The sequence below is a fragment of the Rhinoderma darwinii genome, chromosome 4, assembly GCF_050947455.1.
Source record: "Rhinoderma darwinii isolate aRhiDar2 chromosome 4, aRhiDar2.hap1, whole genome shotgun sequence".
Lineage (NCBI taxonomy): Eukaryota > Metazoa > Chordata > Amphibia > Anura > Rhinodermatidae > Rhinoderma > Rhinoderma darwinii.
The window spans coordinates 163,691,389-163,979,746 of record NC_134690.1 but is presented as its reverse complement, the minus strand read 5'-3'; the positions used below and the strand labels follow the sequence as shown (position 1 = coordinate 163,979,746).

Here is a 288,358-nt window from a genome sequence, read left to right as displayed (position 1 = left end):
CCAAATGGAGCCATTTATCGTGGAGGTTGACGCGTCCGAGGTGGGAGTGGGGGCTGTCTTGTCCCAGGGTACCAGGTCCCTCACCCATCTCCGTCCCTGTGCCTACTTCTCCAGGAAGTTTTCACCCACTGAGAGTAACTATGATATTGGCAACTGCGAACTCTTAGCCATTAAATGGGCATTTGAAGAATGGCGCCACTTCCTGGAGGGGGCTAGGCACCAGGTAACGGTCCTTACCGACCACAAGAATCTGGTTTTCCTAGAATCTGCCCGGAGGCTAAACCCGAGACAAGCTCGTTGGGCGTTATTTTTTTACCATATTCAACTTTGTGGTTACCTATAGGGCTGGGTCTAAAAATGTTAAGGCTGATGCACTGTCACGTAGCTTCATGGCCAGCCCTCTTTCGGAGGAAGATCCTGCTTGTATTTTGCCTCCAGGTATAATCATTTCCGCTATTGATTCTGATTTAGTCTCTGAAATTGCGGCTGATCAAGGTTCAGCTCCCGGGAGCCTTCCTGAGAACAAGCTGTTTGTTCCCCTGCAAGGGGTACTTAGGGAAAATCATGACTCTGCACTATCTGGCCATCCAGGCATCCTGGGTACCAAGCACCTCATTGCCATAAACTATTGGTGGCCTGGGTTGCCTAAAGACGTTAAGGCCTACGTCGCCGCTTGTGAAGTTTGTGCTAGGTCCAAGACTCCCAGGTCCCGACCAGCGGGCTTACTATGTTCTTTGCCCATTCCCCAGAGACCTTGGACCCATATCTCCATGGATTTTATCACCGATTTGCCTCCATCTCAAGGCAAGTCGTGGTGTGGGTTGTAGTAGACCGCTTATGTAAGATGTGCCACTTTGTGCCCCTCAAAAAACTACCCAATGCTAAGACGTTAGCTACCTTGTTTGTCAAACACATCCTGCGTCTCCATGGGGTCCCTGTCAATATTGTTTCTGATAGAGGGGTACAATTTGTTTCATTGTTTTGGAGAGCCTTCTGTAAAAAGTTGGAGATTGATCTGTCCTTGTCCTCTGCCTTCCATCCTGAAACTAATGGCCAAACTTAGAGGACTAATCAGTCTCTAGAACAATATTTAAGGTGTTTTATCTCTGACTGTCAATATGATTGGGTCTCATTCATTCCCCTCGCCGAATTTTCCATTAATAACCGGGTCAGTAACTCGTCAGGGGTCTCCCCCTTTTTCTGTAATTTTGGGTTTAATCCACGGTTCTCTTCCGTTTCACCTGGTAGTTCCAACAATCCCGAGGTAGAGGTCGTTCATCGAGAACTGTGCACTGTCTGGGCTTAGGTTCAGAAGAATCTAGAGGCGTCCCAGAGCATACAAAAAACTCAGGCAGATAGAAAACGTTCTGCTAACCCCTTGTTTATGGTCGGGGATCTGGTGTGGCTATCGTCAAAAAATTTGCGCCTTAAGGTCCAAGAAGTTTGCTCCCCGGTTTATAGGGCCGTACAAGGTCATTGAAGTCCTCAATCCTGTCTCCTTCCGACTGGAGTTGCCCCCATCTTTTCGAGTACACGACGTGTTCCATGCCTCCCTCCTTAAACGCTGCTCCCCGTCCTTGGCTCCCTCGAGGAAACCTCCGGTCCCTGTTCTCACCCCTGAGGGGGCAGAATTCGAGGTGGCCAAGATTGTGGACAGCAGGATGGTCCAAGGCTCCCTCCAGTACCTGGTCCATTGGAGAGGATACGGGCCTGAGGAGAGGACTTGGGTACCTCGTACACTCCTGCTTTGACTCGGCTTGTTTACTACTCTTCTGCTCTGCGTTTGACACCTCGTACTCTCCTGGTTTGACTCGGCTTGTTCACTTCTCTTGTTGCTCACGGTGTTGCCGTGGGCAAGTGCCCTTTTCTGCCCCTAGCTCTGTGTACCCTTGTCTGTTTGTCTGTCGTGCACTTATTGAGCGTAGGGACCGTCGCCAAGTTGTACCCCGTCGCCTAGGGCGGGTCGTTGCAAGTAGGCAAGGACTGAGTGGTGGGTAGATTAGGGCTCACTTGTCTGTCTCCCCACCCCGTCATTACACAGTAGCTCCCGATCTCCAATGGAGTAATTGCGCTCAGCAGAAGAAAACAGTCTTGAGTAATAGCCACATACTACTGCCTTTTCTTTGGAGCGCCTCTGGAACAGAAGTGCACCGGCACCAACAGAGGAGGCGTCCACTTCTAGAGAGAACTGCCGAGATACGTCAGGATGATGGAGGATCGAGGCTGAAGTGAAGGCTTTCTTGAGGCTAATAAATGCAGACTCTGCCTCTGGAGGTCACACCTTGGCGTTCACACCCTTCTTGGTAAGGGTCGAGATGGGAGCTGTCAGAGAAGAAAAGTTAGGAATAAACCGCCGGTAGAAATTGGCGAATCCCAGGAACCGCTGTATGGCCCTTAAGCCTTGAAGACATGGCCACTCCAGGACAGCTTTCACTTTCTCAGGATCCATTTTGAGGCCTTGATCCGAGATGATGTAGCCCAGGAAGGGCAGAGAATTCTTCTCAAAGACGCACTTCTCCAGCTTGGCGTATAAATGATTCTCCCTCAATCGTAGTAGAACCTGACGGACATGCCTCCGATGAGTTGTCGGATCAGGGAAGAAAATCAAAATATCATCGAGATAAACAACAACACAGACATAGAGTAGATCTCGGAAGATATCGTTAACGAACTCCTGAAACACTGCGGGAGCGTTACACAGTCCGAAGGGCATCACTAGGTATTCGTAGTGCCCGTCCCGGGTGTTAAATGCCGTCTTCCATTCATCACCCCGGCTAATCCGGACTAGATTGTAAGCCCCCCACAGGTCTAGCTTAGAAAAAATGTTGGCTCCTCGTATGCGATCAAACAGCTCAGAAATGAGTGGCAACGGGTATTTATTCTTGACTGTGATCAGATTGAGGCCCCGGTAGTCAATGCAGGGACGAAGGGATCCGTCCTTCTTTTTAACGAAGAAGAATCCAGCCCCGGCCGGGGAGGATGACTTTCATATGAAACCCCTCTCCAGATTGTCCTTGATATAGGCCGACATGGATAGAGACAGGCAAGGAGAGAGGATATACCCGTCCACGGGGAAGAGAGGGATTAGGAACCAGTCCAATGGGGCAGTCATAGGTCCGATGTGGAGGCAGCGTCTCAGCCTCCCTTTTGCTGAAAACATCTGCATACTGAGCAAACTGGGGAGGCAGTCCCGCCAATGACTGAGGCAGAGGAGGCTTGACAGGATGGATCTGCAACAGACAACGACCATGGCACTTGGAGCCCCATTGGAGAACCTCTCCAGAATTCCAGTCCAGGACTGGGGCATGTAGTCAAAGCCAAGGCAGACCCAGCAGTACAGGATTGATGGCCTTGGGCAAAACAAGGAAAGAAATTAATTCAAAATGCAGGACTCCAACTTGGAGCTTCAACGGTTTGGTTTTTGAAACGATGGGATCAGGCAGAGGCAGTCCATTAACTGAGGCAACAGCCAAAGACGTCTCTAGGGGAACTGTGGGCAACTGAAGATGATCCACTAGCTCTTTCTGGATGAAGTTAGCAGGAGAGCCAGAGTCAAGATAGGCCGAAACTTGATGCGACCTGTCGCCGGATACTAGGGTCATAGGAATAGTCAACTTGGAACAGAATGCTCTGTTAGGTTTCGTTCCACCTAGGGTAGTCTCTCCAACCAATCCTAGGGGTCTCTCTGGCCTCTGGGGACACAGACGCACAATATGGCCTCTGAGGCCGCAATACAGACAAAGTCCAGAAGTTCGACTGCGTTGTCGCTCCTGTGTAGACAATTTGTCATAATTACTCTGCATAGGATCCTCTGGTGGGATAACTGAGGAGGATTGCTGGAAAGTAGAATCCAGCCTAGGAAGTACTCTCTCCCGGAGAACCTCTTTGGAATGCTCCCGGATCCTCATGTCAACCCGGGAGGCGAGTAGGATAAGATCGTCCAGGGTAGTGTGCAGATCGCGAGCAGCCAGCTCGTCCTTGATCCCTGAAGACAGTCCCTGCCAGAATGTAGCCACCAAAGCCTCGTTGTTCCAGGTCAATTCAGCAGCCAGGATACGGAACTGAATGGCATACTCGCCCACGGAGAGGTCTCCCTGGTGTAGGGTCATCAAGGATGCAGCAGCCGAAGAAACTCTCCCAGGTACCTCAAAGTTCGAGCGGAAGGTCCGCAAGAAGCACTGCAAGTGCCGGGTCTCTGGTCCCTGATGTTCCCACAGAGGATTAGCCCATGCCAGGGCTTTGCCAGTAAGGAGAGAGATGATGAAGGCGATCCTGACGTCATCCGAACAGAAGGACCCGGCATGTAGTCTGAAATGGATCAGCCACTGATTCAAAAAAACCCTGCAGGACCTCGGATCTCCGTCATAACGTGGAGGTAGCGGCAAGAAACACAGGGGGTTGGCACCAGTACAGACAGGAAGTGTAGCAGGAGGAACCGCAGGAACGGGTGCGGTGATGACTGTGGTTGGAGCAAGCATCCGATGGGCTATGGCGTTCACTGACAGGAGGAGCTGGTCTTGTCGTGACTGGAGATCCTCCATCTTGGCCAGCATGGCTTGTGTTGTCAAAGTCTCAGGTTGACCAGCGGGGTCCATGGCCTGAGCGTACTGTCACGGAGCAGGTAGTGGACCCACTAGGCCGTACCGCCGTAGCGGGGAGGCAGCTGGCCAAACAACAGGAAACCCCAGAATTACAATGTCCCGCACAAGGGTACCTGGATAGTCCAGACGGTGGCCGAAGCTCTGGCACAGATGGAGATGGATGCAGCAGACAGCGCCAAACGTGGCGGATGACACAGGAGCCGCAAGTTGCACCAGACGTGGCGGATTCCTCCGGACGTGGCAGATGACACAGAACGTGGCAGGTTCCTCCGGACGTGGCAGATGACACAGGACGTGGCACGACTTGATACTAAGGAACAGCACGGGAAACAGGAACGGGGAACAAGGCACGGGTCACAGCAGGAACGGGAAACACTAAGGGACCATTTGCAAGACAGACTGGGAAAACTAACAACGCTCAGGCAAGGATTAGAAGGCCAGGGACCTTCTTATAGACTAGGAAATCGTGGCAGTAGATGATGATGACTTCCTCCTATTTGCGCGCGCTGGCCCTTTAAGGCCGGGCACGAGCGTGCGCGCACACCTCACGGGACACAGCCGAACGGAGCGGAAGTGAGCACTGGCGTCTCCTAGGAAGGAGATGGGGACCAGCGCTCACAGATCCATGTCGGGAGGTGAGTAAACCCGACGGCCCGCGGCCATGGACGCTACATTTGCCATCTCATATCTTATATTTGATGATTCATTTCACACAAATGCCTAGCCACTGTTGTCTCATGGAACTTACGTCCTATTTCTTTCTTCTCCATATCTTTTTTTTTCATTTTTTTATCTTCGTTCCCATATTGTGTTCCTGTGAGCATTCTGCATTTAACTGATTTTCCTCACAACACCTGTAGCATCAAAATGCACTAACACCCCCACATGAATTTCTTGGGAGGTGTAGTTTCAAAAATGGGGCTACTTCTGGGGGGTGGTTTCATATTGAGCTTCTGGGGATTTCCACTGTTTTGGTCCCTCAGGGCCTCTGAAAATTCGACATGGCATCCACAAGTCATTCCAGCATAATTTGAGCTCCAAAAGCCATACGGTGCTCCTTGCTTTCTGAGCTCTGCCGTGTGCCTAAACAGCATTTTAGGACCACATATTTTGGGGTGCCTTTTCTACTTTATTTGTGTGAAAATGAAAAATATTGAGCTTAACTTTATTTTATTGAATTTTTTTTAAATTTTCACTGCCCAATTCAAATAAAATCTGTGAAACACCTGTTGGGTCAAAATGCTCACTGCACCCCAGATTAATTTCTTGGGGGTGTAGTTTCCAAAATGTTTTTTTTTGTGGGTATTTTTTTTATGTTTTTTATGTTTTCGCACCTTAAAGAGGAACCTGTCACCAGCATTTCACCTATTAAACCAGCAATGCCTGGTGGTAGTGGGTGAAAAATCTTTTTTATGTAACCTATAATTATCTTCTAAGTAGGTTCTCTACCTTTAGTATTTGTTTTTCTTTAGTGTTCCTGCGCCAAATGTTAATGAGCATGAGTCATATCTATGTTTGAAAAGAGTCATATCTTCATTCCTCAAGCCTTTCCGAATTAACCACACCTCCTTACTTTTGACTGACAGCTCCTCGTCTCCGCCAGCACATACGAAATCCCGCGTTTGCTCATCGATGTCCTGTTCCGATGTGTGCGCCCAACATCGCGGCGCATGTGCAGTAACTAAATTTGAGGCCCGGACGAAGCAGGGAAGGGTGTCGGACCATATATGACAGGCACATGTGCGCAGCTCAGATGAGATTTCGACATTCAGGGCGGGTCAGTTTTCAGCGGTAGGCAGGCATAAGAAGAGGAACGAACTAAACTGCAGGATTATTACCATAAAAGGTGCAAAATGTTGGCAGACCATTAATTACGGTGGAAGGAGGAGTTTAGGAGAGGGGATAACGGCAATAAAATTTTGACAGCAGCAGCCAGCGTGGGGTGAGTAGAGTTCAATAGGTGAAATGCTGGTGACAGGTTCCCTTTAACAAATCTATAGTGGAGACTGGAAAACATCCTAATAAAACGGAGGCTCTAAAATTGACAAGGTGCTCCTTAATTTCTGAGGCCTATGTTTGAGGCAAGTAGCACACTAGGACCACATATTGCATATTTTTAAAAACTGCAGAATCAGCGTTATTATTATTGAGCAGCATTTACACTTGCTGTGTTACAGAAATAAATAGTTATTTTAAATTGTATATATTAAAAAAATAAAAGAATTGTCAAATTTCTCTTTGCTTTTATTCCTGTGAAATGCCTAAAAGGTTAGTGTTAACGGGCGCGTAGTAATGACTAGGTTCAATGGCTAGTTTCACCCACTCTTACTGCCTCCTTTATATCAGGGTCACTAGGGTTATGCTTAGTTTCCCATACCTTTCTCTTGTATTAACATAAGTCTAATTGCTTTGCTACGAAGTAAGTGTATATGACTGCAGAGCAAATAAATGTATGTTTATTAATACAAACAGTAATCACACTTAGATATAAAATACACCAAACAAAGTAAATAATCACAGTATAGTATCAGTGTATCCCAATACACATAACAACTTCATATGTATTAAATACACTGACACTACACGTGGCACAGTATAAACATGGTATTACAAACACTAATCTATACCACAATCCACTTACCTAACATAATTCACTATATGAAATGTTTTCCATTCACTTTAATGAGGCCATTACCTCTTTTGCAATGGGCATCAGCAGTTGCTGTTTTCTTACGCCCAAAAACCGCAATACATATAATAACTACACGTGCCACAGTACCTGTACAATATATTACAATACTATACTAAAACCCACCCACTTAACTAACATACATACAAGTTACAGTGCACGCACTCATGCTTGCTTCTGTGACCCACCCCCAACTTTCCCTATACACTCAAGGGGTTAAATACTAGGGGAAATCTGTAGACCAGGGAAGGAAAAGTGTTACCAGGGAAAGTAGGGTTATGGGGAGAAGGGTAGGAGAGGGGAGAGAGAGAGAGAAGATACTTAGCGGTGCATGGGGTAAAGAGGTCTGTTGATGTCTGGTGAACAGGAGGTGAGAGCCGTAGGTGTCTGGCGAGCAGGAGGCAGGAGCAAGGGAGAGATCAGCATGCCTGTTGACCCACTTATACCTTGTCCGTGCACATCTGTATGACATCACATCCTCATGCACGTGCAAGTGGGGGGGCATGGGAATGTTTATGACTCCTCCATGGAGTCTCATTACCTGGAGAGGGGGGGGGGAGGCAGTGGGAATGCATTGGATATGTCCACTGTCTTCTCCCCCCTACACACCTATCTCTGGGGGAATATCTGCACTCACATGTACTGTACATAGAAAACACTTCCCTTTACAATCCCCCTGTTGTCAGGAACACGACAATGAAATTTGTGGAAGCGTTTGTCAGTTTGTATTTACCCCCACAACATTAACTTGTTACTGGTAATGGTCGTAGATGGAATGAAGTGTAGTTTTGGATTTAGGTACACCGGACATTACTTATCCCCTCAAGGACAACTTACTGCCAGTTCTCAAACTCAAAAGTTCATATAATGAAACTCACAGTCCATAGAAACGCAAAGCCCATCGAACAAACCTCAAAGTCCATAGACCGAACCTCAAAGTCCATAAAACGAAGCTGAAAGTCCATAGAAACTCAAAGTCTATAACAAAACTTAAAGTCCTGGATCTTCTTCTTTCTTGGATCTTGATCTTTCCTTATGAATCCTTTCCTCTTTAGCGGCGTCAGCAGGTCTTTTCAGCGGCCGATCCCATTTTAGCGTGCCGACCTGTGTAAGGCTACTTATTCCCTCACACTGTCAGCCTTGGAATGGCTTAGTCCTGCCTTTCGACAACCTTCGTTCAACACAGTTCGATAGTCGACTTTTGCGGCACCACCTTCAACTGGGTATGTGGTCAACTTGACTTTTTCCAAATTTCTCCAGCACCTCGATTTAAGACAAAACACAATCTTGTGGGTTGATACCCAGGTCTTTACCTTGGCAGGTTAGCCACCCTGAGTAGGAGGCAATGTCTCGGTACCTGAAATCTATTTGTTGGGTGGAACATCCTTCCATTTCCCCTCTACCTAACATTCAATCCATCATCTTATGAACCATACCAGTTCTAAGGTTGAGGTGGCAATTACCTACAAGGGAGTGTGTGTACCTTACCTGTCCCTAAGGGTTCCTACACACTACCCAATCATTCACATAGAATTTAAAATAATCAAAAATATTCCCCAAAACCATAGGTATATGTACATATAGAGATTCATGCTTAAACAGCATCTCTCACTACTCCTCCATATACACTTAAAAGGTACACATGTAAATGGGGTAACAACAGGCTGTAAATATATGCCCGCCTACATATACATACTCACTCACTGTGGGACGGGCATGTCCTCACTGAGAATGCCTATGGTGCAGACACATACTGTATCTACACCTGGAATGTCTACATGTACACCTTGAAAGTTTTGTTTACGACACATTGATTCATATTACACTACACAAATATATATATATATATCTATATGTATATATATATATATATATATATATATATATTTATATATATATATACATAAACTCGACGATTACTGGTCGCAGGTACTGTGTCCTTAATCCAAGTTCATGCTTTTACGCCTGACCTAGTTTACTTGGTCGGCAAGTCCTTTCACCCATCAGTACTATGACAGGGTGAATGAGCAGTTTGAAGAACAAAATTGCTTTAGGGCTGTACCCAAACAGGCTCTCCCAACAAGACACCTCTAAGTCTCTTTTCAGTGCATGCACAATGAGATGGAGGTTCGATTCTCAGACTCTTTAATCTTCTCCACGATATCCTCTTCCTAACTGAACTCAAGCGGTATTATCAGGAGTCTTACAGGAGCTTCTGGGCTGATATCGCACCTCTAAGAACTCATGGGTGACTGGAGTTCTTCCGTTCTGCTACATCGATACCTGTGACAATACAAAACGGTACAATGTTCCATGGAGGAGTATTCCTCTTCCAGTGCAATTAGTCACACAGATGGTGTAGTAAACATATTGCACTCGGTACCAACACCAATACCCTTGACTCATGTATCTTAAGCTTGAAGAGGATATTGGGTTGAGCTTCATGTCACAGGTCCCCTTGGTATCTTAACACTGGTGGATAAGCACCGGGTCCTAACTACCTTAGCAGAGGATCGCATGCTCCTCCTTTCAACATCCATCTGTGCAGACAGATATGGATGGCTGCCCTTATAGATATCCAAGGGGGGCTGTGGATGAAGCACTGTTTTGTGCTTCTTTACAATTCTCAGGTTTGTGAAACTATAACCCGTCTTACCAAACCCATTCTCTTAAAATCAAGATATGGGTGTAATGCCAGGGTTACCTCCCACTGTCAACCTTTCCTAAAGGAACACTCCAGTTAAGAACAAAAGAATCAGCCATACTTTTATTCGCTGTATTTAATTGCACTCACATTAAGATTCAGATGAAATTGTGCTACCTGTCTGAACCTCCCAGGTCTAGGTGCACAGTATAACATAAAACACTACACCATGAACTTATATTACCTGTCCGCACCTCGCTACCTGAGTTCACAGTATAATAACAATTCCAATGTTATATCCCAAATAGGGAGCAGTTAAAACATTTTGCGACTATAGATGTAAATGCATTACCATCCTGAACTTCAAGGTCTAGGTGGGCAGTATAACATAATACTAAACTTATGTTACCTGTCCGCACCTCTCTATCTGATCTTAGTTCACAGAACAAGCAAATACACCACTATTCAATGGCTGATTCTCCAGTTATTCTCCTGGAGTGGCTTTCTTATTATGTATTATAAATACAGGCAACACCATTATAGTATAACTACATCTTACTGATAACCAGGGATATACCACAATAGAATCTGTGAAGGAACCACAAAATGAAAACACAATTGAAAACAAAAGGACAACTGGGGACAAACACAAGACCATAAAAACACAGTACAGACATCAATGGCCTACTTAACATTTAGACCTAAACTCCTCCCCAGTTGTGGTTGGTCATTTAGATACTTGAGCACATTATAGAACATAGGGAGAGAACCTCCAGCTCACCTGACACACTCCAGTGTGTCACAGATGGCGCCCGGATCCTCGTGTCGGCACACGGATAACAACAAGAAGAAAGACGGGAGGTAGGATCCAGCGCTGAGTAACGTTAAAATGGAAATTTTCCAAGTTTAATTGATTGGATTAAAAGGAAAGTCCAGTGTAAAGGATCTGCCAGGCACAGCGGGGTTAACTCCCAGAACTAATCAGTCAGCACCTGAGAATACATCCCTGAGACTGACTCCTGCTTCCACCATTCAGGCTGGCAGGCTTAGGAGTGGGAGAGCCTATCGTAACCTGGCCAGACTCAGCTAGCTCCCGCCCTCGGTCTATTTAAGCCTGCACTTCCTGTCCCTCGGTGCTTGTTATTGCTTTTGTTTCTTTCCTTGTGGTTCCTGGCCCAGCTACAGCTCCTGCTATTTTTGATCCTGCTCCATACCGACCCTGGCTTACCGACTACTCTTCTGCTTTTCGTTTTGTACCTCGCACACTCCTGGCTTGACTCGGCTCGTTCACCACTCTGGTTGCTCACGGTGTTGCCGTGGACAACGGCCCCTTTTCCTTGCTTGTGTTCCTTGTATGTTTGTCGTGTTTGTCGTGCACTTACTGAGCGCAGGGACCGCCGCCCAGTTGTACCCCGTCGCCTAGGGCGGGTCGTTGCAAGTAGGCAGGGACAGAGTGGCGGGTAGATTAGGGCTCACTTGTCCGTCTCCCTACCCCCTGCCATTACATAATAACAAGCCCATACCTAGTCTACCCCTGGTCCCTGACACCACTATGGATCCCCGTGAGACCCTGGCTCAGCAAATGCAGGGTCTCTCCCTACAGGTCCAGGCCCTGGCTCAGAGGCTCAACCAGCCTGATGCTACCCTGGTAGTCCCCCACACCGAACCTCTTGAACCCCACCTCAAGCTGCCCGACCGGTTCTCAGGGGACCGGAGGACTTTTCTCTCCTTTCGGGAGAGTTGTAGGCTTTACTTTCGTTTAAAGCCTCATTCCTCAGGTTCTGAGAGCCAGCGGGTGGGTATAATTATGTCCCGGCTCCAGGAAGGGCCCCAAGAGTGGGCCTTCTCCTTGGCTCCTGACACCCCTGAACTTTCCTCCGTTGATTGTTTCTTTTCTGCTCTCTGACTTATTTATGACGAGACTGACAGGACAGCCTCCCGCTGGCTCTCATCCTCACCCCGGAGGGGGTGGAATTCGAGGTGGCCAGGATTGTGGACAGCAAGATGGTCCAAGGCTCCCTCCAGTACCTGGTCCATTGGAGAGGATACGGGCCCGAGGAGAGGACTTGGGTACCTGCCCGGGATGTTCACGCTGGGGTATTGGTCAGGAGGTTCCACCTGCGTTTCCCCAGTAAGCCAGGTCCACTTAGAAAGGGTCCGGTGGCCCCTCATAAAAGGGGGGGGGGGTACTGTATAGGATCTGCCAGGCACAGCGGGGTTAACTCCCAGAACTAATCAGTCAGCACCTGAGAATACATCCCTGAGACTGACTCCTGCTTCCACCATTCAGGCTGGCAGGCTTAGGAGTGGGAGAGCCTATCGTAACCTGGCCAGACTCAGCTAGCTCCCGCCCTCGGTCTATTTAAGCCTGCACTTCCTGTCCCTCGGTGCTTGTTATTGCTTTTGTTTCTTTCCTTGTGGTTCCTGGCCCAGCTACAGCTCCTGCTATTTTTGATCCTGCTCCATACCGACCCTGGCTTACCGACTACTCTTCTGCTTTTCGTTTTGTACCTCGCACACTCCTGGCTTGACTCGGCTCGTTCACCACTCTGGTTGCTCACGGTGTTGCCGTGGGCAACGGCCCCTTTTCCTTGCTTGTGTTCCTTGTATGTTTGTCTTGTTTGTCGTGCACTTACTGAGCGCAGGGACCGCCGCCCAGTTGTACCCCGTCGCCTAGGGCGGGTCATTGCAAGTAGGCAGGGACAGAGTGGCGGGTAGATTAGGGCTCACTTGTCCGTCTCCCTACCCCCTGCCATTACATCCAGTAGTATTGGTCCTAGGTGTGTATGAAGTGGAGGGGTAGTATCCTCTGGGCCTACGCGTTTCGGACGACTGCCGCGTGCTTAAACTTAGCTGTGGTACTTGAGCACATTGTTGAGCACATGGCTGGAAGGACACTCTGATGCAGCCATTTTGTCCTTGTCTAAGTCCAACATTTGTTGTAATGTGGCCATTTTCTATTGCTTCTTTACTAGGATTTCACGGTTGCTTATGCCGTGGCAGTTCCTAGCAATATGTCCCATCTGACCACATTTAAAACATTTAACAGGACCACATTGCTTAGTACCCAAAGACTTGCATTACTTCGCAATATGGCCTGAGCTGGCACATGCAAACCTTTTAACAGTACATGCTCTGCTGGACTTAGGGCAGTCAACAGTGCATGATCTATTAAAGTGCTGCATGGCTAGGGACGCACTTCTGATTATCGTACGCTTACATTTGCGTCACACTTTCGTAACAGTGTTACCTTCAGATTTCTGCATGGGATCACGGTTTGGGACATCTGATCCATCACTCTATCTACTCCCCCCTTTTTGCCCTGTAGAGGGCGAACTTACAGCGGAAACAGGCCTTGACTTTTGTGAAAAAGTGAAGGCCGGTAACATTTTTGAAAAATCCTTTATGACATTTTGCATAATGGTTACCAATTGTGACCTAGCAGCAAGCTCATCATTTAACTTGGCAATGATCTGTAGATGCCGCTTTATCCTTAAATGCATTGATCACAGCATAAGACTCAGTCAGCTGTCAATCAATATCATCACCATGATTTTTCAAAACATTACCTGCGATTCCAGCATGGAAATTTGCTTACCCCTCACAATTTTACATTGGGCATTCTCTGCAAGACTTGAAGGTCTAGGCGCACAGTATAACACAACACTTCACTGTGTGCGTATGTTATCTGTCCACGCCTCTCCAACTATCAGTTCACATTTGAACGCAATTTTATTGCACAAAACACAGGAATAAATTGAGAACAGTTTGGGCCTTGGCTCGCCATTATGTTAAAGGACGCGTAATAATAACAGGGTTCACTGGCTAGTGTCGCCCACTCTTAGTACCTCCTTTATATCAGAGTCACTAGGCTTATGCCTAGTTTCCCCTACCTTTCTCTTGTATTAACTTTAGTCTAATTGCAATGCTACTAAGTAAATGTATACAACTGCATAGTAAATAAAGGTATATTTATTAATACAAACATTAATCACACTTAGATAGAAAATACACCAAACACAGTAAAAAAAATCACAGTATAGTATCAGTGTATCTCAATACACATAACAACTTTATATGTATTGAATACACTGACACTGTAAAGGATCTGCCAGACACAGCTTCTGTGTCACGCCCATAGGTAATCAGTCTGCACCTGCTTCTATGTCTGTGAGACTGACTCCATCTTCCACCACTCAGGATGGCAGGCTTAGGAGTGGGAGAGCCTATCACAGCCTAGCCAGACGGAGCTAGCTTCCGCCCTCTGTCTATTTATACCTGCCTTTCCTGTTCCTCCTTTGCTTGTGATTCTTCTCTGCTGGTTTCCTGGCCCTGCTGCAGCTTCTTGAACTACTGACCCTCTGCTTGTTATTGACCTTGGCTTTACTGACCACTCTTCTGCTCTGCGTTTTGTACCTCGCTCATCTCCTGGTTTGACTCGGCTCGTTCACCTCGCTTGTTGCTCACGGTGTTCCCATGGGCAACTTTCCCATTTCCCCGGCTTCTTTGTACCCTTGTCTGTTTGTCTGTCGTGCACTTATTGAGTGTAGGGACCGTCGCCCAGTTGTACCCCGTTGCCTAGGGCGGGTCGTTGCAAGTTGGCAGGGACCGAGTGACGGGTAGATTAGGGCTCACCTGTCTGTCTCTCCACCCCATCATTACATAATCACAAGCCATATACCTAGTCTACCCTGGTCCCTGACACTCTATGGACCCCCTTGAGACCCTGGCTCAGCAAATGCAGGGCCTCTCCCTACAGGTCCAGGCCCTGGCTCAGAGGGACAACCAGCCTGATGCTACCCTGATAGTGCCCCTCACCTCACCTCTTGAACCCCACCTCAAGTTGCCTGACCGGTTCTCAGGGGACCGGAATACTTTTTTCTCCTTTCGGGAGAGTTGTAGGCTCTATTTTCGCTTAAAGCCCCACTCCTCTGGTTCTGAGAGCCAGCAGGTGGGTATAATTATGTCCCGGCTCCAGTACAGGCCCCAAGAATGGGCCTTCTCCTTGGCTCCTGACGCCCCTGAACTTTCCTCCGTTGATCTTTTCTTTTCTGCTCTCGGGCTCATTTATGACGAGACTGACAAGACTGCCTTTGCCGAGAGTCAGCTGGTGACCTTACGTCAGGGTGAGAGACCTGTTGAGGAGTATTGTTCTGACTTTAGGAAGTGGTGTGTAGCTTCTCGGTGGAATGACCCTGCCTTAAGGTGCCAGTTTAGATTGGGTCTGTCGAACGCCCTGAAAGACCTGCTAGTTAGCTATCCCTCTTTATGGCTTTAGCAGTACGACTTGACCGACGTCTCAGGGAACGACGACTTGAACGTTTTTGTATTTTCTCCTCTGACTCCCCCATGATGCCTCCCGAGGTTCCGTTGCTTCGTTCTTCCACGGAAGACTCGGATGTACCTATGCAACTCAGGGCCTCCGTGTCCCCCCAACAACGTAGAGAGTTTCGCAGGAAGAATAGTCTCTGCTTCTACTGTGGGGATGACAAGCATCAAGCGAACAAATGTCCTAGGCGTAATAATAACCAGTCGGAGGAACTTCCGCGCCTAAGTGACCATCGGGGAGTAATAAAATCTTGCTTCCCTTTCAGGTCTCTTTTGGTGGTAGGTCTGCTACCGGCAGTGCCTTCGTGGATTCAGGGTCTACTGCTAATATTATGTCTGTGGAATTTGCTATGTCTCTAGCTATGCCATTGATTGATTTGCCTAAACCTGTCCCGGTAGTGGGTATCGACTCCACTCCTCTTGCTAATGGTTATTTTACACAGCATACCCCTGTTTTTGAACTCCTTGTTGGCTCCATGCATTTGGAGCAGTGCTCTGTACTGGTGAGGCAGGGATTATCATCCGATTTGGTTTTAGGCCTTCCCTGGTTGCAGTTGCATAATCCCACGTTTGACTGGAATACTGGGGATCTTACCAAATGGAGTAATGAATGCATGACGTCATGTTTTTCTGTTAATTCTATTTCTCCCCCTGAGGAGGTGAACACTCTACCTGAGTTTGTTCAGGACTTCGCTGATGTTTTCTCTAAAGAGGCCTCCAAAGTGTTACCTCCTCATAGAGAATACGATTGCGCAATTGATTTGGTACCAGGAGCTAAGCTCCCTAAGGGTAGGGCTGGGTCTAAAAATATTAAGGCTGATGCACTGTCGCGTAGCTTCGTGGCCAGCCCTCCTTTGGAGGAAAATCCTGCTTGTGTTTTGCCTCCAGGTATAATAATTTCCTCTATTGATTCTGATTTAGTCTCTGAAATTGCGGCTGATCAAGGTTCAGCTCCCGGGAACCTTCCTGAGAACAAGTTGTTTGTTCCCCTGCAATTCTGGCTAAGGGTACTTAGGGAAAATCATGACTCCGCACTATCTGGTCATCCAGGCATCCTTGGTACCAAGCACCTCATTGCCAGAAACTATTGGTGGCCTGGGTTGCCTAAAGACGTTAAGGCCTACGTCGCCGCTTGTGAAGTTTGTGCTAGGTCCAAGACTCCCAGGTCCCGACCAGCGGGCTTACTATGTTCTTTGCCCATTCCCCAGAGACCTTGGACCCGTATCTCCATGGATTTTATCACCTCTTTGCCTCCATCTCAAGGCAAGTCGGTGGTGTGGGTTGTAGCAGACCGCTTCAGTAAGATGTGCCACTTTGTGCCCCTCAAGGAACTACCCAATGCTAAAACGTTAGCTACCTTGTTTGTCAAACACATCCTGCGTCTCCATGGAGTCCCTGTCAATATTGTTTCTGACAGAGGGGTACAATTTGTTTCATTGTTTTGGAGAGCTTTCTGTAAAAAGTTGGATATTGATCTGTCCTTCTCCTCTGCCTTCCATCCTGAAACTAATGGCCAAACTGAGAGGACTAATCAGTCTCTAGAACAATATTTAAGGTGTTTTATCTCTGACTGTCAATATGATTGGGTCTCATTCATTCCCCTCGCTGAATTTTCCCTTAATAACCGGGTCAGTAACTCGTCAGGGGTCTCCCCCTTTTTCTGTAATTTTGGGTTTAATCCACGGTTCTCCTCCATTTCACCTGGTAGTTCCAACAATCCTGAGGTAGAGGTCGTTCATCGGGAACTGTGCACAGTCTGGGCCCAGGTTCAGAAGAACCTAGAGGCGTCCCAGAGCATACAAAAGACTCAGGCAGATAGAAGACGTTCTGTTAACCCCTTGTTTGTGGTCGGGGATCTGGTGTGGCAATCGTCAAAAAATTTGCGCCTTAAAGTCCCGTCCAAGAAGTTTGCTCCCCGGTTTATAGGGCCGTACAAGGTCATTGAAGTCCTCAACCCTGTCTCCTTCCAACTGGAGTTGCCCCCGTCTTTTCGAGTACACGACATGTTTCATGCCTCCCTCCTTAAACGCTGCTCCCCGTCCTTGGCTCCCTCGAGGAAACCTCGGTCCCTGTTCTCACCCCTGAGGGGGTAGAATTCGAGGTGGCCAAGATTGTGGACAGCAGGATGGTCCAAGGCTCCCTCCAGTACCTGGTCCATTGGAGAGGATGCGGGCCTGAGGAGAGGACTTGGGTACCCGCCTGGGATGTTCACGCTGGGGTATTGGTCAGGAGATTCCACCTTCGTTTCCCCAATAAACCAGGTCCACCTAGAAAGGGTCCGGTGGCCCCTCATAAAAGGGGGGGGGGTACTGTAAAGTATCTGCCAGACACAGCTTCTGTGTCACGCCCATAGGTAATCAGTCTGCACCTGCTTTTATGTCTGTGAGACTGACTCCATCTTCCACCACTCAGGATGGCAGGCTTAGGAGTGGGAGAGCCTATCACAGCCTGGCCAGATGGAGCTAGCTTCCGCCCTCTGTCTATTTATACCTGCCTTTCCTGTTCCTCCTTTGCTTGTGATTCTTCTGTGCTGGTTTCCTGGCCCTGCTGCAGCTTCTTGAACTACTGACCCTCTTCTTGTTATTGACCTTGGCTTTACTGACCACTCTTCTGCTCTGCATTTTGTACCTCACTCATCTGGTTTGACTCGGCTCGTTCACCTCGCTTGTTGCTCACGGTGTTCCCGTGGGCAACTTTCCCATTTCCCCGGCTTCTTTGTACCCTTGTCTGTTTGTCTGTCGTGCACCTATTGAGTGTAGGGACCGTCGCCCAGTTGTACCCTGTCGCCTAGGACGGGTCGTTACAAGTAGGCAGGGACTGAGTGGCGGGTAGATTAGGGCTAACCTGTCTGTCTCCCCACCCCATCATTACAGACACTACACGTGGCACAGTATAAACTAGGTATTACAAACACAAATCTATACCACCAACCACTTACCTAACATAATTCACAATATAGCATCAGCATACCTAAATACATATAACTACACGTGCACAGTACCAATACAAAATATCACAATACTATACTAAAACCCACCCACTTAAGTAACATACATACAAGTTACAGTGCACTCACTCATGCTTGCTTCTGTGACTCACCCCCAACTTTCTCTACACTCAAGGGGTTAAATATCAGGGGGCATCTGTAGACCAGGGAAGGAAAAGTGTTACCAGGGAAAGTAGGATTATGGGAGGAAGGGTAGAAGAGGGGAGAGAGAGAGGGAAGATACTTAGCAGTGCATGGGGTAAAGAGGTCTGTTGGTGCCCGGTGAGCAGGGAGTGAGAGAGGGATCAGTAAGCCTGTTGACCCTCTTATACCTTGTCCGTGCACATCTGTATGACATCACATGTTCATGCATATGCAAGTGGGGGGCATGGGTCTGTTTATGGCTCCCCCCATGGAATCTCATTACCTGGCGACGGGGCGCAGGCAGTGGATGCATGCATTGGATGTGTCCACTGTCTTCTACCCCCTCTGCTGGAGGGCAGAGATACACACCTATCTCTGGGGGAATATCTGCCCTCACGTGTACATAGAAAACACTTCCCTTTACAGTTAGGAACTTCAAAAATGCTGTTTTTAATTACTTTGAGGGAGGGCAGTTTTTAAAATCAGGTGAATTGTAGGGGGTTTGTAACATAAAAACCCCTAAAGCTCATTCAGATCTGAATTAGACCCAGAAAAAACAGGGTTATGAACATTTTCTTTGAAATGTGAAAAATTACTTCTAAATTTATAAGCCTCCTAAAGTGCTAAAAAAGTAAAAGGATATTCAAAAAATTTCACCATAAAGTAGACTTATGGCAAAAGTTATTCAGTAACTATTTTATGTGGTATTACTCTCTGTCTTACAAACAGAGAAAATAAAATTTTGAAAAACGTTTCTATACATTTTTATGTTTTTCATAAATAACAAAATTTTATCTCTAACATAAATTACAATATATCACAAACAGTGTCAGAATCACTTGGACAAGTAAATGCATTCCAAAGTTATAACCACACAAAGTGACACGTCAGATTTAGAACTGGCTGCAGTGCTAGAGGGTTAATATAATTAGCATCCTGACAAAGCTACTGACGCAGTGGAACACGCGTAAAGGTTATTCTTTTGGAATACGCCCTGATGAAAAATTTCCAAGAGTTTGTTTATTTTCTAAAGTACAGTTAAGTTTACCGCTCAGGCGGCACTGGTAACAGTCCAATATAATTCAGTATGGACACTCTCTCCCAGAAAAATGCAGTGGACAATCCGCAATCCAAAGAGGGTGTGGATGGTAATTCTTATCCTTGTACTGTAGTTCCACCGAGCTCCTTATCGTCTCTCTCCACCAGGGGCGTAATTAGGAAATACTGGGCCCCATAGCAAACTTTTGACTGGGGGCCCCCCTCCTATGGGTGTCACACAACCCCCCCTTGTAGATAACGCCATACAGCCCCCCTGTAGATAACGCCATACAGCCCCCTGTAGATAACGCCATACAGCCCCCCCTGTAGATAATGCCATACAGCCCCCTCTGTAGATAACGCCATACAGCCCCCCTGTAGATAACGCCATACAGCCCCCTCTGTAGAGAACGCCATACACCCCCCTGTAGATAACGCCATACATCCCCCCTGTAGATAGAGCCATACAGCCCCCCTGAAGATAACGCCATACAGCCCCCTGTAGATAACGCCATACAGCCCCCCTGTAGATAACGCCATACAGCCCCCCTGTAGATAATGCCATACAGCCCCCCTGTAGATAACGCCATACAGCCCCCACTGTAGATAACGCCATACAGCCCCCTCTGTAGATAATGCCATACAGCCCCCTGTAGATAACGCCATACAGCACCCCCTGTAGAGAACGCCATACAGAGTCCCCCCTGTAGATAACGCCATACAGCCCCCTCTGTAGATAACGCCATACAGCCCCCTCTGTAGATAACGCCATACAGTCCCCCCTGTAGATAACGCCATACAGCCCCCACTGTAGATAACGCCATACAGCCACCACTGTAGATAACGCCATACAGCCCCCACTGTAGATAACGCCATACAGCCCCCACTGTAGAGAACGGCATACAGAGTCCCCCCTGTAGATAACGCCATACAGAGTCCCCCCTGTAGATAATGCCATACAGCCCCCTTTGTAGATATCTACGGCTGCTACGTCGGTAGTTACGCCACTGCTCTCCACATTCAAAGAACTCAAGGTAGGAAAAGGATCTTATGTCTCTAATAGATGGAAAAAGGAAGACACATAGTGCAACAGCCTCTGAAAAAAGATTGCTCCAGGCCAAGTTTAATCCATACTCACAGAAGTAGCAAGAAATAAAAGCATCAAGGTAAGTAAAAATCGTTAAAATCTCTAGGCGGCACGCCAAACACTGTCGCCCGACCCTGGGTTTCGCCCTTCCGGCTTCCTCTGGGGCATGTGTGACGTGTCTAATTGACAAGTTTATATAGCCGCAAAACATTTAAATTCATATAAATTTACATACATATCAAAAATGATTAAAAATACATATACAACCAATGATCTCTGCAATATATAGAGATAATCTGATCTTATCATCATAATCGTATACATATATAAACTTCTAAATATTATACTTTTTATTTACATACATATTCTCTTTAAAAAGTAAAAGAACACTATATTATGCTAAACAAGCCTATTCAACACCTTTAGGCCTTATTCACACCGACACTACAGCACAGCAAGCGTAATCTCGTTTTAAATGACAGTTTACAGCGTAATCTCGCGAGATTACGCTTGCTGAGCTGTAGTGTCGGGATTGTGTTAGCGAAGTATCAGGATTCTGAATAGACATCACGCCCTGGCTGGAGGTAATGTATATTCATTGTCAGAACACTGCAGTAATGTTATAGTGTGTTTATGTGGCTGCACATAGCGATATAGCTATATCGCTATGTGCTGTGTAAATGAATGGAGAGAAGTGTATGACGCTGATTGGTCACTGATTGGCCAGCGTCATACACTTCTCTCCACAACGCACACTTGGCCAAAATGTAAAACACGCCCAGTTGTCCATTAAGAAACTCATTAGCATAAAGCTAATATAGGTCATAACTCAAAAATGATAGTTTTTCTAAATATAAAACACTGCTGTAATCTACATTACAGCGCCGATCACATCATGTACAATATAGCCCACTTATAATGTGGTGACAGCCTCTTTAAAAGGATCACATCTACTTATGTCTCTGTGGCATAAGGTATATGCTGCAGCAAAGTTAATAGCTAGATTGGTGACACCCTGAGAGGGTAAACAGGCACAGATTACTTATTAACTCTGTTGCTATCAGTGCAGCTTGTAATTGAATGATGTATTATGTTTTAAGTTTCATTTCCTGAGAATTAATGACATGTCACTAATACAAGGGATGAAGTTCACATTACAGCTATTCAGTCCATGAAAGGTAGAAGAGATGGATGAAGACACTTGGATTGTAGATTTTCAGAATGAGATTATGAACAGAGGAATTCTACATTTTTGGAGCTTGGAAATAGAAGAAAGATTCCTAAAGCATCAGCACTGGTTGCAGTATGTCCTGTGCTCATTTGCCAGGTAGGATAACATAGTATACAAAATGTTCCTCTCTGCACCACACTGGATAATCGTACTTTAGGTACATTTTATGTATTCTATTTTCTATCTGCAAACTTGTTGTGAAGAACAGTAACAACATTTTTTCCTACGTTCTCTGCTGTTCTCTGCTGTAAATTGGCATCATTTTCTGCCCCCTTCACACGAACCTGAGAAACGAAGGTTGTCAGGTTCAGTTGGGGGCCTAGAGGTCGGACCGCCATTGATCAGGAAGTGGTGGCATATCCTAGAAATATGCCATCACTTTATTAAAGGTGGATAACCCTTTAAGTGCACCAATGCAAATAGAATTTGAGGCAGACAGAGTGCATTTACAATAGAAAAAGTATTTACTACATTAAAAATGGTTACCCGTTTAACCCCTTAATGACCAGCCTATTTTAAAGAGGCTCAGCAACGGATACGAAATCTCGCGAGATCACGGAGCTAAACGAGATTTGGTTTCACTTGCCGGAATCTCACAAAAAAAAGAGTCAGAAGTGTCAGGATTCTGAGTACACATGACGTCCAGGCTGGATGGTCATGTGCATTCATTATCAGGACACTGTAGTAATGTTAGGGCTTGTGTATGAGGCTGCACATAGTGATATATCTAGATCGCTAGTGCAGTGTAAATGAATGGAGAGGAGTGCATGATGCCGATTGGTCAGCGTCATGCACTTCTCTGTACAACGCCCACTTGGTCGAAAGTAAAAGTACGCCCACTTGGGCATTAAGAAAGCTCATTAGCATAAACCAAAATCGCTCCTAACGTTGTGAAAAAAGATCGTTTTTTTTAATAAAAAGCATTACTGTCACCTACATTACAGCGCCCATCTCCTTATATAGGAGATAGGGCACTTATAATGTGGTGACAGAGTCTCTTTAAACCTTAATGACCAAGCCATTTTTTAAGTTTTTCCATCGTCGCATTCCAAGAGCTATAACTTTTTTATTTTTGTGTCGACATAGCTGTATAATGTCTTGTTTTTTGCGGGACAAGTTGTATTTTTTAATAGCACCATTTTGGGGGACATATTATTTATTGATTAACTTTTATTAACTTTTATTTGGGGGGAAATAGAAAAAAACCTGAAATTTTGCCACTCTTTTTCGCGTCTTAAATCTACGCCATTTACCGTGTGGTTATAAATAACACAATAACTTTATTCAGCGGGTTGTTACGATTGCAACGGTACCAAATTTGTATCGTTTTTGTATGTTTTACTACTTTTACACAGTAAAAACGCTTTTTTTTCAAAATTATTTGTTTTTGTGTCTCCATATTTGAAGAGCCGTAACGTTTGTATTTTTTCGCCGATGCGGTTGTGTGAGGGGTTTTTTTTGCGGGAAGACTTGTAGTTTTTATTGGTACCATTTTGGAGTAGATGCGACCTTTTGATCACTTTTTATCACATTTTTTAAAGTCAGTATTCACAGAAAACAGCAATTTTTCCATAGTTTTTTATTACATTTTTTACGGCGTTCACCGTGCGGGTTAAATAATGTAATAGATTTATAGTCGGGTCGTTACGGACGCGGCGATACCAAATATGTGTAACTTTTTAACTTTATTTTGTTTTTTTAATAGTAAAGCATTTTGTAAGGGGAAAAGCTGGGTTTTTTTTTCACATTTTTTTTAAAATTAACGTTATTAAACTTTTTTTTCACTATTTTACTAGTCCCACTAGGGGACTATAATATGTGATTCTGCGATCGCATTTATAATACACTGCAATACTTTTGTATTGCAGTGTATTACTGCCTGTCCGTTTAACACGGACAGGCATCTGCTAGGTCATGCATCCGGCATGATCTAGCAGGCATTCGCTCCAGGCAGACCTGGGGGCCTTTATTAGGCCCCCGGCTGCCATTGGAGACACAGACACTCGGCGATCGTATCGCCGGGTGTCGGTGGGAGAGAGAGGGAGCTCCCTCCCTCTCTCTAAAACCACTCAGATGCAGTGCACGCTATTGTGCACCGCATCTGAGGGGTTAAACGGGTGAGATCGATACTAATATCGATCTCACCCGGCAGAGCAGGGACGCTCCCAGCCCTCAGCTGCAGGGAGATTTGACAGCTCCCTGCTCTGTTTACTTATTACGATGCCGCGACGTAAAAAGTCTATGGCATCGGAATAAGGCCCGTTAGTGACCGACGTAAAAACACGATGGGCCGGTCACTAACGGGTTAAATTCTCACAGGAAACTGGTCTTCCATGGTAAGGTCTCATGCACACGACTGTAGCCATGTGCACAGCCGTGATTTTTGGGTCAGCCGGCCACGGAGTGTCAGCCGCGAGCCGCCCGCAAATCGCGCGCCGTGCACATGGCCACGGCAATTATTTTCAATGAGCCCGGACCCACGGTCGTGTGCATGGCCCCATAGGAATGAATGGGGGCGCAATTCTCCTGTGGATTTTCGGGGGAATTGCGCGTTCGTGTGCATGGGGCCTAAATTTGGCATTTTCTTCATCCAATAAAAGTAGTATATGTTCTTGCACTTCATGTTTTGACAACCCGTGTTTATCTAATGGTCTGACTTAATTATTTAACCCCTTAAGTAGATAGCTTATTTTGGGAAGTTGGGTCAAGGCCAGGACTATGGGTTTGGTTGATAGTCATACTTTTTTTTTTTAACATTTAGGGTATGTTCACATGCAAACTCAAAAACTTCTGAAAATACAGAGCTGTTTTCAAGGGAAAACAGCTCCTGATTTTCATACGTTTTTTATGCCACTTGCGATTTTCGAGGCGTTTTTGGAGCTGTTTTCAATAGAGTATATGAAAAACGGCTCCAAAAAAGTCCCAAGAAGTGACCTGCACTTGTTTTTCGCAGCCGTTTTTTTATGTGGCCATTTTTCATAATGGCCACGTAAAAAAACAGCCCATCGGAACCGAACACCGTTTTTCCCGTTGAAATGAATGGGCAGATGTTTGGAGGTATTCTGCTTCCGATTTTTCAGCCGTTTTTCGGGTGTTTACGGCCTGAAAAATGGCTGAAAATAGGGCGTGTGAACATACCCCTATTAGCAACTTTTTCCTTTACTTCTGACAAAGAAAAAAACAGGCCAGTATAAACCCCAGGAACATGCACCGTACATTTGCAGAGTTAGGCTCCATGCATACAACCGTGCCAGTAATTAAGACCCATAATTACAGGCACGGCTGGCCACGGGCGACCTCGGACAGCTGGACGTTTTTATGGACCATGCTCCCATTGTAAAGTACGGGAGCACAGTCCATAAAATAAAAAAATAGGACATTAATTGGCCCGTAAATACAGACCATAATTATGGTCCCTACTAATGGGCGATTGTACGGTCGTGTCCATGGAGCCTTAGGGTATGAGCACACGAGACAAAATAGATTTCATCGCAGAAAATCTGCAGTATACTTCAGTAGCAGCAAAGTAGATGAGGTAGATAGGCTGCGGAAAAAAAAAGCAGAAAAGAAGTGCAGAAATTTACTTGCGGTGTAGATTCCCAATCTGCAGCATGTCAATTACACTTGTGAAAATGTTGCGGAATTTCCACACCGAAGATCCGGTCGGAATTTCCCCAATGTTTACACTGTGTGTGTGGACGTACCCTTAAAAGAACACAAAAATAGAGAGTATATGCGTTGCAGCTTCACACAGTGACTGGAGAGATATACAGTTTCAGCAAATGGGAATTTAAAAAACTTCTATTAATAAATTTTTGTTTTTTTTTGTCGTTTTGCAGGAATTTTAGTCCCATAGACCACAACAAAAAAGCAACAAATTGTAAATAAGAATTTTGAAAATGTTGCATATTACAAAGTCTCTTGTCTAACACTTTTTAGTTACACTCTATCTGAGGCAGATTTTTCTCGTCATGTTTCCAGTGGACAAGCATCTGCCTGGCCAAGAGAGAATAGTGTGTCCTAGGTATATACTTCTCTTCGAGAAGAAGGGATATATATAGAAACCACCAGGGGCGTAACTAGGAAAGACTGGGCCCCATAGCAAACTTTTGACTGGGGCCCCCCCTCTGCTGGGTATCACACAACCCCCCCCCCTTGTAGATAGTGCCTGCCTATAGATTCCACCACACAGCGCCCCCCTATAGATAGCACCATACACATCCCCCTGTAGATAACGCCATACAGCCCCCCTGTAGATAACGCCATACAGTCCCCCCTGTAGATAACGCCATACAGACCCCCTCTGTAGATAACGCCATACAGACCCCCTCTGTAGATAACGCCATACAGCCCCCTCTGTAGATAACGCCATACAGCCCTCTCTGTAGATAACGCCATACAGCCATCTCTATAGATAACGCCATACAGACCCCCTCTGTAGATAACACCATACAGACCCCCTCTGTAGATAACGCCATATAGCCCCCCCAAAAAAAAAACGGCCTATAGTGTGTCCTACAAAAGACATGTATCCCCTCTCCACAGGATATCCACAGGATAGGGGATACATGTGTGATCGCTGGCAGCGATAAGGAGAACGGGGGACCGAAAGTCCCACGAAGTTCTCCATGACGAACCTCGGACTTCCGGCGTCTGCGCAGTTCAATAAAAATGAAAGGAGCGCTGGTCACGCATGCGCACAAGTGCGACCGGTGCGCAAGTCATTTCCATGGAGCTGCCGACACCGACCCCGGAAGTCCGAGGTTTGTCATGGAGAACTTAGGGGGGACTTTCGGTCCCCCGTTCTCCTCATTGCTGGGCGTCCCAGCGATCCCACATGTATCCCCTATCCTGTGGATAGGGGATGCATGTCTTTTGTAGGAACAACCCCTTCAGTGGCGTCGCGCTGTAGCAGCCATAGCGGCTGCTAGCGGAGCCTGTGGCCATGGGATGGGGCCGTGCCGGCGGGTGGCACAGGCCCCCTCATGCTGCAGGCCCCGTAGAAGTCGCTACGGCTGCTATAGCGGTAGTTACGCCACTGCGTATATGTTTGTACGGCGTAAAACTACAGCTCCCAGCATGGCTGGAGCAATGGTAAGGATATGCTGGGAGATGCGGTTTCACAAAAAAAATCATACCACCATCATCTCGCTGCAGATCATACAGTGACTACAATACTGATTAGAGGCAGAATAAACATTTACATTAAGTGACTCACCGGTGACGTCTCAGATTCTAGTTCTTTTCTTCTCCCTCCGGTTCAGACGTCTATGATGGATTTCTCCCGGCCATGACCCAGTAGATATACCCCCCCCCCCCACTATAGATAATGCCATTCACATTCTTATGAGGAAAAAAATATATAAACTTTACATACTCACATGATCCCGTTCCCACGCTGTTCACTGGCGATGCAGACATGCTCTCTTCTGAGCATGTCTGCAGGAGCTGAATGAGCGTCCTCCAATGACGCTGATTGGCGGGGCAGAATGACTTGCCCCGCCAATCAGCACCTTCCAGGCATGGAAGCGGCGCGATGATGTCATCGCGCCGCTAGCCAATCAGCAATCAGTGTCATTGTAAGGCACTAGATGGTCAGGCACGGAACATGCCCGGCCATTCAGTGCTAATACATGTATTTGGCTGCCGCTAACACTGGGGCCCCCTCCGGTGCTAGCGACACCTACAGGCACGAGAGGGCCTGTGTAAGGCTCGGCGGCGCGGGCCCCACAGTAGCGGCGCTACCGCTGTAGCAGCCATAACGGCTGCTAGCGGCGCCACCGGGCATTTGGGTGGGCGTGTCGGCTGGCGGCACGGGCCCCCTCAAGCCCCGTAGCAGCCGCTACGGCTGCTACCGCGGTAGTTACGCCACTGGAAACCACATTTATTTTTTGCCTTTTACACTGAGCATAATAAACTTTTCCTAAACTAAATTTAATATTAAGGGGGACCGGCCAACAGATCTTCTTCAATGACTGGAACAAAATTTAGCAATTTTATTGTATTGACCAGCATCATAAAAACTGTTATAACCAGAACTAATCTGATATGATAAAAACATCTATGGGGAAATTAATATAGCCCCATAAAGGTTAGTGTCTCTATAGATAATATGGCCATTTTAACTTCTACATTATACTCAATGGAACCTCAAAAATAGAGGCTACATTTTTTCAGGTTTCTTGACATAACAATTCTGACATAAATACTGAGCTAAATGTAGACAAAACTATCCATATTTTGTGTCAGCATTTAGTTACATATTTCAATATAACAGTGAATGAGGCCTAAACCTGACAACAGCCAGGAGCATAGCCATAGGGGTGCAAAGGTAGCAGTCACACCTGGGACATGGTGCCAGAGGATGTCAAAAAGTCCCCTATTCAACTCAAGAGTAGTATAAATGGCACATGGTAGGTGGAAGGGGGGGGGGGGGCGCTGTTACAGATTTTGCATTAGGCCCCAGAAACTTCAAGTTACACCTCTAACTACAGTCAAATGTGGAAGCTTGCAGTAATATTCTACCACACACCACAGTCTGTAGTAAATATGCACCAAGCAAGCCTACACATATTCACCTGTACCAGTAGAGCACTGTTTATTACATGGGTTCCTTTCGTTGTCTGTAAACTAACAGGATTAGCTGGATAGATTTTACTGGTGACAGAGATTATATATTTATACAAATCCATTACAATTTTTTGTTTTAACCCTTGTTTTAGGTTCTGTTGCCAACTATGTGGTCGACGCTGGGCCTCTTCAAAAGTGCACATATTATTCCAGATAAAGTATAAGAGTAAAACAGGGAAGGTCATGATGCACATCTTCAAGCAAAAGTGTAAAATATGTAATGCTGGATTATATGAGCACCCTATGTTTACACCTGAGAATATAGAAATTACTATAAGCATGCTGGTTAATAGGATATGTGAAAAAATCTACAATACCCCTAAAGAAGATATGCCATCAAGAAGCTTTATCACAAATGGAAGACAAGATGGTCCGCATGATTCCAGCAATTGTGAAGGTTGTGCAAGCGGGATATGCACGAGAAACAATAACCGGAATGAAGGCCTCAATCAGAACAATGTGGAAGTCCAAGCTCCTTCTTATGGAAATTATTTGGGGAGAACAGAATCACATTTGTTTCATAATAATAGACATACTCGGCAATCTGACCAAGATAGTGTAGATTTAAATTCATTATGCAATTGCTGTGTTATACTGTAAGAACCGAATTAATGGGGTTGTACAAGATTAGAAACAAGAATCCGTTTTTTTATTCAAGAAACAGCACCACTCTTGTCTATGGATTTTTGTTTGCTTTGGCAGGTCAGCCTTCAATTGAGATGGGTTGCAATACCAGACACAGCCAATAGCTGTTTCGGGGGGGGGGGGGGGGGGGTAGAAGCTTTTTTTCTAATCCTAGTCAACCTCCTTATGTAATATAGTGGATTAACACATGGAAAAAGGGATTTAAATGTAAAAACATTTTGTTGACTTTTAAATATGATAATCTTTCTGGCCTAGACCTGATGACAAGTATATTGGTTTATCCTAGCATGTGGAATTCATTGATCATGTGGCAGTTTGACACAGCAGAACATACGTTTGTTTTCATAAGATACAGATGGGTTAAGGGAGATATGTCACTAGTTTATTAATGCCCTAACTAATCTAATAGGCACTATGATGCTAATAACTAGTGTCTTTTTTTTTTCAAAAACGTTTATTATTTGCAAAGTTGTGTGCATTTTTCTAAATATGCTAATTAGGCTATACTTGCCAAATGGGAGGTAACTTTTTCTTTTTACTGTGGGCGGTGTAATGTTTTCTGTGTGATGCTGTCCAATCAGCGTCATACAGTTCTCCTCTTCCCAGCCCAGAAATACAGCATAATCATATAGTATACAGTTCCATTCCCGACTGTGTTTTCAACTGGTGATATTTCTGGTAGTTTCATAGCTAGAACTGTGATCCTGGTGTCATATGAACGATTAGAATCTAATTTTTCATATGCTACCAGAACCACAGCCGGAGATATGGCTATTTGATGTGATTCCCCCTTCCTTACAGCCGCAGTCTCTCACACTGTGTGAAGCAGCTTCATGCTGATAGGACAGCGTCAGAGGCTGTGACGTAGCTCCACCTCAGGAGAATCGCTGCTGTTGACACCCACTTGTCTAGTATAGACTAATTTGCATATTTAGAAAAAGCTCATAACGTTTAAAATAATAAAGGTTTCAGGACACAATTTTCACCAGTATTATCAGTGTGACAGCGCCTATTAGATTAGCTAGGAGACTGGGCGTTACTCTACTAGTAACAGATCCTCTTTAATTGACCCTCATGTGTTTAAGAAAGGGAATTTAGATCATGAATCCCACGGGGCACAGAAACTAATGTGAGTGATGACAATTTCTGTACAACATTGCGGAATATGTTGGCACTATATAAACAACAGAAATTAATAATTATTGGTTATTTGATGTAACAAGAGGTAATTTAAGAACTATAATATTTTTTTACTAAATCATTTCTGGTGTATAAAAATTACCTTTCTTTTATTCTGTGTTTGCTTACTCTTGTTGTATTTTTATCTATACATTAAAAGGGATACAAAAAATGACGCAACTATTGTATGTATTTATTATGCATTACACAGATTATAGATAACATACACTATATAGACAAAAGTATTGGGACCCCCTCACATTTCCCCTACAGGAGAATTTTATGATACCCCATTCTAAATCCATAGGCATTAATATAGAGTCGTCCCCCCTTGCAGTTATAGCAGTCTAAACTCTTCTGGGAAGGCTATCTACAAGATTTTGGAGCTTGTCTGTGGGAATTTTGCCCATTCCACCAGAAGAGCATTTGTGAGGTTAGTCACTGATGTTGGACAAGGGGTCCTGGCTCACAATCTCCATTCTAGTTCATCCCAAAGGTGATTGATGGGGTAGAAGTCAGGGCTCTGTGCGGGCCAGTCAAGTTTTTCTGCACCAAACTCGCCCAACCGTGCCTTTATGGACCTTGCTTTGTGAAATGGGACACAGTCATGCTGGAATAGGAAAGGATCTTCCCCAAACTGTTCCCACAAAGTTTATGGCATACAATTGTCCAAAATGTCTTTGGTATACTGAAGCATTAAGATTTCCTTCACTGTAACTTAGGGGCCTAGGCCAACCACTGCAAAACAAACCCATAGCATTATCCCTCCTCCACCAAACTTTACAGTTGCAACAATGCAGTCAGTCAGGTAACGTTGTACTGGCATTCGCCAAACCCAGACTTATCCATCTGATGGCACACAGCAGTATCTCTGTGTGTTTCTCCCTGTTTGCTCCTGCTCTCCTCCTTTCCCTCCCCTATCCATAGAATTCTGTGTGCAGCATGTAACCTGATCCCTCAGTGAGCTGAGTCCGTCAGGGATGGTGGCTGGTATATACAGGAATGATGGGGGTTATGTACAGGGATGATGGGGGTTATATAAGGGGATGATGGCTGGTATACACTGGGATGATGAGGGTTAATGCAGGGATGATGGCTAGACTTACCCATCAACCCTGTACAGTATATAACAACCATCAAGACAGATTTGGAAGTAAATTCAGAGTGACTAAACATTTAGGAGAGAAGGAGAGGAGCCAGATAAGTGGCAAAAGAGGAATTTTCCTGTAATAAAATATACTTTTTATATTGGCTTATACTCTTGATTTATGCAAAGTTTGTTTAAATGACAGTGCCTATTTAAATAAAACAATAAATACTAAGTGGGCATGTGCAGTGATTATATCTGCTGTCAGTAAACAGATCACTATGCAGAGACCTGGCTGTGGAGAGCGTGACCGAGCATGCATGTTTACCAGTACTCAACTCATTAGGTGGTTGTGCACAATTCTATACACTTTGAGCACTAGTTAGCGCCAGACTATGTAAGTTAATGTTGTAACTCTTCACTGGATCATTTTTTAACAGCATGTAAATGGCATTTGTAATATGTTATGATCAACACAATGAATACAGAGGTGTAGCTAGGGGTTTAGCACAGGGGGGGGGGGATGGACGGACATATCTGAGTGGGCCCCAGCCCAGCGGGCCCCCCGCTAACGCATGTTTACAACTGAAGAGGCACATTCTAATTATATACCAGCTGTAATGACGGGGTAGGGAGACAGACAGGTGAGCCCTAATCTACCCGCCACTCAGTCCCTGTCTACTTGCACGGCCCGACCTAGGCGACGGCGTACAACTGGGCGACGGTCCCTACGCTCAATATGTGCACGACAGACAAACAGACAAGGGTACACAGAAGCTAAGGGAAATGGGGCAGTTGCCCACGGCAACATCGTGAGCAACAAGAGTAGTGAACGAGCCGAGTCAAACCAGGAGTGAACGAGGTACCAAACGCAGAGCAGGAGAGTAGTCAGTAAAGCCAGGGTCAATTAGAAGCAGAGGTAAATAGTACTAGCAGGAGCAGCAGAGCCAGGAACCCAGACAGAATCACAGGCAAAGGAGGAGCAGGAAATGAAGGTATAAATAGACAAAGGGCGGGAGCTAGCTCCATCTGGCCAGGCTGTGTGGTAGCAAATCGAGTCACTCTATCAGACTTAGGAGCAGGTGCAGACTGATTAACCACCGGCGTCGACACAGAAGCTGTGTCTGGCAGATCCTTTACAGTACCCCCCCTTTTATGAGGGGCCACTGGACCCTTTCAAGGTGGACCTGGCTTATTGGGGAACCGAAGATGGAACCTCCTGAGCAATATCCCAGCGTGAACATCCCGGGTGGGTACCCAAGTCCTCTCCTCAGGCCCATATCCTCTCCAATGGACCAGGTACTGGAGGGAGCCTTGGACCATCCTGCTGTCCACAATCTTGGCCACCTCGAATTCTACCCCTTCAAGGGTGAGAACAGGGACCGGAGGTTTCCTCGAGGGAGCCAAGGATGGGGTGCAGCATTTCAGGAGGGAGGCATGAAACACGTTGTGTATTCGAAAAGATGGGGGTAACTCCAGTCGGAGGGAGACAGGGTTAAGGACTTCTATGACCTTGTACGGCCCTACACACCGGAGAGCGCATTTTTTGGATGGGATTTTAAGGCGCAAATTTTTTGAAGACAGCCACACCAGATCCCCGACCACAAACAAGGGGTTAACAGAACATCTTCTATCTGCCTGAGTCTTTTGTATGCTCTGGGACGCCTCTAGGTTCTTCTGAACCTCTGCCCAGACTGTGCACAGTTCCCAATGGACGACATCTACCTCGGGATTGTTGGAACCACCAGGTGAAATGGAGGAGAACCGTGGATTAAATTCAAAATTACAGAAAAAGGGGGAGACCCCTGATGAGTTACTGGCCCGGTTATTAAGGGAAAATTCGGCGAGGGAAATGAAGGAGACCCAATCATATTGACAGTCAGAGATAAAACACCTTAAATATTGTTCTAGAGTCTGATTAGTCCTCTCAGTTTGGCCATTAGTTTCAGGATGGAAGGCCGAGGAGAAGGACAGATCAATCTCCAACTTTTTACAGAAAGCTCTCCAAAACAATGAAACAAATTGTACCCCTCTGTCAGAAACAATATTGAATGGAACCCCATGGAGGCGCAGGATGTGTTTGACAAACAAGGTAGCTAACGTCTTAGCATTGGGTAGTTTCTTGAGGGGCACAAAGTGGCACATCTTACTGAAGCAGTCTACTACAACCCACACCACCGACTTGCCTTGAGATGGAGGCAGATCGGTGATAAAATCCATAAAGATATGGGTCCAAGGTCTCTGGGGAATGGGCAAAGAACATAACAAGCCCGCTGGTCGGGACCTGGGAGACTTGGACCTAGCACAAATTTCACAAGCGGCGACGTAGGCCTTAACGTCTTTAGGCAACCCAGGCCACCAATAGTTTCTGGCAATGAGGTGCTTGGTACCCAGTATGCCTGGATGGCCAGATAGTGCAGAGTCATGATTTTCCCTGAGTACCCTTAGCCGTTTTTGCAGGGGAATAAACAGCTTGTTTTCAGGAAGGTTCCCGGGAGCTGAACCTTGATCAGCGGCAATTTTGGAGACTAAATCAGAATCAACAGAGGAAATGATTATACCTGGGGGCAAAACACAAGCAGGATCTTCCTCCAAAGGAGGGCTGGCCATGAAGCTACACGACAGTGCATCAGCTTTAATATTTTTAGACCCAGCCCTATAGGTGACCAAAAAGTTGAATCTAGTAAAAAACAACGCCCATCGAGCTTGTCTCGGGTTTAGCCTCCGGGCGATTCTAGGAAAACCAGATTCTTGTGGTGGGTATGGACCATTACCTGGTGTCTAGCCCCCTCCAGGAAGTGGCGCCACTCTTCAAATGCCCATTTAATGGCTAAGAGTTTGCGGTTGCCAATGTCATAGTTACTCTCAGTGGGCGAGAACTTCCTGGAGAAGTAGGCACAGGGACGGAGATGGATGAGGGACCTGGTACACTAGGACAAGACAGCACCCACTCCCACCTCGGAGACGTCAACCTCCACTATGAATGGCTCCATTTGGTTAGGCTGAATCAGCACTGGGGCCGAGATAAAGCACTTCTTAATGACTTCAAAAGCCTGGACCGCCTCTGGAGGCCAGTGGAGATCAGCACCTTTGCGAGTAAGATCCGTAAGAGGCTTAGCGATGACCGAGAAGTTAGCAATAAATCTCCTGTAATAATTAGCAAACCCCAGGAAGCACTGTAATGCCTTCAGGGAGGCAAGTTGGACCCATTCAGCCACAGCCTGAACCTTGGCAGGGTACATGCGGAATTCATGAGGAGTGAGGATTTGAACCAAAAATGTTATCTCCTGCACCTCAAACACACATTTTTAGGTTTTAGCAAAGAGTTTGTTTTCCCAAAGGGCCTGGAGCACCTTCCTGACATGCTCAATGTGGGAGGACCAGTCCTTGGAAAACACATGTATGTCATCAAGGTATACTACAAGAAATACCCCCAGGTAGTCTCTTAAAATCTCATTTATGAAATTCTGGAAGACCGCGGGAGCATTACAAAACCCAAAGGGCATGACGAGGTATTCAAAATGACCTTCGGGCGTGTTAAACGCAGTCTTCCACTCATCCCCCTCTCTGATGCGGATAAGGTTATAAGCCCCCTGTAGATCAAACTTAGAGAACCATTGGGCCCCCTGAACCTGATTGAAGAGATCAGGAATCAAAGGAAGGGGATACTGGTTCCTTACAGTGACCTTATTCAAGTTTCGGTAATCGATGCACGGCCTAAGACCACCATCCTTCTTCCCTACGAAGAAGAAGCCAGCACCTACCGGAGAAGTAGAGGGGCGAATGTAACACTTGGCCAGATATTCCTGGATATACTCTCTCATGGCTTCACATTCGGGACAAGAGAGATTAAATATCCTACCCTTAGGGAGCTTAGCTCCTGGTACCAAATTGATTGCGCAACCGTATTCTCTATGAGGAAGTAACACTTCGGAGGCCTTTTTGAAAAAAACATCAGCGAAGTCCTGAATAAACTCAGGTAGAGTGTTCACCTCCTCAGGGAGAGAAATAAAATTAACAGAAAAACATGACGTCATGCATTCATTACCCCATTTGGTAAGATCCCCAGTATTCCAGTTAAACGTGGGATTATGCATCTGCAACCAGGGAAGGCCTAAAACCAAATCGGACGATAATCCTTGCATCACCAGTACAGAATACTGCTCCAAATGCATGGAGCCAACAAGGAGTTCAAAAACAGGGGTATGCTGCGTAAAATAACCATTAGCAAGTGGAGTGGAGTCGATACCCACTACCGGGATAGGTTTAGGCAAATCAATCAATGGCATAGCAAATTCCACAGACATAATATTAGCAGAAGACCCTGAATCCACGAAGGCACTGCCGGTAGCAGACCTACCCTCAAAAGAGACCTGAAAGGGAAGCAAGATCTTATTAGGTTTCATATTTACGGGAGATACCTGTGCGCCCAAGTGACCCCCCGATGGTCACTTAGGCGCGGAAGTTCTTCCGGCTGCTTATTCTTACGCCTAGGACAGTTGTTCACTTGATGCTTGTCATCCCCACAATAGAAGCAGAGACCATTCTTCCTACAGAGCTCTCTACGTTGTTGGGGAGACACGGAGGCCCCGAGTTGCATTGGTTCATCCGAGTTTTCCGTGGAAGAACGAAGCAACGGAACCTCGGGAGCCATCATGGGGGAGCCAGAGGAGAAAGCACAAAAACGTTCAAGTCGTCGTTCCCTGATACTAAAGCTATAACCTGATCTAGAGAGTCTGAAGAGGGATAGCTAACTAACAGGTCTTTCAGGGCGTTCGACAGACCCAATCTAAACTGGCACCTCAAGGCAGGGTCATTCAACCGAGAAGCTACACACCACTTCCTAAAGTCAGAACAGTACTCCTCAATGGGTCTCTTACCCTGACGTAAGGTCACCAGCTGACTCTCGGCAAAGGCAGTCTTGTCAGTCTCGTCAAAGTTGAGCCCGAGAGCAGAAAAAAAAAGATCAACAGAGGAAAGTTCAGGGGCGTCAGGAGCTAAGGAGAAGGCCCATTCTTGGGGCCCGTCCTGGTGCCGGGACATAATTATACCCACTCGCTGGCTCTCAGAACCTGAGGAGTGGGGCCTTAGACGGAAATAGAGCCTACAACTCTCCCAAAAGGAGAAAAAAGTATTCCGGTCCCCTGAGAACCGGTCAGGCAACTTGAGGTGGGGTTCAAGAGGTGAGGTGGGGGGCACTACCAGGGTAGCATCACGCTGGTTGCCCCTCTGAGCCAGGGCTTGGACCTGTAGGGAGAGGCCCGGCATTTGCTGAGCCAGGGTCTCAAGGAGGTCCATAGTTGTGTCAGGGACCAGGGTAGAAAAGGTATATGGGCCTGCGATTATTTAATGACGGGGTAGGGAGACAGACAGGTGAGCCCTAATCTACCCGCCACTCAGTCCCTGCCTACTTGCACGGCCCGTCCTAGGTGACGGCGTACAACTGGGCACGGTCCCTATGCTCAATATGTGCACGACAGATAAACAGACAAGGGTACACAGAAGCTAAGGGAAATGGGGCAGTTGCCCACGGCAACACCGTGAGCAACAAGAGTAGTGAACGAGCCGAGTCAAACCAGGAGTGTACGAGGTACCAAACACAGAGCAGGAGAGTAGTCAGAGCCTGAGTGCCTGAGTGGTAGCAGATCGAGTCACTCTATCAGACTTAGGAGCAGGTGCAGACTGATTAACCACGGGCGTCGACACAGAAGCTGTGTCTGGCAGATCCTTTACACCAGCCATCATCCCTGTATATAACCCCAATCATCACTGTATATAACCCCATCATCCCTAAATATACCAGCCATTATCCCTGTATATACCAGCCATCATCCCTGTATATAACCCCCATCATCTCTGTATATAACCCCCATCATCCCTAAATATACCAGCCATCATCCCTGTATATACCATCCATCATCCCTGTGTATACCCATATCATCTCTGTATATACCAGCCAGGCTAGTATATACAGGTAAGATGGGGGTTATAAACAGGGATGGTGGCTGGTATAAACAGGGATGATGGGGGTTATATACAGGGATGATGGGGGTTATATAAAGGGATGATGGGGGTTAATGCAGGACTACCCATCATCCCTGTACAGTATATAATGACCATCATCACAGTATATATAACAAACATAATCCCTGTATATAACAACCATCATTCCTGTTTATAAACCCCATCATACCTGTATATACCAGCCAGGCTACCCCTGCTGTATAGGTTGGTATGGCGTAAAACTACTGCTCCCAGCATGACCCAAACAACGGTAAGGATATGCTGGGAGTTGCTGTTTTAAAAATAAAAAAAACATATCACCCATCATCTGATTAGAGGCAGAATACACATTTACATTAAGTGACTCAGCGTTGACTATCTCAGATTCTAGTTGTTCCTTTTCTCTTTTCTTCTTCATCCGTTCCAGACCTCTATGATGACTTCTTCCGGCCACAGCTCATTTCTGCAGTTTGCCGCTTAGATGTCTTCAGCTTCTTACATTTCAAACATTTCTGCACCTATAAACGAAGATAAAATTCTTACGATGCCACTCACTAGGCGCCTAAATATAATAGCACAATACACTGTGTCCCTGATTATAATAGCACCATACACTGTGTCCCTGATTATAATAGCACCATACTGTGTCCCACACACACACACACACACACACACAGAGTGCTCCCTGTAGATAGTGCCCCCATAGATCCCCCTGTAGATAGTACCCACATACAGCCCCCTGTAGATAGTGCCCCACATATATCCCCCTGTAGATACTGCCCCATATATAGCCCCCTGTAGATCGTGCCCTATATTTAACCACCCTGTAGATAGTGTCCCACATATAGCACCCCCTGTATATAGTTCCCCACATATAGCCCCCGTGTAAATCATGCCCTACATATAGCCCCCCCTGTAGATAGTGTCCCACATATAGCCTCCCCTGTAGATTGTGCCCCACATATAGCTCCCCCGTAGATAATGCCACTCACACTTTTAAGTGAAAAAAAACAAAAACTTTACATACTCACCTTGATCCTGTCCCCACACCATCCTGTGTCTTCTGAGCAGGTCTGCTGGAGCTGAATGACGCTTACGTCATTGAAGGGTGCTGATTGGCAGGACAAAATGATAAGGTCAATCAGCGCCTTTAAAAAATGGAAGCAGCGCGATGACGTCATCACGTCGCTAGCGTCGTTGAAAGGCACTGATTTGCAGATCAGAATGACTTGCCCCGCCAATCAGCGCCTTTCAACAACGGAAGCGCTAGCGTCGTTGAAAGGCGCTGATTGGCTGGGCAAGTCATTGTTAGGTGCCCGGCCATTTGGCGCTTTTGCATGTAATTGTATCTGTGTCAGGAGGGGGTGGCGGGGGCTGGTTTCAGTTGAGCCGCTGCCCCCTCAGGCAAGCAGCATCCTCCTTTGTGGAGCGGTGCTCATGGCGCGGACGATCGCAGTGGGCCAGCATAGGCTCTCGTAAATGTCAGAGTTGGGGGCCATTGTTAGGCCCAGCGTTGCCATGGCAATATTTGGCACCCCAAAATTGCATTGCGGTGTTGCCGATGGGCTTACAGAGGGCACCCTCTCAGTATAGCCTGCCACAAAAAATTATCCCTACTTCTAAATCCAAATAAAATAATAGCAATATTCCAAACACACTGTATATGAATATAGAATCTAATTAAATATTATTGCACGTAATAGCAATTTATCCTACAAATTATCCAACTTTGTGTGCACCTCTCCTCCCCCTCCCAATGTAGAATTTTAAACTGGTTTGCCACACTAGAATATATACCTTCCCATACTCACTACATTACACTTATCCCTTACTTATGGACATACAGTATTTGTTCACATTAAGTATCAGAGACGTGTTCTGCTTATTTAGTTCTATAAAGACAGAAGAGTTGCAGATTTTCTTCCCACCTTTGAAATTGTAAGTTTTACAAATACACTAAGCTCATACATAAATAAAGTAGCAGTACTAAACTCAGTACAGAGATCAACTGCAAAGTAGTAATTGTCATATAAGTTTGTACTGTGTGAAACTACAGCTTCCAGCATGGCCTGAACAATGGCAGTGTTGGATTAAGTAGACCATAGGCCATAGGCCGTTCCCCAAACTTGGGCCCCTCTTTCCCACCGCCGCTCTGCCATGCCTATAGTGAACATTACCATGTGTGTTACGATTCCCCATGTCAAAGTGCTGTGTCCCTACATCGCTAACAGTATCACGCTGTGTAGGGACACATTCTATTGACAATGGAAATGGTAACACGCATTTGTCTATTAGTCCTGGGCTACTCAAAGACTTTATGTGGAATTCAAGGGTTTCCTATAACAGACATTTCAGGAGAGGGGACAGATCCTCTATAGATCCAGTGACTCACAAGAGATGTCTTCTCTAATGGGAGTCGTTATATTTTCTTTTCTTCTCCATCTGACAACAAAACGTTATGGTGACTTCTCCTTATGACTGCCGAGTTTTCTGATGAGAAATCTTTGCCCCACACTTCCGCAGCCATTTCCAGCCTCCATTTCCATACCAAGGCCCAGGCCCATACATTAAAGGTGTCGTCCTGGCACGGACCAGTTTTTTTTACTGATAACCTATCCACAAGATAGTTTATCAGTATATGATCGGTGCGGGTCCGAAACCCAGACGCTGCACTAATCAGTTGTTGTGGCTGTCTCCGGGCAACGGATGTTGTACTGTGTTCAGTGCCCGTTGTGCTGGAAGCAGATGGCTCCATATACTGCATAGCGGTCGTACTGCAGAGCTTTAACTCTGCTTCTATTCACTTGAATAGGAGCAGACCTGCAGTATTGCAGCACACCCGGAGCCATGTGCTTCCGGCACAGTCATCCAGTGCGCAGAGGCAGCTGAGCGGTGTGGGGTATTTGTGTCAGACCCCCATGATCATATACTGGTGACCTATCTTTTGGATAGGTCATCAGTATGAAAAAACTATACGTGCCTGAACAACCCCTTTACTCAGACTAATAAATTCGGACCCCAGACCAGACTCTAGAATTCATACAGATCCCAGAACTTCTAAACTATTGCAGTCCCCAGACCAGACCCCCCTAAACAAATACAAACCCCAGAACTGACCCCCTAAACTAATACATACCCCAGACCTGACTCCCTAAACTAATACGGACCCCAGACCCCCAAATGCAGACCCCAGACTATCTAAAGTAATACAGACCACAGATTCCTTAAATTTAGACAAATAAATAAAGACCCCCTAAATACAGACACCAGACCCCTAAATACCGACCCAAGACCTGACCCCCTAAACTAATAATGGCCCCAGACTTGACTCCCTAAACTAATACAGACCCCAGACCAGATGCCCCTAAATAAATACAGACCCCAGAACAGACCTCCTTCATACAGACCCCAGACCCCTTAACCCCTTAGTGACCACTAATACGCCTTTTCACGTGATTCACTAATGGGCTTTAGGCTAGGCTGACGCCTTTTCACGTCATCCTAGTCTAAGTCCTGCACGGGTCTCCCGTGCAGGCTGGAGCCGGGGCTCTGCTGTCTGATGACAGCTGAGCTCCTGCTCCAACGCCCGCGATTGAAGTTTACTTCGATCGCGGCCGTTTAACCCGTTAAATGCCGCCGTCAATAGCGACCGCGGCATTTAACTTTGTTTACAGAGGGAGTGCGCTGCCTCTGTCACCCATCGGCGGCCCGCGAATGAAATCGCGGGTCTCCGATGGGGTGTCATGGCAGCCGGGGGCTTGATAAAAGCCCCCAGGTCTGCCCTGGACATATTCCTGTTAGGACGCGCCGGAGGCACGTCCTAACAGATTGCCTGTCAGATTTACACTGACAGGCAATAATGCTCTGGTATACGAAGTATACCAGAGCATTATAGCAGCGATCGCAATATCGCACAGTAAAGTCCCCTAGTGGGACTAATAAAATCAGTCATCAAAGTGAAATAAAGATTATTAATAAAAAGTACAGTAAAAAAATAAATAAAACCATTTTTTTCCATAAAAAGTGGTTTTATTTAGTAAAAGTGTAAAAAAAAAAAAAAAAGTACACATATGTGGTATCGCCGCGACCGTAATGACTCCATTAATAAAGTTAATATGTAATTTAAACCGCAAAGTGAACACCGTAAAAAAAAACGCAAAAAACAATGGCGAAATTGCAATTTTTTTCCATTGCCCCCCAAAAAAGTCATAATAAAAATCAATCAATAAGTCCCATGCACCCCAAAACAGTACCATTCAAAACTACGTCTTGTCCCGCAGAAAACAAGCCCAAAAAATCACTACATTGATGGAAAAATAAAAAAATTACGGCTCTTGGAAAGCGACGATGCAAAAGCAAATAATTTTAGTTCAAAAATGTTTTTATTGTGCAAAAGCCGTAAAACATAAAAAAACCTCTACATATGTGGTATCGCCGTAATCGTACCGACCCATAGAATAAAGGTAACATGTTATTTACGTCGCATAGTGAACGGCATCAATTTAAAAATGCATAGAACAATGGCGGAATTTCAGGTTTTTTTTATAATCCCCCCCAAAAAGGTTAATAAAAGTTAATATAAAAATTATATGTACCCAAAAATGGTGCCATTAAAAAGCACAACTAATCCCGCAAAAAACAAGTCCTCATACAGCTATGTAGACGAAAAAATAAAAACTTTATAGCTCTTTGAATGCGACTATAGAAAAGCGAATAAAATAGCTTGGTCATTAGGGCCTAAAATGGGCTGGTCACTAAGGGGTTAATCTATTACAGACCCAGACAGACCCCATAAATACAGACACCAGACCCCTTAAAATAATCTATCCCCTTAAACTTACATAGTAGCTCATTCTTCTCTCTTGATGCTGTTCAGGGACCTTTGGTCATGTGACCTGAAGGTCTCCAAACAGTAACAAGAACTGCAGACGTAAGGCCATGTGACCTCATGTCTGCAGGTCCTTTTGCAGAATATAGACAATGCAGTCTGTCGCGGCAAAACTGCAATGTACTGTACTTTGGGCGACCATGGGTCCTCGGGAGCCTTGGGCCCCGGACGGCCGCACAAAACACCCCTATTACGATACGCCATTGAACAATGGTATGGGTATGCTGTAAGTTGTTGTTTCACAAGGAAGAATGCTACCACTGATCATCATGCTGTAGGCAATGCAAGTGAATACAGTACTAATGAGACGCAGTCAGTTGCAGAATTATCATTCCAACTTGTTAGTGAGGCTTCTGTCATAAGTATACATGCACTTTGCGTTTACCCATTAGATTTCCTTTTATTCCTATTAACTGTCCTACCCCTTCCCTCTATTCCACCCCCAGTTGTATTACTTGGCCCAGTAGCTCAGTAGCTATGCTGTCTTCCCCTCCTATGCTGTAATTTCGCTCCGCCATCTCTATTTTAACCGGTTAAGCAGAGGCATAGCTAGGTTCTCCAGCACCTGGGGAAAAGATTCAGTTTGGCACCCACCCCCAACCTCTTCCCCGACATCTCCTTCCCCCTCGCCGTGTTTGGGCGTAAAAAACATTTGTACATTTTACAAGCAATATAGTTCTATACACAACACCAGAACCAAGCTCTGTACATATATACAGCACCAGAACAAAGCTCAGTACATAAATACAACACCAGCACAAATACAGCTCAATTTAGTGCAACCCCTGCCGTATAGGTATGTACGGCGTAAAACTACAGCTCCCAGAATGGCCCGAACAATGGTAAGGATATGCTGGGAGATGCTGTTTCACAAAAAATTAATCATATCATAATCATACCACCCATCATCTCACTGCAGATCATACAGTGACTACAGTGCTGATTAGAGGCAGAATAAACATTTACATTAAGTGACTCACCGGTGACGTCTCAGATTCTAGTTCTTTTTCTCCATCCGGTCCAGACCTCTATGATGACTTCTCCCGGTCACAGACCATTTCTGCAGTTTGCCGCTCAGATGTCTTCAGCTTCTCACTTTTCCAACATTTCTACACCTATAAATAAAGATAAAGTTGTCATTATACCACACGCTACGCCCTAAATATAATAGCGCCATACAATGCACCTCTAATTATAATAGCACCATACACTGTGTCTCACACACACACACACACACACACAGACACACACACACACACACACACACACACACACACACCGTGCCCCCTATAGATAGTGTCTGCCATAGAGCCCCCTGTAGATAGTTCCCCCATATAGCCCACCCCTGTATATAGTGTCCCACAAATAGCCCCCCCTATAGTGCTCCACAGATAGCCCACCCCTGTATATAGCCCCCCTGTAGATATAGTCCACCCCTGTATATAGTGCTCCACATATAGTCTATCCCTGTATATAGTGCTCCATATATACACCGCGTTCCAAATTATTATGCAAATGTTATTTTTCGCTGATTTTCCTAAATAGTCGATGCAAATGACAGTCAGTATAAACTTCAAGCCATCAACCGTTGGAGTATAATGCTAATTTTATTGAATAAATCTCCTAATGATGACAGTTTTTTTTTTTTAGAAGTAAAAAACTCAAAATACACTGTTTCAAATTATTATGCACAACAGAGTTCAAAATTTTTTAAAGGTTGTAAAGAGAACTAAAATGGTAATTTGTTGAATTTGCAGCATCAGGAGGTCATATTTACAGAAATCAAAAGCTCTTTCAATCAAAAAAAACTTAACAGGCCAAGTTACATGTTAACATAGGACCCCTTCTTTGATATCACCTTCACAATTCTTGCATCCATTAAATTTGTGAGTATTTGGACAGTTTCTGCTTGAATATCTTTGCAGAATGTCAGAATAGCCTCCCAGAGCTTCTGTTTTGATGTGTACTGCCTCCGACCCTCATAGATATTTTGCTTGAGGATGCTCCAAAGGTTCTCAATAGGGTTAAGGTCAGGGGAACATGGGGGCCACACCATGAGTTTCTCTCCTTTTATGCCCATAGCAGCCAATGACACAGAGGTATTCTTTGCAGCATGAGATGGTGCTTTGTCATGCATGAAGATAATTTTGCTACGGAAGGCACGGTTCTTCTTATTGTACCACGGAAGAAAGTGGTCAGTCATAAACTCTACATACTTTGCAGAGGTCATTTTCACACCGTCAGGGACCCTAAAGGGGCCTACCAGCTCTCTCCCCATGATTCCAGCCCAAAACATGACTCCGCCACCTCCTTGCTGACGTCGCAGCCTTGTTGGGAGATGGTGGCCATTCACCAACCATCCACTACTCCATCCATCTGGACCATCCAGGATTGCACGGCACTCATCAGTAAACAACACGGTTTGAAAATTAGTCTTACTGTATTTCTGAGCCCACTGCAACCGTTTCTGCTAGTGAGCATTGTTTAGGGGTGCCCGAATTATAGCTTTATGCACACTTGCAAACCTCTGGAGGATCCTACACCTTGAGGTTCGCGGGACTCCAGAGGCACCAGCGGCTTCAAATACCTGTTTGCTGCTTTGCAATGGCATTTTAGCAGCTGCTCTCCTAATCCTATTAATTTGTCTGGCACAAACCTTCCTCATTATGTCTTTATCTCAATGAACCCGTCTGTGCTCTGAATCAGCCACAAATCTTTTTACAGTACAATGATCACGCCTATGTTTTCTTGAAATATCCAATGTTTTCATACCTTGTCCAAGGTATTGCACTATTTCACGCTTTTTGGCAGCAAAGAGATCCTTTTTATTTCCCATATTGCTTGAAACCTGTGGCCTGCTTAATAACGTGGAACGTCCCTCTTAAGTAGTTTTCCTTTGATTGGGCACACCTGGCAAATGAATTATCACAGGTGTCTGAGATTGATTACAATGATCCAAAGAGCCCTAAGACACAATACCATCCATGAGTTTAATTGAAAAACTAATAATTTAATGTTTATGACACTTAAATCCAATGTGCATAATAATTTGGAACACGGTGTATTTCACAAATCACATTTTTTCAAAGCTGGTTTTACAAAACTCAACAGAGTTTCTATAACACTTCCAAAATATCTGCTCTTGAAGCAGAGATCCAAAAATATACATCTAGGGGTATAATGGGAATTTATTTTTTGGGGTTTCCTAAAATAAGAAATTGCAGGTTTATGCAAATGGGGCTTTCCAGCAGTTGAACTTTAGAAAATATGCAAAAATTACATCCACCCCCAACCCATTCCCTTCCTCACGCTTGGAGTAAAATCATTGGAAAAATAAAAATGTAATGTAGGGCAAATATATTTTCAACTAATTAACTAAAATCTAATAATCTCAGAACAGTATAGCATTTTTAAAAACATAGGTGAATGCATAGGCCTGGTTGCGAGGGACATGAGGGACAGAAATATCGGAATCTTTGCGGCGCCCATCTTTTCTGCAGACGCGGCACTTTTTCTGGGGGTTGCTTCTAGTTGGTGTTGGGGGAATGCGAGTGATAAAATGTCTTTCAGTCATTAGTAGTTTGACATCCTCAGACTAGGGGCATTCTCTGGTGTCCTGAACGTCAAATATGAGGCCTTCGATAACTTTCTCCTGGAAATCCAGGTATGTGTCTCTGCCTCTTTTTATTTATATAGCACAAATGAGTTGTGGATTGCCACCTTTAAAAGATAAATGGCCACTTTTTTCTACCAGGCTTTTGTTTTGCGTTTCACTAAATAGGGCTGTAAAACCTGGTCGCTTAAATCCACCCCCCCCCCATGTACTTGTTATATTCGGACACGCTTACTGGTTTGTGCTTGTCCGATGTTGTCCTCCTTTCCCTCACTGCCACTGTTCCTGTGGTATGTATCGTTCTTAGTACATACACATCTTTGCGATCACTGTACTTGACCGCCAGCAATTCCTCAGATGCATAAGCACAGGAGTCCCCATTTACCATGCACTTCCCGACTAATTGCTGCAGAAAACCAATTCGGTTTTTGCGCATGGTACCACATGCCCCGGTCCATGCAGCATGCAAATGGCTAAACAGGGGCACTCTAGATTAAAAATTATCGCAGTACAGGTGCTACCCCTGGTGAAGCAGAGGCTGCATTATCTCCCACACGATCTTACTGCTGGTGGAAAGATCAGGGGGGCATCCAGGAACATTTATTGAGCGGTCCCGTCCTTCATAAATTCTGAAGTCAGTAGTATATCCTGACACGCTTTCACCCAATTTATAAAGCTTAACGCCATATCTTGCCCTTTTGGAAGGTAGATATTGGCGAAAGCTAAGTCTTCCATGGAAGTTGAGGAGGAATTCGTCCACGCTTATATTGTGCTCAGTGGTGTAGAGTTGCAGAAATAAACATTTGAGAGAATTTATTTGCGGTCTTATCTTGATCCCGCTTTGCATTGGTACTTGGGGGGGGGGGGGGGGGTCTGTGCGTTGTCATTGAAGTGGAGGAACCTCATTATTGTTTCATAACGAGACCTTAGCATTACTGCAGAATACACTGGGGTATTGTTGACCAGTAAGACCTAACGGAGGGCTTTTCTACAATACCCATATTTAGGATGAGCCCCAAATTTTTTTTTTAGTTCCTGCTAATTGGTGGGCATCCAATCTCTGGCATGAGTGGATGAAGGTTTCTGCCTTATATACTGAGCGGCATATAAATTTGTTTCGTGGACAGTGATATTTAGGAGGTCGTCTATAATAAATAAATGGAAGTAATGCATTTAGACAAAATTTGCATTGTCCACAGTTATGCCAGGAGTGGCAGTAAATCCGTGGATTTTAGGCCAAAAAGATGGAGCAGGTGCCCATACAAGAGCCTTAACTGGAGGGACCAGGCTGTCCCGTGCTACAGCGCTACTAGGCCCTGCACTTTCATGTTCCGCTGTTTCTACTGCGTCACGGATAACGTCCCCTGAAGTTGAACCTGAAGTGACGCTATCATCGTCACTGCCTAGAACAGGTTCCATCTCTGATGCGGTCTCAGACTCTGACCACAGCATGGCATATGCCTCCTCAGCGCTAAATAACTTCCTCTATACACACACAAACTAACTGGTATTTATACACTAACGTTCAAAAGTTTGGGGTCACCCAGACAATTTTGTGTTTTCCATGAAAACTCACACTTATATTTATCAAATGAGTTGCAAAATGACTAGAAAATATAGTCACGGAATTGACAAGGTTAGAAATAATGATTTTTATTTGAAATAATAATTTTCTCCTTTAAACTTTGCTTTCGTCAAAGAATGCTCCATTTGCAGCAATTACAGCATTGGAGACCTTTGGCATTCTAGCTGTTAATTTGCTGAGGTAATCGGGAGAAATTTCACCCCATGCTTCCAGAAGCCCCTCCCACAAGTTGGATTGGCTTGATGGGCACTTCTTGCGTATCATACGGTCAAGCTGCTCCCACAACAGCTCTATGGGGTTGAGGTCTGGTGACTGCGCTGGCCACTCCATTACAGATAGAATACCAGCTGCCTGCTTCTTCCCTAAATAGTTCTTGCATAGTTTGGAGGTGTGCTTTGGGTCATTGTCCTGTTGTAGGATGAAATTGGCTCCAATCAAGCGCTGTCCACAGGGTATGGCATGGCGTTGCAAAATGGAGTGATAGCCTTCCTTATTCAAAATCCCTTTTACCTTGTACAAATCTCCCACTTTACCAGCACCAAAGCAACCCCAGACCATCACATTACCTCCACCATGCTTGACAGATGGCGTCAGGCACTCTTCCAGCATCTTTTCAGTTGTTCTGCGTCTCACAAATGTTCTTCTGTGTGATCCAAACACCTCAAACTTCGATTCGTCGGTCCATAACACTTTTTTCCAATCTTCCTCTGTCCAATGTCTGTGTGCTTTTGCCCATATTAATCTTTTCCTTTTATTAGCCAGTCTCAGATATGGCTTTTTCTTTGCCACTCTGCCCTGAAGGCCAGCATCCCGAAGTCGCCTCTTCACTGTAGACGTTGACACTGGCGTTTTGCGGGTACTATTTAATGAAGCTGCCAGTTGAGGACCTGTGAGGCGTCTATTTCTCAAACTAGAGACTCTAATGTACTTGTCTTGTTGCTCAGTTGTGCAGCGGGGCCTCCCACTTCTCTTTCTACTCGGGTTAGAGCCTGTTTGTGCTGTCCTCTGAAGGGAGTAGTACACACCGTTGTAGGAAATCTCCAGTTTCTTGGCAATTTCTCGCATGGAATAGCCTTAATTTCTAAGAACAAGAATAGACTGTCGAGTTTCACATGAAAGCTCTCTTTTTCTAGCCATTTGGAGAGTTTAATCGAACCCACAAATGTAATGCTCCAGATTCTCAACTAGCTCAAAGGAAGGTCAGTTTTATAGCTCCTCTAAACAGCAAAACTGTTTACAGCGGTGCTAACATAATTGCACAAGGGTTTTCAAGTGTTTTCTAATCATCCATTAGCCTTCTAACACAGTTAGCAAACACAATGTACCATTAGAACACTGGAGTGATGGTTGCTGGAAATGGGCCTCTATACACCTATGTAGATATTGAATTAAAAACCAGACGTTTGCAGCTAGAATAGTCATTTAGCACATTAACAATGTATAGAGTGTATTTCTGATTAATGTTATCTTCATTGAAAAAAACTGTGCTTTTCTTTCAAAAATAAGGAAATTTCTAAGTGACCCTAAACTTTTGAACGGTAGTGTATGTATATCGTTTTTTTATGTTTTGCAGAGTTTGCACAATAAAATCACATATTTATAAAAATAATTTATTTTTTGTGTCACCATATTCTGAGAGCCATAACTTTTTTTTTTTTAGTCAAAAAAGCTGTGCAAGGACTTGTTTTTTGCTGGACAGGTTGTAGTTTTTATTGGTACTCTGTTGGGGTAAATGCGACTTTTTGATCATTTTTTATTCTATATCTTGGGAATAACATTATAGTTTTATAGTTTGGGTCGTTACGAACGTGGTGATACCAAATATGTGTACTTTTTTTAACATTTACATTTTTTTTCCTATAATGAAAGAGTTATTATAGGAAAAAAAAATCTGTGTTTGTTTTTTTAACGTACAACTTTTATTCTTGCACTTTTATAAAACGTTTTTATTAACTTTTTTTACGTGCAGGACTGATCGCTGCTAAAATACATTACACTACCTAGTAGTGTAATGTATTTCAACTGTCAGTGTGTCGTCACAGTCACTCTGACAGTAAGCCTATAAGGACCAGCCAGAGGCCGGTCTTTATAGGCTTCCATACGTGGCAGACCCGGAGGCCATTGTCTCGCGTCTCCTGTTGCCATGACAACCGTCGGCAACCCCCACAATTGCATAGGGGCTACCGATGTGCTACAAACCCCGTTAATGTGGAGATCACAATCGATCGCACATTTAATGGGTTAATTGCCTAAATCAGCATCGATGAGCCACTGATCGGCAACAGTGGAGTGCCAGCTGTCGGGGGCAGTGTGCATTGGGAACGACAGAATGACTTCCTGTCACTCTTAGGCTGGTCCTGATAGACTTCTGTCCATGGCAGACACAGAGGCCATTATTTGGCCTCTGGTTGCTATGCCAACCATCGTCAAATCTCACGATTTCTTCGTGGGGTCTGCCGATGTGCTAGAATCATCTAAAATGAGGCGATCGCAACCGATCGCCGCATTTAAGGGGTTAATTGCCGAAATCGAGTGGCAAAGGACCGCTGTCCGGCAAGAGTGAAGTGTTAGCTGTCGAAGACAGCTGACCTCCCTGTTCCCGATGCACCCTGTCGCCGACAGCGTGCACTGGGAACGACTCAGTAACTATACGTCCTCGTGCGGGAAGTAACCTCCCACAATGACGTATAGTTACTGAGTTGTGCGGGTAGGGGTTAACTGTAGCTTCTGTACATGGCCTAGTGTGGCCTTCAGGATGCAGTGATTTATTTTATTTTTTTCATCTTTAAAAGCAATAACATTGTTTTATTTTTATGTCAACGTAACTGTATAAGAGATTGCTTATTGCGGGATGAGTCGCATTTTTCAATGGCACTATTTTGATGCACATATAATTTTAGCACATATAATTGTATTCGTTTTTTTAGGGGCATAATGAAAAAAAAACAGCAACTGTCCATTGTTTTTTGTGTTTACAGCGTTCACCATGCGCTATGAATTACATGTTATCTTTATGCTGCATGTAGTTATGGTAATACCAAATTTATATAGTTTTTTATGTTTTACTACTTTTGCACAACAAATACACTTCATTGTACTTCATTTTGAGAGCCATAACATTTTATTTTCCCCTTGAAGTAGCTTAACAAGGGCTTATTTTTTGCAGGATGAGTTCTAGTTTTAATCATTACCAGTTTGGGGTACATATGATTTTTAAAAAACTTTCTATTGCTTTTTTTGGGAGGCAAGATAACCTGGTTGCCATGGCTACCTATCGCGGCGCAAAGGTACCCATGGGCATAAAGAGTTAGCCCCTATCCTTTTACTTCTCTATTTTATACATATATTGTATTAGCATACTTCTGTACAGGCCTAGAGTGCCCTAACCTTTCTAGGTCCCCAGGGCTAACTATATGGGTGGTTCCCCCTGACAGTAACCCATTCATCAGGAATGCTGGTGACCCAATCAAAGGGAGAGACCCACATAGGGTAACAGGGACGGGATCAGATAATGCTCTGATCCTGGCCTTGACTTAAGGATAGTAGATTCCTGCCGTGAACCTCCAACCATATTCCTACATATCAATAAAACACAGACTTTGATGGAAAGGCCACAGCAGCCATTTTAATTAAACACATTTTTATTTACAACAATTCACAAATATCAAAATACCATAAATATTATTATAAATAACACTAGAAATAATATTCTAATAATATTATAATTAACATTATAACCTCTTTGCTTAAATTATGAGTCCTTGAAGGCATTCACACTTCCTGAAATCCATTAACAGGCCTATGGTCTCTGCCCTCAGCCGTGCCCTACGCTTTCAGCTCCATTCCGGTGTCTTGCTTTACAGCAGGAGCTAAGCTGTCATACAACCATGCATCCACTCCAGGGGACACGTCATTAAGAGTTTGAAGGCTAGATTTGATCATAATTGAGCTTTGAAGATCATTTAGGAGCACACGGGAACAGCTGGAAAATTAGCGGACAGACCAGGTCTCTGTAGGATTTGTCTGTGTACGGGATTCTGCAACCCGCTATTTACAAAAATACATGCAGACTGTAGAATCTAAATGGAACAAAAAATGTTATCAGAACCATTTGCGAAAGTGGTTTTTTTTAATCACATGCTATAGCAAATGCAAAAAAAAAAAAAAAGACCCCAAAGGTGTCCCTAGCTTTTAATTAGCCTATTAGTTATATTGAAGATATTAGAAAATAATAAAATGGTGTGCTTCTGGTGCTGGTTAACAGAAGGACTTGATCCTTGTTTGCCCCCATTTCCTTACCAGGATCCTTGGGTTAATTCCCCACAAACCCTGCTATTATTGTAGGGCCTTGAATATGGGATATATTTGCAGATTCTTACAACCCATTGAAATGAGTGATGCATCTATACTGTGCTCATCTACCTCTCTACAGGGGCCCTATAGCAGTCGCATGGGCTCCCTTTGTGTTACGTATGCCCTTGAATGCACTTATTAGCCACCAAACTTAGTTGCATACTGCATTTCAACAAACTACGTTGTCACTAAATAATGATAATAATGATTAAAGTATTTTGGATATGCATAAATATATATATATATATAATAAATGTACATAAATATATATATATATATATTTTTTTTTTTAATTTTTGTCTTTCTCGTAGTTTTGACTGCTTGAATTGTAAGCGCAGATGGAGCTCATCAAAGGTAGTCATATTGTTCCGTATGAATCTTGACAAACACCAGAAATGTGGGAACGTGACAATGAGGATCTTCAAACAGGAATGCAGAAAATGCAGCATTCCCACAATGTCAGAGCCTACAATATCAGATGATAACATAACAACATTGATCAGCAACTTAGTCCATCGTATCCAGAGAGTATTTTATGGGAGAATAAATTTGAATGAAGACCGTCCACCAGAAATTCCTGTCATGCTGGATGGTCCACATGATGAAAAACATGGTGAGGCTTGCAAATACAATCTGTGTGATAGGCAGACTTTGTCCTCGGAAGAACCATCATCATTACCGAGTTTGTTATCTGATCTTGCTATTTGAATTGGTGAATTGGCATAAATGTACTTCTAAAACAAAAAAGAATAATAATTTAAAAGGGAAAAGATGATTGTTAATAATTTGAATAATAATTTAACATTTGCATTTTTATCCATTTAAATGTATCTGCTTATAAGACAAATAATGTTATACCACACAAAATAGTTGATAATTAACATTCCATATGTCTACTTTAGATTGGCATCGTTTTTTGAACATCCTTTTAATTTTTCTAGGACGTTACAAGGCTTAGAGCTTTAGCAGAAATTTCTCACATTTTCAAGAAAATTTCAAAAGTCTATTTTATCAGGATCAGGAACCAGTTCAGTTCTGAAGTTGCTTTGAGAGGTCCATACAATATAAACCCCCGTAAATGATCCCATTTTAGAAACGGCACCCAAAGTATTCGAAACAGAACTTAGAAAGTTTCTTAACCCAAGTAGAGGTTGAAATTTACAAATTTCATTTTTTTTGCAGAAATTCATATTTAACTCATATTTTTCTGTAACTCAGAAAGTTTTACGAGAGAAATGCAACTCAATATGTATTGCGCAGATTTTGCCGCTTTTAGAAATATCCCACATGTTGCCCTAGTCTGCTATTGGACTGAAGCACAGGCCTCAGAAGCAAAGAAGCACCTAGAGGATTTTGGGGCCTTCTTTTTATTAGATTATATTTTAGGCACCATGTCAGGTTTGAAGAGGTCTTGTAATGCCAAAACAAAGGAAACACCTTAAAAAAATTATTTGGAAACTACACCCCACAAATAAATCATCTAGAGGTGTGGTGAGCATTTTGACTCCACAGGTGTTTCATCGATTTTATTAGAATTTGGACACGAAGATAAAAAATGTTACATTTATCCAATAAGATGTTGTTTTAGCTAAAAAAAAAAAAAGTCTATTTCCACAAGGAATTAAGAAGAAAAAGCCCCCCAACATTTGTAAAGCAGCTTCTCCAGTGTATGTAAATACTCCATATTTGGTCATAAACTGCTGTTTGAGTACATGGCAGGGCTGAGAAGGGAAGGAGAGCCATTTGGCTTTTGGATCACAGATTTTGCTGAAATGGTTTCTCCCATGTCGCATTTGCAAAGCCCCTGAGGGATCAGTACAGTGGAAACTCCCCAAAAGTGACTCCATTTAGGAAACGACACCCCTTGAGGAATTAATCTAGGAATGTAGTGAGCATTTTGACTCCACATGTGTAAAGAAATTTCTCCCGAGTATGGCAATACCCAATTTGTGGTCATAAACGGCTGTTTGGGCACACAGTAGGGCTCAGTAGGCAAGGAGCGCCATTTGGCTTTTGAAGTACAGATTTTGCTGGATTGGTTTCTGGGAGCTATGTCACATTTGCAAAGCCCCTGTGGGAACAAAACAGTGGAAACCCCTCAGAAGTGGAAACTACACCCATCATGGTATTCACCTAGGGTTGTAGTGAGATTGTTAACCTCGCATGTGTTTTACAGAAATTAGTGTACACTCGATGTTGCAGAATGAAAATGGCAATTTTTCCATATAAATGTCAATATGTGATGTCCAGCTTGTGCCACCATGAAAAGACAGCTCTCTAATTATTATGCGGTGTTTCCCTGTTTTAGAAACACCCTACATGTGGCCCTAATCTTTTGCCTGGACGATCGACAGGGCTTAGGAGTGAAAGAGTACCATGTGAAATTGAGGCCTAATTTGGCAACTTGCAAAGTATTGGTTCACAATTGCAGAGGCTCTGATATGAAATAACAAATGAAACCCCTGAGAAGTGACCCCTCAAGGCATTTATTAAGGGGTGTAGTGAACATTTTCACGCAACAGGTCTTTTTCATAAATGATTGCGCTGTAGTAGACGAGCTGTAGTTTTTATTGGTACCATTTTGAGGTACATGCGACTTTTTGATCACTTTTTATCCTTTTTATTGGGAGGCAAGGTGACGAAAAAAAGCAATTCTGACATCGTTTTTTTTTTAAGTAGCATTAACTATGTGTTATAAATTACATGTTAACTTTATTCTGCGGGTCAGTACGATTGCGGCGATACCAAATTTATAGTTTTTTATGTTTTACAACTTTTTGCACAATAAAATGACTTGTAAAAAGAATGTATTTTTTCTGTCTCCTAGTTGTAAGAGCCATAACTTTTACATTTTTTAGTTGACGGAGCTTGTTTTTTGCGAGACGAGCTATAGTTTTTATAGGTATCATTTTTGGATACATGCGACTTTTTGATCACTTTTATGTAAAATTTTGTAAGACAAAGTGACCAAAAACCAGCAATTCTGGCAAGGTTTATTAGTTTATTTTTACGCCGTTCACTGCGCGGGATAAAAAATATTTTTATATAGTTTAGGCCATTACGGATGAGGCGATACCAAATATGTATGGTTTATATTTTCTTTCAATAATAAATGACTTGATAAGAGAAAAAGTGCAATTGTGTTTTATATTATTACTTGAAACTTTTATTTTATTTTTTACAACTTTTATTTAAAAAATTTTTTACACTTTTTTTTTGTCCCACTAGGAGGCTTGATGGTCTAACTGTTTGATTGCTGTTCTAATACATTACACTATGTAGTGCAATGTATTAGAATTGTCAGTCGTTCACTGACAGCGAGCCGAATATTCTCCACCTCTGTACCAGTCCTAATCGGCTTCCGTAATGGCAGACCAGGAGGTCATTGTCAGGCCTCTTGTTGCCTTAGTAGCAGGGCTGCCGATTTGCTACAAACCACTAAGATGCAGCGATCGCTTTTGATCTTGCCGTTGGTACCGGAAGCCTTTTAGGCCTCGCCTCCAAAAGGGGCATAGGACGCTTCCGTAATTGGCATATCGGGAGGCCAGTATTAGGCCTCCGTTTGCCATTACAGCCATCTGCAACCCAGCGATCACGTTGCTGGGGTGCAGGTGGCTAAAAAACCCTTAGATGCTGCAATCTCTATTGAGTGCAGCATCTGAGGGGCTAATCGGCCAGACCGGAGGCTAGCTCTGGTCCTAGCCATTACAGCAGGGTGTTAGTTGTAACATACAGCTGCCACCCGCCCGTGATGGTGTGGGCTCAGCTCTTAAGCCCGCACTATGCCCGCAACGTAACTGTACTGCGGTTTGCGAGAATCCCTACCCGACAGTGCCGTATATATACACGGCAAATTTCGAGAAGGGGTTAATATAACAAAAAAGCTTGTTATTGATAAACGTAAAGGCATCGCAATGTCTGCACTATATATTTATTTTTAATCAGTTCTTTGAAAAAGTTTAAAAGTCAACAAAATTCTTGATGATATAAGCAACTGTGCAATCATAGCTGAGTGTTTTATCACCCGGGACAATTATTCAGTTCGGCGAAAGCAAAATGAATCTTATACCCACACCTTCCTCGCTCCAGCATAGCTTTGGAAAGTGACAGTTAGCAGTCAATAAGTGACGATATGTGGGAATCATTGAGTGTTTCTGCAGGGCAGTCTGTTTCCAGGCTTTGCCGTCTTGCCTCTACACCATTATCTTGCTCAGCATCCACTAGCACATACAATATCCAAGATATGCCAGGCCTTCTCGAGATGTGCCAGAGTGTGGATGCTGACACGTCTGCCATACTTCAGTATCGCCAGCCTGAAAGGAAAAACCCAGGTGTATTGCAAATTGTGGGACCTAAGTAGATACAGTAGGGGTTTCAAGATACATCTCTTGGCAAGGGTGGAGGGGGCTATATACTGAAAAAAAGGCAAGGTCTGCATCATTATATATCACCCCTCTTTTTTCTCTGACGACTTGTAGAATCTCTGCAGCGTCCACATACGATAATGGACCGCATATAACATCTCGAGGCCGTTCGTTGGGTCTGTGCTTGGGGCGTGGGGTGGATCCGTTCAATCACAATACCAGACGCTCTGTCTGAACCCAGTAGGTTTGAGAAGATCTTACCCGCCACTTTCTGTAGGGCTTCATTTGCCCATGACTCCGGTAGGCCTTTAATGTGTATATTACGCCTACGGTTCCTGTTCTCTTGATCCTCTATAAGGACCAGGGCTTTATTCATGTCCTTGTGTGTTGGTCGACCTGGGCTGCTAGAGCGCCTGCAAAGTAAATCCCTTCTGAACACGAGGATTCCAAGGCCTCAACTCTGTGTCCAATCTGCTTTACCTCAGTTTTAATGTCCACCAAATCCAACAGCACTGGGCGCATCACCTGTAACAAGGTCTTTGAAGGAAAGGTTTAGTGATAGGTGCTGAAGAGGTTTTATTGTGGTCAGCTAAGCTGTCCGCATCTAATTAATCTGCTGCGTCTGCAGCTGTCATGGCTTCCGCCGCCATCTTAAGTTCTCTGGCGGGAGTGAGCATTCCGATTGTTCCAATAGTTAGTCAAATCTGCCTGCTTTTTCCCTGGTTTGGGTGTCCCAGGCTGTTCACTACCTCTGTCCTTGTCAGTTTTAACAATTTTCCTGGCTAAATATAGGCTGTAAGGGCCACTAAGAACACAGCATAGTAGTCTCAAGCGTCCATCTCTTGTAGCGGTCAGGCTCCACCACCCCAAAGGTGCTTTTAAATAAGTAAATGTTTATTTCTTGGCTACACGTTTTGTCATCAGAATGATGTCTTCATCAGGATGTACCAAAGATGCGTAGCCAAGAAATAAACATTTTCTTCTGCAGAAATACTCCTCATGTCTAGTTTGGTTCCTGTCTGAAAGTCCTTGTTTTTTTGTTTTTATCTCTATTGTTCCAAAATTTGTCCCAAGTTGTGCTATAAGATCATGCAGCTGCTTCATTCTAGCCTACTTAGAAGTGATTAGTAGTATACCTACATGAAGAACACCACGAAAAATATTCCCCGGATACATTTATTGTAGTCACAAATCTGACTTATAACGTAATAGCTTATGGGGAATGAAGCATGGTAATAACGGTGAACCCGCTGTTTAATAGCAAAAACCTAAAGTTCGGAGTCTGACACACCAAAATGGTTTTAAAACAAAAATTTCTTTATTAGATACATCTAAAAATGCAACAAAAGTTAAAACAGAGATGATTTCCACAGTGCAGAAAGACAACCAGATTAATTGTATATGATATTTCCAAATATATGGGTAATGGGCAACACTGTTGAAATACAAGAATACATCCACAGTATGTTACAATTATATGATGTGATGTACATATTCTGATACAATAAACAGAAAGAAAAGCTGTTCAGCAATAAGACAAATTTTCTATATATATATCTCTCACAATTAAAGTATGATTTAAGTAAACATAAATTAATGAGTGTACAACATTATAAATACCCCTGAATAGAGCCAGATGCAAAAATCAGTAATAGTACTATGCACGAGTAAAATACATGGCTCAATTTAAACAGGTGAACAAAGACACATGAAGCAAGAGCAGGGCAATAGCTGTGTTGTCTCTGGGGTTGACACCAGAGACGGAGACTTGTCACAATGGGTATGAGCTCCGCTTTCAGCATATGTATTTTTTCCAGCAAAAGATTCTTCACATTATATTAAACCTATTGGGCTTTGAGTGTCTGCAACTGTGGCTGACAACACTATTACTGATTTTTGCATCTGGCTCTATTCAGGGGTATTTATAATGTTGTACACTCATTAATTTATGTTTACTTAAATCATACTTTAATTGTGAGAGAGATATATATATATAGAAAATTTGTCTTATTGCTGAACAGCTTTTCTTTCTGTTTATTGTATCAGAATATGTACATCACATCATATAATTGTAACATACTGTGGATGTATTCTTGTATTTCAACAGTGTTGCCCATTACCCATATATTTGGAAATATCATATACAATTAATCTGGTTGTTTTTCTGCACTGTGGAAATCATCTCTGTTTTAACTTTTGTTGCATTTTTAGATGTATCTAATAAAGAAATTTTTGCCTACTTAGAAGTGAGCCTGATAGATTGTAATGATTGCTGAATAGTCCTATGGAGGTGCTGATGGGAGGACCTACCGGTATCACAGTGTGATTCATTAACCTAGACATCACTGAGTTGGGGGACTGCAGGCTGAAGTGACTTCTTAAAGTTTTACTCATTTATTGGATTATTCACTACAATATACACCTTGTTGGTGAAGAATTCAATGATTATGTAAACCATTTTATTGATGTGAAAAAAACTTTTTTGTTTAACAAATAAATGTAATAAAAAAAAAAGTGTTCTGTAGCAGTTGGTTATTCTGCTCCAACAGGGTTTTGAATCCATGACCTGTGTGACCAATACATATTTTCCTCCTATAGGCCACTTCATTTAGAGTTTCTCTGCTATGTGTGAACATTGTCTCAGTTCTAACTCAGGCTTTGGCTAAAAAAAAAAAAGTGATCAAAAATGACACTAATTTGCCCTGTGTAAACCTGGCCTCAAATATAATAAATAGGAAATAACAGTGGAGGTGTCTGGCCCAAAAATGTAGTAACCCCCTTCCCAGCAACAGTGTTATATGATGCATGGATAAATGATGCTAGTCCGAAACATAAATTACAGGAGATCTCACTGATGACAACTGGATCTGGTAGAAATCTAATTTGACTTTTTCTCTTCTCTTGGCGGAAACAATATCTGATTCTATGTACAACCAAGAGATTAGCACTCCCAGAGTTATCGGACAGCTGCTTACTGTATCTCCCTCTCCCTATGGTAATAAACATGCACGTTAGCAGTACAAGGGGAATGGAACTCTGACCTCTAGCAATAGATATTAGTAAATCCTGCTAATCCCCTTTTTTACCATACATTAAAACTTTTATATTATTGAAGATAAACTTCTAGAAATCAGCTGAAGGGAACAGGGTGGTAAAGGCCTTCAGGTGGTGGAGGCCCATGGGTAACTGCTCCTTTTTCCCCACTTATAACCGAGCTCTGGGATACAATTTAGGGCCAGTTTCACACACAATGTTTTGCTGCGTTTTCTCTTTTTTGGGAGGGCTAAAACGCTGTGACCAGATGTTAGTTTAAAGTTTATAGTGAAATATGAAAAGCTTTATACATAGCGATTTTGTTTGTCGTGTTTTTGTAGCATTTTTTGGTGTCTTTCGTGTTTATCAACATTCACCATGCTCTAGGTGCCTGTACAAAATGACAAAATAAAAAAGTAAATAAAAACACATGGTAAAAAATGTTATAAGTCTAGAATCACACATGCAGTTTTTGTGGCAGTTTTTTGAGCCAAAGCCAAGAGTGTATCAAGCAGGATGCAGAAGTTCTTCATTTATATGTCCCACTCCTTTTGAATACTCCTGGCTTTGGCTAAAAACATCACCAAAAACTGCCACAAAAACAGCAGTCGTGACAGCAGTCACAAAAACAAAAAGAGCAGTCGTGATTGCAGCCGTGGTTTTCCCATCTTGGACGTTTATGGCTTTTATGGCATATCAAGAGGATATGCCATAAATGTCTGATAGATTCGTGTCTCACCTCTGGGACACACACCTATATCTAGAATGGGGTCCCCTGGCCACTGTTCTACCTTGTGTAGCTCCTGCTGCTTTCCAGCCACTACCTGATGAGGTCATCGGACGGATGGAAATAGTCGAGCTCGCCGAGCTACGCTACTTCCGTAACGCCCATTCACTTCTTTTGAAGTTACGTAAAAAACATAGCTAAGAGAGCTCGGCTGTTTCTATACTCACAAACACCTCATTAGACAGTGGCCAGAGAGAAGCGGGAGCGGGACAAGGTAGGACAGCGGTCATAGGTCTCAGTTTTAGAGATAGGTGCGGGTCCTAGAGGTGGGCACCACATCTATCGGTCATTTATGTATCCTGTGAATATGCAATTAATGGGAAACAGCTTTTAAGTAGCTTCAAGGCATAGCTTGATGAAATCATGATAATGCTTTTGTTTAAATAAACAAAGAGTAAATGTAAATAAAAAAAATACATTTATATAAAACAAAATGCGAGAAACACTCTGCATAGTCAGAACTCTCAACATTTAATCTATAATTATGGTATGTTCACACAGAGTTTTTTGCATGCCGTTTGCCGCGTTTTTCGCTGCGTTTTTCGCCCAAGGCAATTGAACGCAGTTGGGCAAAAACGCAGCGAAATACGCTTTCTCTGCCTCCCATTGATGTCAATGGGAGGTCAGAGACGTAAACCCCCAAAGAAAAGGCATGTCGCTTCTTTTTCCCGCGAGACGGTTTTTACGCTCGCGGGAAAAAAAACGCCTACGCCTCCCATTGAAATCAATGGGAGGCATTTTCGCCAGTTTTTCGGCGCGTTTTCCGACGCAGTTTCCGCATAAAAAAACTCAGTGTGAACTGGGCCTTACTGACATTATAATTTCCTGATTTTGTCTTTGAAAATACCTGTATTTTGTACTCACTGACAACTGCTAGAAGGTGCCAAGAATATCTTCACCAGATATCCTCATAAGTGCCATGCATTACATGGAGAAGGACTACATCTCTACCAGCCTGCTGATGAGCAGGGGAAGTGACAAGTAAAGGGGCTTTGGGATCTTTCTCCTAACAATTTTTTATGCCCCTTTAACATCAGAGAACGTCTTAGAGAGCATCTCTCCTGTATTTCTTTTTGTTTATCAAAAGGAAGATTGGATCTCGGCACAAGGGTGAGAAACATAAAGAAATGTTAGTGAATATTTCCCCTCCCTCTTGTGCCGAGCACTGATCCTCCCTTTATTCCAAAAAGACTTAGGCCTTATTCACACGAACGTGTATTACATCCGTGATACGCACGTGAAAATCACGCGCGTCGCACGGACCTATGTTAGTGAATGGGGCCGTTCAGACAGTCCGTGATTTTCACGCAGCGTATGTCCACTGCGTAAAACTCACGACATGTCCTATTCTTGGCCGTTTTCCGTGCATCACGCACCCATTGACTTCACGGCACACGGAAGCACTTCCGTGTGACACACGTGATTCACGCAACAGTAAATAAAGAAATGAAGGAAAAAATAAAAGCACTTCCTTCATTTCTTTTTCTAAACTTTAAAACCGCATGTCATAAGCATGGCATATGCGTGAAAATCACGCAGCCACGCAGCCAACACTGATGACACACGGAAGTGCAACGCGCGCAAACGCTGAATTTGTTGCGCGCGCAAAACGCACACGCTCGTGTGAATAAGGCCTTACAGGAGAGGTGATCTCTAAAACTTTCTCTAATATTAAAGGGGCATAAAAAACTTGACTTGCCTAAGTAGAGTCGTGTGCTGTTGAACCTTTTATTCTCCTTTTTTCTCACCCCCCCACCAAAGAAGACACGTGACAACCGAGGTTGGATGTGAAATGGCCACAGCAGCCGTTTATTAATTTACATTGGTTAGAAAATGCAATTTAATCCGAAACATTCGGATAAGTACTTAGGAATTCAACCAGAGAATTCCTCCTATAATTCACATGACCCAACATGGGTCAGTATCAGTAATAACAACAACAACATTAAAACTAATTAGAGCAGGGGAAGTCCTTGAAGCCATTTTTCCGGCTTTTTACCTTGAGTTAGCCATCTGCAAACCACCACCAACTATTTACCTCCAGCCATAAGCCAGCTCGTAGGCACCGCTCACCTCTGCAGATGGCTCCAACCACCAGAAGACCACTTCAAAGGGATAACACCCTATGAAGTTTTCCAAATAATATACCTTTCTGGGGGACGCATACCCCCGATGCGACCCCCCCACCAGTTCGTACTGACCAACCTCAATGACTCCCCCCGCCACAGCGAAACAGGCCTTGACCACCTTAAGCCTGTAAGTCCCTCCAAACCACCACCGCCCTTTCAATTCCTTCTACTAGGGCCAGGCTCCACAAATCAATCCCAACCTCGGTCAGATGCACTCTATCACTCCTCCAGTAATTACCTTCCCCTGACTCCAAATCCCTGTGCCGCACACAAATACCCCCGTTCTTGGCCACGAAACGTGACACCGCCCGGTTCACTTTAATGCAGGCTTTGTTAACCCTCTCCACCGACCTTGCCAACCGCCAATGCCTCCTCGGGACTATGTCAGACCAAACTATGACTAGGCACGGATAACATGCCCATAAACACAACATATCGTGTTTGATATCCCGCACCAACTCCGAAAAGGGAGCACCCCCAGATCATTCCCGCCCACGTGTAACACCAAGACATCCGGAACCCTATCTAACTGAGAGTATGTCTGAAACTCGGTCAATACCTGGCTCCATAACATACCTCTGAATCCCAGCCAATGTAAGACCGCGTCATGCCGCGGAATGCGTAGCTGACGGCCATCGGGGCGGACATCAGAGCCCCCCAATGCACATACGAAGTAAGGGCGCTGATCTGAAATGAAAGAAGGACAAGCACGCACACACGTAAGCCGATCCACCACGACCACAACAGCACAACCCACCTCCAAACAAAAAAATTAACAGTACAATCTTATAACAAATGAGGGCGAACATAAGTGCGAAACCTGTTGGACTCCCAACGCGCAATGCGACACACACCCTCATCATCAAGCCTCCAATGCCCAGCCTCAGTCGCCGCGCCGATCTGAAACGAGTGAGAAGAGTAAGAGCCAGAACCGACTCCGACCTCAGCTAAGCATTTTTTAAATACCGCACAAGATTGATATCTAGACAAAAACGATCCATTTTCATGACGGAGCAATGGCAACTCAGGCCCCCTTACCCATGGCTTAAAAGCAAACATGCAATCAACCGGACACATCGCCGACCCCGGGAGGGAAAACAAAACTATGCGCTTCCCCCGTCCCAATTGATCCGTTTTGGACCGCCGCAGAAACAATTCGAGTGTGTCCCCGTACAGACCCACATCTTCCTGTCCCAATTTCCCTGCCCGCGCCGTACTAGGCGAAACCAACTCACCAATTCGAAGTGCTCCAAAAAACGCTAAAGAAAAAGCTAAACGAAACAACTTAACTTCAAAAGGCGAATTACAAACCGACACCACAGATGTGCCCAATGAAGAGAGGAGAGTAAAAGACACGGGTCGCGTCTGATCTGTTTCAGCCCTGCCCCGACGCAAACCTTTCAAAGCTTGCCCTACCAAAAAATCCTTGGACACATCCCATAAACCCCGCTATTTAAAACCAAAAGCCAAGACAGAGACGAAACGATTAACCTTAGCCAAGGAAAACCCCGCCTACCAAGCTTCCCCCAACCAATACAATAATGGCACCAACCTGTCCTGATCCGTGCTGACGTTACTCAAACCTGTTACCCACTCCTCCCACGGCCTCAAACAAGCAGAATAAGCACTCCACGTCGCGCTCGCCAACGACCTTTGAATCGTTCAGCGGAACCAAAAACAGATCCCAGAGATGTTCCGGACAAGCCAAACCGACCAGATCCGCTCCCGGCACCAATTGACGGAAACGATCCCACTGCGAGCCAGAAAGAGCATCAGCGATACAATTGTGAACACCCGGCACATGCACTGCAACCACCCACATATTTAAGGACAAGCAAACCAAATGTCGCAACAACTGAACCACAGGTGGAGAAGATGCCGATATGTTATTAATCGCTAACACCACCCCCATGTTATCATAGTGCAAACAAACCTTTTTATCCCTGAGCCTGTCCCCCCAAATGGTTACCGCAACCACGATAGGGAACAGCTCGAGCAGGGCCAGATTGCGCGTAAGACCACTGACCACCCAGCTAGACGGCCAACTCCCCGCACACCATTGACCTCCCCCATACGCGCCAAAACTGCCTGACCCTGCCGCGTCAGTAAAAAGGTCCAGCTCACTCGTATTCTGCACCGGAGACATCCATAGAGATCTACCATTATATTGACCGAGGAAATGGTCCCATACCTGAAAATCGTCCCGATGTTCCACCCCTATCCTCACAAAATCATGTGGTGCACCTACACCCGCTGTCGCTGCTGCAAAATGCCTACTAAAAACTCTACCCATTGGCATAATCCGACATGCAAAGTTCAGCTTACCCAGCAGCGACTGCAGATCGCGCAACGTGATCTTCTTTAAAAGACAAGCCCGCCGCTCCTCCTGACGTAACGACGTTAACTTATCCTCGGGCAGTCTGCACTCCATATCAACAGAATCAATTTCAATCCCTAAAAAATAGATATTAGTGACAGGGCCCTCAGTTTCTTCTGGCGCTAGTGGAATCCCAAATTCCCTCACAACTTTTCGCAATGAATACAATAAATTACCACAAATAGGCGGGGCCGACACACAAAAAATTGTAGAGGTAATGTATCAAAGAATCAACCGCGGCTACGCCCTTCGTTACCCATTCCACAAAACTACTAAACACCTCGAAATATGCGCAAGAAAGAGAGCACCCCATGGGCAGGCACCAATCTACGCAAAACTCCCCATTCCAGAAACATCCCAACAATCTTTGACTCTCGGGATGAACTGGCAGCAATGGAAAAGCCGCCTCGATATCAGTTTTTGCTAACAACGCGCCAGGCCCTGCCTTCCGAACGAACACCACTGCTTTGTCAAAGGACGTGTAGACTACCGAGCATAAATCATGATCAATCCCGTCATTCACCGACGACCTCCTGGGAAAAGACAAATGCTGAATCAAACGAAATTTTAGGGACTCGCGCTTTGGCACTATTCCCAAGCGAGATACAATTAAATCCTCTATCGGCGGATTAACGAAAGGGCCCGCCATGCGACCTAACGAAACTTCTTTAAAAAGTTTTGCTGAAACAACCTCTGAGTGCAGATAAGCCGACTTAAGATTGCGCCGTGTAACCGGAACCTCATGAGGAGGAGGGGGAATAACAAAACCAAAACAAAACCCTCATAAATTAACTTGGCCGCAATCCTATCTGGGTATTCATTTAGATACGGGGCCATCTTTTCCACCCTCACCGGCGACACCCCCTTGACTAGTCGAGAAGTACTGATTACACGACCGCTTCCCTTTCCGCATACATTTTGAAGCCCCGTGCGAGGATCCGTTGCATTCCGAACACACGTGCTTAAATTTACAGGTAACCCCGAACTTACACTGGCCATCATTGAATTGCCAGCAAAAAGTTTTGACCCAGAGCCCTGCCCGACCTGGCTAGACTGACCTCGGTGCCCGACGCTCCCGGGAAAGGACTGTTTAACTGGAGCTGTCACCCTTAACCACAACGCAATATACTTTTGATCCCACCGAATCGCCGGCCGAACCGCCTTACGCTGACGAAACTGCTCGTCGTAACGCAACCACGCCAGACCACCATACGCCCTATGAGCTTCACCGATGGCATCTAAATAGCAGAATAACGCTGAGCAATTTTCAGGCGCCTTTTCCCCGATCACACTGACCAAGATTGCAAAAGCTTGCAACCAATTGACGAACGCAGGATAAGCCTATACCGGCGACATTCCTCCTCCTCCTTCTTACTCTCGTCCCGCTTTTCCTTATCCAAATTGAACCTTGTAAGCGGCAGAAGAGAAGAAATGTCAACATACTCATCTTTCCAAATCCGCTCGCGTACCTCCTGTTTAAGGTGAGCCCCTAACGGGCCCTCAAATCAAACGGAAACTTCACCACGAGCACGATCATCAAGACGAATTCTATCCCCGTCTTTTGGCGCCTTGGTTTGTACACACACAGCAACCACCTCCCTGGACGCCGCCAAAACTTCCCCGACAATAGGACGCCCCCCCAACTTCATGAGAACCTTCCCAGACTACAACCGGGGACCCCGCCGGGATTACTGGCGCCGTTGCCCTAAGCGCCCGACTAACTCCTGCAAACAACCCACTAAATCCGTTAAACCATCACGCCCGGCAGCGCCACTAACGACGGCCGATGCATCCGCGCTCGCTGACCCGCCACCCCTGACACCCAACATAAAAATTGCTGGATACGGCAAAGAAGGAGTTACATACTCACCAGGCTGCCCAGGCGCTGTGTTCCCGCCAGACGGAAAATCCTGCCCACGCTGAGACACGTCCAACTCGCCATCTTCCAAGTCCTCTCTCGCTGACGACTGGCAATCCCACCGACATCTACGACACGGGGACCTCAACGTGCTGACAGATGGGCCGGCGACCTGCCGCTCGACAGAAGGGACCCAGACTTCCGACCGGACCTGTTGCCTCACCGCTGCTGATGATGTTGTCGTCCTCCCTGAAGACCTTGAGAAAGCCAGCCCCCTAGCCGGAGCATCACCATGTGGGGCGGCCGTAGACATCCCCCTGGAAATGGCATCTGAAGGAGGTGGCGTGACTGGGAGCCCGACCTGCGACTCCCTATGGACCGCCGAGCCCCGTTGCGGCTGAGGATTCCTGCCAAGCCGCAGGACCTGAGAGGAGACAGCCATCCGTAGGTGCCTGGCCTGCAGCGTCCTTAGAAGGGCTCCTCCTGCGACGCCGGACCAGCGGGACCACCTCCGGGCTAAGCCACTCTGGTGCCTGAGCAACCGCCGCTCCCGACGGTGCATGCTCCTGCATTGTAATCAGAGAATCAATCACTAATTCCCCTCCCGCCGCCATGCCACCAGGGGAGCATGTCTGGCCCAGCAGTGGACACAGAGCGCCGGGCTCGGCGTGAAGAGGGGCCAGCCTGCAGTATCCTGGCCAGCGCCGCAACAGTCTCCTTCAGCCACCTTGGACCGTAAAACACAGCTGCAGCACACAGCTGCTCCAGCATCCTGTCGGCGGTCGCCATGTGGCAGGTAAGAGCAGGGGCAGTAGGAGCTTACTATTTTACTTGTTGTTCTTCCCGCTGCTTCCGGCTCAATGCCGAAAACAGCGGGAAGAACCGTTATCCAACCCCCAACTCCTCTCTTCCCAAACTCCTCCTTACCCTCCGCTGCACTAACCCCTTCCTGACAAAATTAATTAACCCCCTTCCCTCCTATAGCAGTCATGGAGGCTTCCTCTTAAGCCCTCCGTGCTGCAGTCCAGCCTCTCCTACATGTGTTGGAATAAGAGAATGAGAACTATCGTGGCCTCTCTGCAGTTGTTAGACAGGCAACTGACTATATGTGTCTAAGAGACTTAAAGGGACACTAAACCTCCAAAACATTTAAAAAAAAATACATACAGTACATACAAATAGGGAAAGGGGAGGTGGGGGAGAAAACATGGCTACCACCTAAGAGAACTTTACACTGCATTTCTATTGCATCTGTTAAGTAAAAAAATTGTGTTATAGGGCAAAAGAGGAGAAAAATAAGGACATTTGGTGAAGTCGTGCTTGTTGCTTTTTTTTTTTTTTTATCTGGATTCCAGATTTAGCAGTCCACCACCACCATGATCACAATCTCCTCCCATATAGAATTTAAGGTATTGTTTACACACTGTGGCCACAGTGAAAAATCTATTTAAAAACCACACTGTCTTGCCAGTTCAGGCGCAACGTGTGATCACAGCCTTAATGAATTGGACTGGGTATAATAACAGAGGGCCCATGTACAAGAACAGTGTATGTGCCCCTTACTCTCCAATAGCTCATCTTATTATAGCATCCCTTTATATTTCTCCAACAATAAACCAGTAATTGTGAGCTATAGACAGTAGGAAGCGGCTAGCTGCTTATAAGGTCACAGTGTGCCCACTAACCTATAGGGCCCTTCAGGGGTGTAGCTGGGGAGTGGCAGGCAGGGCATGTGTCCCTGGCGCAACTGGGAGAGAACGTAGGGGGGCCGGGCGCAGATACCATTAAGTACTCGGGGAGCAGAATCCCCCCTGATGCATTATCCATATATGCAGAGTGACATCAGGGGCTCCTCCTCCAGGAGAGGAACCGTCCCGGATGAATGGAGTATGTCCCGCAGTCAACTGTATCTGCGTCCTCAGGAAGCAGACACAGTTGAATCTAATGCTGAAGCAAGGAACAGTCAGCTCCCTGCTTCAGCATTAGTTCAGAGCGGAGGAGCAGATGGAGCTCCCGCGCTTGCCGAGGACTCCCCCCCAGGCACAGTGCTACTTTAAGCTCTGTGCCCGGGAAAGCCCTTGACCTCACTGTCCATATATGGACAGTGATGTCAGTGGCTCCTCTGAAACTGAATCCCCGTTGCCGACGCTCTGGCAGGGGATTCCGCTCCAGGAGTAGCCCCTGACGTCACTGTCCATAGAAAGCACACAAGAAAATGGCGACAGCACTCTGCGAACACTAATGCCACCTAAGCCACTAAATATAAATAAATATGCATTACCGCTAAATCTACTAACAATAGGGAAGTTCTTAGCGCACATTTTGATCAATACGTGTGAACCCAGCTACCACGACAAGGCAACCTCTATGAGGTGGAAACCTACGTTGCACATACACCCAGAACTGGGACTAAGCCTACATATACATGGGGATGGTAAGAACCAGCATTAAACTAATTCAAATCACCGAGGGCAGAATGGGAAGAGTGTAAGATCAAAAAATGGAGGCAGTCACTACCCCACATATATGAATCACATAAACAACACAATAGTTTGAACAGGGACATCGCTGTCCATATATGAACAATAGCATTTGGAGCAGATTCCCTGGCCTATGCTCCGGCTGGGGATTCCGCTCCTAGAGGGAGTCCCAATGGTGCTATCTAGAGGGGGAGAAGGTAGTGCTATCTACAGGGACGGTGACACTATTTTTAAGGGGTTTGTGGCACTATCTACATAGGCACTGTGGCACTTTATGGGGGCGCTATCTACAGGGGACACTGGCACTATGTACATGGGTACTGTGGGCACTATCTACAAGGGCACTGTGGCACTATCTTCACAGGCACTGGCACTAGGGGCATTTTGGGGGCATTATACTGTATGGGGGCATCTAAGGCGGCATTATACTGTATGGGGCAGTTATGGGGGCATTATACTGTATGGGAGAAGCTATAGGTGCATTGTACTATATGGGGCAGCTAAGGGGGCATTATACTGTATGGGGCAGCTATAAGGCATTACACTGTATGGGGAAGCTATGGAGGGCATTATGCTGTATGGGGCAGCTTTGGGGGCATTAAGCTCTATGGGGGCAGCTATGAAGCATTATACTGTATGGGGGCAGCTATGGGGGCATTATACTGTATGGGGCAGCTATGGGGCATTACACTGTATGTGGCAGCTATAGGGGCATTATGATGTATGGAGCAGCTATAGGGGCATTATGCTGTATGGGGCAACTATTGGGGCATTATGCTGTATGGGGGAAGCTATAGGGGCATTATTCTGTATGGGGCAGGGGCATTATGATGTATGGGAGCAGCTATAAGGGCATTATTCTATATGGGGGAATTTGATTGGGCATTATACTGTATGGGGGCATCTGCGTGGGCATTATACTGTATGGGGGCATCTGTATGGGCTTTATAATGTATGGCTGCATCTATTGGGGCATTATGCTGTATGGTGGCAGCTATGGGGCATTATACTGTATGGTGGCAGCTAGGGGGCATTGTACTGCTGGTGGCAGCTAGATGGCATTATACTGTGTGGGGGCAGCTAGAGGGCATTATACTGTGTTGCTATGCACGCCCCATCGGGTGTTCCTCTTTGTGATACTTAAAAGTTGGGAGGTATGGAGGAATCCCTGGCCAAAGCATTGCCGATGCTCTTCCTGGGGATTCCGCTCCTGGAAAAGCCCCTGACGTCACTATCCATATATGGACAGTGACGTCAGGGGCTCCTCTGTGGAACTCCAATGGCGCTATGTACAGGGAGGGGGTGTAGTGCTATTTACAGGATGGTGTATGTGGCACTATCTACAAGGAGGCGTGGGTGGCCATATCTACAAGGGGGGGCTGTGTGGCACTATCTACAGGGGGCTGGCAGTAACTACAAGGGGACGTGTGCGGCATTATCTACAAGATGGCGTGTGTGGCACTATCTCCTGGGGGAGAAAGTGTAGCAGTATCTACAAGGTGGGGTGTTTGGTATTACTTACAGGGGGCTGTGTGTGGCAGTATCTACAAGGGGAGGTGTGTGGCACTATCTACAGGGGGGTTGTATGGCACTATCTACAAGGTGAGTTGTGTGGCAGTAGCACTATCTACAAGTGGCTGTGTGGCACTATCTACAAGAGGAGGCTGTTCATTATGTCACCATATATTCTCATTAGCCTCAGTTATACAATATGTTGCAATTCAGAGGGGGGGAGAGGCACCAAACTGAATCTTTGCCCCGGGTGCTGGGGAACCTAGCTACGCCTCTGCTGCCCTTATGCAGCTGCACAGGTTGTACCAATGGTATGTCCGCTCCTGACACACCTGTATATAAATTCCTTATTGGTTTATATATTATTATATATTTTTTTAGGGGGAGCAATGGGAAAAAATAAAAAACACTAAAATGCACAGTACGTATGGAACATAACAAAGCGATAGTCCTTTCTGTACCACACATTGATCGCCCCCAGAGCAGAAGTCCCTGTACCATGCATGAGTTAACCCTTCGTATACACCCCTACACCAGTACATTATACTCTCCTGCACCAGACATCCCCTGTACAGCGAGTTAACCCCTCCAGCACCAGACCTCATCCATACAGAACATTAACATTAAACTACTCATAGAACATTAACCCCTCCAGTACCAGATCTTCCATGCACAGAGAATTAAACCCCTTCCCTTCTTTATTCCACATTGAGCAAATGACAGTACAGAACATTAGGCCCCAGCAGCATGATATGATACCTACAGAACCAGTCCTCCCCTACACTAGGGTGTTCAAGTTGAGACACAGTCTGCACTGAATAGTAAGGAAACAGCAGAGAAGTGTCATATGACAGTTTTTTTCCATGTGATTCCTATGTCATGAAACCTAGCAGATAGTCAGAGACGCCCTAAGAGGGGAGGGAAGGGGCAGTAGTGAAATGTCATTGGCTATCTGGCCTTAAGTTTCGTTTCTTAGAAAATGTCATAGACACTTGATGCAAGCAGCCAGGCTGCTATTTACACAGATGGAAAATGGATGCAGAGACCTGGGAAGATGAATTTAGCCGTGAGATAAAGGAAAGAAGAGTGCCTGGTGTGTGGGTACTCCATGAGGATGAAGGCCTTCAGATGAAAGAGAAAGGAGCGCAGTTCAGACAGCGCACATTTGGAAGGTAAATCAAATGAAATATAAGTAAATCTGTTACTGCCAAACAACTTACTTTCCCCGGGTGTCACCTGATGAAATGGCATACTTACCAAATCTCCAATCTTCTGTGCGAAATACAGTAGCAGCGCAAATCTCTCTAGTTTGCTGCATTGTACAGTATCGTTCTGGTGTCCAGGCGGTTTAGCACACAGAGCTTGGACTTGGTCTGTATGGTTTTTCAGCCTCTGGTCGTAAACAAGAATGGTTTTCATCCACTAACAGGAAACATAAATATTGAAAATCGTAAAGAACTCAAACACAAAGTATATTAGAAAGTTGCAGAACTTTATCATACAGAGATTAAAGGAACAATCTGGTTTTTATATGTTCTTTTCTTTTACATTGTAAAGTCTTTGTGCTCCCTTAAATTAGTCATTTCTTTTTCGGGTCAGTCACAGACAACAGTGGGCAGATAAACACAACTGAGCTCCACCCAGGCTGGAGAAAATGTAAAGCCCCATCATCACTGGTGTCTCATTCCTATCCAGCAGGAGGCTAGTCGTCATTGTATCATTATGTGATGCTATTTGGGTATAATTACTGACTTCCAAGTAACCCATGCATGGACGATGGCATTCCTGGAAAACTTGATTCTTTATTAGGTCATGTGTCACACCCAGTGACGTTTTGGCCTAATAAAGAATCAAGTTTTGTAGAAATGCTGTTGTCAATGCGTGGGTTATTTGGAATTTCACTTGATGAGTGAGAGTTAACCCATTGGGACTGATTATCGCATTTGACCATATAAAGCGTCTTTTTACGTCTCCCATTGATTTCAATGGGGTTTTTGACCCAGAAAATGCCTCAAGATAAGGCATGTCGCTTCTTTTTACCGCGAGCGTTTTTTTTCCGCTCGCGGGGAAAAAACGCCTCCACCTCCCATTGCAATTTCTATAGATTTTTTAAGCGGTTTCTGTATGAACAGGGCCAAACTCTGGACAGCATTGCTCTATTGTTATGGCTAGCACAGGCTTCAGCTGCGGCCTAGTAGGTTACAGCAGATGATCCTTGTTATTGCACTATTCAAGTAAATGAAACTTTGGGGGCTTGTAGAACTCCACGACTGTAGCGAAAAGCTGATTTTTTTGTTTTTCCCTGAAGTTTCACTTTAATATTGATTTGCATAAATGTGGAAAATCCTTTTAAATGGAGAAAATGTAATCACAACACTAGAAATAGGACATACAATTAGGGCTTATTCAGACGAACGGGATATACGTCCCTGCAACACGCGTGATTTCCACGCGCGTCGCACGGACCTATATTAGTCTATGGGGCCGTGCAGACAGTCGTGTGATTTTTACGCCGCGTGAGTCCGCTGCGAAATAGTCACGACATGTCCGTTCTTTGAGCGTATTTCGTGCATCACACACCCATTGAAGTCAATGGGTGCGTGAAAATCACGCATGCCACATGGAAGAACTTCCGTGGGACGCGCGTGATTCGCGCAACAGCTGTAAAACTATGAATGAAAACAGAAAAGTACCACGTGCTTTTCTGTTTACAAACATCCAAACGGAGTGTCATAATGATGGCGGCTGCGCAAAAATCACCCAGCCGCGCATCATTTGGGGCTGACACACGGAGCTGTTAAGTGCCTTTTGCGTGCGCAAAACGCCTTGTTTTTTTGCGCGCGCAAAATGCACACGCTCGTGTGAATCCGGCCCTAGAGTTAGCAGTTAGAAAAAAAACAACAGTCAGTCCGAAAACCCATGCGATCCTGATTTGGTGTGAAGCATTGATTATAGAAAACTTTATGTGTACCTGCGGATTTCTGCGGGTGTTACTGTGATTACACTTTGCTGTACAAACAGCAACTCAACTTGTGGTTTTTAGTGCAGAATTTATACTCCACATTGAAGTCTATGGGCCAAACACGCAGCAGCTCCGCACAGAATACGCAGCATAAATTGACAAGCCACAAATTTGAAAGTCACACCGCAATCTCATCCACTTTGTTACTAAAAATGCTTCGGAATTTCCGCACAGAATTCTGTTACGGAAATTCCACAGTGTTTACGCTGTGTGAGAGAAGGTATCTGTAATACGGCTGTATTTATGGTTCATATAAATCAGTATGACATCAGTATTGCATGTGTATTATGGATTCATGAGGCTGAATTTGCATGTGCCATTACTGCAGCAGTTTAGCCACACCTTTTTTTTTTTTATATTTTTTTATTACAATACTGTAGTTTAAAAAAAGAAAAAATTAATTCTAAATTTGCAACAAAAACTGCATGTGTGAATCCAGCACTAGGCAAATCTGTAATGGATCTTGAAGTTAATCTGCAGCAGAAATTCACAGCTGAAATTTGGATTGCTGCCGCTATTTGGTATGTGGATCCATATGCAGATGAGTCAGGGGTGGGATTAAAATTTTTAACAACTGGTACCCTGCTTGGCGGGCAAAGATATGTGGGGATGGCATCGTAGCACACCATGGAAAATTATTCCTTCCCTAATAATCAAATAAAACAATTACAATATTCCAAATACACTGTATATTAATATAAAATCTCCCAGCTTTTTTGCCTCAAATACATATGTTGCCAAAACCAAGTTCATAACATAAATACTGTGCCTGAACCAAAATCTGTACATTTATACAGTACCAGAAACAAGCTCACTACATATATACAGCACCAGAACCATGCTCAGTACATAAATACAGTACCACAACCAAGCTTATTTCATAAATACAGTACCAGAATCAAGCTCAGTACATAAATACAGTACCACAACCAAGCTTATTACATAAATACAGTACCACAATCAAGCTCAGTACATAAATACAGCACCAGAACCAAGCTCAGTACATATATACAACACCAGAACGAAGCTCAGTACATATCCTATATAAAAATGTTGTCTGTCCTTGATTTTTGGATAATTTTCCAGAAATAAAAATGAAAAATCAGGTTGGCACCCCTGCAACTGATACTTTAACAATAATGTCAATAATCCAATTGAGTATTTTTTTGGTTTGGGACGAATAATTTAGTATTTAATATATTGTATGTTTTGTTTAGGTTCCGATGTTCTTGCTGTAAACGTTGGTGGAACTCCGCAGAAGTCCATGTGTTATTTTTCCTAAATCTCAATAGAACCCAAAAACATGGCACGGTAAAGATGAGGATCTTCAGGCAGGAATGTAAAAAATGCAACATTCCTAAATTGGAAAAGCCAAAGATTAGTCCTGAGAATATCCTGAGAATCACCAAAAATATTGTGAATCGCATAATGCAGGTATTCTATGGAGAAAAGAAGGCCAAACAGGATCTGAAACCGGAGGTCTACAGTAAGGATATGGAAGGTCCTCATGACAAGGAGCACTGTGAGGCTTGCAAATTGAGGATCTGTAATTGGCAGATAGAGGCATACAAAAAACAATCAGATATAAAAACAGCCGTTAAAGATTACTCTGCCCTAAAGAAACCAGCGATTAAGTCAAAGACAAAAGGTGGACAATGGCAGTCAGATAAGATAACATCATCATATGTTTTTCCAACTTCAGAAACCTACCCAGAATATGAAACCGCTTTTCGATCTACCTCAAATTATAAAACAGAAAGACATGCAGCTTACTCATCACCACGTGAACAAGAAGCATCTAACTTTCCTGTTTTAGCCTCACTTGTTGCAGGAATTGGTGCTTTGGCTCTATGGTATCTTAGAAGATAAAACAAATTCATTATACTATATGGACCACACTCCTAAAAATGTAGGTTACAGTTGTCTATAAAAGTCCCTGTAAATGGAATAGAAAAACAAAACAAAATTCGCAAAATTGGTCATATAATAAAGTCGCAAATCTTCATGGTCTCGCCTTTTTCAGGTTCACTTGCCTCAGTATACAGTAGTGGTGTAGCCATTACAAAATAACCCTTTTCTTCTCATTGATGGGAATCAGCTCTGTATGAACTGATGGTCGATTTGTACTAATATCCAGTAGCTGTCTGAACAGGCAGAGGTACAGTATTAAGGCTGGATTAACACACAGCGTTAAAAATGCTTCGAACGAAGACCTTTTTTACATGCGTTTTAAAACGCAGAAAAAAAAGCGTGTGTCAAGGAGGCCTATAGCATGAGGGAGTCACAGAGCAGCATGAGTTTCTTCTTAGGAAGGTAGTAGTAGATTCTGACTGCTCAGACGCCCATTAGACCAGGGGTTCTCAAACTTTTCCTACTGGGGCCTCCCCAGTCAGTACATGGTGATACCTGGGACTCACCACCTGTGATTGAAGTCCATGCTAAAATATCAAATATTGCTCAATCTACCTTTTATTTATCTCCTAAACTCAGTAGAACATTAAAATAAGCACAAAAGGAGTCTGTTATGCTGCTAAACCAGATTCCTGCAGCCAGATAAAGAACTGAAAATTCCTCCTGCAAAAACTGCTCCAGACGGTTTTTGCACAGTGGTTTGACAAAAACTCGTCAAAACACTCGTCGAGGCGTTTTTTTCCTCTTTCTGACTGATTGAAATGGGGTTTTGGAGGCGGAAACTGCCTCAAGATGGGTCATGACGCTTCTTTTTACCGCAACACGTTTTTTTTACTCGCGGTAAAAAAAAACTCGTCCAACTCCCATTGAAATCAATGGGAGGCATTTTCGGGCGGTTTTTGACGAGTTTTGCAGCGCGGTTTCCGCGTCAAAAAACTTTCAAAAAACTCTGTGTGAACAGGCCCTAATAAAGTTTATGATCACTCCTATCAAAACTGCCACCCTCGCTGCGCTTCACCAACAACTAGAGTGCGCCTAACAGTTTGAGAAACACTGCATGAATCAATGCAGCCAAGCTGCAGTCACTGATCATGGCATCTATAAAAAAATCACTTACACATTAGGTTTTACATGCTCCCAAGAGAATGCACCATTGTATGTACTGAGAACTTGTCTACTTGCTATCATTTACTATTATTCTAATATACATTGGGGGAGAATATAAAATTTGCTCATTAGGGTATGTTCACATGGCTTATTTTCAGGCGGATTTCAGGGTGTAAAACACTCGTATTATGCTCAAAAATATGCTTGAAATATGCCTGCTACAGAGTTCTTTTCGGACTTGAGCCACCCCTGGAAAGAAAAAATTCCTCAGGGCCCCCCTACCAAAAATTGCTTAGAGAAAGACAGAAAATAACTAAAAATAAGCACTACATTCTTAGGGTATGTTCACACAGCGTTTTTTGTAAGGCAGAAAAAAATCTCCTTTTGAATTGACAGCGTTATTTGACAGGTTTTTTTTTTGCATTTTTTTTAAGCCGTTGAAGCGAATGCAAAAGACGCAGCAAAAAAAGCTCCAAACGAGCGCCACAGCTATTTTCTTCCTACTATTAATTTCAATTGGAGGTCAGAGGTGGAAACCACTTGAAGACCATCAGCCCCTCTACTCACAGTAAAATTACCATCAGCCCCTCCACTCACAGTAAAATGACCATCAGCCCTCCACCCACACTAAGGCTGGGTTCACACACACTATTTATGGACGTAATTCGGGGCGTTTTAGCCCCGAATTACGTCCGAAAATGCGGCTCAAAATCGTTGGTAAACATCTGCCCACTCATTTGAATGGGTCTTACGATGTTCTGTGCCGACGTTCATTTTTTTTTACGCGCTGCTGTCAAAAGACGGCGCGTAAAAAAGACGCCCACGTCAAAGAAGTGCCTGTCACTTCTTGAGACGTAATTGGAGCCGTTTTCCCTTGACTCCATGGAAAAACAGCTCCAATTACGTCCGTAATGGACGCAGCGAAAGACGCCTGCACATGCCATTACGGCTGAAATTACGGTGCTGTTTTCTCCTGAAAACAGCTCCGTAATTTCATCCGTAACGGAGGCTGCCGTGTGAACATACCCTAAAATGACCATCAGCCCGTCCACTCACAGTAAAACGACCATTAGCCCCCCACTCACAGTAAAACAACCATCAGCCCCCCACTCACAGTAAAACAACCATCAGCCCCCCACTCACAGATGCCCCCTGTAGATAGTACCACACAGCCCCCTGTAGATAGTGTCACACAGCCGCCTTGTAGGTCGTGCCACACAGCCCCCTTGTAGGTCGTGCCACACAGCCCCCTTGTAGGTCATGCCACACAGCCCCCTTGTAGGTCATGCCACACAGCCCCCTTGTAGGTCGTGCCACACAGCCCCCTTGTAGATCGTGCTACACAGCCCCCTTGTAGGTCGTGCCACACAGCCCCCTTGTAGGTCGTGCCACAAATGCCCCCTTGTAGGTAGTGCCACAAATGCCCCCTTGCTGCACAGCCCCCTTGTAGGTAGTGCCACACAGCCCCCTTGTGGGTAGTGCCACAAATGCCCCCTTGCTGCACAGCCCCCTTGCAAGTAGTGCCACACAGCCCCCTTGCAAGTAGTGCCACACAGCCCCCTTGTAGGTAGTGCCACAAATGCCCCCTTGCTGCACAGCCCCCTTGTAGGTAGTGCCACACAGCCCCCTGTAGGTAGTGCCACACAGCCCTCTTGTAGGTAGTGCCACACAGCCCCCTGTAGGTGGTGCCACAAAGCCCTCTTGTAGGTCGTGCAACACAGCCCCTTTGTAGGTAGTAGGGATGTCACGATACCTGAATTTGGACTTCGATACCGATACTTTGTTTAGTATTGCGATTTCGATACCAAAACGATACTTTGCCAACAGTAATAAAAAAAAGTTCTTCCATTTTCTGATGTGAGGCGCGTGGTGTGATGCTGAATTTAACCTCCATGTGCCTTACATTAATAGTAATCAACCCCATCATGTTTCTCAGTCATAATGGGTTAATGTGTGAGGTACATGATGGGGTTAATTACTATTAATGTGAGGCACATGGAGGTTAAAGAGGCTCTGTCACCAGATTTTGCAGCCCCTATCTGCTATTGCAGCAGATAGGCGCTGCAATGTAGATTACAGTAACGTTTTTATTTTTAAAAAACGAGCATTTTTGGCCAAGTTATGACCATTTTTGTAGTTATGCAAATGAGGCTTGCAAAAGTCCAAGTGGGTGTGTTTAAAAGTAAAAGTCCAAGTGGGCGTGTATTATGTGCGTACATCGGGGCGTTTTTAATACTTTTACTAGCTGGGCGCTCTGATGAGAAGTATCATCCACTTCTCTTCAGAACGCCCAGCTTCTGGCAGTGCAGACACAGCCGTGTTCTCGAGAGATCACGCTGTGTCGTCACTCACAGGTCCTGCATCGTGTCAGACAAGCGAGGACACCGGCACCAGAGGCTACAGTTGATTCTGCAGCAGCATCAGCGTTTGCAGGTAAGTAGCTACATCGACTTACCTGCAAACGCCGATGCTGCTGCAGAATCAACTGAAGCCTCTGGTGCCGGTGTCCTCGCTTGTCTGACACGATGCAGGACCTGTGAGTGACGACACAGCGTGATCTCTCGAGAACACGCTCTGTGTCTGCACTGCCAGAAGCTGGGCGTTCTGAAGAGAAGTGGATGATACTTCTCATCAGAACACCCAGCTAGTAAAAGTATTAAAACAGCCCCGATGTACGCACATAATACACGCCCACTTGGACTTTTACTTTTAAACACACCCACTTGGACTTTTGCAAGCCTCATTTGCATAACTACAAAAATGGTCATAACTTGGCCAAAAATGCTCGTTTTTTAAAAATAAAAACGTTACTGTAATCTACATTGCAGCGTCTATCTGCTGCAATAGGAGATAGGGGTTGCAAAATCTGGTGACAGAGCCTCTTTAAATTCATCACACCTCGTGCCTCACAATAATAAGTGAAAGAAGTTTTTTTTTCGTTTTTTTTTACAGCGTACACATCATAAATGACGCAAAAAAATTGTTGTGCAGGTTATTACAGCCGCACCAATACTGAATGTGTATATTTTATATATTGAGACTTATTTTAATGTTTATTGTAAAAAAAAGGCGTATGTGTATTTTTTAAAATGTAACATTACTTTATGTTTTTACTTTATTTTTAAACTTTAATATACTGGCATATATCAGATATATGCCAGTACATTAGCCGGTGTATGTATAGTACACAGGCAGTTGTTAGAACATACCTAAGTATGCCCTTACAGGAAATATGGTAAGACAGCCATGGGGTCCTTCAATAGACCCTGGACAGTCTGCCCATATATGGTATGGCCCTCGATCGCGTCACAGGAATTCCCTGTGACGCTATCCAGGGGCATCCCCCCTCCTCACTTTCCCCTGAATTCTGCAGTCAGCTGTGATCGCAGCATTCAGGAGAATAGCGGCGGAGATGAGCGGTTTCTCTGATCTCCGCCGTTATAGAGCGGGGCTGCGGCTGTGTAATATAGTCATTGCCCCGCTCCTGACATTAAGTGCACGCGCGGTCAGCATGAGGTGAGCAGTGCGGCCGCCATGTTCTGTTTTCAGTGCTGCCGCTCATTAGTGCAGCGCTGGCCGCATCGCATCATCCTCGCGGCGCGCACTTGTCAGGACTCAGGAGCGGGGCAATGGCTGTATTACACAGCCACAACCCCACTCTCATTCATCATGTATTACTATACTTAGCTGTGTGGCTCGAACCATTTGGGGATGCACAGTATCAAAACAGTATCGAAGTTTCGATTCATTGTGCATCCCTAGTAAGTAGTGCCATAAATCCCCCCCTTGCTGCACAGCCCCCTTGTAGGTAGTGCCACACAGATCCCTTGTAGTGCCACACACACACTTGTAGGTAGTGCCACACAGCCCCCGTGTAGGTAGCACTCCCTTCCTGTAGATAGCGCCACTGTAGCTCTCTGTGGCTGGGGATTCCACTCCTTGACGGAGCGCTTGATGCGTCCATAAAGGGTGTATTAATTCATGGCCGCACGATTTTTCAGATAAAGGGACGGTTTACCGCGTTAACGTGCGGCCATGAATTAATACACCCTTTATGGACGCACGATTTTGCAAATTACAACAGCTTACCTCCTATTCATTCTCTATGGGAGCGCCGGAAAAAGCCGAACACTGCACTCGGCTATCTCCGGCGCTCCCATAGAGAATGAATGGAGCGGCAGTGCGCATGCGAATGTAACCGGAATACCCCTTAACAAGGTATTTGACAGCCGCTCCTACATAGTGCCAGCGCGGTTGTTGGCCGCGTTGTGACAGTGTGAGGGCCGCTCCGTGTGGCCTTACCCTAAAGAATCCTTTCTCCCCATACATAACGCCAAGTTCCCCTCCCGCATGATTCATAATAAGCTCCTACACCACTAAATAAACTATACAGAAGTCCCCCTCCCCACAAAATACATTTATAAAGAATCCCCCACACTCCTATAGCATTTAGGGCAATGTCCCCTCACCTTCAAAATCGATCTGTAAAAAATACACACAGAGAACCTATAACCTAGTCTCCCCTCCCCCACAAAATCGATCTTTGCAAAAGAAAAACAAAAAACATCCTGTTACACATCAAATAAAGCTCCCTCTTTCCACCTCCCTCACACAGCACATAAATAAACATAGATTAACCTAAAGCTGCTGCTCTTACATGACACTGGAGCTCCGTGGAGGAGTCTTCACTGTGGCAGCAGCAGAGGAGGAAGGAGCTGCGTGAGGCTCTGAGTCTGTGTGACACTGCAGTACAGGCTGTGCTGATTGGTGGAGCAGACGGAAGCACCTGCTGCTCCTCCAATCAGCGCTCACTTCACACAGCCGTGGAGAGGAAGGAACATTTCTCCTCTCTTCGGCTCGTAACCACTGGCGCCCCCCTTACAGCATGGCGGCCGGCGCCCTGTGCGACCGCACGTGTCGCACATAGCTAAGGCCGGCCATGCTTGCTGTTTATCTGAGGGCTCCTGAGCCTAGGAGGAGTTGCGCCCACCACTGAGCTGTGATTCTTTCTTCTTTTTATATATATATATATTAGGCCTTTGCGATTCTGCCCAAAAATAAAATCTAGTTTTTTTTCAACCCTATGGCCGATTTTCGATTTGAATCTCGATTTTCTTATTACTGTAAAAAAAAAACTGAAAAAAATACCAAGTGTTTATTTAATAATGTATTTATTTTTTAATAGAAATAACTTTTTAACATATATTGCTATAATAATTCTACATAACTTCACAACTTTTAACCTCTGCAAATACTTTATCAGAAATACTATTGGAAAAATTTATATATAATTGTTTACAATTTCTGTGTTCACCGGCAGGGAACAGGTTAACAGAATCTATAATCAATGATGCGCTGCGTGCACTAACATCTCTCTCTGTCCGTCACCACCTCAGCCGGTCTCTGACATTGCAGGCGGGAGCAGTGTAAACTGCAGCAGGGCCAGGCAGATAGCGCTGAGCGGGCGAGATTACATTATAGTGTTTGAAGTGTGAGCAGGACCCTGTGCAGTACCGGCCCCACGATGGAGGGTTAAATAAGTGACATTAGGGCGGATTTCTCGGCCCAAACACGGTACATGTGAACTGGACTCCTAGCATCAGTCATTTAGGCTACAGTCACATGACAGTGGAAAAAAATTGGCCATTGAAAATTTATCAATTATCAATTTTTCATGTCCATTTTGCATCAGTGTCTCCAAATGGATTTCCTTTGTCGGGGTTTTTTTTTGTCCCAATCTCCTGAAAACACCACTGTGCCCATGTAGATAGTGCCGCAATGTCCTTGTTGATAGTGTACACAAAAAAAAAGTGGTGACAGCACACTACGAACATTAATGTCCTCCATAGGTGGGGACCTACTCTGCACATACACCCATACTGGGACTAAGCCTACATATATATCTGGGGATGGTAGGAACTAATTAAACTAATTAAATCACAAATTAATAATTTAATTTGGCATTAAACAAATTAAAATCACCCAGGGCAGAATGGGAGGAGTGCAAATACAAAAAATGGAGGCAGTCACTAACCCCACATATATGGATCACTCAAGCAACAGAAACGTTTGAACAGCACATTCCAACAAAATGAAACAAAACGTGTTTGCAGGTGCAAGAACACCGGTGCCTGTTTTGTTTCATTTTTTTGGACTATGCTGTTCAAACTTTTGTGTTGTTTGTGTGATCCCAGTAGATAGTGACACCGGGCCCCCATATAGTGACACCGGGCACCCATATAGTGACACACACCCTTGCAGATAGTACCCCACCTTGCAGATAGCAACCCACTCCTTGTAGATTGCAGCACCACCCCCATCCCCCCATGTAGATTGCACCCCACATGTACATTACACCCCCCTTGTAGATCACACCCCCACATTTAGATCACACTCATACCCCCCCTTGTAGATCGCAGCACCCCACCCCATCCTTCTTGTAGATAGCGGCCACTATAGCTGCCACTAGGGGCTGAATCCACGGCCAGAGGTTGCCGACACTTTGACCAGGAATACAGCTCCTAGCGGGAGCTACAGCGGCGCTATCTACAAGAAGGGAGGTGATGGGGCTATGTGAAAGGGGGGGGGGCGATCTATAAGGGGGGATGGTGGCGTGATACGCAAAGGGGGTGCTATCTGCAAGGAGGGATAGTATCTATGGGGCGGTATGGCTTTATATACTAGCAGTCTGTGCTTCCCCACGGAACTGCTGTTCCACACTGTATCATTTTGTTCACTACAGAACAGCAGTTCCATAGGGAAGCACAAACAGAACGGGGAGCAGCTTGTCAGACGGGGAAGATCAGGCAGTGTCCTGCAGCATGGCGCCACAAAAAAAAAAAAATAGATTTAACGATTCTGTTAAAAAACAGAATTGTCAGAGGCCTTGAGGGTGAATTAATCAAATTAATTCCATTAATTGCCCAGCCCTAATATATATAGGGCTGGTCATGGGAAATTGCTTCAGGCAAAACCGGACGGGACAATTAGAAATTGTCCTTTCCGGAATGCCCAGGAAGACAGGAGATTCTGCTTTGACTCTCCCGCCTCCCTACTCAGCGGGGGTTGGAGACACGCTGTATCCCCCCCACACGCTCATGTTTCGGTCACGTCATATCATCGCATCGACCCACGTGAGCCGGGCGCGAGTGGCACTATTATACCTGCGCCTAGCTCAGGAGTGAGTGCACTAGGAGGGTTTAAATAGCCCTGCGCTGGTGCATTCGCTCTCTCTATTCCTGCTCACCCACACCAACGGACCTCTTCTCCTGCTCCCTCCGGATCCTTCCCCACTCCACCAATGCCTAAGTATCACCCCCATCTCCACGCGTAGCAACAGCTACACTTAAACTTTCCAACTATACAATGAACATTTCCCCTGGTTTAACCATATCTCTCTCTCTCTCTCTCTCTCTCTTTCTCTCTCTTTCTCTCTCTTTCTCTCTCTTTCTCTCTCTTCTCTCTCCTCTCTCTCACAGATTTTTTTATAGAAGTAAAAAACTCAAATTATTATGCACAACAGAGATCAAAACATTTTAAAGGTTGTAAAGAGAACTAAAATGGTAATTTGTTGAATTTGCAGCATCAGGAGGTCATATTTACAGAAATCAAAAGCTCTTTCAATCAAAAAAAACTTAGCAGGTCAAGTTACATGTTAACATAGGACTCCTTCTTTGATATCACCTTCACAATTCTTGCATACATTGAATTTGTGAGTATTTGGACAGTTTCTGCTTGAATATCTTTGCAGGATGTCAGAATAGCCTCCCAGAGTTTCTGTTTTGATGTGAACGGCCTCCCACCCTCATAGATATTTTGCTTGAGGATGCTCCAAAGGTTCTCAATAGGGTTGAGGTCAGGGGAACATGGGGGCCACACCATGAGTTTCTCTCCTTTTATGCCCATATCAGCCAATGACACAGAGGTATTCTTTGCAGCATGAGATGGTGCATTGTCATGCATGAAGATAATTTTGCTACGGAAGGCACGGTTCTTCTTTTTGTACCACGGAACAAAGTGGTCAGTCTTAAACTCTACGTACATTTCAGAGGTCATTTTCACATCGTCAGGGACCCTAAAGAAACCTACCAGCTCTACATGACTCCGCCGCCTTCTTGCTGACGTCGCAGCCTTGTTGGGACATGGTGGCCATTCACCAACCATCCACTACTCCATCTATCTGGACCATCCAGGGTTGCATGGCGCTCATCAGTAAACAACACGGTTTGAAAATTTGTCTTCATGTATTTCTGAGCCCACTGTAACCGTTTCTGCTTATGAGCATTGTTTAGGGGTGGCCGAATAATAGCTTTATGCACACTTGCAAACCTCTGGAGGATCCTACACCTTGAGGTTCGCGGGACTCCAGAGGCACCAGCAGCTTCAAATACCTGTTTGCTGCTTTGCTTGACATTTTAGCAGCTGCTCTCCTAATCCTATTAATTTGTCTGGCAGAAACCTTCCTCATTAGGCCTTTATCTGAACGAACCCGTCTGTGCTCTGAATCAGCCACAAATAAAATCTCGTTTAGCTCCGTAATCTCGCGAGATTTCATTTCACTTGCCGGAATCTCACAAAAAAGATTCAGAAGTGTCAGGATTCTGAGTACACATGACATCCAGGCTGGATGGTCATGTGTATTCATTATCAGGACACTGTAGTAATGTTAGGGTTTGTGTATGAGGCTGCACATAGTGATATAACTATATCGCTAGTGCAGTGTAAATGAATGGAGAGGAGTGCATGATGCCGATTGGTCAGCGTCATGCACTCCTCTGTACAACGCCCACTTGGTCGAAAGTAAAAATGCGCCCACTTGGGCATTAAGAAAGCTCATTAGCATAAACCAAAATCGCTCCTAACGTTGTGAAACTAGATCGTTTTTTTAAATAAAAAGCATTACTGTCTCCTACATTACAGCGCCGATCTCCTTATGTAGGAGATAGGGCACTTATAATGTGGTGACAGAGCCTCTTTAAAGGGCCAGCTGGCGTCTCATAGGAAGGAGATGGGGACCAGCGCTCATGGATCCATGGCTGCGGGCGTCGGGAGGTGAGTAAACCTGACGACCCGTGGCCATTGACGCTACACACCACAGATAACACAGTGATAACTCTCTGTGTACAGATAATGTAGTAGATGTTACCTGCAGTCCTATGTAACACCACAGATAACACAGTGATAACTCTCTGTGTACAGATAATGTAGTAGATGTTACCTGCAGTCATATGTAACACCACAGATAACAGTGATAACTCTGAGTACAGATAATGCAGTAGATGTTACCTGCAGTCCTATGTAACACCACAGATAACTCAGAGTGATAACTCTCTGTGTACATATAATGTAGTAGATGTTACCTGCAGTCCTCTGTAACACCACAGATAACACACAGTGATAACTCTTTGATTACAGATAATGTATTAGTGTTACCTGCAGTCCTATGTAAAACCACAGATAACACACATAGTGATAACTCTCTGATTACAGATAATGTATTAGTGTTACCTGCAGTCCTATGTAACACCACAGATAACACAGTGATAACTCTCTGATTACAGATAATGTATTAATGTTACCTGCAGTCCTACGTAATACCACAGATAACACAGTGAACACGGATAGTGTTAAGAAGTTAAAGGGGTTGTCCGGGTTTAAATTTGGCATCTGGAGAGGAGGGCTTCAAATAAAAACGCAACCCATACTTACCAGGGCCAGCGTCAGCACCCGGCGAACCCAGGCGAGTGCCAGGGCCCACTACCCTTGGGGGGGCCCACTTGGCCGCCGGGTGCTGACGCTGCCGTCTTCACGACATCACTGTCCATATATGGACAGTGATGTCAGGATCAGAGGAGGAGTCCCAGGCAGAGCGCTAGTAGTGCTCTGCCCTGGACTATGGCTCTGGGGCTGCCTCGGAAAACACTGTCCATATATGGACATGAGGGGCTGCTCCTGAAGCGGAATCCCCACCCAGAGTGTCGGCAATTCTTCGGCTAGGGATTCCACTCCTAGAGGGAACCCCAAAGGCGCAACCTACAGGGAGGGTGGCTGTGTGGCACTACCAGGGAGGGCGGCTGTGTGGAACTACCAGGGAGGTGGGCTGTGTGACACTACCATGGAGGGGGGATGTGTGGCACTACCTGGGAGGAGGGGGCTGTGTGGCACTACCTGGGAGGAGGGGGCTGTGTGGCACTACTTGGGAGGGGGGCGCTGTGTGGAACTACCAGGGAGGGGGGCTGTGTGACACTACCAGGGTGGGGGGCTGTGTGCCACTACCTGGGATGGGGGGGCTGTGTGGCACTACCTGGGAGGAGGGGGCTGTGTGGCACTACTTGGGAGGGGGGCGCTGTGTGGAACTACCAGGGAGGGGGGCTGTGTGACACTACCAGGGTGGGGGGCTGTGTGCCACTACCTGGGATGAGGGGGCTGTGTGGCACTACCTGGGAGGAGGTGGCTGTGTGGTACTACCTGGGAGGGGGCACTGTCTGGCTCTACCAGGAAGGGGGGGATGTGTGGCACTACCTGGGGGACTGTGTAGCACGACCTGGGAGGGGGGCTGTGTTGCACTACCTGGTAAGGGGGGGCTGTGTGGTACTATCTACAGAGGGCGCTAAACTTATGGGGGTGCAAACTGGGGGCTTGACTTCTATATGGGCACAAAGTGACGTTTTCTGCCATTTTACTGCCGCCGTGAGTTCCCCCACAAAGGGGCCTACTAAGTCTTGTGTCGGCCCACATAAACCTGGAGCCGGCCCTGATACTTACCTCTGTCCTACCAGACGTTGCTGCGCTGGGGGCTTCTGTCATCTCTGTTCTGTGTGTACACAGAGTGACTGCAGCGGTAAAATCACGATGACAGTACATCACCGCCGCAGCTAATTACTGGTGAACACCGCTGAGGCTATTAATAGGCTGCAGGGGTGGTGTACGGTCAACATGATGTCACCGCTATATACAAACAGAGAACAGCTCTGATGGGAGCCCCCAGCGCAGGAACGTCTGGGAGGAGAGCGGTAAGTATAAGTTCTTTTTTTTAATTTTAATTCCTCCTGCTGTTTCAACAAAATGTTTAATTTGTATTCCGGACAACCGCTTTAAAGCTATGCACACCTTTGAAATCTTTTTTTTTTTTTTTTATTTTTTAACCCCTACCCGCACCAGGACGTAACTGTCCGTCGTTGCGGGAGGTTACTTCCTGCACGAGGATGTATAGTTACTGAGTTTTTCCCGGTGCACACTCTCGACGACAGTGTGCACCGGGAACCAGGAGGTCAGCTGTCACCGACAGCTGACACTCCCCTCTTGCCGGCCAGCGGTCCTTTGCCGCTGATTTCGGCGAATTAACCCCTTAAATTCGGCGATCGGGTGCAATCGCCGAATTTTGGGGGTTTCTAACATATCGGCAGACCCCGGTCCGAAATCGCGGGGTTTGCCGATAGTTACTATGGCAAACGGAAGCCAAACAATGGCTTCCGGGTCTGCCATGGACGGTAGCCCATCAGGACCAACCTTCGGCTGGTCCTGATAGGCTTGCTGTCAGAGTGACAGGAAGTCACTGTGTCATTCCGGATGGCACACTGTCGGCGACAGTGTGCATCGGGAACTTGGAGATCAGCTGTCCCCGACAGCTGACACTCCAGTGTTACCGATCAGTGGCTCATCGCCGCTGATTTCGGCAATTAACCCGTTACATGCGGGGCTCGATTGTGATCTCCGCATGTAGCGGGTTTGTAGCGCATCAGCAGCCCCCATGCAATCGTGGGGGCTTCTGATGCTTGTGATGGCACCCGGGGGCCAGACAACGGCCCCCAAGTCTGCCATGTATGTCAGCCTATGAGGATCAGCCTCTGCTGATCCTCGTAGACCAACTGTCAGAGTGACTGTGACGTCACACTGACAGTTGGAATACGTTACACTACCTAGGTAGTGTAATGTATTCTAGCAGCGATCAGAGCTGCAGGTCAAAAAAATAAAGTGTAAAAAGTAAAAGAAAAGTTAATAAACAAAAATATAAAGTGTAAAAAGTAAAAAAAAAGTTAATAAAAATGTTTTATAAAAGTGTAAAAATAAAAGGTTTTGTTTTCCTATAATAAGTCATTTATTATAGGGAAAAAATTAAAACGTTTAAAAAAAAGTACACATATTTGGTAGCACCGTGTTCGTAACAACCCAAACTATGAAACTATAATGTTCATTTTTCCACACGGTGAACGCCGCAAACAAAATAAACGGAAAACTGTCAGCATCGCTATTTTTTGGTCACCACCCCTCCCAAGATATAGAATAAAAAGTGATCAAAAAGTCGCATTTACCCCAAAATGGTACCAATAAAAACTACAACCCGTCCCGCAAAAAACAAGACCTCCCACAGCTTTTTTGACGGAAAAATAAAAAGTTACGGCTCAGAATAGCGTGTCTCAGAAAATAAATAATTTTATAGAAACTTAATTTTATTGTGCAAACGCTGCAAAACTTAAAAAAAACTATACACATATGGTATCGGCGTAATCGTACCGACCGGCAGAATAAATTAAAACTTAATTTATTGCGCACGGTGAACGCTGTAATAAATAAAGAATTTAAAGTGCCAAAATCGCTGTTTTTTGGTCACCTTAGCTCTAAAAAAGATCCTGAGGGGCCAAAATGCTCACTATACCCCTAGAAAAATTCCTTGAGTGGTGTAGATTCCAAAATAGGGTCACTTTTGGGGGGTTTCCACTGTTTTGGTCCCTCCGGGGCGTTGCAAACCCGACATGGCACTGAAAACCAATCCAGCAAAATCTGCGCTCCAAAATCCAAAAGGCCCTCGTTCCCTCCTGAGCCCTGCTGTGGGTCCAAACATCAGTTTACGACCACATATGGGGTATTGCCGTAATCGGGAGAAATTGCTTTACAAATGTTGGGCTACTTTTTCTCCTTTATTCCTTGTAAAAATGAAAAAATTCTATGTTTCCACAGAAAAATAGGTGATTTTCATCTTCACAGACTAATTCCACTAAATTCTGCAAAAAAACTGTGGGGTCAAAATGCTAAGTATACCCCTAGAAAAATGCCTTGAGGGGTGTAGATTTAAAAATGGGGCCACTTTTTGGGGGTTTCGACTGTTTAGGTACCACAAGACCTCCTCAAACCTGACATGGTGCCAAAAATATATTCCTAAAAAAGGAGGCCCCAAAATCCTCTAGGTGCTCCTTTGCTTATGCGGTCTGTGTTTCAGTCCATTAGGACACTAGGGCCACATGTTGGATATTTCCAAAATCTGCAGAATCTGGGCAATAAATATTGAGTTGCGTTTCCCTGGTAAAACCTTCTGTGTTACAGATTTTTTTTATTACAAATGAATTTTGGCAAAAAAAAATGAAATTTGTAAATTTCACCTCTACATTGCCTTAATTCCTGTGAAATGCCTAAAGGGTTAAAATACTTTCTGAATGTGGTTTTGAATACCTTGAGGGGTGCAGTTTTCAAAATGAGGTGATTTATGGGGACTTTCTAATATATAAGGCCCTCAAAGCCACTTCAGAACTGAACTGGTCCGTGAAAAAATGGCCTGTTGAAATTTTATTGAAAATATGAGAAATTGCTGCTAAAGTTCTAAGCCTCGTAACGTCCTGGAAAAATAAAAGTACGTGAAAAAAAATTATGCAAACATAAGGTAGACATATGGGGGATGTTAACTAGTAACTATTTTGTGTGGTATTACTATCTGTTTTACAAGCAAATACATTTAAATTTAGAAAAAATGCTAATTTTTGCAAATTTTTGCTAAAATTTGAAGTTTTTCACAAATAAACACATTTTTTCACTAACTTAAAGTACAATATGTCATGAGAAAACAATCTCAGAATCGCTTGGATAGGTAAAAGCGTTCCGGAGTTATTACCACATAAAGTGACACATGTCAGATTTGAAAAAATCATCTGTGTCCACAAGGCCAAAACAGGCTGTGTCCTAAAGGGGTTAAACAATCAGTCAGTGTTTTGTGCAACTTTCTAAATAAATACTTTTTATTGAAAACTATTTTTACTTTTTGAGATACAGCTGCTTTGTATTCTGTATACAGAACATCCATATCTAGCGCTGATACCTGAATCTGTCAGGTCAGTGGGACTGACGGGTTCAGTGTCAGTAGGTCCTATGTCTCTGACACGCAGGATCCACCTGTTATCGATCACATCTAAGTTATGAACTGTCAGAGACACGCAGGACCCGCTGACACTGAAGCCGTCAGTCCACTGACCTGACAGACTCAGGTCTCAGCGCTAGTTACGGCTGCTCTGTATACAGAATACAAAGCAGCTGTATCTCAAAAAGTAAAAATAAGGCTCCGTTCACATGTGTGTCAGGGCTCCGTTCAGGCGTTCCATCTGAGCTTTCCGTCAGTACGGAACCCTGGCTGAATCAATACTGTAGTCGACTGCGCTTTTCATTCCGTCAAAACTACGGAACCCTTGCACAACTGAGACAAACGGAAACCATTTGCACCTGATTCGTCACCATTGAAATCAATGATGATTTATACGGAACTCTTTGGTTTCCGTTTGTTTCAGTCAGGGTTCCGTTCAGACGGAAAGCTCAGATGGAACACCTGAACGGAGCCCTGACGCAGATGTGAACGAAGCCTTAAATGTAATTACAAAGTTGCACCAAACACACAGATTTTTATAAAAAATAAAAAAAAAGATTTCAAATGTGTACGTAGCTTTTCACGTAATCTTAACAGGGTTTAAAAGAGCAACAAAGAGTAAATGTGCACTATGAAGGCACTGAATTCTGTGCCCATTTGACATTTATTAACACTTTAGTGTCTTTCAGTGCCACCATGCACCATGCGTCCTTCTGTTTGGTGGCCCCTTGATGCCCATTTGCCATTTACTGCCCCTGTAGCATTTAGCATCCTCTGTCACAGAAGAAAAAATAAAGGGGCAACAAAATGGAAAATGGGAATCAAGGGGGCACTGAATAGAAGGACACTAAAGGGGCAATAAGTGGCAAATTGGCACCAAGATGGCACTGAATCCTCTGTCCATTTGCCGTTATTGCCCTTTTTAGAAGCCCATCAGTTCCCCCATTCAAACAAAATCCACTCAGTGACTGACCTGCTTGGCTTCTGGCAAACACTGCCTGCTGGAGCTGCGGCCGACCTGGAGAAAACGTTTCCTCGGTGTCCCCACCAGCCCTGGAAATGCACAGGAAGCGCGGTGTCTCCTCCCTGTCTTGCGTCCTGATTGATGTCATCACGCCTGTCTCGTCATTCAGGACGGTTAACAGTTTTTTCTGCCATAAATGCGGGAGATTGCTCGTCTGATAAGCTGTCACTGGAGGCCTGGCGGTATTGCATCAGTGAATATTGAAAACCTGCCGGTACGTAAGAAGCTTATTCTTACAAACCTTGTTCACTCATTCATTGCCGAGGCCGGAATTAGCTGTGATGACGTCCCATCTCCTGAAACACAGTGTTTATCCAGCAGGCATGTTGAAAGCTTTCAGTGTGATGAATCATATAGATAAGAAAAATGAAAAAGTGGCACTCACCCGTTTGCATTTCTTCTAGACTTTATTATAACATCTTGGCAAGGGTCAGAAGAAGCGCTGCCTCTAGCGCGAAACAGGCTGTAACCTACAATTCGGAAGGAAGACGCTATAACAACTAAAAAGGGTTGTGTAATAATCAGGTTCTTTGTCAGGATTGTAGTAATCAAATGAATATATATGAAAGTGCATGTGAGATGTGCGATAAGGGTATATGTACCATTACTCAGTGCAATAGGAAAAACTTTGACTGTTGTTTTGAATAATCATTGATACACTTTTAGCACACACTGCCAGCTTTTAATACTGTGTGTAAGGGTCCTTAACAACAACAAGTTGTATTCATTGTCAGACTGGCATAAGGTCGGGATCAGTACAGACTGATTTCTAGCACACATTTGATAATTCGGCATGGACTTTTGATGTAGTATAACATCCAAGTCAGTCAGTCTGTATTAATATAACATCAGACCGCTGGAAATGAATACCATTGTAACATAACAATCTGTGTTCAAAGCAAAGAATGACCCACATGTGTCGTAGTAGTATAACTACCTACACAAATTACAGTGAAGGACATTTGTATTGGCACACACCCAAGGCCCTCAAAGAAATATTCACCACCATATGTAGCAAATCCCCAGACTACAGCCCACAGAGTGAATGGCTGAGTGGGGAGGATGAGAGATGTGATCAAATGAGTTGATTGTTCAAAAATTTAGGTTGTGTGGATGTTAGTAAATGGCTGTTTGTGAATAGGCAGAGACAGAAAATGAATCCGGAGTGCTGCATGTAAGGAATTGATGATGATGACTAATATAGATTGTGACGGGAAGGGGGGCTGTGTGATGTAACATGTGTGTGATATAAGCTTATATATTGAGCATGGACTGATGAGACAAGTGATTACAATATTGCACTGATTTTAGATCTACAGTATATTGTATGTTCTAATTTTTAATAGCAGTATTGTGTACAATATGTGTACAATATGTGTTATGTGTGTTAGACAGGAGAAGGCTGTTCGCTGGTTGAAGTGGTTAGGAATGTTTCTTATCTCTGCGCATGCGCTGTTGTCCGTAAGTACCAAGTGTGTCAAATATTATGTCAGAATTTGTCTGCATAAAAGATAAAAGTTACTCTGCATATTTCTGTGTTATGATGTGATAAGATTTAATGTTGTAATGTTTTGAACTTAATTCAAATGAATTAAAAAACAGATATTGTGACACACGGGGTCTTGAAGATGTATGTACCCCTACTCCCACATTTAGTTTATTGGTTTGTAGTAATTAATATTAGCAGATATATTATTTTCTGTTTTATTGGATAAAGAATTATAGTTGTTATTTTTGTTTTTACATGCATAGGAAGTGCTATAGTACTGTCTAAATGTTATTTTTGAAAATGTATGAGGTTTTAAAAGTAAATGGTTGCAAGGTATGGTATCTAAAAGATAACATGCTGTTTTGTCAGGAGAAAGTCATTTTTGTTTCAGGCTATTGTGTATTATAGGGGGCCAAGCTAGTGCCCTCAGATAGGGTGCCCAACCTTATTATGTTGAGATATGCAGTTTTGAACACTGCTACATTACTTTCGCAGAGTCCAAAAAGGAGGGAGTAGTGATGAGACTGATCAGGTAAAATTTTATTTTGTTTTGAAATAATGAATTTGGTTATAGGGGGTCTACAAAATGTCTATGAGACCCCAATGAGTAATCCAGATTAAATGTGTATGACAGTAACCTAAATTTTGAGGCTTTTTCTGTGTAGATGGTTCCAGATTCTTCCAGAATGGTATTTACAGGACCTCATGGGGGTGGGATTTACAAGTGTTCTGGATTATCAGATGATGTGGAAAAATAATTTTGGTGTCCCCGAAAACTCCACCCTTTTGAAATGGTCTATCTATATGTGACATGGGTTTTTGATGTCAATTTGTAAGGTAGAAATACTTTATCATATACAGTATGTACAAGACAGGGGGGCGGAGCTTGACCGCGAGCGAGAACGGAGGCATAGTTCGGAGCTCCTCGCATGACCTGATCAAGCCTGCCTGAATCAGCAGGATAAATCGGCTTCAAAATGGGGAAAACTGCCAAGGAGAATAGCAGGGAGCCCCCTGCCACGCCAAAAGTGGGGAAAACTCAGGCGGATTTGGATAAATTGCTCTGCAAACGGCTGGACAAGGTACCGTCGGGTGCTTCCAAGATGGCGCCGGACCATGTGGCTGAGGTGGATTCGGATGAGGAGAGCATGGGAGAACGCTCGGATGCAGGCGGTGAGTCAGACATTGCCCGTTTCTAGGGATTTCATAAGGAGCATTTTGTATAAAGCCCTGAGCCCCATTGCTAAAGACCTTGCAGACATAAAGGCTGATTTACGTCATATGGGTGAAAGAGTGGAAACTCTGGAAACTGCACACAATGCTGTGCTTACATTTGGATCTGCAGTGCATGAATCTCTCCAGGTACAACAAGACCACATTAATATGGCACTATTGCAAACTGAACATCAAGAGAATAGGAGTCGCCGCAAAAATGTTAGAATACGGGGATTACCTGAAAATATTGCATATGATGCTTTACCTAAAGTGGCCCTTGAGATCTTTGGTTCCCTTTTGGGGATGGAGGCTGCAGCACTTATCAAGATTGAACGGATTCATAGGGAGCTGCGTGCGAAACCGCGCTCCAATGATCCCCCTAGAGACGTTATTTGTGGCCTGTTATGCTTACTGATGCTGCGGCAATTTTGATGGCGGCTAGAGCATCTACTGAATTTAAATATGAAGGTTCTACCATTATTTTCTTCCAAGATCTGGCGGCCTCCACTTTAGCTAAACGACGCACCCTAAAACCTTTGCTGGAGGTACTGAGAGTTAACAACATCCCGTTCCGGTGGTTATTTCCATTTGGCTTGTCTATAGTGAAGAATGAGAAGCACATTGTCCTAAAGAAGACCGGAGGACTTGGACTCTGCCTGGGATCTGCTGGGTATAAGCCCAATTGCCATTCCATCATGGCTTCCTTTATCTCAGCTATCTGGCTTTCCTGCTCTGCCTGCACCTGAAACGTTGTCTGAGGTTTCCCGCTATCGTTCACCAGGCGGTAAAAGATCTTCTTACAAGAATCGGGACGCGTATGCCATGCGTTGAGGTGCCGTTGCATCTTTACGTATAACTGTCTGCCACATATTGCACTTATGGTTGTTATGTTTTTGACACTCTTCTCTCTTCTCTTTGGATTGTATGGCACTCCTGCTGCCTATTTTCAGAATGTATTAGTTAATTTTTTAGGGCTTGATCTAGGTTGTCACGCTGTGGGTCAACCTCATTTTCTACTACAGATCTCCCCACTTCTTCATATTTTGAAGGAGTTACGTTTCTATATTATTGGCTTGTTTATGTTATTTTGTGTTGTACCCGTGGTCTCCATGTTTGGGGGACAACGGATAGTAACACGAATTTTGATTGGTTCCTTTTTATATCCCTCTGTCTCACTGTCCTACAAGATACCTCTGCTAGTACTACTGATGGCTGTATTTCTATATATGGAGCCTTGTGACAATTTTATACCATGGCTACACTTAAGATAGTTTTGCATAAAGTGCAGGGTTTGAATGTGTAGTCAAGTGCTTCGTTTGTTAAAGAAGAACGCAGCGAGTATTGCCCTTTTTCAGGAGAAACATTTTAAGCATGATAAAATTCCCTCACTCCCTATAGGTGAATATGCCTTATGGTTCCACAGTACTTACCATGCAGCAGCTAGAGGGATGAGCATTGCCTTTAATAAGCGAGTACCTTTTACATTTATGACAGAAATGAAGGATGATGACGGCAGGTACTTATTTGTGAAGGGGAGAATAGGGGGAACCGTTTACACTGTAGCCAATTTGTATGCACCTAATGTAAATCAAACTTCCTGGATAGTCCAGACTTTGATATTGCTAAAGGATTTTGCTGAAGGGGTTTAAGTGGTTGGTGGAGATTTTAATCTTCCTCTGAACCCTATGCTAGATACAACTGGTTCTCAGCATGTGTCTTTTCGTAAATTATCTAAACTAAATAAGATCTTGCACTCTCTACATTTGATGGATATGTGGAGACTATTCCACCCCACGGATAAAGATTATACATATTTTTCTCCCACACATGAAACGTACCATAGATTGGATTATATTTTCCTTTCAAAGAGATGTACTCCCTGGGTGCAAGTTGTGGATATTGGAAATATTGTGCTCTCAGACCATGCTCCTGTATCTTTAATTATACGATTGGTAGATATTCCAAAGGGAGAGTGGAGCTGGTGGCTTAACAATACCCTTATTGCTGAGGCTTCTAACGTGCATATTGTTGAGAATCATTTGTCTCAGTATTTTCTTCACAACGCTTCTGACTCTATATCAGCGCCTATTCTGTGGGAGGCACACAAGTCTGTTATTAGGGGAGAACTCATTTCTTTAGGTTCCTATGTGAAAAAACAGAGGACCAAAACTTTAGATTCTTTGTTTGCTCAGATTTCTCGCCTAGAGGGGACACATAAGAAGACTAAGGCTGCTTCTTCTTTGAAGGAACTGTCTGATCTCCAGGATAGTGTTAAAGATGTTCTAAATGTTCAGTCGGCTAAAATGCTTCAAATTTTGAAGTTTAAACAATATGCACATGGTGATAGAGGTAATAAGATGATGTCAGCCCTGATACGTAAACACCAAGGACATACCTTTATCTCGGAGATAAAGACTTCCGGAGGGAGCTTGGTTACAGATACTAACCTCATAGCAGATGCCTTCCAGGCATTTTATCAGGATCTTTATAACATTAAAGACCAAGCCACCAATGGTTGAGTGATACTCCAGACACAGAGCTTATGACCTCATTTCTAAACTCTATCGACCTACCAACATTAGATGGCGAGGCCATAGAGATGCTGATGCGCCCCTTCTCGGAGGCTGAAATGGAGAAAGTGCTCTCTACTATCCCTTCGGGGAAAAGCCCTGGTCCTGATGTTTTCCCGATTGGATATTATAAATCTTTTAGGCCTCATTCACACGGCAGGGTTTCCCGGCCGGGTGCCGGCCGTTCATAAATCGGCCGGCACCCGGCTGCATTAGGAATAATAGACCCCTAATGGGGCTATTCACACGACCGATTTTTTGACGGCCGGGAAAACCGCCCGTCAAAAAATAGGACATGCTCTATTTTCGCCCGGGTACCCGGCCGCCCGGCTCCCATAGAAGTCTATGGGGCCAGGTAATACCCGGCCATCACCGGGATGTGTCCCGAGTGACGGCCGGGTTTTCCGACTCTTGCCCTCTATCTCCTCCTCCTCACAGCACAGAGTGCATGTGAGGAGGAGGAGTTGATGCCATTCTGACGAATGGCATCGCTGTACACGGTGTGGCAGGGCCGGGGTGTACAGCAGGTGGAAGGGAGCGCTGCGCTGGCTCCCTTCTCCTGCTTGTTTTAAAAGTGCCCTGGCCCGGCGACACCTTTGATGGCACCGTTAGCAGCTGCAGCAGCTGCTGCTGCTACTACTGTAGCGACGCCACTATAGCAGAGCGGGGAGGTATCTCCCCGCTCTGCTATGTGCTAGCCGCACTTTAGCTCCTTGAAGGAGCGGAATTCCCGTGTGTTCGGGGATTCCGCTCCTGGACAGAGCGCTTGATGTCTCTGTCCATATCTGGGCAGTGACATCAGGGGAAACTCCTGAAGCGGAATCCCCGAACACATGGGGATTCCCCTTCAGGAGTTGCCGCAGATGTCACTGTCCGGATCTGCCCGGCCCGGCACGGATGCATAACTTTATGCAAACCGGCCGGGCAGAATGGCCGATTTTACCGGCCGGCACTCGGGCTCGGACGCGACCCGGTCGTGTGAATCCCGCCTTAAATCTATACTACTCCCCCACTTCACTGCCATGTGTAACACCTTAATTACTAACTGCTCACTTCCTAAACAGTTCCTTGAAGCCATATAACTATATTACCCAAAGAAGGGAAAGATCCCACTCTATGTGGTAGTTATAGGCCGATATCCCTGCTTAACACTGACATTAAATGGTGGGGCAAGGCACTTGCGTCTAGACTTAGTCATATCCTGCCTGGGTTGATTGGGGGTGACCAAACAGGCTTTGTTAAGAACAGACAGGGTAAAGATAACACATGCAGGGTCATTAGACTAATTGAATTCGCCAAATCTAAGGGTATACCGCTGGTTCTTCTCGGTACAGATGCCGAGAAGGCCTTTGACTGGGTCAGTTGGCCATTTCTTGAAGCCACATTATGGAAGTTTGGGTTTCCTCAAATGTTTATTGGGGCCATCTTTTCTCTCTACAAGTCTCCCAGTGCTAAGATTAAGGTGAATGGAACTCTCTCAAATTCCTTTAATATATGTAACGGTACAAGGCAGGGCTGTCCCCTCTCCCCTTCTTTATTTGTACTTGTTATGGAGGCTCTTTTACAAAAGATTCGGCAGGATCCCATGATAGAAGGATTGACGGTGAGTTCATATACCATTAAAATAGCTGCATTTGCGGATGATCTTCTGGTCTTAACCACCAATCCAGCTGTTTCAATACCTTATCTAATACGTTTATTTGAACTGTTTTGCACGGTATCCAATTTTAAGGTTAACTTTGGGAAATCGGAAGCTCTAAATGTGTCTGCACCTGCTGCACTTATAGAACTTATTAAGGTCCGCTCTCCCTTTCAATGGCCATCTACTTCCATAAAATATTTAGGCATTCACCTTACCAAAGATCCCTCTAAACTTTATCAATGCAACTATCTTCCTTTATTAACCACAGTACAAACACTTCTCCAGAGTTTTAAAGTCCCATTTCTTTCCTGGATGGGTCGTAAAAACCTGCTTAAGACTTTTATAGTTCCTAAATTTCTGTATCTACTGCAAACATTACCCATTTGGTTACCAAGATCCTTCTTTGATAAAACTAGAAAACTATTCTCCAAGTTCCTGTGGAATAACAGTAGACCCAGACTCCGATATAAATATCTTATTCAGAAACCTAAATTGGGGGGTATGGGGGTTCCGGATGTTCTTACATATTATAAAGCTAACCAATTAAATAGAGGGATGGATCTTATTAATAGCTCTACCCATACTTTATATACTGAACTAGAGAAAGAACTTATTCCATTGCCAGATAAATTATTTTTATGGAATTTAAGACATTTTTCACCATTGACGTCTTGTTCCAGTGTATTGTTGAAAGGTATCTTTAGAGTTGGACAGGAGATTCATCATACTCTTCCCCTTCTGTCTAAGAATTATCCGTTAATGCCCTTGAGTCTTCTGCCTTATCTGGTTCATCCTAAGCGCCCTCCACAATCCAGTTTTTGGGATAGAGTAGGGGAGGTCACTCTCTCTTCCTTTTTTGATGCAGAAGATCAGGTATCCACGAACCTATTACTTAGAAAGACGGGTCTTATGCTGAGGGGTTTTCTACACATAAATGACTTTCAGAATGTTTGTACTAAATATGTTGATACTTATACATCTTTGTATTCTTTCACTCAATTTGAAACTCGCCTGCAGAGCTCGGCCCCTCAAAAGAAGGCACTGGCCACTTCATATGAGTTTCTGTTGCAATTAGAAACCGAAAGGCATGTTATAAATTTGAAGGAATGGGAAAAGAGTCTGCAGGTTTCCTTTAGTGAAAATTATTTAAAGATCGTGTTGAAGCATTCACATGGGTTCTCCCAATGTATTAAAATGAGAGAGAACTCATATAAACTTTTTTCCCGCTGGTATAGAACCCTTGAATGGTTGCATATGGTCAATCCTGATATCCCTGCAACCTGCTAGAGATGTCAATCGGACACGGGATCTTTACTACATATTTGGTGGGAATGTCCCTTGATCCGCTCATTCTGGGTGGCAGTGATTGACAAGATTAACGCAATTTGTTCTACTTCTGTTCCAGTTTCGCCAGCTGTGATTCTCTTATGGTTGCCTGCAGACTCTTATGTACCTAAACGTAAAATGAAATGTATTCTGCACACCTTAATTGTATTCAAAGATTTTTATTTCTTAAGGTAAATGCTAGCGGCTATGCGTGCTACGTAACATTTCGGTCGTGAGACCTTCGTCGGGCACTGAGGAAACATATACATGTAATTTATAGCATATAGCATCAAGTATGGGTTCGAAAAATACTATATAACATATAACAGGACATGTCATCAGTAGATTGAATATAACACAATATATACAAGATAGGTCATATTTGCATAGTTGCAAAAATAGAGATAACCATAAGATAAAAATAAGAGTACAGGAAGGTACAGTTACAGACATCTTGGAACAGTCGTCACATCAAAAGGGAATGGTAGTAGTAATATATGTATATATCTGTTAGGGCTAGTATCGGTACACATGTCAAGAGTGCAGTATTCCATACTATTTACGAATGCGTGGAGGTGCCCCTGCTCCACGGAGATCTATGCAGAGGTTAAGGAGTCAATGTAAAGTATAAAGTTGATTGTAAAGTTTTAACTGTGCTTTAGTTGGCAAGAGTGGAGGTGCATAGTAGAGAGCGAGACTGCAGGGTAGTTAAAGGTAAGTTATAAAAGACATCAAAGATATAAAAGATACAGGGGTAATCACAGCGCACATACCACATAAGCACTACATGTAATACAAGGAGAGGGGAGCCATGAGTAGAAATTGCATCAGATAATGTGGACAACCTTGCAAGTACTCACAGCTTCTGTGTCGACGCCCGTGGTTAATCATTCTGCATCTGCTCCTAGGTCTGATAGAGTGACTCGATCTGCCACCACTCAGGCTGGGAGACTGAGGAGTGGGAGAGCCTATCACAGCCTGGCCAGATGGTTCTAGCTCCCGCCCTCGGTCTATTTATACCTTCAGTTGCTGCTTGTCCTTTGCCTGTGATTCTCTCCTGTTTCCTGGCTCTGCTGTTCCTGCTATTACTATTGACCTTGCTTCATTTTTTACCCTGGCTTTACTGACTACGCTCCTGCTCTGCGTTTGGTACCTCGTACACTCCTGGTTTGACTCGGCAAGTTCAACTTGCGTCTATTCTGGCGCTCCTCAGGCATGAGTCTTGTTCTCTCCACCTGCATAGGTTCATCCGACCGAGAGGAAGATGAGGCAAGAAGAAGAGTCCGTTGGAAGGTTGGTGCCAACCGTGATGTCCGATTGCCCCAAGCAGATTCTTGTTGTCTCTTACGGAAACGAATGTCTACCCGATTGGCAAGAGTGATCAAGTCACCCATGGATGGTGGAAGTTCTCGGCCAGCAAGTTCATCCTTGATTCGGCCCGCTAGACCCTCCCTGAAGGTAGATACTAGAGCCTCGTTATTCCACATGAGTTCTGTAGCCAGGGTGCGGAATTGAATGGCGTATTGACCTACAGTGGAGGTTCCTTGCTGGAGCTTGAGAAGAGAGGAAGCTGCTGACGATGTCCGACCTGGCTCTTCAAACACCCTTTTAAAAGTGGAGAGAAAGTTCTGAATATTATACATTATGGGGTAGTTTCTCTCCCACAAGGGCGATGCCCATGCGAGCGCTTCGCCAGAAAGCAGGTACAGGATGTAGGCCACTTTAGCCAGGTCTGAGGAAAAATGATGCGCCATGACCTCAAAATGGATGGTGCGTTGATTAACTAATCCCCTGCAGGTCTTGGGGTTACCCTCATAGCGGGCAGCATAGGTAAATGTAGTCCAGGACTATGGACAGGAGCTTGCGGTGGTGGTGTCGGAGGCGCAAGTTCGTTCAAGCGAGTGGACACATTTTGCAAAAGCTGAAAAAGCTGATCGTGGCGGAGCCATATCAGCCGCGTCAGGCAGGGCTGTGTCAAGGGGATCCATGGCTTGTTCAAACTATCACGGTTCCCACCGGCTTCGTTTGTGGATCCTCTGTGTCGTCCGGGAGATGGTGCTAGTAACCCAGGGCAACGCTTGGCACAGCAGGTTTAGAGGCAGTCGGATGTATAGGCCAGAAGTCAGGACAGGCAGCAGACGTCGTTACAGGTATCTAAAGATCAATGCAGGCGGCACGCAAGAATAGTCAAGTTCAGGCAGAGTTCAAAAATGGGAAATCCAGACAAAGGCAAGGAAACAAGGAACCAGGGTACAGGGAAAGTCACGGGGAACTTGGTTGAACAAGCAAGGATTGAGAGGAAGGAGGATCCTTAAGTAGGAAGTCTAGGAATTTTGGCACGCGCTGGCCCTTTAAGAAGGAAAGAGTCAGCGCGCGCCCCCTAGTGACTGCAGCCGCACATCGTGGTTGACGGCCATGGAGAGAGGTGAGAGATGCAGTTACCTGACGCCCAGAGCCTGCAGAGAGTCCGGATCGGGTAAGTGGAGCTCGGGACAAGCAAGAGGAAATGGAGGGTGCAGAAACCAGAGCAGAGACCGTGGAAGAGGCGGGGAACGGCGCGGCAGCCATTACACCCCATTTGATCTTTAAAGAGACTCTGAGCCTCCAGAATGATGGAAACCCCCAGAAATTACCCCATATTGAAAACTGCACCCCCAAAAATAATGTATCTATGGGGTGTGAGCACTTTTTTGACCGCAGTTTTTTTTGCAGAATCTTGTGAAAATCTTTCGTGAAAAAGAACATTTTAAATTTTCTCACAAATACTTCATTTATAGGACAGATTTTTCAGACACAGAGCATGCAAGTGAAGAAAAGCACCTCAACATTTATCAGGCTATTTCGAGTTTAGAAATACCCCAAAATTGGCCCTAATTCTCCGTTTCTGGACATATGGCAGGGCCAGAAAGTATTGGAACATCACAAGGATTTTGAGGCCTTATTTTACTTGGATGATTTTTGGGCACATCATGTTTGCATAGGCCTAAAAAATTGTGCAGATGCTACACCATATTACAAATCCTAAATATTCATCTAGGGGTATAATGAGAATTTTTAGTTTTGTTATGGGGATGTTCAAATTTTAAATGGTAAAATAGTTATGGTAAATGAAAGGGACGGTAATTGTAAATGAAAGGGCCGATAATTATAAATGAAAGGGACGGATGAAAATAAAATTTAGAAATCCAGAGAGGTGTGGTATATCTGGAAGCACTTCTTCATACGCACTAGCTTCATGGCCGGCCCCCCTTCGGAGGAAGATCCTGCTTGTATTCTGCCTCCTGGTATAATAATTTCTTCTATTGATTCTGATTTAGTCTCAGAAATCGCGGCTGATCAAGGTTCAGCTCCTGGGAACCTCCCTGAGGACAAGCTGTTTGTTCCCCTGCAATTCCGGCTAAGGGTACTTAGGGAAAACCATGACTCCGCACTATCTGGTCATCCAGGCATCCTGGGTACCAAACACCTCATTGCCAGAAACTATTGGTGGCCTGGGTTGCCTAAAGACGTTAAGGCCTACGTCGCCGCTTGTGAGGTTTGTGCTAGGTCCAAGACTCCCAGGTCCCGACCAGCAGGCTTACTACGTTCTTTGCCCATTCCCCAGAGACCTTGGACCCATATCTCCATGGATTTTATCACCGATTTGCCTCCATCTCAAGGCAAGTCGGTGGTGTGGGTTGTAGTAGACCGCTTCAGTAAGATGTGCCACTTTGTGCCCCTCAAGAAATTACCCAATGCCAAGACGTTAGCTACCTTGTTTGTCAAACACATCCTGCGTCTCCATGGGGTCCCTGTCAATATTGTTTCTGACAGAGGGGTACAATTTGTTTCATTGTTTTGCAGGGCCTTCTGTAAAAAGTTGGAGATTGATCTGTCCTTCTCCTCTGCCTTCCATCCTGAAACTAATGGGCAAACTGAGAGGACTAATCAATCTCTAGAACAATATTTAAGGTGTTTTATCTCTGACTGTCAATATGATTGGGTCTCATTCATTCCCCTCGCCGAATTTTCACTCAATAACCGGGTCAGTAACTCATCAGGGGTCTCCCCCTTTTTCTGTAATTTTGGGTTTAATCCACGTTTCTCCTCCGTTTCACCTGGTAGTTCCAACAATCCTGAGGTAGAGGTCGTTCATCGAGAACTGTGCACAGTCTGGGCCCAGGTTCAGAAGAACCTAGAGGCGTCCCAGAGCGTACAAAAAACTCAGGCTGATAGAAGACGTTCTGCTAACCCCTTGTTTATGGTCGGGGATCTGGTGTGGTTATCGTCTAGGAACTTGCGCCTTAAGGTCCCGTCCAAGAAATTTGCTCCCCGGTTTATTGGGCCGTATAAGGTCATTGAAGTCCTCAATCCTGTCTCCTTCCGACTGGAGTTGCCCCCATCTTTTCGAATACACGACGTGTTTCATGCCTCCCTCCTTAAACGCTGGTCACCGTCCTTGGCTCCCTCGAGGAGACCTCCTGTTCCCGTTCTCACCCCTGAGGGGGTGGAATTCGAGGTGGCCAAGATTGTGGACAGTAAGATGGTCCAAGGCTCCCTCCAGTACCTGGTCCATTGGAGAGGATACGGGCCTGAGGAGAGGACTTGGGTACCCGCCCGGGATGTTCACGCTGGGGTATTGGTCAGGAAGTTCCACTTCGTTTCCCCAATAAACCAGGTCCACTTAGAAAGGTTCCGGTGGCCCCTCATAAAAGGGGGGGTACTGTAAAGGATCTGCCAGGCACAGCGGGGTTAACGCCCATAGGTAATCAGTCGGCACCTGAGTCTATGTCTCTGAGACTGACTCCAGCTTCAACCACTCAGGCTGGCAGGCTTAGGAGTGGGAGAGCCTATCGCAGCCTGGCCAGACTCAGCTAGCTCCCGCCCTCTGTCTATTTATACCTGCCTTTCCTGTTCCTCCAGTGCTTGTGATTCTTCTCGTGTGGTTTCCTGGCCCAGCTACAGCTCCTGACTATTTGATCCTGCTCCATACTGACCCTGGCTTACTGACTACTCTTCTGCTCTGCGTTTGGTACCTCGTACACTCCTGGTTTGACTCGGCTCGTTCACCTCTCTTGTTGCTCACGGTGTTGCCGTAGGCAACTGACCCATTTCCCTTAGCTTTGTGTACCCTTCTCTGTTTGTCTCGTGCACTTACTGAGCGTAGGGACCGCCGCCCAGTTGTACCCCGTCGCCTAGGGCGGGTCGTTGCAAGTAGGCAGGGACAGAGTGGCGGGTAGATTAGGGCTCACTTGTCCGTTTCCCTACCATTATCATTACAGAAGAATTTAAAACTCATGTAAAACACTCCATATAAACACTTTTCCATCTACAGGCATTTTTTCACATGTATATTAAAACGCAGAAAAAAAGCACGTGTGAAGAAGGCCTAAATGATAACAAGTCCCGCCAGAAGAAATTTCCACATTTCAAATGCCTACTTGATGGTGAGTAATTTCTGGTCATCATAGAATCATTTTTCTGTGCAAGTCTAAGGCTGAGCTCATATGTCGCGTATTTCTTGTGGATCTCTGGAACAGTGGGAACCAAGTAAGTGTAAATTTGGGGTTTGGTGCCCTCCAGGCAATAGCGCCATATTCAGCTTTGGGGGAGGGTCATTTTAAGACTCCACTAGTAAAAGAAGACGGAGCGGCACTGCGCTTTTTTATTCCTTTATTGCTCAACAGTAAAATCAAGTGGGTATACACAGTGAATGAACAACCTAAACAAAACCTCACACCAAAGAAATGGCGTATACAGGGGTCCCTCAATATAGCAAACAACCTAAAAGCGAACCAGAAGGGGCATGACCCTCAAAAAATAGTATATCAATAATATACAAGAGTACAAAAAATCTTTATTGAATATAGTACATAATCACATAATACAGGATAAAAAAGGAACCATACACGGAAGAGTTAAACAGCAGGGTCAGATGGAACAGACCATGAGCACACAGAGTCAACCATCCAAAAATGGCCAAAGCACACGCTAAAATAAATCCACAGGGGAAAAGATAAACGTGGGCAAAGGCTAGACTAGAAAAGCCCTAGTAATGGATGAAGGCAAAAATAGCCTAGGGACTGAACCTAACTCTAGCTAATGTACAAATATAAATATAAGAAAAAGAGGCCAGCACATACCCTGGGACATTGTGGAAAGCGGTGCAGAAGTACCAAAGTGAACGGATGAGTGAACGCCTCGACGCGCGTTTCGCCCTGTAGACCGGCTTCGTCAGGAGGCTACATGCATTAAAATTCCAGAGGTTTATATGGTAGTGGGACAAGGTTTAAGCTCACCTGGGACGGATGCAAATCGGCGCTTGACCCGCCCGCCGGGTGACGCACACAGTACGCGACGCGCCACATGTCAGATGACTGGGCACCGCCTGATGACAAAATCACCATGACAGAGCCAGACGCTAAGTGGCACTCGCGGCTGTGGGTCCCAGGGCGCATGCGCGTGCAAGCGTCTGTGCATGCATCGCAGGAAAGGCAACCAAAATTACTTGAACAAGAAGAGAGATATGAAATCACAGAAGCGGGGACTACTAATTTATGCAAAAGTACTAAGGATGACCGGACAGATACTCTAAAGATAAAATTATATGCATATGTACACAGCAGCTCATATATTACATATATCAATATACCAAAATAACAAATAAATATAAACTGAAAAAATGACCAAGAAATAAATATAAAAAATATATATATATATATATATATATATATAAATAAAGAAAGAAAAAATAATAAAATTATAAAATATAAATATACACAGTGAGACTGTTCATGAATTGTAAATGTTGCTCAGTCCTAAGGTATGTTGTAGATGTCCTGCAGACAGCATAGTTAACATAGCTATGTTATTTATATTCTAGTTCTGATTATTGGCTTTGAAATAGGTGCAGGAATTCCACTCTGCAGTAACATAGTTTCAGTTTCTATTCTCTTCTAGAGCTACAAGATATAAAAGCCAGGCAACATAGCCCAGAACTAGGAGTATTTCTGAGTCAGCTTCACTTACTCGGGTATGTATAACATAACTTTATACTGTTTTTCTTTTATTTCTGTTTCTTTCAGTACTGTATACTAAATGTTTAATTCTTTTTGTAGTCTAATAAATACTATTGTAACCATTTAAGTACTGTTTATTAAAGCCCATGTATAATATGTGGACATTGTTTACTAACTGAAAGATGCACTGTGCATATGTACATAAAAATGCATTCAACTAATTTCAGTGTTTTTCTACTGCTGCTAATAAGAACTATGACAAAATATTATTTTTCATAAAAGTGTAAATTATTTCATTATTCCTAATTAGAGACAATATTCTAGAAGGGGAAAGAGGTCAGGGGTGGTTTTCATGTACTGTTTGCATTTTTGCACTTGTAATATGAGTATTATTATTATAATTCATTTATATAGCTCCATCATGTTCTGTAGCGCTTTACATTGAGAACAATATTGAGGTAACATATTGTAACAAATACAAAAGAGTATGTAGTACAGAAAATTTACAGTATTCACAAGATAAATAACTAGGAGTCATATCCATAAAAGCTTACTCTATAGGGAATAAAATCAAGAATTGAGGGAAAGGGAGTGGGGTGGGTAATAATGAATTGTGATTTTGTTTAGTATTTTGTATTATGTATGTGATATTTTTCAAGTAAAAAGAATTGAGGGAAAGCTGTAAGCAGCTCTAGACATGTTAGGCTTCCTTCACATCTGTGTCAGGGCTGCGTTCCGACGTTCCGTCTGAGCTTTCCGTCGGAACGGAGCACTGACTGACACAAACTGAAACCGTAGGTTTCCGCTTCCATCACCATTAATTTCAATGGTGACGGATTCGGTGCCTATGGTTTCAGTTTGTCTCCGTTGTGCAAGGGTTGACAAACTGAAACCATTGGCACCAGATCCGTCACCATTGAAGATAATGGTGATGGAAACGGAAATCTACGGTTTCAGTTTGTGTCAGTCAAAGCTCAGATGGAACGTCGGAACGGAGTCCTGACGCTGATGTGAACATAGCCTTAGGTGGAGATGTTGGAATACCAGTGGGGGACTTTTATAGCCAAATGAGGCTATGTTCACATCTGCATTGGAGGCTCTGCAACACTATTTTTCCTGTCCAAACAAAGGGTGAAATCCGACAAACTCCATTGTAAGCAAATGGAGTCCATCTGTAACCTGTAACCGTCATGCGAAGTATCTATATACACAAACAGAAAAAATGGGACATAGATATCATCAAAACCACAAAAAAGGCCATACTTACTAGGTAGGTGGGTGGGTGAAAACCCGTTCCCATCAGGACGCAGACGGGTCAAAGAATGCTGCAAAAGGAGTGTGCATTAAATAGTGATAGCCCCTCCCACTAGTCTTGAGGGGAGTGGCGAACTAAGTGCTCAAAGGTGTGCGATAAATGAGTGTCAGTGTAGTGCTAGGGTGTGAATGGATGGTAAAAAATAAATATGTATGTATGAAAGTGTCAGAACTGTGTAATAATGTAATAAAAATAAATAAATAAATGTGATGAATAGGGTTCAGTGCTGTGAATAGTACATGGGGTGTCAGTACTATGTGTAATACGTGGAGGGATAATGTGCTGGTCGTAAGGCATGGCGTATCTTGCCGAATAACAGCCTATTTGTAACGCCGCTAGTGTTAGCTAAAGCGGGCTGCTCTGCATTCCAAACCAAACGCCAGTACATCATACCCTCCCAGCATATAAGACCCGGCTGCGTCCTGAAAAAAAGTGTAGTATACGTAGTAAGAAATATCCATGAAACATGGGGTATTAGTTGTTATTTTGGCCAAAATACGCAAAGCTCGCAACCCAACGTCAAGGGTCCCCAGTGCCTTGCGAGTCCCTAACCAGAACTTTTCGTTCCTAATTTAAAAACACAAACAGAAAAAATGGGACATAGATATCATCAAAACCACAAAAAAGGCCATACTTACTAGGTAAGTGGGTGGGTGAAAACCCGTTCCCATCAGGACGCAGACGGGTCAAAGAATGCTGCAAAAGGAGTGTGCATTAAATAGTGATAGCCCCTCCCACTAGTCTTGAGGGGAGTGGCGAACTAAGTGCTCAAAGGTGTGCGATAAATGAGTGTCAGTGTAGTGCTAGGGTGTGAATGGATGGTAAAAAATAAATATGTATGTATGAAAGTGTCAGAACTGTGTAATAATGTAATAAAAATAAATAAATAAATAAATAAATGTGATGAATAGGGGTCAGTGCTGTGAATAGTACATGGGGTGTCAGTACTATGTGTAATACGTGGAGGGATAATGTGCTGGTCGTAAGGCATGGCGTATCTTGCCGAATAACAGCCTATTTGTAACGCCGCTAGTGTTAGCTAAAGCGGGCTGCTCTGCATTCCAAACCAAACGCCAGCACATCATACCCTCCCAGCATATAAGACCCGGCTGCGTCCTGAAAAAAAGTGTAGTATACGTAGTAAGAAATATCCATGAAACATGGGGTATTAGTTGTTATTTTGGCCAAAATACGCAAAGCTCGCAACTATAAATAACAACTAATACCCCATGTTTCATGGATATTTCTTACTACGTATACTACACTTTTTTTCAGGACGCAGCCGGGTCTTATATGCTGGGAGGGTATGATGTGCTGGCGTTTGGTTTGGAATGCAGAGCAGCCCGCTTTAGCTAACACTAGCGGCGTTACAAATAGGCTGTTATTCGGCAAGATACGCCATGCCTTACGACCAGCACATTATCCCTCCACGTATTACACATAGTACTGACACCCCATGTACTATTCACAGCACTGACCCCTATTCATCACATTTATTTATTTATTTATTTATTTTTATTACATTATTACACAGTTCTGACACTTTCATACATACATATTTATTTTTTACCATCCATTCACACCCTAGCACTACACTGACACTCATTTATCGCACACCTTTGAGCACTTAGTTCGCCACTCCCCTCAAGACTAGTGGGAGGGGCTATCACTATTTAATGCACACTCCTTTTGCAGCATTCTTTGACCCGTCTGCGTCCTGATGGGAACGGGTTTTCACCCACCCACCCACCTACCTAGTAAGTATGGCCTTTTTTGTGGTTTTGATGATATCTATGTCCCATTTTTTCTGTTTGTGTTTTTAAATTAGGAACAAAAAGTTCTGGTTAGGGACTCGCAAGGCACTGGGGACCCTTGACGTTGGGTTGCGAGCTTTGCGTATTTTGGCCAAAATAACAACTAATACCCCATGTTTCATGGATATTTCTTACTACGTATACTACACTTTTTTTCAGGACGCAGCCGGGTCTTATATGCTGGGAGGGTATGATGTGCTGGCGTTTGGTTTGGAATGCAGAGCAGCCCGCTTTAGCTAACACTAGCGGCGTTACAAATAGGCTGTTATTCGGCAAGATACGCCATGCCTTACGACCAGCACATTATCCCTCCACGTATTACACATAGTACTGACACCCCATGTACTATTCACAGCACTGACCCCTATTCATCACATTTATTTATTTATTTATTTATTTTTATTACATTATTACACAGTTCTGACACTTTCATACATACATATTTATTTTTTACCATCCATTCACACCCTAGCACTACACTGACACTCATTTATCGCACACCTTTGAGCACTTAGTTCGCGTCTCCCCTCAAGACTAGTGGGAGGGGCTATCACTATTTAATGCACACTCCTTTTGCAGCATTCTTTGACCCGTCTGCGTCCTGATGGGAACGGGTTTTCACCCACCCACCTACCTAGTAAGTATGGCCTTTTTTGTGGTTTTGAAGTATCTATATGTAGCTATATGTTATAAAAGAAAACAACCACACAAGTGAGAACAGAGTTTAATATTCTTGTCAGAGAGGTTAGGAATGAGATTAGAGCGAATTAGGGTCAAGAGGGAAAATTATGAGATAAGAGTTATAAACAAGCAAAGGAACCTGTATTTGAACCTCTGTATGAGAAGGGGAGTGACATTTGTTATCGGAGATCAGAGGAGGGGTTAGAGAGGTCAGAGCAAACTGCAATGATTGTGGTTTGATCAGTTCATTTTTTGTTTTTAAGGACAGGTCTTCAGAGAAGATCCTGGGGCAGAAGGTGGAGGCTGCAGTAGGGATTTAAATGTATTGAATAGTTGTTTGAGATAACAGGATTGAGAGAATATAAGAGAGGAGGGGTAGGACTGCTTGGCTGAAGACAAGGCATTTCTGAGATCAAGTAGGGACTTCTTGTACAGTATATGAGAATGTCACATCTCGTCTTGGTATTATTCCCCTGCAGTTTAGCAATTCTGCAAACACGCTTCAGCAGTTATGTCTCAAGAGTTGGGCCAGATTTGTCTGAGAGCACCACGAGTGGAGATATTTTTGAGGGGAGGCTACATAAACCAGCACTTATCCAGTACTTTTACAGTTTGGAAAAAAAACTTTATGTACCCTAAAAAGTTAAGAAAAGTACAGTGAAATCTCTTAGAGATGACCACCCAAAATCGCACAGAAATTGTCTTTTATGGGTGTGGTCCTCTCAAGTAAAAATTATACAGATTCTTGGTTAAACTGTTCAACCTCTTAGGGCACGGCCAGACGTGGCGGAATTGCTGTGGAATTCCGCTGCGGACAGTCCGCAGTGGAATTCTCCAGCGGCTGTTTTTTACAGTTGTTTTAATAAATTTTTAGGCAAGTTAGTTCAGCCGTTGCGGAAAACTCCGCTGCGGACCATAGACTGCAGTGCAAAGTTTTCCCTCCGCAGCATGTACTGACTGTTGCGGAGAAGAAGCGGAATTTCACTGCGGATTTGAGCCTTTGCAATGCAAAAACTGAAATCTGTGGCTAGTCCGCTGTCTTTTCTGCAGCGTCTGAATTACCTGTCAAATATGCAAATGTTGGTGCAGATTCGTTGCGTAATTGCCCAAAATCTGCACCAACATTTGCAGCGGAAAAACCCCGACACGTCTGGCTGTGCCCTTAAAGAGGCTCTGTCACCACATTATAAGTGCTCTATCTCCTACATAATGTGATCAGCACTGTAATGTAGATAACAACAGTGTTTTTTATTTTGAAAAACTATCATTTTTGAGCAAGTTATGACCAATTTTAGATTTATGCTAATTAGTTTAATAATGCCCAACTGAGCGTTTTTTAACTTTTGACCAATTGGGCATTGTACGGAGGTGTTTATGACACTGATCAATCAACGTCATACGCTTCTCTCCATTTATGTCCATTTGTACTCAGCACAGCGTGATCTTGCTGTGCTGTCACATACACCCATATTAACTTTACTGAAGTGTCTCGAGAGTGAATAGACATTGCTTCCAGCCAGGATGCGATGTCTATTCACAATCCCGACACTTAGGTAACGTTTTTGTGGGACTTAATCACACAGCACAGCTGTGTTGTCATTCACAGCGTGATCTCGTGAGATCACGCAGTGCTGTGAGTACGTCCCACACAAACTTTACCAAAGTGTCGGGAGTGTGAATAGACATTGCGTCCTGGCTGGAGGTGATGTCTATTCACTCTCATGACACTTCAGTAAAGTTAATTATGTGACAGCACAGCGAGGTCACGCTGTGCTGAGTACAAATGGACATGAATGGAGAGAAGTGTATGATGCTAATTGGTCAGCGTCATACACACCTCTGTACAATGCCCACTTGGTCAAAAGTTAAAAAACGCCCAGTTGGGCATTAATAAACTAATTGGCATAAATCTAAAATTTCTCATAACGTGCTAAAAAGTGATCGTTTATCAAAATATAAAACACTGGTGTTATCTACATTACAGCGCCTATCAGATTATGTAGGAGATAGGGCACTTATAAAGATAGGGCACCTCTTTAAAGATGCAGCCAGTTGTGGCCTTAAATGAGTTGTCTGAGAGTATAAGATAAGAAACTAGCTGCAGAAAATGTAATAAAGAAACAAAGCAAACATTACTAACATTACTAACCAAATATTACTAACCTAATAAATCCCCTGCCGCTCCAGTGTTGATGCTAATATTACTGAATAATACAGCCACACCATAACCACATAGTGGCTGAATAATACCACCATATTGTTACTAAATAATACCGCCACATCATAACCACATAGTGACGGAAAAATACCCCCATACTGTTACTAAATAAAACCGCCACACCATAACCACATAGTGACTGAATAATAGCCCCATACTATTACTGAATAATACAGCCACACCATGACCACATAGTGACTGAATAATATCCCCACACTGTTACTGAATAATACTGCCACACCACAACCACATAGTGACTGAATAATACCACCATACTTTTACTGAACAATACCGCCATACTGTTACTGAATAATACCCCCATACAGTTACTGAATAATACCACCACACCATAACCACAATAGTGACTGAATAATACCCCCATAATATTACTGAATAATCCAGCCACACCATAACCACATAGTGACTGAATAATACCCCCGTACTGTTACTGAATAATACCGCCACACCGTAACCACATAGTGACTGAATAATACCCCCATAATATTACTGAATAATGCAGCCACACCATGACCACATAGTGACTGAATAATACCCTTATATTCTTACTGAATAACACTGCCACATCATAACCACATAGTGACGGAATAATACTTCCGTACTGTTACTGAGCAAAAATCACCATACAAAGACCAATATTACCACTATATAGTGACTATTTAGTGGTAGATGCCAGTTATACACAGTTCTGCTGATGATATAAGTGATTACAGCACATTTATATCCAATGACTCACAGGTGATGTCTTCTCTGATTAGAGTCAGTCACTTTCCTTTTTTTTTTCCATCCGGCCCAGACCACTGTGACGACTTATTCCAGCCACGACTCGTCTCTGCAGAATTTGACACACAGACATGTTGGTTTCTCACTTTTCCAGCACCTTCCACACCTATACCCCATCCTCTAAACAAACTCGTAATCCACAGTGACCCAGATGGTAATAATGATCCCTCAGTGCTCAACACAATAAAAGTGCTTCATCAGTAACCGTGCCCCTTTGTGTCCCCACATTAATAATGCCCCCTTTGTGCCCCTGTATATAACGCCACAGCATCCCCTGTAGATAGCGCCACACACAGCCCCCTATAGATAGCAACACACAGCCCTCTGTAGATAGCGCTACACACAGCCCCGCTTGTATATAGTTCCACACAACCCCTTGTATATAGTGCCACACAGCCCCACTTATATATAGTGCCACACAGCCCTCCTCTCCCTTGTATATAGTGCCACACAGTCCCCTCTTGTATATAGTGTGACAAAGCCCCTCTCTCTCTTGTATATAATGGCACCCAGCCCCCCTGTCTATAGTGCCACCCAGCACCCTCTCTCTTGCATATAGTGCCACACAGCCCCCCTTGTATATAGTGCCAAACGCCCCCTGGTATATAGTGCTACACAGCCCTCCCTTGTATATATACACAGCACCTCTTGTATATAGTGCCACACAGCCCTCCCCTTGTATATAGTGCCACACAGCCCCCCTTTTATGTATTGCCACACAGCCCCCTTGTATATAGTGGCACAAAGCCCCCCTTTGTATAAAGTGTCACACAGCCGCCTTCCCTTATATATAGTGCCACACAGCCCCCCTCTTCCTTGTATATAGTGCCACACAACCCACCTCCCTTGCATATAGTGCCACACAGCCCCCTCTCCCTTGTATATAGTGCCACACAGCCCCCTCTCCCTTGTATATAGTGCCACACAGCCCCCCTTGTATATAATGCCACACAGTCCCCCCTTGTATATAGTGCCAAACAGCCCCACTCCCTTTTATATAGTGCCACACAGCCTCCCTTGTATATAGTGCCATACAGCCCCTCTTGTATATAGTGCCACACAGCCCCTTGTATATAGTGCCACACAGCCCCTCCCTTGTATATAGTGCCACACAGCCCCCTCCCTCTTGTATATAGTGCCACACAGCCCCCTCCCTTGTATATAGTGCCACGCAGCCCCCTCTCCCTTGTATATAGTGCCACACAACCCCCATTGTATATAGTGCCACGCAGCCCCCCTGGTATATAGTACCACACATCCCCGCTTGTATATAGTGCCACACAAGACCCCCTTGTACATAGTGCCACACAGCCCCCCTCCTTTGTATATAGTGCCACACAACCCCCTCCTTTGCATATAGTGCAGCACAGCCCTCTCCCTTGTATATAGTGCCACACAGCCCCCTCTCCCTTGTAGATAGTGCCACACAGCCCCCCTTGTATATAGTGCCACACAGTCTCCCCTTGTATATAGTGGCAAACAGCCCCCCTCCCTTTTATATAGTGCCACACAGCCTCGCTTGTATATAGTGCCACACAGCCCCTCTTGTATATAGTGCCACACAGCCCCCCTTGTATATAGTGCCACACAGCCCCTCCCTTGTATATAGTGCCACACAGCCCCCTCTCTCTTGTATATAGTGCCACACAGCCCCATCCATTGTATATAGTGCCACGCAGCCCCCTCTCCCTTGTATATAGTGTCACACAACCCCCATTGTATATAGTGCCACGCAGCCCCCCTGGTATATAGTACCACACAATCCCCCCCTTGTATATAGTGCCACACAGCCCCGCTTGTATATAGTGCCACACAACCCCCCCTTGTACATAGTGCAACACAGCCCCCCTTGTATATAGTGCTACACAGCTCCCCCATATCCTTGTATATAGTGTAACACAATCCAAGAAAAACAAAAAAACATTGTACTTACCTAGCCCCATTCCCCCCGACGGATGTAGCGCTTCACAACCTCCAGGCGCGACCCTTGCGCAGACCAGCATAATGCAGTGTCGTTATCACACTGGCCTGCGCAGGAATTCTTCCCAGCTCCTTATAGGCTGCAGGCCTAACATGGCCTGCAGCCTATAATATTCAATTGTATTTGTGTCTGGAGGATGCAGATACAAGTGAATGTGGCTGCCGCTAGCACCAGGGCCCGCTCCGGTGCTAGCGATGCCACCGGGCATGAGGGGGCCCGTTTCACCCGGTCCATAAATGTTACGTGCTGGGCTGTGCAGGCTCCTTCATGCTGTAGGCCCCACAACAGCTACTATGGCTACTATAGTGGACAGAGGGCCCTAAGAGGATGGGGCCCCTGGGCAATGGCCCAGCTTGCCCCCCTAACGCAGAACCTGACAGGGTGTTAGCTCAATGTTACAGCTGACACCTGTTGCTGATGGCGTGGGCTTAGCTCCTGAGCTCGTGCCATCACTGCGCCATACATGTACAAAAGGGGTTAATTCAGTCAGCAAACATGTACAGTACACAAATAAACACACAAAATGATGACACAACCCAAAATCGTGACATTAATAAAACAGATTACAAATAGCATACAGTACTGTATTCTATGAATCTGTGAAGCATTGTCCTGCCGTGTACCTAGTTATGTAACTTATGTGTAACATGCAAACTCAATAACCATACAGTAAACTTCCTTAACAGGTAGTGGCAAGGGGTGCTGCAGCTTATCGCATGGGCTCAGCTCTGTTCACATGCAGCATGAAATCAGCTGCTCACAAAGCTTGACAACTCCACTTCCAACCTCGAGTAAGTGGTGACTTGCTCCCCTGTTATGCATTCAATCAGGGAAAGCTTCAGCGTTGAAAAGAATGAAGCACGAGAAGAGATTCAAAGCTAGGTAGCTCCCTTCCCTCACTAGCTTCCTCTTGTCGTCTGCTAGGACTTGCTGCCCCACTTTGCATTTTATTTCATAGGGCACAGCAGTGCGGAGAAGGGTCAATTAAGGAATGAATGCAGTCATAGCAAAGGGTGTCCCAGTAAAAAACATGTATAAAAAGGGTCTTCTTTGGTCAGAAGTGAGCTGGTCTTTCTAAAGGGGGCCACTGTTCATAGACTATAATATTCTTGCAAATCTGTCACAGAGAAATCTGGTCTTTTTTGGGGGGAATTCTTGTTAATAGGTGGATATTCTGGTGAGGTTTTACTGTATAAGTGAATACTAAACCAATAGTTGAAAGTGGAAATTTACTTTAGAGCAGTTGTTTAGGATTGAGACTTTACCCCTTCCCCACACTAAATAACCCTGGAACCTACAGAAAAATAAAGTGTTGTAATATACTCACTGTTGGTATTTTGTATCCCTTGTTGTCAGTCTTTCTCCAACCATTGTGATCATTAGTCCTCAGTAATGTTGCGTCCTTAGTGATGTATATTTGCGTGACTGTATGATTTCCGGATGTAGTTATGAACACAATGTCACTGAGACTTAAACATCACAGGGTACAGAGGAAGACTGGCACAAAGACAAAGCGATTTGGTTACTTTTATTTTTTTTTAAAACAAAAAACACACAGCTTTCCACAGCGGACATTTATTTCTTTTTTTAATTCTGATAGTAGTTTTTGGAAAATATATCTGAAACCCATAAAACACCTTTAACCCCTTGAGTACCCAGCTCATTTTGGCCTTGAGGACCAGACCCATTTTTTCAAATCTGACATGTGTCACTTTATGTGGTAATAACTCCGGAATGCTTTTACCTATCCAATTGATTCTGAGATTGTTTTCTCGTGACATATTGTACTTTAGGTTAGTGAAAAAAATTTGTCGATAAATTTATTGCTTATTTGTGAAAAACACCAAAATTTAGAGAAAATATGAAGAAATTATGATTTTTCACATTTTAAATCTATCTGCTTGTAAAACAGATAGTAATACCACACAAAATAGTTACTATTTCACATTTCCCATATGTCTACTTTATGTTTGCATCGTTTTTTTAACATCCTTTTATTTTTCTACGACGTTACAAGGCTTAGAACTTTAGCAGCAATTTCTCAAATTTTCAATAAAATTTCAAAAGGCTATTTTTACAGGGGCCAGTTCAGTTCTGAAGTGGTTTTGAGTGCCCTATATATTAGAAACCCCCATAAAACACCCCATTTTGAAAACTGCACCCCTCAAAGTATTCAAAACAGCATTCAGAAAGTGTTTCAACCCTTTAGGCGTCTTACAGGAATTGAAGTAAAGTAGAGCTGAAATTTGAAAATTTCATTTTTTTTTACAAAATTCATTTGTAATACATTTTTTTCTGTACCACAGAAGGTTTTACCTGAGAAACGCAACTCAATATTTATTGCCCAGATTCTGCAGTTTTTAGAAATATCCCACATGTGGCCCTAGTGTGATAATGGACTGAAACACAGGCCTCAGAAGCAAAGGAGCACCTAGTGGATTTTGGGGCCTGCTTTTTTTAGAATATATTTTAGGCACTATGTCAGGTTTGAAAAGGTCTTGTGGTGTCAAAACAGTGGAAACACCCAAAAGTGACCCTATTTTTTAAACTACACCCCTCAGGGAATTTATCTAGGGGTATAGTTAGCATTTTGACCCCACAGGTATTTTGCTATGTTTATTGGAGTTAGTCTGTGAAAATGAAAATCTACTTTTTTTCTGGAAAAACGTAGAAATTTCGAATTTTTGCAAGGAATAAAGGACAAAAAGCACCCTAACATTTGTAAAGCAATGTCTCCCGATTACGGCAATACCCAATATGTGGTAATAAACTGTTGTTTGGACCCACAGCAGGGCTCAGAAGGGAAGGAACGCCATTTGGATTTTGGAGTGCTGATTTTACTGGAATGGTTTTCGGTGCCGTGTTATGTTTGCAATGCCCTGGAGGGACCTAAACAGTGGAAACCCCCCAAAAATGACCCCATTTTGGAAACTATACCCCTCAAGGAATTTTTCTAGTGGTATAGTTAGCATTTTGACCCCACAGGTTTTTCGCTGCATTTATTGCAATTAGTCTGTGAAGATGAAAATATACTTTTTTTTCTGAAAAACGTAGAAATTTCGAATTTTTGCAAGGAATAAAGGACAAAAAGCACCCCAACATTTGTAAAGCAATTTCTCCCGATTACGGCAATACCCCATATGTGGTCATAAACTGTTGTTTGGACCCACAGCAGGGCTCAGAAGGGAAGGAACGCCATTTGGATTTTGGAGTGCTGATTTTACTGGAATGGTTTTCGGTGCCGTGTTATGTTTGCAATGCCCTGGAGGGACCTAAACAGTGGAAACCCCCCAAAAGTGACCCCATTTTGGAAACTATACTCCTCAAGGAATTTTTCTAGCGGTATAGTTAGCATTTTGACCCCACAGGTTTTTCGCTGCATTTATTGGAATTAGTCTGTGAAGATGAAAATATACTTTTTTTTCTGAAAAACGTAGAAATTTCGAATTTTTGCAAGGAATAAAGGACAAAAAGCACCCCAACATTTGTAAAGCAATTTCTCCCGATTACGGCAATACCCCATATGTGGTAATAAACTGTTGTTTGGACCCACAGCAGGGCTCAGAAGGGAAGGAACGCCATTTGGATTTTGGAGTGCTGATTTTACTGGAATGGTTTTCGGTGCCGTGTTATGTTTGCAATGCCCTGGAGGGACCTAAACAGTGGAAACCCCCCAAAAGTGACCCCATTTTGGAAACTATACCCCTCAAGGAATTTTTCTAGCGGTATAGTTAGCATTTTGACCCCACAGGTTTTTCGCTGCATTTATTGAAATTAGTCTGTGAAGATGAAAATATACTTTTTTTCTGAAAAAACATAGAATTTTCACATTTTTACAAGGAAAAAGGGAGAAAAAGCACCCCAACATTTGTAAAGCAATTTCTCCTGATTACGGAAATACCCCATATGTGGTCATAAACTTCTGCTCAGAAGGGAAGGAGCACCATTTGGATTTTGGAGCGCAGATTTGGTTGAAATGGTTTTCAGGCGCCATGTTGCATTTGAAGAGCCCCTGAGGTATTAGTACAGTGGAAACCCCCAAGAAGTGACCCCATTTTGGAAACTACACCCATTGAGGATTTTGTTTTAGGGGTGTAGTGAGCATTTGGACTCCACAGATGTTTCATAGAAGTCATAAACATTGGGCAGTGAAAGTGAAAATTTGCATTTTTTCCAATAAAAAGTTGATTAAGCCCCAAACTTTTCATTTATACAAGGGGCAATAGGAGAAAGAGCACTGCTCAATTTGTTACCCATTTTCTCTTGATTACAGCAATACCCCATATGTGGCTGTAAACTGCTATATGTGCACATGGCAAGGGTCAGAAAGGAGGGAGCACCATTTGGTTTTTGATCACAGATTCTGCTGGAATATTTTTCAGGCATCATATTGTGTTTTCAGAGCCCATGAGGTACCAATATAGAGGAAACTCACAAGATGTGACCCAATTAAGAAAACGACACCGCTCAAGGTATTCATCTAGTGGTATAGTGAGAAATTTTACTTTTCAGATTAGGAATTAAAACAAAATTGGTAGAATTTTAATTTTTATTTATTTTACAAACGCGTGGGTTTGATGAAACATTTTGGGGATGTATCAAGCACCAATGAGAAAAAAAAGAACTCACAATTCATTCATTTTTTTTTCCTGTGTTCATTGATACCCTATATAGGACCTTTTTGTATTGAGGCACACGGTGAGGCCCGGAAGTGAAGGTGTACCATGAGCCTCTTCAAGGCCTAGTTTTTGCTTGGGTGATTTTGGGCCACCATGGTGGTATTCATCTAGGGGTATAATGATTTTTTGTTTTGTTTTATATATCCAATTGGTGCACAAGTGGACAATTTTTAAATGAAGGTGACATAAAATTTAAGATGAAGTTTATATGGACATCCTGAAAATGGCATGAAAAAAATTAGTAGTCCACTGAAGAATGGTAAATTCTGAAACATTCTTTCATGCAAAGCCCTGGTTTGGAGGGGCAAGTGCTGCATTGATATATTGTATCCTTTCGGATACCCCTCTTCGCGCACACGCGACATCGTTTTTGTGGATGGCTCTTTTTTTCGGTTGGGGGGACTTCACTGGGGAAGTGCTGGCCAGGGACAATTCTATTTGCCTCACTTCCTGAAGCCCTGCTACTCGCTCCTTCCTCTTGGTCTTTAAAAATTAATTTTTTAATTACTTTTTCAAGGTACTCGAGGTACCTAGAACGATTGCCAGCACTTCGGTACAAAATAAAAGAATTGAGGAGGGCCATTTCAATTAAATATACGGACAGTTTTTTGTACCATACTTTCGTCTTTCGCATGGCACAGTATGGCTTCATTAGTTGATCTCCCAAATCCACCCCTCCCATATGCTTGTTGTAGGCCTGTATGCATACAGGCTTTGAAACAGTGGTGCTTGTTCCACGCACTGAAACTGGGCTTGTGGTGTTGCCATGCATGGTGGAGAGCATGAGGACCTCTTTTTTGTCCCTGAATTTTACCAGGAGCACATTTTCATCATATCGTGCCCTGGTTTCGCCAACTGACAGTTTCTCAGCAAGAAAAGGCTTTGGGAGGTATTTTAGATTCCTGCAAGCAGTGCCACAGGCCATTGTTTTCCTTTCAACAAGGCACTTAAAAAGCGGAACGCTGGTATAAAAGTTGTCGAGGTATAGGTGGTACCCCTTATCCATCAGAGGATGCAGCAGGTCCCACACTATTTTACCGTTTGTGCCAAGAACTGGGGGGCACTCTGGGGGACTAATCTGTTTGTCTTTCCCCTCGTACACACGAAAGGAGTGTGTGTATCCAGACTGGCTCTCGGACAGTTTATATATTTTTATGCCATATCTGGCTCTTTTGTCTGGCAAGTATTGTCAGAAATGAAGCCGTCCTTTGAAATGGACTAACGATTCATCAATGGCTATGTTTTTTTCAGGAACATAAACTTCTGCAAAAACCAAATTAAAATATGTGATGATGGGCCTAATTTTGAACAGCCTATCAAAATTTGGATGATCCGGGGGGGGGGGGGGGCACTGCTCATTGTCAGCAAAGTGCAAAAACTTTAAAAGGGCCTCAAAACGTTTTCGCGGCATCACAGCACGGAATACAGGTGTATCGTACAAAATATCTGTGGACCAATACGATTTGATGGTGGGCTTTTTTACAAGGCCCATGTGGAGCAAGAGCCCCCAGAAGGTTGCAATTTCATTTGCATTGGTTGGGTGCCAAGCTTGGGTTCTGGCATAATGGGATGTCGGATTTTTGCCTAAGAATTGTTGTGCATATAAATTTGTTTGCACAACCATTAGGTCAACTAAAGTATCCGAAAAAAAACATTTAAAAAAATCTATTTCCTGAAAGTCAGTTGGATTTATTTTTATGCCAGGGGCAGAGGTAAACGCAGGAATTTCAGGTGTGTAAGAGGTAGGCGGTAGCCATATGGGGCCACTGGTGCTGGGGTCACTGGTGCTGGGGTCACTTGTGCTGGGCTCATTCGGATCACTAGCCCTGCTTCGTTTCTGAGGGGGTTCCTCATCACTGGAGGAGGATAACACAAACTCAGATCCACCCTCACTGGCGCTATCTGTATCTGAACATAAAATGGCATATGCCTCCTCCACGCTAAATAGACGAGACATTACGGGTGTGTAATAACACTGCACTAACCCTGACGTGCAAAACTAAATTCCTGAACAGTATTGGCAAGGAAACTGTGACGTGCAAAAGTAGCACACAAAATTACTACTAAATTACTAAAACTTTTTTTGTATTTTTTTTTTTGTTTTTTTTTTGTTTTTTTATATTTTTTTTATGAAGAACTAAAGGATAGGGCAGTAAAGAGGGCTGATGGGCACTAAAGGGGGCTAATATACTGATGGGCACTAAAGAAAAGTATTATATAGGTTTGATTGTTACTAGGGAGGACTGATGGGCACTATAATGAGCAGCAAAGGGGGCTGGTGGGCACTAAAGATTGCTGGTGGGCACTAAAATGGCTGATGGGTACTAAAGATGGCTGGTGGGCACTGGAGAGGGCTGCTGGGCACTAAAGGGGGCTAATATACTGATGGGCACTAAAGAAGAGTATTATATAGGTTTGATTGTTACTAGGGAGGACTGATGGGCACTATAATGAGCAGCAAAAGGGGCTGGTGGGCACTAAAGATTGGTGGGCACTAAAATGGCTGGTGGGTACTAAAGATGGCTGGTGGGCACTGGAGAGGGCTGCTGGGCCCTAATGGGCACTAAAGAATATTATTAGTTATATTCTGAGGGATGATGGGCACTATAAAGGGCAGATGGGAACTATAAAGGGCAGATGGGCACTATAAAGGGCAGATGGGCACTAAAAACGCTGTTTTTCCACTGTTTTCAACTGTAGTTCTGTCACTCTCCGATCTCCTCACAGTTCTCACAGAAATGAGATCAGAGACGCTGACAGGAGCTTTCTCCGGTTTCCTACGTCATAGATAGCTGTCATTGGTCAGTCTCTAAAGACTGACCAATCACAGCAATCGCCGACATCGGGGCATGCAGATCTGTCCCCAGCACGGCAACAGAGGCGGTCAGCTATCACTGACAGCTGCCGCCATGTCGCTATCACTTTGTGATTTCACAGAGTGACAGTTTGATCCTTCGACGTAATAGTACGGCGAAGGTACGCTGGCATATGCGGCCAGCGACGTACTATTACGGCGAAGGTACGCAAGGGGTTAACTAATGTGAGTTCATAGCAATTTTTGTTGACCTTTTCATTTTCCTTTCATTTGTTTTGTTAAATGTACGCACGTTAATATATGTCAGTCAGGTTTACGAATTTCTGTAATAAAGTTTGGCTTGCATGTTCATTTTCATATAAATGTTTTTTTTTTTCAAGCCATGAGCAAATAACTATAATTAAAATACTCCGTGAAAATGATTTATTTATGTTTATAATTCAAATGTGTCTGAATGACAAAGCTATTTATTAAGTGCTGGAGCTAGTATGAGTACAGCATGGAAGAAAAAAGACGGACACACCTGTTGGGACTTCATTTTATTCAGTTGTTTTGTTATTATCATTTTTTTTTTTCTATAGAGCAATGGCTAGAATATCCTCTAGAAATATCTGGATTGATACATTTTATAGCCTGCAAAAAGAACACTTAGAAGAAAGACATAGAAAAAGGTGGGTTCTGCAGTTCAATTACAGACTGGTGGATAAATTAACTGATGATCAGAAAATGAAAGGGTGGAAGATCTCTCAAACCGCAAGGCACGCCAGGTAAAAATGCTGTTACCTAAACCTCTCAGAAATGTAATAGCACTCACACCCTCTAGTGGAATTGACATTGCACATCAATTTTGCTTCCAGTATAGAAAACACAAAAAAAATATACACTTTTTGTCATCTATAGGCTATAATAAATCTAGAAACAGATACGTCATTAAGATACATGAAGGTTTTAATCTGGTATTTGTTAAACGGTTACCATTATAGCCTATGGGCGACGGATGCCACTGTTAGGCATGCGTCACCCATAGACTATAATGACATCCGTTTAACGGATATGCCATGGAAAACTGATTAAAAGCTCATACAGTGGCATCTTTCACCCATAGACTACCATGTTAGAAAAAGACTCTGGACTCTGTGGAATGGAGTAGCGTAGTCCACTACGCTATTCTAAACCTTTTCTTTTTGCAGTATACTGATGTATACTGGTCAGACGGAGGCCAAAAGAACACTCTTTTGGTCTCTGTTTGACAATGGAGCCCTATGGACAAATTTAGGGCATACCATAGGTCGGTAGCATTCCTGACCCACACGCTACACGTAAAAAAATTTGATGTGAACAGGGCCTAACTGATGTCAGTTACCATGTCTGATGTGTGCATGTGATTGTTGCATTTTAGCCAGAGAAAAGACCAGCTCAACATAAATGCTAAGCACAGGCTGAATCTTTATTCAGTTTTGTTTATTTTAAAAACACACTGAAAATCGCCATACTCCCCTGATACCCCGCTTCCGATTCCCATCTCTCCACTAGTGGATCCTTTAATTTTCTGTTCAGAGCGATAAGTTGTCCTGTCAACAGTAACCCCTTATAAGGGTTTCCCAATTTTACCTATGTATTTATTAGCTGCAGATGTAGGGACTGGGGCGACAATGTATGTTCATGGGTTAAGCATTGGTTAACAGACAATAAAAAAGGATAATTGTAAATGGTACACACACAAAATGGGCTAAAGTCAGCAGTGGTGTACCTCAAGGATCTGTGTTAGGCCAAAATATTTTTATTAATTACCTTTAGATGATGATAGAAAGTAAAGTGTCAGTTTCCGATGACACAAAACAGCAGGAGACTCAAAACTGAACTTGATGGTAACATATGTCAGCATAGGCAAAAAGGTGGCAGATGAATTGTAGCAGAGAAGTGGTGAGATCCAGCGCAAAAAATGGAAGGTTATTCAAAGATGTGTTAAAATGGAATCTGGTTCCAATTTTATTTGATAAATATACATAAAACAGGGAGTCTTAATCAGCCATGACTAAGGACGAGGCTATCGTCTGAAACGCGTAGGCTACGCATTCATTTTTCTTCCATCTACATCCACCTTACCCACTTCTCTGCTACAATTTTACCAACGTGTGCCGACACGAGGATCCGTGCGCAACAGGCATTTGAAATTCTTCTGCCCTAAGGTGAGCTGGAGGTCCCCTCCCATTTACTTTCTATCTTGAACGTGGTAGATGAATCTTAATGCGGATAAATGTAAAGTATTGAAAGTAAGCCACAGCAATAGTATTACTGAATATGTATTAAATGTAACAAAACTGGGGATAACAATACAAGAGAGGGACTTGAATATTCTGGTTACAGAAAAGTTGAAGGGAACCTGTCAGGTTGAAAATGTAATCCAATCTCAAGCCACAATGTTATAAAGCATAAGTAGGTGAACAGATTAATATATTTTGTAGCAAAAGATTTAGTATAATTTGTAATTTATTGATCTGCTCATTCTGGGCTTTGGAGTTAAATGGGTGGTCCTACTCAGTGATTGACAGCCATTCCTATTAGTGTAGATACAGGGCTAGCTGTGTATCGATGATAAGACCACCCACTGGACTCCAAAGCCCAGAATGAGCAGAAGTTTAGATCAATAAATTCAAGTTATACTAAAGCTTTTGCTACAACAATATATCTCAAACTGCTTAGCTGTCCCTGGTCTATAACATGCTGCATGCAGATCATGTAATACCTGACAGGTTCCCTTTAAGCAGTAGTACTCAACATCAAGCAGCAGATACAAAAGCAAGTAAGACTGTCACATCATTCAAACTTTTCTTCACCAAGGATTTAGCTGTAGCATCATTAGTTACCTCAAGAGGCAGAGTAGCTAGGCAGATCCCTAGAGAACAGTTCTAGTAATATATCAAATCATTCATAGCTGTTCATGTAGTTTCCTAATAGTGTTGGTGGAATTTGCTGAATCAACATAAAATACGTCAACCATTCATCTAAAAATGTGTTCAAATTGGATTAAACAGCAGCTTTAAAATATAAGAAGGATGTTCCAGGGTAAAAGAAATTTCTAAATTTTGATTAGTCCTGATGTATGATGGGAATTAAATTTCAGATGATAAAAAATCAATAGACCATAGCAGCAACTGACCGGTTCTAAAGTCAGCTCCTAATGGAATTGTCCTCTGCTGGACCTTTTTGGCCCATTACTATGCAAGAGCCTGTTCTACCCTAAAGATAGTAACTGTGTATAGTATAGTAAAGCTTCACTACAATGAGCACTGTTATTATTATAATATATTTATGTTTTTTTATAGTTTCACCTGCTTGAAATGCTCTAATTTTTGGAACTCTAGTCGAGTCACCCTTATCTTTCACTATTGTCTCGGAAAAACCAAGACAGGCACTGTCCTCCTTCGGCCCTTTAGCCAGATGTGTCGGCAATGTAACAATGACTGCTTCATCAATCCTACATTTAAGGTGGAAAATGTCACAGCAATTCTGGAAAATCTCATTTTAAAAATCAGAAAAAACTGTTATCGTGAGGAGATTGACAGAGATATCCAAGATGTAAAGCACCGTATATATATAAGAACCAAACCTCACGAGAGGCATCTGTGTGAAGCTTGTATGGATGGTGTATGTAATAAAGACAATGATGTTTTTTAAAGAGGACCTCCAATGGAATTACAACTTTCCATGTCTGCATTCCCCACCTGACTGAGTATCACTCTCTACACTTCTTTTATGTATATAGTACTTTTTTATTATTTTTTTAACTGCTGCATTGTCTGTGCCTTAAAAAAGCCTCCATCTTGAGTCTTAGATTTCCCCAGCTTTCTCTTCCTCTCTGCTTTGCTATGAATCCCATGATGCTTCAGCACAGCATCACATGACCAGCTAAAAACCTTACCATTTCTGCATGCTGGGAGACACTGTGATTATCATTGTCGCTATATTCTCCTAAATAAGCTGAGAAACATTAAGTATACAGACAGGGAGCCTGCACTATATTCTTGTACATTATACCTGTGTGACAGGAACTTGTCGTAACTATCAGTCGTAGCTGATGATAGAAGTTTCTTCCCCCCCCCCCTGTGCAAACCTAGTGTGGTACAGGAACTGCTGACGCCTGTGATGAGTGACACATAGATCTCCATAGACTCAAGTAGAGAAAGCGTGTCACCGTGCCTGATTCACACTGCTGCTGAGCAATTATCCCAGTCTGATACATAGCGATAGACACAGGGGCAGGACGCTAACTTAGGGATCCAGCATGACAGGTCAGTTGTATGCTCTCATATATTGGATTTATTTTGCACTAAACACTTTATTCTGTGGGTCTGTGATGTAGAGCTGAAATATCGATAATCAATACTATGATTAAGATATACTGTAGGCTTGTTATAGATACTGTAGGCTTTACTTATTTGCTCTGTCACAATACGTTATCTTCAGGGTACTCCACCTACTAAATGTACTTGCATTATGAACTTTTGTACCATGCCTTTGCTGTCATGCATATTATATTATAATATTTACAAATGATGTGATTTCCCTATGTTGGTACTCCTTTTTCATCTGTGTAGATTCATTGAATGGTATTTTTTGATCTAATAAAACTCTAAATTTTATTTACAAAAAGACTTATAGACTCAAGTCTCTTCTATCGGTAGTGTATATTTAAAGAGTACAATCATGTTACTTTACGTTATATACGTTGTGTATGTATTCCATTGTGGATAGGTTGGATTACATATATTATAAACTAGAGAAAAAAGAGTCCATACATATCAAAGTATGAAAAAATTAAACATCTTTATTGATAACATTAAATACAAAAAATAACAAAAACAGAGAATCTAAAATAAATCCTTGTCTGGATCACCAATATATACATTGATTACAGTATATATATGCATTACGCATGTAGTATGTAAGATTAATTTAGCTCAATGTAACTCCAACACGGGGTGCATCTATATTAGTAGTTTAAAGTACAAATGGTACAAAAAACAGAGTATACAGAGCTCAAGAGTCAAAACCTCTAATTGCTTAAAAGTGACTAGTGCCTTTGAAAAACGGCATAAAGCCAGAATAGGTCTAACAGACCCCTTGAGAAAGCTACAGGCGAAACGCACGTCGGGGCACTCTTCCACACCTTGGGTCACACTAATCTCCTATACATGGGTAAGTGCATCTGTTAGACCCATTCTGGCTTTATGCCGTTTTTCAAAGGCACTAGTCACTTTTAAGCAATTACAGGTTTTGACTCTTGAGTTCTGTATACTCTGTTTTTTGTACCACTTGTACTTTAAACTACTAATATAGATGCACCCCGTGGTTGGAGTTACATTGAGCTAAATTAATCTTACATACTACATGCGTAATGCATATATATACTGTAATCAATGTATATATTGGTGATCCAGACAAGGATTTATTTTAGATTCTCTGTTTTTGTTATTTTTTGTATTTAATGTTATCAATAAAGATGTTTAATTTTTTCATACTTTGATATGTATGGACTCTTTGTTTCTCTAGTTTATATTATCTATTGTTAGAGTCTTTATCTCTAATTATTTGTATGGGTGGTTGAGATTTGCCCACCTTGATACGTTTATGTCCTGTGAGACTTCTTGTCTAATCATGGATTACATATATGTGTTTAGTTCCCTGTATCACCACCACAGGACAAACTAAGCATTACACAGTTCCCACTAAGATCAACTGGCTGTCTGCAAACATAAGGTCCTCCAGGTAATGAAAAGCGATGCAATTTTACAATATACTTATTTATACTTGTATTTCAATTTCTCACCATTTTCATGGCCATACACGATCTGACCAACATTTTGATATTTGTCACTATTGTAATGCTGTTCATTGAAAGTCTATAAACTACAAGATATTTGCAAGCAAAAATAGGAATTACTAGCTTTTATACACGGCGTTGCTCGGGAGGTTGGCTTACGGTATATGCTCTGGCTGGGTGATTCCGCTTCTAGAGGGAGTCCCAATTGCACAATCTACAGGGGGGAGGGGCTCTGTGGCACTACCTGGGATGTGGCACTATCTACATGGACACTGTGGTACTATGTAGGGGCACTATCTACAGGGGAAACTATACTATGGTGCTATGTACATGGGCACTATCTACCGTATTTTTCGGACTGTAAGACGCAGTTTTTAGCAAGAATAATTCTTGCTAAAAAGTCCCTGCATCTTATAGTCCGCAGTCATGGGCTCCGGCATCGCCGGGCCCAATGACCGCGTCATTACTTAACCCCTTCCCGACCCATGACGTGCCGGCACATCATGGAGCTGGAGGGAGGTGATGTATGGAGTGGGCTCACGCACTGAGCCCGCTCCATGCACTGCAGGTGTCAGCTTCTGAGACGCTGCTATAACGGCCAGGAACAGCAATTTCGCTGTTCCTGGCAGTTTAAAGGGCTTGTGCCATAAAACACATACATCCCCTATCCACAGGATCGGGGATACATGTGAACGATAAAGAGAACGGGGACTGAAAGTTACCAGGAGCGCTGCATCAGCTGTGACTTCCATGTTCTGTGTCCGGCAGCTCCATGGAGATCAATGGGATTCTTTTGCGCATGCGCGAGCGGCTCTCCATCGGGCTTCAAACAAACAAACTTTCGAAAATATATAGAAGATTTTTTCTCCCACATTGCAAATGTCACTTGTGCTTTTGTAAAGCAAGGCAGAGAGGTATTAGTCGCAATGATGACATAGGCCCAAATCTGATGCAAAAACATTTATTTTACTAGGCCAGTGGTCTCACACAAACAGCCACATGGGGGTGCTAACTGCTTTAGCGTTATAGAAGATATTGGCAGCAATGCGAGCAATGGTGATTCATTAACTTAATTTGCGGACAGAGCGTTAAACTCCTCCCTGATGCAGGGGTAACATCCTCTTATCTCCAGACCCTCTCTCTCTGGTCTTTTTCTCTCTCTAGGGGAGGCAGGGACACCTAGCGTCATACATAACTATGATGCTAGGAGCCGACTCCCTGAACTGTGTTCGGTCCGGGAAATGCGGCCCACATGTGGTCCATATATTACGGACAGAACACGGCCGTGTGAATAAGACCTTATTCAGACGAACGTGGGGAAACTCAGATGTGAAAAACTGCAGTTTTTCATGTCTGAGTTGCCCCCGTGCGGGTCTCGTTTTCACGGATCCCCATAGAATTGAGTCTATGGAGGGATCCGTGAAAACGGAAGAACATAGGACATGTTCTATCTTTCAACGGACCCTTCAGAGAGTTTGTTGAAACAATGGCCGTGTGAACGGCTCCATTGAAATACATGGGTTCGTGTGACGGCCCTTGTTTTAACGGCCGTCACACGGACGTATTCTACGTTTGTCTGAATAAGGCCTAAATCTGATGGAGAACATTTTTATAAACTGGAATTGGAGTTGGTTATTAACATACTTATATCTTCTTAAAGGGTTTTTCCGGTTTTAGGATGCTCAAGCTTAAAGAGGCTCTGTCACCAGATTTTGCAACCCCTATCTGCTATTGCAGCAGATAGGCGCTGCAATGTAGATTACAGTAACGTTTTTATTTTTAAAAAACGAGCATTTTTGCCAAGTTATGACCATTTTCGTATTTATGCAAATGAGGCTTGCAAAAGTACAACTGGGCGTGTTGAAAAGTAAAAGTACAACTGGGCGTGTATTATGTGCGTACATCGGGGCGTGTTTACTACTTTTACTAGCTGGGCGTTGTGTATAGAAGTATCATCCACTTCTCTTCACAACACCCAGCTTCTGGCAGTGCAGATCTGTGACGTCACTCACAGGTCCTGCATCGTGTCGGCCACATCGGCACCAGAGGCTACAGTTGATTCTGCAGCAGCATCAGCGTTTGCAGGTAAGTAGCTACATCGATTTACCTGCAAACGCCGATGCTGCTGCAGAATCATCGGTAGCCTCTGGTGCCGATGTGTCCTCGCCCGTCCGACACGATGCAGGACTTGTGAGTGACGACACAGCGTGATCTCTTGAGAACACGGCTGTGTCTGCACTGCCAGAAGCTGGGCGTTCTGAAGAGAAGTGGATGATACTTCTCGTCAGAAAGCCCAGCTAGTAAAAGTAGTAAACACGCCCCGATGTACGCACATAATACACGCCCACTTGTACTTTTACTTTTCAACACGCCCAGTTGTACTTTTGCAAGCCTCATTTGCATAAATACAAAAATGGTCATAACTTGGCCAAAAATGCTCGTTTTTTAAAAATAAAAACGTTACTGTAATCTACATTGCAGCGCCTATCTGCTGCAATAGCAGATAGGGGTTGCAAAATCTGGTGACAGAGCCTCTGTATCACTGTATAAATGTAAAATTATACAACTTTCGAACATACTTTTGTGTTCCAAATTCTCACCATTTTCAAAAAAATGTGTTTGCTGTCAGTCAACGAGAACGCTCTTGTTTACCTTTACAGGCTGCAAATCCCCACAAATCCTGTTCTCAAGTGGAGACAATTGTATCCAGTCTAGGCAATGCTCTATTAGCTATATACATCATAAGCAGTTGCACAAATGTCTAGCAGTTTGCTACAATGTATCAGTCTGGAGTCCAGGTTATTTATTAAGGAAGCATTGTCTAGACTGAATAGAATTGAATCCACTTTTAAATTGAGGGCGGAACTAGGTATGTACAAGTTTGCAGAATGTAAACATAAACTAGATTGTTCTTATTCACTGACAGCAAACTAAAATTTTGAGACTGGTTAAAATATAAAGTATATTAGAAAGTTTATTTATCCAGTGATTAAGCTTTATTAACCTAACCCCAGGATTAGTAGAAATGTTTTAGAAACATACAGATGTGTCCATCCTTAAGGGGGTTGTGGGGTGACAGAAAATCTTTGGCCTATCCATTATGTGATTGGCGGGGGTCCGACTCTCAGCACCAATGAAGATCAACTGTTGAAGGTGATAGGCCATCGATTTTCTGTCACCAGACGATTTAACTTACCTTGAATTGTGTTAAATTATACCATTTGTTATGATACCACTTTAAGGCATCATTTACACGTACGTGATATACTTGCGTGTGACGCGCGTGCTTTGCACGCGTGTCGTACGCACCTATATTAGTCTATGGGGGCATGCAGACAGTCCGTGAGTTTTGCGCAGCGTGAGTGCGCTGCGTAAAACTCACGACATGTTCTATATTTCCCTGTTTTTCGCGCATCACGCACTCATTGAAGTCAATGGGTGCGTGAAAACCACACATGCCGCACAGAAGCACTTCCGTGCGAACTGCGTGATTCGCCCAACAGCTGTCAAACTCTGAATGTAAACAGAAAAGCACCATGTGCTTTTCTGTTTACAAACATCCAAACGGAGTGTCATAATGATGGCGGCTGCGCGAAAATCACGCAGCCGCGCATCATACACTGATGACACACGCAGCTGTTAATTGCCTTTTTCGCATGCAAAACGCCGCGTTTTTTGCGTGCGCAAAACGCACACGCTCGTGTAAATCAGGCCTAATACAGTATCGCGCCATGCAATAAACGTATCCATTTTTTTAACATGGGATTCTATAGGCGACGTATGGCATCAGTCAGAGGCATCCGTCACAGTCATCCAGTAAAAAACTTATATGTTAAACATATGCTTTTTTTTTTAACATGGGAATGTATGGGCGACGGATGGCTGAGACATCTGTCTAAGACATCCGTCGAAGGTATAAGTTATTTTATGTATGTTTAATATCTCTGAATATATTGGGTTTTGAAATGATTTAACACATCAAGTTCAATACATTTAATCACATCCGTTCAATACATATACACAGTAAATATTGTATACATATTTATCTATCTCTCTCTCACTCTCTCTCTCTCTCTCTCTATATATATATATATATATATATATATATATGAGATAGATAGAAAGTCCACAATCCAGCAGCACCAGTCAAAGTTGTGGATGGGTGCGCGCCCTGGGAGCTTGATCACTGCTCCAAATCCAAGTATAGTCGTCCAAAGACAGGCAGCACTCCAAGTTTCAGTGAAAAGATGGCTTTTATTTAGCCCTTGTGCAACGTTTCGGCTCAGCGTATGGAGCCTTTTTCAAGCATACAAAAAGTGTGTAAACCAGTGGTATATATGGGGATCAGACACATGATCCCATTAACAGGTGATTGGCATAAACAGTAGATAAAAAGCAGTAATACAATCATTACAATTTTAAAAAAAGCATACATGTGAATACATAGTGATCAATGTACAGAGTAAACCAGACGAATATAAATATCGCTGGATGTATAAGGAACATAAGTGTTAATTGATAAGCATACTATTAAACCCTCACATGTGTAAACCATAGGAAATAATTAAAAACAATACCATGTGGTACTGTGGATCCGTTCCAGTGTGTATCCGGCATTCTAAAAGTTGATGGGCACTTGTCAGTGACGCTGGTCCATGTATTTCCATGTATCAGCGGCGCATTTCCGCGCATGCGTATCACGGTCTCGAAGCCGGCAGTGGCCGTCTTGGTGAAGAAATCTACATAAGGGTTTATTGTAGTGTATCAGCGGCGCACGCGCAGAGCGCTTCGAACTGCGAATTCCTCGCAACTGGGCATACATAAAGATAACTCCCTTATACATCCATCGATATTTATATTCGTCTGGTTTACTCTGTACATTGATCACTATGTATTCACATGTATGCTTTTTTTAAAATTGTAATGATTGTATTACTGCTTTTTATCTACTGTTTATGCCAATCACCTGTTAATGGGATCATGTGTCTGATCCCCATATATACCACTGGTTTACACACTTTTTGTATGCTTGAAAAAGGCTCCATACGCTGAGCCGAAACGTTGCACAAGGGCTAAATAAAAGCCATTTTTTCACTAAAACTTGGAGTGCTGCCTGTCTTTGAACGACTATAGATATAGATAGATATATATCCCGATAATATATAAATGATCTACTGTATATTGAATGAGTAAAAACAAACTTTCATATATTGTGTCAAAAGGTTTATTTATTTTTTCCTAATCATAGAGGCAGCAATATTCATAGACTTTTGCACTGATGTTTTATATTTTATCAGGGCAGCTATGTATATATACTAGTATATAGACACTGCTGCACTGATGCAATATGCACAGATTGATACCATGTGCTATATTATATATAGAATCAACGCAGCAGTGTCTACATTATATACTTCTCAAAATCTGCGGAAGTCCCCCTGGAACAAAATTTATTTTGCGAATAAAAGGCCTTTTATCACCTGCATTCTTCAGTGGGTCTCGGTGCGGGCTACCACTTACCACACAGTTGACAGAATGGAGCTGCAACTCTTTCCAGTTGCACTTTGTAACTTTGCGGTGAATCACTCACACATCTCCGTGAGTCACGGTGGGAGATGCCCACTACATTTCATTGCTGGTTAGTTCTTATTGTCAGTTAGTCAATGTCTCAAACCACCAAATATTTATCCCAGTGACAGTGGAAAACAAGGTACAACCATGTAGGTTACAGCAAGCATACAACCACAATGAACGTTCACTTAGATGTTAATCTTTGCACTGTCTCATAATGGGCATCCATTGGGGTGTTTTAATGACACACTAATGGATGCGATTAATGGAGTTGCTATAACTGCTGACTCCTTTTAGGAAGCTAGAGGATTGATAATCGGCTGAACGAGTGCTCGTACAAATGCTTGTTTTTGATCTTTACATGTAAACAGGGTAGCGATCAGCTGACAAACCAGCAAACGCTTGTCTGTCAGCTGATCATATTGTTTTTGCCTTTTGTATAAAGGCGTTGTGCTGCCGACAATATGCAAACTATATGGGGATGAACAATCGTAATAATAATTTTTTTTGTCCCCATACTGCCGATCATTGCTTCATGTAAATGGAACAAACAAACGCCAATTGACATGTTGTTATCGCCGATCGGTGCTCGTTACCGGACAGATAATCTTCCCTTGTAAATTACCCCTACAGTCCGCACAAGGGTACCTGCTTGTGATACAGTTGTACCCTTTACACAACCTGCACGACTGCTACATATTTAATTATTGGCAACTGAATTTTAATGCTGAGCAAATTTTTTGCATACATATATTTTCATTCATGTTTTTCTTCTATATATGTATATATTACAGTTAATATGTTCTCACAAATCAATAAATTAGAATACCAATAGTAATTAAAAATATATTTTCTAGTTCATTCATAATTGTGACAGCAAAAGCATACCAGAACATGACCAGTGTTGAACTACAGAACTATAAAAAGGTGATTGTGTATCAGAAAACAGCAAATATAGAGTCCAGTTAGAGCTAAAATAAGCTAATATAGCAAATCTCATGGGAGCAGATGCCCTTGTAGTCGTCCCTACTTTAACAAAGCCCAGGGTGCATTGTATTTTTTTAGTTCATCGTTACTATCATGTACAGTATTTTTCAGCAACACATTCTCTATCAGAAGAGTATATTCTGTTTTGTATGATAATTTATAACTGAAATCTTACCAATATGTGAACAATGGAGATATGATTCTTTGTATAATGAAAAGTTATACAATTTTCTAATATACGTTCTGTATCAATTCCTTATGGTTCTCAAGATCCCTGCAAATCCCATCGGGGCTTCGCATGGTGGAAGTATGACAAGGAGTTCCGGACACGTCTGGCCTTGCTGCTGGAAATCGGTTAGGTTGTTAAGGCCTCGGACGTGTGACTTCAGGTTATGCTGTCCCAAAAATGTTTTCCCTTACAGCCAGCAGCCACTGTACCCAGTGTCTCTACCAGCCAAGGGGTAGTGGCTGCCCCGGGACCTGTCAGCTGTTCAATGAAGGGCACTGCGCTACTTTGGCCTTTGTAAGTACAAGTATGTGTGCTCCGCGTGTTGGGGTTCCCATATAGCAATCAGATGCCCGCACCATACTGCTTATTTGCCTGGGAAGCCAGGAGCCCAGGGTGAGCTCAAGGACCCTGGTGGGCATTGACACGATGGGCTCTTGGCTCAACCTATATTCCAATAAGGAGGCTGCGGCACAGCTTGGTTTTTGTTTTTATTATACCATTAAAATTGACTAGGTCCCCTTGACCCATTTTCTTACAATTTTAAATCAGCCAGAGAGTACTCTGAGGTACTATGGGAGAAAATTCAAAAATAAGTCTCCCTGGGGAGAATTGTTTGTCCCTTTGCCCACCCTCCATTCCCCAATCTTAGAGTATTTCTGTTGGGAGTAGTTCCCAAAAAAGAGCCGAGGAAGTTCTGTTTAATTCAGCACCCTTCTGACCCAAAGGGGTGTTCTATAAATGACAGCTTTTCGAAAGAGGACTCCTCAGTGTCCTACGTCTCCTGTGACAGGCCGGTGGCGCTAGTCAGGGAGGCTGGCTGGTGCAATCAGTCTACCATCATCTCTTGGGTTGCCATGTGTATGGTAGTTTTTACTACGATACATGTCTTCATATGGGCTGTTCCATATCAAGGCACTACTTTGAGCTGTATGGTACAATCTTGAAGTGGGTGGTTCATTTTTGCATTATTTGGACGATATCCTTTTCATTGCCCTTGACAAGTCAGGCACTGTTCTTACCTTTTCGACTCTTTCAAGTTCCTTATGAAGCAATTCAGTGTGCCCTTGTCCGAGGAGAAGACAGAAGGCCGCACGACAGGTTGTTCTTTTTGGGCATTGAAATTAACACAGTTGAGATGGTTTTCTGTCTTCCTTTGGCTAAAATCCGCCGATTGATGTATTAACTTGACGGTTTTTGCTCATCACACAGGTACACCCTCCAACAGATGCAATGGGGAAGAGGAGGTAATGGAGAATCATGCCCCTTGTTTATCAGAAGGGGAAGGAGTGGGGACCATTCAGTACAACAATCTCATTAGTAGATGGCCCTTACTGCCACTACCAATAAGTGGTTTCTATTAACCGGGGGCAGGGGGTGGCCCTGGACTTAACCACTTGTTTTTAAAGGTGTATAGTCCCTGTATGGGATAATATTAGTGTCCCATGATGATAAGCGGCGTAGCAGTCAGTATCACTCTCACTATTTGCTGCAGTGCCCTACAGACTCATCATTGTTTACTTCCAGTTGATAAACTTCTGTCCTGGTCATGTGATGATCACGCAGGTACACAGCTCAATAGAGATCTGATATCTGCACTGTAACTGAAATTATTCTTGCACCTGTGTGTCTATCACATGATGAGGACAGATTTTTTTAGTCCCCTGGGAATCAACAATAAAAGTTCCTATTAAAGGGATGCAAGCATCTTGAAAACCATGAGTAATTTATACAGCAAGTACATAGGAAATTAATATTACCTTTCATTATAGAAACAATATTTATTTGCTCAAACCCGAATAACCCTTTTAGGTCCTGTGCACATCACATTTTTCCCTATCTTTAACATACAGTATATGTCAGGAAAAAACTCCAGACCTATAGTCTCTGACGCATGCCTTACAGTGGCATCCGACACCCACAAGCTATAATGATATCCGTTTAACAGATATGTCATAAACTGTTATGACCCTGTTCGTGACATATCCGTTAATAGAAACATCGGGAAACTCCAGTGATGTAACTGTCCTTATATGGACTGTTGCACTGGAGCTTCCCGATGCAGCAGAGGCTGCCCTGCCCACAAACTCTGGCTACACTCTCCCCATGATGTAAGGCTCTGTGGGATCCTCTGGGATCCACACAGTGACCCCCCCACCCCCATTGCGCCTTCCGAGCAGCCGGAGTACCTGGCTGCTTTCAAAGCAGCTGAAATTCCTGGCTGCTATCTCGGCCTGGGGAAGCTAGCCCCAGTGATGTAATTGGCCAGTAACATCACTAGGGCTACCACAGGGAGGTTATAATAATGTAGCTTTCCTGGGAGAAGATTACAACTGAGCCGGGCACTCAACAAAAGAACTTCCCATGCGATGGCAACACCTTTATAGCAGCTGAAGTCCCTTAAGCGTAGGGCATAAACATGTTGTGAAGCGGGCATAAGTTCAATAACCATTCAATGTTACTGCCGTTATTTCTTCCAGGGCATCTTTTTGTATTTAACCTACCATAAGACATATGATTTTCATTTTAAAGGCATAAAATCTAACAAGAAGAGTTTATCTTTTTGGAAGACATTTGCTGGATATTAGAATTTGTGCATTAATATTTCACCCCACTTTCTTTTTTAATCCAGTCAACATTCTTGTAAACGTTTGAATATACTCCATACTTATTACTTTCGCCACAGCCCACTCCCCATGAAACCGTTCCTGCTAGGTACCAGTTGTTTGTTTGAGGGCTGAATGCGACCATTGGACCACCGGAGTCACCAGAGCAGGCATCTTGCCCTCCTAAAAGGTAAAAGAAATGTACTATTACCTTGTACAATAAACCAAGATCAGCTTTAGAGAAAAGGAACAAATGCAAAAAGTGACAATAAAGAAGAAATTCATCAAAACCATCTTTTGAGCTCTCATCTATATTGTTGCATATATCTTTTTTGTACCCAACTGATGCTCTCTTTTCTGGGAACTTTTATAATACTTATGATGTCATAGTTCATGCACTAGTTTGCTCTAAGGGCTCGTTCACACGTAGCAGAATTTACGCGTTTTTTCCGGCCAGAATTTCAGCCGGAAAAAACACAGCAAAATACAATGGCAGCATAGTGGATGAGATTTGACAAATGAATTACTGCTGCGGAAAGTGGACTGAATTGCTGCGTTTTTCAGAGGAGATGTCACCATTGTGAAAAAACGCAGCAAAATACGCACCATATTCTGCAGTAAAAAATGCAGGAATTGGTGCATTTTTGCCGCAGCGGAATGTCTGCGTTTTTCAACGGAATTGCTGCAGAAATTTTCTGCAGCTATTCCGTTGTGTGTGGACAAGCCCTAAGTATTCAAATAGCGCACATCTTTCTCATGCAGCTTTTTGCACTTTATGCACTTTACTACATAATTGCTGCAGATATAGGGAAGGCTTAGCATTAGCTACATTTGTTGTATTATATTCTCCTTGTCATACAGCCATTATAGTTTTGTATATGGTTATTTTGTTATTTAATATCATTGTAACCATTTCACTGTATCATCTTTTTATTAACGCTATGGTTGTTTATATAGTATGTGTATAATAATGGGCAGTATTTATTGTTAACTCTGTATTATGAGTGAATACTGCAGCAGGTCCTTTTGTATACTGTATGGACTTGGTTTACTTGTCTGTTTTTAGATGTTTTACCAATTGTATCTAATAAAACTTGAATTTATATTACGTTAAGACGTTAAGTGTGCACTCTTTCATAATGTGTCTGTTCATATAATGTTGCTCATCTGAGATGGTGACATTTGTGAAGTCTAATGCCGGGTTCCCATGGGTCGGATATGCTGCGTAAAAACTGCGCAGCATATCCGACCTGAAACCCGCAGCACATTCCATCCGAAAAACCACACCACGTTGTGATGTGGTTTTTTAGCCGGAATTTCTGCTGCGTAAAGCAGCGTAGAAAAAATAAATAAAAATTCATACTTACCCCGGCTGTTCTCCTGGTGACGTGTCCCTCCTTTGCTGTCCTGTCCGGCCTCCCTGAAAGACGCTGCAGCCCATGCGACCGCTGCAGCCTGTGATTGGCTGCAGGGATCACATGGAATGAAATGGCATCCCAGGATGCCAGACTGGAGGAAGTAGAATGTATGGGGGAATTTGTTTGGGCATTTTACTGTATGGGGGCACCTATTTGGCATTATACTGTGGGGGAGGCACTATGGGGTAGTATACTGTGTGGGAGGCAGCTAAAAGGGGCATTAAAACTATGTGGGGGGTTCTATGGGGGCATTATACTGTGGGGAGGCACTATGGGAGCATGATACTGTGTGGGCTGAATCCGGTGTGTATGGGTGGAAATTGGGCGGGGTTAGAGGCGTGGCTTAAAATAATAATAATTGCGCACAGCATCGGTTGTCCCTCTTTGCGATACTTGAGTTGGGAGGTATGAGAATGGTCTGCCTTTGCACCACGTGACATTCCAACTCACTGGAATTCCACCTTCTATATGTTGGACCATCTGTACAAGCAGCGAAAAGCGGTCAATGATTACATTATGCACCAGACCACCAATGCAAGGGACATGTGCTATTTTGAGCTCAGGCAGTGGCAGCTAATGAGGGACACATGCGCCTACTCATGCTCTACGAATGGAGCTTGCAGAAATCCATGTACTTGCCACCAAAACAACACCATTCAGATATTATTAATATTTTTCCGTTTTTGCATCTCTGGCTTTCAGCAGCCATAACTTTTTTATTTTTTCTTTGAGGTGACTATATGAGGGAGAAATTGATTTTTTTTGTGCGCGGTTTGGGGGTAGAATAAATTTACTCTGTAAGTTACATAGTTTATATTTGAAACGTGAATAGAGGAATAAGCGGCCCTTCACATATGTCCGGCGTCCGCTTCAGTTTACCTCCGGCGTGTTGAAGAAAAGCCAGAGGGAAACTGATGCTAGAACGGATCCCATAGCTTTCTATGGGATCTGTTTTGGCACGGGGGACATCAGTTGCCTGCAGCGTTTTTGGTTCCGGCTCCCAGGGAGGTCCGGCGCTGTACCCTATTTATTTTAATGGTGACCGGATGAACACTGAGTGCTGCCACATCTACCTTCTGTCAGCGCCTGGCGGGTAGGTGGATGTGAGCTAGGAGCGGAATCCCCGGTCATAGCATTGCCGGGGATTTCACTCCAGGCGGAGACTCTGGCGACTACCCTCCCACCCAGGGCCGGCATTAGGAGTGTGCGACCTGTGCCATTGCACATGGCGCATCACCCCAGCAGGTGGAAGTGGGCGCTGCGCTGGCTCCCTTCCCCTGCTTGTTTCAAAAGAGCCGGGCCCGGCGACTCAGTCGCCTTTCCGCCTGGCCGCTTCTTCACTCAGTGGCGGCTGCTAGCGGCGACACCAGGCATGAGGGTGCCCATGGCACCCGTCGGGATGTGGGGCGGGACATATAGCAGAGTAGGGAGGTATCTTCCTGCTCTGCTATCTACTAGCACCACTGTAGTTCCCTGAAGGATCGGAATCCCCGTGTGGCCCGGGATTCCGCTCCTGGACGGAGTGCTTGATGTCTCTGTTTATATATGGACAGTGACATCAGGAGCAACTCCTGAAGCGGAATCCCCATACACAGCATTGCCGACTATGGGACCGGGGATTCCACTCCAAGATAAACCAGTGACGTCACTGTCCATTAATGGACACAGGCGACAGGGGCTTCTCCTGGAGTGGAATCCCCGGTCACAGCATTGGCCACGCTGTGTACGGGGATTCTGCTTCTGGAGTTGCCCCTGATATCACTGTCCATATATGGACAAGGAGGTGAATCCCCGGCCAAATGGGGATTTCGCTCCTTCAGGGAGCTACAGTGGTGCTATCTAGAGGAGTGGGTGCTACCTACAAGGGGGCTGTGGGCTGTGTGGTGCTACCTACAAGGGGGCTGTGTGGCGCTACCTACAAGAGGGCTGTGTGGCGCTGCCTACAAAGTGGTCTTTGTGGCACTACCTACAAGAGGGCTGTGTGGCGCTACCTACAAGGGGGCTGTGGGCTGTGTGGTGCTACCTACAAGGGGGCTGTGTGGCGCTACCTACAAGAGGGCTGTGTGGCGCTGCCTACAAGGGAGCTGTGTGGCGCTACCTACAAGGGGTCTGTGTGGCACTACCAACAAGGGAGCTGTGTGGCGCTACCTATAAGGGGGCTGTGTGGCGCTACCTACAAGGGGGCTGTGTGGTGCTACCTACAAGGGAGCTGTGTGGCGCTATCTACAGGAGGTATTGGGGCATTATATACAGAGGGAACTGCGGCATTATCTACAGGGGCATGTGTGGCACTATATACTAGGGGGTATGTGGCACTATATACAGGGGGGTGTGGCACCATATAAAGAGGGCACTGCTGTATTATCTACAGATGGTATGTGGCACTATATAAAGGGGGTGGCACTATCAACAGAGGGCACCGTGGCATTATCTACAGGGGGTGTGGCACTATATACAGAGGGCACTGCAGCATTATCTACAGAGGACACTGTTTCATTATCTACACATTTTTTTTCTAATTCATTCATTTGTAAACCTGCCTGACGAAGGGGCCTGTGTGCTCTGAAAGCTTGCGTATATCATTTTTATGGTTAGCCAATAAAGGTATCATACCTACTATACTTTTGTCTTTTTTGACACAAAAGTATTTAACATTGCATATTATCTACACATGAAATTCATCTGTTTTTAAAAATTTGTCAAAAACAGAAAACACGGAACGGGTACAAAACGGATGCAAAATGGCCGTCAAAAACTGATCTAGATGGCTGTTGTGTGAATCCCTGTGTGGTGTGGGGTGGGTAGGAGATGCGGGGTGGTATTGGGTAGCTGTAAAGGCGCCAAAAACTACTACTCACTGAAGTTATGGCTAGTGTTTGGCGTCTTTTCAGGCTCCCATGGCTGCTTTCGAAGATTTGATCTGAGGTCAGTGGACAGAAACTGCCTTCTGGGCTCTCTCTCTCTTGGCGCCGGTATTGGCGCTGCACTGAATATGACACACGTGACATTACAATGTGTGGCATACTTCAGTGTAGTGCCAAGGCCCAAGCAGAGAAGGAGAGCCCTGACATGGAACACAACAAGTATCTAATCTATCATATATACAATCTATCACAAACTATCCACCACTCTTATAAAATTGGAACATATTCAGAGCCTAGACCACCTTTTTGGTGGACCATTGTGGTAAATACTGATGTTAAAAACGGACGGTAAAAACTGATGACAACTGATTGTTTTGTAGTAAAAATCGTGAAAAAGCCTGATGGCAACTGATACATTTTTGCATCAGTTTTTGCAGTTGTAATCACTTGAGAGACAAAAAAAACTGATGCTGATACCCTAAGGGCCGGTTCACATCAGCGTTCGCTTTCCGTTCAGGGGTTCCGTCTGAGGTTTCTGTCGTGGAGCCCCGCAATGGAAAGTCAAACGGAAACCACAGCTTCCGTTTGCATCACCATTAATATTAATGGTGACGGAAACATCTACTGCGCTATTGATTCCGTCGTCTAAACAGAAACTTGCCGGAACGGTGACAAACGGAAACCATTAGCAACCATTAGCAACCATTAGACAGAAACCTCCGACGGAACCCCTCAATGGTGAGCCAACGTTGATGTGAACAGGACCTAAGTGATTCTCTGCATTGTTTTTTTTGTTTATGTTTTCTATCCCGTTTGTGTTTCACACTGAATAACTTGTTAAATTAGTTATTCAGGTTATTACAGTCGTGTAAATACGTAATATGTGTAGGTTTTTATGTAATGTATGGGCAATAAAATATATTTTTTACAGAATAATTACTTTTTTTGGACATTTTTTTAAACTTATTTTTTTGTAACTTTTAAAAAAAATGTGATTAAGCAATAACTTTATTTAAAACTTTATTTTTTACTTATAATGTATTAATATACTCCTTTATGCTTATACATTACACTGTGTCACTATGACACAAGCTTCTGTTAGGGCAGCACATAGTGTGCCCGAAAAGCAGGCAAACGGAACAGACAGCCCTTGGATCCTTTCAACCACCCCCAGGGCTAACTGCAGTGGTATTCCCCAGTCCTCCACCGTAAACCCAGCGACGCGATCTGAGAGGGGAGTCCTCTTTGATCATGCCGCGGTCAAGGACCACGGCGATCAAAGGGTTAAACAGCTGGGGTCAGAGCTGTTCCCAACCCCAGCTGTGTTCAGGAGGCAGCACTCAGTTCATGAGCTGTTAGTTACAGCTCCTGCTTGTAGGATGCACGCCTACCAGCCTCTTCTAAAAAGTTGCCAAAAGACGTCGCTGTAGACTGGGGACCCGCACCGACTGACGTCAAAAGACAGTGGGCGGTTAGGAAGGTGTTAAGGGTGCAGTCACACGTGGCATACTTGCTTTGTATTTCTGCAGCGTAAACATATGCAGGGGAAAACTTTACAATGTATGCCTGTGGAAAAATATTCACACATGCAGTTCTTGATGTGGTAATTGATGCCGTTTTTATCCACTCCTGTATTTGGCTCAATAACTGCATTAAAATTGCACTAAAAAAACCTGTATCAAAATCTGCAAGTGTGAATCTAGCCTTACTTAAAATCTGACACAACATTATAACCAAAGTGTCACTGATCATGAATGGTCCTTACTTGCAATGATATGTTAGATTTTCGGGAGCACAAATCTCTGAGCAGTGCTAAAGGGGTTTAAGAGCTTTAAAGAGGTCTTTCATGCTAGAAAACAGTAGTGGTCAAAGCAATTTTGACTAGATAGAAATTACCATTAGCATTTCATAAGATAAACAATAGATTACAATACAAATTAGAGGTCATCAGTTGTCCGGTCGTGGACGACGTCTTTAAGGCTGTGTTCACATCAGCGTTGCCCTTCCGTTCAGGGGTTCCGTCAGGGGATTCCTTCGGGTTAACCCCTCAACGGAAATGCAAACTGAAACCTTAGCTTCCGTTTCCCTCACCATATATCTCTTAATGTCGACTGCGCTATTGATTCCGTCAAAACAACGGAAACCTTTCACAACGGTGACAAGCGGAAACCTTTAGCAACGTTTCCGTCACCATTGCAATCAATGGTGAGGGAAACAGTAGCTAAGGTTTCAGTTTGTCTTTACGTGGAGGGGTTAACACGACGGAAACCTCAGATGGAACCCCACAACGGAAGGACAACACTGATGTGAACTAGCCCTAAGTCACTGGTACTGCAGTGACACTTAGTGGCTGCAAATGACATGGCAGGCATACATCAGATAATACATAGATGCAAACAAAACAGGGGCACTCATCAGTCCACATAGCAGGGAACACAGAATGAAGGAGCCAACAAACATGTAGGATCCATAGGGAAGACAGTTCAATTTGAAGGGGCAGTATCACCACCTTACATGCTACGTCTCCCCTTAGGGCCTGTTCACATCACCGTTCGCTTTCCGTACCGGCATTCCGTTGGAGGTTTCCGTCGGGTGAACCCCGCAACAGAAAGTGAAAGTGACAGCACAGCATCCGTTTCACTCAATGGTGGCTGAAACGGAAGCTGTGCTGTCACTTTCACTTTCCGTTGCGGGGTTCACCCAACGGAAACCTCCGACGGAACCCCGGAACGGAAAGCGAACGGTGATGTGAACAGGCCCTTATTTGAATCCTTTTCTGGTTTTGGCTTCAAAAACTGCATAAAAAAACCTGAACAAAATCTGATCAACACCTGCACGTTTATGGGCATTCTATACAGCTTTTAGTGGCTTCAGACGACAATGAAAAAAAAACTGCCGTTAGAGACAAATCAATTATCCATTTTTTTATGGACGTTTTGCATCAGTGTGTCTCCAAATTTTCATCCATTTCCCAGCCATCCAACCATTTTCAATGGTCGTTTGTCATCTATTTGCCATCTGTTTTTTTAACGGATGTGAATTTTATTTGCCCACTGTAGATAGTGCCCACATAGATAGTTCCACAGTGCCCCTGTAGATTGTGCCACATACAGTGCCCATGTAGATATTGCCTCAGTTCCCCTGTAGATAGTGCCCATGCAGATAGTGCGAGAGTGCTAATGTAGATAACGCCACACACAGTACCCATGTATATAGCCTCACAGTGCCGACTGTAGATAGTGCCCACATAGTGCCATAGGTCCCCTGAATATAGTGCCCATGTATATAGTGCCACAGTGATTATGTAGATAAGGCCACACTCAGTGCCCATGTAGGTTGTGCCACAGAGTCCACTGTAGATAGTGCACACATAGTGCCATAGTAGATAGTTCCACAGTGATAATGCAGATAATGCCACACATAGTGCCCATGTAGATAATGGACAGTGCCCACTGTAGATAGTGCCCACTTAGTACCAAAGTGCCCTGTATATATTGCCCATGTAGATATTGTCACAGTGTCCCTGTAGATAGTGCCACAGTGCTAACGTAGAAAGATCCACACACTGTGTAACCTGCAGAGCTATTTCTAACCACTTCCAGTGTCTTGACCTTAACTGGACTGCTGTATAACTTGGGTCTGACCTGGAGAGTGCTCAGTGATCGAAGGATCATTTTCAGGGTGTATCCTGTACCAAGGGTAGGTGAGAGTGTAGTCGCTCCTGTCTACAAATATGACCAGACTGTAACCTCCAAGTTAAGTGACCACTAGAGACTATAACCATTACGCTAAGTACACATACCTGGAGTAAAATACTGTTGCATTGAACTGTACTGTGTTCGCCTCCAAAACGGCATTATCTTTGGCCGGGAACCCATGTCAGGCTCATGGGCCACATACACATTAAAAAGTGACCCTCTTACACCCACGTACTGTTTTTGTTTTAGCAAAACATAGCAGTAGTTTGATATTTGAGTAAGCCACACTAACAACCTTTCTTACCTTCCCTGAGACCTGCACATATCATGTCTTCAGTAAGTACTTTGCCCATTTTTATGTAGCTAGCTTTACATACATCATGGGCCACCACTGGAATTTCAATCTGTAAGCAAAGGACAATATTGTAAATTGATGCAGCTTTCCACTTCCAGGACTCACAGGTCTCTGATCATTAGATGTATAAGTATTAGCATTAGATTTATAAAGTTTTTGCTACTCTGCCACTTATTTATGTGATATAAGTATTATATATATTGTTTATATTTATTGGTTGATGACCTTTCTTTACTTAGTCCTGCTCATACAGCTATTTGACTTGCTAATCCTCTGTGTACTAAATTCAGCAGCAGCGGGCAGCACCAGAAGCGGGCAGTATCGAACAGCAGCAGCAGCAGAGTTCTCTCTCCTGTTCAGGACTTCAGACCCATTTCTCTCTACTTTGATACATTATAATAAACTTTAAGTTGTATGAGCAGCACTTGGTCAGTAAGGGTTTCTAAACTTTGAAATTGGACAAAATTTGTTTTGTGTAACTGGAGCAATAAGTACATAGGAATGTTGCATAAAGTTTCACTTTATATTTTGCATAAAACTGTAAATACCTTTTATAGGTGGCATCAGATATGGCATATTTTTACGCCACAGATTTGGCTGAAGCAAATCTGTCGCAAAATGCATATGTTTTAAATGCAGATTTTGATGTGGATTTGCTGAGGAATTGCTGTGGATTTCACCCTTTTTCACAAATTTTCTCTAATCTCAGACAAGCCCTTTAATTCTACAACAATGAACTTGTGCCTTCCCTGTGTCCTCCTGTTACAATTGCAATAGGTGCATAGAAAAGTATGTTTTAGTACTGTCACGTTGGGTTCGTAGACCCACTGGCCCGTACCGCCTTGGCGGTATGGCAGATGGCCAACAGGGCGCAGGTCACAGTCTATAGTTCTTATAGGGTACCTGTGGCAGATCGGACAGTAGCAAGGCAGGCTCGGCTGGGACTAGGCAGCAGGCAGACGTCAGGCGTGGAGTAGTAGGACAGGCGTGGACAATAGCACAGCACGACTACAACACAGCACGGCACTTGACCAGGATAGCATGGCACTGGGCAGCGTGGGCCACCAGAAATGAAGGGCAATCAGATCCCGGGTCTTACGGGTCCCCGCGTGACCTGCCAGTGTAGAGGAGTGTCCCCAGCGGAGGATTCTCCCTCGGTCAGCCATGCGCACAAAAGTCTTCCCTGGAGGAATGTTCCCAACTTGCAGAGGATTGACCGAGACAATGCAAGACAGATCAATAATGTTCTGTGGCATCTCCATGGTGTCTTCTGTTTCGAAAGACCTGGACAAGGCATCGGCCCTTACATTCTTGTCAGCCGGGCGATAATGGAACTTAAACTGGAACCTGGTAAAGAACAGCGACCACCTAGCGACCACACGCACTTCTCCAACTTGGCGTACAGATGATTCTCCCTTAACCGCAGCAAAACTTGACGGACATGTCTCCGATGCGTCATAGGATCTGGAGAAAAAATCAAGATGTCATCAAGATAGACTACTACACAAACATAGAGGAGGTCACAGAAGAGGCCATTAACGAACTCCTGGAAGACCGCGGGGGCATTACACAGGCTGAAGGGCATTACTAGATATTCATAGTGTTCATCATGTGTGTTAAATGCAATCTTCCATTTGTCACCCCGGCGAATCCGGATTAGGTTGTAAGCCCCACGCAGGTCTATTCTGGAAAAAATCTTGGCACCACGTATACGGTCAAATAGTTCTGAGATCAATGGCAATGGATATTTATTCTTCACCGTGATCTGGTTGAAACCCCTGTAGTCAATACAGCGGAGGAAGACTTCCGTATGAAGCCCCGCTCCAAGTTCTCTTTAACATAGGCGGACATCGACAGAGTCTCTGGCAAGGATAAAGGATATACCCTACCACGGGGAAGGCATGCACCGGGAATCAGCTCAATGGGACAGTCATACGCTCGGTGTGGGAGCAGCGTCTCCATCTCCTTCTCGCTGAAGACATCCAAAAATGCAGCATAATGACCAGGCAATCCTGCCAGTGACTGAGGCAGAGGAGGCTGAGCCAAACGAATCTGTCCCAGGCTACGTTTGTGACACTCGGGGCCCCACTTGAGAACCTTTCCGGAGTTCCAGTCCAGGACTGGGGCATGTTGTTGGAGCCAAGGCAAGCCCAGCAGCACGGGGTTAACGGCCTTGGACAAGACAAAAAATGATAGCAACTCAGAGTGGAGAGCTCCCACTTGGAGCCTCAGTGGCTTGGTCACATCTATAACTGGGTCTGGCAGAGGAAGTCCATTTACATCAACGGCATCTCCAGAGAGGTAGTAGGTAATTGAAGAAGAGCCACCAGGTCTCTACAAATGAAATTAGCAGCGGATCCAGAATCCAGATACGCAGAGACCCGATGCGTTTTCTCAACGGACACTATTGTCACGGGTAAGGACAGTTTAGATGGAAGTCCTCTTTTAACCAAGGTTGTCTCTCCTACCAACCCTAGGATTTGGGGCTTTTGGGGACACAGACACACAAGATGGCCTCCGAGGCCGCAATATGGACAGAGTCCCGAAGTGTGTCTGCGTTGTTTCTCCTGGGACGATAGCTTACACCGGTCCATGCTCACAGACTCCTTATGAGGATCCGCATCTGGGAACAACAGAGGTTGCTGCAAGGATGGGGTCGGACTAGGGAGACCTTTCTCTCGACGAGCTTCGTGGAGCCGTTCTCGGATCCTCATATCAATCCGGGCGGACAGAAGGATGAGGTCATCCACGGTAGACGGTAGATCTCGAGCGGCAAGTTCGTCTTTAATCTTGGGAAACAGTCCCTGCCAGAATGTAGCCACCAGGGCCTCATTGTTCCACTACAGTTTTCCCGCCAGGGTGTGGAAGTGGATGGCGTACTCGCTCACGGAGGTATCTCCTTGGCGCAGGTTTAGCAAGGAAGCCGCTGCAGAAGAGACTCGACCAGGCTCCTCAAACACCATGCGAAAAGTCCAGAGGAAGCCTTGGAAGTCTCGGGTCTCTGGTCCTTGTCTCTCCTAGATAGGGTTCGCCCATGCAAGGAAAAACGAGGATCAACTCTGCCAGGAGCTGTAGTCTGATGGTCAACACTGCCAGGAGGTGTAGTAGGAGGAACGGCAGCTTGTGACGTCATCTTGGTCTTGGATCGACCAGCTGGGTGCACGGCCTGAGTGTACTGTCACGTTGGATTCGGCGACCCACTGGGCCGTACCGCCTTGGCGGTATGGCAGCTGGCCAACAGGGCGCAGGTCACAGTCTATGGTTCGTATAGGGTACCTGTGGCAGCTCGGACAGTAGCATTGCAGGCTTGGCTGGGACTAGGCAGAAGGCAGACGTCAGGCATGGAGTAGTAGGACAGGCGGGGACTATAGCACAGCACGACTACAACACAGCACGGCACTTGACCAGGATAGCACGGGATACAGGATACAGGAGCAGGGTACACTGGGAACTGGGAAACACTAGGAGACCATTTGTTAAGACAAACTAGGATACGACAAACAACGCTCAGGCATGGAAGCAAGGGGCTATGCCCTTCTTATAGCCCATGGTGCTCTTGGAGCAATCAGCTCAATCTCCCACCTGCGTGCACTTTGGCTTCTTAAATTTGGACTGAGCTCGCGAGCGCACCCTGGTGGTCACTGTGGAACAGGACGGCCGTATGTGCAGATATCTCTGGAGAGAAGGGCGTCGACTGGATAGAAGGAGTTAGTGGTCAGCGACCACGGACGTTACAAGTACCTTTTTCTCTAAAGCTGGCCGTACACTTTAGATAGATGTCAGTCGACAGCTGTTCGTTTAGACTAAACCAACACATGCACGCTCGGCTCGGGTTAGGAAGAAGGGGGAATTCGCTGCCAGACTCCTCTGGCAGCGCATTATCCACTAATGAATAAAAGGATCGGCATGTTTAAATTCAACATGCCCGGCCCTTCTCTCCCACAACATCTGTTGTCAGGGGAGAGTCATGACGCCGCCATACACATTAGATGTTTGGTCGGTACCACTGAAGTAGGCGGGTTTCGCCAACATACATTTATTGTGGTTTCTCTTGGCTCAAATACCCACAATATCTCTCTCAGACCGGAGCAGGCAAAACTAAATTGGGTTTGATTCAACAAATACCCTTAATTACATATATAAAGTACAGTTAAGTTTACCGCTCAGACGGCACTGATAACAGTCCAATATCATTCAGTATGGACACTCTCGCCCAGAAATTTGGATTGCGTATTGTCCACTGCATTTTTCTGGGAGAGAGTGTCCATACTGAATGATATTGGACTGTTATCAGTGGCGTCTGAGCGGTAAACTTAACTGTACTTTATATATACATTTATTGTGTATGGTCAGCTGTAAAGAAGACCTGTCACTATGTCACATAAGTAGAACTGGTTAACTGACTTGAATAGCATTATCTTGCTGATTCTAACTCTGTTTTTTCCCCCCTGAACCCCCTGCATTCCAGAGATATGGTCGACTGTCTTGTGGGCTCCCTATATGCTAATTTGCTGTAGTTAGCCAATTTGGTGGAGCTAGCTTTCCTGCCTTTGATGCTGACCAATCAGCACGAGGCAGTTTGAGCGTAGTTCACGACCTGTAGGGTAACTACATCAAATTAGCATATACTGAGCCAACATAACAGTGGGCTATATCTCTAGAACAGGGGAGTCCAGGAAAAAAACAAACAAACAAACAAACAAACAAACAAACAAACAAACAAACAAATAGCGAGACAGCGGCATTCAGGTTAGTCAACCAGTTCAACTTACATGACGTAGTGACAGGTCCTCTTTAATGCACTGTCCTTTCTAACTATGTTTATATTTTATTTTGTTTTATCTGCTTGTACTGAATAATATAGATTGCAAATCTTTATCATATATAACTAAGTAAGATGAAATACCTCCATGAGAGCCTCAGGCAATCTTTTTAAGAACTGCTTGCCCCATCCACTCACCACTACAAAGTCATCTAGAAGTAAAAGAGTATAATTTATATCACAATGCCAATTAAAAATGTATCATGTAGCTACTGCAAATTACTAGATCATGCATTTTCCACAGCCATTCTAAAGAATTGCATTCTGGTTATTTGATATGCAGTACCTGGCTGAACTTCTACTTTTGGTAAGCAAACAGGCATCACATAATTATTGAGGGACGCCTTATGTGATAGCTCCACCAAGGCAAGATCATTCTGAAATGTACTGCTGTTGTATTCAGGATGCAGGATTAACTTCCTGGCCTGAAGCGCTTGTTCAGTATCATCCGTTTTTAAAGTCCTGTGTTTTCCTGGCAAAAGGAAAATAAAATAAATATGGACTGGAATAGTATACCCAAATGCACTTTATAACTTCAATTTTTGGCCTGTTAGCTGACTCTTTTATAGACTTATGAATGTAGGATTGTAAATATACAAAATAATTCAACCAATACAATTGAAATTATAAACATTATATATGAATTTTATTGGCTGCATATTATAAATATATGTTTTATTAAAGGAGCTGTCCTCGGTCTTCAGACAGTTAAGGGAGAATGTACTATTAAATAGGGCAGTGGCCCCCTCTCTATGATTCCATGTACCATAATAAACAAATGGATTGGGTATGTCCTGGATGGACAACATTTTTAAAGTGTAACTAAACTTTCAACAAACTTCTGACATGTCATAGTGACACGTCAGAAGTTTTGATTGGTGGAGGTCTGAGCACTCCCACCGATCACAAAAACGAAGTGACAGAAGAGCTCGGGTGAGTGCTGACCTATTTAGTTTCTGATCGGCTTTTCTCGGAAAGCCGAGGAGTTGGTGTACGGATTCATAGACGTTCTATTGAGTCCGTACACAGTTACATGTGCTTTCCCGAAAAAAGCCGATCAAAAACGAAGTGTCTGAGAACTCACTCGAGCACTTCTGCCGCTTAGTTTTAGCAATCGGTGGGACCCATACCGATTAAAACTTCTGACATGTCACTATGACATGTCAGAAGTTTGTTGCAAGTTTAGTTAACCTTTAACCCCTTCCCTCTTTAGACCTTCCTGACAGAGCCTCATTTTTCAAATCTGACATGTTTCACTTTATGTGGTAATAACTTCGGAATGCTTTCACCTATCCAAGCGATTCTGAGATTGTTTTCTCGTGACACATTGGACTTTATGTTCCTGACAAAATTTGCTCGATACATTCAGTATTTAAATGTGAAAAACACCAAAATTTAGTGAAAAATTGCAAAAATTAGCATTTTTCTCAATTTAAATGTATCTGCGTGTAAGACAGGCAGTTATACCACACATAGTAGTCGCTAATTAACATCCCCCATATGTCTAAATTAGATTGACATCGTTTTTTGAACATCCTTTTATTTTTTTATGACGTTACAAGGCTTAGAACTTTAGCAGCAATTTATCACATTTTCAAGAAAATGTCAAAAGGCTATTTTTACAGGGGCCAGTTCAGTTGTGAAGTGGCTTTTAGGGCCCTATATATTAGAAACCTCCAAAAAGTCACCCTATTTTAAAAACTTCACCCCTCAAAGTATTCAAAACAGCATTTAGAAAGTCTCTTAACCCTTTAGACGTTTCAAAAAAATTAAACCAAAGTAGAGGTGAAATTTACAAATTTCATTTTTTGTTGTTGCAGAAATTCATTTTTAATCCATTTTTTTTGTAACACAAAGTTTTACCAGAAAAACGCAACTCAATATTTATTGCCCAGGTTCTGCAGTATTAGGAAATATCCCACATGTGGCTCTAGTGTGCTAATGGACTAAAACACAGGCCACAGAGGTAAAGAAAACCTAGTTGATTTTGGACACTCCTTTCTATTAGAATATATTTTAGGCACCATGTCAGCTTTGAAGAGCTCTTGTGGTAAAAAAACAGTGGAAACCCCCCAAAAGTCACCCAATTTGGGAAACTACACCCCTCGAGGAATTTATTTAGGGGTATAGTAAGCATTTTGACCGAACAGTTTTTTAGCAGAAATTTTTGGAAGTAGGCCATGAAAATGAAAATCTACATTCTTTCAAATAAAATGTAGGTTTAGCTATTTTTTTTTAATTTCCAAAAGGACTAAAGGAGAAAAAGCACCACAGCATTTGTAGAGCAATTTCTCCCGAGTAAAATAATACCCCACATGTGGTCATAAACGGCTGTTTGGACACACGGCAGGGCTTAGAAGGGAAAGAGCACCATTTGGCTTTTGGAGCTCAAATTTAGCAGGAATGGTTTGCGGAGGCCATGTCACATTTGCAGAGCCCCTGAGGGGACAAAACAATGAAAATGCCCAAAAAGTGACCCCATTTTGGATACTACACTCCTTGAAGAATTCATCTCCGGGTGTAGCGATCATTTTGACCCCACAGGTGTTTCATAGAATTTATTGGGCAGTGAAAATAAAAACAATCCTTCAATAAGTTGTAGCTTTAGCTCAACATATTTCATTTTCTCAACAAATAAAGGAAAAAAAGAACCCCAACATTTGTAAAGCAACTTCTACCGAGTACGGCAATACCCCATATGTGGTCATAAACTGCTGTTTGGGCACATGGCAAGGAACAGAAGAGAAGGAGCGGCATTTGGCTTTTGGAGCAAAGATTTTTCTGGATTGGTTTCTTGACACCATATCGATTTTGCAAAGCCCCTAAGGTACCAGTACAGTGGAAACTACCCAAAAGGGACTCCATTTGTGATACTACACCCCTTGAGGAATTAATCTAGGGGTGTAGTGAGCATTTTGACCCCACAGCTATTTCATAGATTTTATTTGAATTGGGTAGTGAAAATAAAAATAATTTTTTTTTTCCAATAAGACGTAGCTTTAGTGCAACATTTTTTCATTTTCTCAAAAAAAAAAAGCAGAAAAAGCCTCCAACATTTGTTAAGCAATTTCTCCCGAGTATGGCAATTCCCCATATGGGTTATAAACTCCTTTTTCGGCAAACGGTAGGGCTCAGAAGGCAACGAGAGCCGTTTGGCTTTTGGAGTACAGATTTTGCTGGATTGGTTTCTGGTCGCTATGTAGCATTTGCAAAACTCCTGTGGGACCAAAACAGCGGAAACCCCCCAAAAGTGACCCCCATTTTGGAAACTACACCCCTCAAGGTATTCACCTAGGGGTGAGCATGTTAACCCTGCAGGTGTTTGGCATAAATTAGTGTGCATGTTGCCGAGTAAAAATGTTATTTTTGAATAGATATGCCAATATGTGGTGCCCAGCTTGTGCCACCATAACCGCTCTCTAATTATGCTGTCTTTCCCAGTTTTAGAAACACCCTACATGTGGCCCTAATCTTTTGCCTGGAAATTTGACAGGGCTCAGGACTGAGAGAATACCATGTGAAATTGAGGCCTAATTTGGCGATTTACACAGAATTGGTTCACAATTGCAGAGGCTCAGATTGGAAATAATAAAAGAAACCCCCCAGAAGTGACCCCATTTTAGAAACTACACCCCTCAAGACATTTATTAAGGGGTGTAGTGAGCATTTTCACCCCACGGTTCTTTTCCATAAATAAATGCGCTGCGTATGGTGCAAAGTGAAAATTTAAATTTTTCCCCAGAATTGCCAATTCAGTGGCAAGTATGTCGTGCCCAGCTTATTCCACTGGAGACACACATCCCAAAAATTGTTAAAAGGGTTCTCCAGGCTATGGCGGTGCCATATATGTGGAAGTAAACCGCTGTTTGGGCACGCTGTAGGGCTCAGATGGGTGGGAGCGCCATTTGGCTTTTGAAGCGTAAATTTTGCTTGGTAATAGATTTGTTTGTGTATTACTGGTGTTTCCGTTTATAATGTGGGGGCATGGGTAAGCTGGGCAGAGTACATCAGGGGCATAGTCAGGGGGTATAATAATGGGGTAAACAATAAAATAATCCATAGATGTGTGTTACCCTGTGAAGCAATCATTTCTGCACAGGCTGGTGTCGCACTGATAATCGGTGTCTTTACTTATCCCCCTTTTGGTCCACACTCCGCACCTTTGCAGTTTGGATAATTTTGCTAGGAAGTGTTGTCCTGGTATAATACGGGCACCCTCGCTTCTAGCAGATATGTTTGGCCCCCCCTTCCTGGTTCCCTAATTTTAGGGCCCCGATAAATCGCCTCTTGAAACAGACAAAATATTCCCCTCTGATCTGCACAACTGCATATTTTTTATTTCCTGACTTATGGAAGACTTAAAGAGGCTCTGTCACCAGATTTTGCAAGCCCTATCTGCTATTGCAGCAGATCGGCGCTGCAATGTAGATAAGAGTAACATTTTTATTTATAAAAAACGATCATTTTTGGCCAAGTTATGACTATTTTTGTATTTATGCAAATGAGGCTTGCTAAAGTCCAACTGGGCGTGTTTAAAGTAAAAGTCCAACTGGGCGTGTATTATGTGCATACATCGGGGCGTTTTTAATTCTTTTACTAGCTGGGCGTTGGGAATGGGAGTGTATGATGCTGACGAATCAGCATCATCCACTTCTGTTCATTAACGCCCAGCTTCTGGCAGTGCAGAGACACAGCGTGTTCTCGAGAGATCACGCTGTGTCGTCACTCACTTCCTGCCCCAGGTCCTGCATCGTGTCGGACGAGCGAGGACACATCGGCACCAGAGGCTACAGTTGATTCTGCAGCAGCATCAGCATTTGCAGGTAAGTAGCTACATCGATTTACCTGCAAACGCTGATGCTGCTGCAGAATCAACTGTAGCCTCTGGTGCCGATGTGGCCGACACGATGCAGGACCTGGGGCAGGAAGTGAGTGACGACACAGCGTGGTCTCTCGAGAACACGCTGTGTCTGTGCACTGCCAGAAGCTGGGCGTTCTGAAGAGAAGTGGATGATACTTCTCGTCAGAACGCCCAGCTAGTAAAAGAAGTAAACACGCCCAGATGTAACACACATAATACACACCCAGTTGTACTTTTACTGTAAACACGCCCAGTTGTACTTTAGAAAGCCTCATTTACATAAATATAAAAATGGCCATAACTTGGCCAAAAATGCTCGTTTTTAAAAAAAAACAAAAACGTTACTCTTATAACCATTGCAGTGCCGATCTGCTGCAATAGGAGATAGGGGTTGCAAAATCTGGTGACAGAGCCTCTTTAACTAATTTTATTTTTTTTAGAGACGTAGTGGTATGAAGGCTGTTTTTTTGCGGGACGAGCTGTAGTTATTATTGGTTTTATTTTGGGGTACATGCGACTTTTTGATCACTTTTTATCCTATTTTTTGAGCGGCAAGATGACCAAAAAACAGCAATTCTGCCATAGTTTTTTAAGGTTTTTTTTTATACAGCGTTCACCAAGCGTTATAAATTACATGTTAACTTTACTCTGCGAGTCAGTACGATTCCGGCGATACCTAATTTATAGCACTTTTTATGTTTTACAACTTTTTGCACAATAAAATTACTTTTGTAAAAAGAATGTATTTTTTATGTCGTGAGAACTATAACTTTTTTTTTTTCGTCGACTGAGCTGTATGAGGGCTTGTTTTTTACAAGACGAGCTATAGTTTTCATAGGCACCATTTTTGGATATATGTGACTTTTTGATCACTTTTTATTTCAGTTTTTGTAGGGCAAAGTGACCAAAAAACAAAAATTCTGTCATTATTTTTTACGTTTTTTTACGCCATTCACCGCGTGGAATAAATAACATAATATTTTTTATAGTTTAGGCCGTTACGGTCGCGGCGATACCAAATATGTATGGTTTATTTATTTTTTTCAATAATAAAGGACTTGATAAGGGAAAAAGGGCGATTGTGTTTTATTTTATTACTTAAAACTTTTATTATATTTTTTACAACATTTTTTTCACATTTATTTTACACTTTTTTTTTACACTTTACTTTAGTCCCACTAGGGGACTTGAAGGTCCAACTTTCAGATTTTTTTTCTAATACATTGCATTACCTACATAGTGCAATGTATTAGATTTGTTAGTCATTCACTGACAGCAAGCCGATTAGGCTTCGCCTCCGAGCGGGGCATAATCGGCCTCCGTAATGGCAAACAGGAGGCCATTGTTAGGTCTCCTGGTGTCATAATAGCAGTCGGCAGTTGTGCGATTTCAGGGCACAGCTGCCGATCTGCTAAAAACCACTAAGATGCAGCGATCGCATCCAATCGCTGCATCTGAGGGGTTAATGGCAGGGATCAGAGCTAGCTCCGGTTACTGCTATTACAACTGGATGTCAGCTGTAACATACAGCTGATATCCACCGCTGATATCCTGAGCCGGCGCCATCTTGCCGGCGGCTACGGAAGCCTTTCAGGCCCCGCCTCCGGGCAGGGGCTGGAAGTTTTCTGTGCTAGGCACACCGGGAGGCCAGTATTAGGCCTCCGGTTGCCATTGCAGCCACCGACACCCCGGCGATTTCATTGCTGGGGTGTCGATGAGCTGCAAACACCTTAAATATAGCGATCGATTTTGACGGCTGCATTAAGGGGTTAATGGCGGGGATCGGAGCTAACTTCAGTCCCCGCCATTACAGCAGGATGTCAGCTGTCAGATACAGCTGACAGCTGGGGATGATAGCACCGACTCAGCTTCTGAGCCGGTGCCAAGCATTTCGATGTAGCTACTTACCTGTAAACGCTGATGCTGCTGCAGAATCAACTGTAGCCTCTGGTGCCGATGTGTCCTCGCTCGTCCGACACGATGCAGGACCTGGGGCAGGAAGTGAGTGACGTCACAGCGTGATCTCTCGAGAACACGCTGTGTCTTTGCACTGCCAGAAGCTGGGCGTTGTGAAAAGAAGTGGATGATACTTCTATACACAACGCCCAGCTAGTAAAAGAAGTAAAAACGCCCCGATGTAACGAACACAATACACGCCCAGTTGTACTTTAGCAAGCCTCATTTACATAAATATAAAAATGGTCATAACTTGGCCCAAAATGCTCGTTTTTAAAAAAAAAAAACGTTACTCTTATCTCCATTGCAGCGCCGATCTGCTGCAATAGGAGATAGGGGTTGCAAAATCTGGTGACAGAGCCTCTTTAAACTTGGCGACACGTCTCTCTCTCTTCTGAGCGTAGTCCCGCCTCCTGTGATGATGCTGTAGTACATGTGACCACTGCAGCCTTTGATTGGCTGCTACAGTCACATGGCATGAAATGTCATCCCAGGAGGCCGGGCTACATTCAGTAGAGCGGATCGAGTCGCTAGGACTACTTTAAGGGTAAGTATGAGCTTTATTTATTATTTTCAAATTAAAGATTTTTATTTTTCATTTGTGATTCTTGCGGCGGAATCGCGGTGTTTCCGCCGCAAAAGTCGCAACACATAGCACTTTGTTGCAGGTATTATCATCCCACTGAATTCAATGTGTAAAACCCGCAACAGAAGAGCAGCGATTCCACAGCATAAATTGACATGCTGCGACGTCAAAAACCGCACCGCAGGTCAATTTATGAAAGTTTTTTTCGGCTGATTTTTCCCGCTGCGTGGGGATGAGATTTGTTCTAATCTCACCCACACTGCTGCTACTGTATTATGCTGCGGATTTTCCACAATGAAATCCGTCGCTGAAAATCCACAGTGTTTAAACGGTGTGTTCCTACCCTCAATGTGTGGAAGGAATGCTTTTTGTATGCCATATTTAAGGGCTCCTGCACATGCCTCTTTGTGGTAGATCCATGTGTTAAAGATTACATTAGTAGTACAGTGCTAATTGAATTCTATGGGCCCATTTTGTACCTTTGTGTGTCACAGGGAGGTTTTTTTCTCATGGACTCTGTCAGAATCATGTCATGAGATCATAAAAAGCTCCATCACATGCCGAAAAAACAGAGATACCATACGGCGGCGCACAGAGTGCCTGAGGATTCCATGTGCCGCCATACAGGATCTTTGCACACAAAATTCTTGTGTGAATTAGCCCTAATATCTGAGCTAAAAACGGTGTGCTACTGGGCTTTATAGAAATTACAGTATCTTTGGTGTCAGAGCTGAATTGGATGTATTCATAGCTGCTGCTGATCTACATACTAAGATTAGGGCTCTATTCACACTACAACGTATATTTGGTGTATACACTATTAAAAATGCTAACATACACAGCTAAGAGCCTGTTCACATCAGCATCGGGCTTCCGTTCATCCGTTCCATTTGACCTTTCCATCGGCAGAACCAAAGAACGGAAAGCCAAACGAAAATCATAGCTTCCGTTTGCATCACCATTCTGCGCTAGTCAACTGGAATCCAACTGCAACGGAAGCATTACCATTGAAAGACGGAACCGATGAACGGAAGCCCGACCCTGATGTGAACAAGCCCTTAGACGTATTCCAAACAGACACTCTTCTAACATACTTAGGCCGGATTTACACGAGCGTGTGCATTTTTCGCGCGCAAAAAACGTGGCGTTTTGCTCGCGCAAAAGGTACTTATCAGCTCCGTGTGTCAGCAGCGTATGATGCGTTGCAGCGTGATTTTCGCGCAGCCGCCATCATTATGACACTCTGTTTGTACACTTTTTACTGCTGTTGCGCGAATCACGCGCGTCACACGGAAGTGCTTTTGTGTGCTGCGCGGGAATTCCATGCCCCCATTGCAGCTTTTAGGGCTTATTTAGACGAACGTGATATATGTCCGTGCAACGTGCGTGATTTTCACGCACCTCGCACGGACCTATGTTAGTCTATGGGGCCGTGCAGACTGTCCGTGAGTTTTACGCAGCATGCATCCGCTGCGTAAAACTCACGACATGTCCGATATTTGTGCGTTGTTCGCGCTTCACGCACCCATTGAAGTCAATGGGTGTGTGAAAATCACGCGCAGCACACGGAAACACTTCCGTGTGACGCGCGTGATTCGCACAACAGCAGTAAAACGTATGAATGAAAACAGAAAAGCACCACGTGCTTTTCCGTTTACAAACAGAATGTCATAATGATGGCGGCTGCGCGAAAACCACGCAGCCACGCATCATACGCTGCTGACACACGGAGCTGTTAAGTACCTTTTGCGCGTGCAAAACGCACACGCTCGTGTAAATCCGGCCTTAGTCTCTAGAAGTCTATGAACACTTATGGAGTATAAGTTGGGAGCATTTCCTATCATGCACTGTATACCCCGAACATATGTGTTGTCGCTACTCATAATTCTGGTGGCCTCTTTGAAGAGCCTGAGTAGGCGACATGTGTCCCTCATTGCATTGGTGGTCTGGTGCATGATGTAATCATTGGCCGCTTTTTGCTGCTTGTACAGACGGTCCAGCATATACAAGGTGAACGTCCAGTGATTTGGAATTTCACAAGTGGTGCAAAGGCAGACCGTTCTGTCGCTGTTAGTCCTGGAGGATGTTTTTATCCACATAAGAATGGCTGAAATACGCAGATATTGTCAGCCCCTGCTGCAAGCCAAGATATGTTTTAAAAAAATGTTGGACCAGAAAATGTATGATGTGCGCCATTCAGGTAGCATGTGTTACTTTCACCAAATTCAGTGGAACCACAATGTTCCTGCCATTGTCACTGACTACGTTGCCCACTTGTAGCTGGCATCCAGTGGGAAATTTGCTGCTTGTTGCAAAACAGCAACTGACCCACTGTTTGACTTTTCTCAACCAAGGCTCAACAGGTGTAAGACAGCATGGCAGCAATTCAGCTTACAGATGGAAATTCTGCATATTTATGCTATAAGTGAACTTAGCCATAGGGCAGATACAGACGGACGTTGCGTTTTTGCGCGCGCAAACAACGCAGCGTTTTGCGCGCGCAAAAACCATTTGACAGCTGCGTGTGTCATCCGTGTATGATGCGCGGCTGCGTGATTTTCGCGCAGCCGCCATCTTAGAGATGAGGCTAGTCGACGGCCGTCACTGTCCAAGGTGCTGAAAGAGCTAACTCTTTTAGCACCCTCGACAGTGAACGCCGAACACAATATCGAAAAACCGGTTGAAAAAAAAGAAAAAGTTCGTACTTACCGAGAACTTCCCGGCCGTTGCCTTGGTGACGCGTCCTTGGTGATGCCTCCTTGGTGACGCGCCTCTCGACATCGGGCCCCACCTCCCTGGATGACGCGCCAGTCCATGTGACCGCTGCAGCCTGTGCTTGGCCTGTGATTGGCTGGAGCTGTCACTTGGACTGATTTGTCATCCCGGGAGGTCAGACTGGAGGAAGAAGCCGGGAGTTCTCGGTAAGTCAGAACTTCGTTTTTTTTACAGGTTCATGTTTATTGGGATCGGTAGTCACTGTCCATGGTGCTGAAACAGTTTAACTCTTTCAGCACCATGGACAATGACTATCTCCTGACGTCGCGTACCGATAATTTTTTTGCCGGGTTCGGCCAAAACGAGTTCGGCCGAACCCGGTGAAGTTCGGGTTGCTTGTCCGGCTTCGCTCATCGCGAAGACACTCCGTTTGGATGTTCGGAAACAGAAAAGCACGTGGTGCTTTTCTGTTTACATTCATCCTTTTGACAGCTGGTGCGCTGTTTCAGTCGGTTCGCACGGAAGTGCTTCCGTGCAACCTGCGTGGTTTTCACGCACCCATTGACTTCAATGGGTGCGTGATGCGCGAAATACGCAGAGTTATTGAACCTGTCGCGCTTTTTGCGCAGCAGACAAACGCTGCGCAAAAAGCACGGACTGTCCGTACTGCCCCATAGACTTGTATTGGTCCATGCGTGCCGCGTGAAAACCACGCGGCCCGCACGGACCGAATACACGCTCGTGTGAATCCCCCCTTAAACGGCTTTTCTTTCTCGCTGTAAGGCCTCATTTACACGAGCGTAATATACGCGCGTGTGACGCGCGTGCTTTTCACGCGTGTCGTACGCACCTATATTACTCCATGGGGCAGTGCAGACGATGCGTCAATTTTGCGCAGCGCGAGTGCGTTGCGTAAAACTCACGACATGTTCTATAATCATGCGTTTTTCGCGCATCACGCACCCATTAAAGTCAATGGGTGCGTGAAAACCACGAAGGTCGCACGGAAGCACTTCCGTGCGAACTGCGTGATTCGCGCAAGAGCTGTCAAACTCTGAATGTAAACAGAAAAGCACCACGTGCTTTTCTGTTTACAAACATCCAAAAGGAGTGTCTTAGAGATGAGCGAACCGAACTTCACCGGGTTCGGCCGAACTCGTTTTGACTGAACCCGGCAAAAAATGTTGCGGTACGCGACGTCAGGAGACAGTCACTGTCCAGGGTGCTGAAATAGTTAAACTGGTTCAGCACCCTGCACAGTGACTTCCGATCCCAATATACGTGAACGTGTAAAAAAAAAAAAAGTTCTGACTTACCGATCAAACTCCCGGCTTCTTCCTCCAGTCTGACCTCCCGGGATGACAATTTAGTCCAAGTGACAGCTGCAGCCAATCACAAGCCAAGCACAGGCTGCAGCGGTCACATGGACTGCCGCGTCATCCAGGGAGGTGGGGCCAGATGTCAAGAGAGGCGCGTCACCAAGGACGCGTCACCAAGGCAACGGCCAGGAAGTTCTTGGTAAGTACGAACCTCTTTTTTTTTAAACAGGTTACTCGATATGGTGATCGGAATTCACTGTCGAGGGTGCTGAAAGAGTTACTGCCGATCAGTTAACCCTTTCAGCACCATGGACAGTGACTGATGTCGACTAGCCTCATCTCTATGATGGCGGCTGCGCGAAAATCACGCAGCCGCGCATCATACACGGATGACACACGGAGCTGTCAAGTGCCTTTTGCGCACGCAAAACACTGCGTTTTTTCCGCGCGCAAAACGCACACGCTCGTGTAAATGAGGCCTAATTGTGAGACAGTACAGGCTGGACCCGGCAGAATGCCCTGGGGGGAGGCCACCATGATCAGGGATGTAGGGAGGGAAGGAGTTAATGGAGTTAGGAGGGGTGGTTAGGAGGTAGTGGGGGGCGGAGGTTAGTGGGGCAAGGCTAGGATACTTAAAGAGGCTCTGTCACCAGATTATCAAATCCCTATCTCCTATTATGAGCAATTTTATATTTATGCAAATGAGCCTTTCTAATGGACAACTGGGAGTGTTTTCTCTTATTTCCAACTGGGCATGTATTATGTTTGTAACATCTGGGCATATTTACTTGTTTTACTAGCTGGGTGTTGTGAATAGAAGTGCATGATGCTGACATATGATGCTGACAAACACTACAGAGGGGGCTGTATGGCGTTATCTACAGGGGGGCTGTATGGCGTTATCTACAGTGGGGGCTGTATGGCGCTATCTACAGGGGGGCTGTATGGCGTTATCTACAGGGGGGCTGTATGGCGTTATCTACAGGGGGGGCTGTATGGCGTTATCTACAGGGGGGCTGTATGGCGTTATCTACAGGGGGAGCTGTATAGCGTTATCTACAGTGGGGCTGTATAGCGTTATCTACAGGGGGGCTGTATAGCGTTATCTACAGGGGGGCTGTATGGCGTTATCTACAGGGGGCTGTATGGCGTTATCTACAGGGGGGCTGTATGGCGTTATCTACAGGGGGGCTGTAAAAAAAGGCACTATCTACCAGGGGGGGGGGTTGTGTGACACCCAGGGGAGGGGGGGCCCCAGTCAAAAGTTTGCTATGGGGCCCAGTCTTTCCTAGTTACGCCCCTGGTATGGCCACTAAGGCGGGAAGGGGAGTGGGTGAAGTAACATGACCCTTATAGGAGTGCACACACTCTACAGTCCCCTGATCATGAAATGTCATGTGCCTACCCATTAGGCTTTCTTCACTCACAAAATGCAGCTAAAAAAAAAGACTTTTTGGGGAAAAATAGTACATGCGTATTTTTATGGTAATAGTGTGTATTACTACCTGTGTTTTTTTAGGTGATGTTTTTCACATTGCTAATCCTGTGATTCAGCGATTATGTCATACAAAGATTTCTCTTTGCAAAACATGATCAATTCTGAAAAACAATACCAAAAACACCAAGTATAACTTTTTTTTTCTTACTTGCTATTTTTGCGGCCGAATCGCTATGATTTTGCCGCAAATGTCGCAACACACACCACTTTGTTGCGGGTTTCAGCACCCCATTGAATTCAATGGGAAAACCAGCAACAGAAGAGCTGCGATTACGCAGCATTAAATGACATGCTGTGGTTGCAGAAACTGCACCGCAGGTCAATTTATTTGCGTTTTTTTCGGCGGCATTTTTCCGCAGTGTGGGGACGAGATTTGTTGAACTCTCACCCACACTGCTTCTACTGTAATACGATGCGGAAAATCCACAGTGTTTACGCTGTGTGTGTTCGTACCCTTAACCCCTTAATGATCAGCCTATTTTAGACCTTAATGACCAAGCCATTTTTTACGTTTTTCCATCGCCTCATTCAAAGACCTATAACCTTTTTATTTTTGCGTCGACATAGCTGTATAAGGTCTTGTTTTTTGCGGGACAAGTTGTAATTTTTAATAGCACCATTTGGGGTACATAGAATTTATTGATTACGTTTTATAAACTTTTTTTGGGGGGGAATAGAAAAAAACCAGCAATTTTGCCACACTTTTTTGCGTCCTAAATTTACGTCGTTTACCGTGTGGTATAAATACACAATAACTTTATTCAGTGGGTTGTTGCGATTGTAATGATACGAAATTTGTATAGTTTTTGTATGTTTTACTACTTTTACACAGTGAAAACGCTTTTTTTTCAAAATTATTTGTTTTTGTGTCTCCATATTTAACCCCTTAAGGACACAGCCTATTTTGGCCTTGTGGACACAGCTGATTTTTGCAAATCTGACATGTGTCACTTTATGTGGTAATAACTCCAGAATGCTTTTGCCTATCCAAGCGATTCTGAGATTGTTTTCTCGTGACATGTTGTACTTTATGATACTGAAAAATTTTTGTCGTTAAATTCAATATTTATTTGTAAAAAACACCAAAATTTAGAGACAATTTGCAAAAATCGGCATTTTTCTAAATTGTAATGTATCTGCTTGTAAAACAGATCGTAATACCGCACAAAATAGTCACTAGTTAACATTTCCCATATGTCTACTTTATGTTTGCATCGTTTTTTGAACGTACTTTTATTTTTCTATGACCTCACAAGGCTTAGAACTTTAGCTGCAATTCCTTGCATTTTCAAGAAAATTTCAAAAGGATATTTTTTCAGGGACCAGTTCAGTTCTGAAGTGGCTTTGAGGGCCTTATATATTAGAAACCCCCTATAAAACACCCCATTTTAAAAACTGCACCCCTCAAAGTATTCAAAACCACATTCAGAAATTATTTTAACCCTTTAGGCATTTCACAGGAAATAAAGCAAAGTAGAGGTGAAATTTACAAATTTCAATTTTTGTTTTTTACGAAATTCATTTGTAATACAGTTTTTTCTGTAACACAGAAGGTTTTACCAGAGAAATGCAACTCAATATTTATTGCCCAGATTCTGCAATTTTTAGAAATATCCCACATCTGACCCTAGTGCGGTAATGGACTGAAATACCGGCCTCAGAAGCAAAGGAGCACCTAGTGGATTTTGGGGCCTCTATTTTATTAGAATATATTTTAGGCACCATGTCAGGTTTGAAGAGGTCTTGTGTGCTAAAACAGTGGAAACCCCCCAAAAGTTACCCCATTTTGGAAACTACACCCCTCAAGGAATTTTTCAAGAGGTATAGTTAGCATTTTTAGCCCACAGGTTTTTTGCTAAATTTATTGGAACTGGTCTGTGAAAATTAAAATCTACTTTTTTTCTGAAAAAACATACGATGTTTTAGTTTTTACAAGGAATAAAGGAGAAAAAGCACCCCAACATTTGTAAAGCAATGTCTCCCGATTACGGCAATACCCCATAGGTAATAAACTGCTGTTTGGACCCACGGCAGGGCTCAGAAGGGAACGAGGGCCATTTGGATTTTGGAGCGCAGATTTTGCTGGAATGGTTTTCGGTGCCATGTCGTGTTTGCAAAGCCCTGGAGGGACCATAACAGTGGAAACTCCCCAGAAGTGACCCCATTTTGGAAACTACACCCCTCAAGGAATTTTTTAAGAGGTATAGTTAGCATTTTGACCCTACACGGGTTTTGCTGAATTTATAGGAATTATGCCGTGAAATTGAAAATCTAAATTTTTTCTAATAAAATGTAGTTTTAGCTCAGATTTTTTCATTTTTACAAAAGATAAAGGAGAAAAACACCCCAATATTTGTAAAGAAAACTCTTCTGAGCACAGCAATACCCCATATGTGTTAATAAACTGCTGTTTGGACACATGGCGGAAGTTAGAAAGGACGGAGCGCCATTTGACTTTTGGAGCTCAAGTTTTGCTGGAATGGTCTGCGGCCCCATGTGACATTTGCAAAGCCACTGAGGGGCCAAAATAGTGCAAACCCGGCAAAAGTTACCCCATTTGGGAAACTATACCCCTCGTGGAATTTATCTAGCGGTATAGTGAGCATTTTGACCCCACAGATTTTTTGCTGAATTATTGGGATTATGCAGTGAAAATGAAAATCTACATTCTTTCCACTAAAATGTTGAATTGTTTTCATTTTCACAAGGAATAAAAGAGAAAAAGCGCCCCAACAATTGTAAAGCAATTTCTCCCGAGTACGGCAATACCCCATATGTGGTTATAAACTGCTGCTTGGATGCACCGCAGGGCTCAGAATGGCAGGAGTGCTACTTGGCATGTAGATTTTGGTTGATTGTTTTTTGGGCGCCATGTCGCATTTGCAGAGCCCCTGAGGTACCCGTACAGTAGAAACCCCTTAGAAGTGACTCCATTTTGGAAACTTTACCCCTCAGGGTAATCATCTAGGGGTGTACTGAGCATTTTGATCCCACAGGTGTTTCATAGATTGTATTAGAATGAGGTAGTGAAAATGAAAAAAATTTTTTTCTTCCAAAAAATATGTAGTTTTGCACCCAATTTTTTTTCCCACAAGGGGTAATAGGAGAAAAACAACACATAATTTCTCCCGAGTACGGCAATACCCCATGTGTGGCCCTAAACTGCTGTTTGGGCACATGGCAGAGCTCAAAATGGAAGGAGTGCCATGTGGCTTTTAGAGCACAGATTTTGCTGGACTGGTGTAGGGGCGCCATGTCGCATTTGCAGAGCATTCTTAGGTACCAGAGTAGAGTGTAAAACCATGAGAAGTGACCCCATTTTGTAAACTACAACCCTCAAGGCATTTATCATTTGCCTGGACATATGACAGGGCTTAGGAGTGAAAGGCGCATGTGAGACCTATTTTGGTGATTTTCGCAGCATTAGCCCACAACGGCAGGGCTCTGAGGTCAAATAGTAAAACAAACCCCCAAGTAGTGACCCCCATTTTGGAAACTGCACCTCTCAAGGCATTTTGACCACACAGGTTTTTTTTTTCTATTAGAAATGAATGCTCAGTGGATGGTGCAAAGTGAAAGTTGCAAATTTCCACAGGTATGTGCCATTTTAGTGCACAATATTTTGTGCCCAGTTCGTGCCACTGAAGACGATGCCATATATGTGGACGTACACTGCTGCTTGGGCACGCTGCAGGGCGCACCATTTGGCTTTTGGAGCGTGGATTTTGCTCGCTAGTTGTTTTGTTTGGGGTTTTGCTGGTATTTCAATTATGATGTGGGGGAATATGTAAACTGTGCGGAGAACATCAGGGGTATAATAAGAGAGTATAATAATGGGGTAAATAAATAATTATCCACAGATGTGTGGCCAGTGTCGCACTGATAAATGGCGCCCAATCTGATCCGCTTTTGGACACTCTGCACATTTTGCATTGCCATATTCTGATAGCCAAAACGTCTTTATTTTTTCTCCACCGGAGCTGGGTGAGGGCTTATTTGTTGCGGGACAATCTGTAGATTTCATTGGTACCATTTTTGGGTACATGTGATTTTTTGATCACTTTGTATTTCATTTTTTTGGCAAGCAAGGTGACCAAAAACCTGCAATTCTGATGTTGTTTATTATTTTTTTTTTTACGGCGTTCGCCATGCGCTATGAATGACAATTTTACGTTATTCTGCGGGTCGGTACGATTATGGTGATACCAGATGTATATCGTTTTTCTTATGCTTTGAAGCGTCTGCACGATAAAATCACTTTTGTTTCAAATAATTTATTTTTGGTGTCACCATATTCTGAGAGCCATAACGCTTTTATTTTTCCGTCAAAAAAGCGGTGGGAGAGCTTGTTTTTTGCGGGACGGGCTGCGTTTTTCTAATGGTATAATTTTGGGGTACATGCAACTTTTAGATCCCTTTTTTTATTCTGTTTTGCGAGGGGTAGTGACTAACAAACAGCGATTCTGGAATAGTTTTTTAATAAAAACTTTTACAGTGTTCACCGTACGGGTAAAATAGCGTGATATTTTTATAGTTTGGGTCGTTACGGACGCGGGGACTTATTATAGGAAAAAAGGCTGTTATAGTGTTTTTTAACATGAAACTTATTTTTTTTAACTTTTTTACAACATTTTTATTAACTTGTTTTAACTTTTTTTTTTGTGCCACTAGGAAACTTGAAGGCATGAAGCCCTGATCTCTATTCTAATACACTGCACTACCTACATAGTGCAGTGTATTAGAGCTGTCAGCTATTCACTGACAGCAAGCCTATTAGGCTTCGCCTCCCGGCGGGGCCTAATAGGCTTCCGTACTAGGAAGCGATTGTTAGGCTATGGTTGCCATAGCAACCATCGGAACACCCGCGGGTGCCGATGGTTGTCCTTAGCAACCATAGGGTACGATCTAAGGGGTTAATCGGCCGGATCGGAGCCTTGATCCGGTCCAGGCCGTTAGGGCACGATGTCAGCTGTGACAAACCATCGTGGTTGCCGACAGGCTACAAGACACTTCGATGCATCGATCACGTTGATCGATGCATCGAAGGGGTTAATCGGCCGGATCCGGTCCTGGCCATTGCAGAGGGGTTAATCGGCCGGATCCGGTCCTGGTCCTAGCTCCGGTCCTGGCCATTGCAGAGGGGCGTCGGACAGCTGATTCCCGGCGGTGATAGCGCTGGCTCAGCTTCTGAGCCAGCGCCATCACATACACACGTCATGGAGCTGTGATTGGTCAGTCTGCTTTGACTGACCAATCACAGCGATCGCCGGCAGGAGACCGCTGTGAATGGTCCCCTGCCGTCTTACTTAAGGCACAGTTCTGTCACGTTGTCCTTTGACAGGCTGACAGTTTTTAGCCAGGACGTGCCGGTACGTCCCTGTGCCTTAAAGCACTTCAATGCAGGACGTACCGGTGCGTCCTGGTGCGCTAAGGGGTTAAAGAGCCGTAACGTTTTTATTTTTTCGCTGATGCAGATGTATGTGTTTTTTTTTTGCGGGACGACTTTTTATCGATACAATTTATGAGTAGATGCGACTTTTTGATCACTTTTTATCACATTTTTTTTTAAGGCTGGATTCAAAGAAAACAGCAATTTTTGCATGGTTTTTTATTTTATTTTTTACGACGTTCACCGTGCGGGTTAACTTATGTAATAACTTTATAGTTGGGGTCGTTACGGACGCGGCAATAGCAAATATGTGTAACTTTTTTACTTTATTTTGTTTGTTAATAATAAAGCAGTTTGTAAGGGGGGAAAGTGGGCTTTTCATTTTTTTTTTTCACGTTTTATTAAACTTTTTTTTTAACTTTTTTACTGGTCCCACTAGGGGACTTCACTATGCGATTATCCGATCGCATTTATAATACACTGCAATACTTCTGTATTGCAGTGTATTATGCCTGTCCGTGTAAAACTGACAGGCATCTGCTAGGACATGCCTCTGGCATGACCTAGCAGGCATTCGCTACAGGCAGACCTGGGGGCCTTTATTAGGCCCCCGGCTGAAAACGGAGACAGACACTCGGCGATCTTATCGCCGGGTGTAGGTGGGATGAGAGGGAGCTCCCTCCTTCTCTCCAAAACAACTAAGATGCGGCGCTCGCTATTGAGCACCGCATCTGAAGGGTTAAACGGGTGAGATCGATACTAATATCGATCTTATACGTTCGAGCAGGGACGCCCCCTGCCCTCAGCTACCTGTGGCAGCTGAGAGCAGGGAGATTTGACAGCTCCCTGATCTGTTTATTTAATCCGATGCAGTGACGTAAAAAGTCTATTGCATCGGAATAAAGCCCGTTAGTGACCGACGTAAAAACACTATGGGCCGGTCACTAACGGGTTAAAGAGGCAAAGAAAACCTGCAGATTTTGTGCTTGCTGCAGAAACAACCCCATTCAGATGAGAGGAACTGATTGTCAGTCGCAGAAATGTCTGCAACGGAATCTGCAGCGTGTGCAGGAGGCCTTAAACTGTGTTGCCACACAGTATAAATACTTCGGAAATTTTCGCAACGGAATTATGTGCAGAAATTCTGCAGCATTTACAGTAGCTTCAAAGTGGATGAGATTGTGCAAATCTCAGACCCACGCTGCGAAGATAAATCACAGAAAAGTTGTGCAAAGAGGGTTCTGCAGTGCGACTTTCAAATCTGTAGCATGTCAATTTCTACTGCTTATTCTGTGCGGTGATGCTGCATGTTTGGGCCATGAATCGCTATAAAAACCGCAGATCATATGCAGTGTGCTATAATCAATGATTCACACCTAATCCGCAGGTAAAATCGCTGCGGAAAATCACTTTGGTTTTCTGTGACTGATTTACCTGCGGTTTCTTGAGACTTTGCAGCAGATTTTCTTGCAAAAAAAAAATTCTGCAACAAAATGTACTGCATGTGACTGTTGTAACTCAGGGTAGGGCAGAAAATCTCTGCAGCAATTCCGTTGAAAACAGCAGACATTCCGCTGCGGCAAAACGCACCATTTCCTGCGGTTTTTATGGCAGAAGATGGTGCATATTTTGCTGCGTTTTTCACAATGCAAGGAGAAGGCGACATCTCCTCTGAAAAAGCAGCAGGAATAGACATACTGTGGTCTGAAAATTACGCACCTGCACAGAATTTGTTAAATCTCATCCACTATGCTGTTAGGGTATGTGCACACGATAGCAGGCATTTACTTCTGAAAAGACAAACTGTTTTCAAGGAGAAAACAGCTGCCTCGTTTCAGACGTAAATGCTCCTCCTCGCATTTTGCGAGGCTTCTCTGACAGCCGTAAATTTTGAGCTGTGCTTCATTGAGTTCAATGAAGAACGGCTAAAATTAAGTCTGAAAGAAGTGCCCTGCACGTCTTTTGACGAGGCTGTATTTTTACGCGTCGTCGTTTGACAGCTGTCAAACGACGACGCGTAAATGACAGGTCGTCTGCACATTACGTCGGCAAACCCATTCAAATGAATGGGCAGATGTTTGCCGACGTATTGCAGCCCTATTTTCAGACGTAAAACGAGGCATAATACGGCTCGTTTACGTCTGAAAATAGCTCGTGTGAACCCAGCCTTACTGTATTTTTATGTGTTTTTTCCGTCCGCAATTCTGGACGGAAAAAACGCAGCAATTCCGCAGGGTGTGGACAAGCCCTTAAGATACTTTACGTAACACAGTGGATGAAATGTAAAACTACTACAAAGGAAAAGTGACGTTGCTGCCCATAGTAACCAATCAGATTTTGCCTGTCATTTTGCAGCGGTCTTTTGAAAAATGAAAGCAGAAACCTGATTCGTTGCTATGAGCAATTTTCCCCCTTTCCCTTAAAACCAGTTTTGATAAATCTTCCCCAATGTATTTGGAAAGTTACTAACTACAATACGTATATAAATAATTTCTATGTAAAATGCCTTTCCAAGGTGATCATGCTATTTAATATGTTACTATTAGATAAAATGTTACCCACAAATGTCCTTAAAATAGTCACTTACCAAGTATTATGTTAAATGAAGATGGAGTGAAAAGATCTGCTTGTGTAAGGACATTATTCTCTTGCTCCAGTTCGTGGTGCAGGCAGTGAGCAGCTGTTACAATCCATTTGTCACCTAGATTGTGTATACATTGCAAATAATTCACATAATTCAACAGCACAATATTTCAAAATCTCAAGATGTCACTTTTTTGGCCCCCTGAAAATGTACATGGGATTTAGCCTTGATCATGTGTATTTATCTGCTGATACTCAATATTACATGTTTTTACAGAAGTGTTTGCATATGTTAAAGTCATCAGGAGCTTAGGCCTTGTTCACCATGAGTTTTTTGCAGGCAGAAATTTTTTCCGCAGAATTCCCTCAGGAATTTTGAGGCAAATTTTGAACTGCCTGTACTTATTTTTCCGCATTTTTCCACAGCGCTTTTTTTTACCCGCGGTCATTGAAGCTAATGCAAGCACCGCAGGCTAAAAATTACGCAAAAATCGCTCAGAAACGAGCGGCAAGAAAGGACATGCCGCTTTTTTCCCCTCGCGAGTGACCAAAAGCTTTCTAGGAAAAGAAAACGCCTCTGCCTCCCATTAAAATCAATGGGGGGTGATTTCGGATGTTTTTTGGCGCTGATTCAGACACGGTTTCCGCATCAAAATCAGCGCCAAATAACTCTGTGTGAACTGACCCTTAGAATATGTTCACACAGATTTTTTTGCAGGCAGAAAAATCTGCCTAATTCTTACCTGCTTGCACTCTCTTTGCTGCATTTTTGCGGCGTTTTCCGCATCGTTTTTCGGCCGTGGCCATTGAGTGCCGGGGACAAAAAACGCAGCCAAAACGTTTTCTCTGCCTCCCATTGATGTCAATGGGAGGTCAGAGACGGAAACGCCTGAAGAAAGAGCATGTCTCTCTCTTTTCCCGCAAGTGTTTTTTTCCGCTCGTGGGAAAAAAACACCTCCGCCTCCCATTGAAATCAATAGGAGGCAATTTCGGCCATTTTTTGTCGCGGTTTCCGACCCGATTTCCGCCTCAAAAACAGCGCCAAAAACTCTGTGTGAACTGGGCCTTACTGTGCCTACAGCTGTCAGGACACTAATACATATTTCACCCGTGTTTTTAACCAGTTTTAAGTATATATTTATAGGAATTATACTCTCACATAAAGTGTCCACACTTTGTAATAGTACATTGAAGGAGATATATCCAAACTGGTGCAAAGGGAAAGTGGAGTAGTTGCCCATGGAGTAGTTCCACCTTCAGAGGCCTTTTAGAAAATGAAAGCAGCAACCCGATTAGTTGCCACGGGCAACAACTCCCCTTTTCCTTTGCACTAGTTTTAATATATTTCCCCCATTCTGTTAAACGCAAAAGTGTAGCTAGTCTTTTCTTGGCTTGGGCAAAGATTCAGTTCGCTTGTTCATGCCCCCAGTGTCACCCAACACGCGGGGCACATGCCCAGCCAGCCCCATAGCCCAGCTATTTCCTCTAAACCTCTATCCTATCCTGGACTACAGACAAGAACCTCACAGCAATTCATTATGGTCTCAAAAGGATTCTGATTGCATCCTTTATATTTTATCGAAATCTCTACTAATGCTCATCCAATGCAATAAAACATCCTGTATCTGCTGATATGATGACACTGTCTAATCTATTAGCAGACCACTCCCAATCACACAAGAAGTTTATAGGGAAATTGCTGTTCATACAATTCTGTTAGTGTAGATTTATCTATAGTTCGCCAAAGGTGCACATTCACAATTATTGCCATAACTTTTGAAGACAGTAGAATTATATATTTCTGTTTGTGCAGTTTTTCTTACCAATCAGAGATCCACCACAGAAAGGTCTGTTATTGACTGCAAAGGAAAGCATGGCTATCCAGGGAGAGATCCCTCTCTTTGCTGTATTTCCCCGTGAAATTCTTGCAAGCTTTGATCTGGAAAACTGTGGCAACCCACACACTAAAAGAAGAAGGATAAACAACATCTATTTATATGCTCCATACTGTATATAGCATCTTCTGATTGAGCATGCACCCTGTATTGCCTTATATATGGCCTATCATGCTATTACATTTATAGATCTTGACTCTGAAACATCACTTTTGTAACAAGCAGAGGCATAACTTAGGCTTCTAGGGCCCCCATACAAAATCTGAAACAGGGCCCCCACCTACCATGTGCTATTTATAATACTGGTGCTTTCTTATTTATCATTAATAATACTAGTGTCGTCTTATGCTGTGGCCCACTCAGGCACCAGGGCCTGGTTGCAACTGCTACCTCTACACGACCTATAGCTATACCCCTGGCATACCTACCAACCTTCCCGGCTTCAGCGGGACAGTCCCGGATTCTGTGCGGTTTCCCGTTGTCCCGGGCGGCCAGGGGTATTGCCCGCTGTCAACTGTATCTGCAGCCTCTGGATGCTTATACAATTAAACCCAATTCTGAAGCAGGGAACAATCAGCTCTCTGCTTCAGAATGAGTTCAGAGCGAAGGAGAAGACGGAGCTCCTCAGCTCGCCGAGGACTCCCTGGGCACAGCGCTACTTTAAGCGCTGTGCTCGGGGAAGCCCTTGACATCACTATCCATATTTGGACAGTGATGTCAGTGGCTGCTCCGTGAGCGGAATCTCCGTTGCCGATGATCTCGCCGGGGATTCCAGTCCTATAGCAAACCCCTGAGGTCACTGTCCATATATGGATATTGACATCAGGGGCTTCTCATGGAGCGGAATCCCCGGCCAGAGTCGGCAATGGGGATAGGAGTAGTCGCTGACATCACTATCCATATATATACAGTGACATCAGGGCTTCCCTCTAGCAGCGGAATCCCCGGCATATAATCTGACTGGGGATTCCGCTCCTAGGGGGAGTCCCAATGGCGCTATCTAGAGGGGGGTTGCACTATCTTCAAGAGGGGTGTGGCACTATTGACAGGGACACTGTGGCACTATATAGGGGCGCTTTCTACAGGGGACACTGTGCTGCTATCTACAAGGGCACTGGCACTAGGGGCAGCTAATGCGGCATTATACTGTATAAGGGCAGCTAGGGGGCATTATACTGTATGTAGGCAGCTATGGGGACATTATGCTTTATGGGGCAGCTTTGGGGGCATTAAGCTGTATGGGGAAGCTATGGGGAGCATTATACTGTATGGTGGCATCTGTGTGGGCATTATACAGTATGGGGGCATTATACTGTATGGGGCAGCTATGTGGGCATTATGCTGCATGGGGGCATCTGTATGGGCATTGTACTACATGGGAGAATCTGTGTGGGCATTATACTGTATGGGGGCATACTGTATGGGGCATCTGTTTTGGCTTTATACTGTATGGGTGCATCTATGGGGCAGTATACTGTATGGTGGCAGCTATGAGGGCATTATACTGTGTGCTGACAGCTATGAGGGCATTATACTGTATGGTGGCATCTATGAGGGCATTATACTGTGTGTGGGCAGCTATTTGGTATTATACTGTGTGGTAGACACTATGGGAGCATAATACTGTGTGGGCTGACCCGGTGTGTATAGGCGGGGATTGGGTGAGATTAGAGGCATGGCTTAAAATAAAAAAATTGCCGCGATGCGTTTCCCGCGCCGCATTGGTTGTCCCTCTTTGTGATACTTGAAAGTTGAGAGGTATGCCCTGGTGACGTGGCTGTAAATATTATATCTATCTGTTTCTGGACTGCGAACACATACAACCTTGTTGTGGAGTAGGTATATTTAAAGAAACCTAACTAACACATTCTGCAGCGGAATCGCAGTAAAAATTCTAGAAAATCTGCAGGTGCACATGTAAAGTATGCTATAATCGGTGTTTCCTACTAAATTTGCAGGTAAATCCGCAGAGTTTTCGCAGAAATATGCGCAATGAAAATTAACTATTTGCTGCAGAATTCTGTGACTGATTTACCTGCATTTTTTGAGTTTTTGCAGCAGATTTTTTGTTGTAGAAACTTTGCAGCGTACCCAGTCTGTGAGATCATACCGTTAGCTCTTGTTCAAGATTTTGCATGCATTTATTACGCCAAAACCATAAATGGATCCAGGAGAGCAGACCTGTAAAGCCTTTCTTTATATATTCTTCTGTTTAGGTACCCTTTCTGGTTTTGGCTTTCCCTTGAAAACAGCTCCATATTTTGAGAAGTTTTTGAGTTTGTGCGCGAACATACCCTGAAGAATAATTTTAAAGAACTAGGCTACAAGCTAAAGGGAAGGAACTCTAAGGGTATGTTCACACGACCTATTTTCAGACGTAATTCAGGCCTTTTACGCCTCGAATTACGCTTGAAAAGACTGCTCCATTAGGGCATGACCACACGTGGCGGATTTCCTCCGCAACTGTCCGCATCAATGCCGCACAGAATCTGCGTTGCAGATTCTGCTGCGGATCTGCACAAAATGTGCAGTAAATTGATGCGGACTAGCTGCTGCGGACTGCAGGAAAAGTGCTTCCCTTCTCCCTATCAGTGCAGGATAGAGAGAAGGGACAGCACTTTCCCTAGTGAAAGTAAAAGAATTTCATACTTACCGGCCGTTGTCTTGGTGACGCGTCCCTCTTTCGGCATCCAGCCCGACCTCCCTGGATGACGCGCCAGTCCATGTGACCGCTGCAGCCTGTGCTTGGCCTGTGATTGGCTGCAGCCGTCACTTAGACTGAAACGTCATCCTGGGAGGCCGGACTGGAGACAGAAACAGGGAGTTCTCGGTAAGTATGAACTTCATTTTTTTTTACAGGTTGCTGTATATTGTGATCGGTAGTCACTGTCCGGGGTGCAGAAACAGTTACTGCCGATCGCTTAACTCTTTCAGCACCCTTGACAGTGACTATTTACAGACGTCTCCTAGCAACGCTCCCGTCATTACGGGAGCCCCATTGACTTCCTCAGTCTGGCTGTAGACCTAGAAATACATAGGTCCAGCCAGAATGAAGAAATGTCATGGCAAAAAAGCAAGACGCATCCGCAGCACACATGACATGTGCATGACAGCTGCGGACTTCATTGCGGAACTTAGAATCTCCATTGAAGTCAATGGAGAAATTCCGCCATGAGTCCGCCACTGCTCCGCAACAGACAGAGCATGCTGCGGACACCAAATTCCGCTCCGCAGCCTATGCTCCGCAGCGGAATGTTACGCATCGTCTAAACGAACACTTCTAAATAGAAGTGGAAGTCAATGCAGAAACGGCTCCGCTGCGGATTAACGCTGCGGAGTGTCCGCAGCGGAATTTAAGTGAAATTCCGCCACGTGTGAACCCAGCCTTATGTCTGCAAACATCTGCCCATTGCTTGCAATAGGTTTTACGATGTTCTGTTCAGACGAGTTGTAATTTTATGCGTCGCTGTCAAAAGACGGCGCGTAAAAATCCGCCCGCGTCAAAGAAGTGCATGTCACTACTTGGGACGTTTTTGGAGCCGTTTTTCATTGACTCCATTGAAAAACAGCTCCAATTACGTCTGTAATGGACGCCGCAAAAAACTTGCAAAAAGTTCTGAAAATCAGGAGCTGTTTTCGCCTGAAAACAGCTCCATATTTTGTATTTTGCGTTTGCGTGTGAACATACCCTAAGGTAGTATTCTCAGGAATACTGTCTGTGCCATGCGCATCACAGGAAAGACAGCGGGAGCTCAGGGAGTTAAATGCATGGCTTAAGTCTTGGTGTAGAGGAGAAGGCTTTGGGGTCCTAGAGTACTGGGCTGACTTTTCATTGGGGTACAAACTGTGTTCTGCAGATGATTTGCACCTAAATGGAAGAGGGTCCGCTGTGGGGGGGGAGAGAATGCTGGCTGGGATGGCGGAGTATTTAAACTAGGGCTGAGGATCTATGGAGCACCATATACAGGGGTGGGCTATATCTACAAGGAGGCTATATACAGGGGTGGACTATATGTGGAGCACTATATACAGGGGTGGGCTATATCTACAGGGGGGCTATATACAGGGGTGGGCTATCTGTGGAGTACTATATACAGGGGTGGGCTATATCTACAGGGGGGCTATATACAGGGGTGGGTTATCTGTTGAGCACTATATACAGGGGTGGGCTATATCTACAGGGGGTTATATACAGGGGTGGGCTATCTGTGGAGCACTATATACAGGGGTGGGCTATATCTACAGGGGCTATATACAGGGTTGGGCTATACGTGGAGCACTATATACAGGGCTGGGCTATATCTACAGGGGGCTATATACAGGGGTGGACTATCTGTAGAGCACTAAAGGGGAGCTATTTGTGGGACACTATATACAGGGGTGGGCTCCATGGGGGCACTATCTACAGGGGGCTCTATGGGGGCACTATCTACAGGGGGCTCTATGGCAGACACTATCTACAGGGGGCACAGTGTGTGTGTGTGGGGCACAGTGTATGGTGCTATTATAATTAGAGGTGCAGTGTATGGTGCTATTATATTTAGGGGCGTAGTGTGTGGTATAATGATAACTTTATCTTTATTTATAGGTGTAGAAATGTTGGAAAAGTGAGAAGCTGAAGACATCTGAGCGGCAAACGCAGAAATGGGCTGTGACCGGGAGAAGTCATCATAGAGGTCTGGACCGGATGGAGAAAAAGAACTAGAATCTGAGACGTCACCGGTGAGTCACTTAATGTAAATGTTCATTCTGCCTCTAATCAGCACTGTAGTCACTATATGATCTGCAGCGAGATGATGGGTGGTATGATTATGATATGATTTATTTTTTGTGAAACAGCATCTCCCAGCATATCCTTATCATTGTTCGGGCCATGCTGGGAGCTGTAGTTTTACGCCGTACAAACCTGTACAGCAGGGGTTGCACTAAATTGAGCTGTATTTGTTCTGGTGCTGTATATATGTATTGAGCTTGGTTCTGGGGCTGTATTTATGTACTGAGCTTGGTTCTGGGTGCTGAATATATGTACTGAGCTTGGTTCTGGTATTGTGTATAGAACTATATTGCTTGTAAAATGTATAAATGTTTTTATGCTTGAGTTACATAAAAAGAAAAGTGTAAAATAAATGACATGTCATTGATTGGTAGAGAAAACAAACACGGCGAGGGGGAAGGAGATGTTGGGAAAGAGGTTGGGGGGGGTGACAAACTGAATCTTTGCCCCGGTTGCTGGAGAACCTAGCTACGCCTCTGCCTTAGGATGCGGATACAATTGCTTACTGCGCTAGCGAGACAGGGAACTATTCCTTCCCTTCCTCCCATTCGGCGCTTTACTAATGACATAGTTGGCGCGATGATGTCATCACAGTCCTGCAGCGCTGGAGGAAGAAGCGAGAACGGGGACAGGTGAGAACGTTTTTTTTGTTCTGGGCAGCGTTGGGTGTAAAAGAAATAGGGGGCGCTATATCTACAGAGGACATTGTAAGTGGCGCTATCTACATGGGGCATTTTCTACAGAGGGCATTGTAACTGGCACTATCTACAGGGGGCATTGTGACTGTCGCTATCTACAGGGTGCATTGTGACTGTCGCTATCTACTGGGGGCATTGTTAGTGTGTGTGGTGTTGTACTCAACAGAGTTTGACACAATTTAATTCAGGGGCGCAGTGTACAGTACTATTATATTCAGGGGCACAGTGTATGGTACTATTATATTCAGGGGCGCAGTGTATGGTAGTATATTCAGGGGCACAGTGTATACTACTATTATATTCAGGGGCGCAGTGTATAGTGCTATTATATTCAGGAGTACAGTGTATAGTACTATTATATACAGGAGTACAGTGTATAGTACTCTTATATTCAGGAGTACAGTGTATAGTACTCTTATATTCAGGAGTACAGTGTATAGTACTATTATATTCAGGAGTACAGTGTATAGTACTATTATATTCAGGAGTACAGTGTATAGTACTATTATATTCAGGAGTACAGTGTATAGTACTATTATATTCAGGAGTACAGTGTATAGTACTATTATATTCAGGAGTACAGTGTATAGTACTATTATATTCAGGATTACAGTGTATAGTACTATTATATTCAGGAGTACAGTGTATAGTACTATTATATTCAGGAGTACAGTGTATAGTACTATTATATTCAGGAGTACAGTGTATAGTACTATTATATTCAGGAGTACACTATATAGTACTAGTATATTCAGGAGTACAGTGTATAGTACTATTACATTCAGGGGCACAGTTTATGATACTATTATATTTAGAAGCATAGAGTGTGGCATCATGAGAAATTTAATTTTCATTTATAGGTGCGGAAATGTTGTAAAAGTGAGGAGCTGAAGAAATGGGCCGTGCCCGGAAGAAGTCTGGACCGAATGGAGGAAAAAAGAGAAAAAGAATCTGAGACATCACCTGTGAGTCACTCAATGTAAATGTTTATTCTCCCTCTGACTGATCAGTACTGTAGTTACTGTATGATCTGCAGCGAGATGACTGATAGTAGCCTTCTTTTATGTTAAATAGCAACTCCCAGCATAACCTAACCATTGTTCAGGCTATACTGAGAGCTGTTGTTTTATGTTGTACAAATTTATGTATCAGGGGTTAAACTGTATTTGCAAATGATCTCTGTACTGAACTGTATTCGTTCTGGTGCTGTATATATTTACTAAGCTCGGTTCTGTTGCCGCATATATGTACTGAGCTTGGTTCTGGGTCTGTATATTTGTATTGATCTTGGTTTTGGGGCTGTATATATGTACTGAGCTTGGTTTTGGGGCTGTATATATGTACTGAGCTTGGTTCTGGTGTGGTATATATGTATTGAGCTTGGTTCTGGTGTGGTATATATGTACTGAGCTCGGTTCTGTTGCTGTATATATGTACTGAGCTTGGTTCTGGGGCTGTATATATTTACATTCTCTTAAGGTAAAAGTAGATGTTAAAATCGACTTTTACCTTAAGAGACGGTATATATACAGTAAAAACAAAACAAAAAAAACAGACTTGAAAAAGTGCCCGGGGCCCATGGTACCCTTAATCCGCCCCTGCAGGGGTCAGACTATATTGGTGGGGGGGGGAAACAGACTGTGGGGAGAGGACTAGACAACAGGATGAGATCCTTTTGTTACAAAACAGCAATGAAAATAAAAATGCCCAAATAATGTCAAATAATCACATTTCTGATATCAAACGTGGTATGTTCACAAATGCCAGAAGTCTAGTAAGCAAAATGGGGGAGCTGGAGGCCTTGGTACTGGAGGAACAATATAGATATAGTTGGTGTTGCTGACAACATGGCTAGTGTAAAGGATCTGCCAGACAAAGCTTCTGTGTCGACACCCATGGGTAATCAGTCTGCAACTGCTCCTATGTCTGTGAGACTGACTCCATCTTCCACCACTGAGGATGGCAGGCTTAGGAGTGGGAGAGCCTATCACAGCCTGGCCAGACGGAGCTAGCTCCCGCCCTCTGTCTATTTATACCTGCCTTTCCTGTTCCTTCTTTGCCTGTGATTCTGCTCTGCTTGTTTCCTGGCTCTGCTGCTGCTGCCTGAACTACTGATCCTCTGCTTGTTATTGACCATGGCTTACTGACCACTCTCCTGCTCAGCGTTTTGTACTTTGTGCACTCCTGGTTTGACTTGGCTCGTTCACTACTCTCGTTGCTCACGGTGTCTCCGTGGGCAGCTGCCCCGTTTCCCTAGCTTCTGTGTACCCTTGTTTGTTTGTCTGTCGTGCACTTACTGAGCGTAGGGACCGTCGCCCAGTTGTACCCCGTCGCCTAGGACGGGTCGTTGCAAGTAGGCAGGGACTGAGTGGCGGGTAGATTAGGGCTCACCTGTCTGTCTCCCTACCCCGTCATTACAGCTAGACTCTTCACATGACTGGGTTGTAAATCTACAATGTTTTACACTGTTTCGGAAAGACAGGACAAGTAGGAAAGGCGGTGGTCTATGTCTGTATGTGAGAAGTGATATGAAGGCGAGTGTGAAAGAGACAATAGTGGGTGAAGACTGTGAGGAGGTTGAAACCTTGTGGGTGGAATTACAAATGGAGGTAAACTCTGAAAAAATTGCTTTTGTTGTAATCTATAGATCCTGAATATAACTGAGGAGATGGAAGGTAAGTTATATAAACAAATGTAGCAGGCTGCACAGGCGGGTACAGTAGTAATAATGGGAGATTTTAATTACCGGGATATAGATTGGGGTCATGGTTCGGATTCAACTGCAAGGGGGAAAAATTTCCTCAACCTGTTGCAGGACAATTTTATGGCCCAGTTTGTGGAAGACCCGACTAGAGGTGAAGCTCTGTTGGATCTGGTCATTTCTAATAATGCAGAGCTTGTTGGGAATGTCAATATTCGTGAAAACCTCAGTAACAGTGATCATAATATAGTTACATTTTACCTAAACTGTAAAAAAACAAACACAGGCTGGGAGGGTAAAAACACTTAATTTTAAGAAGGCCGATTTCCCCAGGATGAGGGCTGCAATTCAGGATATAGACTGGGAAGAACTAATGTCAAATAATGGTACAAATGATAAATGGGATATCTTAAAATTTACTTTGTATAATTATAGTGAAAAATGTATTTCTATAGGTAACAAGTATAAACGACTAATATTTAAACCCAAAATGGCTTACACCTTCTGTAAAAAGGGCAATATACGACAAACAAAGGGCATTTGAAAAATACAAATCTGGGGGTATAGCTGTAGCCTTTGTAAATTATAAAGTGCTTAATAAAATTTGTAAAAAAGTAATAAAATCAGCAAAAATACAAAATGAAAGGCAGGTGGCCAAGGATAGTAAAACAAATCCCCAAAAATTATTCAAGTATATAAATGCAAAAAAGCCAAGTTCTGAACATGCAGGACCCCTAAATAGTGGTAATAGGGAGTTGGTCACAGGGGATCAAGAGAAAGCAGAGTTACTAAATGGGTTCTTTAGCTCTGTATATACAACAAAAGAAAGAGCAGCTGATGTAGCCGGTGCCAGTGCTGTTAATATATCAGTTGATATACTGAATTGGCTGAATTTAGATATGGTGCAAGCTAAGTTACATAAAAGAAATGTGCACAAGGCCCGGGACCAGATAGGTTACACCCTAGAGTTTTTAAAGAACTTAGTTAAATTATTTATGTCCACGTCTTCATAATATTTAGAGAATCTCTAGTGACTGGTATAGTGCCAAGGGTCTGGCGCAGGGCAAATGTGGTGCATATTTTCAAAAAGGGCTCTAGGTCTTCCCCGGGTAATTATAGACCAGTTAGCTTAACATCAATTGTGGGAAAAATGTTCAGCCAGCATGGTTTTACTAAGGACGGAAGTTGTCAAACCAACCTGATTTGTTTTTTTGAAGAGATGAGTATAAGACTAGACAGAGGGGCCGTTTTGGATATGGTTTTATTGGACTTTTCAAAGAAAATGTAGGTTTAGCTATTTTTTTCCCATTTCCACAAGGACTAAAGGAGAAAATACCTGCAAAATTTGTAAAGCAATTTCTTGCGAGTAAAACAATACCCCACATGTGTAAATATATGGCTGTTTGGACACACGGCAGGGCTTAGAAGGGATGGAGCGCCATTTGGCTTTTGGAGCTCAAATTTAGCTGGAATGGTTTGCGGAGGTCATGTCACATTTACAAAGCCCCTGAGGGGACAAAACAGTGGAAACCCCCCACAAGTGACCCCATTTTGGAAACTACACCCATTGAGGAAATCATCTAGGGATATAGTGAGCGTTTTGACCCCACAGATTTTTTGCAGAAATTATTGGAAATAGGCCCTGAAAATGGCAATCTAAATTTTCTCAAAGAAAATGTAGGTTTAAGTAATTTTTTCTCATTTCCACAAGGAGTGAAGGAGAAAAAGCACCGTCAAATTTGTAAAGCAATTTCTCCCGAGTAAAACAATACCTCACATGTGGTAATAAACGGCTGTTTGGACACACGGCAGGGCTTAGAAAGGAAAGTGCGCTATTTGGCTTTTAGAGATCACATTTAGCAGGAATGGTTTGCGGAGGCCTTGTCGCATTTGCAAAGCCGCTTAGGGGGCAAAACAATGAGAACGCCCAAAAAGTGACTCCATTTAGGAAAGTACACCCCTTGAGTAATTCATCTAGGGGTGTAGTAAGCATTTTGACCCCACAGATGTTTCAGAGAATTTATTAGAATTGGGCAGTGAAAATAAAAACATTTTTCTTCAATAAGACGTAGTTTTTGCGCAAAATTTTTCATTTTCTCAACAAATAAAGTGAAAAGAGAACCCAACATTTGTAAAGCAATTTCTCCTGAGTACGGCAATACCCCATATGTGGTCATAAACTGCTGTTTGGGCACACGGCAGGGCTCAGAAGGGAAGGAGCGCCATTTGGAGTGCAGATTTTCTTGGATTGGTTTCTGGGCGCCTGTGGGACCAAAACAGTGGAAACCCCCCAGAAGTGACCCCATTTTGGAAACTACACCCCTCAATGCATTTACCTAGGGGTGTAGTAAGCATGTTAACCCTGCAGGTGTTTTGTAGAAATTAGAGTGCACTCGATGTTGCAGAGTGAAAATGGGATTTTTTCCATAGATATGCCAATATGTGATGCCCAGTTTGTGCCGCCATAACAAGACAGCTCTCTAATTATTATGCAGTGTTTCCCGGTTTTAGAAAACCCTACATGTGGTCCTAATCTTTTGCCTGGACATTCTGTGAGGGATCAATACTATGTATATTGTTTGAAAAATATTATCCTCACACATATGTATATACATTTCAGTTCTTTGTGTAATATACTGATAAATATAACAAGTTCTTTGTTCATGTCGGACACACCTATGGAAGACACCGCCCCCTGGAATGCAAAGAGGAGTGTGCAGAAGAATGTATAGGAAGACTTACAGCAGAAGAGCCAATGGAATTCAAGCAAGTCCCACATCTATAGGGAGGGGCATGTGTCTTCTCTGTGTGTGTTTCTTTGTTCTGAATAAAGTTCAGTTCCTCCTGGCTGACATTGAAGCTGTACCTCAGACATTTGTGTGGTGTACTTCTCTCCAGGCATGCCTTCAGCTTTCAATTTACAGAGGTGGTTATTCGGTGTGAAATACGGACCTGACATTTCGACCAGGCTCAGGAGTGAAAGCGTACCATGTAAAATTGAGGCCTAATTTGGCGATTTACAAAGTATTGGTTCACAATTGCAGAGGCTCAGATGTGAAATAATAAAAAGAAACCCCTGAGAAGTGACCCCATTTGGAAACTACACCCTGCAAGGCATTTACTAAGGGGTGGAGTGAGCATTTTCACCCCACAGGTCTTTTCCATAAATGAATGCGCTGCGGATAGTGCAAATTTAAAATATATATTTTTCCCTAGATATGCCATTTCAGTAGCAAATATGTCATGCCCAGCTTATGCCACTGGAGACACACACCCCAAAAATTGTTAAAGGGTTCTCCCGGGTATGACGATGTCATACATGTGGAAGGAAACTGCTGTTTGGGCACACTGTAGGGTTCAGAGCGGAGGGAGCGCCATTTGGCTTTTGGAGAGCGGATATGTTTGTGCCCTCCCCTTCCTGGTTCCCTAATTTTAGGTCCTTGATAAATCGCCTCTTGAAACAGAAGAAATGTTCCCCTCGGACCTACACAACTGCATATTTTTTATTTCCTGACTTATTGGAGCCATAACTAATTTTATTTTTTCATAGACGTAGTGGTATGAGGGCTTTATTTTTGCGGGACGAGCTGTAGTTATTATTGGTACCATTTTGGGGTACATGCGACCTTTTATCCTATTTTTGGGAGGCCAGGTAAACAAAAAAAACGCAATTCTGGCATCGTTTTTTTAGTTTTTTTTATACAGAGTTCACCACGCGTTATAAATTACATGTTAACTTTATTCTGCGGGTCAGTACGATTCCGGCGATACCTATTTTATAGCACTTTTTTATGTTTTACAACTTTTTGCACAATAAAATTACTTTTGTAAAAAGAATGTATTTTTTCTGTCGCCAAGTTGTAAGAACCATAACTTTTTAACTTTTTTGTCGACTGAGCTGTATGAGGGCTTGTTTTTTGCGAGACGAGCTATAGTTTTTATAGGTATCATTTTTGGATACGTGCGACTTTTTGATCACTTTTTATTCCAAAATTTGTAGGTCAAAGTGACCAAAAAACAGAAACTCTGGTAAAGTTTTTTTCAGGTTTTTTTTACGCTGTTCCCCGCGTGCAATAAATAATATAATATTTTGATACCTCAGGTCGTTACGGTCGCGGCGATACCAAATACGTGTCGTTTATTATTTTTTTCAATAATAAAGGACTTGATAAGAGAAAAAGGGCGATTGTGTTTTATTTTATTACTTTTATTTACAAACTTTACAAACTTTTATTTTTTTCACTTTTTTTTACACTCTTTTATACTTTTTCTCAAGTCCCACTAGGGGACTTGAAGGTCCAACTGTCAGATTTTTTTTTTTCTAATACATTGCACTACCTACGTGGGGTTAAGGGCAGGGATCGGAGCTAGCTCCGTTTCCTGCCGTTATAGGTGGATGTCGGCTGTAGCATACAGCTGACTTCCACCGCTGATGACTCCGGATCAGCTCCTGAGCCGGCGCCATCTTTCCGGCGGCTACGGAAGCTGATCAGTCTCCGTCGCCGGGCGGATCTTGACCGGCTTCCGTGCTAGGCAGACCGGGAGGCCAGTATTAGGCCTCCGGTTGCCATTGCAGCCACCGGAACCCCAGAAAATTCATTGCTGGGGTTGCGATGAGCTGCAAACACCTTAAATGTAGTGATCGCATTTGAACGCTGCATTGAAGGTGTTAATGGCAGGGATCGAAGCTAATTTCAGTCCCTGCCATTACAGCCGGATGTCAGCTGTAAGATACCGCTGAGATCCGGCGATGATGGCACTGGCTCAGCTTCTAGCTTTCCATGGCGTACCCATACGGCAAATGTTGGGAAGGAGTTAAAGTCAAAGAGCAAATTCACATGTGCGATTTTTCCCCACGGACCATCGCTCTGTGCGACAAAATTGCAGCATCCACTAGTATGGTGCGAGACTCTCGTAAAACTCATGAGGTGCATGGAAATTGGACTGCACACGGACACCATCTGAGTATAGTACGACTTTCACACATCGGTTGCTAGGAGATCCATTAAAAAAAAAAAACCTGAAAGAAATGCCAGAGCATTATGCATGTGCAGAGAGTGACATACTGCCTGACCCTGCTGACATTTGTGACATCCTAAAAGATATGCACCACACAATGAACATGGCTTGGTCATTAGGGCCCAGAATGCAAGCAGGAGGAAGGGGTTAAAGGGAACCTGTCACCAGCATTTCACCTATTAAACCAGCAATACCTGGTGGTAGAGCAGAGGCGTAGCTAGGTTCTCTAGCACCCGGGGCAAAGATTCAGTTTCCCGACATCTCCTTCCCCCTCGCCGTGTTTGATTTCTCTACCAATCGACGTGTCATTGCTTTTTATGTAACACATTTGTACATCTTACAAGCAATATGGTTCTATACACAACACCAGAACCAAGCTCAGTACATAAATACAACACCAGAACAAATACAGCTAAATTTAGTGCAACCCCTGCTGTACGGGTTTGTACGGTGTAAAACTACAGCTCCCAGCATGGCCTGAACAATGGTAAGGATATGCTGGGAGATGCTGTTTCACAAAAATAAATCATATCATAATCATACCACCCATCATCTCACTGCAGATCATAGAGTGACTACATTACTGATTAGAGGCAGAATAAACATTTACATTAAGTGACTCACCGGTGACGCCTCAGATTCTAGTTCTTTTTCTCCATCCGGTCCAGACCTCTATGATGACTTCTCCCGGTCACAGCCAATTTCTGCAGTTTGCCGCTCACATGTCTTCAGCTTCTCACTTTACCAACATTTCTGCACCTATAAATAAATATAAAGTTATCATTATACCACACACTACACCCCTAAATATAATAGTGCCATACACTGCACCTCTAATTATAATAGCACCATACACCGTGTCCCGCACCATACACCGTGTCCCACACACACACTGTGCCCCCTGTAGATAGTGCCTGCCATAGAGCCCCCTGTAGATAGTGCCCCCATATAGCCCACACCTGTATATAGTGTCCCACAAATAACTCCCCCTATAGTGCTCTACAGATAGCCCACCCCTGTATATAGCCCCCTGTAGATACAGCCCAGCCCTGTATATAGTGCTCCACGTATAGCCCAACCCTGTATATAGCCCCATGTAGATATAGCCCACCCCTGTATATAGTGCTCTACAGATAGCCCACCCCTGCATATAGCCCCCCTGTAGATATAGCCCACCCCTCTAGATATAGCCCACCCCTGTATATAGTGCTCCACAGATAGCCCAACCATGTATGTAGCCCCTCTGTAGATATAGCCCACCCCTGTATATAATGCTCCACATATAGTCCACCCCTGTATATAGTGCTCCACAGATAGCCTACCCCTGTATATAGTGCTCCACATATAGCCCATCCCTGTATATAGTGCTCCACATATAGCCCACCCCTGTATATAGCCCCCCTGTACATATAGTCCACCCCTGTATATAGTGCTCCACTAGATAGTCCACCCCTGTATATAGTGCTCCACAGATAGCCCACCCCTGTATATAGTGCTCCACATATAGCCCACCCCTGTATATAGCCCCGCTGTACATATAGTCCACCCCTGTATATAGTGCTCCACTAGATAGTCCACCCCTGTATATAGTGCTCCACATATAGCCCACCCCTGTATATAGCCCCGCTGTACATATAGTCCACCCCTGTATATAGTGCTCCACATATAGCCCATCCCTGTATATAGTGCTCCACATATAGCCCACCCCCTATATATAGCCCCCCTGTACATATAGTCCACCCCTGTATATAGTGCTCCACTAGATAGTCCATCCCTGTATATAGTGCTCCACAGATAGCCCACCCCTGTATATAGTGCTCCACATATAGCCCACCCCTGTATATAGCCCCGCTGTACATATAGTCCACCCCTGTATATAGTGCTCCACTAGATAGTCCACCCCTGTATATAGTGCTCCACTGATAGCCCACCCCTGTATATACTATATACAGGGGTGGTCTATCTGTGGAGCACTATATACAGGGGTTGACTATATGTACAAGGGGGCTATATACAGGGGTGGGCTTTCTGTGGAGCACTATAGGGGAGAGATATTTGTGGGATACTATATACAGGGGTGGGCTATATCTACAGGGGGGACTATATCTACAGGGGGGCTATATCTACAGGGGGCTATATCTACAGGGGGGCTATATCTACAGGGGTGGGCTATATATACAGGGGTGGACTATATACAGGGGGGACTATATACAGGGGGACTATATACAGGGGGGGACTATATCTACAGGGGGACTATATCTACAGGGGGGCTATATCTACAGGGGGGCTATATATACAGGGGTGGGCTATATATACAGGGGTGGGCTATATATACAGGGGTGGGCTATATACAGGGGGGACTATATACAGGGGGGGAATATATCTACAGGGGGGCTATATCTACAGGGGGGCTATATCTACAGGGGGCTATATCTACAGGGGGACTATATACAGGGGTGGGCTATATACAGGGGTTGGCTATATACAGGGGGGACTATATACAGGGGGGGACTATATCTACAGGGGTGGGCTATATCTACAGGGGTGGGCTATATCTATAGGGGGGCTATATACTATATAGCCCCCCCTGTAGCTATAGCCCACCCCTGTATATGGTGCTCCATAGATAGCCCACCCCAGTATATAGCCCCCCTGTAGATAGCCCCCCCTGTAGATAAAGCCCCCCGCGTGTAGATGAAAGCCCCCCGTAGATGAAGGCCCCCCCCCGTGAAGAAAAAGTCTGCCCCCGTAGACAAAGTCGTCCCCCCTGTAGATACAGCCGCACACTTTTATTACAATTAAAAAAAAACAAAAAACTATTCAAACTCACCTTATTCCCGCTCCCACGCCGTGCGGCAGCCATGGAGACCTGCTCTCTTCTGCGCAGGTCTCCTGTTGGTTGAACGCAGCATCTATGAAAGGCGCTGATTGGCTGGGCAGGATGGCTTTCCCTGTCAGTCAGTCAGCGCCTTTCATCGACGGAAGCGTCACTGGTACAAAAGCTACCAGTCGCTTCATTCGTGGAAAGGCGCTGAATGGCCGGGCACGGAACGTGCCCGGTCATTCATTGTTTCTAATTATACCTGTGTCCTTGCGACACAGGTACAATTATAGTGCAGGAGGAGGTGGCGCTGGCACCCCCCTCTAAGCTGCGCCCGGGGAACATGCCCCGCCTGCCCCCCCTAGCTACGCCCCTGGGTAGAGGGTGAAAAATCATTTCTATATAACCTATAATTGTCTTCATAGTCGGCTTTGTAGCTTTAGTATTCAGTTTTTTAGTGTTACCACACTGTATGCTAATGAGCATAAAAGAGTCATATCTTCGTTTGAAAAGAGTCAAATCTTCGTTTGAAAAGAGTCAAATCTTTATTCCTCAAGTCTTTCCGAGTATACCCCGCCTCCGTACATTTGATTGACAGCTCCTCGTCTCCCCCTAGCACACAAAATCCGGTGCTTGTGCATTGATGTTCTCTTCTGGTGTGTGCGCACAAAGGGACACCGGATTATTACGATAAAAGGCGTGAAATGTTTGCAGACCGTTATTTACAGTTGGAGGAGGAGTTTAGGAGAGGGGATAACGGTAATGAACTTTTGATAGCAGCGGCCAGTGAGGGATATGTAAAGTTCAATAGGTGAAATGCTGGTGACTGGTTCCCTTTAAGGGCGGATTCACACGAACGTGATTTTCGTCCGTGCAGCCCGCGTGGTTTTCACGCGGGTCGCACGGTCCTATGCAAGTCTATGGGGCAGTGCAGACAGTCCGTGAGTTTTGCGCAGTGTGAGTCTGCTGCGTAAAACTCACGACATGTTCTATATTTAGGCGTCTTTCGCGCATCACGCACCCATTGAAGTCAATGGGTGCGTGAAAATCACGCGCACCCCCCGGAAACCCTTCTGTGGGACGCGCGTTATTCGCGCAACAACAGTAAAAGAATGAATGTAAAGAGAAAAGCACCACGTGCTTTTCTGTTTACAAACATCCAAACGGAGTGTCATAAAGATGGCGGTTGCGCGAAAAGCACGCAGCCGCGCATCCATATGAACAGGACACACGGAGCTGTCACGCTGCTGCCACGTGCGCAAAACGCTCAAGCTCGTTTGAATCCGCCCTAAGAAGTAAATCTGCCAGGTGCAGGAGAAGGTAGAGTTATGTGATACTAGGTCCAATTCATATTACGATGGTGCGGAGAAGGACAGAGCGTGGGTGGAGATTTCCCAAGTAATGTCCCCAGTTCTGTGGGGAAATAAGTACTGACAAGGAGCAAGAAAAAATTGTTAAGTTCCACATCATCCCTATTTTAAAAAATAGGACTACTAATCCCTCCCAATATCTGTGCAAACATGTTGAGAAGCCATGATAGAGAAGGAGGTAACTGAAATAGTCCCTTCCTATTGCTGCCATGTGGCCCTGATAGAATTGGCACAGTCATAAATAGCCCCTTTTCCCAATGCTGCAATGTGGGTCATAAATGTAAAAAGACAGTTAAAACTATGATAAAAAATCAATTTTTAATGGGTAATAAAAAGGTATGTCTTGAAACATCTATAGGGGGCCCTTTGCGTGAACCAGGATATTTATATTTCACATCACTAAACTGAAATCCAAGTAATATTTGTTACTTTAAAGGGAATGTGTAACTAGAAATTGTTTTTTTTTTTTTTTCAGTTAAACAGTTAGTATTTAATTGATTAAACATTGTTTTAATTTTTTCACAAGTCAGGAAATATTATAATTTATAACATTTCCATGTGCTGGTCACTAGAGGGAGCAATTCCCAAAATTGCAACCTCATTGCTTTATGCTGCAAATTTGGTGTAGACACACACGCTCTAGTGTGCTCACAGAATCCCCACTCCCTTATCCTGGCTAGTGCCAGGAGAAGCAGGTTGTTGAATCTTCTAATCCTCCTACACTGTGCATTCGCTCAGAAAATGGCGGCACACAGTGTAGGAGGATTAGATACAGTGGTAATCAGACAGTATAACACGAACATAATACACACATCACATACACAAACATAACTTACCTGCTCCTGCTGCCTCCGATCCTACTCCTCGCGTCTTCGCTGCCTGGAACATCTGTCCGGAAGCTGCGACTAAAAAGTAGTCATCTTACTGTCCGGCCGCGGCTTCCAGTCGACATGAAAATTGCGCCGGATGTCGCTCGGCCGAAGACCTTCCTTTTGGACTGTGTGGGAGCGGCGCATGCGCCGTTCCCACACAGACGGTATACACTATAGTGAATGGAACGGCTCCCATTCGCATTCTCTATGGGGATGTATGTGCCGTATTCCATCTCTGTATGTGTCGTTAATCGACACATACAGAGATGAAAAAAATAAAAATGGCAGCCCCATAGTGAAGTAAAAGTAATAAAAAAGAAAAAAGTACAACACAAAAACACAAATAAATAAAATTTCTTTTAATAACATACTTACAGCAAATTTATATATATAAAAAGAAAAAAAAAAAATTTGCGACACCTTCCCTTTAAAAATAAATAAATCCATAAATATTTGTAATTTTTTTTTATGTCTGTTTAGCAAGGCGGACAACTTGGAAGAGGAGGATGATGATGATGAGAAGGAGCAGGAGGAGCAGAACTCTTCGACACCTGCTGCCCCAGCCACACTGCAAATTGAGCTCTAGGAGATGGATCACCCAGCAACAGCAAGCATGAACACAGCCTCGATCAAAGAGGAAGAGGAAGTATCCAACACCAAGCCAGCAAGTGGACAGCCGTGTGCTTGTGCTCTTAAACAATAAAGAAGACGCAATGATTACTTTTTTTAAGAACATTGGGACATCACCTGCGTCAGGTTCCAAATTAGCACATGATGCGCCCACACAAAGTGCTCAACATTGTGTCCAGTATTACCACAGCCATGCACCATATGTGGGCTACCCTCCATATCGCTCCCAGGAGCATTATTCTGTGCCTCCTCCCCAAACTGCTGGTTTAGCCCCACCACCAGCATCTGGCTATATGGGATCTATTGCACCAGGGCCACTACCGTACTCTGACGCACCCTCTGAGCGCTCCGATTCCAATCCCTCATATTTCTTACTATTGTAAATGTGTTCAATTACTAACTTTATTATGGTACACTTGTTCTTGGTGCATTTTTTTTATTGTCACAGTTTATGCACCTTATTTTAAGAAGTGTTCATAAAAAAAAAAAAGTGTTAGCAAACCAAAATCTTGCTTGTGGTCGTTTAGGGTATGTTCACACACACTAATTACGTCCGTAATTGACGGACGTATTTCGGCCGCAAGTACCGGACCGAACACAGTGCAGGGAGCCGGGCTCCTAGCATCATACTTATGTACGACGCTAGGAGTCCCTGCCTCGCTGCAGGACAACTGTCCCGTACTGTAATCATGTTTTCAGTACGGGACAGTTGTCCTGCAGCGAGGCAGGGACTCCTAGCATCGTACATAAGTATATTGCTAGGAGCCCGGCTCCCTGCACTGTGTTCGGTCCGGTACTTGCGGCCGAAATACGTCCGTCAACTACGGACGTAATTAGTGTGTGTGCACATACCCTAATAGGGAAAGGTGGAAAACAGGTGGGAATAAAAAAAAACACAGAAACTGCAGAGTAGGTGTCATGTTTTTATTAAAAATAAAAAAAATGTAAAGTAGAACAGATTCTTAACGCCTTGGCAACATCCCACATACATGTACGTGGAAGCCACTAAGGGGAAGTTTTGACCCGGATCACAGGCTTAGCGTGCTTCGTACTGAGCGTGCTCATGGCCAGAGCGAGCTCCATACTGAGCAGGCTCATGGTCTGAGCATACTGAGCGGGTGTTGGCTATATGTTATAGCCAACACCTCACTGCAACAGGCAAATATTAAGATCACTTCAATTCCGCTTGTTTAAGGAAAGTGGGGCAACCCCTCCAACAGCCCATCGCTCCCAGCGACACGATCGCAGGGTGCTGATGGTTGTTATGGCAGCCTGGGGGCCTAACGATGCAGCTACACATCTGTCCACACATTGTGTCTGTTATTACAGCTCTGCTCTATAAATTTCATTTGAGTCGTGCTGCAAGACCAGTCACAAAACATGGACAGATGTGGCTATGTTTCTGGAAGAAAACATCCATGTTTTTCTAATGCTGGGCAACCCCTTTTAGTAACGTTTAGTTTCAACAGGTTAGGCAGTGATCATTCCTGTTTGTGGCTAGTCAATTTGAAACCAATTGTCAATTGCATTTCGTTAACTGGTCAATTTATTAGCTAAAGGGGCAATTGCTTTTTTACATAGGGAACAGCACTATTTCTTAAATAAATTAAATCATCATATACAACCAGCATTTTTTGATTAATTGGGTTATCTATGTAAAAAAATAAAAGCAATTAATGATCTGAAACATTCAAGTATAACAAATATGCAAAAATACAAGAAATTGGGAAGGGACAAATACTTTTTCACAACACTGTATTTGTTGTCTGACTAGCTAATGTTTATGGGGTTAGCCGGACTATCATTGGGGAAAATATGTTGGATTTCAACATGCTCAATTCTTGTTCCCCTGGGAGATAGTTATTATTATTATTTTTATTTATTTATTTTTTATTTTTTTTAATTTATTTTTTATATAACACCGAACATTAATTTTCAAAAGGGGCGGGAGGGAGGGAGATTGCAATGTAACGGCCAAAAGAGGCAGAGACCCGGAAGACAGCACCTTAAATCCACTAGGAAGGAGGGAGAAAGGAGAAGGACCATAACCCCTCCCCCAGGATGGAGGGGGCTAAGAGCAGCAGCCAGATGTAAGACACTTATTAACCCCTACCCTTGCTGGGCATACAACAAATAGCTGAATCCCTAGCTGGGGCCCTATTAGTTTTTCACCCACATTACCTGCAGTCAAAGACCCAGCGGTTAGACACCTATGGGTCTACTAGAACACTCGTTTGCCCGAAAATTGGCCAGTGTAAAAGGGCCTTTAGTTTTATCTACATTAGATCATTGTACGGTGCATTGTGCGAATGCAAATGAATAAAGCAAGCTCTGAGCAAACATTGAACAAGGAATGCTCAGAGATTTCAGCTCTGAAGATTGTAAAATTGTTAATGCAGCTCTGGTTTAAAAAACAGCCTGTAACTCACTGTCAATACAAAAACAGTACCAATGATACATATTATTTACAAAAGTAAGAATCATTGGCGCTTGTGTATTTCATCAGTTAGCATTTATTTATTTTTTAAAACAAGATTAGGAGTGAATGAAAAAAAGGGAAAAAAGAAGTATAAAGATCAACCTTTGACCCTGCTTTATTTGTTCCTCTATTCTTTGTAGAAGGGGCGTAGCTATAGGAGGTTCAAAGATAGTATCATAAATGGTACATGGTAGGTGGGAGACCCTGTTACAGATTTTTCATGAGGGCCCAGGACCTTCAAGTTATGCGTCTGATTCTAGTCTTTAGGGCACGGCTTTTCACTTTGTCAGAAGTTATTTCGACTCTGTAATTTTGACAGAATCTACAGACAATCTGCTGTGAATACTAGTTCCAGATGGTACAGCATCAGATCTATTGGAGGATGTGGTCAAGTGACAAGGTATATAAAGCAATGTACAGACCATGCTATCTATGGAGACATATTGAAGTAGAGCCATCAGCCTTACAGAGCATATATTTGTTTAATAATATTTTTTTTTTAGTATATTTACTGTTTACTTACTGTTAGAATTATTATTTTTACGTTTGTACTAACTTTAAATGATATTCTTCAAATTCCCCACTAGATGTCATTAAAGTAACAGTAAAATGTATTTTAAGCACATTGTTAGGAGGCCATAATCTGTCGATATAGATGTTTTTTTGTGTTATACAATAACTGGTGAAAGGGCAAGTCCACTCTAGCGCTTTTTGCAGTATGTATTTTGATTACTGCAAAGATTGCACTTTAGTAGCATTTTGTCCAATTGAAATCAAAATCTATCGAATGATCTTAAGGCCTTATTTACACGAGCGTTGCGCATCTCGGACGTGAAAAACGGCAGTTATTCACGTCCGAGGTGCATCCGTGCTCTGCGCTGCGGGACACGATGTCTCGCATCCCCCATAGATGAGAGTGTATGGAGGGATGCGTGACGCATGAAAAAATAGGACATGTCCTATTTTCTCACGGACCCTTCACATGGTCCATTGAAACAACGGCTGTGTGAACGGCCACATTGAATTACAAAGGTCTGTGGGACAGCCGTTGTTTCAACGGCCGTCACACAGACGTTTAACATGCTCGTGTAAGTAAGGCCTTAATCAGGGGTCGGGAACCTATGGCTCGCGAGCCAGATATGGCTCTTTTGATGGCCGTATCTGGCTCGCAGACAGGGCTCCTACCTGTCTATGGGAAGGATGCATGCACCGCGCTCCATCAGCCCGTGCACCGCGCTCCATCAGGCCGCGGTGCACGCTGATATTGGTAGTTCTTTGATGGCCTGATAAGCATTGGCGGCAGTGGTGAGCGGCAGGGAGCATGGACTACATTTCCCATAACTCCCTGCATAGCCGCGCCGTCTGCAAGCACGCACCTGCGTCCCCTAGTGAAGCGGCATCTGCCTCCTCCCTTGTGTCTCCCTTGGACGTTAACGGTAGGAAGTATTCTATTCGTCGTTGGTTAGCAACAGCATTAAAACGTTATTATGTTATAAAAAAAAGAGTTCGGAGATTTGTTGTTCTTTAAAATTAAATACAAGTCAATGTGTGCACTTTATGTACAGTGAGACTATTTAATAAAGTTCAATTATTTATTACGCTGGGTGTGCCTGCTTGTATGTACCACTTTAAGTAGTAAATGCTTTAGTTCCCTATGGGTCTGAGCCTCTCTTTTTTGTTCATTTTCTGTAAGACCAACACTTTTAAAAGGGCCACTGACAGATACAATTGCTCCAGCGGTCACTTAGTACACAAAGGAGTGTTCCTCTCTGCTGCACTAAGCCACCGCTGGACCTAAACAATAATTCGCTGTAAAATAATAAAATAGATAATTGACATAACTGACAATGCGTTGTGTGACATGTCCAACATTCCAGCTTCTTTCTTCTGCGAATGCCTCAAAGCTGGCATTCTCTCAACATCAGGTGGGAAGAATGCCAGCTTCCAGTCATGCGCAGGAAAAAGAAGAAGCCAGACTGCTGGACTGATGTCATGCATCGCAAGCTCACAATGTAAGTTATTTATTTAATTTTTTTACTGCTAATTACCATTGTTTCAGTCCAGTTGTGGCTTTATACAGCAGGGAGGAGCATTCCTTGCTGTACTAAGTGAACATTGGAGCGATTGATCTGTCAATGGCCCTTTAAACATATTGTACGGCTCTCGCGGAATTATATTTCAAAATATGTGGCGTTTACGGCTCTCTTAGCCAAAAAGGTTCCTGACCCCTGGCCTTAATGATCAGTTTATTTAGCCCAAAAAAATATGCGTTTTTTTTCTTCATATATTTTCAGTTTTGATTTAAGTTTTCATAAAAAAAAATAAAACTAAGGCCCTAGAATTCTTACCAATTCCAAAATATGGTAATGGAGCTACAACTAAAACTGGGAGAGGCAAAGCTTTAAGGGGTTGTCCTATCAAGCCAATGCCTTTCCATATGTCATCGTAGGGTTTATGGATGTCATAAAGTGAGGTACCCTCTACATGCCAGAACGGAGAGCTGCTCTGTAAGAGAGCTCCTATTCTGGATAATCCAGTGCATAAATACATTACATAGACATCCTGTAATGATAGGGGTGGGGAAACAGACAAGTGAGCCCTAATCTACCCGCCACTCAGTCCCTGCCTACTTGCAACGACCCGCCCTAGGCGACGGGGTACAACTGGGCGACGGTCCCTATGCTCAATAAGTGCACGACAGACAAACAGACAAGGGTACACAGAAGCTGAGGGAAATGGGGCAGTTGCCCACGGCAACACCGTGAGCAACAAGAGTGGTGAACGAGCCGAGTCAAACCAGGAGTGTACGAGGTACCAAACGCAGAGCAGGAGAGTAGTGAACAAGCCGAGTCAAACCAGGAGTGTATGAGGTACCAAACGCAGAGCAGGAGAGTAGTCAGTAAGCCAGAGTCAATATGAAGCAGGGTCAAATAGTTCAGAAGCTGCAGCAGGGCCAGTAAACCAAACGAGAAGAATCACAAGCAAGGAGGAACAGGAAAGGCAGGTATAAATAGACAGAGGGCGGGAGCTAGCTCCGTCTGGCCAGGCTGTGATAGGCTCTCCCACTCCTAAGCCTGCCATCCTGAGTGGTGGAAGATGGAGTCAGTTTCACAGACATAGAAGCAGGTGCAGACTGATTACCTATGGGCGTTGACACAGAAGCTGTGCCTGGCAGATCCTTTACAGTACCCCCCTTTTTATGAGGAGCCACCGGACCCTTTCTAGGTGGACCTGGTTTATTGGGGAAACGAAGGTGGAACCTCCTGACCAATACCCCAGCGTGAACATCCCTGGCGGGTACCCAAGTCCTCTCCTCAGGCCCGTATCCTCTCCAATGGACCAGGTACTGGAGGGAGCCTTGGACCATCTTGCTGTCCACAATCTTGGCCACCTCGAATTCCACCCCCTCAGGGGTGAGAACGGGGACAGGAGGTTTCCTCGAGGGAGCCAAGGACGGGGAGCAGCGTTTAAGGAGGGAGGCATGAAACACGTCGTGTACTCGAAAAGATGGGGGCAACTCCAGTCAGAAGGAGACAGGATTGAGGACTTCAATGACCTTGTACGGCCCTATAAACCGGGGAGCAAACTTCTTGGACGGGACTTTAAGGCGCAAGTTCTTCGACGATAGCCACACCAGATCCCCGACCATAAACAAGGGGTTAGTAGAACGTCTTCTATCTGCCTGAGTTTTTTGTATGCTCTGGGACGCCTCTAGGTTCTTCTGAACCTGGGCCCAGACTGTGCACAGTTCCCGAGGAACGACCTCTACCTCGGGATTGTCGGAACTACCTGGTGAAACGGAGGAGAACCGTGGATTAAACCCAAAATTACAGAAAAAGGGGGAGACCCCTGACGAGTTACTGACCCGGTTATTAAGGGAAAATTCGGCGAGGGGAATGAATGAGACCCAATCATATTGACAGTCAGAGATAAAACACCTTAAATATTGTTCTAGAGACTGATTAGTCCTCTCAGTTTTGCCATTAGTTTCAGGATGGAAGGCAGAGGAGAAGGACAGATCAATCCCCAACTTTTTACAGAAGGCTCTCCAAAACAATGAAACAAATTGTACCCCTCTGTCAGAAACAATATTGACCAGAACCGGGGCCGAGACAAAGCACTTAAGGACCTCAAAAGCCCGGACAGCCTCAGGAGGCCAGTGGAGGAGATCAGCACCTTTGCGAGTGAGGTCCGTAATAGGCTTAGCGATGACCGAGAGGTTAGCAATAAATCTCCTGTAATAATTAGCGAACCCCAAGAAGCACTGTAACGCCTTCAGGGAGGCAGGTTTGACCCATTCCGCCACAGCCTGGACCTTGGTGGGGTCCACGCGGAATTCGTGAGGAGTGAGGATTTGACCCAAAAATTGTATCTCCTGCACCCCAAACACACATTTTTCGGTCCTCGCAAACAGTTTGTTTTCCCGAAGGACCTGGAGCACCTTCCTGACATGCTCAATGTGGGAGGACCAGTCCTTGGAAAACACAAGTATGTCATCAAGGTACACTACAAGAAATACCCCCAGGTAATCTCTTAAAATCTCATTTATGAAATTCTGGAAGACCGCGGGAGCATTACACAACCCAAAGGGCATGACGAGGTATTCGAAACGACCTTCGGGCGTGTTAAACGCAGTCTTCCACTCATCCCCCTCTTTGATGCGGATAAGGTTATACGCCCCCCGTAGATCAAACTTAGAGAACCATTGGGCCCCCTGAACCTGATTAAAGAGATCAGGAATCAAAGGAAGGGGATACTAGTTCCTTACAGTGACCTTATTCAAGTTACGGTAGTCAATGCATGGCCTAAGACCAGTCCTTGGAATGCACAAGTATGTCATCAAGGTACACTACAAGAAGTACCCCCTGGTAATCTCTTAAAATCTCATTTATGAAATTCTGGAAGACCGCGGGAGCATTACACAACCCAAAGTGCATGACGAGGTATTCGAAATGACCTTCGGGCGTGTTAAACGCAGACTTCCACTCATCCCCCTCTTTGATGCGGATAAGGTTATACGCCCCCCGTAGATCAAACTTAGAGAACCATTGGGCCCCCTGAACCTGATTAAAGAGATCAGGAATCAAAGGAAGGGGATACTGGTTCCTTACAGTGACCTTATTCAAGTTACGGTAGTCAATGCATGGCCTAAGACCACCATCCTTCTTTCCTACGAAGAAGAAGCCAGCACCTACCGGAGAAGTAGAGGGGCGAATGTAACCCTTGGCCAGGCATTCCTAGATATACTCTCTCATGGCTTCACGTTCGGGACAAGAGAGATTAAATATCCTACCCTTAGGAAGCTTAGCTCCTGGTACCAAATCGATAGCGCAATCGTATTCTCTATGAGGAGGTAACACTTCGGAGGCCTCCTTAGAGAAAACATCAGCGAAGTCCTGAACAAACTCAGGCAGCGTGTTCACCTCCTCAGGGGGAGAAATAGAATTAACAGAAAAACATGATGTCAAGCATTCATTACCCCATTTGGTAAGATCCCCAGTATTCCAGTCAAACGTGGGATTATGCAACTGCAACCAGGGAAGGCCTAAAACCAAATCGGACGATAATCCCTGCATCAACAGTACAGAGCACTGCTCCAAATGCATGGAGCCAACAAGGAGTTCAAAAACAGGGGTATGCTGTGTAAAATAACCATTAGCAAGAGGAGTGGAGTCGATACCCACTACCGGGACAGGTTTAGGCAAATCAATCAATCAAAAGCATAGCTAGAGACATAGCAAATTCCACAGACATGATATTAGCAGACGACCCTGAATCCACGAAGGCACTGTCGGTAGCAGACCTACCACCAAAAGAGACCTGAAAGGGAAGCAAGATTTTATTACGTTTCATATTTACGGGAAATACCTGTGCGCCCAAGTGACCTCCCGATGATCACTTAGGCGCGGAAGTTTTCTGGCTGCTTATTCTTACGCCTAGGACAGGTGTTCACTTGATGCTTGTCATCCCCACAATAGAAGCAGAGACAATTCTTCCTGCGGAACTCCCTACGTTGTCGGGGGGACACGGAGGCCCCGAGTTGCATAGGTACCTCCGAGTCTTCCGTGGAAGAGCGAAGCAACGGTACCTCGGGAGGCATCATGGGGGAGTCAGAGGGGAAAACACAAAAACGTTCAAGTTGTCGTTCCCTGAGACGTCGGTCAAGTCGTACAGCTAAAGCCATAACCTGGTCTAGGGAGTCAGAAGAGGGATAGCTAACTTGCAGGTCTTTCAGGGCGCTCGACAAACCCAACCTAAACTGGCACCTTAAGGCAGGGTCATTCCGCCGAGAAGCTACGCACCACTTCCTAAAGTCAGAGCAATACTCCTCAACAGGTCTCTTACCCTGACGTAAGGTCACCAGCTGACTCTCGGCAAAGGCAGTCCTGTCAGTCTCGTCATAAATGAGTCCGAGAGCAGAAAAGAAAAGATCAACGGAGGAAAGTTCAGGGGCGTCAGGAGCCTATGTAATGATAGGGGTGGGGAAACAGACAAGTGAGCCCTAATCTACCCGCCACTCAGTCCCTGCCTACTTGCAACGACCCGCCCTAGGCGACGGGGTACAACTGGGCGGCGGTCCCTACGCTCAATAAGTGCACGACAGACAAACAGACAAGGGTACACAGAAGCTGAGGGAAATGGGGCAGTTGCCCACGGCAACACCGTGAGCAACAAGAGTGGTGAACGAACCGAGTCAAACCAGGAGTGTACGAGGTACCAAACGCAGAGCAGGAGCGTAGTGAACAAGCCGAGTCAAACCAGGAGTGTACGAGGTACCAAACGCAGAGCAGGAGAGTAGTCAGTAAGCCAGAGTCAATATGAAGCAGGGTCAAATAGTTCAGAAGCTGCAGCAGCGCCAGGAAAGCAAACGAGAAGAATCACAAGCAAGGAGGAACAGGAAAGGCAGGTATAAATAGACAGAGGGCGGGAGCTAGCTCCGTCTGGCCAGGCTGTGATAGGCTCTCCCACTCCTAAGCCTGCCATCCTGAGTGGTGGAAGATGGAGTCAGTCTCACAGACATAGAAGCAGGTGCAGACTGATTACCTATGGGCGTTGATACAGAAGCTGTGCCTGGCAGATCCTTTACACATCCATTCATTTGACAGGCCAGCATGTAATGCTACATTCCTCTGCAGAGGCTGCTGCAGGGGAAATGTGTGGCTGGCCACAACCTCCCCCGGCCATAACAGCTGATAGCCAGGAATGGGAGATGCCAGCACCACAGCAATCATCTAATTGCTGTGCCGCCTTCTTTTTATAAAGGGGTTGACTTCATGAGCCAACACCTTTAAATACACTTATGTCACAATACAGATATAACATGCCTCCCCAGCATCCAGTTTCTGGTGGGATAGTCCCTACTTTGACTTAAAGAGGCTCTGTCACCACATTATAGTGCCTATAATATTCTCCCACATAATGTGATTGGCACTGTAATGTAGATAACAGCAATGTTTTTTTTTTTTAGAAAACTATCAATTTTGACCAAGTTATGACCTATTTTAGATTTATGCTAATGACTTTCTTAATAGACAACTGGGCGTGTTTTTACCATTTGACCAAGTGGGTGTTGCAAAGAGAAGTGTATGACGCTCACCAATCAGCGTCATACACTTCTCTCCATTCATGTACTCAGCACATAGTGATCTTGCGAGATCACGATGTGCTGTCACTTACTCACACATTAACTTTACTGAAGTGTCTTGAGAGTGAATAGACATCGCTTCCAGCCAGCACGCGATGTCTATTCATACTCCCGACACTTTGGTAATGGGGAGAAGTGTATGACGATGATTGGTCAGCGTCATACACTTCTCTCCACAACGCCCACTTGGTCAAAAGGTAAAAACACGCCCAGTTGTCTATTAAGAAAGTCATTAGCATAAATCTAAAATTGTTCATAACGTGGTCAAAATTTATTGTTTTTCGAAATAAAAAACACTGCTGTAATCTACATTACAGCGCCAATCACATTATGTGGGAGATTATTATAGGTACTATAATGTGGTGACAGAGCTTCTTTAAGTTAAAGTAGAGACTATCCCACCAGAAACGGGACGCTGGGGAGGCATGTTATATCTGTATTGTGACATAAGTGTATTTAAAGCAGTTGTCTCATGAAGTCAAGATAGGGCACTTATAATCTGGTGACAGAGACTCTTTAAGTTCCTCTGTCATTCTTTGCTCCTTAAATGTGCCTCTTTTTGATCTGGGAAATAGATTAACTTAAATAAACTTACTAAATTGCTCTAAAATCTATGTGAGGCTATCCTAACTGTAATATTACTATCCAACTTGAATATAATTTGATCATTTGGTGCAACTTGCATCTTAAAAATGCATAGTTACATGATTTTGTGTTTGTATTTAAATTAAAAACTATTCAAGTGTATAGTTTTGCATGAAAAAAATGCATCTTTCAAACAATGAATCACAAGTGTCCCTCTATGACTGTCCAAAAAGTTGGGAGGTATGATATAATAACCAGTGATATAGCTGCATGGGGATAATAGTCTTTAACAGCACAGGAATAATGACTAAAGGGAAATGAGAGCACTCAAATAAAATATTCAGTGATGTCACAGTGCAAGGATGATGCACATAGTGTTGGCACAGTACAGTGATCATGGTCAAGGAATATCACAATACAGGGATGATCCACTCAATGATGTAACAAATCAGGAAAAACTAACACGATGATGTCTCGGTTAATTGATAATACACACTGTAATGTCATAGGAAAGGTTATTGCCCAAACTGATGTCACAGTCTAGGAATAATGTGCGCAGTAATGTCACAGTATGGGAATTTTGCACACAGCTATGTCATGTAACAAGGATAATGTGTCACAAAAGGGATAGTAAACTTGGGATGTCACAGATAATGGCTAAGGACCACAATGATATACAGTGCCCAGCAAAAGTTCCAGAACACCCTTATAACTTTTGAACGGCTCGAGGTAGAGGGTTGAAATTTGGTGGGATTTAATGGGGTAATAAAATCTACCAGTTAACGGCAAAAAAAAACACCCCCACCCCCTTGAGGTCGGTGGGGTGGGCGGGGGTGGCGAAATCTTAAATGGCACGGGGGGTCGAGATAAAAAACACAGCATCATAATACAAAGAGAATGCACACAGTGATGTCACAGTACATAAGTAATGAACATGGTTATAAAGCTAAAATATAATGCACACAGTTAAGTTAAGTACATGAATCCTTGTTAAAAAAAACTAACATAACTGCTAAAACTTTAAACCAAGGAAAATATTAACTAAATTAATATCTAATAAACTGTTAGCTTGCGTTTGCCCCTAGGATGCTTTATCTCAGGTATTAATCTAAACTATCTCCTCGATATTTGCTTCAGAATAGAAAAAATCATTACAGTCACTCCTTGGGCCATAAATATAACGCTGCTCATTCAGGCAGGTGATGGTATTTGCCTAGCCTACTTTGTGAAGTACTTGGACAGCATTAATCCACTGCGAATTCATTTATAATTTCCAGTTCTGGAAAAATGTAATAAAGAATGTGAATCTAAACGTTTGTCATTATATTGTGGCTATTTTCTGTATTTTTAACATGGCTTGGGAAAGTCTACCAATTTTTTTTCCCTATTCTCTGCTGTCTCAGTGTCTGGAAATAACTTGCCACACATCCTTGCTTTTGCATGAATACGAGGTCCTGCCAGGTAATATATCTATGCCCGGGTATCCGATTTCCACATTAAATTACACAATATGTCAACACGATGTTAAGAAAATGATTTAATGTTACTTTTGTAGATGAAAAAAATGCGCTGTAAATTTACACCATAAAATTTGGAAATTATGTTAAAGGATTTCAGAACACGTCTGAGATTTTTTTTTTCCTGTGCTGACTTTATAAGGAACGATATAGTTTAAATATATGGTAATTGATTTATTTTCTGTATAATGCTACTGACAATGTGTTAAAGTGTAACTAAACTCTCAAAAATCTTCTGACATGTCATAGTGACATACAGTCTCATAGACTTTCTATTAAGCTCGTATACCAATTGCTCGGCTTTTTGAAAAAGCAATTCTGCCGCTTTGTTTTAGCGATTGTTGGGGGTTGCACTGCTCGACCCCCACCGATCAAATATTCTGACATGTCATTATGACATTTCAGAAGTTTTCTGAAAGTCTAGTTACCCTTTAATAAAATGTTACCTTGTAAACTAAAGTTTACTTTGCAATAGGTGTAAAAGAAAATATCCTTGTAAAATAAAAAAAAATACTGTCCTTACAAATAAATAGAAACTATAGCATTGGGAGACATTATTCTGGGTGAATTTACACGCGGCAGTTTTTTTGCAGAAATCACTTTGACTGAATAATTAATTTCATACATCTGAATGGGGTTGTTATGCACATGTGTATGGATTTCTGCAAGCCCCTTTCAAATAAATTGGATATTCACAGAAATTTCTGCAACAAATTTGCCGCATGTGACCCCATCATTCAGGACCTAATCCAATGTGTGAATCCTCCTGAACCCTGGTGGGCCAGTACAACCCAGTTAAATCTGTGGTTGAGCCTGATATGCTCTGCTGGACTTCCATATAAATGATATTGTTGTGTAGACATTTAAATCATGTAGAGAAGTCAATCTTAGTAGTTTTATGTTAGGAAATTTACAGAATATGTACGCCTTTTAACTGGGGCTGTCATCTGCGGCCCGCGGGACACAGAGCCGCTAGTATCGGCTCTGCTCCGAGACTCTGGAATTCCCTGACATCGCTGTCCACATATGAACAGCGATGTCTGGGGCTTCCCCAGAGCGGAGTCCCGGGCAGAGCGCTAGTATCGGCTCTGCTCCGGGACTCTGTGGAATTTCCTGACATCGCTGCCCATATATGGACAGTGTGTCAGGGTCTTCCCCAGAGCGAAGTCCAGGGCAGAGCGCTAGTACAGGCTCTGCTCCGGGACTCTGTGGAATTCCCTGACATCGCTGCCCATATATGGACAGTGTGTCAGGGTCTTCCCCATAGCGGAGTCCCGGGCAGAGCGCTAGTATCGGCTCTGCTCCGGGACACTGCGGAATTCCCTGACATCGCTGCCCATATATGGACAGTGTGTCAGGGTCTTCCCCAGAGCGGAGTCCCGGGCAGAGCGCTAGTATCGGCTCTGCTCTGGGACGCTGTGGGATTCCCTGACATCGCTGCCTATATCTGGACAGTGTGTCAGGGTCTTCCCCAGAGCGGAGTCTCGGGCAGAGCGCTATTATCGGCTCTTCTCCGGGACTCTGGGGAAGCCTCTGACATCGCTGTCCATACATCGACAATGATGTCAGGGGCTTCCCCAGAGCAGGAGTCCCAGTGATGTCAGGAGCCCAGCTGGAGTCCCAGTCTACAGGGGGCACTGCTGTGGCGGCATCTACAGGGGGCACTGCTGTGGCGGCATCTACAGGGGGCACTGCTGTGGCGGCATCTAAAGGGGGCACTGCTGTGGCGGCATCTACAGGGGGCACTGCTGTTGCGGCATCTACATGGGGCACTGCTGTGGTGGCATCTACAGAGGGCACTGCTGTGGCGGCATCTACATGGGGCACTGCTGTGGTGGCATCTACAGAGGGCACTGCTGTGGCGGCATCTACAGGGGGCACTGCTGTGGCGGCATCTACAGGGGGCACTGCTGTGGCGGCATCTACAGGGGGCACTGCTGTGGTGGCATATACAGGGGGCACTGCTGTGGCAGCATCTACACAGGGCACTGCTGTGGCAGCATCTACACAGGGCACTGCTGTGGCAGCATCTACACAGGGCTCTGCGGTAGCATCCACCGAGGGCACTGTGGCACTATCTAAAAAGGGGCTGCCCAATCTTGACATGTGTGCTAACTGAGCCGCCGAACTGTATTTAGTGACACTTAAACTGGAAAGCTGGATTGTTGAAATAAGCACGTGGAGAAATCTCTCAAATTTTAAACCTAGCGGTATTATTATAGTAATATAGTGTTATAGTAGTTCAAATAACTAATTGATTAACAACAATTTTGTATTGTATCAAATTTGAAATTCATGCGGCCCGACCACTTCACATTTTTTCTATATGCGGCCAACTTACCCGGCCGAGTTTGAGACCCCTGCCCTAGTGCATCTAAAAAATTAAGCAACTTCGCAAATAGTCTTCATTAAATATAAACCTACTGTTTTGTGTCTGCAGCTCCTTTGCAGACCTATATGTTTCCATGGTTACAGATTACAGTTGTGTCCATCCATATCTTTGCTTGAATTTGGTTAGGAACTCCAATTTTTATTACAACCAATGCAATATAACATTACTACATTCTAGCAAAACACTCGACAGGCTGCAGGACACATCACAACATGTGGGTCTCCACACAGACATATATAACATACAGATCTCTTGACAGAGTATCGCAAAATCATGTTTTTCTTAAAGCTGATAATCTCGAGCCACAAATCTCAGGATATGTTGAGATAAGAGTAAAGGTAAGGAAGGACACATCTGTACACACAAATCCTGTGTACTTTGATCTTGTAGCCATACTCCCTTCTATCTGTCATCTACTTCTTGCTAAGATACATTTGTAAGGTTAGCAAAAATTAGGGGACGCGTGGAACAGAGTTTGTCTGCAGGAGCAGACTACACAAGGTTTGTTTGTAGTCTGTAACAATGGAGACACAAGTCTGCATAGGAACTGCGGACACAAAACGGTGGAGCATATTTTAGTTAAGGTTGTTTGCAAAGTTGCCTATATTTTATTTTAAATGCATTGGATCAATTTATGAAATCGGACATTAGTTTTACTGTATGGGTCACGCTTGTAGGTTTATTCATGTAATTTCTCATATAATGTTACAGGAAACATGTTCAGGATTTGATGAGGATTTATGCGTGGATTCCGAGCCTAAATCCTCATCAAATCCCTCGTCCAATGCAAGTAAATGTTTTTTTTTATTCCCAATTCACAAGATCCCAAAAAACATCTACACAAATAATAATCATGTTCATTGTTCTCGCAGATTCCACATGGTAAGGCCATGGATTATCCCCATTGCATGACAATGGGGATAATCCTAGTGCAGATCTGTTAGACGTCTGTGGCAGAAATCAGAGTGTCAGCCTCGGATTTCTAAAGCAGATTCTTTGTAAAATACACTTCATTATTTGCCGTAGGCAAATCCTTAACGTGTGGACACAGCCTAAAGGGTCACATAGGTGTGTAAAATCAAATCTTATATTTAGGAGTATTTAGCTGGCTATGAGTGTAACTTTGGCTGATGTAGCACAAACTTCAGGTTATTGCTGAGCACTGGCCAGAAAAATCAAACTCAATAGATACAATTTCAAAGACTATCTTGATTCTGACCGATTTATGGCTAACAATCGGGAAAAACTGTTGAAATCAAATGCTCTAGCATTTGTGTCATGTCTCTGTGATAAACCAGCAAGGTTTCCCAAAAGATATCTTACATGTTTAAAAAACTAAACATATTTGCAATTTGCCACATAATAAAAATCATTACTGACCTAAAGATAGATTGACACTTATCCCAGTTTTTCTTTTTTTGGTCTCTTCCATAAATTATTAGTATATGTATCCATATTAATACCCATTATAAAAATTAAAATGAGCACACAATGCCATAAAAAGGACACTGCAGCCTGCAAACTCTGTCTCTGCCTGTAAAGAACCAAAACAGCTTTTTGATACAGTGGGCAAACAAACAACAGAACTAGAATAGGTAGAAAGCTGGCAACCATGTCCCTAGGTTCAGACTGCGTTCCGCATTTACATTTAGTGGGACCATTTAAAGCTTTTTAAAGCTGTATGTCTAACCATGCCTTATACATTTTTTTGTATCCAGTTGTTTTGAAAAGCCTAGACGACTACACTGTTCAATACAGTTAGACCTGGCTGTTGGATTCTGACAAACAGATGTTTCCCCCCCTTAACTTTTCTTGAATTGTGTATTTTACCTAACTTGTCATGATACTAATTTAACGCAATCTCGCGCCATCCATTAAAAAAACATTTACGTTAAATGTATCATCTTTTTAACATTGGAATCTTAGGGGGGATGGATGGTTGACAGATGGCATCCATCAGAGGCATCTATCACCGCCATCCAGTAAAAAAACGTATGCGAACATGGGAGCCTATAGTCGACAGATTGCCTACAGAAGGCGGCAGACGTCGAGGCTATATTTTTTTACATGTTTGTGTAACATCTCGGGCCATATATCTCTGGATATTTTGGGTTTAGAGATAAGTCAAGGAAGTACACATTTGTATACTGGCCAAACGTATGCCTAAATAAACCTTTTTAGGGGGTGATTAGAGGTGAAACTACTCATTTTCTCACCCCATTAGTAGAAACAAAAATGTTATCTGGGAAAATCAGAGAGCACATAACTTATCTAATTCGTATGGGGTAGTGGGCTGAGAACATGAACAAAATATTATGTATTACACCCCTGGGGTCACTGGAAGAGTGTACAAGGGTAGTGATTAAAGTAACAATCTGTGATCTGTCTTCATGCTCATAATTGTCGCTCCCACCTCCTCTCTATAGACATAGAAACATGAAGTAACATTTTTCATCCTGCTCCCCAGCTTCTAACATTTTCTTCTCCCCAACTATTGAAACTAGAGATTTTTATCTCGGTATTATTTGAAAGGTAAGCTTCTAAGTTTTAATATGATACCAAGTTCCTTATATTTTAGTTACGACAATTCTTTAAAGTCATGTTATATCACATAACCTTGGTAGTGATAGGGTTAAACATATTTTCTACATAATTAGGCCCCATGCACACGACCGTAGATTTCATCCGTAATTATGAACTGTAATTAGGGACTGTAATTACGGACCCATTAATTTCTATGGCCGACGGACACCTTCCCGTATATTTATGGGAAGGTGTCCAGGTTGTAGAAAGCTTCTGTAAAAAATAGGACATGTTCTATTTTTTTATTTTACGGACCGTGCTCCCATACTTTATAATGGGAGCATGGCCCGCAAATGCGGACGACTGTCCTCGGCCGGCCGTAGCCATAATCACGGACTGGGATTATGGATATGGCAGTGTGCAGGAGGCTTACCCTTATTATACCTTAAATGCAAAATTAGAAAAAAATTCTCTTATTTCACAGTTTCATATTGAAAATGCTATTTATTTGCAATTCAACAATGGAAATTACATTAAAAATAAGTGATACATTTATTATTTTGTTTAGAGTTTATATCAAGTTGTATTTGAAATCACAAAAATGAATAAATAAGTGTAGGTTACATATAAGTACAAAAACATACAAAATTATAACACTGGTATTGTCCAATACAATGAAATGCAGGCACTAGCACAAGGTCGAATTTATGTTTACATATTTAATGCTTCATAAAAAATTTATCTTGGAAGGCTTTTATAAAAAATACTTATATGCTAAAGACATATTCATATGGCATGGATTTGCCTTATGAAAATTTGTCATAGATTTTTTTAGAAAATATGTAGAATATATTCACAGTTCAAACTTGCATTTGTAATTCAATGGAGCTAATTCGCGACTTTTCAAAGCGGAATACGTGGCAATAATGAACATGCTGTGGATTAAAAAAAAAAAATGCATATTTTTCCCTCAGCATGTGTATAAAATACTCCATTTACATACATTGCCAGTAGAATACAGAATGTATGAGGATTCTGTTAGGATTCTATGCCTACATCCTGACGAAATGTGAACATGGTCAGCATGGTCAACTCAGCGTGTGAACATGGTCTAAGACAACAGAATATTCCCAACTAAAATCTGAACTGTGGTAATTCTGTGCAGGACATCCCATTTTTTTTGTGAAAATACACCTCTGCTGCTTCACCTCCCATATTAACGTGAGATGATACCTTTTCTAACATTTAAAGGGGTTTTAAGAATAAAAAATTGTCATAAAAAATTCTTCATTCCTTACCTGTTCGTACTGTGAATCGCTGACATTACAGACTTCTCCGATACGAATGAATGGGAGAGGGCTGTAATATTGTGTATTGTGTCGGCGATTCACAGTACAAGCAGTGAGGGTACTGAACTGGAAGCCGCGCTCTTATGAGAGTCGGACTTCTATCGATCACATACCGATGGCCTATCCTGAGGCTAGGCAATCAAGTTCTTATGACGGGGAAACTCCTTTAATGTTCAGGTCCATCAGTCAATAACTAGAATAAAAAGTGAGGCACATTCTGAAAATTAAACTGTCCACAGTAGAAAAATAAGCTGTAACTGTAAAATATGTAGGTTACTTAGTGTTAAGTACCCAAACTTGATCCACTTAAAACTTTGGTGATATCAGGTATATATAAATCATAAGTATATAACAAAATGGTATAATAATATCCTAGAACCCTTATACATACACAGTAGCACAGCAAATGTTGTGGCGTAGGCATATATCTCTAAGCCAAAAGGGCAACATGATGATGATCAACAAGCCTCATTTGCCCTCTCACATCTTCTTGACTCCACCCTCCACGCCCTATTCCTTTTTTTCTACCATTAAGAGACTGCTGACTAATTGTCCACATGCGCCCAAGTACTTCTAAATCTGTAGCTTACAGGACACATTGCAAGATCAAACACATCCAAACTATTGCTTGTGCTACGCCCATAGCAACCAATAAGATCACGTTGTCTATGGGCTCATAAAATGACAGCTAAAATTAGTTTGTACGGTAGTTCTGGGCAACACCTCCCGTATTATTTGCACTATTTGCATTAGAAAATTGAATTGTGTTTACACAGGGGACAACTTTTACAAATACCGTAAGAAGATTAGAAAAATTAGAAATTAAATTTTTTTTTTTAATGGCAAATTTATATTTGCAAATAAAAATAATACATCTCGAGAAATCCTTTAAGATTGTCAGATCTCATTAAGTGAAGTTGGCGTTACATTCCGGATTATATTTGCTTGCAATTACATTCCTATTTGTTTGTTTTTTCTAAATATGTCAGGCAGGCACAAATAAAAATAGAAGAAAATTAATAACAAGATTGATTGAGTTGTCCTAAACTGGCTGGACGTGTTCAATAATTCCTAACACATAATTGAGATGATAAAATATAGTCGTTTCAGAAATGAGGTAAAATGAATAAGCTTCTCCAGAAAAGTATTGTAATAATGTTCAGATGACATAGTGTACAGAAACAAGAAATTATATATGAGGAATCGTTTTTCTTGTGTACAGCACAATAGGAGACAAAAGTAATTACTTTTATATACACTTTGGATATTACAGTATATAATGAGACTTACAAAATTGGATATACGAACACTATAAGAACATTATTAATCACTATGCTGTTTTAATTTTGTTCACTATTTAATCAAAATTATTTTGAAGTTTTTTAATAATTTTAAATAAATGAGTAATGAGAAGTATAAAAGAAGATCATTCTTTATGCTTCTTTCTTATTGGGATCTATTCCTGGTTTTCCCATTATAGGTGCAAATAAACACCAAGACACAGTGGTGGTGTATAAACCCAGTTTAAGGCTTGGTTTAAGCATAGGTGGAATTTATTAAGACTGGCAGAAATTTATTACGTCTGCGTGAAATGTGCCACACCTCTAAATAAATTGGACTATCCAAATAGCAAAAATTGAAATCCACACCCGCTATGCATGGGCATAGATTTGCACTATAAATTATGCCAAGTTGGTGGCGCCTACCCCTCCCGGCTTACCTCATCCACTTTTCTCACTTTTTAAAAGCGACGAGAGGTGAGAAAAGTTGCGTATTTCAGTGCAAATAGGACCTGCACCAAAATTGGCAACTTTTTAATACCACAAAAGTGTCATGAAGCTGATATTAAATTCGCTATATTTCGTTTTCACTGCACGTTTTTAACCAAAATCAGGAGTGGATACAACAGAGAGAAGTGTAAGTCCCTCATATAGACCTTTTCTTTCTTTATGATTCACTTCTGGCTTTGGCTAAAAAAAAAACTTAATCAAAAACTGCATGTGTTTCCAGCCTTAGACCAGGTTCACACATGTTAATTTGATGCTATTTTTGGTGCATTTCTTTTTTGCTAAAGCTAGGAGTGGATCCTAAAGGGAGTAAAAGAATAAAGGAAGGACTTAGGGCACATGCAGACATGGCGGATTTGCGGTGCAGGTTCGCACTGCGCCAATTTACAGCACAATATTAGTGGATGGGGTTTTCAAAACCCCATCCACATGTAGCGGAAAAAGTCTGCAATAAATGCTGAGCATGTTGCAGATTTTTTAATCTGTAGCATGCTCATTTTGTTGCAGTTAAGCAGCAGATTTTTACCTCAGATTTAAGCCTTTGCAATGCAAATCTGCTGCTAAATCCGAAACAAAATCTGCATGTAACATATGTAGATTTTGTATCTGCGGTGGAAATAGTCTGTCACGTCTGAACTTTACTTTATACTTCTCATTTGTTTGTATCCACTTATTGTTTTGGCTTAAATAGATGAGTAACTTAAATGTGATAGTTTACAGGGGTATCCTGCGTGTCAAAGACACGCAGTACCCGCTGTCACTCAACCCGTCAGGTCCACGGGACTGACAGATTCAGTGAATATCACTAGATACAGCTGCTCTGTATAAAAAACACAGAGCAGCTGTATCTAAAAAAATAAAAAAATGTTTCAATAAAAAGTACTTGTAAAGTTGCACCAAACACAAAAAAAAAAAAATTGCCTTGCAAAAAGGTGTACATAGCCTTTAATGTTAGGAACACCAACTTGAGTACCACCAGATGTGGATCTACTAGTGCACTATACCATAAGAAGTTCCCAGGTGACACTTTACTTTAATTCCCACAATATAAAGTAATCAGGTTGATCCATGGATTTGTAAGTCACATGGATGTCTTCTATATGTGGACATATAAACACGAAATCCTAAATTGCTATAAGATAACATATTCTTTATGCATTGAGCTGATTATCTAACCAGCTCACATAATTTGACACTTTGGTATATACACCGTACACCTGTTTGCTTCCACATTCTTCAGGTCCTCCCCATGATACCAGCCCTTGTGCCACCCATCTTTTTGAGTCAGGGTCTTGAATTATGAAGGCACCCCCACTATCTCCCAGGCAGGTGTCCTTCCCACCTTCATAATATCCTGCACAAAACATGTTTTCAGTTACACTATAATTCCCGGAGCGGGACTCATAGCTTTCCTTACACTCAGCATGAAATATTACTGGAAGCTTAACATACTGGAGCACATCTGAAGATGTTCTAATGCCAGAGCTAATGACTTCATCAATAGTATTATTAGGGTTGGAGATACCCCAACCAGCTACAAGACCAAGAGTATTGGGCTGAGGACCTTCCAACTCATGATCTAGCTCTGGCAGACATATTGGCATTATGAATTGGTTCATTACTACCTTTTCTTTCAATTTCACCAGTGCAATGTCATGGTTATAAATTTGTGGGTCAAATGATTCATGTAGTATTATCTTCTCTATTGTTCTGGTAATAGTATCATCTTTATTTCTGACATCATGCAACCCTAAATAAAGAGTGACATGTTCTTTTGAAACCGGAATTACAGTGTTATCACGCCGTTGAGATTTTAACACATGAGCTGCTGTTAACACCCAGTACTCAGATAGTAATGCTCCACTGCCAAACCACTTGTTTTCTGGCACACGGGACATATCTTCAACCACAATAAGAACCTGCCAAGGAAAAAATCCAGGTTCTGCATTACGTCCACCAATGATTCGTTTCACTATTCCCGGGAGTGGTTGTGTAGGCTTTCCACAAACTGTCAAAACAAAAATGTAGGGTAGAAACAGTCAATTGGTAACAAATGATAGCTAAGCATGTATAATGTATTGCAAGTAAATTATGCCAGGTGTACTCTACTATTTTGTAAACTATGGTAAAAATGTTCAAGATCCATGTGTTTATTGGAAATCTATCTATCTATCTATCTATCTATCTATCTATCTATCTATCTATCTATCTATCTATCTATCTATCTATCTATCTATCTATCTAATCTATCTATCTATCTATCTATCTATCTATCTATCTATCTATCTATCTATCTATCTATCTATCTATCTATCTATCTATCTATCTATCTATCTATCTATCTATCTATCTATCTATCTATCTATCTATCATCTGTCTGTCTCTTAGAAGATACTAATTCTCCTTGCGGAGATCCAGCCAGTATTGAGACTTTAGAGCAAAGTATGCAAATAGCTATTCTCTAGAAAAAAGAAAACTGTCTGTCTAGTGTCACTTATAAGTGTCTACCCTCTAAGTCAATGTCAGACCCTTTAAATGGTCGGACATTAAATTACAGAATAGCTTTCTATATGTGGAGAGACCGTTTTATTCTATCTGGAGAACTATTTTGCATGTCTATCTATTTTTATAATGATTATGTACATATGTGAGGGGTATGTATTATGTTGTTGTGTTACGAATATGTGTAGCATAATTTGTCTTGACCAGGCATAATCTACTATCAATGATGTATTACTCAAAGATTTAATACATCATTGCACTTTTGAAACCAACCTTGAATACCTGCCAGCGAAGATATTAGTCCATTCCAGCATGACCCTGATTGTAAGTGGCATGTCTCACAGTACCAGGAAAATTGTAGCAGGCATTAACAAAGGATATTCTTCAGTATCCATGTGTGAAGCCAAAGTCAAGAGGTGAGGAAGATCTTCAGTCATGCAAGCAATGTGCACATTAAGTTCCTTGTTCCCCAGAGTGGTTGTGATAAGAGAATGATATAGGAGAGAAAGCGAAATATAGCCAGAATTTGCTACTTTGTAACGCCACAAATTTCCCCCATTCAGTTTTTGATGAACTTTTTTAGGCCAAATCTGGGAGGGGATCCAACAGAAAGAAGTTTAGGTCCTTCATATAGACTTTTTCTTTCTTTAGGATCCACTCCTTGTCTAAAAAACAATTAATCAAAAACTGAATGTGTGATTCCAGCCTTAGTTCAGGTTCCCAGATGGCAATTTGGCGCCAATTTTTAAGCATTTATTTTTGCCAAAGTTAGAAGTGGATCCTAAAGGGAGGAAAAGTATAATGGAAGAACTAATACTTCTCCTTTGTTTGTATCCACTCCTTGTTTTGGCTTACATAGAAAATGTTAAATCTGCACCAAACACTGCATGTGTGAACATGGTTGGTGTTTCCAATGCTAGCCATAAATGTATAGATTAGTCATTATTATTGATCATTTGGAGTACCTGCCAGTGGAGATACTAGTCCATTCCAGCATGACCCTAAGTTTTAGTAACATGTCTCACAGTACCAGGAAAATAGTTGCAGGCGTTTAGAAAGGATGTTCTTCAGTATCCATGTGTGAACCCAAACCCAAGATGAGATGAGGAAAGTCTTCATTCATGCAAGCAATGTGCATATAGTTTCTTTTTCACCAGAGTGGTTGAAAGATGAAGTTGTGATAAGAGAATGATATAGGAGAGAAAGTGAAATATGGCAGAGCTGGTTTGACTCTCAAAAAAAAAAAAAAGAAGGGCAGCAAGCTGTAACCAAGTAATAAATACAAGAGCCTACATCTCAACCACAACTATTTTCCAGAATTCTTGGCCTGAGAAATACATATAAAGAGATTTTATGGAAAAAGAAATGGCTGGAAAATATGGTCTCCTAGCTGACTACGGCAGAGGCATGTTTGGATGTCTCCAGGAACCATATACAGGACTCTCAGAAATCACAAGATAATAAATTACTGTACATTACTAATAGTTTAACACCAGCATATTGGCATCCATATTAAAGAATGAAATCTGCAAGAGGAATATAGTCTCATACATCTAGAAAAAAAAAGTATTTTATGTTGTGAATCTCATGCATCAATAGCTTTGGAGAAATACTGCACAAACCAAAGCCTAAAGCGTTATAAACACATATAACTATATATTAACAATATGAATAAATAAATATAAACATAAAGATTTTTTTTTCCACAAAGGCAATTAAAACACATTATTTCTGTATTCTGCATACGATTATGTTCTTACCTGGCTGGCACACTGGAAGTTTCACTCCTATCTCAGAATTCATCCACACACCGTTTGCATCACAGGTGTATCCAGCTGTATTACAGGGCAAAATAACCCATGAGATACTTAGACTTATTTTTCAATGTGTTAAGATTAATTTACAGTTATTTATATGGAATGGAATGCCTATTGTGTCTCATAATGAAGGACTTTATTTAAATCAGTTTTAATGGAGAGCCTGGGTACTGTCATAGACACATGATAGTTTCATGCCACCACCGATATAAATTGAAGCACAGAGTGATAATCTCTCAATTTACTTTTAAAGCCGTCATCATTTATGGATGAATACAAATGATCCAGAATAAGCTTTTCTATAACCAGTGAAGTGATGACAACTGAATTCATATTTATACACACTTTCCTAGAGGATTTTATACATTCGAGGGAAAGTAAAAAAAAAAGTAAAGTTTCCTGTGGTTAACGTTTAAATATGATCAACTTACATTGAATTGCTTACTCAAATACATATTGAGTTTATTTCTGATCATAATCGCCTTCTCTGGCGAGGCACTTGTCTAAGCGGAATACCAAAGAATCAAATCCATGCTGGTAAAAAGATCTATCCTGTAGCCATTTACTGAATTCTTTGAAATTTAACCGTCTTCAGCTTTAAAAAAAAGATTAAAATCTGACTATACGACATCAAGGTTGTGGGCGGGATGCTTAAAAATGTCCTAGTCTTAACTTTCCAAGAGATTAACAGTATTATGAGCATTGTGTGGCTAAATATTGTTAAGGAAAAGCCACACGTCCATGAACAGGGATTCCTGTCTCTTCGAATGAAAAGCCTTCTTCAGCCTTTCGTGGGAACCAACCTGCTATACTCATGGTAAACTTTCAAACATTTTGATTAAATCTCTATTCCTAATATTCGGACAAAGACGACAATCTACCCACAAAACCTAACCTGATCAGCTGACGTAGATGGACGCCTCTGTCTTTTTTTATTTTAACTGCTGGCAACATATAACTAGTATTTCTCCAGAATGTCATGTTGCTTTCACCTGCTATCATTATTTCTTTCTTTATTTAATTCTACAATTTATATTTCCAAACACTGAATGTATGGCCTGTTAAAGAAAGGGTAAATTTTACATGTTTTATTTGTCAAAATAAGCCATCTAGGCACATGCATACCAGTAATGTTTGGGATCATGGAGTAGTAACGTTCCTGACATGAATATGTTACAGTTGACTGATAGGTGGTGGTGTTTTCTGGTGTAGAGAAAGTCACATATCCATTCTCAAGCTCTTTTGGCGAATTGCAGTTAACAACTAGAAAATGAACAAAAAAGAAATTCAGTGTTCAGTCTTAGGTAGTGTTTAGCCTTAGAATCTAGTAACCTTAAATCAACATCAATAATCCCTCTAAGGCCTGATGCAGAGGACTGTAAAACAGATCAATCGTACGGCATTCATAGAATTTTGTAGTGGCATATTGTACTTTTGTGTGTCTTCAATCATATACAATGGCCAACAGAGGTTTCCATGCTGCATAATCCCCGCATTATAGAGGTAGAAGGCCTGTGTGCATGGCATTGCCATATAAATAAGTTTTAAGGCTTAAAATGATCGACAATTATCACCTATCCTTTATGTGAAATAAATTATAATGTAACATATAGGTTTGCTTTAGAAAAGCAAGTTTTATATTGTGGCTTAAAGGCCATGTAAACCTTTGAAAGGCGCCTTTCTGTCATAACGCGCATATTCACACATCCAAACCACATGAATACAGGAGAAAAAGGCTGGCCATGTATGTGTCTCCTCATTATTTAAAGCAGCATGTGTGCTAGCCACCACCGCAACACTGTGGCTTAAAGAAGTGGTACTATTTGGGGCTATATTGCTGACCCTCGTGACCCTGGTACCTGTTCCTATCCTACTGGGTCTCTTTGTAGTGACGCGCGTTTCACTGAGTAATATTCGTCTTCTACTGAGCAATAACATAAATAAAGGGTAATAAATACTCATAGTATGTGATGTACACTGAGTAATAAAGCAAAGTTTTGGGGGACAGTAACATATTTTTGTACCCAAAAGGGCAATACATACTGTAAAAGTTCAAATAAACTGACTCATAAAAAGTGGCAAGGCTGTAAATTATAAATACTGAATAAAATACATATTGGGGACATCCAGCCTTTGTCCAGAAGTCATAAAAAACCCACCTGTCCTTTGTGTGTGTCCTATGACATACATAAAACATTTGTGGCTTAAATGACCAGCCTATTTTAGACTTTAATGACCAAGCCATTTTTAACGTTTTTCCATCATCTCATTCAAAGAGCTATAACTTTTTTATTTTTGCATCGATATAGCTGTATAAGGTCTTGTTTTTTGTGGGACAAGTTGTAATTTTTAATAGCATCATTTTGGGGTACATAGAATTTATTGATTAACTTTTATAAACTTTTTTTTGTGGGGGAATAGAAAAAAACTGCAATTTTGCTACACTTTTCTGCATCCTAAATTTACACCGTTTACCGTGTGGTATAAATAACACAATAACTTTATTCATCGGGTTGTTACGATTGCAACAATACCAAATTTACATAGTTTTTGTATGTTTTACTACTTTTAGACAGTGAAAACCCTTTTTTTTCAAAATTATTTGTTTTTGTGTCTCCATATTTGAAGAGCCATAACTTTTTTATTTTTTTGCCGATGCAATTGTATGAGGTTTTCCGGGATGACTTGTAGTTTTGATCGGTACCATTTTGGAGTAGATGTTTGATCACTTTTTATTACATTTATTTTATGGCTGGATTCAAAGAAAACAGCAATTTTTGCATGTTTTTTTATTTTATTTTTTGTTCACCGTGTGGGTTAAATGATGTAATAAGTTTATAGTTGGGGTCGTTACGGATGCGGCAATACCAAATATGTGTAACTTTTTTACTTTATTTTGTTTTTTTATTTATAAAGCCGTTTGTAAGCGGGAAAAGTGGGTTTTCATTTTTTTTTTTCAGTTTTTATTAAACTTTTTTTTTTACTATTTTACTAGTCCCACTAGGGGACTTCACTATGCAATCCTCTGATCGCATTTATAATACACTGCAATACTTCTGTATTGCAGTGTATTATGCCTGGCCGAGTAAAACGGACAGGCATCTGCTAGGTCATGCCTGTGGCATGACCTAGCAGGTATACACTACAGGCAGACCTGGGGGCCTTTAGTGTATGACCTGGGCAGACCTGGGCTGCCATAGAAGACACCGGCTATCGCCGGGTGCCGGTGCGATGAGAGAGTGAGCTCCCTCCTTATCGCCAAAACAGCTCAGATGCGGCACTCGCTATTGAGCGCTGCATCTGAGGGGTTAAACGGGTGTGATCGATACTAATATCGATCTCACCCGGTTGAGCAGGGACGCCCCCAGCCCTCAGCTACCTCTGGCAGCTGAGAGCAGGGAGATTTGACAGCTCCCTGCTCTATTTACTTATTCTGATGCAGCGCCATAAAAAGGCTATTGCATCGGAATAAAGCTCGTTAGTGGCCACTGTAAAAACACTATGGGGCGGTCACTAACGGGTTAAATGCTAGAGCTGTTCCGTAAGATTTCAGCTCACAAGCCAGCAGAAATCTGAATTTACATCACAGTAGCTTGGAATGTGACTGAACAAAAACACATGCTGTTAGTCAGCACATATACAAAGTACAAAATGTAGAACTGGAAATATGTAAAGTTGCTCAACTTTTTATGCAAAATGTAAAATAACTTTCAAAAGATAAAACTAGACTTTATCTCAGAGGGTCAAAAATTATGGACTTCTCTAGTTCTACTTTGTTTTAAGCATTTTTTCTCTCTGCATTCTCCCTACTTTTCATGAATATATTACTAGAGGAAGTGGGAAAAAAGATGGGGAATAGCGATGAAATATAAAAATGACCCTTCTATTTGGTACACTTAAAAAAATTCCTATCCTGCCATATAAAAATGTTTTATGTATGTCATAGGACACACACAAAGGACCAGGTGGGTTTCTTATGCCCCCTGGATAAAAGCTGGATGTCCCCAATATGTATTTTATTCAGTATTTATAATTTCCAGCCATGCCACTTTTTATGAGTCAGTTTATTTGAACTTATACAGTATATATTGCCCTTTTGGGTACAAAAATTATGTTACTGTCCCCCAAACCGTTTGCTTTATTACTCAGTGTACATCACATACTATGAGTATTTATTTTCTTTATTTATGTTATTGCTCAGTAGAAGACAAATATTACTCAGTGAAACGCGCGTCACTACAAAGAGAAGCAGTAGGATAGGAACAGGTACCAGGGCCACTAGGGTCAGCAATATAGCCCCAAACAGTACCACTTCTCTAAGCCGCAGTGTTGCGGTGGTGGCTAGCACACACGCTGCTTTAAATAATGAGGAGACACGGACACAGCCTGCCGCTTTCTCCTGTATACATGTGGTTCGGATGTGTGCCATTCCAAATAGATGCCGCACCTGGTGATATATTAGCTACATGTATATTGCAAGCTGACCTGGCAGCATACAGATGAGACAATACGGTGCATAAAAACAGCAGTCATGTGAAATAAGTCACTTTCCCCTTTTTGTCCTGAGAAGTTAGGGGATTTGTTTTGTCAAATAATGCAGGGTGTATGTCTAACTGAACAATATCCTAAATAAAGGGAAAGCATACACATAACATGTGATTTTCCCTGAGTAATAAAGCAAAAGTTGTGGGGACATTAACATATATTTGTACCCAAAAGGGCAATACATAAAATAAGTGGAAATAAACTGAAACGCAAAAAGTGGCAAGGCTAGAAATTATAAATAGTGAATAAATGACATATCGGAGATATCCAGACTTTTTCCAGAGGGCATAAGAACTAATAATCTCCTACTGGTGACATACATAAAATGTTTGAATTACGATATAAGAATTTATTTTAAGTGTACCGAATAAAAGTAACAATGCATATAATATCGCAATTGCCCATCTATTTTCCCTCTTCCCTACTTATGTATTACAGACTTTTTTGCTGGTGTACACCTGATGTAGTAATTCACAATATTTCCATGGTAACAACTCTTAGATTATAATACACTCATTTTCATGAACTTACCTTCAGTCATAAAATAGTATCTTGCGTCCACCCAACATCTAATATATTTTACTCATAAGACCTTTTTCCTACGTTTTGGATGCCTTCAATACAATGATCCTTATTCTCTTCTTCTGAGTAGGTTTTAGACATTGATTCTTGGATAATTTCTTTCTTACACAATACTGCACAACCTGTTACATTTTCCTTAGCGTGTTTTTTATTGTTTGACTGCTCACCCTAACAATATCACTAACACATGTCATCCATTCACCTTGGATCTGTTTCATTCATGATTTACGTCAAGAAAAATGGCAAATTAAATTCTGTACTATGCATTAATATTTACAGAATTACATTTTTCTTTGATGCAGAGGAAAGAGCACATTTTTTTGTGTTCTATATATTATATGGTGTATATAATACTAATGTTTAAAATTATATTGACAGGTTCTCTTCTTTGTATTCACTTATTACATGAAACAATAAGACTAGGACTCATGTATTATAGTTGATACGTGACTGAAGTTTCCATAGAAACAATTCGTGACTGTTAGAAGGGCACCTGGACACTAAGTAAATCACAAGTGTCCCCTTGCTGAGCCCCCCGTGATCTGCTGTAATCTGTTGGGTCACTTGAAGTGTTAAATTTCCAGGCAGTGCCATCACAGGAAATGAGACATTAAACCAAATGGGTGTCTGTAATGCAGGACAGGTCTTCCAGAGTTTATTTTTGTACCCACAGAAGAGGATCCTGAACAGAGGTTCCTCTTTTATTAATTCAGAATTCCCTAATGGGGTACATTTTGTGAAGGATGATTTATTTGCTTATATTCTCTGTATGAAATTACATTGTGAATTATCAAGCAGGATGCCGAATTACTAAGATATGTATTATGTGAAAGTGATGATAATGTGTAAATGATTTAGTTTCGTGCAGCAGCCATCTTGTCTGGAGTTCCCATCTTGGTTTTATTGTAGTGAATAGAAAAGTCATTGTTCCTTTAATACAAGTAATGTTGATTTCGTATGTTTTATCTTTGACCTTGGTTCCCATGCGAAGTTGGTAAGGAATGGACAGGGAGGGAGATGGGAGGGTGGCAAGTATGCATGAGGGAAGGTCTCCCCCATCTCCACGAGAATATTCTGTCCAAAAGAGATAAGGCCTGCAAAACCTAATGTGTGAAGAATTATAATGATGTATCTGGGATGTATTTTATTGTATGCTTTTTACTGAATAACAAATATTGTTACATTGTCTCTGATTGGTTTACCTCAAGCCTACACCCCTTCTGAATTTCAGTTTAACAGTTTGAGTTTGGTAATAAATCCTTCAGAGGAGCATTTTGAACATTTCAGCGTGTCTGTGTGTTTTCTTCTCCTCTCTCGTATATATCCGTGAAATATCCTAATTAGGATACTGACTAATGGGGTCTGGCCTTGAGAGTCTGTTTGGACTCGTATAAATTTCAGTCTAATATATTTTGAGCGATGGATTTCCACGACAATGAAAATGTTTTTTTCTATACCAGACAACCCCAAACAATATTTGCTATTTAATACCTCTGCGTCTTCTAATTGCATCCAAGTTGGAGTTGTAGGAGTACAGTTGTACTGTCATCCATTACAAAGGGAGATATGTGCAACTTTGAGACATCTCCTTTAAAAAATTTTAAATAATAGTATTTTTCTCATAACTTGCCAAATGTACAAATTTAAAATATGAGTACCATATTCTTCCAATACGTGTTTTATCAGAATTTAGAATTCTTAATATGCTGATGGCCCATGGCAAATTCATTTTACCAGAGAGCAAATTATCTAACATATAAGCTAAAATTCATTGCAGGAACATTTGCATCTATAGCAATAACAATGAGCCAGCAAGGAATGCTGGGAGATTTCAGCTCTGAGACCTGCAGACTTGTGAATATAACTCTGGACAGTAATGCAGGCTGTAACTTATTATGTAGATTCATTTTATAGGTCAACTGTGAAATGGTATTCAGAGGTAAATATACACTTTTGGTAAACCTTTACCAATATATTAAGAAAAGGCAATTTCAGAAATGTCTGAAAGTGTAGCTACACGTTTAACAAACTTCTGACATGTCATAGTTACATGTCAGAAGTTTTGATTGGTGGGGGTCCGAGCACTGAGACCCCCACCATTCGTTAAAACTAAGCAGCTGAAAAACTTCTATTGAGCCCGTCCTCCAATACATTGATTTCTGGAGAAAGCCGAACAGAAACGAAGCGGCTGAGCGCTCACACGAGCACTTCACCCGCTTCGTTCTAGCGATTGGTGGAGGTCTCAGTGATCAGACCCCCACCAATCCAAACTTCTGACATCTCACTATGACATGTCAGAAGCTTGTTAAATGTTTAGCTACACTTTAAGGCATACATATTCACCGAATTGCTCCTTTTACATGTTGAAGTAATTTAGCAAAATGGGAAGAGCAGGTGTAGGAAATCACATTCTTATGGTTGCTGTCAAGAGAATAAAGGTTTCATCTGTCAGTGGGCAATAAAAAGCCTTTGGGGTATGGTAAAGGCCGTCAGAATAGCCCCTCTACTTTCTTCATTGATAGAACACAGGCGGTAATACAGCTTCTGTGTTCTTTAGGGCACCAGTAAAAGTATCAGAGGGGACTTTGATTTACCTATGACTGTTCAGCTCTTTTAGTTGAATCATAATGGCTTGTAAATGAAGCAATTTAGCTCATGAGTATGTTTTAGAGAGGTGCTCTCAAAGGGGTTGTCCATTTTCAGCAGATTAAGGTTTATTTTTGTATAATTGAAAGTCCATCACATGACCATGGTCAGAATTTTATTCACTGGAGGTAAACAATGAATGTTCCTACTGAATAACAACCAGCAGAGATCTTGAAAACCGTGAGGAAATAATAAAGAAAGTATATTGGAAAATTGTATAACTTTTAATAATACATAAGATAACATTAATTTGCTGAAACCAGACAACCCTGGACAATTCACCAATAGATAAGAAAAGATTTACCAAAGTTAAAGTATTGATCTTCCACTTCCCCAAAAGTCATATTAACTTGGGACCAATAAGCTCAGATATACAGTGTTATTTGCGAACGCTGAAGCTTTAGCTGTCCGTTTGCCTGAAAACTGATATGAAGGGAACACTATGGTCACTGATATAAAGCCAATTTGACTCCTTTAGGCTACATTCACATCTGCGTTGGGCTTCCGTTCATGGGTTCTGTTAGACAATTCCGCCAGGGGAACCCATGAACGGAAAGCCAAATGGAAACCATAGCTTCCATTTGCATTACCATTGATTTGATTGGTAATGCTTACATTGCAAATGGTTTCCGTTTGTCTCCACTCTGCAAGTTTTCAGATTTTTTTTGGGCGGAATCAGTAGCGTAGACAACTGCGCTATTGTTTCTGCCAAAAAAAAAAACGAAAACCTTACGGAGCGGAGACAAACGGAAACCATTTGCAACTGAAGCATTACCATTAAAATCAATGGTAATGCAAACAGAAGTTATGGTTTCCTTTTGGCTTTCCGTTCATGGGTACCCCTGACCAAAAGGTCTAACGGAACCCATGAACGGAAGCCCGACAGAGATGTGAATGAAGCCTTACCTTGTAGAACAACTATTTTGTTAGTGAGGGAAAGAAATTCTCTAGTGATCATATTGTTATTTTATTTAATTGTTGTAGGTACAGGTAAAAGCAGTTCTCCTGTGTCGGGATCATGACAAACCATATCACTGGGCTCCACTTTAAATGGGTTGCCTGGAATTAGAAACAATGACACTCTTGTTCATCGGGTATGCCTGGTATTGCTGTTCATCTCCATTTAAGTGAATCAGAGGGCAAAATGCAATACCAAAAACAGCTCGGGGACAACAGTGGTGCTTATTCAAGAAAAGAAGATCCTTTTTTTCTGATCTAGCACAACCCTGTCAAAGGGAATCTATCACCAGCATTTCACCTATTGAACTCTACTCACCCCTCGCTGGCCGCTACTGTCAAACTCCATTGCCATTATCCCCTCTTCTAAACTCCTCCTCCGACCGTAAATAACAGTCTGAAAACATTTAGCGCCTTTTATGGTAATAATCCGGCAGTCTCGTTCGCTCTTTTTCTTATGCCCCCCCACCGCTGAAAACTGGCCCGCCCTGAATGTTGAAATCTCATCAGAGATAGCGCGCATGCTCCCATCATGTAGGGTCCGACACCCTTCTTGCATCGTCCGGGCCTCAAATCTAGTTACTTTGTGTGGGCCGTTATGGTGTCTCGTCGTGCGCAAGCACCAGAACAGGACACCAATGTTGAAGCACAGGATTTCGTGTGTGTTGGGGGTTGGCGAGGAGCTGTTATTTAACCCCTTAGTGACCAACAATACGCCTTTTTACGTTCGTCACTAAGGGGCTTTAGGCTAAGGCGACGCCTTTTCACGTGATCGCTTTAGCCTAAAGTAGTGCCGAAACGAAAGATCAGAGCTCCGTTCTCTCAGCTACCGGAGGTAGCTGAGAGTTCGGAGCAACGACCAGAGACCATCACGAGTGGTCTCTGGTCACATGATCGCCGTGAATCATTATTTCACGGCGTTCACGGTAAAGCGGCAGATCGTTACCATTTCTCTCTCCTCTCATGGAATAACTCCTTAGAGAGGAGAGAGAACGGGTAATTAGTGTTCCCCCCTCCCACATCCGATCCCCCCCATCCGATTCCCCCCCTCGTCCGAACCCCCCTCCCAAATGGCGCACGCATGCAGAGTGCATAGCTTACCCGTGTCGGCAGCTGGCACAGCAACAATCAGGGACCGTTGTGACTGGTCCCTGATCAGATGATCTCTGTGATAAAACCTATCACAGAGATCACTGACAGTTATTTTTATAACACAGCCAGGACATGGGCTGTGTTTCTCTCTCTTCCCATTGTAGTTGTTCTGAGAGGAGAGAGAGATCAGTCTGCGTCCTGTTCTGTGAAGAAAAAAAGTGAAAAAACAAATCATCTTTCTAATATATACATACAGTGGAGGAAATAAGTATTTGATCCCTTGCTGATTTTGTAAGTTTGCCCACTGTCAAAGACATGAACAGTCTAGAATTTTTAGGCTAGGTTAATTTTACCAGTGAGAGATAGATTATATAAAAAAAAATAAAAAAAATCACATTGTCAAAATTATATATATTTATTTGCATTGTGCACAGAGAAATAAGTACTTGATCTCTTTGGCAAACAAGTCTTAATACTTGGTGGCAAACCCCTTGTTGGCACGCACAGCAGTCAGACATTCTTAGTAGTTGATGATGAGGTTTGCACACATGTTAGATGGAATTTTGGCCCACTCCTCTTTGCAGATCATCTGTAAATCATTAAGATTTCGAGGCTGTCGCTTGGCAACTCGGATCTTCAGCTCCCTCCATAAGTTTTCGATGGGATTAAGGTCTGGAGACTGGCTAGGCCACTCCATGACCTTAATGTGCTTCTTTTTGATCCACTCCTTTGTTGCCTTGGCTGTATGTTTCGGGTAATTGTCGTGCTGGAAGACCCAGCCACGAGCCATTTTTAATGTCCTGGTGGAGGGAAGGAGGTTGTCACTCAGGATTTGACAGTACATGGGTCCATCCATTCTCCCATTGATGCGGTGAAGTAGTCCTGTGCCCTTAGCAGAGAAACACCCCAAAACATAATGTTTCCACCTCCATGCTTGACAGTGGGTACGGTGTTCTTTGGGTCATAGGCAGCATTTCTCTTCCTCCAAAAACGGCGAGTTGAGTTAATGCCAAAGAGCTCAATTTTAGTCTCATCTGACCACAGCACCTTCTGCCAATCACTCTCAGAATCATCCAGATGTTCATTTGCAAACTTCAGACGGGCCTGTACATGTGCCTTCTTGAGCAGGGGGACCTTGCGGGCACTGCAGGATTTTAATCCATTACGGCGTAATGTCTTACCAATGGTTTTCTTGGTGACTGTGGTCCCAGCTGCCTTGAGATCATTAACAAGTTCCCCCCGTGTAGTTTTCGGCTGAGCTCTCACCTTCCTCAGGATCAAGGATACCCCACGAGGTGAGATTTTGCATGGAGCCCCAGATCGATGTCGATTGACAGTCATTTTGTATGTCTTCCATTTTCTTACTATTGCACCAACAGTTGTCTCCTTCTCACCCAGCGTCTTACTTATGGTTTTGTAACCCATTCCAGCCTTGTGCAGGTCTATGATCTTGTCCTTGACATCCTTAGAAAGCTCTTTGGTCTTGCCCATGTTGTAGAGGTTAGAGGCAGACTGATTAATTGAGTCTGTGGACAGGAGTCTTTTATACAGGTGACCAGGCAAGACAGCTGTCTTTAATGCAGGCACCAAGTTGATTTGGAGCGTGTAACTGGTCTGGAGGAGGCTGAACTCTTAATGGTTGGTAGGGGATCAAATACTTCTTTCTCTGTGCACGATACAAATAAATATATATAATAAAGACAATGTGATTTTCTTATTTTTTTTTTATATAATCTATCTCTCACTGGTAAAATTAACCTAGCCTAAAAATTCTAGACAGTTCATGACTTTGACAGTGGGCAAACTTACAAAATCAGCAAGGGATCAAATACTTATTTCCTCCACTGTATATATATATATATATATATATATATATATATATATATATATATATATATATATTATAAAATCTAGATTAGTGTCAGCGCTAGATTAGCGTTAGTGCTAGTTTAGCGTTAGTGCTAGATTAGCGTTAGTGCTAGTTTAGCATTACTTTAGGCTTAGGGCTAGTTTAGCGTTAGTGTTTAGGGCCGTAATACTACTTTTTTTTACGTCTGTTATATAAAAAAAATAATAATAATTATAATTTGTGTCATTTTTAGGTTTACTTTAGGGTTAGGACTTATAGGGCATATCTATAAATATAATGTCTCAGCGAATGTACAGCGCGGAGCAAGCCTACGCCTTGCTATGTTCCGACAGTTCTGAAAGCGAAACAGACACCGCTTCTAATTCTACCGCTGAACCCCATAGTCCTATGATGGTAGATACAGCAGTCGCTGTAGAGGTGTCAAGTGCAGGGCCGAGTGTTGCAGTCCCTCCTACACTATCATTTTCCCCCCAAGTACCCCAATTTGAAGCGACTCCAGGAATTAGTGCTGACATCCAAAATTTTACCCCCTATAATTTTTTTAATGTTTTTGTATGCGATACGGTCCTAGACTTGATAGTCCAGCAGACTAATCTGTATGCTAGGCAGTTTGTTCTGCAAAAGCCTGTGTCTATTTATTCAAGAATGTGGAGCCCCACAAGTGTCTCAGAAATAAAAAAATTTTTAGGCATTACCCTCAATATGGGTTTGGTTAAAAAAACATCTGTCCGGTCCTACTGGACTTCTAGTGCTGTCCACGCTACCCCTGTATTTGCAGCAGTAATGTCCAGAAACCGCTATGAGGCCCTAATGCGATTCATACATTTTACCGACAATTCCCAAGTCCCCCCAAGAAGTGACCCAGCCTATGATCGGCTTAATAAATGAAGGCCATTAATCAGCCTTCTAAGTGATTTATTTTTAAAGTTGTACACCCCTGATAAAAATTTGTCTGTAGATGAATCGCTCATGAGCTTCAAAGGCCGTCTTTCCTTTCCTTTCGTCAATTCATCCCTTCCAAACGAGCCAGATATGGGGTGAAATTGTACAAAGTGTGCGAGAGCACAATGGGTTACACCTGCAGTTTCAAAATATATGAAGGCAGGGACCGCCAAATTCATACCCCAGGCTGCCCAGAAACTATTGCCACCTCTGCCAAAATAGTGTGGAACCTAATGGAGCCATTTCTGCACAAGGGGTACCACGTCTATACAGACAACTTTTATACTGGTGTTCCCCTTTATAAAGCCCTCCATGCTGCAAATACAGGTGCCTGTGGGACAGTACGGAAGAACAGAATGGGATTCCCACAACAGTTGGTGTCCAGGCATTTGGGAAAAGGAACATCCATGGCCTTTGCAAGTGAGGAATTACTTGCAGTGAAGTAGACCGACAGGAAGGATGTCTACATACTGTCCACAGTACACACGGACACCACTGTGGCAATTACGGAGAGGGGGGCTACCACTGCAAAGCAGAAACCTGTCTGTGTAACAGACTACAACAAATTTATGGGGGGTGTAGACCTTTCCGACCAGGTGCTTCAGTCTTACCTGGTGAAGCGCAAAAATAAGGCCTGGTACAAAATGGTAGCAATCTACCTCATCCAGGTTGCTACCTATAACAGTTTTGTTATTTTAAAAAAAGCCCAAGGAACGCTCACTTTTCTTCAATTTCAGGAGAAGGTCATTGAGCATCTCCTTTTTGAGTCCACCATACCTTCACAATCCTGCGAATCTGAGGATGTGCGCAGGCTTTCAGAGCGCCACTTTTCACACCCTATTCCTTCCACTGAGACCCAAAAATATCCCCAAAGAAGGTGTCGGGTATGTAGCAAGCATGGCAGGAGGAGGGCTTCCCGCTTTTATTGCCCCATGTGTCCATCAAAGCCACCCCTTTGTAACTACCCCTGTTTCGAAACCTTTTACAAGGTTTCAAATTACTAGCATTTAACACCAAAAAAAAAAAAAATTGGGTGGGGGGGTTTTTGAGGGAGTCAATTTCTTTATATTTTCTTTTTAGTTTGTGGACTTTCCAAGTACGGATTATTTCTTGTGGGAGAGGTTGTAGAGCACATTTTTTTCAGACCGTGAAAAAAACTAATTTTACCCCTTATGATTTTTTTTATTTATTTGTGGGTGATCAAGTGCTGGAATTAATTGTCCAGTACAAAATCCCACATCCACTATTTTTTTATTTTGATTGTTCTTATGACTATGTCCTGCCACATACAGATGTTACATTCCTAATTCTGTACCGTGATACGGGCATGATCTTTTTTTATTTGGAGGATCTCTAATAATCGAGCTGTTCCTTATCAATACACCATGGGCTTTGTTACAGTTCTTCTGGAAATACTGACATCATTTTGGGGATTAGTGATCCTTTACTGTTCCTATAGATGGTTTTGGACACTGTCCCGTTATATATTCTGTAGGTGATTGGTTGTTTGTGCACATAGCGGTTTCTACCTTGCCGGGCAGGGGCCTGTTATGGTGTACCGCGTCACTTGGCAAGTTCGTCCCTCATAAGGATTGATGGAGCTAAAGAGACGTTGTACAACCAGTCACTGAAAAAAAAAAAAACCTTGTCATGGCAGCCCTGCAGGTGTTCTTCTATCTAGTAAACAGACTCGAGTTTGCAACATAGTTGGATACATTTTCCTCCATTTGTTTGAAGATATTGCCCGTCACTCCAGTACAGTTAATTTTTTCCTCTCTGACTGATTTTATATTAGGACAGAATTCTGTCCACAATGACATCATAATGGCACCAACTGCTTCTTCAGAAAGAAATAGTCATAAGTACAGGCAAATACGGCTATAGCGACATGTATCCGTGATGAATACACAGCTTCACTTCTCTTCTGTATGCCGCACAAATTTATTAATGTGGCATATTTCTAGCAAAATAACCTTCTACCACGTCTCCTCTATTTCATGTGGAAACGTAATAAGAGTTTGAAGAAAACATCATATACCCATAGTGTCTGAAATGATACCCATTATTTCCTCCTTTAAAAAATTTTTGGTCCGCATGCTCACTACACCACTAGATGAATACCTTTAGGGGTTTCGTTTTTTAAATGGGGTCATTTCTGCGTGGTTTTTTTGTTTTGTTCAGGCAGCTCAATGCCTCTAAATGCATGATATGGGGCCTAGAATTTATTCAATTGTGCCCTGAAAGCCAAAGGGTGCTCCCTCTCTTTTTGGCCCAGCCACACATCTAATAAGCAGATTGGGGCAACAATGGGAGTATTTTTGAAAACAGGAGAAACCGGGTCATAGATTTTGGGGTGTGTTTCTTCATTCTCATGGTCGCTTCAAACTGACACTTTTATGAAAAAAGTGAAATTTAATTATTTTTCACCTGCTATGTATTAAATTTAGCAAATAACTGTGGGGTCAAAATACTTACTATACCCCTAGATAAATACCTTAAGGGGTCTAGTTTTCTAAATGGGGTCATTTATGGGGAGTTTCTATCATTCTGGCAGCTCAAAACCTCTCCAAATGTACAGTGGGGCCTAAAACATTTTCAAGCAAAATATGAGTCCTGAAAGTCTCCGGGTGCTCCCTTGGTTTTGGGCCCTGCCGTGTGTCCAGACAACGCATTAGAGCCACAATGTGGGTATTTTTGAAAACAGGAGAAACAGGGTGATAGATTTTGTGGTGTGTTTCTTCATTTTCATGTTCGCTTTACAAAGAAATCGTTCTTCAAACTGACACTTTTATGAAAAAAGTGAAATTTGTTTTTTTTCACCTGCTATGTATTAAATTTAGCAAAAAACTGTGGGGTCAGAATACTTACTATACCCCTAGATAAATACCTTAAGGAGTCTAGTTTTCTAAATGGGGTCATTTATGGGGAGTTTCTATCGTTCTGGCAGCTCAAAACCTCTCCAAATGTACAGTGGGGCCTAAAACATTTTCAAGCAAAATATGAGTCCTGAAAGCCTCCGGGTGCTCTCTCCCTTTCGGGCCCTGCCGTGTGTGCAGGCAACACATAAGGGTCACAATGGGGGCATTTTTGAAAACAGGAGAAACAGGGTGATAGATTTTTGGGTGTGTTTTTTCATTCTCATGGTTGCTTTACAAAGAAATCATTCTTCAAATTGATACTATTATATAAAAAGTGATTTATTTTTTTAATTTCACCTGCTATGCATTAAATTTAGCAAAAAACTGTGGGGTCAAAATACTCACTACACCCCTAGATAAATACCTTAAGGGGTCTAGTTTTCTAAATGGGGTCGTTTATGGGGAGTTTCTATCGTTCTGGTAGTTCAAAACCTCTCCAAATGTACAGTGGGGCCTAAAACATTTTCAAGCAAAATATGAGTCCTGAAAGCCTCCGGGTGCTCCCTCCCTTTCGGGCCCTGCCGTGTGTCCAGGCAATGCATAAGGGTCACAATTGGGGCATTTTTGAAAACAGGAGAAACAGGGTGATAGATTTTGGGGTGTGTTTTTTCATTCTCATGGTCGCTTTACAAAGAAATCGGTCTTCAAAGTGATACTTTTATGAAAAAAGTGAAATTATATTTTTCTACGCCTGCTTTGCATGAATTCTTACAAAAAAATCTGTGCGGTCAAAATACTTACAACACCCCTTAATAAATACCTTAAGGGGTGTAGTTTTCAAAATGGGGTCACTTGTGGGGTTTTCCACCATTCTGACATCTATGAGCCTCTGAAAACCTGGCTTGGTGCAGGAAAACAAAATGTACTTCAAAATTTATAAAATTATTACTAAATTTGTAAGTCTTCTAAATTGCTCAAAAATTATTAGTTTTTTTTTCAAAAATAGAGTAAAGAGATGGAAATATATATTTAATAAAAAAAATTGTACCGTATGTATGTACATATGTGACATATTGCAGTTAAAAATAGGGAAAAATGATAATTTTTACAAAACTTCTTCAATTTTTCTATTTTTTAATTAATTTCCGCAAATCGTATCAGTCTACTTTTACCACTAAAATAAAGTACAACATGTGACGAAAAAAGAATGTCAGAATTACTTGGATATTCAAAACTTTCACAGAGTTATTCTCTAATAAAGTCAGACATACCAGATTTGACAAATCTGGCTTGGTCATTAAGGTCCAAACAGGCCCGGTCATTAAGGGGTTAAAAGTAAAGAGGCGGAGTTAACTAGTAAAGCTTGAATAATGAAAATATGACTTTTTTTCGAACTAAGCTATAACTCCTTTATGCTCATTAGCATACGGCACGGGAACACTAATAAACAGAATAGTAAAGGTACAGAGCCGACTTAGAAGATAATTATAGGTTATATAAAAATGATTTTTCACCCACTACCACCAGGTATTGCTGATTTAATAGGTGAAATGCTGGTGACAGGTTCCCTTCAAAGATTACATGTTCATACAAATGCAAAAAAGCACAATAGGAAAATAATAACAATATTTTGTAATAGTTGTCCTCAGTCATATATGATGTTTTAGTTGCATTTTATTTCTCCTCAAGAAATATACTTTTCCATCCTTATGACTCAGGTTTTAGCAAAACCATGGTGCTATATATCTGAAAGTCATGGTAGTATAAGACTGGGCTTTGTGAATAATAAATATGTCTAACATAACCTAGAAAGATTAGCATTTATTCATCTATGACTGTATTTCTGTGCGCTATGTACTAGCCACTTAAGTTTATATGGTCGTATTCATATATGTAATTCTATTTATAAAGTTCACATAAACAGAATACTAGAAAGAGTTGTATAAAATGTAGATGATGTATAAATAAAATATAATAACAATGATATCATTAATTAACATAGTGTAACAAGCGTAACACAACATTTCTAAATAGTCCTAAAAGAATATGTTATATTCAGGAGTGATATTTCTGTCAGCATGCGCGGGTATAAGTGTTTTGCTCTATATCGGAAGGAATGTTCTTTGAATAATAAAGCCATGGCTAAGCATATGCAAATTGCATTTTAGTAGCGCGGGGAAGTCAGCAGACAGGCTTTTCAGTCTATGTAATAATAATTGTTTCCTCTGGCAAATGTGCTTTGAGTACTTAATGAAAGCAACAGGCTGAACTGGAAGAAGGAGCTGCCCGCTTATTGTACGCATTGACTCTATTCGGAGACCTCCAGTAGGATACTGTGCTTTCGACACACTCATCTGTCTTGTGCGTTTAATATATGAGGTAAACAAAGTGTTCTTTAACATTGGGACAAATGATAACAGGCCAATGGCAGCTTGTTCTCATTCCAGTCTTCAGCTCATCCTGATCTCCTTCTCTGTAGTTTTGTGAAAAAGGGGGAAGCAACAAAGGAGTAAAAGGATTGTAGAAGGGAGACAAAAAGAGAAAAGAGGAAAGGAAGATTAGTATTCATGCAAACAAGCGCCATGCAGAAAACCGACCACCAGAGTACAGATATCATGAACCCTCTTAAGAGAGAAATGAATTGATTCCTTAGAGGTAGGAGCATGGACGAGGAAGAGTAGTGTATTGGCAGTTTGTGGAAAGTCTTTTTTGCAGAATAGAATAGAAATAGTTTATAGGTTGGTTAAGAAAAGCTGTTCCACTCCAATTACTAGAAAACCTTTTACGTAGCAAGAAAACTGTGCATACTACATGAAAGCCAAACATTAAAGTAATGCGAATGTGGACAATTTTGTTTTGTAAAATTTCTTACTTGCCCTTGCAGGTAGATTTTTTTTTGTGCTGTGTTTTAACTAAATATAATAAATTCAGAGAAATGCTTGAAAAGATAGTTCTATAATCTTTAAAGAAAGGAAATAAAGAGCTATAGAAAACAGCAAACAGTTCTTGGCATGAAAAGTTGTGCTTTGCAGAAGAATTGGCAATAGCGCGTAACAGCCCTCACAATAAGAGATAATGATGTGTTCTGGAGATATTTTCTGGTTCTATAGATCAGACAGTAGTATGTTTCTTACTTTGACATCTTGGAACCTCATTACTCCATCTTCCATCTTTCCTGCACTCAATCTGGAAACTTTCCATTTCTAAGTTGTCCTAGTAAAAGAGGAGAAAAATGACCTTTCATCTAGCTTTTTATTACAGAAATTTGCATACAATGATTTCACGTTTGGTTGAGTTCAGTAATAGTTAGAGAGCATAAGGGTTATGTCCACCATTAGCACTATTTTACAGTTTACATATAATTCATCTAAAAAAAAGTTGAATAGAATTGTCCTCAAATTGAAGAATGTATTATAGTCCAGAGCTACAATCACAATTTTGCAGACTGTAGACCTAAAATCTCCTAGTATTAGTTGATGACTCAAAGTCAGCACAGATCTTGTTCTGGTGACTTGCATTATGGGAAGTATCATTTTAACTGCAGGCACTTTACAGTAATCTGATGTAGGGAAAATGAACTATCCCACTGCATTATAGAAGCTCAGCTAAACTTTTTGAGCTTTAATTTTTTGACTGCTTCCAATGATGACCAGCAGAATTGTGAATGCAGCTCTGGACTTTAATACAGGCTGTTAAGTTGACTTCACATTACATTTGGGTGATCCTCTCTTTGTACAAGGTTTATGCAAATTCTATCTATATGCAAACTTAAATTGTTTCCATAGGTTTACACTTCCTTTAAATCTTCGATATTATAAACCAAAAATGTCAATGCTAACATTAATATAATCGTCAAGTTATGAAATCACTTACTGTATATGAATTTTCAACTGAATAGGTCCTGTAAATATACCACAGGTTGGTAGGATCAGTTTTGGTGCATGCACAATGACCTGAGATAAGTGTGACTTACCTTTATAATTCGATACCCAGGGTTACAGGCGATTACAGCTTGATCTTTGAAGGTGTATTCTGATTGAGAAGGTTCAATTTTTCCATTGGTGGGTGGCCGTAGGTCAGGACAGGAAACACCTAAAATGACATTTTATTAACACGGTTCGCTTTTCTATTACACCATGCAGAAAAGAGTAGGCGATGGAGAAAAAAAAAGATACGTCAGATTGTAGAAATGACAGATCTTTATGTTCTGTATATGTGATATGCATTGTATAAATTAATGAAACAAAAACACACAGTAAGTTACCTGTGACAGTATAAGACAATCTCCATCCTCCGTTCTCCCCAGAATTATCACTATGGAACAGAATCTGTACACTGTTACTTCCCGTTTCTATTCTTCCCGGTGATTTCTCTCCACATATTGGACCAAATTCAGTTTTTCCTGCTTTGATCTATCCAATCATGAATGAGCACATTGATTATAACTGTATGTAATATACATTACTAAAAGCAACAAGTCAATAGAAGCTACATTATATTTTCTTACATCCAAAGTACTTGACAACATTATCACTGGTTTCTTCTGAAGGAAGCAGTGATAGCTGAAGACAGATATGATTGACACCAGTAGACAGATTGAACAATCTTAAATTCAAAATATCCAACTGGTTTGTCATTGCTTAAAGTCGTCTTATCTATTAACCTTCTATATATACAAGTGTATAAACATACGATTCTAAGAATTGCTATGAAAAGTGTATCTAGTACTACTTTAGAACCATCCACTCTTTAAAGGGGTTGTCCAGGATTAGGGTATTTATATTTTAAAATAATTGGTCCTATAGTAAAAAAATTTATCTTCTTACCAATGTATGTATTGCAATTTACATTTTTGCTCCCTTCTACCGCTGGAACCCCACTGTATAGTCGCAACTGCATGTAAGCATGGCAATTGTGACTTAGTCCATATTTGTCCTCCTCTTGTACATGTACGGAAGGCTCTGTATAGTGTTCTTCTTACAGTGTAAACATGACCCTGTCTTGTGAATGCTTTGGGTACTCTAGAGAAGAGTAGATCTTGCACTGTAGGGCCGGGTTCACACGTTGCTTAAATACTGCAGATTTTCCGATACGTTGCGGAAAATCCGCTGCATAATACAGTAGCAGCAGGGTGGAGGAGATTTGAATAATTAAAATTGAATGACATTTGAATAATTAAAAAAACATTCCTAAATTGACCTGCGGTGCGTTTTTTAATCCGCAGCATGTCAATTTATGTTTCAGAATCACTGCTCCTCTGTCACGGGTTCTCCCCATTGAATTCAATGGGAATGTAAAACCTGCAATAAATAGCAGTTGTTGTGATTTCTGCGGCAGAAAAGCTGCAATTCTTCTTCAAAAAATCGAAAGGAGGCCAGGCTGCAGGATGTCAGAGGGACGCGTCACCATGGCTTTGAGTAAATATTATTTTTTTTTCCTGATATTTTTTACAGAGGAAATTCCAGCAAAAAAACTGCACCACAATTTGGTGTTTTTTTTCGCACGGAATTCCCTGCGGATTCCAGATACGCTGTGTACTTTCTACACAGCCTATCCTCCCTGTGTGTACATACCCTAGGAGTACAGCACTTATTTTATTTGTGGATGCAGTCACGGAGCCTTCGTAAATTTACCCTAATCTCACACAATCCCTTTAAACAAGTCCAATTATCTGCATTCCTACAATAATCAACAATGAAAAATGCAATTGAAAGAATACTCAATTTCAACATCTAGATCAGATTTTAACATTGTGACAGGTGCAGTTATAAGAAAGTGACAATGTACCTTTAAGTAGTCATATGGACATGACACTTCTGGGTGGTCTTCAATATCAAAATTGTCATCAAAATGAAGGTTAACAACAAATCCTTCCTCCAGCTCAATTCTGTACAGACAGTCAGAGCTCTTTGGATATGGGCTTGGATAATCGGCACTGGAAATGGTTCCACTCCTCTGGGTGTACAAGTTATCACTGCACTCCACTGTGAACAATCAAGAGTGAAAGAGTAATAATCACAGCTATAGTTTTCCTCAGCTTAGTAAAGGGTAACAGTATGTTGGTATCGAGAACATTTACAACTGTCTTATGTTGCCCTATGATTGACATAAGGTAGATTCATATGGTTGATGGTTATATCTTTGTACCCTATGTTTTCTTATAGACCTAAAGTCATCTTGAATCCCCTATGAAGATTACAAGGACTTTTTCTGAAAGTAAAGTTAACCTACAAGCAATATCCAATTCAACTGCCTCCTCTGCTTTTGTACCCAAATCTTGATATGGATGCTTGGACCTTTCTCACATCATTTTTATGCTGAGATGGGTAGAGGGTCACATGCTTGGCACACACAAAAACGTGCATATATATATCTTATTATTGTTTTATTGTATCACCAGATTTAGTTAGATCTAAGTACTCCAGTTATGTGGTGACATCTTGATTTTGAGATTCGTAAAGACGGCTGTTATGGCAAATAGAAATATGGTAGGAAACATTAGAGATGGATTTGGTGAGGCACAATAGAGATGTGACCTAAAATTTCCTGGTTTTGCCATTTCCTTGCCAGTTTTAATGTTGTTGTGTTCTTGATGGTCTATTTTTCTCTTTCATATATTTTTAAACAATAACGTAGGGATATGGATTGTGAACTGAATGTGATTCCTAAGCTGAGCGACAGTTTTAGATTAGTGTATTAGTGGGTGTATTTTTATATTTTGATACAGCACAACCACAATAAAGACCATAATATATGTAGTATGATAAACCTTTGCATGTCCTGTTATCTGAGTGGAGAAGGTAACCAAATCTGCACGAGCAGTAGAATCCACCAATATAGTTATGACAGTGATGATCGCAGACCATGTCTTCATCATTTCGCTCTGCACACTCATCAACATCTAGAAACAGACAATCATACAAAGGTATTAGCTACCACCTGTGCAAACATAGTCACAATGACAGTAGTTCAAGCTCACTGATAATGTATCCGCATGCTTTACTGGCTTATGGATTTGAACAAGTCCTTTATGCATGCTTTAAAGTAGCAATATTACTTGCAAGTGTTACTTCTGTTTGAAGTATCCTAATTCTGTAGAAACCGTATTTCCCATGATCAGAACATAAACAATTTCAAGTACTTTTAAGTTAAGACAATAAGAACTAGGCTGGCGTTTAACATAATAAAAATGCAAAAAAAAAAAAAAGCAAAAGTGATTTCTAGTAATATTAGGTAAATGATAGTGTAAATGTATTTTAGTATCTAGTAAAATAAAATACAGCCTCAGTCAAAATCAATAAAAAAGCTAATTGTGAACACAATCAGATTAGCTGCTAACCAATAGGGAAACACCACATTATTACAGTAGCAGCCAAGTGAATAAGATTTGAGCAGATCTCATCCACATGCAGAAAAATCATGCGGAAATATACCTGCTGTATAGAATTTCAATCCACAGTATGTAAATTTAAGATGAAAAAATGCTGCAGATTATCCGCACAGAAAATCTGGTCGGAAATTCTGCAGAAAATACGCCACATGTGGCCTTACCCTAAAAGCGAATGAAGTCCAAAAATACAGAACTGTAAAATGGATCTTTTTTCTTAGACTCCTGATTTATTTGGGGAGCGCACAGATCTGTAATATGCATTTCAATGTTTATTTTCCGCTTATCAAATCTATGATTTAAATTTAATGAATCGGTGACAAAGCCAATTTTAAAAATCATATTTATATTCATAATAAACATTTCATATTATGTATGAAATACAACTATTTTATACAACTATTTTAAGATTGTATGATTGTTTTCTTTACACTCTATCGGGCAGATTTAGTACAGTTGCACACGACTGAGTGCCACTCGATAGTTTTTACATAACCATTCACTTTAGAAGGGTGAATTTGGTCAGTGAAAACGGACCCGACTTTCCGATCCGTGGAAAGATAGGACATTTCCTATCTTTCCACGGATCACGGACGGGACCAGGCCAGGACCAGGACTGTCATGTGCATGAGGCATTACTAATGTAAGATTTAAACAGCATAAACTTGATGCGCCAAGTTCATCACAGTGGCCCACGCTGTGTGATAGATTTGGCACATCTTGCTAGACACTTTTCTCTTTCTTATACCAATTCTTGGTTGGCTTAGTTTTGGTTTGGCACATTTTAAGTAACGCCCCTTCCCTATTAAGCCACGTCCCCTTTCTAGAAACTTTTAAAGTGCCTAGAGAGGCGCAAAAATCTTTTCTTAAATTAGTCTTTAAAAAAGATGCACCAATATGCGCCACAATTTGGCAAATTTTTCTACACATTGTAGGCGCAGTCACAGTAGTAATTCTGCCGTCATGTTCTGGGTGTAATTAATCAGCAAATGTTAGAAAATTTGGGAAAACTGCATCTTATTATTTTTCTAAAATGTTAGTATGCATTGGCGTTTCATTGATAAATAGCCAATTTACAAATTTAAATCAGAATTTATGGATATTGGGCAGTGGTAGTGAAGGAGCTGCAGGAAAGTTGCATATTGGTGATATACGTTTAAAGACAACTTTAATCTTCTGCAGAATTTTTCCAGCTTGTCGCTTAGGTGAGAGAGAAGAGGGAGAAATATGTTCCAAGCATAAAAATTCTCTGGGGATTTATGGATGATTTTCATACAACTAATTCCAATGACGTGTTAACTTACCAACTGCACTGTAATGAGCGTCAAAGCCTGTGTAGCGTTCTTCATTAGAGAAGTCTGACCTGAAGGTAAGGCTCAGGAAGTTCCCAGGTGACACAAGCACCTGCTGCCCTGGAGCCTGCTCAGTATCAGTACTTTCCCTTCCACAAAAGACAGACAATATTTGTTCATCAGTTTCCACCTGAAATCAAAAAAAGTTTTCATTATTTATCAATGTCCAGTTCACACAATGGAAACAACACAGTTACATAGATTCATCTTGCAGATGATTATTCCCTCATATAATGTTATTGTACATGTTTAAAATTCACATCCACAAGATGTAACATACAAGCCGTATGTTACACCTTGTGAATGTGAATTTTAAACATGTTCTACGGTACAGGATTATCAAAAATTAAATGCTGCTGGTAGAAATATCAGAAAGTTGATGTTTTTTTTAGTTGTGAGGTCTACACATAATAAATTAAAACATTAATTTCAATTATTGAAACTATTCTTGAATGGGACATTTATAGAGGTGGAATGTTCATGATGTAAGCAGGAGGTTTTTTTTGATGGGCACACAGTTGTATGTTCATCCTACTGGATCTGTCAAAACTTAATAATACAGAGAATGTCATCTTGTTTTTGTGCCAAACGTCATTCCTCCAGGCACCTTCTCAAACACACCAAAAGTTTTGTAAGTACTTGAGGCTTCGTTCTCATCTGCATTGGGGCTCCCTTCTTGGGTTCCGTTGGAGCTTTCCATGAGGGGAACCCATGAACGGAATCCAAACTGAAACAAACGGAAACCATAGGTGGTGACGGATCTGGTGCAAATGGTTTCCGTTCGTTACCATTGTTTAATGGTTCCGTCGTTTGGATGAAATCAACACAGTAGTTGACTGCGCTATTCATTCCGTCAAAACGACGATGACAAACGGAAGCCATTTGCACCCGATCCGTCACCATTGAAATCCTTGGTGATGCAAATGGAAACCTATGATTTCCGTTTGTTTCAGTTTGGATTCCGTTCATGGGTTCCCCTGACGGGAAGCTCAGACGGAACCCATGAACGTAGTCCTGAGGCAGATGTGAACGAAGCCTTAGAAGGTAAATACTGGTCATAATAATGAACATAATGTAACACCCTATTTTAAGCCCAAATAGCAACAATAATACCATGCCTATAACATATTAATCCAGTGTAACGACAAGCAGTGCTTAAATGGAAAAATCCATTATCTTCATAACCATGATAGAAGTACAAGAAATAGAAGCAAAAATACTACAACTTGTAGAGGTGGACCCAGTAAAGATTTAAAAATTAAAATTTAATTAAAAAAATAATTGTAAATTAAGCTACTAAAATGAAACTGACAACCCTGTTCTTTAAATAATTATACCAAAAAATTTCATAAAGCCCTTTGGGTTTTCCCACTGTAAACATTCATGGAGTATTGATTAGTGGAATATCAAATCTGGTGAGCATCCACTATTGTTGTTCTTATGTAAGAAACAATGAAACGTATGAAACAGCTACAAGATTTACACTTGGACTATACTTTGTTCTAAACTTGACTGTACAACTATGTACAAACCCTTTCAATGAAAACATTCAATAAAATCGTAGAAAAATTTACCTATACCTAATCAACAGCTGTATTTCCCTTCCATACAATTAACTGCAGCAGACCTAAATATACACTATGTAGCCAAAAGTATGTGGACACGTAACCATTACACCTATATAAGCTTGTTGGACAACCCATTATAAGATCATGGTCATTAATTTCGAGTTGGTCCACATATTGCGGCCATGACATCTTTTACTCTTCTGGAAAGGCTTTCTACAAGATTTTGTAGTGTGCCTGTGGGATTTTTTTTGCCCATTCAGCCAAAAGAGCATTTGTGAGGTTGGGGATTCATGCTGGAGGAGATAGTATGTGATGGGGTTGAGGTCAGGGGTCTGTGCAGGCCACGCAAGTTCCTCAACAGTAAACTAATCTAACCAAGTATTTATGGACCTTGCTTTGTACACAAGGGCACAGTCATGCTGGTGCAGGAAACTTGCCACAAAGTTGGTAGCACATACTTGTCTAAAATGGCATTCACTGAAAATAAGGAGCCTAGCCTGAACCCTGAAAAACAACCCCAGACCATTATCCTTCTGCCACCAAATTTTACAGTAGGTTCTATGCATGCCAGTAGGTAGTGTTCTCCTGCCATCCACAAAACCCATACTCAGCCATTAGACTGGCAGATAGTGAAATGTGATGTATCACTCCAGAGAACACGTTTCCACAGTTCCAGAGTCCAGCAGCAGAGTGCTTTACCCCACTCCAGCCGACGCTTGACATTGTGCATGGTGATCTTAGGCTTATGTGCAGCTGTTCGACCATGGAAACCTGTTTCATGAACCTCTCAACGTACAGTTCTTTACACGTCACGCTTTAGCACTCGGCGGCCCCATATTTTGAGTTTGTGTGGTCTACTAACTTGTGGCTAAGGTAGCACATTAAAAGTCTCTGAACTCTCCAGTACGACCCATACTACAAGCAATGCTTGTCTATGAAGATTGAATAAATGTGTGCTTTATTTTACGCACCCGTTTGCAATAGGTGTGGCTGAAATGCCAGAAGTCGATAATTAGTCTGGGTATCCTCATACTTTTGTCCATATAGTGTATAACCAATATGTACACCATTTATACAGTATGCAGACTGTTTATATATTAGTATTTTAAAGTTAAATCAATATGTAAGATTTTAATGATAACCCAAATAGTTTAAGGCCTCATTTACACGAGCGTAATATACGCGCGTGCGACGCGCGTGCTTTTCACGCGTGTCGTACGCACCTATATTACTCTATGGGGCAGTTTAGACGATGCGTGAATTTTGCGCAGCGTGAGTGCGTTGCGTAAAACTCACGACATGTTCTATAATCGTGCGTTTTTCGCGCATCCACGCACCCATTGAAGTCAATGGGTGCGTGAAAACCACGCATGCCGCACGGAAGCACTTCCGTGCGAACTGCGTGATTCACGCAAGAGCTGTCAAAAGGATGAATGTAAACAGAAAAGCACCACGTGCTTTTCTGTTTACAAACATCCAAACGGAGTGTCAAATTAGAGATGAGCGCACCGAACTTCACCGGGTTCGGCCGAACTCGTTTTGACCGAACCCGGCAAAAAATGTTCGGGTACGCGACGTCAGGAGACAGTCACTGCCCACGGTGCTGAAAGACTTAATCAGCACCATGGACAGTGACTTTCGATCACAATATACATATACGTGTAAAAAAAAACAGAAGTTCGGACTTACCGATAAGTCCCGGCTCCTTCCTCCAGTCCGACCTCCCGGGATGTCAACTCAGTCCAAGTGACAGCTGCAGCCAATCCCAGGCCAAGCACAGGCTGCAGCCAATCACAGGCTGCAGCGGTCTCATGGACTGCCGCGTCATCCTGGGAGGTGGGGCCGGATGACAAGAGAGGGACGCGTCACCAAGGCAACGGCCGGGAGACCGGACTGGAGGAAGCAGGCAGTTCATGGTAAGTTTGAACGTCTTTTTTTATTCACAGGTTGGTGTATATTGTGATCGGCATTCACTGTCGAGGGTGCTGAAAGAGTTACTGTCGATCAGTTAGCTCTTTCAGCACCTTGGACAGTGACGGGCGTCGACTAGCCTCATCTCTATGATGGCGGCTGCGCGAAAATCACGCAGCCGCGCATCATACACGGATGACACACGGAGCTGTCAAGTGCCTTTTGCGCATGCAAAACGCAGCGTTTTTTGCGCGCGCAAAACGCACACGCTCGTGTAAATCAGGCCTAAATATGTTTTTCGACATGGTATGGCTACAAAGAAACTGTCCACCTACAAGCACACAACCATTTTCTACCACTTCTTGAACACAGACATGATCTAAATCTTATGCATTAATGGTTAAAGGGAACCTGTTGGATCAAACATGAAATCCAATCTGTCGGCAGCATTTTATAGAGCAGGAAGAGCTAAGCAGATTAATATTTAGTTAGGTGAAAAAAGATACAGGATAACGTGTAATGTACTGATTTAAGTCCCTGCTAAGGCCTAATGCATACGGTCCGTAATTACGGCACAGACGGATTGCGGAGTGTCATCCACGGGCCGTCCGCAATGACGGACCTTGCACACACAAGATTTGCATTGATTTCAATGAGCCCAGACCGCAATTGTGAACCGTATAATGACATGTCCTGTTTTTTTTTGCGGTCCGGGCTCTGGGCAATGCGCCGATTACCTCAGACTATACCCAGAAGAGATGGACCACTGGCATCGCTGAGCAGAAGAGTGAGTAGACGCCATCACTGAACCGCCTTCAACAGTGATGTAAGTATTAGCTCCCACCCCTATCCTGTACTGTTCTCGGTCTTGAACTAACACTGTCACCAATGATTTCTCGTGCTATTTGACCTTCCAAAAAAACAGCCATAAACAAATATACATGTTCTGACTGCGCATTACAGAAAGTACGGGGCCAGGCATGAAAGTGCCGATTACGCTGCCTGGCCCCTGTCAACCAATGTAAGAAGGGAGGGAGGGGGGTTGAACTGGGGAGTGACGTAAAAGCATTTAGGTGCAACGGTCACGCACTCGTTGCACCTAAATGCTCATTAGCATAAACTTAATAAAACATATTTCTCTACAAAGGAGGCAATAAGCAGAAATTTAAACTAAACGCTAGAAACAGGTTACTCTCCTCTACAATACACTGTTACTAGTTTAATATGGACATTTTGGTGACAGACTCCCTTTAATCTAAATATCTGTTATCTAGTCATCACTAGGTGGCGCTTAGGAGCTTTTTGTATATTGTTTATACATTTAACTGAATAATAACAGTATACAGTGAGCTCATATGCTCCCTCTAGTGATTACTACAGGCAATTTTAATATTTACCTGCAGGGGATTTGGAGCTCAGATCCCAATAAAAATATATTAAGCAATTATTTACCACATAAAAATGACATGGTGTTAAAATATGGACGTTCACTTTATGGAATTATTAGAATTCATCCCTCACCCTCCCTAATCTGCAGTATTCCCTTGGTTAGAACATATGGACTTTGGATGTTTCACAAGCCATAATCTTTACTCCATTGCTCTTTGTTGTGATTATTTTATATATTGCATAAGATGCTGATTTGGCCAACTGTTGTAGCAACTATATATTTTTGGGAATGTGATCACCTTTCTAGTAAGGCTCAAACTATTTTATTAAAAGAAAACATCAATATGTACAAAATAACCATTTAGGACATGATCTTGCTTCTAATAAATGACTTGCGTCTAATTATTTTTAGTAAAGAGATGAATAACAAAAGTATATCTATCTATACAGCCATTAGTTCATTCTGTTCTTTTCTTGGTAGGACGTCAACCTCGAGGTCATTATCACTTGCTGTAAACACTCAGTGATAAACCTTTCAACTGTTGATGAAATCCTAGCCTGGATCAGCTGAATACACTGTCTAATACATTTGTTAATACCCTTTAAAAATGCCATCAACGACATCTAGTTCATAAATACGGCATGTTGAATTAATTTATTTCCTGTCGCTTGTATAGCACCAACATATTCTGCAGCGCTGTCCATAGATTGCCCTTATGCACATTAATTCCTGTCCCTGATGGAGTTTCCGTTCTCTCACACATAAGTCAATTAATCTGTGGAAGCAAACCGGAGTACCTGGAGAAGGGGCATAACTAGGAAAGACTGGGCACCATAGAAAACTTTTGACTGGGGCCCTTCCTCCGCTGGGTATCACACAACCCCCCCATGTAGATAGTGCCTCCCTATAGATTCCACCACACAGCGCCCCCTATAGATAGCACCATACACATCCCCCTGTGGATAGCGCCGTACACAGCCCCCTGTAGATAATGCCTAACAGCCCCCCTGTAGATAACGTCTTACAACTCCAAATCCCCCCTGTAGATAACGCCATACAGCCCCCCTGTAGATAATGCCATACAGCCCCACTGTAGATAACGGCATACAGACCCCCCCTGTAGATAATGCTATACAGACACCTCCCTGTAGATAACGCCATACAGACATCCCCTGTAGATAACACCATACAGACACCCCCTGTAGATAACGCCATACAGACACCCCCTGTAGATAACGGCATACAGACACCCCCTGTAGATAACGTCATACAGAGTCCCCCCTGTAGATAACGCCATACAGAGTCCCCCCTGTAGATAACGCCATACAGAGTCCCCCCTGTAGATAACGCCATACAGACCCCCCTGTAGATAATGCCATACAGACCCCCCTGTAGATAACGCCATACAGACCCCCCTGTAGATAACGCCATACAGACCCCCCCTGTAGATAACGCCATACAGACCCCCCTGTAGATAACACCATACAGAACCCCCTTGTAGATAACGCCATACAGACCCCCCACTGTAGATAACGCCATATAGCCCCCCCAAAAAAAACGGGCTATAGTTTGTCCTACAAAAGACATGCATCCCCTATCCACAGGATAGGGGATACATGTGTGATCGCTCGCAGCGATAAGGAGAACGGGGGACTGAAAGTACCCCGAAGTTCTCCATGACAAACCTCGGACTTCCAGCGTCTGCACAGTTCAATAAAAATGAAAGGAGAGCTGGTCACGCATGCGCACAAGCGCGACCGATGCGCGAGTCATTTCTATGGAGCTGCAGACAGACCCCGGAAGTCCGAGGTTTGACATGAAGAACTTCGGGGGACTTTCGGTCCCCTGTTCTCGTTATCGCTGGGCGTTCGAGCGATCACACATGTATCCCCTATCCTGTGGATAGGGGATGCATGTCTTTTGTAGAAACAACCCCTTCAGTGGTGTCGCGCTGTAGCAGCCATAGCAGCTGCTAGGGGAGCCTCCGGCCATGGGGGGGGGGGGCCGTGCCGGGGTGTGGCACGGGCCCCTCAAGCTGCGCAATAGCGGTAGTTACACCACTGACCTGGAGGATCGTGAGATACTGCACCGTCATTGGTGGTGCTTCTGGGTGGAGTATACAGAGGTTAATTTTCCTCGAGCATTTAATGTTTTTCTTGTTTTGGAAGCGAGCAACATCTACAGCAGAGCTATGTGGAGCTTTTTATCTCCTTTGGGTATACTGTAAATATATTATAGAATTTTTTATGAGGGCTGGCTGTACCCTCGCTAAGGGCATTTGCAATTATGCCTTCATGGTGTGCGTGATCAGCTCAAGGGCACAGCACCATAAGTCATTGAAATCGGGTTGTTTATATTTGGGGGTATCTGATAAAAAGATATTGTTTTGCAATATCCATTAAGGCAAGGACCATAGGAAACTATTACTTCTGCTTTAGGCCTCAAAGGGCATCTGGGGGCCTTACTCTACCTTTGAATACCTCAGATTTCATATAGAGATATACAGAGGTTATTCCTTTAGGATTCCTTTTTGATTCTAAAAGAAAAACCAAATCTTATGGCATTCTCCATCAAATGTCGTATGTACAAAGCTCTATTCCCTTAAATGCATTGGTCCAGAGAAGAATACTGTAGCTCGGTACATACGGAATCTGATGGAGGATTGTACAGTCGCCCATGAGTCGCATGGGACTATGTGTACCACCGTGCAGCCGCTGTGTCGTGTGCATGAAGCCTAAAAGTAAAGATATACTGTATATATATTTATTATAAATGTGTAAATATGTCAATATTCCAGAAATTTTGCCCAAAATGGTCGCCCAAATTGTGGATCTCTAATATACTGCCTGTGGATTATGTTCCACTGTGGGAAATGGATGGCTACTCCTATAAATAATTGTTCTATGATTAAAGAAATTGAGTGTTATATTGTATTATAGCCTATTTGAGTTAAGGTAGTATTACACGGTCCGACGTGGGCCGTGTAAACGAGCGTCGTTCAATGAGACAGCTCGTTGATCGGTTCTCGTTTGCTCCATTCACAAGAAGTTAGTATGGGGATGAGCGCTCGGTACTCCGATCGCTCGTCCAAAAACAGTTCTTACACAGGGATATGTGCTGCCGACAACGATAAGAGTTTATGCATTTAAAACTATGCAAACAGCCGATGAACGAGCTTGTCCTCGTTTATCGGTTGATCGTTGCGCTTTATACACAGGGCAATAATCAGGAACGAGCGTTCTATGAACGCTTATTTGCCTGATAATTGGCCAGTGTAACAGGGCCTTCAGCTGGTGGTTCATAGCCTGAGATACTAATACATTTACATAGGAGTGAAACGAACAGGCTTGGAATAAAGGACATTCCACAAGACGTGTACACATATCAGATGCTCAGATACTGAATGTAACTAAAGGTAATATCTATCAATCTAACAAAAGGGGTTGTACGAACCACTCAGCAGGGAACAAGGGCCGATAAAAAGAGAGAAATAGAATAGGAACGGGCATATGGGGTAGGAATCTTGTTCTCATATAAATTATACAGCTCTACTTGATCTACTTGATGCTAAACTCATGTTTTAAGGGCAAGGGTTATGCAAGCTGTGAGGATATAGAGGGAAAAAGAAAAAGGAACAAAAAGAGACTGCATTCAGGCAAACATCAGTGCTCGCTATTGTGACAAATCAGCAGGGAACAGTTCACAAAGTCCCTGGCTCCAGCGAACAAAATGAACAGAGATGTGTAAACCGCTGACAATAAGCGGGAATGTATCATACTTATGTTAAAAAAGAATTGCTGCTGATGTGACGTTTACCTCAATCAATACATAAATAATAGACTATTTATTAAACTGAATGAAACTGTATGAAACAACTGAATGTAAATGTTCTATATGATTATTACCATCCCCCAACTTCTACGTAATCCTTATTTTGCATTTAAGGAAACTCTCCCACGAGAGAAGTGGTTCAGCTGTCAATCATATTAACATGTTTACATCATTAGCTGGGAATAAGAAAAAAACATTTAATTAGCAACAACCTCTCTGTGCACATCCATCAGTCAGTAAAATGAGATAGGACAGGAAACAGCAAACATTAACTCAACCAGAGACCACTCTGTTTATTCAAGGGTAGAGGACATTTCTCTGGTCTGTATACTCTGGAATGAACCATATTACAGATAAGATCCTCTACTAAATTTTTTATACAAACACACATTCCTGCTTGTGTCCTTCATTGAAAAACTGTGTGGAATTTAAATAAAGAAATAGTATGGACTTCTGAAAAAACATGAGGTGTCAAATGTCTTTCCACAGTATTCAGGGTGAGAGTGGCGCTCTAAAAGTACCCGAGGGACCTACGTTGGGCTAAGGTTCTGGCACATTAATGAGCCACTAATTCAACAAGAGCCAACTGATGACAACCCCATTTGGAGGTGACATTGGAATCCACGACTTGCCACTAGGATGTAGGATCTATTTCTCATGAATTGATTCACTTATACCCTATAAAACCTTATTAATGATATGTATTGTGTGGGCATTGATAATAACAAAGTTTACGATGCAATTAAAAGTAGGAACGTGCATGTTATGTCTAGATCAGGGGTGGGGAACCATTTTTCTGCCAAGGGCCATTTGAATATTTATAACATCATTTGCGGGCCATACAAAATTATCAACTTAGAAATTAGCCTGTTATATTTGGCGTGAGGTCAGGTGACTGGACGTGCCGGTCCGGGGGTGGACCAGTCTGGTCACCTAACCTCACGTCACTAACTCAGGTCAGGTGACCGGACTGGTCCACTCTTGGGCCAGCACAGTCCAGTCAGCTGACCTCACCTCACTGACTCAGGTCAGGTGACCGGACTGATCCACTCTAGGGCCGGCACGCACCGATCTCACTAAAAACCACCACTGCCGCCGCAATACTTGGCTCCATCCGCCCTTCTCCTGCTCCTAAATGTGAGTGTGTAGGGCGGACTCACGGCGGCAGCGCTGGTCAGAGTAAGGTCGGGCCCGACCAAATGATCCCGCGGGCATTATAAGGCCCGCGGGCCGGAAGTCCCTCACCCCTGGTCTAGATGAGGGGCCCAATAAACCCCAGTCTCACACTGATAGTATCTATTTGTTCTGCAGTAAGTATTCAAGTGGCAGAAAAAAAAGAGAATCTATGTAAATACCAAGATAAGTCAATACTTGTTTTAGCAAGATACTTTAGTTATGGTACAACATAAAGTCTACAAAGTAAAATCTTCCTGAATATGGGCAAGTTTGATTTTTATCCTAGCTGAGAGTGAATGGGAAAATAAGATTTTCTTTTCACGCATACTGTAACTTTGTGCTTTTGGCATTTTTAGTAATTCTTTTTCTAAATAGCAGCGTGCAAAAAGTGGTTGTCATGTGTTTCTAATGTGATTTTTGGCACGAGAGTGTTGCATTTCTGAATTGCATCATAATCGCTTCAGCTAAACTATGAGTGAATAAGACCTATACTTTTTTTTTTTGGGGGGGGGGGGGGTGGAATACTGCGGCGAAGCAAGGAGCTGGCTCCCTGCTCTGCCATTCACTATGGCTTTGGGACATGATCCCTGCACAGGTCGGCGCAATGCTGTCAATGGATCATGCCGGCCTACGCAAGGATCCCATCTCATAGGCTGCTGAGGAGGCTGTAGAACTGCTCTGTTCGCCCTGGGAACGAGGCTAGGTGAGTACAAGTTTTTTTTTTATTTGTTTGGGGGCTGTGTGTCACTATCAACAAGGTGGGGCTCTGAGTCGCTATCTACAAGGGGGGTTGTGTGTCGCTATTTACAAGGGTGGCTGAGTGTTGCTAACTACAAGGGGGGCTGCGTGGCAATATCTACAAGGGGGGGCTGTGTGGCACTATCTTTTTTGAAAAATCTCTTTTTATTAAACAGTAAATAATACATAACAAACAGTTATCATTGTGCATGACCAAAAGCAGATAAACAAAGATTGCATACTTTACAGCAGTTAGCATGTGGGTATAGACATAAACATAATAAATCACCAGCCGGTGACGCGAAGGCAATAGAATCCTGACAAACAAGACTACCCTCATGAAATCTGATAAATCTTGCACATTACGAAAATTAATAATCTAATAACTGTGAGGGACAACACATACAATTCAATAACCAATGAATAACAAATGAATAACAATTCCGGTACTACAACACCTTTAATTAATTCTGTATAAAGGAAAACTCACTTCATGCTACCCCATGGTTCAGCATAGCGGCCCAGCAAGGGACTACGGAAGGGATGGACATGAGATGTAAAGAAATGTGGAGAGTTATCTAAACATTACGTAAAACCCGTTTTGCCTCTGCACTGGGACAGCCATGGGCGCCACACTTTTAGAAAACGGTCTCTGGATTGAGTCACCCAAGCTGCAAACTCCTCCATATGGCAGATATGCTGCATTTTATCCAACCATAATTCTACTGTAGGTGGGTTAGGTGTGGCACTATCTTCAAGACGGGAAGTGAGGCACTATGTACTGTGGGGGAGTGTGGCATTATCTACTGGGGGCTGTGTGGCAGTATCTAAAAGGGGGGGGTGGCACTATCTATAGAGGGCTTTGTGGCACTATCTACAAGAGGACGCTGTTCATTATGTCACCATAATTATTCTCATTAGCCTCAGTTATACAATCTGTTTTAGTCAGGCTCACTGACCACTAATTTATTTTCTTTAAGGTATTGTTATGTTAACTACTTTATATAACTATATTGCTTGTAAAATGTACAAGTGGTTTTATGATCGAGTTACATAAAAAAAAAGTGAAAAAAAAAATTACACCTCATTGATTGGTAGAGAAAGCAAACATGGTGGGAAAGAAGTTGCAGGGAGCCAAACTGAATCTTTGCCTGGGTGCAGGAGAACCTAGCTACGCCTCTGTGTTATACATTTGCTTATAGAATATCTCCATTAAAAGAATAAAACATAAAAGAGTTTGGGTCTAGCTGCTATATTTTGCATTTCCACTCCGAGAGCAGTCACACAGGGTCTGTGCACACAGCATGATAGGAAAATGTTTTATTTAGATCAGTAATGATTGGATCTGAATCGGATTAATCTGATCACTAGGATGATTTACACATAGGGACTATCACTACCATCCAACATTATAAGGTAGACAATGGTGAAAATCATGAGTACAGTATACAGCTAGGAGTCTACAACGACATGATTTACAATAAAATTGAGGTCAATGTTTACAATGCTGATTTTTTTTTGTAACGCTCATAAGGTCACGTGTGACTTTTTTTCCATGGAGGAATAGTGTAATACTATAATTCTGCGATTTTAATGCGTCTCAAGTGTCGCTGGGTAGCCTGAGATCATACGTTTAAAACATCTGCATTTCTACAAAAGTAACAAAATAACATGAAGAGTATGAATTTGTGGTGCACGACAAATGGTGGAAAATGAATTATCTTTAATCAACAAGTCTTCTCTCTATGGTATGGTCTCTATTGGTTTTACCTTGGCATAATCATACTCGCATAGGTAAGAGGGCTCCAGATCAAAATGAATAAAGTATAGCTTAATCCTGAATCCCTCTGGTACAGTAATATTCCAGGTCACTTCCGTTTCACTGGGATAAGAATCTGGAAAACTGGGTGTTCTGATCTCGCCATACATTTCCCTGAGCACAATGACATCTCCTTCACAGAGGAACCACAGAAAAAGAGTGAAGAGATAAAACCTAGAAGAAAATCATACAATATTACTAAATTCATTTTTAAAGACACACAAAATAATTTATAGTAAAAATATAATTTTACTTTTTATGCCACATGCTGTTTTGTCTGACTTTTGATGAAATGTCTGCTGTCAGCTTCTTCTGCCTAAATTAGCCAAGTTGGCAGTGCAGCGTGGGGAAATCCCAACATCTTTCTGTGCTCCCAGTGATTAAGCATCAGAGTTTAAGGGTCCTATTACACGGCCCGATATGGGCCGTAAAAACAAGCGCCGATTGACTAAACAGCCCGTTGAATATATGGGGACGAGCAATTGTTACTATGATCGTTCGTCTTCATACATTTCCATCATGTCGGCAGCATATCTCACTGTTTACACAGGGAGATATGCTGCTGACAACGATAATATTTAATGCTGCATAAATTAGAGAACGACCGTTTGCTTGTTCATCGACTGATCGTTGCCCTGTTTACACAGGGTAATGATTGGAAATAAGCTTTCATATGATCGCTTGTTTGCCCGATTATTGGCCCGTGTAATAGGGCCTTTAATTTAGGATCACAATCAGAATCACAATTAGTGGAGTTTGGCAGGGATTCTTTCACTCTACACTGCCAAAATGGAAATTCTAGAAAGTAGGTGCCAGTACTGGGGGTTGGGAGTCTGTATATTATAACTACAGGTTTAACCTTATGACAGCTTTAAAGGCTACAGACACTTTTGATTTGGAAAAATGATTATTACACATGTTAGCGGTTACTCTGAGTTAATAAAAAGTTGCACTATATTTCAGGCTGCAATCTCCATTTCTTTATTCAATTTCACACCCCGAAATACAACCTGCTCCTAGTTTCAGACTTTTCTCCTGTGGGAGTATCCCTCCCAGTAATGCATGCTGGATGTCACGTCTCTTAATCCTGTTAGGTATGCTTTGACTAGCTCTCATGTATCAGCACAGTTTCATTACTGTACTGATTTGCCTAGAACCCATGAGGGATCTCTTCTCCCCTGTGCTGACAGACACGGTCAGCGTTGGACTGGCCCGCCAGAGACTGATGGATCCCCCCCTCCTATTATACTTACTTCTAATTGGACTCCGTTTACACTGTAATGGCTGCAGAGGAGGAAGAAGATGCTTCCTCTGCTTTACAAATGTGGTTGCACCTCACTTATAAATAGAGGTGAGCAAATATACGAAAAATTCCCTTTGCTGATATTTCACAATTGGGCTTTATTTATTAATTTATTAACAGAGCTTTATTTCCCCCACATCAGATAAAAATCTACATTTGGTGAAAACAAGGGGCATCAGGGCTGATAGCTGTTGACAGCTTTCTTTTTTTTTTAAATTCATTAAATTTATATTGGAATTTCGTTTTACAATGCAAAAATACAAAACAGTCCCCAACCCCGTCCCAAGAAACACAGTCCCAGTACAACAGCATACAAAAATTGCAAAGTGCAATGGTTATAGCATAATCCAAAAATTACTATAACTCATCACATGCTACATTCTTGATATACGATCATAATATAATACATTTCAAATAAATATACATAATTTTGCAACATGACATCACATCTACCTTAACAGAGGCTTTATGAGCTAGTATAACGATCCCCCTGCACAGTCAGTACTTATCGCAAACTAAAAACGAACCTTTCCCCTCAAGAACCCAGCGACCTCCAAGCCCAGACAGTCATACGCAGGAACAGAACTGTATTATATGTTATATGAGACCAAACCGGAATCTCATCAGTTCTCTGGATAAAAAATGAGACATCAAGCCATGGGGCCCATTCCTTTTAATGTTTGGCCAGTGTACCTCTTTTCTTATAAACTCCTTTTTCCAAATTTACCAACCAATTAATTTTGTTAATATATTCCTGTCTGGTAGGTCTCAGCTCATCCAGCCAATGCAGGGCTATCAATTTCCGTGCCATGTATAACAACTTGTCAACTGCCAATTTCCCATGCTCCGAGGTCAACAGGTAGTCCACATACCCCAGCACACATACAAGCGGGCTCAAATCGATGGTTGCTTTAAAGACCTCCTGAATGATGGCCAACACCACAATTGGAGAAACTCTCCAATTCCTGACAGAACCAAAACATATGCAGCATGCCTGCAGATTCGTGCTTACATCTAGGGCATAGCGAATCAGAATTAACCCCTATATCACATAAAAATGTTGGTGTCTTATGTACTTTATGTATTATATATATATATGAGATAATCTATGGCCCTCACTTAGAGATAAATGCGGCACCCTCTCCAATAGATCTCCCCATTGCATATCTTCTAAAGGACCAATTTATGCCTCCCATCTTTCTTTACACTTCACCAGGCCTTTAGCCATCACTGGAACTAGGATCACTTTGTATAGTCTAGGTAGAACTCCTGCCGATGATCCGGTAGTCTCTATCATACTGACAATGTCATTACTGGAGATAATACAACCACAATTCCCAGTAAAGTCTGCCTGAAAGGCATGTCACATCTGAAGTTATTTATAAAAATCAGATGTTAGGATTACAAATGATCCCTGGAGTTGTTCAAATGAGCGCAATGCCCCACCAATGACTGTGCTACTCGTGTAAGACCAGCACGCTTCCAATTAACTAAGACTTCAAGGTGATATAGATTAGATAGCCATGGGGTGTCCCATATGGATAAATACTGAGTGGTCCCTTGTATAAGTTGCAAGTCCCTTACTTTCCACCATACCTTATGGAATAAGTTCACAGTAGGCAAACGATTCGCTGGCAGATTAAATTTGCCCGTATCAAGCATTTCGTATAAATTATCCTTTTAAAAAAAATTCTGCAATATGATTCTCCGTGGATCCATATCTTCCCCATCCCACCCTCTCATGTGCTGAAGTTGACCCGCTAGAAAATATACCCAAAGATTAGGGATTGCCAGGCCCCCTTCTGTTTTTGGTCTTTGGGGAGTTTTAAGTTTAATGCGTGCATAGCCTCCCCGCCATATAAGATCACGAAAACACCTATTGACTAGATGAAAGAACCTTAGTGGTATCCATACTGGGGTGTTGACAACTTTCTAATGTCCATAGCCAGCTTTAGATTGTAGCTTCTTTTGGGCAAGTATCTATTTCTTTTGTATTTTATCCGCATAATCACTAAAGCTGCCCATACCCCAGAGGAGTAACTTGAAACTCTGGGGCCCCAATACAAAATATGTAATATGATTATCCAACTATCATGTGCCATTTACAATGATAGTGTGTTTTATTTGGAAGTGGAGTGAAACCCTTACCTTACAGCTATGACCAAGCTGTGCCCATTATATGAATGTCAGCAGATTGCACAGATTTTGGCGGGATCCAATAGCCATCTAATCTGTACGGGGCCATCTTGCATGTCCTCTGATGGCAGATATCTGGGTGGGGATCGTGAAAATTTGGGATTTCAACATGTTTGAAACTTTGTTCTGCTGGCTTCTTCCCCTTATTGAATTAACATACACTCTCACCGGTGGTCGGGGAAGATATTGCCAACAGACATTGTATGTGTATGGCTTCTGTTTATTTATGAAAATTAATGGGTCTTAGGCCTCATGCACACGACCGTATTTTTTCCCACCCGTAAATACTGGCGTAAATACGGGTCCGGTGTCACACGTATTCCACCCGTTTTGCACCAGTATTTACGAACCCGTGCCCGTAAATATGGGTCCGGTGTCACACGTATTCCACCCGTATTTACGAGCACGTTTTTGGCGGCAAAATAGCACTGCACTAATCGGCAGCCCCTTCTCTCTATCAGTGCAGGATAGAGAGAAGGGACAGCCTTTTCTGTAATAAAAGTTAAAGAAATTCATACTTACCGGCCGTTGTCTTGGTGACGCGTCCCTCTCTTCACATCCAGCCCGACATCCCTGGATGACGCGGCAGTCCATGTGACCGCTGCAGCCTGTGATTGACCTGTGATTGGCTGCAGCGGTCACATGGCCTGAAACGTCATCCAGGACTTCGGGCCGGATGTCGAGAGGGACGCGTCACCAAGGCAACGGGCGGGAGACCGGACTGGAGGAAGCAGGAAGTTGTCGGTAAGTATGAACGTCTTTTATTTTTATTTTTTACAGGTTTATACTGATCGGTAGTCACTGTCCAGGGTGCTGAAAGAGTTACTGCCGATCAGTTAACTCTTTCAGCTCCCTGGACAGTGACTATTTACTGACGTCGCTTAGCAACGCTGCCGTAATGACGGGTGCACACATGTAGCCACCCGTTATTACGAGAGCTCCATAGACTTCTATGGACTGTCCGTGCCGTTATTACGGCCTGAAATAGGACATGTTCTATCTTTTTCAACGGCACTGGCACCTTCCCGTGAGAAAACGGGAAGGCACCCGTCGCCAATAGAAGTCTATGAGCCCGTTATTACGGGTCGTGATTACGACCCGTAATAACGGGCGTTTTTACGGTCGTGTGCATGAGGCCTTAGTGTTAATTTAAAAAAAAATGACCACATCCTTTTTTTTACACAGTAGTCTGGAAAGCATTTCCAGTTTTTAATGCACAAATATGGTATTATTACCATTTCATTTGATTTTGTATATCATGTACAATAAAAATATTGCTGCAAATGACTTAGTTACATGAACATACAGTACAGAATATACAATTTCTCTCAAATGTGTTTTCAATAAAGTGCTGAGACATAATTCAGGATGATTCATGTGACCAGAATAAAGAGGGAGAATGAAAAACTGGTTTTAATCATTCTATTGCCTGAGAAATATATAATTCTATTGCCTGAGAGGGTAGATAAAATACGTAGTTTTGCATGAAAAGAACTTTACTACATTTAGTTTTTTTAAATCAGCAGAGTAATCTCTATTCAGTGGTAAAAATACTCAGGATACTCAGGCTGTCTGAAACTTATGTAAAGTACGCACTATTACATCAACAGCAGGCACATCACAAAAAACATCAAAAACAGTCTGTTCACCCGTTACTCTTAGAAGTTTGATGTTTTGTTAAATCATTTTGACAGGAAAGAACAAGTCAACAATTTAACGAAGAGCCACCATAAGATAATGTATTGAAATGCTAATGGATACGTTTTTGTCCTGAGAAAACTTCAGAGGAGCACATGATTTAAGGAAGTTTGAGTGGAGGTCCTTTGGCATAGTATCTGTCTGTGATCGATTTCTTTCTATTATATTTTCTTTTAAAAATTAGATTTTCTTAAATTATTTTAATATAAGCCTACGATAAAAAAAAATGACTTGGCTATTACTGTTAGATGAGGCTAGACTAATATAACCATAAATATCTTATGAGGAAACTATAACGTTGGCAGCGGGTACCGCTCCATGCCGCCAGGTCTCCTACCTCCTCTTTTCTGCTTGGTCGCCGGCTGTCCTGCCTCTCCTCCTGCTCGCGGCCGCGCTCTCCTTGAAAATCCCCCAATCCAATCCCTGTTACTCCTAGACTATTTAAGGCACCCCCTCAGTTCACCTGGTGTCTGAGCATCTTTGGTGCAACCTAGTTGTGTGCTGCAAAGCTTCCTGTTTGCATCCTGATACCAGTCCGCACCTCGCTACCTGCTTTCAGCATGTATCCAGCTATCCACTAACAGCCTGTATCCAGCTATCCACTACCAGCTTGTATCCAGCTATCCACTACCAGCATGTATCCAGCTATCCACTACCAGCCTGTATCCAGCTATCTGCTACCAGCCTGTATCCAGCTACCTGCTGCCAGTCTGCATTCTGCTAGCAGTCTGTATCCTGCTATCCACCATCACTCTGCATCCCGCTATCTACTGCCACTCAATATCAGACTAACTGAGATGAGCCTTAGGCTTTCTACTTGTCACAAACTGTGACTTCTGATCCTCACCCATCTGCCAAGGTATCATCTGCGAGTGCCTGAACACTCGGTGTACTTCACTGTTGTATCCTAGTCTGCTGGGCCACCTGCTACTCATACACTGACCACCTCAAGAGTTAGCTGTTAGTCTCGCCCTAGCAAAGTCCAGATCCCCGAATGGGAGTTAAAGGGTGCAGACTGGGGAGGCTACTTCTATAACGCCATTAGAGGTGGCCCTAAGTCAAACCGATGGAGTAGCCCAGTGGGTCCACAGTTGGTAAAATTGTATTTATGCCTTTATACCACTGTAATATGATATACAGTATGATACATTGTTCAAATAACTATAATTGATTTTGCACTGGTGACCACAAGCTCATGGAGTTAGATTTCTCTTGGAATATGTAAGATGGTAATATAGGTAATTTACCTTGAAATCCTATTCTAGACTAATGTTTTCTGCATTTACACCTCTTGATCTTTCTTCTAGAATATTGCTTGTTCAAGCCTTATTCATATCTCAGTTCAGTGAATCCAAACCTTCATGCCATGAGGGACTTTTTCCTTATTGTGGGTAACCCTTACCAATGACATTACCAGTAACTACTGATAAATTGCTATTACAAAAAACAAATTCCATTAGCAGCCCAACTAAAAATAAAGGGTTTATTATTTTACACTTCGACCTTTTTGGGAAAAAAATATTTATTGAGTTAAAAGGAGGTCAATAAATAAAAGGATTGACATTACACCAACATTTTTTTTTGACCAAACAAATATTTTAGACTATTTTCCAGCTGCCAAACATTGGCAAATACCTAAGACTGAGTAAATGTGCTAGGACTTACTACAAAGACTCATTTTAGCATTTTAGGGAATTATTAGATATAGATATACTACATATTAACTGTATATATAACTTTTTTGAAGGACTGGGGTGGACTACTACACATTAATGTAGTACTTGAGAAAACCAGCAATTCATCCACAGATCCATAAAAATGTGTTGCCAAATATTCTTTATCATCTCTAAAATAATGAAATCACTAAACTGTTTCAAAGGTGTGCCAATATTTATCCTCTCTCTCTCTCTCTCTCTCTCTCTCTCTCTCTCTCTCTCTCTCTCTCTCTCTCTCTCTCTCTCTCTCTCTCTCTCTCTATATATATATATATATATATATATATATATATACAGTGAAGGAAATAAGTATTTGATCCCTTGCTGATTTTGTAAGTTTGCTCACTGTCAAAGACATGAACAGTCTAGAATTTTTAGGCTAGGTTAATTTTACCAGTGAGAGATAGATTATATAAAAAAAAAAAAGAAAATCACATACTCAAAATTATATATATTTATTTGCATTGTGCACAGAGAAATAAGTATTTGATCCCCTACCAACCATTAAGAGTTCAGCCTCCTCCAGACCAGTTACACACTCCAAATCAACTTGGTGCCTGCATTAAAGACAGCTGTCTTAAATGGTCACCTGTATAAAAGACTCCTGTCCATAGACCCAATTAATCAGTCTGACTCTAACCTCTACAACATGGGCAAGACCAAAGAGCTTTCTAAGGATGTCAGGGACAAGATCATAGACCTGCACAAGGCTGGAATGGGCTACAAAACCATAAGTAAGACGCTGGGTGAGAAGGAGACAACTGTTGGTGCAATAGTAAGAAAATGGAAGACATACAAAATGACTGTCAATCGACATCGATCTGGGGCTCCATGCAAAATCTCACCTCGTGGGGTATCCTTGATCCTGAGGAAGGTGAGAGCTCAGCCGAAAACTACACGGGGGGAACTTGTTAATGATCTCAAGGCAGCTGGGACCACAGTCACCAAGAAAACCATTGGTAACACATTACACCGTAATGGATTAAAATCCTGCAGTGCCCACAAGGTCCCCCTGCTCAAGAAGGCACATGTACAGGCCCGTCTGAAGTTTGCAAATGAACATCTGGATGATTCTGAGAGTGATTGGGAGAAGGTGCTGTGGTCAGATGAGACTAAAATTGAGCTCTTTGGCATTAACTCAACTCGCCGTTTTTGGAGGAAGAGAAATGCTGCCTATGACCCAAAGAACACCATCCCCACTGTCAAGCATGGAGGTGGAAACATTATGTTTTGGGGGTGTTTCTCTGCTAAGGGCACAGGACTACTTCACCGCATCAATGGGAGAATGGATGGAGCCATGTACCGTCAAATCCTGAGTGACAACCTCCTTCCCTCCACCAGGACATTAAAAATGGCTCGTGGCTGGGTCTTCCAGCACGACAATGACCCGAAACATACAGCCAAGGCAACAAAGGAGTGGCTCAAAAAGAAGCACATTAAGGTCATGGAGTGGCCTAGCAAGTCTCCAGACCTTAATCCCATCGAAAACTTATGGAGGGAGCTGAAGATTCGAGTTGCCAAGCGACAGCCTCGAAATCTTAATGATTTACAGATGATCTGCAAAGAGGAGTGGGCCAAAATTCCATCTAACATGTGTGCAAACCTCATCATACACTACAAAAAAACGTTTGACTGCTGTGCTTGCCAACAAGGGTTTTGTCACCAAGTATTAAGTCTTGATTGCCAAAGGGATCAAATACTTATTTCTCTGTGCACAATGCAAATAAATATATATAATTTTGACTATGTGATTTTCTGTTTTTTTCTTTATATAATCTATCTCTCACTGGTAAAATTAACCTAGCCTAAAAATTCTAGACTGTTCATGTCTTTGACAGTGGGCAAACTTACAAAATCAGCAAGGGATCAAATACTTATTTCCTTCACTATATATATATATATATATATATATATATATATATATATATATATATATATATATATAAAGATGAATTTCTGTTGTCTGTTCTTTATTGATAGCCAAACGACTGGACCAGTCTGCACCAAATTTGGCAAATTAGTAAATCACGCGCTTCCAGGTTTCAGCTCTCTGGGACCTACCGTTCTTGACATATTCACGAAAGCAAATATGATACCACTGGCTTCCACATCAAGGACCTTCCTACACATCACATGACCTGTATTAGACAATAGAAGCTCACAGGTCCTTCATTCTTAGCCTCACTCACATACGAACAGTTTTAGACCAGGTTTCCATAACAACCAAGCAATTTTTCTTTACTCAACGTGTTACTCGCCGTAAACAAACTGTACCTATACTGGATTTGATCATTCTCATAAACTGAAACCCTTTCATACCAGTCATGCCTCCAAAAAGGAACCCTGTGCACTTAGACGAAAGACTCTTGTGGCAAAGCACATGGCTGCTGCCCGAGCTGCTGAAATCTCTCAACAGAACCGTGGATTTCAGCATTCTCAAATAAATTGAACTGCTTTCAGACCAGTCATGCCTCCAAAAAGGAACCCTGCACTTGGACTTTATTGGATATGTCGGCTTCATATCAGTAGGAAATGAAGTTTTAAACCACACACTCAGAAAACAAACAAATGGACCAGTGTGAAGCTGGGTAACTCTGTGTAACTCTTCTATTCTATATTATAAAAGTCAATATCTGTTTGTCAATCTCTATAGACATCCAATCGCCTGAACCATTTTACCTCAAATTTGGCACACAGGTACAACGGGTGTTCAGGAAGGTTTTTTTTACAGGTCCTGACCTTGCTGTTGTTCTCCGTTATCAGCCATTATCACATTATCACGATCCAATACTATAAAAGTGAATACAGACATTCACTTTTATAGTAAAGATGTTTTTATCTGGCAGTAGCAGGTAGTGCACTTTACAAGATAATCCTAGATGGAAAGGTACAGGGGAGCGGTTACCCATAGCAACCAATCAAATTACTGATGGCCAGGAGCAAAGCTGCATTACTAGCTGCAGACTCCTCTTACCCAACTGCAAGCTGATCAAATACATCATACTGCTGCTCGAGCTGCTGAAACTCCTCAGGAAACTCGGGCTTTCTCAGCAACAGATCAGACAGCTGGCTCTCAGAAGTGCAGAGACTCCTGCCCAAACCCAGGCCAGTCAGCAAGCTGATAGAGCACATCATGTTGTTCAGCGTGCTAATGAGTGGGCTTTCATGCATTATGCTGTTTTCAATAATGATCCAACCATCGTCTATGGCCAACTGGTAATAAAACTGTCAATGTTGTTACTCAACAGGCTCTGTCACAGTCATATGACTCCATTTCCTACCAGTTTAGCTATTAGGTATTTAGGAAGTTAAAATTGAAATAAACAGTGTGTAACTGACAGGGTATATAGGGCTATTAGCGATTTCCCCGTAAACAAAGAAAATACGTGGGCATGGAATGCCTACTGGGTGCCCTTGGAATAAATCCAATGAACACACAAATAGACAGACTGACACGTTATCCATGGCAGCGCCAGGTACTTTTTCTAATCTATATATATAAAATGAATTTCTATTGTCTGTTCTCTATGCACGGCCAAACGACTGGACCAATCTGCACCAAATTTGGCATATATGTAAACTAGGCGCTTTTAAAGGTTTTACACCAGGTTTCAGCTTTCTAGGGCCTACCGTTCCCGACATATTAACAAAAAATTGCAATACAAAAGCAAATATGGCACCACTGGCTTCCACATCAAGGACCTTCCTCCATATCACATCAGATGACCCATATTAGCCAATAGAAGCTCGCAGGTTCTTCATTCTTAGCGTCACTGACATACACACAGTTTTAGACCAGGTTCCCATAACAACACAGTAATCTTTGTTTTACATTGGGTTTCCATGACAATCCAGCCATCTTTCTTTACTCGCCGTGAATGGACTGTACCTATACTGGATTTCAGCATTCACATAAATTTAACCCCTTTCAGACCAGTCATGCCTCCAAAAAGGAACCATGCAATTGGGACGAAAGACTCCTGCAGCAAAGCGCATGGCTGCTGCCTGAGCTGCTGAAACCTCTCAACAGGCCCAAGCCCGTCTCCGGGCTGACAAGATACGTCACAGCGAACAGCGAGCTGCTGAAACTCCCCAGCAGACTGAGGCACGATTGCAGTCTCAGCGAAAGAGACGAGCAGCAGAGACTCTCCAGCAGACCCAAGCCTGTCTCCAGGCTGACAAGAAGCGTCGCTGCCAACAGCGAGCTGCTGAAAGACCCCAGCAGACTGAGGAAGAACTACAGTTTCAGCGAGACGGATGAGTTGCAAAGACTCCCCAGCAGACCCAAGCCTGTCTCCAGGCTGACCAGGTGCAATATGCTAATCGACAAGCTACTACTTGGGCTGATATACGTAATGCTGCTTTCCATTTCAATTAAAATTCCAATATGGTCAAGCTCGGTTGTTTCTGATTGGCTGAATGGAGAAACAAAGCGAACACTGTAGTGCACTCAAGTACGAAGATGAACGACCAGGAATGTGCTGCTCTGGCGAAACGGTCAAAATACCCCATTTACCTGTTCCACCAAAAGAGCTGAATAGACCTGTGCAAAGTAACTCTGCTATAGACAATAAAAATTAGTAAGCAACACTTTCATCTATCATTTAGGGCACGGTCAGATGTGGCGGAAATTTTCCACTGCGGATTTCGCTAAAAATTTGTGACAAATATGCAAACAATCTACAGCAAAATAAGCATATTTCATGGTTCAGTCAGATGTGGTGGATTTACAGCTAACTTGCTGAAGGTTTCAGTTATTGCATTGCAAAGGCTGAAATCTGGAGTGAAAATCCGCTATGAAAACTGTGCATACTGCGGAATGTAAATTCCCCCGCGCAAGCTATTTTCCACACAGTTGTTTTCTGCAACGTCTACACTAACTTAACTAAAAATCTATAGAAACCAAAGGAAAAATATCTGCTGCAGATTCTGCAGTGGAATTCCGCAGCAAATCCGCCACGTCTGAACGTGCCCTTAGGAGGTTTCTGAATATTTACAGAGAGGCAAAAGGCAGGAAAATTGGAACTGCAGGCTGCTAGAAGGTGATAAGGTAATATTACAAAGTTACATGTACTACTGAATTATTAAAAAAAAAATGGTGATGTAACTAGTCAGACACATATTTTATTGATTTCTATTCACCTAAAGTGCAAGGGGTTACCTATAGGGGGTGAGGAGATAGCAGTCGCACCCAGGTTATTTTGCCACATAAGAAGACACAAGTAACAGCAGGGGGGTATTCTTACATGTTTTGCATGGGGCCGAGGAGCTTCAACTTACGCCTCTGGTGCAGTCAGAAAATCAGCCAATTTATTAGCTAATAAATCTCCAAGTTCTATTTGTACCTAGTTACTTTTTCATTTTACTCTACTTTCCTAGAGTTTAATGTAAACAGGTAAATCAGGAGCAATGGATTTTGAAGTAGGCACTGTCGCAATTTGCATGTGCCATCATGTTTCTATGAAATTGAAGAAACCGTATTGTAGAGTAAAACAAGCAAGGACTGTTTGTATTGGTAAATCATTTCCCTCTTTCCAGCTAGGCTCCTGGCTCTGTATATTTATATAATGCTTTGATCTATGGGTAATATCAATGAGAGATTTTTTTACTGACTTTAAAATGTGTTGAATAAGAAGTCACCCAATAGGTGCCATTAATATTAATGAACTGTTTAATGAAGAGTATGCAACTTAAGATTTAGAATCTGACTCTTGGTAAATTTTTATGAAATGTATACAAACTAATACAGATCTGAAAAAAAAAAAAAACAGAATTGGAACAGGCGCTTTAGACTTTATTCTACTGAGTGTATCTGTGAGAATGATTTAATTATTGCAGCATTTTGCATTTCAAAGATTTTCTTCTAAAACTCAAGACATTTGCGAGAATGATTTCCATTTTGTGTCAATCTTCCTGCACATAATTCTTATGTAAATTAGTTTATTCAATGCAATCTTAAGAGTAAGTCAAGTGATTTAGATTCCCATTTGTATGTAGAGGAATAACAATTAGAAGCTTGCAGAAAACAAAATTACACATTTTGGTAAATTGACACTGGTTATATTCTCTGCATTCTTTGTTCCACTGTCTCATTGTTAGCTGCTTTTTATTTTCTGTATTCTGGATTTTGTAAACTTTTAAAAATTCACATTACTTGTATATTTTCAGCCTCCACTGGCAGATTAAATACTGGTTGTGAGACATAATAAAATGTAACAGATTTTATTGACGTCCCCTGTCTCTCACTGGCAAACAATACAAAGTATGTACATACCTGAAAGCTCTGGAATATCACATTGCTTATTTTACTCATTATTTAGTTCACAGATATACATTAACCTCTTCCTGTACCACAACGTACTATTGCGTCGTGGTGGGGGAGGTAATGTTAAGAGCGGGCTCACCCACTGAGTCTGCTCCGTATGCAGCGGGTGTCAGCTGTGTGTTACAGCTGACACCCAGGACTAACAGCCAGGAACAGCGATCGCACTGTTCCTGGCTGTTTAACCCCTTAAATGCTGCGATCAAGCTCGATCGCAGCATCTAAGATGTTACAAACAGTGGGGCGGCCCCCTCTGACAACTCATCATTGACAGGTCAATCGGAGACGAGTCCCAACTAGATTGTGGGCTAAGTTCTGGTTTCAACTTTATCCACGTCCCCAGGACACAGGCAAAGTTGAAAACAGTGGAAATACTTGGGGGCTGTGCAGCATATATTCCCAGCCTCCTGTTTCTGCTGCTGACCTCCTGCTTCTGCCGCAGATCGCCTGCTCCTGCCATCGACCACCTGTTCCTGGATCCACCTGCCTCATACATAGATCGGTTCCCAGCAGCGCAACTCTGGGCAACCTATTAGAGGGTGAGTACCACTGACCTCACTCATATACTAACAGCTTAAAAAGGGGTATTTCAGCCTATAGCATTTTTCACCTATCCACTCGATATAAATCACCCACAGTGATATAAATACTAGATCGGTGGCGGTCTGACCGCGGCTTGTAGGACTTTGAATAAAGCTTTATTCAAAGTCCTACTAGCGTGGTCTTGAAGGGGGACCTGTCCCCCCGCACTGGATTACTGTGAGGCTCTGTAGTTTCTTTTGGCACTGGTCTGCTGGTGCTGATATGGTGTGATTGGGCGAAGATTAGGCGTGGTCGGAGGCGTAGCTTAACAAACAAAGAAATTGATGCTGAAACTACTGTGTCCCTCTTTACTTTAAATTAAAGTAGGGAGGTATGACTCTGGGGGCACTCTGATTGCTACAATTATTTTGTGGACACTATTACTGCTTGAGGGCAATATGTACAGAGACGTAGTGTTCATAGCAGTCTGGGACAGATGGAGAAGATAAAAAAAGAGAACATTTACATCTGAGATGACGTTGACTATGAGTCACTGAATGTAATTGTTGTGTAGTGCTATACTTTCCTGTATGTTCTATAGCACTGAATTTAATTTAAAAAGTAAGAGCCATCCTGGGACTCTGTCCTTTAAGACCCTAGCAACTTCCCTATTAACTAACCCACTATTTTCCCCATGGTCCGGTCACATCCTGGTACCAAGTAGATATCAAGACCCTCCCAGGTTTCAACAGTAGATCTCCACATCGCTAAGGTTGCCTACCCTTGGGTTATATCATTCTAAGCAAAGTCGATAATTATAAAAAGTAAACTACATTTACTTTTGTGTCATTTTTTATTTGGCACCAGACACATTGGAGGAGATTTATCATTGAAGTTACATTGCATTGCATAAGCCTGTCATCACAAATGTGACCCATTGTGAAGTGCCATATAAGTGGGCAGATTGTCTAATATTAGAGATAAGCAAATTAATCCTATACTAATCAAATTCAGGGAAATCTGAAACTTTTGAGGTTCATGGTGCACAAACCGTAGCAAGATGGCGGCCACCAGCAGGCGTCATCTGCTATTATGCTGGCTTGGTGTTAAAGAAATTAACAACTTTATATTTATCTTTACTAATTTGTGGGAAACAGCACTAATATATAGTTATTAGAGGATAAGCGCCAATGTCTTACTCTGTAATGTGCTGCCCCCTTCTTAGTACAGCCTTCTCTACCGACTGTACAGCATTCCAATTCTGAACATGGCCGCTGATCGAGGGGTGAATAATACTGCACATGGCACTACACTAGCTTCCCTTGCAGTGCACAGTATTTTTCAAGCCACTGATGGACATTCCTGGTCACATGCCCCCATCTGCGGCCATGTTTAGAATGGGAGAGCCGTATAGTCTGTGGAGAAGGCTGTACTAACAAGTGGGTGGAGCTTCCCAGAGGAAGAAATCAGCCAACCATTTCAGTACTAGAAGACATCTGGGAGCTAGACAAGTTTTCAGGGCAATTGGGGCACAATTTGCGCTAAATTTATTCAGACCGAATCGAGTCAGAGCCTAAATTAATTTTGGGAAATTCGCTCATCTCTATACATAATACAATTTAGAAATTTGAAAATTCTCCATCACAATTGACAGTTTAGTATAGGGGAAATAACATGAAACGTAAAGAATGCATCCAGATAAAAATCTATTTTGCTAGTACTAATATGTGCTGGTTCTAATAAAAGTTTATTTGCCATATACTCCGTTAGAGGATTGTGCCTCTACTCAGTAATGATTATCACCAGTAGGCTGCAATCATTTTCAGTGGTCTCCTGAAACGTGCCAAAGTTAGTGGGTCTATCTGCTAGGCTTGAGGCTTCTGCCACTGAGCTCCTAGCAGAGACTGAGGATTCTGGTGGGTACAGAAGCCTAGTAGACAGCGCATCTCCTGCTAGTTATTATTTGCAATTCTTAGTCACAGCCCTCTAATGAAGTATACTGTAATGAGGCTTGTATAAGTAAGTACCAGCACATATTAAAATGTATTTATAACTGGAGGTAGAAAGGAAGGTAGTAAGGAGCAATGGCTGGACAAAAGACTCTATAAAGAGGTTGGACATTATTAAGTATTAGGGCAGGTTTTGTTGCAGAAACTACTGCAAAAATCAGTTCCATTAATCTGAATTTGGATTGTTTCTGCACCAAGCACATGGAGTTCTATTCAGATGAATGAAAGAAATTTTCCGTTGCAGAAATTTATGCAGAAAAATCTTCCTCATGTGACTGTACCCTTAGAAGAAAACAATGCATTGGTACAAGGTCTCAATAGAAGGCAGACCATGATTTCATGTTCCTACGGGTCGAATACGCTGCGTTAAAGTACACAGCGTATCCGACCTAGAAACCGTTGCAAATTCCACCCGAAAAACGTCACCAAATTGTCCAAGTCTATACTTACCCTGGGCCGTTGTCATGACGATGCATCCCCCTGTTGTCCGTGCAGTTCGGCCTTCTGGGATGACGCTGCAGCCATTGTGACTGCTGCAGCCTGTTATTGGCTGCAACAGTCAAATGAAATGAAATGTCATCCTGGGAGGCCGGCCTGGACGAACAACAGAAGAAAGCGTCGCTATGATAATGGCTGGGCTGTAAGTATGAACTTTTTTTATTCATTTTACATATTCATTTTATTCTCATTTGCGTTTTTTGCGGCGGAATCACAGCTTTTCCAACCAAAAAAGTTGCAACACTTGGCCATTTGTTGCGGATTTTAAATTTCCATTGAATTCAATGAGGAAAACCCGCAACTGAAAAGCAATGAATCTGAAGCATAAATTGACATGCTGCGGATTTAGAATCCACACCGCAGGTCAATTGCTAAACGTTTTCGATGCAGATTTTTACTGCAGCTGGTGCATGAGATTTCTTCAAAACCATTCATTTTGCTGCTGCTGTAAATGCTGTGGAATTTCTGCGCTGAATTCAGTTGCGGAAACTCTGCAACGTTTACACTACGTGGGAACCCAGCCAAATGAGGGACAGGGATGGGTCTCAAAGTAGAAACAGCACTGACTGACACCTCCCTGAGTTGCCACAATAAAACACAAAGGTTTTTACTCATGTTTCTGTGATACAATTGAACTGCAAGTCCAGCGCTACATGGAGATGTCAGCTTTCAATTCACACTAAATTCACCCCTTAAGTCGCGCTTCAATAGGAATGAATTGTAATTGTTATGTGACATTTACCATACAATTTTACTGAACTGTAACTGTTGCATAACTTTGCCGTGTCACAGTTCAATAGCAGTCAATTGCAGTTGCAGTGACCCGGAGCGAGGGTCCCACGGAGATGCACACATTGTGTAAAGTAATGCATTCATATTAGGCTAAGTTCACATCCCATTTTGTGCACACGTTTGTGGTATACGACGACCTATACGTTTTTTAAGTTACAAAAACGTATGCATTTGTAACATACGCTTACGTTTTTTTGTAGTATACATCATATATGTTTGTATACATTTGTGTCCGTTCTTACTTCTAAAAATGTATACGTTTTTTTGTTCTTGAGCTAAATCAAACTTTGTAAAGTCAATATTTCCCATATATGGTGACAAAAATGTATACGTTTTACATAGGCAAATGTAGGGTTTAAGATTCCATACGCCGTCCATAGGTCGCCATTGATTTCAATACAAATAAAAATGTATACGTGTGGTATATGTTTTGGAAAAGTACTGAAAAGTGTAGTAGACTACGCTTTTCAGGACACAAGAAAAAAAAAAATACGTCCTGACCATAGAAATCAATATACACGCTGTGGTACGCTACTTGACACTGTTTTTTCATGTCAAAATATGCACATCAGATGTACAGTAAAAACGAGATGTGAACTTAGCCTTAGTGAGACAGATTTGAGGCTTCGGATATTGTATGTCAGCACTTTAACGTTCATGGGTAGTTCTGACCTGATAATCCAAAAATATTATTTCCATTTTGGTTTTTTTACACATACCTACATACATTAAAAAGGTAAATGTACCCTACCATGCTATATGAGAGTATCAGAAACTTTATTTGTATTCAACCCAGAACCCAAAGTAAAATTTATACCAATGCAATGGTTTAAAAGCCCTAACTGACGTGCACATCCATGAAACCCCCCAATACAAGAAACCCGAAAGCAATTTGCCTTTTATAGGCTAGACAAAAATGACTATCTGTGTTTCTTACTAAAGATGTCTATAAACCAATACTATCATCAAGTAGCAAATAATACTAATAGTTAGGGCTGCTAAACATAAGGAAAGAACAACTCCAATACAGACAATGCTCACAACTGTACAGAGAGGATAAATATTCATTGCCACAAATTGAGCTAAATAAAATAAAAATAAAAAACTGTGTACAGGCAATACTTGCTGCCCATATCACACACTAGCATTTATTTGTAGTATGATGCACTTTGGTTTGTCCCATTAGAATTGGATCCATTGATTGATCCGTTGTGATCAGTTGTTTTCACGAAAATATTGACATTAAACATAACAGGAGAAGGGGGAGCAAGGGAACTTTAAACCTGAGAAACGAAGAAAAGTATAATGCCAAAGTGCACACTTATAATACGCGTTTATCTTAAAGAAACTGTTTAACATATAGGTTTCTATACATTTTTTATTTCAAATATGTGTCTGAAAAGAATATAACAAAAACATAATGTCTACATAGCCACATTGTGTGTGTGTTCATCTCATTATCTAAACGAAGCAGATTGTCACTTCTTTGGCCAGTACCCCATTAATAGACATTGGACTTTCATTCCATTTTTCTATAGGTCAGTGTGGTACAGAGGATTATTACAAATGCTCAGGGGTCCCCTCTTTCATGAATGAACTAAACGGTATAATCTTATGTGCATGGTGTGTATGGTTGTGTGCCTTATTTTTTACGACTGTGTATATTGCTATAGAATAATAGTAATGATAAGAACAATCTTTGTTAATCTATCACCAACATATATTAAACGTATAATTTCTAGTGAATAACTAGTGTATAACCGTGATCCATAATTCTGATCCTCATTTTATATTTACTATTTCATGTATTAAAACAGACATGTAACGCGTACTAGGAAAGGTTAAAGTATAAAATTCAGATTTCATGATAAACACTTCAAATTTGCGCCTGAGCAGTCGCCCCACTGATAAGGCCAGCTTTATCCACAGATGTCTATAGTAGCCTGATGGAGGAGAGTCATGAGACATATTTAAAGAAACACGTCTCACTCCATAGAAAGACTGCTAGATTATTGTGACAGGAGGTTTTATGGGCACATTTGTAAAAACTGTCACACACTGGCATTTGGGGTAGATCTGGCGTTGAAAATAGTGCAAAGTACATTTACCATGTTTAAACGGCATGTGGCCACCATTTTTTGTGTCACATTTTCTATACCAGAAAAATTGTTAGCGTAGCGCAGGTCACACCAGGCGCACATTGTAGATATTTGTGTAATATTTCAGGTTTCAGTTACCAAGCTTCAACATATAGAACACCAAATTCTTATATATCCGTGCACTGATTTTAAGTATGTTCGGTAAATTTTATACCAATCTTGATAATAAAAACCTTTTAGCAAAATAAAACCTATTTTTTATAAACACACCCAAAAATTTGCTATTTTCTGATCCCTTTAATACTGTAATATAATAAAAATTTGACAATGAGGTTTTGTTCCTATTACTGCTATTGTAGCTTATGGTATTGTATGGGGAATGCATTACTTAAATTACATAGAAACATTTTTCATGTCATTCTTACAACCTATTGACAGTAAAGAATAGCGGTGCTATGTAATCTCTTCCTCTTAGGTATCGCGCACTTAAGTAGCCCTAATGTCTACACAGCCTTGGATATCCCTCTCTTTTCTCACTGTCAGCTTGGATTTAGCGCAAGGGCATAATTTTCGTTTGGTGTGGGGCAGACAAAAACCCTCCCCTAATTAAAGACATACAATTCCCATCTAATACATTTTATATTATTATTATTATTTTTATTATTAATAATATTATTATTTGCAGTAACACTCCATGGACTAAAGTAGGACTATTTATACAGGCCACAGTAGTGCCACAGCCTATATAATTACACTGTGGCCAAGGACTTTTGCATATCACTTCAGCATAATGATAGCACAATTACTTTTTGTGACATTCTCTAGTTCTTCTACAATAATAACACCTTATTAAGCACACCTTATACAATATAGACATTTTACATGATGTCATCTTGTTTTGTAAGAAAACCTTATTAGTTTAAGACATTTTACATGACGTCATGTTGTTTTAATCATGTCAATATTACAATTTATCTTAACTAATTAGGTAAATATAAAAATGGTTTATTTAATTTCAATTTTGATTTAATCTTCAGCTTGTGTGTGTGTGTGTGTGTGTGTGTGTGTGTGTATGACCTACTATATTACAACACTGATAAAGTGTGTGTATATATATATATATTTTTATATATATATATATATATATATATATATATATATATATATATATATATGTATATACACACACACACACATATATATATATATATATATATATATATATATATATATATATATATCCTAATTTGGCAGGAATATTAGTTATTGTCTGTCTTCATTTAACTTTTACCAATAGATTAGATGTTTAACAGAAGAGGGCATTAATATAATGACCCATGCTAACTAAACAAGCAAGATGTGCTACATATAATATAAGCAACTACTGCGAAGAGTCACTATACTTCTCAATTCTGCTTATAACTTTCTTTTACAGCACTCTAGCAGCCATCATAAATCATCTCAAAGTTATGACTTTCAAAGTTTACCCTGCTCCTTGTCACTAAGTGATTTTCTTACTAACCTCATGTTGGCAGCCTGCGCTGTTCTCTGCCTTGTATCTCCTTTGTGTATGTGTGTGTGTGCCTGGTCCCAATTGCTGCTCTCCTTGGGTCTATCTTTGTTGTGCGGCTTCTGTGTTGTATGCCTGGGAGCGAGTGCTGCTATTCTGTACTCTGGTCACGCCTCTAAGTCTGTAACTGTTTCTCAGTATGAGAAAAAAGAAAAGCCTGACGGGACTTTAAAATAAGTACTTAAGTTGGAAGGGACGAAGAAAAAGAGCTATTTGTAAAGAAGTACTCCCCAAAGTGCTACAATTGTAACATAATTACAACTTATAAAGCTGCATTAGGAAATCAAGCTATTCAATAGTTATTAGAATTACAAGAAATAATATAAGTAATTTATTTATATTTTTGGACTCATGAATAAAAAACATGTACTTATATGTGGTTATAAGGGAGATGTATTAATCTCTCTGCGAATGCCGCTTTAGTCTATATAAACAATGGCAGGTCAGAAAATATTGATAAATGAATCTCACTCTTGAAACTCTGAAGCCCTTACCACTTTTTTTGACTGGCCTAAATACATTGATAATTTTGCCCTGTTGCTCTGATTTGAAGGAACTCTACATAAAATATATTTATAAATATACATGAATAACAATTCCATTTTATATTTTAAATAATATAATTTCCTCTGTAGTTGGAGTGGTCTTTAAACAGAGCAGGGTAGTTGAACGGGAACGTAACATTTCTAAAAGTTCCCCTTAATTGAGAAAATTTGCTTGCGAGACAGCAAAATGAGTGATAAACTTGGTCAAGAGGTGACAGATTTAATAAAGAATATTGTATATTGCCTATTTTTTAGGCTCTATTCACACTAGCATTACCTTTAGAATGGAAGCCATGACACTGTGCCAAATCTATTTTCCACATATCCAGTCACCAATAGACCCCGTTGACTTAAATAGTCTATTTGCATTTTATTGGGGTTCTGGTATTGATGGCAGCTAGAATAGTTCTGCAGACTGTGCTTTTCTTACTGTTAGAAATATTGAAATATCCGAAGCAACCCCCAAATAAGTCTTTCATTGCATATGTAAACAGAGCTTTATTCCCAAGCTTATTACTGTGGGGAAGCCCTGAAAAATATTTACACTGCCAGGGAACCCCTGCTCCAATTCCTACCTCAAAGATGCTTAGTGGTAGGGCAGGTAAAGCATTTTATAATATGTTGACTTCCTTGCCAAGCATGTATGAGCAGACTAAAATTAGTTTTCAATCACTACTTTAACCCCTTAATGACCGGGCCATTTTGCACGTTAATGACCAAGGATTATTTTTTGTTTTTTCGCGGTCGCATTCCAAGAGTCGTAACTCTTTTATTATTCCGTCGACATAGCCGTGTAAGGGCTTGTTTTTTGCGGGACGAGTTGTATTTTGTAATTGTACCATTTTTAGATGCTTATAACATATTGATTAACTTTTATTAACTTTATTTTAGGAGAGAATTGAAAATATGCAGCTATTCCAGCATTAATTTTCACGTTATAAATTTACGCCGTTTACTATGCAGCGTAAATAACATGTTAACTTTATTCGATGGGTCGGCGCGATTATGGGGATACCAAATACGTAAAGGTTTTATATGTTTTTTTCTACGTTTGCACAATAAAAACCCTTTTAGAAAAAAATTACTTGTTTTTGCATCGCCACGTTCCAAGAGGCGTAACGTTTTTATTTTTCCGTCGATGTGGCCGTATGTGGGCTTGATTTTTGCGGGACAATGTGTAGTTTTTATTAGTACTATTTTGGGGTACATAGGACTTATAGATTAACTTTTATTTTATTTTTTATGGGGGGAATGGTAGAAAAGAGAGAATTTTGACGTTGTTTTTTGCGTTTTCTTTGGACGCTGTTCATCCGGCGGTTTAATTAATATGTTCATTTTATTGGTCAAGTTGTTACAAACGCGGGGATACCATATATGTGTATGTGTGATTTGTTTTGTCCGTTTTACTAAATAAAACCACTTTTTGGGCCAAAAAAGTAGTTTATTTGATTTTGACTGTAATTATTATTTTTTTTTTTTCACAAACTTTATTTAACTGTTTTACATTTTTTTTTTTAGTCCCACCAGGGACTTCACTATGCGATGTGCCGATCGCATATATAATGCTTTGGTATACTTCGTATACCAAAGCATTATTGCCTGTCAGTGTAAAACTGACAGGCAACCTGTTAGGTCATGCCTCCGGCATCGCCTAACAGGCAGATGCTGAAGGCAGACCTGGGGGTCTTTGTTAGACCCCCGGCTGTCATGGAAACCCGACGGCGACCCGCGATTTGTTTGCGGGGGCGCCGATCGGGTGACAGAGGGAGCTCCCCCCCTCTGTCAAACACATTAAATGCCGCTGTCACTATTGACAGCGGCATTTAATGGGTTAAACTGCCGGAATCGGAGCGCGCTTCGATTCCGGCAGTTGCAGCAGGAGCCAGGCTGTGTATAACAGCCGTGCTCCTGCCGCTGATCGCGTGGGTACAGTCTCAGTACCCGCGCCATCACAGGACGGATATATCCGTCCTCCTGCGCGAACTAGCAGCTGCTGAGGACGGATATATCCGTCCTTCGGCGTTAAGGAGTTAAAAGTTATATGTGTGACATGCTGCAGTGTTCTGGTGAATCCCTCACCAGGTTCAAAGGAACCCCAAGGAATGTTGGTAGGGTTACACTGTTCTAAGGGATTGCTAGAATATGAATACAGTATCTTGACAGCTAAACTGCTTAAAGGGGTTATCTTATGAATAATTTTTTAACCAAAAGTCCAGAAATGCTGTTAATAGCTGTTTAAAGTAATGTTTAGTGATTATAGCATATAAGAATAAATTTCTCATCTTTTTATGCATCCCTGTGTCCCCCTTGGTGCAGCTGCTAATCTGTGCTGCTCGGGGGCAGGCTCTGAGCAGAATCAGTCTCCTTCCCCTTTTGGCAGCTGACAGTATAGTCTCTTTTTACTTTTCCTGCAGATAGGTAACATGGAATCCGGAGTAGTGAAGGTACAATATATACTGTGTGACATCCACAATATGCACATCCTTAGAAGCCAATGAAAATGTAATGAAACAAAACAACTTTGCCATCATTGCTGAGATTTTTGGAAGAAATAAACTCTAAAATTAAAAATTTACTGGAGTACATCCAAATGTTGAGATCAGTTTTCTCCGGAATCAGGTCAGTTTTCGATAGAAGATTGAAGATAAGTTTTTTGCCAGAGTTCATCCTAGGGACGTTTTGAGGGACTAATTAAAACATACAGGCTCACCTAATAGATATAGTACATCGGGCAACTAAAAAATCATGTGTTCCATTTGTTTCTACTGGTATCCTTAAAGAGGCTCTGTCACCAGATTTTGCAACCCCTATCTGCTGTTGCAACAGATAGGCGCTGCAATGTAGATTACAGTAACGTTTTTATTTTTAAAAAACGAGCATTTTTGGCCAAGTTATGACCATTTTTGTATTTATGCAAATGAGGCTTGCAAAAGTCCAAGTGGGCGTGTTTAAAGTAAAAGTCCAACTGGGCATGTATTATGTGCGTACATCGGGGCGTTTTTACTACTTTTACTAGCTGGGCGTTCTGACGAGAAGTATCATACACTTCTCTTCAGAACGCCCAGCTTCTGGCAGTGCAGACACACAGCATGTTCTCGAGAGATCACGCTGTGACGTCACTCACAGGTCCTGCATCATGTCGGACGAGCGAGAACACATCGGCACCAGAGGCTACAGTTGATTCTGCAGCAGCATCAGCGTTTGCAGGTAAGTCGATGTAGCTACTTACCTGCAAACGCTGATGCTGCTGCAGAATCAACTGTAGCCTCTGGTGCCGATGTGGCCAACACGATGAAGGACCTGGGGCAGGAAGTGAGTGACGTCACAGCGTGATCTCTCGAGAACACGCTGTGTCTGCACTGCCAGAAGCTGGGCGTTCTGAAGAGAAGTGGATGATACTTCTCGTCAGAACGCCCAGCTAGTAAAAGAAGTAAAAACGCCCCGATGTACACACATAATACACGCCCAGTTGGACTTTTACTTTAAACACGCCCACTTGGACTTTTGCAAGCCTCATTTGCATAAATACAAAAATGGTCATAACTTGGCCAAAAATGCTCGTTTTTTAAAAATAAAAACGTTACTGTTCTCTACATTGCAGCGCCGATCTGCTGCAATTGCAGATAGGGGTTGCAAAATCTGGTGACAGAGCCTCTTTAAGAAACACTGGCATCTTACGCGAGATTTAAACTTAGGCCTCTGGTTGCTGACTCCTCCCTCATCGAGCGGCCGAGGTTTGCTGTCTGCCGGGGTCCTTCCGTTCGGTCACGCGGCCTAGATGTAACTGGCGCTGTTTCTGGGCCGATGGAGAGGAGTACTGAAACAGTGGGTTATGCAGAGGATCTGGCAGCTGCTTCCTTCTTGGATGACCCCCTTATGGCAGGTGCAGCGCCATTTGGGGACGGCTGGCCTTGCAAGTCCTGTGTTTGGCTGCTTGTTTGGGAGCAGTCAGCTTCTGCACTTTCAACTGCGATACTTATTGTGGCCAGTAGGTTAAGAATTGGGATTATGAATGTTGTTGGTGTTCCCTTTCCCTGTCTCTGTCTTATGTTTCCTCTGCAGGTCGATCTCCTTCAAAGCACGTTCAAAGGCACAGCGTCGGTCGCCAAGCCGTCTAGCACACCGACAATGTAGAGGGACGCACGGTTCATCCTCTTTCTCATCTGGGTCCACTTGCAGCTCGTGGAGCACGGGTAGGGCTCGCCGAAGATCTTGCAGGATGGTACGGAAGGAGGAAAGGAGACATTGCAGAGCCAGCAGGTCTTTACATCAAAACCGTCCAGAGGTTGAGGATATGGTTGCGGAACAAACCGCTGCCACACCAGATGTACCCGCATCCATTAATGTTCTCCTAGAGGCGACCGGAACGCCAGCAGGTGGTGAGTCAGTCTGTGTCCCTGTCTGGTTTACTTCTGCTAGTACAGAATCGGGTGATCTTGTTTCTGCTTTGAACTCAGTCAGATAAATTTGATTGCTACTGCACCACCCGTCCTGCCAGTGGGGAGCAATGTTCAGCAAGAGCATGTAACTGCTAAAGTTGATTTGATGTGCTGGCTCATATGTTGTGTCAATGCTTCCCAGATAAAGAAGCAATGCTCTTTGTGTACTTAGATACCATCTTTAGCGCTCACAAGCTGCACAGTGGTTAAGCTCGGTGGCATTATGATGGGGAATTCTGGCAATGGCTGGCTTTAGTGCCCACGATTGAAGGGGGCGTTAAAGGCAACTAACGTTTGGATTTAGTTGATTTTGGCTCAGTGGCCACCGCTGCCCTTTCCAAGTATCGCCGCTTCCCCGGGCCATAATTCTGGTCAGGCAGCGGGAAAAGAACCCAGTGGTGTATGCTATCTTTATAATGATGAACACTGTTGGTTCTTTGCATGTGCAATTTCCATCACGAGTGTTCCATTTGCGGAGGGGAGCATTCCACTCCCCGTTGCTTCCACAAGTCGAATGCATGCGAAGGCAGGTGTTTCCTGTACATCAGAGAATACCGGTGAGTGTGCTCGCGATGGAGCCCTGGCTTGACCAGTATCCCAGGAAATGGGAAGCAGTGCTCCTTTGTAATTGGTTTTCTGAGATTTTTTTTACATGCCACATGAGCCTTCAGCCCTCTTGTCTTTATGTGGGAATTTTAAATCTGTCCGTGACAATATCTCAGTTGCTTTAGAAAAAACTTGCAAAGAGGTTGAACTGGGCCATATGTCCGCTCCTTTTGTGAAGCTGCTGTTTTCAAATTTGAGAGTTTCTCCACTTGGCATGGCCCACAAAAAGAAGGCGGAAAAATATAGAATGCTTCATTAGTTCACTTTTCCTCGTAGGGGGTCAGTCAACGATGGCACTTCGAAGGAGGAATTGGCGGTGTCCAAAACTTCTTTTGATGCTGCATTGAGTTTGGTGCAGTGGGCGAGCGCTGGTGCTTTATTGGCCAAGTCCGATATCGAATCATCATTCTGTTTGCTTCCTGTTCAAAGGGACTGTTTTCATTTGTTGGGTTGTTTATTAGATGTTTTATTAGTGTTTTATAGTACGAAATGTGTTTCCTTTGGGCTGTTCTATCTCTAGTAATTATTTTTTAAAGATGCACTCCACTTTTTTCTTTTATTGCCCCCTCCATTTGTACATTGGTGTTTCAGTAGGGTGCTGTGTGCAGAAATACTTACCGATCCCTGCATCATGTTGTTTTCGGGTCCAGCGCCACCCCCTTGATCTTCACTCTGACTTGTCTGGAATCATTGTGCTTTTCAGTAAACCGGAACTTAGGCTCTCAATGCATTCCTATGGGAGCCAGAACGAGAAAAAAGTGGAGTGCTTCTTTAAACCCTTAAGGACGCAGCCTTATTTTGGCCTTGAGGCTCAGAGCCCATTTTTTCAAATCTGACATATTTCACTTTATGTGGTAATAACTTCGGAATGCTTAAACCTATCCAAGCGTTTCTGAGATTGTTTTCTCGTGAGACATTGGGCTTTATGTTAGTGGTAAAATTTGGTCGATATATTCAGTGTTTATGTGAAAATTTTGAGAAAATGTGAAAAAAATAGAATTTTTCTGAATTTAAATGCATCTGCTTGTAAGACAGAGGGTTATACCACTCCAAATAGCTACGAGTTCACATTTCCCATATGTCTACTATATGTTGCATAATTTTTTGAACATTCTTTTTTTTCTCTAGGACGTTACAAGCCTTAAAACATAAGCAGCAATTTCTCATATTTTGAATGAAATTTCAAAAGCCTATTTTTTTTGGGTACCAGTTCAGTTCTGAAGTGGTTTTGAGGGGCTTATATATTAGAAACCCACATAAAACACCCCCTTTTAGAAACTAGACCCCTCAAAGTATTCAAAACAGCATATAGAAAGTTTATTAACCCTTTATTCACAGGAATTTAAAGCAAAGTAGAGGTGAAATTTATCAATTTAATTTTTTTGTCAGAAAATACTTATTATTAAATTTTTTTCTGTAAAACAGAAGGTTTTACAAGAGAAACGCAACTCAATACTTATTGCCCAGATTCTTCAGCTTTGAGAAATATCCCACAAGTGGCCCTAGTGTGGTAATGGACTGAAGCACAGCCAACCGAAGCAAAGGATCACCTAGTAGATTTTGAGGCCTTGAGGTTTGAAGAGGTCTTGTGGTGCCAAAACAGTGGAAACCCTCCGAAAGTGACCCTATTTGGCAAACTACACCCCTCAAGGAACTTATCGAGGGGTATAGTGGGCATTTAGATCCCAGAGGTTTATTGCTGCATTTTGTGGAATTAGGCTGTGCAATTGAAAATCAAATTTTTCCAATAAATGGCACGAATTTTTAATTTTGACAAGGAATAAAGGAGAAAAAGCACCCCAATTTTTGTAAAGCAATTTCTCCCGATTACGGCAATGTCCCATATGTGGTCATAAATTGCTGGTTGGACAAACAGCAGAGCTCAGAATGGCAGGAGTGCTATTTGGCATGTAGATTTTGCTGGATTGGTTTCTGGGCGCCATGTCACATTTGCAGAGCTTCTGTGGTATAAATCATTTACTTTTTGTGTTGCCATATTCTAAGAGCCATAACTTTTTTATGTTTTCATCAAGAAAGTGGTGTGAGGACTTGTTTTTTGCGTAACGAACTGTAGTTTCGATCAGTACTATTTTTAGGTTTATGCGACTTTTTGATCTCTTTTTATTCCATTTTTTGTGAGCTGAAATGACCAAAAAATTGTGATTCTGGTATGTTTTTTTATTATTTTCTTTTATGGCGTTCCCCACGTGGGATAGATAACAAAATATTTTTGTAGTTCAGGCTGTTACGGACGTGGCAATACCAATTATGTATAGTTTATTTATTTATTTATTCTTATTAATAATAAAGGACTGATAAGGGAAAAAGGGGGATTTTTACTTTTTATTACTTTTAAAACTTGTATTTTTTTATTTTTACACAACTTTTTTTTTAACCTTTTTTTTACTTTTTTACCTTGTCCCACTAGAGGACTTGAAGGCAGGAGGCCCTGTGTGAAATTCTAATACACTGTTCTACATGCATAGTGCAGCTTACTAGAGCTGTCAACTACTTGCTGACAGCAAGCATAGTAGGTACTGACTTTGTCAGGACCCACCAGGCTTCCGTAGAGGGCATCGCCGGAGGCCATTATTTTATTTTTTTTAAACTCTTTTTATTAAAGACTAACAAAGTCTTACATATTAAAACAAAGCATATCAGCATGACAGTATCATATGGGCAATGACATCAAATTAACAGTTCGGAATTCACAGTCCGCATTCCACAATACTTGAGAGTTGAAATAGAGGGAGAGCAGCAGTAGTATCGTTACATTGGTAATATACACAAAAGACAATATACATCATTACTGTAATGATAGGGGGTAGGGAAACAGACAAGTGAGCCCTAATCTACCCGCCACTCAGTCCCTGCCTACTTGCAACAACCCACCCTAGGCGACGGGGTACAACTGGGCGACAGTCCCTACGCTCAATAAGTGCACAACAGACAAACAGACAAGAGTACACAGAAGCTAAGGGAAACGGGGCAGTTGCCCACGGCAACATCGTGAGCAACAAGAGAGGTGAACGAGCCGAGTCAAACCAGGAGTGTACGAGGTACCAAACGCAGAGCAGGAGAGTAGTGAACAAGCCGAGTCAAACCAGGAGTGTACGAGGTATCAAACGCAGAGCAGGAGAGTAGTCAGTAAGCCAGGGTCAGTATGAAGCAGGGACAAATAGAACAAGAAGCTGCAGCAGGGCCAGGAAACCAAACGAGAAGAATCACAAGCAAGGAGGAACAGGAAAGGCAGGTATAAATAGACAGAGGGCGGGAGCTAGCTCCGTCTGGCCAGGCTGTGATAGGCTCTCCCACTCCTAAGCCTGCCATCCTGAGTGGTGGAAGATGGAGTCAGTCTCACAGACATAGAAGCAGGTGCAGACTGATTACCTATGGGCGTTGACACAGAAGCGGTGCCTGGCAGATCCTTTACAATTACATTGCAAGGATATTACTATGTCGACAGCAAGGAGTCACGTAAATCAGCATATCTATGTGGTGTATATTGCGTAAGTGGTGAGTCACACCAAGGTCCCCAGACCTTCATAAATTTTTCCACACAATCCCTATGTCTGTACACCAACTTAGCGTAGGCTAGCATGGAATTCACTAAGGCCTTTTCATTGGGATAAAGTAGGGGGCTTTGGGCCCATCCAACAAAGGGCAATTGACTTGCGGGCCATAAACAACACTTCCCTCAGGAATATTCTAGTGTGACTTGACCATATTTCCTCAGACGTAAGTCTGAACAGACACAATTCAGGCAAGAATGGGAGTGGAAATTGTAAAATCCCATTAAGTAAGTCTATAACCTCCTTCCAAAATGATTGAATCCATGGACACATCCATATCATGTGCCAGAAATCAGAGTCCACGGCTCCACATCTGTGGCAATCAGTAGTAGGGCACCTACCCATCTTATGAAGTCTAACCGGAGTTAAATAACTCTGATGTATTATGAACAACTGCGTCATTCTATTGTTAGCGGTAGGAGATACCAGTAAATGAGATTGTAAAATTTCATTCCACATCTCATTGTCTATACCAGGGATAAGACCCTTCCACTTATCTTCGACTGCCAGCGGAGCAGCCGCTAATTTCGCCTGTATGAGAAAGGAGTATATGGCAGAAATTAAACCCCTAGGGCCTTGTGATTTAAAAACTCCTATGAGGGGAAAATTCGATAATTCCCTCACACTGGGAGGAACATGAGAGCGAAGTGCATGCCTAACTTGTAAGAACTTGTAAAAAGCGTTCCTGGGAACACCAAATGCCTCTTGTATTTGTGTAAATGACATGACATCCCCCTCTGCATGTAAATACCCCACACAAGTGACTCCATGTCCTATCCAGAATTGTGGATCCAGCGAGGCTGTCAGGTGTATCAGAGATGGTTATGCCATAGAGATTGCTCAGCCACTACATCCGTGAATGATAGGAGTTTTTTGGTTGCCTGCCAAACCTGCGCCGCCCACTCTATGTAGAGGTAGTATCTTCCTACGTGAATGAGACATACCCTCCAATATAGGCCATAGGTTAGGTAAATCTAAGTAAAATGCTAAATAGTATTCTCTATTAGGCAAGGCCTTCATACTGACCCATGTGGTAAGATATCGCAATTGACCAGATAAGTAATACAAGTAGAAGTCTGGAAGTGATGTGCCGCCCATTAATTTAGGTCTCTGTAAAGAAGTTAGTTTAAGTTTCGGCCTACCAGATCCCCATATGAAGGAAGGCAAGAGAGAGTGTACGGCCTTAAAGAAGGACAGTGGTACTGGTACCGCTATATGTTCTAGCAAATAGAGACACTTAGGGAGTATAATCATTTTGACCAGGTTGATGCGTCCCACAACTGCCAAGGGTAATGAGCCCCACACTTTAAATTTATCCTTAATATAATCCAATAGAGGGTAGATATTATTTTGCATATCTGAGCCAGGAACCTTACTAATTACTATACCCAGATATTTAAAACTCGGTACCACCTTCAGCCCACTTTCTACTGGAGCCCAGCCCGCTTCCTGCAAGGGTAGAAAATAGGACTTAGTCCAGTTGATATATAGTCCAGAGTACCTCCCAAACCGATCTATCGATTCTATCGCCACCGGCAAAGTATCCTTAGGTTTAGACATGAATAGGATCATATCATCAGCATACAAGCCGATTCTGTCCTCTCTACCTCCCAACTGAATGCCCTGGTATGACTGATGTTGCCGTATGACCAGTGCCAGTGGTTCAATTGCTATTGCAAACAGAAGGGGGGGATAAAGGGCATCCCTGTCTGGTGCCCCTTTCCAGGTGAAAATATGGGGACAAGAGTCCATTTACCAAAATTTGAGCTCTAGGGGATTTATATAGCGTGGATATCCAGCCGATGAACAAGGGGCCAAACCCAAACCTCTGCAGTACTGCCAACAAGTAAGGCCATTCGACCGAGTCGAAGGCCTTGGCAGCGTCTAGTGAGGCCATGGCCCAGTTCTCTTTCAATCCCATTCCAACCTGCATTATGACTTGTGCTCTACGAATATTGTCAGATGTCGACTTTCCAGGCATGAAGCCTGATTGATCAGGGTGAATTATGCCCAGGATTACAGCGTTCAATCTATTCGCCAGTATTTTAGTCAAAATTTTGTAATCGCTGTTCAACAGTGATATCGGTCGATACGACCCACACTCCATAGGATCTTTATCTGGTTTGAGTAATATCACAACAGTGGCGTCATTAAGCGATTCAGGTAGGCAACCCTGAGCATGGGAATGTAAAAACATGGTATGTAGAACTGGGCTCAATACTTCAGAATATTTACAATAGACCTCCACAGGTATCCCATCAGGGCCCGGGGACTTGCCCTTCGCCATATCCTGGAGTGCACGGGTAACTTCCTCCTCCGTAATGTCTGCTTCAAGGGACTGTCTATCATGGTCAGATAAAGTGGGAAAAGTAATTCCGTCCAGATAGGCCGAGAGTTCCCCCATGTCGTACTGCATCTTAGTGGAGTACAGCTCTCTATAGTATTGCGCAAACCTATCCGCTATTCCCTTATTATGCATTACAATATTACCATCTGGCCCTTTAATTTTAAGAATAGAAGGAGATTGGGAGTTCTGCCTTACTAGGTATGCCAGAAGCTTACTGGATTGACCACCAAGTTCAAACTGAGTCTGTTTAAAGAAAAATTGTTTACGGTGTGCACGTTCCTGCAATAGTAGCAGATATTGTCTTCCCGAATCTAACCAATTATGGCTATTGGCATCCGTAGGGTCTGCCACATAAATTGCCTCCAGATCCGAGCATTTCCCTGCTAGGTCATCCTCCATTTGAGAAGCAGAGCGCTTTACATAAGAGATGGATGATTTAAGGCACCCCCTAAGATAGGCTTTAGATGTATCCCACATAACACCCGCATTCTCAAAATCCTGGTGATCCTGCAAAAATACCTGTAGTTGATCGGGTATCCTATCATTTGTACCTATGACCGTTAACCAGAAGGGGTGAATTTTCCATCCCCTGGGACTGGGGATATCGGGGAGTTGAAAATGAGCCAGGACAGGAGAGTGATCTGACACCCCCCCCCTAGGTTTGTACACAATTTGGGGTGACATTACCATTAACAGGGCGTTACCAAACATGTAGTCTAGTCTTGACAATGAGCCGTGCCCCAAGAAGGCGCATGAATATACTCTGGTGTTGGGGAATAGAGATCGATAAATATCAGTCCATCCCACCTCCTCCATCAGTAAGCGAAGGTGGGTGTCTGAAGCATGCGGAGTCACCGGCATTTGGTTATGTCTAAGCCTATCCATGCTATTATCCATGGTCATATTAAAATCCCCCATACAAAGCAGCCTAGCACCCGGATATGCCGCCGAAACGGCAACCGCCTGGTGCAGCACCGACACCGAAGCCGGGGGGGGGGGATATAAACCCCCAATAGTACATAAGAGACATTATTTATGAAGGCATGCACAAACACATATCTCCCATTATCATCAATCCGTACGGTATCCACCTCCCACCTGAGAGATTTATGCACAAGTATGGATAACCCACGTGAGTAAGACGAGCAACAGGAGTGGCAAGACCATTGAACCCATTGCCTGTTCAACACACGCAATTTATCTGTGGTCAGGTGGGTCTCTTGTATACACAAAATATGCGGCGAAAATTTCCTAACCTGTGTAAAGACCATTGCCCTTTTCCTAGCCGTACCCAACCCCCTCACATTCCATGACATTATCGTTATATTAGCCATTGAACATGTTACATAAATTGTAAGTGAGGGGAGGAGCCCCGAAAAGACATATAGCCATACTGCGGGCGGAGCCAATGTAAGTATGTAAGACTAAAACCATGAACCTTTTCAAATCTGTGGTACATAAAAGATACACACGTACCCAGATAACATATGAATGCAGCACTCAATAAGGCAAGTTAGCGTCAACAGTGACGACATTGTACCTGTGCCGTAGTGGCTTAACATATACGAGGGAAGAACCCATGTGTCAGTATATGAAAATACACCTAGTATCTATGTAAGCAAGATATGAAAAGAAAAAGAGAATGTATGTATGACGGTTAGCAGGGTCATTGAAAACCATGAGTATTATCTAGAGTGTGTCAGAGAGAAGCAAAATACAGGTGATGCAGCGCAGCGTCTATCTTGACACAGTGAGAATAACCAGTTCAAGGATACATATAAGTATAAGTAGGACGCAGAAGAT

The 288,358-nt window shown here is 42.9% G+C and overlaps 3 protein-coding genes and 1 long non-coding RNA gene across 9 annotated transcripts; 2 read left to right on the top strand and 2 right to left on the bottom strand.

The window, feature by feature from the left end:
* Positions 1 to 51,058: 51,058 nt before the first annotated feature.
* On the bottom strand, positions 51,059 to 81,048 carry LOC142760913 (uncharacterized). Its single transcript, XR_012883453.1, has 3 exons — positions 80,969 to 81,048; positions 71,529 to 71,693; positions 51,059 to 52,465 (listed from the first exon to the last, which is right to left on the bottom strand). It is a non-coding gene; the product is annotated as an uncharacterized LOC142760913 (long non-coding RNA).
* LOC142760912 (receptor-transporting protein 3-like) lies at positions 71,186 to 75,284 on the top strand. The gene is made up of 2 exons (XM_075864090.1): positions 71,186 to 71,443; positions 74,511 to 75,284. Exons 1-2 carry the CDS (start codon positions 71,304 to 71,306, stop codon positions 75,160 to 75,162), a joined length of 792 nt encoding a protein of 263 aa, XP_075720205.1. The 5' UTR covers positions 71,186 to 71,303; the 3' UTR covers positions 75,163 to 75,284.
* A 25,603-nt stretch (positions 81,049 to 106,651) lies between the features above and the next one.
* Positions 106,652 to 127,631, top strand: LOC142759532 (receptor-transporting protein 3-like). Its single transcript, XM_075861801.1, has 3 exons — positions 106,652 to 106,714; positions 123,586 to 123,771; positions 126,331 to 127,631. The coding sequence occupies exons 2-3, from the start codon at positions 123,590 to 123,592 to the stop codon at positions 126,680 to 126,682; spliced, it is 534 nt and encodes a 177-aa protein (XP_075717916.1). The 5' UTR covers positions 106,652 to 106,714; positions 123,586 to 123,589; the 3' UTR covers positions 126,683 to 127,631.
* Positions 127,632 to 135,098: 7,467 nt separating this feature from the next.
* Positions 135,099 to 275,126, bottom strand: MASP1 (MBL associated serine protease 1). Of its 6 annotated transcripts, XM_075861796.1 has the most exons (16): positions 274,999 to 275,126; positions 254,274 to 254,496; positions 241,842 to 242,019; positions 239,920 to 240,051; positions 238,938 to 239,134; positions 237,415 to 237,562; positions 237,124 to 237,242; positions 236,285 to 236,363; positions 218,784 to 218,921; positions 217,602 to 217,676; positions 174,106 to 174,246; positions 172,287 to 172,400; positions 151,662 to 151,847; positions 151,460 to 151,527; positions 146,503 to 146,602; positions 135,099 to 138,401 (listed from the first exon to the last, which is right to left on the bottom strand). In XM_075861796.1, exons 1-16 carry the CDS (start codon positions 275,001 to 275,003, stop codon positions 138,211 to 138,213), a joined length of 2,094 nt encoding a protein of 697 aa, XP_075717911.1. In that variant the 5' UTR covers positions 275,004 to 275,126; the 3' UTR covers positions 135,099 to 138,210. The 6 variants fall into 6 exon arrangements, with proteins under 6 accessions (XP_075717911.1, XP_075717912.1, XP_075717910.1 ...); XM_075861797.1 differs by lacking the exons at positions 135,099 to 138,401; positions 146,503 to 146,602; positions 151,460 to 151,527; ... (1 more) ...; positions 172,287 to 172,400; positions 174,106 to 174,246 and adding an exon at positions 192,829 to 193,123; XM_075861795.1 differs by lacking the exons at positions 135,099 to 138,401; positions 146,503 to 146,602; positions 151,460 to 151,527; ... (1 more) ...; positions 172,287 to 172,400; positions 174,106 to 174,246 and adding an exon at positions 211,155 to 215,347.
* Between the last annotated feature and the right edge of the window lie 13,232 nt (positions 275,127 to 288,358).

Coding starts and splice junctions, on each gene's coding strand:
- LOC142760912 (XM_075864090.1), top strand. CDS start 71,304: ATGGATGCAGAGACCTGGGAAGATGAATTTAGCCGTGAGATAAAGGAA. Junction 71,444..74,510: donor AGACAGCGCACATTTGGAAG/GTAAATCAAATG, acceptor TGTTTTGTTTAG/GTTCCGATGTTCTTGCTGTA.
- LOC142759532 (XM_075861801.1), top strand. CDS start 123,590: ATGGCTAGAATATCCTCTAGAAATATCTGGATTGATACATTTTATAGC. Junction 123,772..126,330: donor CAAACCGCAAGGCACGCCAG/GTAAAAATGCTG, acceptor GTTTTTTTATAG/TTTCACCTGCTTGAAATGCT.
- MASP1 (XM_075861795.1), bottom strand. Junction 237,563..238,937: donor GTCCATATGACTACTTAAAG/GTACATTGTCAC, acceptor ATGATTGGATAG/ATCAAAGCAGGAAAAACTGA. Junction 218,922..236,284: donor TGAGGTTCCAAGATGTCAAA/GTAAGAAACATA, acceptor TTCATTTTCTAG/TTGTTAACTGCAATTCGCCA.